Below are 221,848 nucleotides of genomic sequence, written 5' to 3'. Positions count from 1 at the left end.
GGAAAACCGTGTAAGTGCATACAGATTTAAAGATCAGCAAACATTTGATGAGCACTAACAGTGGATTATAGAAAGAAATAGAAAATTAACTTCTTTCTTTGATCTTTTGATCCTTGGTGGGAGGTGGAGGGATAGAACATATTCATACATAGCAATTATGTAATTTATAGAAACACAGAATCTTAGAAGGATGGGACCCTAAAAAGCCATCTAGTCAAAAAAGACTAAAGATAAAGAAGGTAAGTTCTGTCTGGGAAACTTGAGTTTGAGACACCAATTCTGATAGGGAGTTGGTGATGTGGTATCAGAGTTCAGAGGAGGGGTGAGAGCTAGATATATAGATCTGGTGGTAATCTACATAGAGATGATAAATGAACCTATGGGAACTAATGAGTTTACCAAATGAGAGAGAAATAAAAGGCCCAGGACAGAACCTTAGGTACCACCAGAGTTGGAAGGTATGATCTCCATCATAATCCAGGAAAGGAAAAATGACAAAGAATGCCATCACCATCCTTCAAGTCACTCAGATTCACAACCTTGGAGTCAAAATCAACCTCTCACAGTCCTTTACACTACATAGTCAATCACTTGCCAAATCTTGTCAGTTCTACCTTATAGAATATTTATTAATATTTTTTTAAATGTCAGGAAGTATTCTTGACTGGCATGGAGCCCCCATACCTTCCAAAAATCCCCATTAACAAAGAAAGTCTGGATGTTTTTCCCCTACCTTACAAAGAGGAACCCAAGTATTTATCCCTATGTCTAGCTACAAGTAAAAGTGTCAAGTCAGAACAGAAAGTTTGTCTAAAGCAGGGGTTGAATGAACAGTTTTGAAAGACTTAAAAACTCTGATCAACTCATTGATCAATCTGATTCCAGAAGATAGCTGATAAAGAATACTACCTACCTCCAGATCGATTAGTGATGGATTAACTATGAGTAAGGGTGCCAGATATGAGAAAATAATAGGTTTGGGGACACCCAGAGGCCTTCCCCCCCTCCATTTGTATTGAGATTGATTGGATTTACTTTGCTTATTACTCATTTAAAGTGGACTTGATTGAAACCACACCTACCTGAGAGCCTGTCTTGGCTGGTATGACTAGTAGAGTATATAGAGTGGAATAGAATGTAAGAAGATTGAAAGGTAGGAATGTACATTAGGAGTACACGTAGAGGGTGTAGGTATAAATTGATTTTGATGTGATATTAAAAAAAAACAACACTTAAAAGGTGACAAAAAGGATTATACCGGGGGCAGCTAGGTAGCACAGTGGATAAAGCACCAGCCCTGGATTCAGGACTACCTGAGTTCAAATCCAGCCTCAGACACTTGACATTTATTAGCTGTGTGACCCTGGGCAAGTCACTTAACCCTCTTTGCCCTTCCAAAAACAAAACAAACAAAAAAAAAGGGGCAGCTAAGTGGCTCAGTGGATAGAGCACCAGCCCTGGATTCAGGAGGACCTGAGTCCAAATCTGACCTCAGACACTTAACACTTACTAGCTTTGTGACCCTGGGCAAGTCACTTAACGCCAATTGCCTCACACACACATACACAAAAATTATTATACTGGGAGAAGAGGAAAGAGGAGGCAGAATGGGGTATATCACATCACATGAAGAGTTCATCCTATTTATGATCACAGTTATGATTATTGTGTATTTCCATGTATCCTATTTTCCCCCTTGTTTATACTTCTCTCTCCCTCCACCCTGTTCCTTTTAACCAGTGTTTTGCTCTAACCACCACCTCCCTCATCTGCCCTTCCTTCTATCAGTCCCATCTTCCTTTCCTCTTTTGCCTCCTACTTTTGCCCTCCCTTCTATCTAGCACCCCACCCTTTTCTTTCCTCTTTCCGCTCTTACTTCCCTATAGGATCCTAGATTTCTTTACATGTAACTGGAAAAAAATAAAATACTATTAAAGAGAAGAAAAAAAGAAAAGGAATGAGATAGTTTGCAAAGAGCTTTAAATGCCAAGGGACTTTATATTTGATCCTGGATTAGTAATAGGAAACCACTGGAGTTTATTGAGTAAGGGCATGAGGAGTGGCATATGTGCACAGTGACTAGCCTTTGTTTTCTCAGTAAATTATGAAGTCGGATTCTTTACTATGATGGTAGGGACTGGTGGAGATAAAAGAAATTTTGTAATAGCCATTGTAGTGAAGGTGAGTGTCAATGAGCAATAAAGGATTGCCTTGCTGCTGACGACAATTGGAAGTAGGTAATATAAATTTGGAGATTTTTTCTTGTTATTTAAAGTTCATTTTTTATTACATTTTATGTTTCTGAATGAATAAAAATTCATATTTTCTCCTTCCGACTTTCTGTACCCTCTCACCTCTTTCCTCCTAGCCCCCACTGAAAAAGGAAGATAGAAAAAGCCCTTATAATAGATACATGTAGTCAAGCAGAAAAAAAAATCCTATATGAGCCATGTCCAAATAAATGTCTCATTCTGTACTAAATGTATCACCTCTGTTAGGAGGCGAGTAGCAAGTTTATCATTGTAGAATCATAATCATTGCATTGATCAGAATTGTGATCTTTCAAAGTTGTTTGCCTCCACAGTATTGTTAGATAACATTAATTTCTAGTGGATCCATTTTGTATATTTGTGTGACTCCCTCCCCCAGCACTATTCAGTAACAATTAGTAAGAACTGAGGCAATGGGAGATCTAAGTACTCCAAGGTTGAAATTTGGCAAGACACAAGCAGAACAAGGGGGCAAGAGATTTGAGAATCGAGAACTGATTATCTATAGGATGGGGAAAAAATGAATGCTGAACAGAGGTGATGAGCTGGAAGGACTAGAGTTCAAAATGAAGACAAATAATAGGCTTAGAGGCAAAGGGATAATTAGAATGATAGGAAGTTAAGGTCAGTTATAGGAATTTCAGACTTCTTTATCATTGAAATGAAATACAACTATCCCATCCACATTGTGGGGGTTAGGGATGCAGCACCCCTGTAATCTGGAAAATCTACATAAATTTTGGGGGCCTCCCTTTGTACCAAAGAAGTCTTAATTATTATGGTATTAAATGATAAAATATGTTGATATTATTCAATACTATACACACATTTTATGCATTTCTGAGTTTCTAAACTTTCTGTCATTTGCTGGCCTTTGCTTGTTGCCTGTGGCTTTCATAAAACTCTATCTATAATGATGAACAGCACAATGCTGGATTGATTTTTAGTTTTTATAACTGCCACATGAATATTATAATAAAATACAATATAGTATGAAGGATATATATGTAATTAAAAAATGATAGTTAACATTTATATAGATCCTGCTGTATTGCAGGCACTGTGCTAAAAGTATTTTAAAAACACACACACACACACACAAGCACACAGGGCAGCTAGGTGGTGCAGTGGATAAATCACTGGCCCTGGATTCAGGAGGACTTGAGTTCAAATCCAGCCTCAGACACTTAACACTTACTAGCTGTGTGACCCTGGGCAAGTCACTTAACCCTCATTGCCCTGTAAAAAAAATTTTTTTAATTAAAAACACACACACACACAACACACTGATAATCCCAGACATTAGCCTCATTCCTACATTGAGACCAAGACAAATTCCTGTGTTCCTCACAGTTTATGTTGACTTAAGGGCACTGCTGATTGAGGGAGATTTGCCAGATGTCTACCTCTGAGGGAGATAGTTGGCCTAGAGCTGGCAGAGAGGCAACCTTGTCATGAGCCTATATGAAAGGAACTTGTTGGAACGTCAGACTCAGAGTTGCAGTTATTTTTAAAGAAGAGTATTGTTTGCACATTTTGATTAATAAAGTTTGCTTGTATGCATTGAGAAGTGTGATGAAATAATGGGATTTAGCAGATACTCAAAGACCCACCTGGAGATTAATCTAGACTGATTGAATCAAGTGAGAGTGATTGACTGCTGATTACCCTACTTCAAGTTAACTAGGTTGTAATCACACCTGGCTAGCCCTTAAGAAGGTATTGTTCTCAGATGCTAGACTGAGAACTCAACTTGAGAACACCTTCAAAACCAATGGATTTAGATGCCAACCAATCAGCTTGAAGCAGTGTGTAAGGACCACCTCTGTTCTAGACCTATAAAAAGCTTCCACAATCAGCTTGCTAGAGGGTTCCTGATTAAAGCAGGCTCGTGGAGGAGGACTTCAGGCAGAACCCAACCAGGCTGGAACTCTAGGCTAGGTAGGACTTCTTTTTCTTAACTTTCTGAACTCTTTGTAAATATCTGTATGCTTTAATAAATGTTTAATGCCCAAAGACTGGTGCTGAAGCTTCTAATTTAAGGCGGCCACAATTTAGATTTTAAACATCACAGAAGTCTAAGTCTAGTGTTTTTGTCATATGCTAGTGAGCATATTTCATGGTAAATTGGCTATAAACATGAACCATACCTTAATTGGGAACTCAATATTTTGGAAAACAAATAATTCTGCATTTTTTAAACTATAATTATCAGAGATTTTATTCTCATATATTAATCCAAAAATCTTCCTTCTTATCACTTCTGCACTGTCTAATTTTTAACATGATTGGCATAATAGTCTGCTAAATGTCAGCAACAGCTATCCTTTGCCCCCTGAGTCTTATTTTATTTTATTTTATTTTTTCCCAGATTAAAAATTCCTTTTCCTTCCATTGATAATTTTGTGGTGTGTATTCTAGTCTTATGATCCTATTTAGCCTCTTCTGGACAAACTCTAGTTTCTCCAATGTGACACCTGGAACTGATATAAATATTCTAAATAAATAGACTGACTCAGGCAGAACACAGCAAGACAATGATCACCTTCCCTCTCTGTGTTCTATCCTATTTAGGGCAGCCTAAGATGAATCTTTATGACAGTGGTTTGTGCTTTGTGCTTAAAAGAGGTTTTTATTGGCACACTTGTATTAATAAGGTTTGATTGCATGTGTTGAGAAGTGTAAGTCTAATAAATGCTTCGGTCTCATTAATTAGTATAAATAATAGTAAATCCGCTAAATGTATATACTATGCTACATCTCATTCCCAGGGGCTCATACTGGTGCTGGAATTAGTGCAGACACCAGCCAGCTTTAGCCTTACTGTACCTCAAACTTAGGCGATCCACCAGCCTCAGCCTCTCAAGTAGCAGGGATTATGGGCATGTACCACCAGGCCTAATGACTATAAATTCTTTTAATTCTGTGGGGTTTTAAAAGATGGTTATAAAATATAGAGCTGAAGTATACATTTTCCTCAGTTTCCTTACATGTAAAAATAAGGGTTGTTGGACCAGATAATTTCTTTTGTAGGTCCTTTGTTTTAAATCTGTGATGATATAACCTTTAGAGTTGAATTGGACCACTGGATTTCACCCTTGGACAGATGACTAGGAATCAGGTTGTGTAAAAGATTGTGTGTCACTCTTCCCTGACTTGAAAATAGGCTAACCCCAATACAACTACATCTAGAAGAGTATTTCTTTTTTAGCATCCACACCAACTGAGAAACCACAACTCAGTAAAGATCTCCCCACACTTCCCAGCTTGCCAATATTTGAAATACAACTAGAAAAGAATATATTACTAACTTGAAAAAAGTCTTTCTGTACACTAAATTAAATGTTTCTCTTTTCAAGAATATAGCACTTACAAATAATTTCACATATGAATCTTCACAGTTGCTATTAGAGATTTTTTTTAATTCTGTTTTTTTCAGTTGGCAGTAATGTTTTTTCTTCCCCTCCCCCCACAATTGAAGACAAATGAAAAACAAAACCCTTGATATAAACATGTATATTCAAGCAAAACAAATTTCTGCACTAGCTTTGTCCAAAAAAGAAAAAGTCTCATTATGTACCTTGAGTCTTTCACTTCTCTGTCCAAAGGTTAGTAACATGTTTTCTCATTAGCCCTCTGGAATCACAGTTGGCCATTATGCTAATCAGGATTCCTAGTTCTTTCAAAATTGTTTATCTTTACCATATTGTTGTCATTATGTAAGTTATTCTGGTTCTGTTCACTTTACCCTACATCAGTTTATAATCGTTTTACTAAGTTTCTTTGAAACCCTTCCCTTTACCCTTTCTTACAGCATAATAGTATTCCATCACATTTCCATACCATAACTTGTTCAGCCATTCCCCAAATTATGGGCACCCCCTCAGATTCCCATTCTTTGTCTCCTCAAAGAGCAATAATATTTTTGTTCAACTTCAGTTAGAGCTTGTTTTGTTTAGGACTACCTTAGTCTACCCTTACTCTAATCCCCCCTCCTTCCTTTCTCCCTTTTTCTCTTTTCCTTCTTGAGTGAAATGTATTGCTGTACCCAATAATGTGTGTGTATTCTTCCCTCTTTTGATCAGTTCAGATGAGAATGAGGTTCAGATACAAGCCACTTCCTCCACCTAGATGTCCATTTGAACACCATGTTTGTGAGATAATTTTCTATAAATTTCTTTTCCTTTCCCCTACTAATGTATTCGGCTTTCCTTCTCTTACATTCTTCTTAGGATCAGTACAAAACAGAACCACTCCCAGGACTTGGCTAATTAGATTGCCTCTACAACTCTTGATGATGATAGGGTGCAAAGGAGACATTTATATCTCCCTTTATTAGATAAAGTTTATCCTTGTTTAGTCAACATTTGTCAACATTCATTTTATGTATCTATTAACTTCTGTGTTTGAATTACATGTAGCTTTTTTTTTAAATCAAGAGTGCTCTAAAGTTCTCAATTTCATTAAAGATCCATTTTGGGGGCAGCTAGGTGGCACAGTGGATAAAGCACTGGCCCTGGAGTCAGGAGTACCTGAGTTCAAATCTGGCCTCAGACACTTAACACTTAATAGCTGTGTGTCCCTGGGCAACTCACTTAACCCCAATTGCCTCACTAAAAAAAAAAAAAAAAGATCCATTTTTATCCCTGTGGAATTATACTCAGTTTTGTGAGTTAAATCCTTTTTGTTTTGTTTGTTTGTTTGTTGTTTTGGTTTGGGTTTTTTGGGTGAGGCAATTGGGGTTAAGTGACTTGCCCAGGGTCACAAGAGTTAAATCCTTTTTGACTGTAAGCCTACATCCTTTGCCTTCTGGTAATATATACCAAGTTCTCCACTGTTTTATGGTAGCAGCTGCGAAATCATGTGTGATTCTAAATGTGGCTCCTCTTTCTTTCTGCCTGCTTGCGATATTTTTTCTTTGATTTTAAAGTTCTGGATTTTGGCTATAATGCCCCTTGAAGTTTTCATTTCTGTATTTCTTTCAGGAATCACTATTATCACTTTCCGTTCTAGTTTTTAGAGAGTTGGGCAGTTTTCTGTTAAGATTTCTTTAAATATGATGTGTTTTGTTTTGTTTTTTACAACTCTCACACCAAACAGCATTTTATTTTGTATATTTGTCCCATTATCACTCCTATGCTAGGATTTTTAAACTGTCAAATGTACACTGTGGAAAAAAAAGTCAGCAAAAAGAAGTGACACCTGGAGATATTTTGTCCCTATATAAACTATTCAAAACTTCTGGGTCCCAAGTCCATTTGAGCTCTGGGCTACCAGTAGTAAGGTACAGCAGTCCAAGATACACAGTTATCAGATTAACTTTTACTTTTACATGCATCAGGTTGATCAATGTGTCAATCTGAAATAGATTATGTACTTTAACTGAACATGGAAAATATTCACTCTATTGAATTTTACTTTATCATTTGATGCCCTAGTAAATTGGCCTGCCTGAGCATCTACCCTGAATTCCTCCAGATTTATACACAGTGGCACTCAGACAAGCAGAGACTAATAAAGGAACTCTACTCATATCATGCAAAATATCAGATCTACTTCCCCAGACCAGAATCCAGTGTGCAGGTTCAGGAACAAACTCACAAAGACTTTTGACATAAAGCAAACAGGGCCTAGCGCATCTACATTGCAGGGTAGAATTCCATGCCCTCTGTGAGAAAATAATTATTAATAATGGATTTCTTGCAGGGGACCCAGAAATCAGTTTCTCAGTCCTTTCTCCCCTTCCCCTCTCCCCCCACCTCCAGAAAGTCCAGTTCTTGAGAAACTTCAGCAAGTCTTATTTGGGACAAACCAAGGGAACAAAAGAAATGGAAACAGCCTCTTTTGTCTAGCTCAGTGAAGGACTGATCAAACCACATCTAGATACAGGACTTTGCCTTGAGCACCTTTAGCAAGCAAGGGTCTTTTACATTTTTCTCCCTGTCATCTGTAGAATTCATTTTAGTATATAATATATATATATTTTTGCAGGGCAATGGGGGTTAAGTGACTTGCCCAGGGTCACACAGCTAGTAAGTGTTAAGTGTCTGAGGCTGGATTTGAACTCAGGTAGTCCTGAATCCAGGGCCAGTGCTTTATCCACTGCGCCACTTAGCTGCCCCTGTAGAGTTCATTTTAATGTAGACCACCCCTCAAGTCATGTCAACCAGTAGAATTGAATGATGTTAACCAATTAGCTTTGATCAATGTATTATGACCCACCTCTATCAAAAGAGGACAAAAAAACTCTTGGAAAAGTCCACGAACTGTCCTCTCCTAAACATGCTCTTGGCTTGGCTCTCCCTTCTTAGGACAGTGTAGGTCTTGTGAACTCCCTTAGGTCTCCTTGAGACCATCCAAAAGACAGCATGCGGGGCAGCTAGGTGGCGCAGTGGATAGAACACAGCCTTGAATTTAGGAGGACCTGAGTTCAAAATCCAGCCTCAGACACTTAACACTTACTAGCTGTGTGACCCTGGGCAAGTAACTTAACCCCAATTGCCTCAGTAAAAACAAAAAAAAAATTTTAATTAAAAAAAAAAAAGACAGCATGGGTCTTTGGAGCTTTTTTCCTGCTTCTACTAACTGCTATACTGAACCTCTACCACAAGGCCCTGAGACCATGAGAAGTTAGGGAGACACTCGGTCAATTCTTTACTTAAGCTATAGGCAATAGATTACTGTTGTATCACATATAAGTCTTTTTCTCTTCTTTAAATAATTGATACATGTCAAATTCACAATAAAAAAGAAAAGGAAAAGGAAATTTTCTGTACCAATCCTGGGCTGGTGGACAGATAGAAATGTCTCTTTACAGAAGTTGCCCCAAGAACTGCTATATATAAAGTTAAAGATTAAGTTTATCTCTGATCCATAAGCCTTGCATAATATAGACCTTGGAAGTGGGGAAAGATGATAGAAACTTCATAGCCTAGGGAAGAAGTGGGAGGCTCCTTTTTATTTATAAGATCAATGTCCCAACTTTGAGCTAACTCAGATGTCAAAGATCTTGAGTCCCAGTTGTTTTCACACTGGTGGACATCAGCAGAATGACATCTAGAGAATGACTCCCATCCACAGAAGGCATAGAGAAACACCATTCCAAAATGGAAAGCACTAAGCAACCCATTTTTATTTAACAGCTGTGATCCTATTTGAGAACAAGAGTAGCCAAATGTATAGCAGATTTTCAGAAATTCAGGCTGGCTTAGTTAGGAAGATCTGGGTTCTTATCCTGCCTCATACACTGAACATATTAACCAGGAAAGTCTAATCCATCTGACATGGGGCTCAGAATAAATCAGAAGTTTTCTCCTGTGAAGAAGTAAAACCAAAGATGACCAGATAACAGGACAGACATATCAAGGAATCAAGGGAATATTAAAGTTTAGATTGACCAACTAGATATCAGAACAGACATATCTAAGAAGGGGGAGACAAAATTCTATAGAGGAAAGTCAATTAGGTGTGGCTACTATACCCTACTGGAGCTAGGAGACAGAGATAACCCCTAAGATCAGGACCATCATTTCAAAAAAATCCCCCTTGACTCTCAGGAATATGACAAGTGTCCCAGCTTTTCCTACCCCCACCCCAAAAGGGAACTTTCCAGTTTTCAAGTGGACACCCCATCTATCCCTATAAAAGCTTTTGCCTTCACTTGGTTTGCCTTGGTTTGAGGAAGAGAATGTTTCTTAAGCCCTCCTCCTGGGGGGTGAAGTCTTTGACTTCCCACTCCTCAGTCACTTTCCTAGCACCAAATAAAAGACTGTGTGTAAATTGACTGTGTGTAAGAGTTTAATTCTTTATTGAGGAATACCTAAGGACCACCACCTCTCTCTCATGACACATCAGTGCTTCTTTTTTGGGGTTTGGTTTGGTTTTGCAGGGCAATGAGGGTAAGTGACTTGTCCAGGGTCATGCAGCTAGTGAGTGTCAGATGTCTGAGGCTACATTTGAACTCAGGTCCTCCTGAATCCAGGGCCACCTACCTGCCCTTGACACATCAATGTTCAAAGCAACTCTCTCAAACTAAATTGTAGAAGTGTCAAACTACATTGGCAAAGGTAGTTTTCTCACTTAAGAGTTTCTTAATGACTATGGAATCACAAGTATCTATTTAATATGCTTTCAGACAGATGGGTTTTGTGTGGAAGTTGTTTTTCATTTTCTGATGTTGTCCTGACTTGACACAACAGGCACTCACAAAGCATATACAGCAGAGTAGTAGGATGTGAGAATCAGGGTGCCACCCCCTGCTGAGAAAGACATTGTGAGAACCAGGGCAGCTCTGTCCTGAAGAGAAAGCATGTGACTTGACATCAAGAAGTTGCCTGGCGTCCGGAAGTTACATCTATAGAGCCACCTATAAATCATGTCAATCCATGCTACCAGCCAATTAGCTTGGAGCTGTGTTATGTGTAATGGAGGAAATGGGGGTAAGGGTTTGGGGTAGGGGTTGGTGGTTCCTTAGGAATTCCTCTTTAAAGAATTACACCCACATGCACACAAAAGTAGTTAGAATAAGGTGGTAGTTTATTTAGGGTGAAGGGAAGGGAAGGGGGAGGAGGGAAACCATGACAGAAATCCTTGGACTTCTCATGGGGAGATAAAATGTCATGGGGTGCAAAGAGCACCCATGACATATGGATGGTCCTTCTTTCCTGTTTCACAGGGGGCTTCTGGGAGAAGTGGCTGAGATTCGGCCCTTTTTCATCCAGGACTTAGGTTTGGTGACAGACAGAAAAAGAGAGAGGAAAGTAGATAGATTTTTCTTGTGTTATGGGACTACATGTGTTTTCTCTACTCTTTTTTTTTAAAATACATTTTTTTGATGTTTTCTGTTTCACATATGACCATAGTATCCTGCATTTGTCCCCCGCCCCCCAAAAGTCATCCCATAAAACAAATAGTGATTTGTTTGGTTTTTAGAGAGTAAGAAAAAATCAGCATAACTGATTGATATAGATTGAGAAAGTCCAAAAACATGTGCATAGAGTGGGTAACATCTGTGAACCTCCCATTGCCACCAAGTTGGAGGTTGGGGGGCACCTCCTATTTTTTCAGTTGAGTCCCACTTGATCTTTATAATTTTATTATGTCTACTTTTGATTCTTTGGTGGGTCATTGTTCTTTCTATACATGTCTTTTGGAAATCAATTTCCTCATTCATGCATTTTCTAAACTCACATAGTTGACTGAGCATATTCTGTCTCTCCTCTGTGAGGACCATCAATATATCTTTATGCTGACCTCCCCCTAATATGCAGTATATTGCTTGAATATTTCAAATAAGACAAATTTTCAAATTTCAAAATAAGGCAATACAGGGGGTGGGGGGTGGAAGTGGGGAGTTCTTATGGGGGAGTGTGTATGTCAGGGATTGGGTTCCCTTCTGGAGGAAGTTTTCAAGGAAGTATCGTCATAATGGTTCTGTTATGAGGCTTCTTCAGCCTCATCTGATAATGGCTCAATAGTCAGAATATTTTCATTCTTGGAGCAGAGGCCATTGGAAAATAAAGGCCAGAGAGGCTCTGAAAAGGAGGCTGGTGATGTATAGATTGGTAGCTATTCTCTGCATCATAAAACACTATGTCTCCTGGCCTCATAATCCAAAAAGATCCCCACTTTTGTTGAGTTTCTGTTCCTAAGGGGATTCTGCTCCTAGGCTTGCTACAGACTATATATTTATTTTGTCTTAGACTCAAAAGCCAGTATCCAGTAGAAGAACATGGTGAAACTTGTCCAATTCTACTAAGAGAGTTTCTTACAAAGACCAATATCCCAAGGCAGAACTGTCCCCAACTGTCACCTCCCATAATGCCTCCCAGACTTGAAGCTCTGAGTTGCTAGAATAGGGGCACCTATATCAAATCTCTCCACAGTACACTGGGGATTGTTCCATGAATCTCTTTTTCTTATTGTTTTCTTATCTGTGGATGATTCCAGGATGGGCTTTTTCAGGATCCAGACTGATTTCCTCATAGAATTTTGCCTTGATCATTTTTCTCTGATTCAGGCTTTCTCTCAAGTAAGGTTTAAGCAGTTTGAAGCACTGTGCCACTCTGTTGAGTTGTTGATTGGGCCAGAGATTTTGCACAACAGAAGTTGTCCGGGACATTTAAAATAGATCTGAGGAGTCATTTGGATATACTGAAGGATACATTGTTTGCAAAAATTATGACCACATTCTACAGATGTGACATCTTCCTAGAAATCTAGGCAGATGGAACACTTCAGCTTGTCATGGGGTGCAGAGCACCCCAGAAGTTCTCTGGGGCACATCAAGGAACCTTTTCCTTGAGAAACTAAACCAGAGGACAGATAACGCCTAGAGAGAGAAGCTGAACCAAATCGGACTGAGCTAGCTTGGGATTCCTACCCTTCATTCTGGTCTCCCTTGCCCTGGGGAGATAAATTTGGGTGTGGCTGCACCCTTTGCCTTCTGAAGAGGGATCTGTAGCCACCCCTCACCCAATTCCCCCAGCTACCACCAGTGGGGGGATGGTCCACCTTCACTAAAGGAACTTTCCACAGGCAGATGGTCCACCCCCATCAGGCCTCTATAAAAGTACTTTCCAGTCTCCTGTTCGAGGAGATTTGGTACCTCTGAGCCATGTGCTTTATGCCAATCTCCCCATGAAAGTCAAGGATTTCTTTCATGGTTTCCCTCCCCCCACCCTTCCCTTCCCTTGCTCCTAAATAAACTACCACCTTATTCTAACTAAGTTTTGTGTGCAAGAGGGTGTAATTCTTTAAAGAGGAATTCCCAAGAACCCCAACCTGTACCCCAATTTCCCACCATTACTAGCTCTTCTGAAATTCCTGAAGTAAGATATGAGTCATCCATGATTCTTCCGTACTGCTCGCCTTCCCTCGCTTCTGATTTGGGGTCTTCCCTTGTGTACCTAGCTCGAGGTCAGTTCTTATTTAAGACCCTGTGTAGCTCCACCCTATTCAATTAACCCCATCTTAACTATCTGCTAACACCCTCTCAAAAGAATATGGTGATTTCATCTCAGCTGCGGGAGGTGTCTCTTCACTGATGTTGGCAAACTTGTGAAGCCCACCAGGCAGTTTTCTTTAAGACTCTGAGACAATAAAACCTACTTAATGCAAGAATGCTATTTGGTAACATTGTTCGAGGATCAACTGTGATAGACTTAGCTCCTCTCAGTAATACAATGATCCAAGATAATTCCAAAGGACTCATGCAGGAAAAATTCCACATTCAGAAAAAAGACTTTGGGAATCTGAATGCAGATAGAACCATACTATTTCTACTCTTTTTTGTTTGCTTGTTTCTTTTTTGAGGTTTTCCCTTTTTTTCTGATTCTTCTTTCACACATAACCAATACAAAAATATGTTTAATGTGACTGTACATAAACAACCTATATCAGATTGCTTTCTGTCTTGGGCGGGGGGAGCGAAAAGAGAGAGGGAGAAAAATTTGGAACTCAAAATTTTATAAAAACAAATGTTGAAAACTATATGGAGACTGGAAAACAAAACTAAAACTACTGAAAAAAAATTAAATACTATTAAGATTGAAAAAAAATGGTGCTTAACACTAAGTATGCTGAAGAGAAAAACCAAAGTTTCTGCCCTCAGGGGAGCTTGAATTCCCGTGGGGACATATAAATTATATATGTACAAACATATATAAGTGAATACAAATATATATACAAAGTTCGAACAGAGAAACAGAGAATACTCTACCAATTCAGAATGAGATGATAATTCCTCTCTTCACCTAGCCATTTTTTCACCCCCTGGTCCAGCTGCCACTCCACCTTCTAATCCAAATCTCCAGATATCATGCATAGGAGATGTAAATCATTCATCTGGGCTTGGCATTCCTGGGGATCAAGCAGTCCGTACCAAGTACCCTCTTCTCCTTTATCTCCCTTTTTTCCCACCTCTAGCTGAGAGAAGTATAACTTCATCAATATGTCCATTGCCTTTCCATTCTGATAATCTAAGACAACTACCTGAAGGTTGCTTATTGATCTAGAAAACCACAAACTGACATTCTCTACATTTTATCATACCGTTATTTTATTAAATATTTCTCAATTACACCTTAATCTGGTTCCAGCACAGGCGTATTGTGGGTAGTGTGTTTGACACCTCTAGCCTAAGTGAGTTCTCAGACCTTAAAGCCCTTTCCTGGCTACCCCTCCCCTAGGCCATTCCCCTAGGAGCTTGGGTCTCTAGTTTAAGGTCCCTAAGGGGCAGGATTAACTCACCTTTGTATTATTCCTTCCAGCACTTAACTCTGTGTTAGCAGTAAGCATTTAATAAAAAATTTTCAATCATTCAGTAATGAGCATCTATTATGGACAGTTTAAATGAATGGACAAATAAGGTCAGGAGAAATTTCTGAGTAAGTGAGGATCAGTGGTAGAACTCTGGGCACCATTTCAACATCCAAGATCTTCTAAAAGACATCAACTAGCCTCTTTTCTGACTTCCTTCAAGAATCAGATCAAACCCTATCTTCAATTTATACTGTATTTACCTTGTGTATACTTAGTCATTTCTATAATGTCTCCTTCATTGGAATGTGACCTCCATAAAAGATTGTGAGGATGGTGTTTTTACCCTTCTTTGTACCCTCAGCATTCAGCATAGTAAACTGGTATATTGTTGAGTCATATAGTAGTAGGCCTCTACCAGTCGCGGACGACCATGGATAAGCACCGTGAAGAGCCACAGGCCACAGTGTGGCTGTGCAGTCCGATATGGGAGCCGCAGCTCTCCTGAGTAACTTATAACCGGTAACTGCCACATCCCATGGTTGTATCTACCCCATGAGAAGTAGCTGGAGTATCCTCTCTAGGGCGCTGGCCTGGGCAGATCAATTGGAAAACAAGCTGCTGCCCCCTGCAGCAGGTTTTTTCCCTCTCTGCGACATTGGTGGATCCAAAGGAGAGGCAGAGCCAGATACAGTTTGGCACCAGTGCACTGCAGGAATTGCCAGAGGGATGTGATGTCCAACATCCAACTGCTAAGGGACTCCAACTCCTGGCTTTTCCTTGGGGTTAACTCCCGAAGCCTTTTCCCATATATGGGGTATAGCTGCAATGCAGCAGAGGTTTAAAATTAGGGTTTCCTTCCCCTCGGCAGGTTGCCCCCACCTGCCTGAGCGACTGGTTTTAAGGCGCCAGTGACTCGCTTTCCCCCTTCTCCTGTTAGTGGAAACAGTTCCCGCCCAAGAAGGCCAGGAGTTGGGCTTTGGTTGCCAGAGGCTATTTGAGTACGCACCCCTTGGAGGCATTTATAGAGAGGGGGAGCTTATGTCTCTACACTTTAATAAATACTTAAAAGCCTAAACTCTTGCTGAATTTATCAGTAAATCTTAGCTAGTTCCCCCCCACAAACTGGGAGGGGGCACGGTAAACACACATTAGATTTTTAACATCACAGGAAGATCATTAAGTCTCTTGACCCACATTAAATCACATAGAGAACATAGAAAGGGAAGAATGCCTATGATATGAACAAGATATTTAAACCAATGAGTGATGATTCAGAAAAAGAGGACATGAAGTAGTGGTCAGGTTGGAGAACCAAGGTTTCATAAAACCCAAAGAGGGGAAAATATCCAGAAAAAAGACAGTGCGAGGGATGTGATAGTGTGGTTGGGGATTTCCTCAATTCAGAGGTCCTAAGCAAACCTTCTGAGAAGCAATACAGTAATTCTTCCCATCGCTGGTCCATTTGACTGGAGGTCAGTAAAGATCAGGAGGCAAGGCTATAAGATAAAAGGTGTAAATTATATGAGCTGATGGGCATTAGCCAGCTGGACAGCAAGGTCTAAGTCCAAACAAAGCCAGATACACATATATAATAGGATTTTATGCAGACTTAGGGCGACATTAAAAAAGGCTATGTAACAGAAGCCTATCAGTGAGGCTGGTCAGTTGGTTTTCCTTATCTGGGAATTTAAATAGTTTGAAGATGTCAGGTGTGAGAAAAATAATGGGTTTGGGGGATGCCCAGAGGCCCCACTGGAGAGGATAAAGTTGGGATTGATTGCTTGACGCTGTTTAACTCACTTAAAGTTGACTTGATTGAAACCACACCTACCTGAGAGCTTGGCCCTCGGGAGTATGTTCTCTGAACTCTGACCTCAGCAACATTCGGCTCATGGACCGCCCTCAAGTCCAGTGAACCAACAGATTTGGGTGATGCTGGCCAATTAGCTTGAAGCAGTGTGTAAGGGCCACCTCTTGTTGGGACCTGCAGGAAGCTTCTGGTCACACAGAGAGAGAGAGAGAGAGAGACAGACTTCCTTTTGGCCTAAGACTCGTAGGTGAAGGGGCCTTTTTTTTCTTCTTTTCTTCCCTAGATCCTAGCTAGGCTTTCCTAACTCTCAGGGCAACGTGCTCCATTTTTACTAATACCTAACATGCTTTAATAAATGCTTAATGCCCCCAAACTGGTGCTAAAGCTTCTAATTTATAAGTAGCAGTATATTAGAAACCCCAACTAATTTTCCCCAAACTTGGGACAGAAATAAGGCAACCACATATAATTTTACCTCGCCACAACAGCTTATTTGGGGGAGAATGTGATTAACTTTGGGGTTAGAACATGTTAACCTTGGGGTCTCAGGAGTTGTTAAAGATCAGGTTTGTTCCACTGGGATTATGTTTTCTCTGTAGTTGATTTTTTGGGGGAGGGGGGCGGGGCAGGCAATGAGGGTTAAGTGACTTGCCCAGGGTCACACAGCTAATATGTGTCAAGTGTCTGAGCCCAAATTTGAAATCAGGTCCCCCTGAATCCAGGGCAGGTGCTTTATCCACTGTGAAACCTAGCTGTTCCCTAATTAATCTTATCAGAATATTTTTTGGGCAGGAAGTCTCAAGATAGTGGAGGCTTCCTTCCAAGATAGAATATATCAGCCTCATTCCATAGTTGAATAAAATACAGCCTGAGAGTGTGTCTCTATTTACTAAACCCCTTTATCTCTGTTTCCTTGACCTTTAAGGTTACTTTTTCTGAGGGGAAAATATTTCTCAGAAACTCATAGTTCCAGCTCCTTCACAGTGTCAAAAATCTACAAAAAGATTAAGAAAGATGAGAACTGAGGAATGGCCATAGGATTTGTACGGTTAGAGTAAAATGGGCACTGGCTCTAGACCTTGACATAAAATAAAGGTTAAGAAACCCTGAAAAGAGGATGGCCAAGTTTTTTGTTTTTGTTTTTTAAATTAAAGGATGAGGAGACCTAGGAATATTTTTAAGAAACAAAAATATTTTAGCTGGTAGAGAGAGAGAAAAAATACAGAATGCTTCACAAATGCACTGAAAACTGAAGAGCCCCTAAATTGTTAACTTTGACTTAACTCTGAATTTAATGAGATGTTGACATTGAAAAAATACTTTTGAGAGAATCCTAATTTTAGTGTATTCATTTTACTGAAGTAAAAACTGTGACAAATGAAAAAGATACATTACTGATTTAAAATATTTTATTCATTTTGTTTGAAATATAGAAATATAACTAAATTTGTAAACATTAAATCTAAAATATAGAATATAACCAAAGATCCTGTTCAAAAATTTGTAATCATTAAACATTTTAAGGATTATAAAAATGGACAAACCAATCACAAAGTATTTTGAATTATCTACCACATACCAATTATCATGCTAGAGCTTGTAGCTGGATATTACATAATAATTTGTTAAATTAGACAAAGTAATTCTTTGGTTAATCTTGGATTTTGGAATAAATGCAGCAAATTACAACTGCAGCCATTAAAGACCAATGATTGTGTTCTGTCCTACAGAATAACAAATTTCTAGAGGGCAGAGATTGCTTATGTCTTTGTATTCTCAAGGCCTAGCTCAGAGCCTGACATAAAGGAGAACCTTAAGAAATGCTTGTTGAATTAAATTAAAATGATTTGTGAAGCCCAGAAATTTAGTTTGGGAATATTTACATTTGTAAAATAAACCATTAACATTTCAATGTTCTGTTTGTGTTTTCTTTCCTTCTTTTTGCAAACATGCTCACAGGGTGCAAATTGCTTTCTATATGAAAAAAAAAAACATACCTAAATTCGCAGTAAACATAGGAGCTGCTGGTTATGAACTTTGAATAGAAAATAGTTTAAGAAGACCAATTAAGCCTCTCCCTGGAAGTAAAGAAAAAATTGTGTTGCCTTTATATTCTATTAGAACTGAATCCTCAATGCAATTCAACAAATATTTACTGCACCAGCACTTGATTTCTAATACCTATAAACATTTTTATTTTATTTTATTTATTTATTTTTAGTGAGGCAATTGGGGTTAAGTGACTTGCCCAGGGGCACACAGCTAGTAAGTGTTGAGTGTCTGAGGCCGGATTTGAACTCAGGTCCTCCTGACTCCAGGGCCAGTGCTCTATCCACTGTGCCATCTATCTGCCCCACCTATAAGCATTTAACTTAATAAACAGAATTAAATGCGATAACAGATGTGAAAGCATTTTTGAGATACATAATATTCCAAATCATTCTTAGACAACAGAAAGTTACAAGATTCCTGACGTAGACAAATTCTGTGTACAAATTCTAAGTATATGAGTATGACTATATTAATTACAGTAGCATCAATAAAAATGAACAATTTCCCAACAACAAATCTTTACTCCCTTTAATTTTACTAAGATAGAAGAGTATTTAGTAGAAGTCAAATGGTAAAGTATAAGAGATCAACCTATCCTTTCATTACATAGGAGAAAGAAGTTGTTCTTGGTTCAGTTTTTGTTGGGTTGCACTTTAGAGCAACCCATATTTATAAACTTGATTAAAATTTAAAAATTTTAAAGCATAATTAACTCCCCTCCCCCAGCAAAATCTTTCCTGATTGAATTAATCTCGCCAATTTTGTGGGTTTTCCTTTGGCTTATCAATTCGATAGAGAACCTCTGCAGGTAGGAAATACCCAGATACTCTACTGTATCTGGAGTGGTGTCATAGTGATAGTGTCCTCCTTCTCGTGATGACTAAAACAATGAGTATGTTCTACTCGCAAATCAAACCCCTAGAAAGACAAATCACATAATAAAATTTTAATTACAACAAACTTTTGTACAGGATCTAAAGACAAAAGATCACAATGCTAATTTTTGTATACTTGAAGGAACCTTTAAATAATAAGACACTTTAGGTTCTTTAACGAAGAAAAACTGGTTTTCTAAGTCAGCTTATGGAGGAGAATCAGTGCAAACATCAGATCCAGTTTTCTCTGTAAAACACTATAAAACTTCTGGAGGTGATGATTTATGTTCTTGCAAACAGAACAGAAACCATCAACCAACTCATGTTAGAGTCATTACTGAACATTTTTTTTAGGATTGTATCCATTTATTTTAAAAAATTTTTTAAATAATAAACATTTTAATTTATAGTTTGGGGTTCTAATTTTTATCCCTCTTTCCCTCCCTCCCCTCTCCCCTCCCTGAGGTGGCAATCAGATATGGGTTATACATGTATGAATGATTATGTAAAACATTACCATATTCGTCATTTTGTACAAGAAAACTTGATTAAAAGAAAAAAAAATGAAAGAAAGTAAAAAATAGCATGCTTCAGTCTGTTCCATCAATATCAGTTCTTTCTTTGGAGGTGGACAGTATGTTTCATCATTAGTCTTTTGGGATTGTCTTGGATCATTGTATTGTTGTGAATAGTAAAGTCATTCACAGTTCTTCATCAAACAATATTTCTGTCTCTGTGTACAATGTTCTCAGACACTTGACACAATAAATCATTTCATACATGTCTTTCCAGGCCTTTCTGAAATCATCCTGCTTGTTATTTCTTATAGCATAATAATATTCCATCACCATCATATACCACAGTTTGTTTAGCCATTCCCCAATGGATGGGCATTCCTTTGATTTCCAATGCTTAGCCACCACAAAAAGAGCTGCTATAAATATTTTTGTACAAATAGGTCTTTTTCTCTTTTGGGGGATGTTACTGAACATCTACCAAATGCTAAGAATGTCCTACCACTAAGGATATGGAATAGAAGAAGAGCCACATTGCCCATTTCCATTTTTCTGATACTTATTTACTCTTCTAAAAACCTTTAATCATTTCTTCAAAGATGATTTATATACTTAATAAAAATATGTACCCAAGTAAAAGCATAAGTCCTTGTCATTTACTTTGATACTTCAATGGATCTGTGATCTCATCAAAGTCAATAATCCTTCCAATAGTCCAAACGAAATCCAGCCCATTCTAATATTCAATTTTGGGTCTAGTTTATTACCCATCTGAAAGATCTGTCCAAGATATGCCATGCAAGTGTCTATCCAACTGCATATCAGAGTCTAGACAACAGCAGACTAATTTCATCCACTTAGACTTCCCTGTGTGGATAGTAAGAGTGAAGTCTTTTGAAAGAGAATGTACATGGCTCTGCAATGGTTTAGACTTAACACAATCAACAGGATGCTATTTGCAAACAAAAATATATGGAGCTCCCTTACCATCTATAGGAAATTGATCCTTGAATTGGACATCCTTAATGATAGTGATGATACTTTGGGTAAGGATGTCACCCTGTTCTATGTCTTACTTTATATGAATAAATCAGAGGGTTGAACAAAATTATCTCTTATTATATCTTTCAAAGAATTTTGTAAGCTTTTGATATATGCATGGGGGACATCTTGTTGGAGGAAAGCTTTTAAAGGACTTTGCTCTACTGAATCCAGAGCATTAAATCATCAGTGATCAAGTGAGTTACAATATGTCAAGTGCTTTGTGAACCTTAAAACTCTATGTAAATACTAGCTATTATTAAAAAACAACCCAAAGTAAGTATAATAGGATCTTATAGTCTCTGCACATTTCATTCAATTACATGACTATAAAAACACTATGTAATGTTAAATATCATTTGCAAAGGCTAGTTTATTCACTTCTCATAACTCATTTCAGCAAGGATGCCCTCAGTACACTTGTGCACTCTCATAAAAATTTTGTAGAGACTAAAAAAGTAGGCATATATGTCAGTAGTTAATGATAGTTTCTGGTAGCAATAATGTCTGTATTTTTTTCCAAGGGTCTGGAATCTTTCCTTCCTCCAGCTACCTTAAGAACCCTTCTTTCAATACCCTCAATATTGTGGTGCCTCCAGGGCAAACCTGCTTTGTATATATCTGGTTTAGTCTAGAAGCCTCTTTCCATCTTTCTTTGGTGCTGTTTCGACTTCATCATGGAGAGTACACTGAGAACTGAAATATTAATAATCCAAATTTGGTTGTTCTAGTTTCATCCTTACATACCTGGCTACAGTTAGCTTAACTAGATCTCTGTAAATATGTTTTCTCTTCCATTGGTTCTATTTTACGAAACAATATTACTCACAATCTTCTACTATCTTCATCTGAAAGACTTCATGAATGATTTTACATTCTAAACCTGTATTGCCCTTGGCTGCCATGTCTCTTTGCTTGGCAAAGATACTGGATTAGTGACTTTATAGACTTTGTTTTCTTCATTGTGGCAATTATTTTATATCCACTTAATTTCCTTTGGAAATGGTGATAGTCTATATCTATGTTTGATTGTCTGCTTGCCCATTTCCCACTTTTTGAAATCAATAACTAGTTTTAAGTGTGCTTGCAGTTGGTTTAATTGTTTCCATATTTTCTGATTTTGATTCTAACTTGGCATTGATTTTGGTCTTTGATCTAACAATTCAATGTTCTGTATTGCACATGAGAAAGTTGACTTGGAAATGAGCACAACATTAGTAACCAGCTGTTCCCTGTTTCTTACACATGATAAATTTTATTTGGGGAGTGCTATTATTTGATGCCCTGCCATGTTCACTGTTTTCCGGCTCTCTTCTTGATGTATAAGGATGAGGCTTCTATAAAATATACAGTCTTTGGCTTCTTTTTCTTTTTTAAATTCCTTAGTCAAATATTCCAGCTGTTCTACACTATTCCCCACTATGGCCACTTTTTAAGTATACTTAATTTGGAGTGTCTTATCAAACTGAAGAGTTTTTTCTCCTCCACAACAAATGTCGCACATAAGGTGTCATTATCTACTCTTCTTCTTTTTTACAAATGCTCACTCTGAGCACTGTAGTACAAGATGATCAAGTGTTGTGGCATGTAACACTATATGTGGTCGCCTTATTTCTGTCCCAAGTTTGGGGAAAATTAGCTGGGGTTTCTAATATATTTGTTACTCATAAATTAGAAGCTTCAGCACTAGTTTGGGGCCATTAAGCATTTATTAAAGTATATTAGATATTAGTAAAGATAGAGCACATTGCCTCTGAAAGATAGAAAAGCCTAGCTAGGATCTAGGGAAGAGAATAGAGCTCAGCCTGGCCTTTTAGGCTAGAGGAAAAATAGAGCTCAGCCTGGCCTGATTCTTCCTCCAAGTCCTCTGCCACTAAGAGCGCCTCTGAGAGAGTCTAACTAAGAGTAACTGCATGTGGAAGCCTTTTCTGGGTCCGGAGGAGAAGCAGTCCTTACACAGTGCTTCGAGCTAATTGGCTAGCATCAACCAAATCCATTGGTTCACTGGACTTGAAGGTGGTCCTGTGTTGAGGTCAGAGTTCACACCCTCTGAGAACACACCTTCTTAAGGGCCAGGCAGGTGTGGTTTTAATTGAATTAACTTTGAGTGAGTTAATCAGCAAAGTCAATCAATCCAATCAATCCCCTCTAGTGGGGGCCTTTGGGCATTCCCAAAACCCTATTATTTTCTCACAGTGTTCTGTGAAAAGATATTTCTTGTCTTTAGACTTATAGTAAAACCAACTCTGCCAAGTCCTTCATGTATGTATTTATTTATTTATTTCCGGGGCAATTGAGGTTAAGTGACTTGCCCAGGGTCACACAGCTAGTAAGTGTTAAGTGTCTGAAGTCAGATTTGAACTCAGGTCCTCCTGAATTCAAGGCCGGTGCTCTATCCACTACGCCACCTAGCTGCCCCATTTACTTTTACAACGAGAATCTGTGAGTCATTATTACATGTGCCTACAACTTTTTTTTGTCTTCTAGTTTCATTTATAGCAAGGATGCTAACTGTTGACATGATTCAATATTTCTAGTAGTATGTACATTGGTTTTCTGTACAAGAATCTTATATTCAGAACACCATCAGTTAAATTAATGTTTATAGTCTAAAACGTGCAACTCTTAGCATCCTCCATCCCCTTTTCAACTACTTTGTCATTGCCACTGTAGAGAGGAAGAGGGTTGTGAAGGACTGAAGACCTATTTGCATTTTCTTTGTTTAATTATTTAAATCCTAAAAGTCATGCTTTGATAACTCATCTTGGGTTGGCTGTGACTTAACACGTTCGAAGGTTATAGCAGCAAAGCATAACCTGTGGGAAGAGTATATATTTAGTATACAAAATTCAAAGTTAAGTGAAAGTTAGCATTTTAGGGCTCTAAATTTTCAACAACTTTGTGAAGCATTCTGCATTTTCTTTCTCTCCTGGATCCCTTCCTGTTCCTAATACATTCCTAGATCTTCCCAGACAGATTATATCTGCTTTCTGAAGAACAGCTTAAAGACAAAGAAACTCATCACAAATATGCTGGTCACCAAGTGATACAATTCATTGTCCACAGAAACTCATGAAACAAATCACCTGTCACAATTCTGGTTAAATCTTATTTCATTAAAATAAAAGAGAGAAACTTACTGGGTCATGAGAAATGAAAACTGACTGACACACCATAGGAGCCTTGACTTCAAAAAAGTGCAGCCAGTTATTCACTTCATCATCAGTGGTCAGTGGGCAAGATGAAAATTCTGGGGGCTGCAACAAAAGATTAAAAATATAAACATAATAAATGTTATTGGTGGTGTCTTAAAGTTGACCCTAAAATTTATCAAAGTTATGTTTTTCTCCTTAAATATTTTATAAGTTTGAGGGGTTTAGACAGCCAACCAGTCTGCATTTGTTAAACACCTACTCTGTGCCAAGAACTGTGCTAAGTGCTGGGCTACACAAAAAGGCTTTTATCCTACTTAGTTTAATGGGAAAGAAAATATGCAAATAGCTATGTACAAGTTATATACAGGATAAGTTGGATATAATCAATAGCAGGAAGGCACTAGAATGAAGGAGAATAGGAAAGGCTTCCTGTAGAAGGTGAGATTTTAGGTGGGACTTGAAGGAAACCAGGGAAGCCAGGAAGTAGAAATGAAATTGCAGCATAATATAGTGGAACAAGCTCTGGCCCCGTAATCAGAAGGAACTAGGTTCAAATCCCATTTGGTATAAACTTGGGCAAGTCACTTACTCTCCATGAGTTTTCTTTTCCTCATCTGTGAAATGAGGGAGATGGGCTGAATGGCTGGTGAGGTCCCTTCTAGCTGTTATGCTATAATCCTATCCGATGAAGACCCCGGCTCTTTCTCATGATTTTGGAGGCACATTCTGAATAAATGTGTGTATTATTACAGTTAATCCTCTATTGTTCCTTCCTATGCCCTACATTTAGCCTTGCTTTAGTGGATTTCTATTACCTAATCAATCAGTATTTTAAAGTGATGGCTTTGGGCATGGCATTATGCTCAGTACAGGGGATACAAAGAAAAAGTAAAAACAACCCATGCCTTCAATACACTTCCATTTTACTGTGAGGGGACACGACATATTAAATCTACTATATTAGACAGCAGTATGTGGTGGTCTCAACTCTACACAGATGAGTTCATCCTAATGGTTCTAAATATGTCGATGATGAAATCACTTGACCTATCTGATGCTCATCTATAAAATGGGGATAATAATGTCTAAAACTGCCTAGCTAACAGGGTTTTTGTGATGGAAGAGCCCAGTTAATAATAATAAAAAATAATACTAATAATAGCTAGCATTTATATAGTACTTTAGGGTTTACAAATGTCTTGCTTTGTTCTCACAACAACCACATGAGGTAGGGCCTATTGTTATCCCCATTTTATTTATAAGTACAGTAAGGATGAAAGAATTTAAATGACTTGTTCAGAGTCAAACAGTTACATAAATTTCTAAGGGAGGACTTAAGCTCAGATTTCCTGTATCCAAGAACAACACTTTATCCACTGTACTACCCAGTATCTTAACTTACCTTAAATACTACTACTACTACCTGACTTTTTTATCTCAACTGATGGGAGATCATCAGGAAGCAACCTTTTGTACCTCCTGAATTCAAATACTAATAGATTTTGTGCTATAAATCTTAGACTTTTCTTTTGGTGATGATGATGATGATAAGCAGATAATCAAATTTTTTGAAAACGAACACACATTAAATGAGAGCCTACTACATGGCATACAACTATCAAAGGATGAGCGAATTAACTTTATTACATTGGCCAAAGAGAAGGAAAAAAAAAACCATTTAAATCTCTCAAGCTTAGAACTGCATCAGAAAGAAAAATTTGTTTTTCAAAGTCAGGCACAGTTGCTCTGCATTTTCAAAGATTACCTTTATATAGATTACAAGTCTTTAAGATGTTCATACTGTAGTAGGCACTTGAGATAAATTCTGTTAATTATTAACTCACAATGGCAGAATTTCTGATTATCACTAATGAAATTTAGAGAACAAAGGACTGGTTGGAGGAGGTTTAGTATCCAAGATTTGTAAAGTAAACATTAGAGAACCTCAAAAGTGTTTCAATTAAAAAACAACCACCACCACCACCCAGAACAATTAAAAAAAAAAAATCTTACCATGACATGAACCTTTATTTTTCCTTTCTGAACAACAAATGTGCCTCCCATCCCTATGGGTTTTTCTCCATAATGTTTTTCAAGAGTTTTTCTCATACAATTCACAAAATTATTCTTTCCAGTTCTTCTTTTGGCTTTTACTTCAATGACCTATAGTACAAGAATACACATATCAGTCATTGTCAGAAGCTCTAAGTTCAAAAACAAGATGAAAAATGAAAACTCATGTTAAGTTTACTATAGATTTCTATTTTGGGTCTCAAGTATATGTGGTTTGAGCAGTATATCTTTAGGAGCAGACATAATGCTAAGGAAAATGGATTATTCTCAATTCTCAATTATTCTCACAGGTATTCATACTATGGTGAACTCATATGTCTACAGCTTGAAAAATAATATTATAATGGTGAAAGGGGTCATAACAAATATACTATAAACATGAAATATTAGAGAAATGAAATATGCATTTAATAGAGTCATGTGTACACCATTTGTTGTTTTTTTTAATGATATAAAGACACATCTCATCTGGATGTCTTCCATAATACTTGATTTGTCTTCCATAATACTTGATTTGTACATGAGATGAACACCTTGAGATAGGACTATGATTGGGGGTGTGTGTGCAACGAAAGATGGAAAGTAGAGGAGAATGGCCAATCAAATGCCTGTATAAACACAGGAACACTAAGGCAGAGCTTCAGCCAGAGTAAAAAGAGAAGAGATTGTCACATGGGAAAGCAATTCTGGTGCCATCATTTTATGGTTGAGGGAAATTGAGGCCTACAAACCTCAGTCCTCCTTATCTCTAAAAAAGAGGGTAGAGTACGTGACCTCAGAGGTTCCTTCCAGCTCTAGATCTATGGTCCTGTGGTCCTAACCCTATAGTTCCAACCTGGATCTGCTGATGATTATTGACCGTGGAAGCTTTCAGAGTCATTCTCATCCTGCCCTGAGACTCTCCTGAGAAAGACTTCTAGAAGCAGATAGCAATGTACTTTTGAGCACTGCCACAGAAATGTAGGAGTTGCAAAATGACTGTTTTCCCCCATAATGGTGGGGAGTCAGGGGGATTAAATGTGGTGGTTTTGGAGTTTATAGTTGCGTGTGTGTGGCGCGCGCAGTTACAGAGAGTATTTTATTATTTGATCCTCCTCTGTAATTTATATTGTTTAAATGCTTTGCTATTGGATTGATGTCTCTCCGATATGATCTATTAAGGAGAAAGTTTGCTTCAGATGAGGAATCAGCCATGAATTGAAGAGATGGTTACCCCAAACTGGCCATGATCAGGAAGTAAACATATACTCGGCACTTAAATGAGCCCAAGGGGGATAGTAAGTAATGACCGTAGTTCTAAAATCTCTGGCCCCCTACCTTTCAAGCTGTTTTTAAATATTTTTATTCAACTACTAACAATGGTAAAGCCTAGTTTTGGAAAACAAATGGGAAGTGAAGATGAGAATTGCTTCAGCTTCCTACCTTTTCCATGATACAGCCCTTTGCTACTTCTCCTTCAATACTAGTAAGAGAGTCATAAGTGGCAAATGAATGAATGGCTATGGAACTACGAAAATAGTAGTTGAGTAATGTTTTCCTTCGCAAGCTTGATTGGTTTCTAATGAACCAATTAAACTTCTCAATTAATGTTCTGTTAGACTTTGATTTGAAAGAAAAAAGGGTTCTGTGCAGCAAATATGCTAGAATATTACATATTTAAGAGGCCTCATTTTTATAACTTTTCCATTTCTTAGGCAACTTCAATACAAATTAAAAGTTTGGAGCAATAGCAAGTTACATTTGGGGCTTTTTATTAACAATGAAAATACTGTATTTTTTCTGAGTATTCACCTTGCCAGGCTTGCCCCTTCACTGGGCAAAGAGATTAGCCAGTAATGCAAATTCAAAGTCATTGTATTTCTCACTATATTTTCTCTAGCAGGCACCCTCCATCTGCAGGGTTAATCTGGGCAAAATAGCTTCCATTCACAGCAGGCTTGTGATCACTTTTTAGTCTGGACAAAGTGCATAAACTGGAAGGAGAACAAAAAAAAAAATCATCATTAAATTCTGGTATTTCTGGTCCAAGAAAAGGGTTTGTTTGTTTGTTTTGTTTTGCGGGGCAATGGGGGTTACTGACTTGCCCAGGGTCACACAGCTAGTAAGTGTCAAGTGTCTGAGGCCCGGATTTTAACTCAGGTACTCCTGAATCCAGGGCCGGTGCTTTAATTCCACTGCAACACCTAGCCGCCCCCTAAGAAAAGGTTTTTTTACAACCAAGACAATGTTGATGCCATTATACTGGAAATAAATTGACATAATAATTACAAAAACAATAACAGTAGCTTACAGTCATATAGCATATTACAGCTATAAGGACAACACAAATTAACTTGAATAATAATAGTAAAAATGTTAATTTACATCAGACAACTAATTCAATTTGAAGACCCCCAACAAGGCAGAATGACCCTAGCTAATATATTTGCTTAAAATATTTCATTTTTAATAAATAAGTCATGAAAAGTAGTATGATCAATAATTCTAAATAAAATCCTATTTAATTTCTAAATCATGATACTAGGATCTTTGGAGTTAATAGTTCTTTGTCTTATATATTTTGTAGTTTCTTCTTTTAGAAATCTATTTCTAAAAAAAAGTCTACTTCTAGGGATATTTTACATTTCTTAAGCACAAGGACAAAAGTTCTACACTTGGATTTAGAAGAGAAATTTAACACCAATATCTAGAATGAGTTGGGAAAAAAGCATATATGTAGACAGAATCCATCCTCTGATCACAAGAAAGTCAGGACATGTTAAGAAATACCATTCAACATTGAGATGATATTAATATCGTAGAGAAAATGTATTAATATCAATGATAAGAAAACAATTATCATTCATATTTCTGTCATTCTTTATGGAACCAAGCACTTTACATACATCATTTCATTTGATTTTTTCAATATTCCTTTGGGGGCAAATTGTAAAAATATTATCCCCAGTTCATGGATGAGGAAACTGAGGTAAAAATGATTCATACCACTAAATAATTGGCAGAGCTAAGACTTGAATTCATGCATTCAGACTTTAAAGTCAAGGTGTTTTTTCCATTAAAATTAACGACAATGACATACCTTTGAGAGAGTTAAATAAATGTCACCAACCCTTTTGAAATAGCATAAACCATTTGTAACGCTATAACATTTCCTGATCCATAGATGCTATGGGAGCCAAAAAGTAAGGAAAGAGAATTATTTCCATGCATGAGCCAAGCATCAACAAGTTTCTTAAGAGTGATTTCAGGGGGCAACTAGGTGGTGTAGTAGATAAAGCATCAGCCCTGGATTCATGAGGATCTGAGTTCAAATGTGTCTCAGACACTTGACACCAGCTGTGTCCACCCTGGCTAGGTTACTTAAAAAAAAAAAAAGAATGACCTTCTTACAACCTGAAGGTAGTAAACAGAACCTTAGGTACCAAACCAAAATAGGTCCTTGCACTTCATTTTTAACTGATTTTATACCCTGTGAATTTCTGAAACTGAGAGGCTAGAGACACCCCAACGGTAATAACACAGAGCCATGGAACACCAAACAGCCTGAAGCTAACATAATATACCCAGTATATTCTCCTATAGAAGCAGAGGGCAACCCAAAATATAACTACTACATTAACGAGGCAGTTAATATGGATGAGCACCTCAGCATTGATCCCAAGTGTCTGAAATGGGGCTGCTCCTGCTCCAAGAATGAAAGCCCCAGGGGAGCTCAATTTTCTTTTGCAACAGTATTCATATCATAAACCTAGGTAAAACACAAATAACAATATTAATTACACCTTTCTTAGAGTTCCTGATTAGGTTCTAATCCCCCATTCCATGACATGTCTTCATCCCTATGCTTAGGAATCTTGACTTGTACAATATATGTGTGGTTAAAAGCAAAATACTCACCTTTTTTTGGTTTACAAGAGGCAAGAGGTAAGGAACTCCACCGACATCTGCAATTCTAGGTTTCCCACAGATTCCTGTAAACATATAGGTCAAATTTCTTTTAACTAGACCAAACTTATTGTCTTTCTTTCCATTTATAACCACAGTACAAATGCCAGAAGATCACTAATTTATTTCATTAAGAGTTTCATTTAAGCCTTTGCAAAGGTAATTTCAAAAAACAATATAAAAGGGGTAATAGCAATTACCAAAGAAATGCATTATTTTCTTTTTTTTAAATTAATAAAGTATTTTATTTTTTTCCATTACATGTAAAGATAGTTCTCAACCTTTGTTTATACAAGCTTTACATTTCAGATTTTCTCCCTCCCTCTCCCCTCCTCCTAGAGAGCAGGTAATCTGATATAGGTTATATATATATATACACACTTAATAACATTAATCCTATTTCTGCATTAGTCATGTTATAAGAGAAAAAAAATCAGAGCAATGATGGGAAAACCTCAAAATAGAGAAAAAAAAACACAGCATCAAAACCAAAAGAAATAGTATGGGTTCATTTAGTCATCTATACTTCCGCAGTTCTTTTTTTTTTTTTCCTGATTTGGAGATCCTCTTCTATCATGAGTTCCCTGGAAACTCTTCTGTGCCATTGCATTGGTGAGAAGAATATAGTCCATCACAGTAGATCAACACTCATGTTGATGTTACTGTGTACAATGTTCTTTCTAGTTCTGCTCATCTCATTCATCATCAGCCCACGCAAGACCCTCCAGGTTTCTCTGAACTCCTCCTGCTCATCGTTTCTTATAGCACAATAGTATTCCATTGTATTCATATACTACAACTTGTCCAGCCATTCCCCAGTTGATGGGCACCCCCTCAACTTCCAATTCTTTGCCACCACGTAAAGAGCAGCTATAAATATTTTTGTACATGTGGGTCCCTTTCCCCCTTCCATGGAAATGCATTATTTTCAATCCCCATACCCAACAACTTCTCTTTCACCCAACCTGAGTGAATGAATATGGCTAGTGGAATAGAGACAAATCAAGGTCTAAACTGAAAATGAATGAATCTATGAAGAAACCACTTTATATCTCTGTTAAAAAGATGTAAGGGTTGTGGTTTTGTTTTTTTTAACATTTTTGTTTAAAGATATTTTGTTCTGATAAGGATAAAACTATTTTAGAAATTGGTTCCAAGAGTCCTGCAGTTGGATTCAAGGACATGGTTCAAATTCTGGTTCTGCCACTTAATTGTGTGACCATAGGCAAATGAACTTAACTTCTAGACACAGTTTCCCTCACTTGTAAAATTTATGGGGTTCAACTAGAAGACTTCAAAGATCCCTTCCATCTTTACATCTTGGAACAGTTTTACTAAAGATGCTAGCCAATATTTTGTTAAGTTTTAGGGTTATTAGGGATAATCTCAGCTGCTTTAGATAAATGTATGATATTTAAGTTTTAAGTAATACTAAAGTTAGCTGCTTGGTAGCTACGGCAAGAAGAAGGGTTTCTCAAATATATATTTTTAAAAAGGTAAAAATCAGCCCCTTGGGAAAAGACAATCCTGTAAGTTTCATTGGCTTGGAGAATCAATTTCATGACTATAAACTCTGTCTCTTTTTTGTCCTGAGAAGGACAGATACAAGAACTCTTTAAGAGCTTAGGGGTTAATGGGGGTTGTTGAAATAGGACACTGATTCTATCCTTTTGATTAACAAAAACTGTTAAGAGTTGAGACCTCTACAACAAAGTGCAAAGTTGTGGATAGTTTGAGAAATCTGGAAAAATCATTTAACCAGGAGGAAGAGTTGAATAACTTCTGTAGGAACATTTAGCCTTGAAGGGCTGATCATATAGAAGCGTGCCAGCTCTAAGATCTGGGACTCTGAAATTCTACTCTCTGATTACAACTTCTTACCTACCTCCTTCTACTTTCTTTCTCCCTCATGGACACAGTTATTCTTTGCTGTATTGGCTAACTGTGAGTCCCTGGACACACCTTTATTCTCTCAATCTGTTTCTCTAGCACTGGCTAGCCTTTCCCCCATGTGTGTCACTTGAATGTTTTACTTTAGTATCTTTGCATTCCAGGATAATGTTTAATTAAAAGATGAATAAATTTCAATTATTCTCAAACTACAAATTTTCATCCCTAGTTAACCTTCCATCATTTGATTTCTTTAATCTTGCTCTAGGGCTACTGAGGACAGATAAAGAAATTAATCTTTTCTAGGCAATTTCATTCAATACTTATTATTTATTATCAAATGCCTTCTTGTTGTTGTTCAGCTGTTTTAGTTGTATCCAACTCTTTAGTTGTGACCCATCTGGAGTTTTCTTGGCAAAGATACTGGAGTGGTTTTCTACTTCCTTCCTGTGGTAAAACTATTTGTGATAAAATTATTATTGCAGTTTTTAGCAGACTCATTTGGGAGGAGCCACACCTGGCCCACCCTGAGTTACATATACTACTGAGGTCAGAAGGGAGAGCTCTCCATAGGGCAGTTTCTGAAGGACCTCCCCTTTTGGGGGAGGAAAAGATTGAAACGCTCCCTGAAGGGAAGTGGAGACACTTCCTGGAATTGCTAGCTAGCTCACTCACTCACTCTCTCTCTCTATCTCTGGCAACTGCTGTTCTGGTGGCGCGAGCACTGTAGACTGTCCGGGTTTTGGTGGAGTTTAATTTATGGAAAAACCCTAAACTCCTTTGAATTAGACTTAATTGGAAATGATATGGGGATTGCATAGGCTAAGTTTAGAGTTAAGAGTATTTATCTGTATTTCTTTTTTCCTATTTCCTTATCTTTGATATTATTAGTTTCACCTTTGTTGTTTAATTAATTCCCAAGTAATAAAATCTGATCCTTCTGTGAATTAAAGTATAAGGCTAACTTCTTTATGGCCTGGGAGAAATATCTAAAAAGGGCAGTTCAGAGGGGAGGGGTGTGAACCTAAAAGGTCCCTCATATTTCTGGGACCCCCCAATATTTAGGTGAGTCACTCAGTTAACGCACTGTATATCAAATTTTGGCCCTCACACTTCTCCAGATCATTTTATGATAAGGAAACTGATGCCAACACGATTAAGTGACATACCCAGGGTCTCCCAGTTAGTAAGTGTCTGAGGTCAGATTTGGACTCAGGGAAGATGGGTCTTCCTGAATTTAGACCCTGTAGTCTATCCACTGAAACCAGCTAGCTGCTCATCAAATGCCTACCACATGCCACAACCTGTGCTAGATGATGGGGGAAACAAACACAGAAACAAAATAGTCCCTCTTCTCAAAAAGCTTCTAATCTTCAAGGAGGAACAATACATAAGGAGAAATAAAATGTGCAGAAAATGTCAGGAAGTCCAGGAGAGTACTAACCTGCTGGAATTTTACAAGATGGCAGCACTTGAGCCTGAACTTTGAAAGGAGAGCAGAATTGCAAGAACTGGTGGTAAGGAGGGAAACATTTCAGGGAGGAACAAACTGTACAAAAGGTACAAAAGTACAAAGGTGGGAGATAGAACATTAGGTACAATGAATGCAATGGAATACTAGTAAGATATTATAAATGACAAACGTAATATAGAGATGGGAAAGACTTACCTGAACTAATGCAAAGTGGGGTAAGCAGAACCAAGAAAACAACATATATATTGAGTATACAATGTAAGTAGGAACAACAACCCACAAACAGCTGAAACAAAATGTTGTGAAATTATAAAGAAAATTCTTGGATCCAGGAAAAGATAGGAGCTCACTGCTCAATGCTCCTTTGTAAAGACTGTGCTCAATAGGTGTGGGACACTGAACATAACATCAGATTTTTGCAATGTAATGATAGGTTTTACTGGATTTGTTTTCTCTTCCTTTTTTTTTTTTTTTTTAGTGAGGCAATTGGGGTTAAGTGACTTGCCCAGGGTCACACAGCTAGTAAGTGTTAAGTGTCTGAGGCTGGATTTGAACTCAGGTCTTCCTGACTCCAGGGCTGGTGGCTCTATATCCACTGCGCCACCTAGCTGCCCCCCCTCTTTTTTAAAAAAAGAAATTCTTTGTAATGAGGAATGACGCTCTATGAGTGAGATTAAGGAGGGTGGATACAGAGGGAAATCTAGGTATTGTAAAAACAGAAGATATCAAAATAGAATTTTTTAAAGTCCCGTAAACAGCAAGGACAGTTTGTTTTGCCAATCCTTTTTTCCACAGTATATTCCTCATTCAACTCTTCTCTACTCACACAGCCATAAACCTGAACCCTAGGCCTTCAACCCCTTTCACCTGGACCATTTCAATAGCCTCCTAATTGTTTCTCTTTACCTAGTCTCTTCCCCCTACAATCAATCAGTCCTTTTCCCATAGCTTCCCAATCGATCTTCCCAAAGCTCAGGTCTGACCATGTTGTTTTGCAGATAAGAGGCTCCAGTAGCTCCTTCTCACTGTCTGTCTGCCTGGTACACAGCAGCACTTAAAAAATGCTTGTTAAAAAAAAATGCTTGTTGAATTAATAGATAAGTAAAATGTTTTAGCCAAGGTCACAAAGGTAGTATATAGCAGTAAGTAACTAAATGCATGGTCTTGCTCCAGGTACAATTTTTTTGCATCATAGCATGCTTTCACTGTCCTCTGGGCCACCCCAGATTTTGATATAGATTGTGGTGTTTAACTCTTTGTAGTTAACATATAATACCACTGGAACACTGTTAGTATTAAAAATGAATTTTAGGGCACTGGACTTGAGAATCACAAAGACCTGGTTTCAAATCTTGCCTCAGACACAATAGTTGTGTGACCTTGGGAAAATCATTTAACCTCTCTGTGCCTCAGGTTTCTTCATGTAAAATGAGGAGGTGAGATGGCCTTTGGGGTCTCTTCCTGTTCCAAATCTATGATCCTTTCCTATATGCAATCTAACTCATACTTTTCTTTCTATTCAATTCTAAACCCAGCTCACTGTTAATCAGGATTATTTGTATGTGTATACACACACACACACACACACACACACAAATGGCTGTACATTAAATTGCAGATCATAGTCTTGATGATAGGAATTTTTAATTCTTGAAGTGTGCCTTTGTAATTTATTTCATTGATTTTAACTTCAACTTTGCTGACAGAATGCACAATAGACATACTTCCAGTATTATGAGTTAAAAAATGGTATTTCTTTAAGTCAATCATTCTCACTATTGAAACCTAGTCTATATTAAAGAAAAAAATCCTAATATTTTGAAAAATCTTGCTGTCCCAATATCTTTTTTAAAATTTAAATTAATAAAGTATTTTTTCCTGTTACATGTAAAGATAGTTCTCAACTTTTGTTTATACAAGCTTTCCAATTTCAGATTTTTCTCCCTCCCTCCCCCCTCCCCTAGACAGCAGGTAATCTGATATAGGTTTTATATATATATATATATACACACACACATATGTATATATATACATATATACATATATGTATATGTATATACATATATACACACACACACATATATATATATACATAATAACATTAATCATATATCTGCATTAGTCATAAGAGAAAAATCAGAGCAATGATGAAAAACCTCAAAATAGAAAAACAACAGCACCAAAAACTAAAGAAATAGTATGGTTCATTCAGCATCTATACTCCACAGTTCTTTTTTTTTTTTTCCTGGATTTGGAGATCCTCTTCTATCATGAGTTCCCTGAACTCTTTTGTACCATTGCATTGGTGAGAAGAATATAGTCCCATCACAGTAGATCAACACACAATGTTGATGATACTGTGTACAATGTTCTTCTGGTTCTGCTCATCTCACTCATCATCAGCCCACGCAAGACCCTCCAGGTTTCTCTGAACTCCTCCTGCTCATCATTTCTTACAGCACAATAGTATTCCATTGTATTCATATACTACAACTTGTCCAGCCATTCCCCAATTGATGGGCATCCCCTCAACTTCCAATTCCTTGCCACCACATAAAGAGCAGCTATAAATATTTTCATACATGTGGGTCCCTTTCCCCTTTCCATGATTTCTTTGGGAAAAGACCCAAAAGTGGTATTGCTGGGTCAAAGGGTATGTACAGCTTTATTGCCCTTTGGGCATAATTCCAAATTGCTCTCCAGAATGGTTGGATCAGTTCACAGCTCCACCAACAATGCATTAGTGTTCCAATTTTTCCACAGCTTCTCCACATTTATTATTTTCCTTTTTTTGTCATATTAGCCAATCTGATAGGTGTCAGGTAGTACCTCAGAGTTGTTTTAATTTGCATCTCTCTAATCATTAGAGATCTAGAGCATTTTTTCATATGGGAATAGATAGCTTTGGTTTCTTCATCATAAAACTGCCTGTTCATATCCTTTGACCATTTCTTAATTGGGGATGTCCCAATATCTTTTAATTCAACCTTATAGAAATTTAGTTTTATTTACTTGCTACCACATTTATAGAACAGAAAATTTAAAGTTAATATCAGTGAAAAGCTAGATACAAATGACACAAGTACTGCTACTGTGTGGTGAACCCAGAGGGCTCTCTGTCAACCCTCTGACTGAGTTCCTCCTCCCCATACTCAGGCCGTGGTCACTGAAGCAGCAAGAGTCTCCTAGGAGACTTTGTGGTCAAAGCCTGAATTCCAGAGACAATGCTTGGCCGGTCTCCCAGGGTCTGAAGACTCAGCTGTGCTAACCTTGCTCTGTTAAGGCCTAGAACAAGTTCTGCCAGGTCAAGGCTGAAAGGTTGAAAAATTACTCTTATTCTCTTAGAATTATTCTTGCAGAGACTTTATTTGATTTCTATGTGGTTTTTTGCTTTAAATACTGAGCTATCCCAATAATAAAACGCACACAGTTATTCATGCAAGGTGGTGCTGCTGTGTCAATGATTAATCGTCTCCGATCCTCAAACCGACCACGCTGCGCACCCCCCCCCCCTTCAAGGGCTTGAACCCTCAACCCCGACACTACTGGATAATGGAAGTTATACTGATTATTTTGCAGAAAGCACAGTATCAAAATGGATAAGATAATACATACATACATCCACAACATAAGGAAGTATGTGACTATGTCAGCTATGTAAGTGTGTGTTTCCATGTTAACTTCCAAGTCTCCAGAGGAGCACTTGAGGATCTGTACTTAACCCTGCATTGTTTGTTAACATTTTAATTAATGACATTGATAAAGTCAAAGATGTCATGCTTTTCAAATTTTCAATGACACAAAACCAGGAAGTACAGCTAACATATGGCAATGGATTCAAAGTGGTTAGAACATTGGGCTGAATCTAATAAAATGAAATTTAATAGGGGAAAATGTAGTCATATGTTTGACAAAAATTATAATTTCTCTCATATTAATAACCAATTATTAAGATTACACTTTTTCCTTTTCTATTTCCTCATTCAGAAATTAACCCCTCGTTGGTTATTCAGCCAGCAACTGAAGGATAGATGAGATTGCTCAAATCCTCAGGGTCCATGCTTAGGATTTCACCCAACTAGAAGACCTAATCTAAGAAGAAGAATCTAATCTAGGTGGAATTCTTAACCCACACTGACTGGTTGGAGGATAAATCCTTTTGTATAGATTGCCCAAGATGGCAGTAAGTCTGGCTTGAGATGAGCCCTACCAATCCCTCATTAGAATAGGCCTACCTTGCATTATAATATTAATTTTCTCATGAATGTTAACCAATCAGAATTGATTCCCACCTGTCAGGAATACCCACTCTTCCAAGGTTATATAAGCATCAAGAGGTCTCCAAGAGGGATGAGGTGGTTTTGGTTTATCAGAGAAAGCCAAATGACCATCCTTTTATTAATCATTTGCTAGTCATTAGTTAATAAAATTATTCATTAGCCAGTAACTAAGTTCACAAGTTCAAACAATCACCTTCAAGAGCATGATTAGTGAGTAGTTTGATCAAATAAGAGAATATTTGTAGTGTGCTTAGCACAGAGAATGGCACATAGTAAGCACTTTATAAATGCTCATTCCCCTTCCTTTCCCATCTCTAGTTTATCTGAAAAAGAACTGAACTCAGTATGAGTCAAAATTGTGACTGAATGGTACAAACAGCTCCTATGGTCTTGGGCTACATGAAAAAAGGCTTCCAAGAAGGGAGGGGATACTCTCTTGGACTCTGCCCTAGATGGATCACCTCTACACTGTGTTCAGTGCTGGGCACCACATTTTGAAAAAGATTTGTAAGCTGGAGATGGTTCAGAAGGGAAAAGCATTATTCCCCCAAAAATAAATGGATGAAGTATATGGAAAAAATAGTTCTCAAAAGAATAAATGCCATTTATCAACAACCACAAGAAAAAATCTTCAAATCACCAATAATAAGACAAATGTAAATGAAGACAACTGAGGTTCTATTTCATACCTGCCATATTTGCAAAAGATAACAAAAAGGAAAATGATGATTATTGGAACATGTGAGATACAGAAACACTTATCCAAGTGGAACAGTAAACTGATCTAAACATTCTGTAATGCCATTTAGAATTTGACTCAATGTTGATGCCACTACCATATGCTCCACAGTGATCAAAGAGAAAGGCGAAAGGCTGATATGTGCAAAAAATATTTATAGTAGAACTTTTTTATGCCAAAGAATTGGAAACATCTTGGATGGTACCTATCAACTGCAAATTGCATGAAAAATTATTGTATAAAAATGGAATGGAATATTATTATACCATAAGAAAAGATGGAAGAGACCCAGTTCAATAGAGAATAGGCAGAAAAAAAGAGAACAATTTATATGATGACTAAAATGTTGCAAAGGAAAACAACTCTAAAAAACTTAACACTGATAAATCCAACAATCAATCAAATTTCCAGGGGAGTTATAGTGAAGCATTCTTCCCACCTCCTAGGGAAAAGGCAATAGACCCTACTTACAGAATTATATGTACATTTTTAGACATGACCAATATGTGAATATTTTGCCTGACTATATTTCCATGTTATAAAGGATGGCTTTTATTTGAGGGGTGGGAGAGAATTGTGAGGGGAGATGGGAGTAGTGACAGAGGTACAAAAACAAGAAAGAAAAAAGCATCAGTAAAACATTAAAAAAAAAGCACAGAAGAAAGAAGAAAACTCAGACACACAGAGCAGTGTTGTTACTAACATGCTAAATTTAAAATATACTTTAAAAAACAAGCTGTAGGGGCAGCTAGGTGGTGCAGTAGATAGAGCACCGGCCCTGGAGTCAGGAGTACCTGAGTTCAAATCCGGCCTCAGACACTTAACACTTACTAGCTGTGTGACCCTGGGCAAGTCACTTAACCCCAATTGCCTCACTAAAAAAAAACACAAAAAAACAAGCTGTATGTAATAGATTCGGTTTCATATTCTCTATTTCTGTTCTTTGTATATAGAAATATTCATGTTTATGTTTGTCAAGTTCATATTTTTTAAAAAATGAAATTTGAAAAAAAATTTCTCTTGATTGGAAAGAATCTCTTACATTGGTTCAAGGGAAGATAACTATTTACTTAAACATGAGCTGGTTGCATAATATAACAGTGACTAAAAAGTAGAGAATCAATGAAAATAAAGAATTACCTTTAACAGGAAATGTATATGGTTCCTTAGTCAGATCAGGGCAATCAACTACAGAGACCTGGACATCAGCAAAATTATTTTTAAGTCCATTCTGTAAAACTAATATGTAGAGAGAAAAAAGTTATTCACTTAACACAAGTTAATAATTAGCAACCAAATGTCAAATTTCCCCTAAACATTCTATGTATTATGTTCTCCATTAAAATTATATAGGAATAAAATATCCTAAATTAGGAAATTTCTTTTTTGTAATCTGTCATAACCACATATAACAACTTAATAGAAAAAGTTACTTATTTACTAATAAACTCAGAACTATACAGTAAAGAAGCACATTCATATCTCATTTTGTACAGAATAAAATTCCAAAAATAAAATCTAATCTAGAATGATTACAGATCAATGACAACAGAGACCACGAATTTTCTTGGCATTGTCTTAAACTAGTGGTGTCACACTCAAATAGAAATGTAAGCTTCCCTGAGTACCGCATACTGGCTCTCCTTTAAGTTGCAATGTTACCTATGTTTTATTCTACTTTTATTTATTTTATCAAATATTTTCCAATTACATTTTAATCTAGTTTGGGTTCTACTTAGTAGTATTGTGGGTCCCAGGTGGCTCCCATGTATTTGACGTCTCTGGTCTAAGCACTGTAAACCAGGAAAAACCTTTTTATAGAAGAGTTTAAATGTTGGAGATATTAATAAAGATAATGAAAAATTCCTTGACTACAGATCCCTCAAAAGAAAAGGGTAACTCTTTTTAAAAAATTATAAAAGTATTTTATTATTTTCCAGTTACATGTAGAGATAGTCTTCAACATTTGTTTTCATAAGACTCCTAGTTTCAAATTTTTTCCCTCCCTTCCCCACCCCCCAAGACAGCAAGTAATCTGATATAGGTTATATATGTCCAATAACATTAAACATATTTATGCATTAGTCATGTTATAAGAGAAGAATCAGAGGAAAAAGGAAAAACCTCAAAAAAGAAAAACAACAGCACCAAAAACAAAAGAAATAGTATGGTTCAATCTGTATCCATATTCCACAGTTCTTTTTTTTTTCCTGGATTTGGAGAGCCTTTTCCATCATGAGTCCTTTGGAACTATCTTATACCATTGTATTGCTGAGAAGAATCAAGTCTATCACAGTTGATCAACACATAATGTTGATGATACTGTGTACAATGTTCTCCTGGTTCTGCTCATCTCACTCATCATCAGTTCATGCAAGTCTTTCCAGGTTTCTCTGAAATCCTCCAGCTCATCATTTCTTACAGCCCAATAGAATTCCATTACATTCATATACCACAACTTGTTTAGCCATTCCCCAATTGATGGGCATCCCCTCAATTTCCAATTCCTTGCCACCACATAAAGAGCAGCTATAAATATTTTTGTACATGTGGGTCCTTTTCCCGTTTTTATGATCTCTTTGGGGAAAAGACCCAATAGTGGTATTGCTGGGTCAAAGGGTATACACAGCTTTATAGCCCTTTGGGCATAATTCCAAATTGCTCTCCAGAATGGTTGGATCAGTTCACAGCTCCACCAACAATGCATTAGTGTACCAATTTTTCCACAGCTTCTCCAACATTTATTATTTTCCTTTTTTGTCATATTAGCCAATCTGATAGGTGTCAGGTGGTATCTCAGAGTTGTTTTCATTTGCATTTCTCTAATCAATAGTGATTTAGAGCATTTTTTTATATGGCAATAGATAGCTCTGATTTCTTCATCAGAAAACTATCTGTTCATATCCTTTGACCATTTCTCAATTGGGGAATGACTTGGATTCTTATAAATTTGATTTAGTTCCTGATATATTTTAGAAATGAGGCCTTTATCAGAAGTACTGGCTATAAAAATTGTTTCCCAGCTTTCTGCTTCCCTTCTAATTTTGGATGCATTGCTTCTGTTTGTACATAAACTTTTTAATGTAATGTAATCAAAATCATCCATTTTGCATTTCATAATATTCTCTATCTCTTGTTTGGTCATAAACTGTTTGCCTTTCCAAAGATCTGAAAGGTAAACTATTCCTTTCTCTCCTAATTTACCTATGGTATCACCTTTTATGTCTAAATCATGTACCCATTTTGACCTTATTTTAGTATAAGGTGTAAGATGTTGGTCTATGCCTAATTTCTGCCATACTATCTTCCAGTTTTCCCAGCAGTTTTTGTCAAATACTAAGTTCCTATCCCAGAAGCTGTAGTCTTTGGGTTTATCAAACACTACATTACTAGTGTCATTTGCTACTGTGTCTCTGAAAAGGATAACTCTTTATCTAGATTACTTCTGTACAGCTCCATCATCCACTTACTGTCAGTTGCTATAAAACAGTGATGTCACTTCACTTACTTTACTTGTACAAAATAAGTGATGATGCTTCACCTAGGAAAAACTGTGACTTGAAGTTCAAAGTAAAGTCCTCTCCTGAAGTTTTGAGATTTAGCTTTTCCCCCAGATGTTTTACAATAGTAATACTGGGTTTAACTACCTTCAGTGGGATTCGGTGGGATTGTCAGCCATGAGGTCTGTAGGTTTGGTGAGCTTGGGTCCTAGATAGTTAATGATATGCTTGAATGTAATGAATCTGATAGTAATCTTGGAACTTACAAGTGATTTGGTGACTGAGGCCCTTAACCTTGGGGACCTTGTTGAAGATCTTGATGGCCCTCTCCCTAGGCACCGACAGAGTTGTAGGCTTGCATCTTCTTTAGCCTTTTCTCCTTATCAGAGCTCAAGAACCTCAGAAATTTAGAGCCAATGTCTTTCAGAGACTCATATTTGAGGACCTGGGTTTCTTTTTTCTTTTTCTTGGTAGTTTTTAATTTTATTTTCCAATTACATGTAAAGATTGTTTTCAACATTCATTTCTGTAAGATTCTGAGTTCCACATTTTTCGCTCTTCCCTACCCCCTCTCCAAGATGACAAGCATATATATATATATATATATATATATATATATATATATATATATATACACACACATACATACATAGATATGCATGTATATATGTATATATATACACACAATCATGTCATACATATTTATATATTAGTCATGTTGTAAAAGAACAATCAGAAGAAAAGGGAAAAACCGCAAGAAAGAAAAAATAACAACAACAAATAAAGTGAAAATAGTATACTTTGATCTACATTCAGACTCCATAGTTCTTTTTCAGCAGGATATGGAGAGCATTTTCCATTATAACTCTTTTGGAATTGTCTTGGATCATTGTATTGCTGAGAAGAGCGAAGTTTATCACAGTTGCTCATCACAGTATTGCATTACTGTGTACAATGTTCTCTTAATTCTGTTCATTTCACTAAGCATCAGTTCATGTAAGTCTTTCCAGGTTTTTCTGAAATCTGCCTGCTTGTGATTTTTTATGGCACAATAATATTCCATTACAATCATGTACCACAACTTATTTAGCCATTCCCCAATTGATGGGCATCCCTTTGATTTCAAAATTTTAGCCACCACAAAAAGCTATCGTTTCTTATAGCATAATAGTATTTCATCACATTCATATACCACAATTGCATGCCCAATTGATGGGCATCCCCTCAATTTCCAATTCTTTGCCAACACAAAAAGAGCTGCTATAAATATTTTTCTACATGTGGGTCCTTTTCCCTTTTTTATGATCTCTTTGGGATACAGACCTAGTAGTGGTATTTTATGGTCAAAGGGTATGAGCTCTTTGGGCATAGTTCCAAATTGTTCTCCAGGACAGCTAGGTGGCGCAGTGGATAGAGCACCGGCACTGGATTCAGGAGGACCTGTGTTCAAATCCGGCCTCAGACACTTAACACTTACTAGCTCTGGGCAAGTCTCACCAAAAAAACCAAAACCAAAACCAAAACCAAATTGCTCTCCAGAATGGTTGAATCAGTTTACGACTCCACCAATAATGTATTAGTGTTCCAGTTTTCCCACATCTCCAATATTTACTGTTTTCCTTTTTTGTCAAATTAGTCAATCTGATATGTATGGGATGGTACTTCAGAGTTGTTTTAATTTTCATTTCTCTTGTCAATAGGGATTTAGAGCATTTTTATATGAATATAAATAGCTTTAATTTCTTTACCTGAAAAATGCCTGTTCATATTCTTTCATCATTTTTTAAATTGGGGAATGACTTATATTCTTATAAATTTGATTTAGTTCTCTATACATTTTAGAAATGAGGGCCTGGATTTCTCAATGCCATTTGTAAGACTGGCTGTGGCTTAAATGTGGCCATTTTCACATGACTGCCTCTACTTCTGGGGACCATGAGACCTCTTTTCCTCAAGCCTCTAAATCCATGTCCTTTTCCACCTTGCATTTGCCTTCTCCCCAACTCCCTCCTTCCAGCATAACCGCTCAGTGTCTCACCAATCTCTCTTCTCTCCCCAATCAAAAAAGATGTCACTCTTGTGCCAAAGTGAGCTTTTCTGCCTGTGCAACTGAGGGTCCTCTAGATGCTTCTCTTATTGGTTTCATCAATTATTTCTCTTCTCACTCATGTTTACTTTATCCTTCTTTACGGGCTCTTTTCTTGAGCCTACAAATATATTTAGGTCTCTCCAATACTAAAAAGAAAAAAACTTTCCCTTGATCATGTCACTTTCACATGTCTCAACTTTCCCCTGTCTTTACTACTAAACTCTTTTTTTAGGGACAACCATAGATAGTTATGAGAAATCAGATCATATCAGTCAGATGCAGCCTTTAACAGAATGAAAGAACACACTTAGAAATGTACAAACTTCTACATTTCCTGCTTCCTTCTCCTTACTGTTCCTTCACCACTTAAGCCCTTGCAATTTGTTATATTTTCACCACTATATGGAAACAACTCCCTCCAAGGTCACTGACAACCATTAAATCACTAAATCCAACATTCTCACCTCCCCTTGACTTCTCTGTAGCATTTAACACTGTGGTTCACCTTTCTTTCTTGATATTATCTCCTTCTATAGCTTCCATGACACAGCAATCACATAGTTTCACCAACTTTTCTAACCAATACTCTTTCTCTTTTCCTTGTTCCACATCCTCTACCCACACTTCAAAAATAAGTAGGTTTTACTTCTCTTGTCTTTCTATACTTTCTTCATTAGCCACTACCATGGCTTCAAAGATCACTATATACTTGACTGCAAAATCTGTATTTTTACCTACTTTACCTCTCAAGAGCAACATTCCTGGATTTCTGCCTACTAGTACCTCGAACTCAACATATCTAAAAACATACTCATGATCTTTTCCCCAAAACCTGGTCTCCCCCCAACACCTAGTTCCCATTTCTCTTGAAGGCACCACCATCTTCCCATTCAACCAGGCTTATAATTTCAGTCATCTTTGGCTCTTTTGCTTCCCTTAAGCCCCATATTCAGTCATCTTCCAAGTCCTGTTGATTCCACTTGTACAATATCTCTCACATCTCTCCTTCCTCTCAACTTCTACTGAAACTCTTCTAATTCAGACAGTTTCATCTTTTCTTTCTTAGATTCACACAAGAGCCTCCATATTGGTCTTCCTCTCTCCCAGTGTATCCTCTTCACTAATCCATCCTTCAAACATTATTCAAGCAATCTTTCTAAGGTGTGACTGATCAATCTTGTTACTTTTCAATACAGAAACCATCAGTGGTTCCTCACTGCCTACCAAGTTAACAGCTAAATAAAGTGTGAACCTCAGAATTCAAAACGGTCCATAGTCTAGCTCTAACTTATCTTTTCAGCCTTAACTTGGATTACTTCTTCTCTTCCCCAGTTTTCATTCTGCTCGCTCCTGTTATAACTTTGCTCATATTATTTAGCATGCTTGGATAATTTCTCTCCTAATCATTTCCTTCTGGTGATATGCCTTCCTTCCTACAAAGCCCAAATGTGATACCCTGATTCCCTCCCAACCCTGGTATGAATGGTCATTCACTCCTTAAATTTGCCATAATACTTTGCTAGGACTTCCTTGAAATAGTTTCACTTTCTCTTGTATCACAGGTATTAATGTAGACATATTTTCTTCCTATTCGATTGTCAGTGTCTTTGGAGCAAGATTTTTATTATGTCAATCTCTGGCTATTAGTCTACAATTTAGTACCCCAGTGTGTAAGAGACTGTGTTAGGTACTAGGTGTACCATGTTGATCAATAATTTTTTTAATTTTAATTTTTTTTTTTAGTGAGGCAATTGGGGTTAAGTGACTTGCCCAGGGTCACACAGCTAGTAAGTGCACCTAGCTGCCCCTCATGTTGATCAATAAAAGAAAGTTTTTCTATAAAAAAGGTATGCCAATTTCTATTAAGGAAATGCTACAAAAGCTATGAAGAAACTAGGTGATATTTATATCTGTATTATGAGGGGCAGCTAGGTGGTGCAGTGGATAAAGCACCGGCCCTGGATTCAGGAGTACCTGAGTTCAAATCCGGCCTCAGACACTTAACACTTACTAGCTGTGTGACCCTGGGCAAGTCACTTAACCCCCATTGCCCCGCAAAAACAAACAAACAAACAAAAAAACTATTTATATCTGTATTATGAAATAAACTATGACCACCTAGCAAAAATAGATGCACAGACACCTATTATTGCCTGGAGAAGTACACCAGTGGCAGAAAGACTTATACCCTGCTTAGATTGTAAGCTGGGAACTGTTTTGGTTTTTTTTTCTGATAAAAGTATTTTATTATTTTCCAGTTATATGTAGAGATAGTTTTCAACATTTGTTTATATAAGATTTCAAATTTCAAATTTTTCTCCCTCCCTCCCCTCCCCTAGACAGCAGGTAATCTGATATGGGTTATATATATACAGTAACATTAAACATATTTCTGCATTAGTCATGTTATAAGAGAAGAATCGGAGCAAAAAAGGAAAAACCTCAAAAAAGAAAAACAACAGCACCAAAAAACAAAAGAATTAGTATGGTTCAATCAGCATCCATATTCCACAGTTCTTTTTTTTTTTCCTGGATTTGGAGGGCCTTTTCCATCATGAGTCCTTTGGAACTTTCTTGTACTGTTGTATTGCTGAGAAGAATCTAATCTATCACAGTTGATCAACACATAATGTTGATGATACTGTGTATAATGTTCAACCAGAAGAACCAGAAGAACATTATACACAGTATCATCAACATTATGGGAACTGTCTTTCATCTTTTTCTGTATTCCCTGTGCTTAGCACAGTACCTAGCACATAGTAGGTACTTAATAAATGTTGTTTTCTGACTGAAAGGATATGAAAACTGAAGGCAGAGAAATACACTGAGAAAGAAATCTGAACATTTTCCTGGCTGTCTGCCATATCAAGTGATAACTAAAAGATTATCAAAAAAAGGGCCCATTCAAACAGCAAATTCTTAATGTGTTTTGTTTTTTTAAACTTCTGGTCACATGGAAGTCTGAGACAGCTATCAACACAGAAATAAAGCAGGTAAAGAAATCTGAGCATGTTTGTGAACAGCCTGTTTCACTGGGGGAAGGGGGTTAGGATAACAATATTAATTTGGCAAAATTGTTAAACAAAACAGTCAACTAATACTCAACAGGACTGTTATATGTTTAAAGCTTATTTTAACTAGCAGAAATTTAATAAAACATTTCCTAGGCCTTGAAATCAATTCCACACACATTTACTAAGTGCCTACTTTATATAGAGCCCTATGGTAGGTGCTGAGGCAGTGAGGAGGCAGGAGAATTTCAAAACTTCCATATTTCAAAATGGCTGTGATTTGAGCAGAGTAGGCACTGCTGCCACCAATTTGAATTAAATTCCTTTTACACCTTAGTAGATGATTTCATTGATGTGTTGTGGTCAAAAATATTCATTACCTGATGATCAACTTGATGAGTAGTCTCTCCATACTTTAGTGAGCTGGTTTTCCAACTAGAGTTACACTGAACCTGTCTTTCCTCAAGGCCTCTGCAGCCTAGTAGAACCAACCAGAGGTTTTGAGAGCCCAATGTCACCTTCATACCATGAAAAGGCATCAAAGGAGACCACTAGTGAAAACTAAGGAAGGTATAAAAAGAATAAGGCACAGTTCCTAATTCTTATTGAGCTTATAAGACTGTCTTCAAATAGGAAGCTGTGACCACATACACAATCATATTAAATGTAATGGGGTAAGTGTATAAGAGGGAAGAGAAGTGCTTCATCTGGTGAAGGAAAAATAATTTCTGACTTGGGATCAGATAGATTTGAAACTGTGATTATCATAGTTATTTCCCCTCAATAAAATTTGTTTCTTGGCTTAAACTTATGTTCTATAAAGGTGGGGTTTTGTTATATTATTATTTCTTTTTTTTGTGACTATGACAAAATTTCTGGCTCTGTATCCCAAGCTAAGTCTGAGTTTATTATGTTTTTTTAAAAATCAGTTTATTATAAAAACAAAACAAAAATCAGTTTAATTTTTTTTAAGTACAAAATAGTTATTTTTAATTGAAGGGGAGGAAAAACGTACTCTTAAATTAACTTACTTCAATACTTTAAGAGCCCATGATTGAAGAAAAAAAATCATGTAAATAACAGCTTTCATAATTACAAGTTCCTAGATGAATTTTAAAATCCCAAAGCTGCCACAAATGTTTGTACTTACCCCCAACAAGCTCTTCTAAACCTGGCACATGAAAAGGAAATTTCTCAACACTTGCCATTTTGCTGTGCACAAAGTTGGATGAAAAAAGATGCTTTAGGCTAATTTACCAGCACTCATAGCACAGCAGATATGCACAGCTGTTAACCTGTCAAAGAACATAAAGAATCACTAATTAAAAGAAGACAAAATGGTTTTTAGATTTCTGTTGACATGTAATTGCATGATTAAAAAAAATGATGCATTTGTTTTCTTTTGGGGTGGGGTGGAGAGCAACAAGAATGACAAATGCTCCCTCTAAACCCAATGAATACACAGTGACCAAATGTATCATCAAATACAGCCTCCTTCCTCCGGCTAACCTGAATGAATCAATCTCATCCTAGTCCTTCTCCATCACTGCTTGAGTGATCTTACTTTCTACCAACCACTCACTCAGACTTCCAGTCTTCTTACACCTTGCTGGTTGCCACGAATTCTATGACACTGGCTATTCCATACCCCATCCTCTGGAATGTTCTTCCTCCTCATCTCTGTCTCCTGACTTTAAGTTCCAACTTTTATAGGAAGTCTTTCTCACCACCTCTTAATTCTAGTGCCTTCCTTATTTATCCTACATATGGCTTGTTTGTACAGATGTTTGCTGTCTCCTCCATTAGAAAGCAAGATCCTTGAGGGCAGGGATTTTCTTTTGCCTCTTTGTATACCCAATAAAATGGGAATAATAATAGCACCTACTTCCCAGGATTATAGTGAGGATTAAATGAGATACTTGTTTAAAAAAAAAAAAAAGACAGGGACAGCTAGGTGGTGCAGTGGATAAAGCACTGGCCCTAGATTCAGGAGGAACTGAGTTCAAATCCAGCCCCAGACACTTGACACTAGCTGTGTAACCTTGGGCAAGTCACTTAACCCTCATTGCCCCGCAAAAAAAAAAAGTATTTAGCACAGCACCTGGCAGGTAGTAGGTATTTAATAAATGTTTATTGGCTGACTGAAGGACTCAAGTTCAAGGGTGTTGCAAATCTCTTCAAACTCCCAAGGCTGCCCCCAGTGACCCTTTCTTGATCCATTAACATAACACCTATACATTGTGAACTCCCTCATTTCCCTACTTCATATTTCAAAACTTCTATCCTTAGCCTGATATCACTGACTACATATTGGACATTTGAAACTTGAGGTCTTAGAGACATCTCAACATCAACATGTCCAAAACAACTATATTTTCCCCTGCATATCCAATCCTCTTCCAAATTTCCCTGTTTCTACCAAAGCGAGAAGTAATATGTTTAGTTGTTTTCAGTCACGTGTGACTCTTCGTTACCCCATTTGGAGTTTTCTTGGCAAAGATACTTAAGTGGTTTGCCATCTCCTTCTCCAGCTCACTTTACAGATGAAGAACTGAGACAAACAGGGTTAAGTGGCTTGTGTCTGAAGTCTGATTTGGGCTAAGGAAGATGAGTCTTCCTGACTCTTGGCCTGCCACTCTATCCACTGCACCACCTAGCTGCCATCATACAACATAGTTTAATGGATAAAACACTGGACCCAGTGTCAGGAGGACCTGGGTTCAAATAATGCCTCAGACACTTTACTAGGTTTGTACCTCTGGGCAATTCACTTAACCTTTCTGTGACTAAGTTTCATTAACTTTAAAATCAAAGAGTTGTGATCTATGACTTCAGCTCTAAATCTATGATTCTATGATCCATTCTTCCAGTCTCCCTGTTTATAACTTTACACATCTAATCACACATCTTGCCACCTCAACAATATCACTCAACTCTGAGCCCTTCTCTCTACTCACACAGCCACCCTCTCCTAGACTCCTGCAGTGGCTTCTCAGCTTGTTCCCTTGCCTCATGTCTCCTCACTCCAGCTGAGCTGCCAAAGTGATTTTCCTAAAACACAAAAGTCTGACTATTAGACCCCTACACAATCATCTCCAATGGCTGCCCATTAACCCTAGGATCAAATACAAACTCCTTTCTTTGGCATTTAAAACCCTTTGAAACTTGGTCCCTTCCCATACTTTCTAGCTTTATTATATAATCATACACACACACACACACACAACTTTTCGCTTCTGGGAAACTGGCCTTCTTTCTTCTTCTCACAAGGGACATTCCATCTGCTCATTCATATGTGCACCTTGCACTGGCTATCCCTCATACCTGGACTGCATTTCCTTTTCACTTCCAAAACCTTTCAGAAATCCTGGTTTCCAACAAAACTAAACTCAAGCACCACCTGCTACATGAAGGAACTTTCCTGAGTCTCCTCCTCCCTCCAAAAAGAAAATACCTTTTATTTTGTATATAATGATAAAGTGAGAGACAGTTGCTGTATGTAACAGAAAGAGCTAGTTTCCAAATCAAGAAATCAGATCTCTGACCCGTAAGGTAGGTGTGACCTCTTGGCAAGTCACTTAACCTTTTTGCCCAAGTGAATTCTCTTAAAACCACGCTATATAATTTGCAGAGATTGGACTAATCTGCATTGGCAGGCAAAGCTTCTTTATCTGTGAATTCCCCAAACTAATGAAAGCACAAGTAAGATGGCTATCCTCTTAGAGGATCACAGGATCATAAATTTAGTGCCCTAAGAGACCTGATAAAGGGGATCAGAGCCCAAACAGTTACAGCTGAGGAAACAAGTATAGAGAGGTTAAATGATTCCAATTTGATTCTATATTCTGATTTCAAGTCTGGTGCCTGTCCTATGTCTCTGCCAATAGAATATAAACTCAAAGGCAGGAATCGTTTCATTTTTCTCTTTGTATCTTCAGAGCCTGGTACAATGCCAGGCACATAGTAGGTGCTTAATAATTGTAGATTATCTCAACATTTGGGGAAAATATGGGCAAGATTGTAAATGACTATTTGAAGGGAATGAGGGAAGGAACAAAAAAACATTTATATACAACCTAGTAGGTGCTATACTGCCTTAAAAAACAGCAACACACACACAGAAATATTATCTCATTTGATCCTCGAAACAATCCTGGGAAGATAGGTGCTTTTTTATTCCCATTTTACTGTTTAAGAAAATTGAGGCAGACAGAAGTAAAGTGACTTGCCAAGGATCACACTGCCAGTAAGTATCTGAGGCCAAATGTGAACCTGGATCATCCTGACTCCAGCCTCAGTGCACTATCTACTAGGGCAGGGCTTCTTCTTCTTCTTTTTTTTTTTTAGTGAGGCAATTGGGGTTAAGTGACTTGCCCAGGGTCACACAGCTAGTTAAGTGTTAAGTGTCTGAGGCTGGATTTGAACTCAGGTACTACTGACTCCAGGGCCGGTGCTCTATCCACTGTGCCACCTAGCTGCCCCTAGGGCAGGGCTTCTTAAACGTTTTCCACTCTTGACCCTTTTTCTCCAAAGAAATTTTTATGAGAACCTGGGCATATAGATATATAAAATAGGTATACAGAAGCCTTTTGCTGTTGCCAAATTTTTCACAACCTCCACATTCATTTATTCCCCCTCACATGGGGTTGAGACCCACTGTTTAAGAAGCTTTGCACGAGGGCACCAGCTGCTGCCCACTGACAGACTTCCTATTGAGGGCTTTTACTTCAGTCCTCTGGTTCTCACAAAGTGGAATACAAGTGAAATACAATCCATATTCATCACTTATTTCAAAATCTGAGTCAATAGTTAACTTCCCTAAAAAGCCTTCCTTGATGATGTACCTCCCAACCCTATGTCTCTTACTCTACAACAAACAAATAAATGCTTTGCTGTATTTTGCACTTGCTTCTATATTATTCTGTTTAAAATTATCTCTTGTAGGGGCAGCTAGATGGCGCAGTGGATAGAGCACCGGCCCTGGAGTCAGGAGGACCTGAGTTCAAATCAGACCTCAGACACTTGACACTTACTGGCTGTCTGACCCTGGGCAAGTCACTTAACCCCAATTGCCTCACATAAAAAAAAATATATCTCTTGTAATCTACATTAAATTATATAATCCTTGGATAGCATCTTCTACTTGGTGATATCTCTTCCCAGAGCCTCCCTCTTCGGTGTCAGTTTTCATTTTTTCCATTTTCCCCAATTCAAAGAAGCCAGCTTCTTGACTTCAGGGAATGTCAGTTTTCCTCACAAGAACAAGCATCAGTTGCTTTTGAGGATGGCAGTTAGTAGATAATGATGAGTTAGGGAGAATGGGGTTTTATTGCAGTGGCTATATTAGGGCCAAGTAGGTTAGAAAAAAAATCAATAACAATTCTTTTGTCTCCCCAACATTAAAGAAGTTTGCTAAACAGTGAGTGTTCAGTTTGATTGGGTAAAAGTAGGCATTGTGCCAGTATGCAATACAATAAATGCAAACCTTTAAAAACAGTGATAACGGCATTACTTGTATTACATTAATAAGCTGCTTGAAGTTGAATTTTAGTAAAAAAACAAAAACAAAAACAAAAAACAAGAAAAACCAGCAACCCCCACACAACCAAAAGCTTTTCTATATTTCATTTGTTTATCTGACCCTGGGCAAATTCCTTCTCGGTGCCCCTGGCAATTTTCCAAGACTAAATTGCAGAGTAGGTAGGTGTCTTCCGTAGAGAGAGAGAGGGCATTTTTCCACAGAGTTCCCTCTACCCTTGAAATGACAAGTTTGATCCAAAAAAAAAGGAAAAAAATTATATTCCTCCCTCTCTCCCCCAAAAACACCACTTCTTACTCTCAACCTTCCCTAGGGGATGGCACACAAAATAGGCAGCCTGTACAAAGGTTGTCCATTTGAATGGCCCTTTGGCATGACCAGCCAAGCATTCAGCAACCAAGGCATGACCCTTGCCCAGGATTTTAAACCAGTCCAGATAAGTGGGGAACTAAAAAGCAGGCTGGACCTCTCAAAATCTGGCATGACCAGACACAACACACAGACCTGGTGGTTGGGGACTGTGTCAGGTGTTAATAAGACAGAAATGATGGGGGGGTTGGGAGGGGGACCAAAACACAGCTCCAGCCTCTCCCGCAGAAGTTCACAGCTGAAGGGAGTAGGAAGCCAGTACACAAAGGCTTAAGAAAGCTCCAGGAAGGAATAATATCAGCAGCAATAATCGCTAGTATCTATATAGCATTGTAAAGTTTGCAAAGCACTTTCTCTATCTCTTTAGGTTCTTAGACCCAGTAAGAAGGATACTATTATTAGAGAAGCTAAGGGACTAGCTCGGTGATCCTGGGCAAGCCACTTAACCACTGCCAGCCTCAGTTTCTCTATCTGTAAAATGGCGATCATAATAGTACCTACCTCCCCGGTTGTAGTGAAGATAAAACAACATAATCGTAAAAAAGCTCCTAGCATAATGCCAGGCATATAGTAGGCACTTAATAAATGCTTGTTCCCTTCCCTTCTTTGAATCCCCAGCGCTTAGCAGCACAGTGACTACACAGGACGCGCTTAATAAATGTCTTATAGACTGAGTAAGTGAAAGAGATTTAGGGACTCGCCTAGGGTCGCACCGCTGGTTGAGGGTCTGAGGCAGAATTCGAACTCGGGTCACTAAGCCTTCGTCAGTTCAGTCAGTTTAAATCGAAAGGCACCGGCCAAAGGCCGAAGCCAGGGAGTTCTCTCCACTGGAGACCACCGAGCTGCCTCCCTCCTCCTCTCCCGCCCCACCGCACTCCAGACCGTGCCACTTACAGAGCTTCAGACTTTACCTCCGTGCCAGTATCACCTTCTGACAGCAGCGGCGGGGCCACGGCAGAAGTCATAGGGCCCGTGACTCCGCCTTCTTTCGCTTTTTCTAATTACCCCACCCCTTCCCCCGCCGCCTCTCTGTGGCTCCGCCCCATTCCGAACTCCAAGCTCCGCCTTCCAACATGGCGCTCGGGGGAGGGACACAACCTCTTCTTTCCCATTCTCGCTCCTCCCCACGTTCTCTGCTTGTCCCTCCTCTTCCGCCTTCTCGGCTTGTCTCGCGAGATTTCGTAGCCCTTCTTAGCCGGACGTGGAAGCCCCAGCGTCCCTTTTCTTCCTCGTGCTTGTTCGGAGTTGGTGCGGTCTCTACGGGTGTGGAAGGGAGCTCGGGGTGAGTTACCTTCCCCCTTCCCCACCACCTCCCAGCCGCAGCCGGGCTTCTTGTGACCTTCCCTGAGGAGGCGGCAGGACTCCTGAGCCGAGGGGTCTTGCCTTTGGTCCGGTCGCCGCCGCGGCTCAAATGTCAGGGAGGGACAGGGTGTCGCCATGTGGCCTCCACCGGGCCTCGCCAGGTTGGGGGACGGGCCGGGACGGGCCGGGCCGGCCCCTCCCTGAATGTCTGGGGACCTGAAGTGTCGTAGGCCCAGTGGAAAAATCCCATGAGGTGGGAATTGGTGATATTTTCTCCTCTCCCCCGTCAGGCTGGTATTTCTATCTCAGGTGTGATTAGTAGGAGGTTAGAGCTGAAGGGACCTTAGCAGGAAGCAGGCTCGAGGAGGGGAAGCGACATGTTTGTGGCCTTCCAGCTTCTGAGGGGCCGAGACAAGATTCAAACGCCCGGCTCCGCGACCCATCCGAACGAAGGGGGCTACGGAAGGGGTCTTGTTTATTTTAGTTTATTATTTATTTTGACGAAAAGGCGCTTTGGGACTACCAGGTTTTAACAACGTAATGGGTGAGCACGTGGGCCTCATCGCTTTTAAAAGGAGACATTTTGTGGAATTTTTAACTAGCTAAATGACGGCAGAGAAGCATAAATGCCGTCAAAACATTTATTAAGTTGGTATTGCGTCAGTGCGGTGCGGATGTTTCTAGGTGAAGATTTGAGAAACATGGTCATTGCGTTCAGAAGACGTCACTTGGTCTATGAGCGTGAAAGAAGGTGGGGTTTCTTGGAGGTGGAGATGGAGGGGGATGTGGGGGCTTCTACTCTGCAGTTACTCCGGAAAGAGCATGTAAGGAGCCTTCGATACGGCTGCTTGTTTTGGTCATTGCACTGCCCAGGGTCGCACAGCTAGTGCCTTAAGGCCTGACTGCAACGCCGGAATATGGGTCTTAATGACTTCAGCCATGGCACTCCTGTGCCACCTGGCGGTGTGTTCCCTTCCCAACCCCCATTTTATCAATAGCGGCAATTAAAAGGGATGCAGTGGTGAGTGAAATAGCCTCTAAAATACAAGGAAGCTTAGGTGATTCTCTATGACTAGGTCAAAAGGAACGCTAGGCTGAAACTGCCAAAGCTGCTGCTTTCAGTGGTAGCAAATTCAGATTCATGGTGTGCCGATTTGGTTTTTATAACCTTTCAGACTGGCTTAGACTGCAGCCGACTAGCAGCCTGTTGCAGCCATTTAAGAGAAAACTAAAGCATTTCACTGGAGAGGGAGGGGTAAAGAAAGGGGGGAATCATCCTAGGGAGAAAAAGGGGAGTATTTGGAATTCAAAGAGCAGGATTTTGTTGTAAGAATAAGAAGTAATTACATATAATTATTCCAAATAATGCAGCTAGGTTGGCCTGGATAGAGAGCCTGTGGTGGAAGCAGATGCCGACTAAGAACCTGCTGAATAAACCGAGGGTCAGGGTACCACAAAGTAGTATGCTTCACAGGCCAAATATTGACTGAATGAATGAACAAAGGTTGGGGATTGACTGGAAACTGCCCTGACCCACCCTGAAAAGGCAGGACCTAAAATTTGAATTTGATGGAAGGTATTTAAATATTGGGCAAATTTCTTTCTCTTCTAGATATTAAAGATGAAAATTTAAATCCAAGAGTGATGGATGAAACTCAGAATTTGGCTTCAACTGGTTTATTGGTAAACAATGAAATGTGAGTCTACATTTTCATAAAAGCTATTAGTCACTGGAGAGATGTATTATGAGATTTACAGGAGATGAAGATTAAAATATTTCAAGAGCCTTAACATAGTTAATGAAAAGGTCTATCTCTTCTGGAATTGGAGATGTTACTGGGAAGATACGGAAAATTTGTTAATAGGTTTCATGTACTGTTATAACCCTGTTTAGGGTTTTCTTGGACAAGATACTAAAGTGGTTTGCCATTTCCCCCTTTTTTGTTTGGTTTTTGCAGTGTCATGGGGATTAAGTGACTTGCCCAGGGTCGCAAGTGTCAGGTGTCTGAGGCCTGATTTGAACTCAGGTGCTCCTGAATTCAGGGCCAGTGCTTTATCCACTTACCCACCTAGCTGCCCCATTTCCTTTTACAGCTGAGGAAACTAAGGCAAATAAAATTATGTGATTTGCCCAGGGTCACATAGCTAGTAAGCATCTTGAACAAGATAAGTCTTTAAGTGAGGCAATTGGGTTTAAGTGTCTAAGGTCTGATTTGAACTCAGGTCCTCCTGACTCCAGAGCCTGTGCTCTATCCACTTTGCCACCTAGCTGCCCCCTAGGCGATGGTTTTAGAGGACCATTATATGTCCTCACCATTACATGTGAAAATTTTTACTGTGCAACAATTGTACACTCCTTGGCAAAGATCTCAAATCACATTTATATTACAGTGAAGGCTCCAAACTCTTCAGTGAATAGAAAGTAGTATAATTTTTTTAAATCTTGTTTGACTTTATGCTTGGATTGGAAGGTATTTCCTTAGCTAAAGTAATAAATTTAACCAGCAAGTTTGGTGAAAGCCTTTTTTTCCTATTATAGGTATGACTCAGATTCTAGCAGCAGTTTATTCAAAACTCAGTGTGATTCTACCAGACCTACTGGAAAATCAAGAAATATATCGACATCAAATACCATAGAGTCGCCAGTAAATACTCAGTTGAGAGATTACTCAAGTAACTCATCTTCAGAACTAGAACCATTTAATTTGCGAGTTATTTTTGAAAATTGGAAGAAAAAGAAGAGAAGAAAATACAAGCCAACTGGAAGGCCAAGGGGAAGGCCAAAAGGAAGCTTTAAAAAGCAACCTTTAGCCATTTCAAAAAAGAACTTGTTCAAAGATAAAGGTTTACAGTTCCCTTTGATCGAATCAGAGAATGGAAGGAAACCATTACTTTGGAAGAAAATTTTAGGCTATGAGGTAAGGCAGATTTTGAGAAGTTTAGAGAGATTGTGTAGTTGTGCCTATGTTCCCCATACATGTAACTATTGCTGAATGGAAAATAAGTCTGAACTGGTTGAAGTCATATAAAAGGTTTATTTTAAGACTTTTTCTTTCAGCTTGCATATATTTTCAGTGAGGCAGATAGATATTGGGCTCTTTTGATAAAATAAACTGGATTAAAATTAGGTTTTAGAAGTGGGACAAATTTGACTTCAGGCCTGGCAGGCTATATCCTCTTTGCCACCTAGCTCCACTGTTTTTGTTTGTTTTGTGGGTAGGTTTTTTTGTTTTGTTTTTGATGAGGTAATTGGGGTTAAGTGACTTGCCCAGGGTCACACAACTGTGAGTGTCAAGGGTCTGAGGCCGGATTTGAACTCAGGTCCTCCTGAATCCAGGGCCAATGCTCTATCCACTGCGCCACCCAGCTGCCCCTAGCTCCACTGTTTAAGGTACTCAGGGAATACAAAAACAAAATAGGAAAAACCTTCGTTCTCTTCAGTCATTGTGACCCTGGTCGAGTCACTTAACCTAAACTTTATAAAATGGGGATAATAGCATTTAATGTCATAGGACTGTGGCAAGGATTAAATAACAATCATCATTTTTTGAGAGTGGTCAGATATGGAATAATAGGAATGTAATAATTCTCAAGTTTCTGGAAGTTTATCAGTTGTAAGACATTGTTCTTGTGCACATTAAGCTAAATATTGAGTCATCTGTTAGAGGTTTCTATAATTTCTTTTATATAGCAAGCAGTTGCAAGAGGATTTTTCAACTATGTTAAGGAACAGAAATATGAATCCCATCTCAAAGAAGCTTTGAAGCATCTAGATGTTGGTGAAGATTTAGAAAAAGAAGACTTTGGTGTACGGAAACATAAATATCTGGATGATGATGGATCTATTTCTCCTATAGAAGAACCCGAGTAAGTTGACATGTTTTTTTTAAGTCATTATTAAATGTATGTTTATTGGTTCTACCCTCCCCAATTCCTTTTTTGAGGGGGAGACAATTGGGGTTAAGTGACTTGCATATCTGGATCTAGTCCTCATGCTTATATTGTGCATATTCCTTTGGTCCTACCTATTTTGCAAAATGTTAAGCGATTTAAAACCATCTTTTTTAACAAAGGAAGAGAATATAATGCATAAGTAATTTGGTGTTTTTTTAATGTTTCAGTTTGGAAGAGAGTCATTTGGATGATCCAGATGAATGTGATGTTAAATTAGTGGTAAGTAAATATGATCTAGGCATACTCTGTTGTAGGCTTTAGCAAAAAAAAACACCCCCAAACCCTAATTTTTAAATTATTTTCCAGTTACATGTAGAGATAGTTTTCAACATTTGAAAAACCCTAAATTTTAAAAGGTTTATTGATGGTGAGAATGTATTAAATTTGGGCATGAACTCTGGTCCAGTAAATTTTTTTGCATTTCTTCCAGATGTAAATAAAATAAATATTTGTAGTAACTTGGAGGGTGAAGTAACAGGAATTATGACTTAACTATTTGAACTTCATGTTTTCTTTTCCCCAAAAGTTCTGTTTGAATTATCTACAACTATTTCTTAAATGTGCTTAAAACAACCTAGTTTTTAGTTCTTAATATTTTTTGGTATATAGGAAAGCAGTTGTTTCATAATAAGTACTGAATTCCCTGAGAACATAAAGACAAAGAAGAGTTTAAAGAGTAGAAATGACACTCAAGAAAATAATTGCAAGAAAGATGAAACTGATTTGCCCAGGAAAAAGAAAAACTCTGGACAAAGGAAAAAGAAAGGGTAAGTAGTAATAGATTACTCCTATTTATTATGCTAGGTGAAAAATAGATAAAAATCAATAATATCAGCATAAAAAATCTAATTGTTTAAAGAGTAGGATCACTGAAATGGTGATATTTCCTACTTTTTGGACACTGTCCTTAATTCTTCCCATATATCATCGCATGGAATCAAGTAAATGGAGACGAGAAAATATAGGTGCTGAACTGGGAGTCAGAACGGGTTCAAGTCCTGGGTCTGCCATATGATGGCTGTAAATAGTGTAGGCAAACTGGAAAAGGATCTTTTCCTCAATGGAGGTGCCCTGTACCAAGGAATTCACAGGTCATCCTGCTAAAAATGAGATATTTCATTATATTTACATATTGTATATTTATACTCAATATTTCATTACAGTACTCTTCACTGATGTTTTTTATTAGTGTAAGCTGAGGAACATTGTATTGGGATGAATGGCGCCAGTGTAGAAAAATGCTCATTTTAAATTTAATTTTCTAGTTGTAAATGGTGTGTGGCATGTGAGGACCACTGCACTTTGTTTAGCTTTGTTTTGAATTGTAGACAAAGACTTAAAGACAAGTGCAAAGAACAAACCCTCTTTTGCAACCCACAACCCATGGTTTGTATGAGTTGTGATACATACAAGAAGGGACAGTTAATCACTGCTAAGTGTTAATAAGCATCCTGAAATACACTGAAAGTTTGGTGTGCTGGATTAATAATAAGAATGAAATTGAAAACATAAGTTAACAAAACTAGAAACAGTCAAATGTGGAAATGAAGAATGTACATGTACATTTACCTAAATGATTGGCTTTTCTGAACTTTACCCCACCACCATCTTTTTTTCTCCTGTTAGGAATTTACATTGAGGAATTCAGTGGTTATATGAGAATTTTTCAGGTATGAAATTTCTAATCTTTTATTGCACTTCAAGTAAAATGTGGAAAACTTATGTTATAAAATTTTTCAGCTTTTGATAGAAAATTTTGGTCTAAATTTTAATGATGGGGAAATTTTAAACCTTGACCTCTTTTTTTTTTTTAAGACTAAATGAGGGGCAGCTAGATGGCGCAGTGGTTAAAGCACTGGCCCTGGATTCAGGAGGACCTGAGTTCAAATCCGGCCTCAGACACTTGACACTTACTAGCTGTGTGACCCTGGGCAAGTCACTTAACCCCCATTGCCTGCAAAAAAAAAAAAAGACTAAATGGTGTTTTGGTTTTGGTCATCTGATTTTGAGGTCTATCCCGATGGGACCTTTTCTGTAGGTCCATATCGTTGGAAACGCCTCAGACAGCAAATGTGTAGTTTCGCTTTACCCACTTATCTATTTATCAGGTCTGTGGGGATAAAACTACAAGACAAAGCATATTTTAAAGCAACGCCTTTTCAAATAATGTGTTACCTTACTAACATAAACTTTGCTTATAGGTGGTGCCAGTTACTGGTGCTTTGGATGTTTTTAGGTAAGCTTAATTAATCATCATACTCTTAGCATTAATCTGATTATAGTTCATATGATGAATTCTTTTGTTCAACTGCTGAGTGATAGAAACATGAACTAAAATGAATTCTGATAGAACTTGTTTAAACTATATGACCACAGTGTTCTTGATCAATTTTTGAACATAAGTGTTTTTGCCTCTGCTACCTAACAATTTATATTTGCTCTTTGATTTAGATTGTCTGCCAAAAGGGAATTCACAAGATGTACCCTCTGGTGAACAAGAAGTTGGTTTGGACCAGGGTTGCTGCTTAATTGCTGATTTAAAGACATCTCAGTACAGCCTATTAAAAACTCAGGTCTGTATTCTTAGATCACACTTGTGTTTTTTATTAAAGTTTTTTTTTTTTCCACACAAGTCTGGTTTTACACTTACCTCTCTGCATTATGTTGTATTAGATTTGGCTTAATGTTGAATCCTAATATTTAATGTGCTGTCTATCCCTGACACAGTTGTTTCATCTGCAGATGTGTTCTAGGCATTTTATCACATCACTGATAAAAACTTAATTCAGTCAATATGGGACCCCAAACCATTAGATCCCTGAGGATAACTCCTGGAAAAAATGGGCTTCAGGAAATGACTAGGGAAATACAGATGGAGTTGGGGGGGGGCAATTGGGGTTAAGTGACTTGCCCAGGGTCACACAGCTAGTGTGTCAAGTGTTAGAGGCCAGATCTGAACTCAGGTCCTCCTGAATCCAGGGACAGTGCTTTATCCACTGTGCCACCTAGCTGCCCCAAGAGATGGAGTTCTTTAAAAAGTGGTTCCTAATATAGCCATAGGACATTGGGGGAGGGGTGACATAGGAATGTTAAACATGTAGCTTAATATTTGTGTATATCTTCACATAAAGACTGCACTGTGTGGTATCTGCACCCAGCAGTATTATTGTTGGGCTGTTCAAAAGACAGTGCTATAGAAACTCAGTATCTGGCATCGTTGGTTTCATGCTTATTGTGCGTGTTCAACCTGGTATTTCTATTGATACAAGCCATTTTAAAAGGCACTTGACTTGTTTGTGTTGCCATTTTGCTACTGAGCTGATCTATAAATAGATATTTTTCTTTAGGAAAAGCCTTTCAGAGACCTGGAAACCTGTTTGAATGGGAACAAATTGACAATTTATGGTAGGTTAATGATAATTTTCCTGTGATTACATTTTTCCCAAATTTACTGGTTATTTCATTTGAAAATGATATTGTAGCCTCACTCTGACAGTGATATTGAATATGCCAAGCCTTAATGGAATTCATTCCATTATTTAATGAAATGCCATATTCCAAATAATCATGAGCACATTTGGAATTTGTGTTCACAGCATAATGTGGCTATAATAAGACAGGTTTAGCTTCCATCACTAATGATTTATTAGTGGTGACAATGAGACCTGTAACAGCCTGAAACAATCTTTGAGATCTCCTGGCCCTTGGTATTTTGTTCATCGTCGTCGTGTTCCCCCCCCCCCCCCCCCCCCCCCCCCCCCCCCCCCGTCTTTTAAACAAAAAATTGGTATTTTGGTTGATGTTAACTGTGTTGGGGATGAGGGGGAATCCTGGGTGTGTGCATATACACACTAACATCTACACATATATTTGCCTAAATGATGATTGGCTTTTTTGAACTTAAATTTTTAGGAAGACCAGAGAACGCAGTTTATCAGGCCAGTTTTCAACATTTTAAGTAAGTATTTTTATACAAATAGTTTAGCTTGATTTTGACATCCAATTCAAAGCATGAATCTACTACCCACACCCCCTAGCAATCAACATTAGGAAATTATCTTGCCACCATGTTTATGGAGTTCTGTCTGTGTGTTCTACATCTGTAGTAATATAAGAATCAATTTAATATAGTATAGGAGAGGCAAACGAAATGACCCTTGAGATAGGGGCCTAAGAGGTTACATTCCAAAATTTATTACTTTAATTTGATTTAGGATTGTGGAATTGAATGTATTACCCCCATCCTTCAGGAAGAGGGGTCCTGATTTGGCTCTAAATATTCAGTAGTTTGTAGAAGTTGGGCAAAAACATTTAAGATGTTATTTTTCAATGCTTTTGCCATTTGGGTCATTCTGAAAGTTTGGCTGATTTGTAGATGTGGTGATGATTGGCAAAATGTTCAACTGCTCTGAAGAGGTGAATGAAAAATGGCCTTTCTGAACATCAGGTTCTTTGGTGAATATCTTATTGAATCCTAAGAAAACTGAGCAAAGGAGAAAGTGAGCTCATCAGTAAAATGTGTGATTCATTTAGTAATCGAACTGAACTTCAGACAATTGATAGACATTGAGCATTTCTTTTTTTTTTTTTAAGTGAGGCAGTTGGGGTTAAGTGACTTGCCCAGGGTCACACAGCTAGTAAGTGTTAAGTGTCTTGAGGCCAGATTTGAACCCAGGTACTCCTGACTCCAGGGCCGACGCTCTATCCACTGCGCCACCTAGCTGCCCCCATATTTTCTTTAACTGAAAAATGGTAGTCATCTCACTATGACAATGTTACCACTACAGGCGTTACATCAACATGCTACCAACCACAAAGGAGCTGAAGGGGTAAAAAGCCTAGCTTACAAGGTGTGTAACATCAGGTAACAACTATTTGACATAATCTGAATTTCCTAGTGATGGAACTGTCTGGTCATTACCAAGGCTTTTAGAATGCAGTTTCTGATTGCTGTGGACATGACCACAAAAAATTACCCAGGAGGTTTATAATTGCTACCTTATTAGCATTTAACCTATTGGGAACAGTTTAACACAGAGACCTGATCCATACTTGTATTGGTGTATTCGACTGCTAATCATTAAGCATTTACTAAGTACCTACTATGAGTTTAGTCTAATAGACAAATAAGAAAGCAACTTGGAATAATAATGATGGTCTAATGATCTTTATCTTGTCATTTTAGATCAGCCTGACAAGCATGCTGAAGCACAAGCTATGCTGTAATTTAAACACGTTAATGTTTTGAGATGGATAGGTAAGGTTGATATTCTCCTCCACCACCACCCCAAACTTATTTTTTACCAGGTCATTTCAAAGAGGGCTTACATGGCTATGAAACCAGAAGCTCTTAACGCTGTGACCTCAAAGGAAGTCTCTATAGGATGCCATGATTAATTAACATATTATCATGGCCTCTTACTAATGAGATACAAGCTTGCTCTTATCAAGTAATAGATCAAGAAAGGTAACTAAGGCAACTAGAAGAATACTTAGTTATCAGACCTTTTATCAGTCTATTATATAAGTCTTGTACATTCTTGGCATTAAATTTTGTCATACTTTCTGTTTTAATTTTAGAAAATGGAGAAAGACAAGACAGCTTGGGAAACAAAGCAAGAACCATCAAAGCATACTGTCAATTGATCTAAAATGCCATCCATGTTCCAGATTCTTTTATATTTGTTCCTATTTTTTAGATGTTATGACTTGGCAATGAATTGGATTTAAGTGAAGGAGAGGGGTTGTACGAGGTCACCAACCTCACTGGAGTGCCATTCTGGTCCAGTGGCAGGATGACTGCCCTGGATATTTAAGGCAGTTGTGGTTAAGTAATTTTGCTCAGGGTTACACAGCTAGTATTTATCTTTTCCCTAAAACTCACTACTCTTCTGAACTTAACCTACTTCTCTAAAACAGGGTTTCTTAAAACTTTACACTCAAGCAACCTGAGTTTTTATGTAACCCCAGGTTAGTTGCATTTTTGATTTTTGGTGGTCCTCTGTTTAGAAACTTTACCATAAGCAATTTATAACCATCCCACATTCAGTTACATGACTCCATGTGAGGTCATGACCACCCACAGTTGAAGCTAGGCTCTAGGGGACCACCACCATCTTTAAAGTCCTTTAGGCCTCTATTATTGACAAATCTGCATCCATTACCTTATCACATTCGCTACCTTAGTTTAGGACTACTCTTACCTGGATTACTGTTATGGCCTCCTAATTAGCTCTCCCGATAAATGTTTTTTTTTTTTTTAATTTATTTTGCGGGGCAATGGAGGTTAAGTGACTTGCCCCGGGTCACACAGCTAGTAAGTGTCAAGTGTCTGAGGCCAGATTTGAACCCAGGTACTCCTGAATCCAAGGCCGATGCTTTATCCACTGCGACCACCTAGCTGCCCCCTCCCGATAAATGTTTTATTTTGTTTTGGGCAGGGCAATGAGGGTTAAGTGACCTGCCTATTGTCAGCAAGTGTCAGACTGGGTTTGAATTCCTGGTCCTCCTGAATCCAGGGCCTGAGCTTTATGTACTGCGACACCTAGCTGCCCTGATAATGTTCTTCATTCTGACCCTTTTACTACACAACTTCCATTTTCCTAAATTATAGGTTCTCACCATTTTGCTCCCTATTCAAAGATCAAATACAAATTCATCTTGGGTGTTAAAGCCTTTTATAACTGGATATTTAAACTATATACCTTACAATTCACCCAAACTGGTCATGGTTGTGGTTCTTCAAAAACACTAACCCTTTGTTTCCATTGGCTGCCCCCCATGTTTGGAGTTAAATTCATCAAATCTAGCACTTATGCCGAGAATTGAAGAGATTCTATTTTCTACTTACTGAGTGATAATTTCCCATCTCCCTCACTGTCTTGCCTCCATTCAAGGGCAAGACAAAACTACCTTTTCATCACCTTGAGATGAGAATCATTCCATCCAAAACAGCAGTTACCCGTAGTTCATAAATTAATTTACAGACCTGTCCTTTAGACATACTCTCCTCAACTTAGATTCTACCACACTTGACAGTCTTATACCTTTAATGTAAATATTACATTAAAGATTGTGCTCTTGGGAGACTTCATCCATACCAGTTTTGATGACTGCTTGTAGACAGAAGTTGCCCAAGTTTTTATTTCCAAGAAATCCCAACAGGCCCTTTATTTTTATTTGACATGCCTGCTAACACATCAAACTCAATATCCATAGCACCACCATAAGCCAGTCATTCAAATTTATAGCTTTGAAGTCATCTTTGTCCTCCCCAATCTCCATCCACTCAGCTCTCAGATCCTTTTCTTTCTGCCTCCAAAACCCCTTCCATTCTCTTACAACTGTGGTTCACCATCTTATCTCTTCTTGCACAATTATCATAGCCTTCCTAACTGTTCTTCCTGCCTCCAGTCTCTTCCATTCCAAAAAATTACCTAGACAGAGGAAAGAATTTATCAGAGAAAGCTCTCAAAATCTAATGCTTTCGAAGACAAAAAAAAATGCATTTTTGTGATAAAAGTATGTTGAATTATATTTTTAAAGTAATATTTACAAATCAGATTAATTTTTGAAGTACATTGTGAGTCAAAACAAGTATACATTCTGTAGTATAGGACAATCCTGAAAATACATACTGTCTTTGTCATAGTGGTATGTACTTCAGTGTGGGGAAAATAAAAATTGGTCACAAACACAACTTTATATGAAGCTAATCAAATCTGTTCTAGCAGTCCCACTAATTCACCCTCACCTCAGTCTGTTTTCCTGCCTGCAGAATTCATCTAATGTGACAAACAGGAAAACCATTCCAGAGCTATAAAATTTACTTGGCCCTGCCTTCTACAGCAAGTTTAATGGTAGAGCTTAGACAAAAACCCACTTGATTTTGCTCGCTATAGGTGGCAGAAAAAATACCAACTAAAAGGAGGGTGGGAGGGCTTTGCAACATTTTAGTTTGATATAACAGAGTTTTTTATAATGCTTAGAGTTCTCTAAAACTGTTAGTTCCTTTTCACCAAAGCTTCAGGTAGAAGCCAGATGACTGTTGCAGATGTGGAGTGGTAGGTTATTCATGCTTCAGAGAGGTTGGTTTAGATGGCCTGAGGTCCTTTCCAACCTTGAGATTCTAGGCTTGATAACTAAGAATTGATGAAGAAAAGAAAAACATTTGTTTACTTATATCCTAGAAGAACAAGTTAAACCGCAGTTCTTTTTCTTGCTTTTAGCAAGTAAGAAAATCTGCCTTAGCAAATAAGAAAAACCACATGCCATCAAATAAAATTTCTTTAATAGATTTACTCTCCAGCAGAAAATAGAAAAGACATTCCGTAGAAAAGCAATATGTCATAGCTGACACAGTCCTCCTTGGAAGTCAAGTTCAAGTTATCTCTGACTTTTTTTTCCTTGTGGGGCAACTGGGGTTAAGTGACTTGCCCCAGGGTCAAACAGCTAATAAGTGTCAAGTGTCTGAGGCCGGACTTGAACTCAGGTCCTCTTGAATCCAGGGCTGGTGCTCTATCCAGTGCACCACCTAGCTGCCCCATACTATTTCTATCCAACAACCCAGCAACCTTTTGAAGCATTTGACAAAATGCCTATATCTTCCATATAGAGTCCTAATATCAAATAATAGGCTATTCAAAATCTTTGGAAGACATTTACTTGGGTATCATTAACCTACATACCAAGTATAGGGAAAGTGCTGCAATCCCTAAATTGTATGAGGGATGTCCACCCCATGTCTATCCAGTGCGCTCAATATTATTTGAGGACTTACTCGGTTCTGGAAATTTCCTGTTATATAGTCCTTTTGAGAGAAAGACATGTTTTACTGGCAAGTAACTAGAGGAAAGGGCTATTCCTTCCATTTTAGATGATACCAGAGGATGAACTTAATCAGAAAACTGGTCATAACTGTGGCTGTTCTCTATAAGGTTCTCTTTTGGAGCCTGAGTCTTGTTTTTATCAGTATATAAGGGAAGATTATATAGTCCTTTAACAGAACCCAATGGGCCATGAACAAGAACAGGTGTGCACAAAGAGCAAAGTTAGAGGCAACAGGATTCATATAACAGTTGTTGGGGTTCTTCAGTCTCTTCAAATGGCCATGTGAAAGGGCCATAAAAGTGCAGGCTCCAGAGTTCAAGCTAAAATAGCCAGGCACATGACCCCAAGCAACTGTGAACTTCAGCCTCTCAACTTCAACCTAAGGCCTGACCCCTAAATCCTACTCTTAGGCTCTAGTGAGACTCACATAACATTCTAAAAGCTCTATAAAGGGATTGTTTTAATCCATTTTAGCCAAAAGGGACACCACTAAAGAGATCTGGGAATGAGCATCAATGACCTATTGGAGAGCAGGGGTTTCTGAGGGTTTAACTTGAGTAGCCTGTATAAGAACAGACACTGACAGAACTGGAAAGGTTTTCCTACCTAATAAATCTGATAACCAGGAATCAATCTGAAAATCTCAGGGTTGGGTTAGAAAGTCTTACATAGGGCTGTGAGACAGCACATTGGGGCTGCTGACTTGAATGCTGTTGCCCCAGGTTGGCTGGATTTGGGTTTCTGTCCATTGCTGCCAAGAATGCAGCTTGTCTAATCATCTGAAAGAGGAGTGGCAGAGGGACAGGTTCTCTCCCACGCTTTCCTATTTTCTATTTAGTAAGCACTTTAGAAGATAGAATAGCTTAAACTACACAGGTTTCTGGATGCTTGGGGAGGCAGTAGGGCATACTCTACCTAGTAACAAATGTGATTTCGCACATGTGGATGGGGAGGGCGTGAAAAAAATACAGTGCATCCAGGAGGGTGAGAGGAACAGTGAACAAGTTTTGCAAGGAATGGTTGAAAGAAACAGAAGCATTTAGTACTGAGGTTTGGGGGCAATGAGAAATGGGAGGAGACACATTAGTTTTTTTTTTTTTTTTTGCGGGGCAATGGGGGTTAAGTGACTTGCCCAGGGTCACACAGCTACTAAGTGTCAAGTGTCTGAGGCCAAATTTGAACTCGGGTACTCCTAAATCCAGGGCCAGTGCTTTATCCACTGTGCCACCTAGTCACCCCCACACATTAAGTTATTTCTAAGCTTTTCCCTAGAGGAGGATTATACTGTTTAACCTCAGAGTACAGAACTGGGAGCATTAGGTAGAAGTTAAGAGACTAAAATAGGTTTTTCTTAATGGAAATTTACTAACAATTAGAGCTATGCATAAGCTAAATGGACTGCTTACTGAGTTAGTGTCTTCCTTTTGCTAGAGGTAAACTATGTATTGGCTATGATTTGGAGGGTATCTGCATATGGGTATGGACAGTTTGGGAAAGGTGGACAGAATTAAATACCCCCCCCATAGAGATTGACTTCAGCAAACTTTCTGAGGTTGGCAGCTTCCACTGAGCTTCCTCACCACCCTTGCCTTAATACCCTATATCAAACTTATTGGGTCCCGAACTTCCCCAACATGTTTATCTAGCACATAGGCCACCCCTTCTTAGAAACTGGTATATTGCTCCATCTTGTTCTGTCAGCCATTTTGCTGTAAATGATCCTTGGTGAACTGCAAGACTAGCTGTAGCAACAAATTCTCCTTTAGTGTCTTTTTTCCTATTACTGTGGAGGCTTCCAGAGTCCTGGAAAAGTTCTCTTTCCTGCCTGGCCCAATGGACAGATTTCTTTGATCTAGTGAGACTAGTAAACTGTATTCAGACAACAACTCATCTATCTTCTGTAACCAATATACGTTTTTGTTCAAGTATACTATTTGTATAACAACTGCTATTTTATGAATAGCCTTCCTTTTCTTTGTTTCATACAATGAATGATACAGTGTTGCCCTAAAATGTGTATGTAAGGAATCTCATATGCCAGGCTCAATGTCGTTGCTCTCTACCTTGTTCTCTACACCACCAAATAAAGGCTCCTTGCTTTATTGATTCCTTACTAAGATAATCTTATCACAACCTCAAGAATCCTGATTGATGAGTACCAACCCTCTTGGGTCTCCACAAAATCCCATTACAGTGGCCTCCAATGTACTACCTAATTTTTTTTAGGGGGGGTATGAAGCAATGGGGGTTAAGTGACTTGCCCAGGGTCACACAGCTGGTAAGTATCAAGTGTCTGAGGTTGGGTTTGAACTCAGGTCTTCCTGAATCCAGAGCCATGCTTTATACACTGCACCACCTAGCTGCGCCTTGAAAAGTTTTAAAAGAAAAATCGAAGTTAAAAACCTCAGTTTTATATATATATATATATATATATATATATTTTTTTTTTAGTGAGGCAATTGGGGTTAAGTGACTTGCCCAGGGTCACACAGCTAGTAAGTGTTAAGTGTCTGAGGCCATATTTGAACTCAGGTACTCCTGACTCCAGGGCTGGTGCTTTATCCACTGTGCCATCTAGCTGCCCCTCTCAGTTTTATATTTAACGTGGTTCCCAGAATAACCAAAATTACCTTGGAGATGTTCATTTTATTAAATAGAATTCACATTGTTCTCCATGCAAATGAAACCATTATCATATGTAAAAGGGAAATCAGAAAGGGGGAAAATGCACATTCAATGAAATAGAGACCTTTCAAGCACTCCTGATAAGACGACCAGAGCTAATAGAAAATTTGATTTTCAAATACAAGACTCAAGAGAAGCATAAAAAGGTAAACAGGAAAAAGAAATAAGGGATTTTAAAAAGGGTAAACTGTTTACATTCCTACATGGGAAAAATGAAACTTGCAACTCTTAAAAACTTTTTCATTATTAGGGCAATTAGGAGTGTAGCATGAGTGAGTTAAGTATGATGGAATGATTATCTAAAAAAATAGGTGAAAAAGAGGAATGCACTGGGAGAGGTGGAAAGAGATAGAATGGGATAAATTATCTGACAAAAGATGTGCAAAAGATCCTTTACAGGGGAGGGAAAGATGAGGGAAATAGGAGGTGGGGGAGTGCATGAATCTCACATCAGACACAGCTCAAAACAGCTTATAAGATAAACAGTTTCTAGAGAAATCCATCTTGCCATACAAGAAAGTAGAAGGAGCTAAAAGAACAGGGACAGGGCTAAAAGAAGGGAGGATGGATTAAGGAAGGTAAAAGAAGCAAAAAAACCGAAAAACTTTGGAGGATGAACAGGGTGAAAGGACAGAGTAACACGGAAAATTGGAGGGAAATACATAGTAATTATAACTGAAAGTTTCTCTGATAAAAGACTTCTTTTATCAGCTATATAGAGACCTGAGTCAAATTTATATGAGAACCATTCCTCAACTGATGGTCAAAGGATATTGTAAGGCCTAAAATTCTAGCTGTAATGTCTAAAATCTAATGAGTGGTCACCTTAAATTAGGAAATGTATAACATCATTATTAAAGTATATTAGGGTTTAGTAAAGAAACACATCGGTAAAGTATGAGATTTGTCTACTCTCCGTATTAAGTCTGCCCCTGCCGCCAAGCCGCCATCCAGAAACCAAAAGACCTCACTCCAAGGCTTCTCCCAGAAGCCTCCTTGTGAAACAGGAAATAGGGCCGTTCTTATACACAGCTCCAAGCTAATTAGTTGGTAGTACTGGTCAATACGACTAACAGGTGGCAGATAGGACTTCCTGACACTGATCTGACCTTCGAAACCCCAGAAAGGTCACTTCTGAATGCTGTCACGTGTTCTTTTTATGGTGGAGCTTCCCTGCAGTATCTTTCTCAACAGGTTGGTAGCGCTCTAATTCTCACAATATGAACAGGCAGTTTTCAGGTAAAGTAATCAAAGCTATCTATAGTCACATGAAAAAAAAATGCTCCAAATAACTATTGATTAGGAAACTGCAAATTAAAAATAATTCTGAAGTACCATCCCACACCTATCAGATTGGCTAATATGACAAAAAAGGACAATGACAAATGTTGGAGGGGATATGAGAAAACTGTATAGTGATTCAATCATTCTGTAGAGCAATTTGTAACAATGCCCAAAGGGGTAAACCACGCATACCTTTTGATCAAGCAATACCACTTCCCGGTCTGTATCCCAAAGAGGTAAAAAAACAAAAAGGAAAAAGAACTGATGGATCTTGAATGCAGATGGAAGCATACCTTTTCTTTATATTTCTTGGGTTTTTTTGTCTGTTTTTCATGACATGACTAACAAATGTTTTGCATGACTACATGTATAATTTATATAAAATTCCTTGCCTTCTCAAGAAGGGGCAAAGGGAGGGATGGAGAGAATTTGGGACTCAAAAATTAAAAAAAACCCCTAATGTTAAAAATTGTTTTCACATGTTATTGAGGAAAAATGAAATAAGTTAAAAATTTTAAATAAAAGGACAACTGAAGGGGACAGAAAAGGGGATATGAGAGTGATTAAAAAAAAAGAATAAAGTTGCAAGGCTGTTCTATCACAGAAAATACTCAACTCCATCTGTTCTTTAGATATTCAGGACTGCAGATCTTAAAGCAGGGGCAAGTGTGATCTAGTGGAGAACACTTGACTTAAGAGTCAAAATAACCTCTAACACTTATTTCATAACATTGGTAACTCAATCTCCCTAAATCACTGTTTACTCATCTTCAGAATATATCTGTACGACTTCACAGAGTTGAGGTGAAGCTCAAATGATATCATTTATGTAAAACTTAAAGTGCTACATAAATATTTGACATACCTTAAAGTGTGACATTTATTAAAGTATTTATTAAGAAAGGCCTTTTAATGAGAAAGCTCTAATTGCTCTGTATTATAAACCATTACTTGATTTTTGTCACAATACATTTTTATCATATTCAGGAATAGTATGACTTCACATGGTTATTCTATTGAACATATGACCTGTGACTGTCAAAATAAGAACCTCTGGAGTGCATGAGTATTACCTGTAAGCTGGAATGAGGAAGATTCAGCAACAGCTAACTGTGGTGTTCTCCAAACTGAGCAAAAGTTGTTATGCTCGGGGGCAGCTAGGTAGTGCAGTGGATAAAGCACTGGCCCTGGATTCAGGAGGACCTGAGTTCAAATCCAGCCTCAGACACTTGACACTTATTAGCTGTGTGACCCTGGGCAAGTCACTTAACCCTCATTGCCCCCCCCCAAAGTTATGCTCTAGACAAAATACTTCGTTCACCTAGTAAAAATATGAATGCAAAAAATAAACATTAGGTCATATTTATATAGGAGGCAAAAAAGGGTTAATAGAAAAACCCAAGACCCAAGCTTTAATTCAGATATTAGCTCCAAAAAGGGAGTTAGACCCCAGTTAATGGATAACTTATACTAGGTTCTTGTACCCACAGAAATCAGTGTCCATAACAGGAACAGAGGGAGAGAGGCCATGATGACTTTAGATGAAATGACAAGGCTATAGAAATTCTAAAGAAAAATTATATTTTGAAACTAGCCATGGGAATCAGAAAGAGACATGTGCAGAAAAGGCCAAATTTGTTCCCAGATTCACTTTATGACATATAAACCCCCAAAACACACCTCCACTGAAAAAGGTACCTACCTCGGGGGTTGGCTTTGGGACCCCAGGAACTCCAAATTAGGATAAGCCCTCCCCTGTACCTCCCCAAGGTGGAGATTATTATAATGACACTGATAATCAATTTTTCTATACTATAACTGTCTTTTCTTTCCTTATTCAAGAGATACCTTTCCAATATTCTAGTTCTCTCCCTGTGGTCACCCACAGTATTGCAATAAAACTTGGGATGACTCACTATTAATTTGACCCAAATTCCATCCCACATTTTTTTTTTTTTTGTGAGGCAATTGGAGTTAAGTGACTTGCCCAGGGTCACACAGCTAGTAAGTGTTAAGTATCTGAGGTCATATTTGAACTCAGGTCCTCCTGACTCCAGGGCCGGTGCTCTATCCACTGAGCCACCTAGTTGCCCCCATCCGACATCATTTTGAGCTACTACAATTCTGCTTTGCTCACAGAGTACAGTACCTTGATGTGGGCACACCATGCTGGGCAGTACTGTGCCAATGTCTCCCATATCTTAAAATTGATTCCAAAGTTCTTCAGTGGCACCTTAAAAGTGTCCTCATATTACTTCTTCTGACCTCTATGTGAGTACCTGACTTAAGCGAGTTCTCCATAAAATAGTCTTTTAGGCAAAGGTAATTTTGGCATTCAAACAACGTGGATGGCCCATCGGAGTTACACTCTGTAAGGGGCTATCTAGTTATACTGTCTAAAATATCTGAATGGTCGCCAATAAATTATAAGCTTTAACAAGAGTTTAGACTTTTAAGCATTTATTAAGGAGAATAAGAATTTGGTGAAGAGAAAGAAAGAGGCCTAGATTCAGCTATCTCAGGGAGCCTGCAACTCTTGCTCCGCTCCCCACTGAGGTCCTCGTTAAAGAGAGTGAGAGAGCGAGCCTCGCCTCTTCTTCATCCCACAAGCCTCCTGTGGAACCGGGAACATCCCATCCACACGCACACACAGCTCCAAGCTAATTGGCTGGTAGCTTTGATTGACAGTACCCATGAGTAAATGTCACTTCCTGACGCCAAGGAACTGACCTTGCAAACCACATGGTTTGCCCTCAGACACCTTCTCCTCATGGTGGAGCTTTCCTACAGTAACTCTCCAGCAGGTGGTGTCACCCCAATCATTACAGCCCTCTGCAGTAGAGTTTGAATGCTCTCCCATCTTGGGAGAGGACCTTAGTGTCTGATACCTTATCTGGCCAGGTGATCTTCAGAATCTTCCTAAGACAATTTAAATGGAAGCCATTCAGTTTCCTGGCATGGTGCTGGTAGACTGTCCAGGATTCACAGGCATACAACAATGAGGTCAGCAGAATGGGCCTGTAGACCTTCACTTTGGTAGGCAGTAATACCTCTTCTTTCCCACACATTCTTTTGAAGCCTCCCAATGGCCAAGCTAGCCTTGACATCAACCTCATCATCTATGTGTACATCCTTGGAAATTATACTGCCAAGGTAAGTGTACATATCCACAGTATTCAAAATTTCTCCATTTGATGTGACTGATGGTTCCACATATGGATGGTGTGGTGCTAGCTGGTGGAGAACCTGTTTTCTCAGCGTTAATTGTTAGGCCAAAATTAGCATAAGCAGCAGAGAATAAATCTGTACTTTGTTGCTTCTCAGCCTCTGAGGCTGCATTGAGTGCACAGTCATCTGCAAACAAAAAGTCACATACCAACTCTCTTTCAACTTAAGTCTTGGCTTGTAGCCTTTTCAAGTAAAATACTTTATTGTCAATGTGGTAGCTGACCCTAATACTATTTTCATCCTAGTTGAAGGCATCTGACAACATTGCTGAAAACCTCAAGCATGGGAGTAAGCACACAGCCTTACTTCACTCCACTGGTGACTGCAAAATGTGAGAGCACTGTCCATTATCCAGAACCCATAAAATCATGCCATCACGAAACTGAAATACAATATTGATGAACTTCTCCAGGCAACCAAATTTTGCTATAATTCGGGAGGTAAAAAGATTGCCTTGCAGCAATGAAGACCCAGTTGAAATTATGTAACAAATTTGTAGTAGATTGAGTCAACATGATTTTGTGATATTCTCTGCCTTCACTCAGTAGTACATGTATAAGAGAGCAAAGATAGTGACTAGTGGGAGTGATTCAAGGCTCACACTTGGCAGATCAAATTCTGTGATGCGATAATGCCACAAGGACTCCTGCCTTTCAAAATATACTTACAATGCATTCCACTACCCCAATGTATTTTTTCAATCATGTCATTTCTCAACTCAAAATCCTTTGGTGGTTTCCCATTGCTTATGAAATATAAATTCCTCATCTTGGCAATAAAAGCTTTAATATCTCTATATTTCAATTTTTTTTTTCAGACTCTATATTCAAGCCTAACTGGACCACTCTATCCCTAATTCTGATCTTGCCCTCTACAGTCTGTTTCTTTGCCATCTCTTGCATGGTCCCCTTCCTGCTCTGCCCACATATCTACCTTTTGAAGTCCTTACTTTTCATCAGTGTTCAATTATGGTGTCACCTAACCAGACCAATTCCCCCTTTATTACTCTTCCAACCTGAAAAAAGCTTTTCTCCCCCAAATTTCTTTACCCTTTTTAGCTAGATCTCCTTTTGCATTAATTTCATTCTCTTGTATCACTGTTTTTTTTTTGTCTGTTTTTGCAGGTCAGTGAGGGTTAAGTGACTTGCCCAAAGTCACACAGCTAGTAAGAGTCAAGTGTCTGAGGCCAGATCTGAACTCAGGTTCTCCTGAATCCAGGGCCAGTGCTTTATCCACTGCGCCACCTAGCTACCCCTGTATCACTGTTTTTTATCTCTTCTGATCCCACTCTCATCCTATTTTTGTCTACATGATCACAGAATCCTGGAGAAGATCCTTAGAAATCATCCAATCCAAACTCATTTTGCGAGTAAACTGAGGTCTAGAGATGTTGAATGACTTACACAAAGTTGCACAGCTATTTTGTTGTACCTGGGACATGAAATATTTCACCACTATATTCCCTTCACACTCTATTAATTTTAAGTTTCTTGAGAGCAAGGTGTAGATTATATTTTATCCCAGTGCTTCATATCCAGTAGGCACTTGTTTAAATTGGATTAATCAAATAATACCTTCATGAACCTCTCCCTTATTCTGTGATCCTTTTTCTTTGGCCCTTTATATCATTTTATGGCTTCCCAATACTGTTGTATTAGTTTAGTTATGGCATAATACATGATTCCTCGATACTTGTGTATGTGGTCCCTGTTAAACTGGAGTAGGAAATATGCATCTTATTTTTCTTTGTATTCTTGTTGACAGCAGCACAGTTCTTTGTAAATAGTAGATTTAATGATTATTGAATGAATTTAAGAGAATTTAATGAGTATGCCTAACAAATAGAATTTAAAATGACCAAAGCATAAGAATAGGAAAGGACTTAGTATAGAAGTCTTTAAATGCTACTTTTCTCCAAGACTAAATGAAAACATTACAAAAAATGCACTTGTGATAAAAATTTATTGAAATATATTTTAAGGAATATTTACAAGCCTTTATGTACATCATGAATCAATTAAAAGGATCAAGTATACATTGTGATATAGGATAAAATCCTGAAATAACATCCAAAGTCCTTTTGTCCTAGTGGAAAGTTTTTGCTCGTAGTTTCTCCAGTGTTTTCTGCAGGTAAAACAAAACTGGTCAAAACAAATTTACCTCTATGCAAATAATCACATCTCAGTCTGACCTAGCAATTCCAGATATCTAAATCTATTCTCCTCCTTGCAGAATTCATCTAATGTTCACATGACCAAAGGGAAACAGGCCCAGAAATAAAAGTTATTTTTTCTAACAGTACTTTAATTGTACCAAAATTTTGTTACATTCTCAATCTTTTGGATAGGTAGAGTATGAGAAAATTAACCTTTTGATTAGAAAAGTATGTCAAGAGATTCATTTGCAATGACCTAATGTATTCCCTCTAGCTCTGTTTCATCTGAAGAAGAGGCCTTGAGGAGATTGTTATATTTCTCCTTAGATGTTGTTTTGTCACCCTCCCTTGAAAACAAGACCATTTGTGCTTGTATGTACTTCTATGTTGGGGTGGGGGGGAGTTTATCAATGCCCAACTAATTGACTATATGAGAGAATTACAAAATAGTCTTAAAGAACTGAAAATTCTTAGAGCATTATTTCAATCTGATTCTATTTATTTTTTCCCTTGATTTTTGAGTTGGTGATTTTGTATAAATAAATTTTAATATTACTATTTTAATATTACTATTTTGAAAGGTGTTGAGCTAGTTTTAATATTACATGATCTGATCCCTCATGGTGGGGTCTGTAACTGGTTTCTTTGAATTTCTGTCACCTGAGGAGGTGACACCTGAGGCAGCACCTACTTCTTTATAACACTAACATACACACACAGGATAGGATAAATATGCTAGATTTGGAGTTTAACAATTCAAATGCCATTACTGAGTCTAACAATTCAATTGTCATGGGAAACTGTTCTGATTTTTATTATTATTTCCAATTTTACACACAACTTTAGACAGAATTTAGAATGTTAACAAAACAGTTGCATCTTTTTTCGGGAGGGGGATCAGAGTAGTAGTTGGTTAATAGGAAAAAAAACTGCTTTGCATGTTCTAACACAGACAGCTAAAGTTGAAAATCCTTATATATCCTATATGCGCTATTTTAGATTTCCATTTCAATTTATACTCCCCCTTCCCCCAGTGACTGAATAGCGGGCAAGATGAACTGAAAATACCACTATAGGACATTACTAAAGAATAATACAGGCAGGGCACTAACTATGCACAAAGACATTATGCACTTTAGTTTTTTTTTTTTTTAAAAGAATGAGTTGTATCCTAAAAGGTTAAGTGCATTATAGACAAGAAAATAAACCACCAACTTTTATCACCATCACTAACAAGCCTACTGTGCTTTAATATATGCAAAGCACTATATAAGTATGTCCTCATTTTGAGTCTCATAGAGGCCCTGTGAAAATCCTACAGGTATTATTCCATATTTTGTACATAAAATAATTGAAACTCAGAGAAATAAAGTGACTTAATTGGTAACAAAGCTAGCAAGTATCAATGGTGGAATCTGAACCCAGGGCTTCCTGCCTCTAACTCATTACCGACACTATTATTCATCATTTTTCATTCCTAATCTTCTGTCTTTACAATTCTACTTCTTGCACTTCTCAGCTTTGGTTAGCTCCCTTCCCCATGACTTCAGACAGCCTTTATTTTAAATTGTTTTATTTATTCAAGGACTTTTCCCTTTTTTATATCACTGTGTTCTTGAGTGCTGAGAGATGGGAAGCATGCTTTAGCATCTTATTTTCTAAAAGTCCCTGCATTTACAGAGTTTGAGAAGTTTCTCATCGCTACTTCCCTTCATGTTACTTGGGTCCTGATATAAAGTGCACTCTTGGTTCAGCTGACACAAATCTTCTCAGGTTTCTCTGAATTCTTCGTATTTGTGATATCCTTACAGCTTTTAAAGTTCTGTTACATTCATACAGAATAACACAATTTGTTTGGTCATTCCTCAACTCTGGAAGCACTGCCATATTTTTGTACACAAGATCTTTCCCTTTCTCAGATTTACCTTTAGCCCAATATGTAGCATAATTTCTCCTATTTTTGTTCAGTTTAGCTATCTTGTTTTTTCTCCATAAGAATGCTTGCCACCTTAAGGAATACTGTATTCTATATTTCCTAAACTACACAACTTCAATGGAAAGACTGGGATGCTTTCCTCCATTTTTTTTTTTAAACATTAGAACTGTAAACATTTTTACATAGAATTGGAAAAATGTCACTGTGATGGTCCACCTCTTGTCTGCTGGAATCCTTGTAACTTTTCTTTCTTTTAGGTATAATGAAGATTGATAGTTTTCTTTCTTAAAGAACCTCACCTTATCTTTTGACCCAGCAATACCACATTTGGGTCTTTTGCCCAAAGAAATCATGGAAAGGGACCCACATGTACAAAAATATTTATAGCTGCTCTTTATGTGGTGGCAAGGAATTGGAAGTTGAGGGGGTGCCCATCAACTGGGGAATGGCTGGACAAGTTGTGGTATATGAATACAATGGAATACTATTGTGCTGTAAGAAATGATGAGCAGGAGGAGTTCAGAGAAATCTGGAGGGTCTTACGTGGGCTGATGATGAGTGAGATGAGCAGAACCAGAAGAACATTGTACACAGTATCATCAACATTGAGTGTTGACCTACTGTGATGGACTATATTCTTCTCACCAATGCAATGGTACAGAAGAGTTCCAGGGAACTCATGATAGAAGAGGATCTCCAAATCCAAGAAAAAAACAAACTGTGGAGTATAGATGCTGAATGAACCATACTATTTCTTTAGTTTTTGGTGCTGTTGTTTTTTCTATTTTGAAGTTTTTCATTGCTCTGATTTTTCTCTTATAACATGACTAATGCAGAAATATGATTAATGTTATTATGTGTATATATATATATATGTATATAAAAAAACACCTATACCAGATTACCTGCTGTCTAGGGGAGGGGGGAGGGAGGGAGAAAAATCTGAAATTGGAAAGCTTGTATAAACAAAAGTTGAGAACTATCTTTACATGTAATGGGAAGAAAATAAAATACTTTATTAATTAAACAAACAAACAAAAAAGAACCTCACCAATTTTTGTCAGGTCAGTTTTTATAATTTCTTTTTCTTGAATGGATGTAATCTTTCACTTTTTTTTAATAGCATTTTTTTTGGGAAAAAAAATCCAAATTCAATAAAATAGCAGGTTATTTTTTTTCTTGTGCTCTTCTCAGGTTTCTATTGAGAAGGCAGATTATCTCGATTTCTTAGGATTATGTTTGCCCATTTCTGATTACTTTCTCTCAGCATGACAAATGCCCAGAGACTGTCAAATTCTTACTTGCTCCCATGTTATCTCTTTATGAAGCTCAATGTATTGTAATGGCTATAAAAGTGATAGAAAAAGCATCCTCAATGTTTGCCCACTGAATGAGAGTGAAGTGGCACCTGACAAAATTATTTTAATGTATATTTCCTTGATTATTTGTAAAGATGACTGGTTTTGAGTTATCATTAATAATGTCCTCTTCAAATCTGTCTGTTCTTTTTAACATTTCTCCATACTGATCTTTGTCAGCTAACAATTTCTTAGGTATTTTAAATGTCTAATTTTTAATGTCATAACTGCCACAAACTTTCTACAATCTTTTATTCTATTTCTTTTATTTATATATTTCTACTGTAGGGAAATTTCATTTTAATGAAGTCAAACACATTTGTCTTTTACTAATAACTTTCCATTTTTTGACTAGAACAAAATTTTTTCAATACAACTGAGATAAAGAAATTATTCCATTTTCTTTCATATTTTAAGTAGTTCTTAATTTTTACATTTAAAGTTATTATTTGGCTAGAATTGCCTCAGATATATATGTGGTCTTAAATTCATGACCCGCCAAGCTGCCAAGCAATTATCCTAAGTACATTTATTAAAAAATATATTCATTTTCTAGTTTTTATTTTCTGTTGATTTATCAATAGGCTCTCTGCTTTATTTCACTTGATATCTTGGATATCTATTCTCTTTCCTTAATCGATTTCTCTCTTTTTTGCCTAATAGCCAATATTTTTGATGATAATCATTCTATAATAGGGTTTAAAGTCTGAGTGCAAGACTTTTATCATGTGTTTTTTTCAAGGTTTATCAAATTTCATTATATCTTTATCTTATCACCTCTTATCTCTTGTCAAATGTCACTCTTTTGCCTATCTTTTTATAATTGACTTGGAACCATGATTAAATTGGGATTCAAATCCCACCCCAACTCCTACTATCCTTGTGTACTGGCTTGGGCAAGAAGCTTATCTTCTCATAGTCTCAGGCAATTCTAAAACTTGAAGTTGAAGAATAGTGGTCAATATGCAATATTAGTGAAAATTTCTCTTCTGAAACTATGAAATTACAGATTAGGATAAAAAACCACACCACTTGCTAGCATTTCCAATACTGTCAAATAAAAATAAGCAACCTTTTTTCGTATCTGATCTGCTTTTAGTGGAAATACTTCTTCCAGACTTCAAAACCATGTCCATCTTGTTGCTGGTTCATCCCTCAACTTTCCTCAGAACTCAAGGATTCCTCCCCCTGGAACAGTCTACCATGGCTTCACAGCAAGGCCCACCCTCCTATTGGTGAATTCTTCCTGTAGCCTTCATTTAGCGGAGGGCCTCATGCTAGTCTGCTCTTGTCTTCTGATTTCCTTAATACTACTACACTTTGTTGCTTGCTTTGGCAGAACATGTACTAGAACTGGAATGATACAGAGAAGATTAGCATGGCTCCTGCACAGAGAAGACACACAAATTCATGAAGTGTGTATATGTATTACTGAACTATGGTTTTTGGTCTTCCAGTTTGGTTCATAAACCTGAAAGAAAAAGTCTACCACACTTTGTAATGGGTACTTTCTTTCCGTCACCCTCCTCTGTATGTTGTTTGCAATAGAATATAACTGCCATTAGAGTAGAAGGTCCTTGAGGGCAGGGATCGAATTGTCTTTCCTTTCATCACTATGCTTCTCCTTTCCGTGGTGAAGTTGTTTAGCTTGAATTCCTGGGCCTGCGCCTCTCTTCCCGGCTCACCTTCCAACTGCTAGAGCTAATTCTATCTTAATCCATAGTTGGTTTTCTCCCTTGCTTCCAAGGAGCCTCAAGGAAGCTTCTTGTCTCATCTTTCATTTGTTCTGCTCCTTGCTATATATAACAGGTAGCTCTACTGTGAGACATGTTGTCCAAGTAGTAAGAGAAGAAATTTCTTTTCCTTTTTAAGGTGAGGAATGATTTCCTCCCAAGAGCTGTGGTTCTTACATGTCTTTTAAAAATCTAAGTTTCAGGGGCAGCTAGGTGGCGCAGTGGATAGAGCACCGGCCCTGGAGTCAGGAGTACCTGAGTTCAAATCTATCCTCAGACACTTGACACTTACTAGCTATGTGACCCTGGGCAAGTTACTTGACCCCTATTGCTTCACCAAAAAAACAAAAAACAAAAACAAAATCAAGAGATGACCAGTAAAGCCCATTGTTCTGAAGTGGAGAACAAACCAGATTGAGGGTGAAATAATAACACCCATGTATATAAGAAACTGTCTTGGGGCAGCTAGATGGTGCAGTGGATAGAGTACTGGCCCTGGATTCAGGAATACCTGAGTTCAAATCCTACCTCAGACACTTAACACTTACTAGGTGTGTGACCCTGGGCAAGTCACTTAACCCCAATTGCCTCACCAAAAAAAAAAAAATAAATAAAAATCTGAGTTTCTGTGTTCTTTGTGTTCTTATTAGCTTCTTACACTGATTTCCAAGAAAAGTCAGTGGAAAAGTGCAAGAATGTAGGCTGGCTGCAACACATTATGAACAAGAGACTAAGAACAACCAGAGCTGTATGTGATCAAGGAAAAGTACTATGAATAAAGAGATGGACTGATCCTGAGGTGAAAATAAGGAATGACTGATGGACAGCCTGTATGGTTCAATTAATTTCTTTGGCTGTCAAGAGAGAATCAGAAAAGTAAGTTCAGTAGAAAAGGTTGGTTTTTCCAGACCTGTTATTTCTTTGGTGTAGGGCAGAGGGATCAAACTCCCGTGTTAAAATGTAATTGGAAATTGGAACACTAATGCATTGTTGGTGGAGCTGTGAGCTGATCCAACCATTCTGGAGAGCAATTTGGAATTATGCCCAAAGGGCGATAAAGCTGTGCATACCCTTTGACCCAGCAATCCCACTTTTAGGTCTTTTGCCCAAAGAAATCATGGAAGGGGGAAAGGGACCCACATGTACAAAAATATTTATAGCTGCTCTTTACGTGGTAGCAAGGAATTGGAAGTTGAGGGGGTGCCCATCAATTGGGGAATGGCTGGACAAGTTGTGGTATATGAATACAATGGAATACTATTGTGCTGTAAGAAATGATGAGCAGGAAGAGTTCAGAGAAACCTGGAGGGTCTTACGTGAGCTGATGATGAGTGAGATGAGCAGAACCAGAAGAACATTGTACACAGTATCATCAACATTGAGTGTTGACCTACTGTGATGGACTATATTCTTCTCACCAATGCAATGGCACAGAAGAGTTCCAGGGAACTCATGATAGAAGAGGATCTCCAAATCCAAGAAAGAAAAAAGAAAGAAAGAACTGTGGAGTATAGATGCTGATTGAACCATATTATTTCTTTTGTTTTGGGTGCTGTTGTTTTTTTTTTCTATTTTGAGGTTTTGCATCACTGCTCTGATTCTTTCTCTTGTAACAGGATTAATGCAGAAATAGGATTAATGTTATTATGTGTATATATATATGTGTGTGTGTGTATATATATATATATATATATATATATATATATATGTATATGTATAGAGATATATAGATATAACCTATATCAGATTACCTGCTGTCTAGGGGAGGGGGGGAGGGAGGGAGAAAAATCTGAAATTGTAAAGCATGTATAAACAAAAGTTGAGAACTATCTTTACATGTAACGGAAAAAATAAAATATCTCAAAAAAAAATGTAATTGGGAAATAGTTAACAAAATAAATGAAAATACAAGACACAGACACACACAAAAAAGCAGCAAAGTGCCTAGTAGTGAAACTATGAGAGGATATGGACAATTATCTCATAGGATGTAAAGCCATGTGACAGTTGCATTCTGTATCACTGAAACATCCACACCAATGAGATCACAGATTTATTTGAGTATCTGAGGCTTTCAGAATATCATTCTTGAGATCCTTCCATACATCCTGAGTTGACTCACCCTACAAAATTTTAGTTGATAGGTTTCTAGCTTTCCTCTGAACTCTATGAAATTTACTTTCCCCAAATCTAGGGTCTGTGTTATCATATGACTAAATTTCCTCTTCATAATACCAGATTATTTTTTTTAGTGAGGCAATTGGGGTTAAGTGACTTGCCCAGGGTCACACAGCTAGTAAGTGTTAAGTGTTAACTGTCTGAGGTCGGATTTGAACTCAGGTACTCCTGACTCCAGGGCCGGTGCTCTATCCACTGCGCCATCTAGCTGCCCCTCTAGTTACCTCTTAAGGATGAGATGTAGCTGGAAAATAGATTGTGTGAACTTAGGCTGTACTAATATAAAGGGGTATGCAGCATTCAGAACATGGGAAGAGATACTATTACAGTATTTAGTTCTGGTCAGACCATGTAGAGAATTGTGTAAGGATACTGACAAATTGGCACATATACAGCGGAGGGCTACCAAGATGATAAAGAGAATCAAAACTATGCTATCTATACTTTTAAAAAGTAGGTATAGCAATGGAATACTATTGTGCTGTAAGAAATGATGAGCTGATGATGAAGTGAGATGAGCAGAACCAGAAGAACATTGTACACCATTGCTCTGATTTTTTCTCTTATAGCATGACTAATGCAGAAATATGTTTAATGTTATTATGTGTGTACATATATATATAACCTATATCAGATTGTCTGCTGTCTAGGGGAGGGGGGAGGGAGGGAGAAAAATCTGAAATTGTAAAGCTTGTATAAACAAAAGTTGAGAACTATCTTTACATGTAACAGAAAAAAAATAAAATACTTCTTAATTAAAAAAAAAGTAGGTATAGGAAGTGGGGATATTAAATTGGAAGAAGGTACAAGGAATGGAGGGGCACAATACAGACATAATATCTGTTATCAAATATTTTGGTTTTTTTGTTTTTTGTTTTCAGGGCAGTGGGGGTTAAGTGACTTGCCCAAGGTCACACAGGTAGTAAGTGTCAAGTGTCTGAGGCCGGATTTGAACTCAGGTACTCCTGACTCCAGGGCTGGTGCTTTATCCACTGTGCCACCTAGCCGCCCTGTTATCAAATATTTTGAAGGAATGTTATGTGGAAGAGGATTTGGACTTGATTTGACTATTCCAGATGCAAAATTATTTATAAATGGAAGCTAAAATGGAGGAAGTTTCAACTTAATAAAAGGGAAAAGTTTTCTACTGATTAGATTCTAAAAGGAAAATGGTCTACCATATCAGTTTCTTATCACTAGGTATGGAGGTAGAGGCTAATTGACAATTCATTGGGGATACTGAAGAAGAAATTCATCATACTTCACATAAGGATTGATTTAGATGACCTATGAGGTACTTTCCAACTCTGAGACTCTAAAATTTACATTAGAGAAAAACTGACAAGGATCTGAAAAATACTGATTTACCGACACCTAAGAGGAAGATGTCAGGAAGAGCTATGGATCTTTTTCTTCCTGTTTCTTATACTTTCCAAATTAGAAAAACCACATATCATTAGATAAATTTTCTTTAGTAAACTTAAGGTGTCAGGAAGTAGTGAGATTAATTTGTTTTAATGGGATGTTAAGAGAACAGAATTAGCTCTGCCATATAGAATGCTATGTAAAATTTTTTACCAGCGTATTCTTACTGAGGTATTGATTACAGAATAGGATTGAAGGATAAATTTTCAAGAACATACCCTGTGAAACTCTTTTGCCCTTTCTCTATTTCTAGTATAGGCTTCTTCTCCTGTTTGCTCTTCCTTTTGCTGTTTCACTTCAGCTAACTGATTATTATATAACCTATAAAAAAGGTAAGATTTAGATTATTGTATCATCATATATGCAAATAAATTAGTCAGTTATTTTAAAATCAGCAAAGTAAAGATAAACTCAAAATAGACACAGAAGAAATTTGATCTAAGAGTATTCCTACGTTCTTATTTTAAGTTGCACAATTGATAATTCCTAATTATATTGAAAGACTGAACATAATTTATCATAGCTGATATAAAATCTTATATAAGACTGTGGAAATTTATTTTGATTTGTGGACCCTACCTTTAGGCTGAGATTAGAAAGCCTTAGGCCCTCAGGGCCTCTTCTGTGTGGGAGGGGCTGGTGCCCCTCCCCCTAGCTTCAGCTGAGCTGGAAAGCCCCATGGGCTGTGGACCATACTATCTCTTTTGTTTTTCTTTTTGGAGGTTTTCCCTTCTTGCTCTGATTCTTCTTGTATAACATGACTAATGCAGAAATATGTTTAATTTTATATATCAGATTACCTTCTGTCTAGGGGAGGGGGGAGGGAGAAAAATTTGAAATTGGAAATCTTATCTAAACAAAGGCTGAAAACTTAAATAAATAAGGAAACACACACACACACACACACACACACTCCAAAAGAACAGAATGAAATAAAATGTGTAAAGGACTTTGCAATTCTTTTTTTTGTTTTTGTTTTTTTTTAGTGAGGCAATTGGGGTTAAGTGACTTGCCCAGGGTCACACAGCTAGTGTTAAGTGTCTGAGGCCGGATTTGAACTCAGGTACTCCTGACTCCAGGGCCGGTGCTCTATCTACTGCGCCATCTAGCTGCCCCAGGGCTTTGCAATTCTTAAAAAAAAAAAAAAATTATCTATGGGGGCAGCTAGGTGGTGTAGTGGATAGAATACCAACCATGGATTCAGAAGGACCTGAGTTGAAATATGACCTCAGGAACTTGATACTTATTAGCTGTGTGACCCTGGGCAAGTCACTTACCCCCAACTGCTTCACCTATCTATGTACTCAGATTCTTTGGGAGATTTTAGCATCAACTTGGATATCAATACTATTTGTGTGAACTACTGACATGACCTGTTTTCAATCTCTCAATTTGAACAAGGGTGTTCAGGTACTATCTTAGTTTGTCCAAAACTACCTGAAGATTTGGCCTAAGTCTTAATAGCAGAAAGGCGTTTCATTTCCTGTACATAATATTAGGAAAAATCTGTTTTGCTCTCAAGTAATTACAACAAATTAAACAGGTAAAGGACTGTCACTTCAGTTTTTACATAATTTTTTAGCTAGACAAACAAAAGACTGGAAGGTGAGGTTAATCAAAACAACAGGCCCGTGGGGCTATGGATAGGAATATAAAGAGTATGCAAAGAGGGTGAAGGAAGAGGTCAGGCTCCTTATGACAAAAAGCAGTAGGATCTATACTACAACAGAACTATTGGTGCTCTTCTCTCACACATGTAACTGAGCAATTCAATGCCTATTCCTCCTACAGTTTATTTCTAGGCTCTAGTAGAGAATGTTCATGCAAACACATCCTAAAAACCACAAAACACTCTAATTTACTCTTTTTTTTTTTGTGAGGTAATTGGGGTTAAGTGACTTGCCCAGGGTCACACAGCTAGTAAATGTCAAGGGTCTGTGGTCGGATTTGAACTCAGGTCCTCCAGAATTCAGGGCCAGTGCTCTATCTACTGTGCCACCTAGCTTCCCCTCTAATTTACTCTTATAAACACAAGTATTGTTTTAATCTATTCTGGACAAAGAGAACACTATTAGAGAGAAAACTGTGTAATGGGCATCAATGACCAATTAGAGAACAGGAGGCTCTGCAAAAGAGTTTACCTTAAGAAACCACTTTAAGAAGATATTGGCAGGGGGCAGCTAGGTGGCACAGTGGATAAAGCACCAGCCCTGGAGTCAGGAGTACCTGAGTTAAAATCCGGCCTCAGACACTTAACACTTACTAGCTGTGTGACCCTGGGCAAGTCACTTAACCCCAATTGCCTCACTTAAAAAAAAAAAAAAAAGACATTGGCAGAAAGCACTGGAAAGCCTTTCTTACCTAATGAGACTGGTGACCATTTAACCTTTTGAAAACAGAAAAGAATGGGACAGGAAGGAAGTCTTGTATAGGGAGGTGGGTGCATTCTAGGGCTGCTGCCTTTTGAGGGTGACTATAGCCCCAGGTTTGTTGGATGTAGGTTTTGCTGCCTCTTCCCGGCCAAGACTAGAGCTTGTCTTCATCAGAAAGTGAAAGAATGGCAAAGGGGAGCGTCTTCCCTGTGCCCCACCTTTAACTACATTCTGTCGCAGTCATATTGCTTTGAAAGACAAATGAGTTTAACCTATGTAGATATGCCCAACTGATGTCCCTGGGACTTGGACTACAAGCTAACTATTGGCAGGGTCATTTGTCATCTACATAGCCAAAAGAAGTATCAATTATACTAAGTAATAGGTCACAGGCCCATATTTCAGTGATGGTCCAAATGACTTAAATATCATTTCAGAATCTTTATACCCAGGAATTAGGGATTTTTTAGACAGGATTTGAGATTTTATAGTTGTAGGGATTCCCAGAGAGTTTATCTAGTCTACTAGTTCAGACTGCCACCTTCTCTGCAACTTAGAATCTTAGAAATCTGTCTGAGATACTGAAGGGTTAAGTGGATTACATAGTCAGTATGTGTTAGTGGCAAGTCCAGGTCTTCTTGAATCAAAGTCAGAGCTTTATCACCTAGGACACACAGCCTCTCAATCAGGGCATTTAGTGATAGGTGTAAGAAATCTCGTAAAATATAAATACAAACTCCATTCATAAATGTCAATTCACACCTATTAAGGGATAGTTTATAAGGGATTTAATGTGTCCACAGTTACTATTGAATAAATCTTTCTTTAGGAACTGTGTGACTTTTTGACAGGAAGACCTATATTTTTGCTTTAGTTTCTGACTAAAAGGTATATTTGTGTTGTGATATAGTTTTTTTTTCAAAAGGAAGAAACCTGTTAGAATTTATTGGCTATGTTTAATTTGACAAAAGGACTTTCAACTTAATTGAGCTCAAATAGAACTAAAACTTCAAATGAAGTAAATGAAACAAAAGAAATTTCCACTCATTACTGTGGAATAAATTTTAGGAATTAAGCTATACTTTATTCTTTTCCTCTCTACTGTAAAAGATACCTTAAAGCCTGCTGATGCCTAAGTGCTTGTACAGTCTTTTTGTCTTCAGGGAAACACACTTTAACTTCATTCACTTTCTTCAACTGACTCATTGTTGACTCTGTGTAGGGAAAACAAAAATAAAACATCGTAGGTAAGAAAAACGGCACAAAAGAAGCAAATAACAAAAAACTGAGACCAGCAATAATTGTGCTAGATTAAGAGTCAGGATTCCAAAAGAAATGCAGATTAGACTGAAGGACTATAGATGAAATTTGGTTTAGTGAAGGAACAATTTATTTGAAAAACTGCGGGATTTAAATAGAGCAAAATCTCATAAGCTAAAAGAACTATTATAATCTTAGACTTTCTTAAGAGAAGTACAATATCCAAGACTAAGAATATGCTAGTCTTGCCATACTCTACTCTGATTAGAATACAATTGTACTATTATGCTGAGTTGTGTACGGGTGTCACATTTTGAAAGGAGTGCATCAGATGGAATATCTTCCATCTTCCACCAGATCAGTAATAGTACTGGTGACTATGCTATCTTTAGACTGGATGAAGAAACTAGAAATGTTTAGCATGGAGAAAAGAAAGCTTTGGGCTGTGTATGTATGTGTGTGGTAGGAGTAAAGGGACAGCATGGAAGAGAATTACATCATTAATTTCTTTTTCTTTTCTTTTTTGGTGAGGTAATTGAGGTTAAGTGACTTGCCTCGGGTCACACGGCTAGTAATTGTTAAGTGTCTGAGGCCGGATTTGAACTCAGATCCTCCTGAATCCAGGGCCAGTGCTTTATTCACTGTGCCACCTAGCTGCCCCACATCATAGCTCTCTCTTTTTTTGGTGAGGCAATTGGGGTTAAGTGACTTGCCCAGGGTCACACAGCTAGTAAGTGTCAAGTGTCTGAGGCTGGATTTGAACTCAGGTACTCCTGACTCCAGGGCCAGTGCTTTATTCACTGTGCCACCTAGCTGCCCCACATCATAGCTCTCTCTTTTTTTGGTGAGGCAATTGGGGTTAAGTGACTTGCCCAGGGTCACACAGCTAGTAAGTGTCAAGTGTCTGAGGCTGGATTTGAACTCAGGTACTCCTGACTCCAGGGCCAGTGCTTTATCCACTGCGCCACCTAGCTGCCTCCATAGCTTTCTATAGGATATCATTAAGAAAAGAAATTATATTTGTTCTGACTTGTCCTAGAGGAAAAAATTGGGAACTATGCAAAGAGGCTTCAGAGAGACTGATTTCAGCTGGATAGATTCTCTGTTAACCTAAAATGAAGACATTAATAAAGATATTCAGCTACCAACTTTTAGGGGGCAGCTAAGTGGCCCAGTAGATAAAGCCCTGGCCCTGGATTCAGGAATACCTGAGTTCAAATCCGGCCTCAGACACTTGACACTTACTAGCTGTGTGACCCTGAGCAAGTCACTTAACCCCCATTGCCCCAACAACAACAACAAAAAAAAGATATTCAGCTACCAACTTCTGTCAAGTTAGGCAGTTATTATTATTTGACAGGTCAATGAGGGCTAAATGACTTGCCTAGGGTCACACAGCTAGTTAGTATCAAGTGTCTGAGACCAGATTTGAACTCAGGTCTTCCTGAATCCCGGGCCGATGCTTTATCCATTGGACCACCTAGCTGCCCAGCTATTTTATTATTTTAATGAGTAAAACACTTTAATTGTTATCTTTTGTTTTTACATAATCTATATTTCAAAATGTATCTCTCCCTCCTCCTCCCAGAGAGGAATTGTTTTCAACAAAGAATAAAAAAAGGGGAAAAACATTCAGGTAAACCACCCAATGCAGTGAATAATTCTGACACATCCAGAGTCTGTGACATTTGCAAAGGGAGAGACAGGCAGCTTCTTATATATAAAATCAGAAACCAAACATATTTTTCCATCTTACCTAAGAATGGTCCCAACATACAAAAATCCCAATCTGCCTGTGACAATCTAGAGAACATACCAGAAGGCTTTCTTTCCATGGGGTACTTTTTTCTTTCAATTTCTAGAGCTGTTTTAGATTGAGATTTTTCAGAAATTTGAGTTTTATTTTTAATTTCTTTCTGTCTTTGTGAAGATCGTTCGATGAATGAATTATTCTTCTTTACAAATGCTTCTTGTAAGCTTCCTGGTGCAGAACTAAATTCCTGGAGTGTGTCTGTAAATCAATCAATAAGCATTTATTAAAAGTCTACTCTGTTCTAGGTATGGAGGATAAAAATACAAACAACAAAATAATCCTTCACTCACAAGGGAAGTATGTTCTCCTAAAGACAAAAATCTAACATATTTCATACAACATGAATGTAATATGGAGTACTGCATGCATAAGAAACAGAAAGGAGGTCAATTTAGGGGCAGCTAGGTGGTACAGGGGATATAGAGTACCAGCCCTGGAGTTGAGAGGACCTGAATTCAAATCCGGCCTCAGACATTTGATACTTACTTAGCTGTGTGACCCTGGGAAAGTCACTTAACCGTAACTGCCACCTCCCCACCCCCCATACACATAGAGGTCATTTCAACTAGATTATAGTTGCAGGAAGAAAATAGGACAAATTTCAGTATAGACATTTAATATTCTCTTTGGATAGAGAAACATGCTCTTTATCTCAAATACGACAGAGAACTTCCCAAGATTTGCAGGATAACTCCTGCCCATTTCTTATGATTTGTGTGGGCACAAATGATACCCCCCAAAGTTTAGAAACATCAGGGTATCTCCGGCCACTCACAGGTTAGAGGCAGGTTTGGTGAAGTTGACAAAGGGTAAAGGCAATTTCCTCATCACTACTGCCCACTGATGGCAAGGGCTTCTGCTAATAAAGGCAGGTTTAACCAAGTGAAGAACTGGTTAAGAAGATATTAATCTAAACATGGGGTTTGGATTTCTGAACCAGGGCTCAAAATATAGAAATGAAAGGTGCTTGATCAAAGATAGATTACCTGTAACAAAGGTTGATGAGGAGGTATTTGCAATAATCTTGAAAATAGAAATGAAAAGACAGAAACCGAAATGAAATGGGAAGAACATAGTAACCTGGCTATACCTTTAAACAAGCTATAAAAGATAGGAAAATGATTAACAATAAGGACAATCTTGAGGAAGGTAGGTGGTACAGTGGTTAGAGAGCATCTGACTTGAAGCCAGGAAGATCTGAGTTCAAATTTGACTTCAAATACTTATTAGCTGTGTGACCCTGGGCAAGTCACTTAACCCTGTCTGTCTCAGTTTCCTCATTTGTAAAACGAGCTGAAGGAAATGGCAAACCACTCCAGTATCTCTGCCAAGAAAACCCCAAAAGGGGTTGCAAATAACAAACAATGGACAACCTTACTCTTGAACCACGAGTTCACAGGAGATAAAAGTTATGAAAGCAAGAAGTAATAAAACCTATGGCCTCAAAAATGCATACTATATTATTAACAAAAAAAAAAATGCAAAATGGCAATAAGACAAAACAGACCTAGAGGCTACCAGTGATACTTAGCAAGATGAAATTCAGGACTAGAATATGACTCTAAAAAAAGGGTTTAATTTATTTGCAAAAATAGCTAGGAAAAAGAGGCAGGGAGAGGTGAAGGGGGTTGGTCCTAACCCCCTAGTTAGGAAATAGCTTTGTATATTAAGAAGCTAAATCAACATAGGAGCCAGAGAGAGAGAAGACTGGTTAAGAGCAATAGTGAGCCTGTCAATAATCATTTATTAAGCGTCTACTATGTGCCAGGCACCATACTAAGCACTGGTGATAAACAAGAGGCAAAAGACAGTCCTCGCTCTCAGGAGCTTGCAATCTAACACATGAAACAATGAGCAAGCAAATATGTACAAACAAGCTATACACAGGATGAATATGAAATGATTAACAGAGGGCAGGCACTAGAATTGAGATTAGGAAAGGATTCCTGTAAAAGATGGGATTTAAAGGAAGTCAGTCAATGAAAATGAGGAGGGAGAGTGTTCCAGGCATGGGGATAACCAGAGAAAATGGCTGAAACTGAGAGATGGAGGGTCTTGTTTATGGAGGAGGCCAGTGTCAGAGGACTGAAGAATACACGGTGGGGAGTAAGGTGTAAGAAGACTGGAAAGGTTGGGGGTAGGAACTAGGTTATTGAAGGGCTTTGAATGCCTGAACGATTTTGTATTTGATTCTGGAAGTGATAGGAAACCACGGAAATTTGGGGGAGGGGAGGTAGTCTGGCATGGTCAGACTCGTGATTTAGGAAAATCAATCTGGTAGCTGAAAGGAGGATGGATTGAAGTAGGAAGTAGGAAGAGACTTGAAGTTGGTAAATCCCCTAGAAGGCTATTGCAATAGTAAAAAAGTGAAATGATATGGACCTGCCCAAGGCTGGTGATAGCATCAAAAGAGAGAAGGGGAGTATTCAAGAGATGCTGCAAAGGTGAAATTAATAGGCCTTGGCAACAGATTGAATGAGGGGTGTGTGTGTGTGTGGGGGGGGGTGCACAAGAGATAGTAAAGACTGGAGGATAATATGGAGAGGAGGGATTAGACTTTAAGTGTGTAGACACAGACAGTAAAACTAGGGGCAATGAATGAAAATTACAAAGAAGCACATTTAGGCTTTATGTAGGGAAAAGTTTAACAACTAAAACTATACAAAGGTAGGATGACTGATTGCCTTAGAAAGTAATGAGTTCCAGGGCAGCTAGGTGGCGCAGTGGATAGAGCACAGGCCCCGGAGTCAGGAGTACCTGAGTTCAAATTCGGCCTCTGACACTTAACACTTACTGGCCTGTGACCCTGGGCAACTCACTTAACCCCAATTGCCTCACCAAAAAAAAAAAAAAAAAAAAAAAGAAAGTAATGAGTTCCCCCTCACAGGAAATCTCCAAACAAAAGTCAGATGGCAAACTGTTAGCTATGATGTAGAAATGTCTTTTCAGGTATGGGTTTGAATGAATCTTCACTGATATCCCTCTTCCACCTCTGATATTTGGTAAAATTTTATTTTTAGAAAAATCCAAGTAAGCAAAGCTGTCAAATTTTTGATTTTTAAAAGTGGTTCTTGTAATAACTATAATTATAAGGTAGGATTTTCTTTTACTAAGCAGAACTCTATGTAGTGTGCTTGGTGCAAGTGTGCAATCAAAACGACTGAATAAGAAAAGATATATAGCTATTAGTAAAGGAAAAATAAAGTGAGGGAGTCACAAAAAAGAAGCAATTGGCATGGCTGCTCTCTAACCACAGAAAATACAAAATTCAGTAAACTTATAGGTCCATCTATTTAGAGCTTTTTCTTTTTTTTTTTTTGTCAACTGTTCAACATGATAAATTAAACAGTAGGGACATGGCAAGAATAGTAAATTTAAAATGAAGTAGTTTTATCAGTTAAATCTTAACCCTGACACCCCTCTGCCCCCAAATAAAAGCATTCATGGATGCTTTAGCCTAGAACTAAATAAGACTTTTTTGAATTTCTAATATGAAAGCCTTTCAAGCAGAAAGGCAGTGTGGTATAACGGAAAACATAAGACAAAGTCGGAAAAACATAGTTGATATGTAACCTTGGGCAGATCTCTTAATTTCCCTAAGCTTCAGATTCCTCATCTTTAGAATAGGAATAATACCTATGCTAGTTATTTCATGGAGCTGTCATGAGAATCAAAATAAGACAATTTATGTAATACATTTTATAAACCTTAAAGCTACATAAATGACAGCTGCTGTCATAGTTATCAAAGCTCTAACCAGAAAAAGGCCCATCAAGACAACTTTAATAACATAATTGCAACTTGATTCTAGATAAGATATTCCTTCCCCATTTCTATTTTATCCAGAAACACAGAAATTTATTTATTTATTTCTCTGGGGCAATGAGGGTTAAGTGACTTGCCCAGAGTCACACAGCTAGTAAGTGTCAAGTGTCTGAGACCGGATTTGAACTCAGGCCCTCCTGAATCCAGGGCAGGTGCTTTATCTACTGCGCCACCTAGCTGTTCCCCAGAAATACAGAATCTAGTATGATTATTCTAGTGGCCATATGGCCTTGTGATTGTCATCAAAAGAACTTTGGCAGTCCATGAGACTAAATGGTGTGATGAATAAAATAATGGACTTGACCTGGGTTTAAACCCTACTTTTGCCACTTACTAGCTATGTGACCATGGGCAAATAATTCACTTTGTCTCATTTGTAAAATGAAGGGGGTAAAATTAGAAGATCTGTAAGGTTCCTTCCACCTCTAGATCTATGATCATATTACCTGGATGTTGAAAAGAGGAAGATTGTCTCTCCTCAGGAGGTTCTGTAACAGTTAAATCTGGTTTCCAAACTAAGTAATCTTCTTTCAACTCTGAATTTTGTTTCACCTAGTAACAAGAACAAATAATGCTTTTAGATCTACAGAAAGGGTAAAACATCTCTACTGTCACAGAGCAGGTGAGAACAGCTGTTGCTAACAGCACAGGCATACAAAATAAATATTCGAAACACAAACAACCAAGGACAATCCCCAATATTGGTGGTGGTAATATTAGTAATAATAATATTTATATAGCACTTTTAAGGTTTGCAAAACACTTTACATTTGTTATTCCAATCTATTTCCACAACTCTGACTCATTCAGGTTGCAGTAAATGAAAATTCTCTTTTTTTCAGATAAATTGCTGACCATGGGGGGGAAGAGGCGGCACACAGCAGCTAGGTGGCGCAATGGATAAAGCACTGGCCCTGGATTCAGGAGGACCTGAGTTCAAATCCGACCTCAAACACTTGACACTTACTAGCTGTGACACAGCTGGGCAAGTCACTTAACCCTCATTGGCCCGAAAATAAATAAATGAATGAATGAATGAATAAATCAATCCATTGCTAACCATGGCTTCCCCATTCTGTCTTATAAAGATGATTTTCTGAAACCAAAAAGATTGCTGTCCAGGGGACTCTCAAAAGTCTTCTTCAGCACCACAATTTGGAAATCTTGATTTTATTTTGTAAGATTTTATGCATTATTTATATAATTTTGTTTGCCTTCTTAGTGGACAGGGGAGGGAGAGAATTTGGAACTCAAAATTTAAAAAGAAAAGAATGGTTTTTTTGGGGGGGAGCAATGAGGGTTAAGTTACTTGCCCAGGGTCACACAGCTATTAAGTGTCAAATGTCTGAGGCCAGATTTGAAATCAGATCCTCTTGAATCCAGGGCTGGCTGGTGCTTTAACCACTGAGCCACCTAGCTGCCCCCCCCCCAAAGAATGTTAATAGTAAATAAATAACCCTAGAGTCAATGAGATTCCTCTATACAATACTGCCTCCCTCAGAGGAAGGAGGGGCTAATCAAGAGGTTGCTATCATATCCAGGAGTGAGAAGAGCCTGAAGAAAGGCAGCATCCAATCTCCTAAACCAAGAATTGTTTACCATCCTTTACATCGAAAATGCTCCAAACATTTGAACTACAATTTTCCATTGGCTCAGCAATACTTGATGACTGCATGCCTGCTAGGCATAATGCTGATATGTACAGAAGTATGTGCTATAAAGGAAGAAGACCCTATCTGTGAGGAAAACTGCCTGTGAAAAGGGTGTCACACTGCTAGTAAAGATAATTCATGGACTAAGCCCTGCAGTATCCTATCCATCTGTTTTGCCTGATAAGCCAAATATTGAAACAAAGGTAGCACATACTTTCTCATTAAGCAGTAATCATGGTTTACTAAAAACAGCCCTTATTTTCAACATGTTTAATACTCACAAAACATATTCCAACTAAACAGCTTATTTATTCAGCTTAATTGTATAATACATTTTAGAAAATTTTTCACTAACATGACAAAATTCAGTTGTGGGCCTAAATTTTAATAATTTTTATTGTTATCTTCCTTAAAATATTTATAATCTGTACTGGGTCATAAAAGTACACAACAAAAAAATGTGTGTAAGAGCAAATTAATTCTGTCTTAGGGTCTTTCTTATTTGCAAAACCCATCACAGAAATTTATAAAACTTTAGAGATGATCTTCAGTTGAACTTTTAAACTAAAGCATACATTCCTCCCTTAATGATTACCATTATGACATCTATTTTAATTGACCACATTTATTTTTGGCTTCTTTTGTGCTCCTCCACTGTGTTTCACATAGCTATGCTTGTTATATAAATGAAGTGTTATTACATTAGTAACCATGTAAAACTTACCTGAAAACAGCTTTTCAATTCACTCCCTTTGTTTTCCTCTTGGATCAAATTTCCCAAATCTGACTCTGTATCACTACTGTCACTGGAGCTGATTAAAGTAAGTTCTGCCTCTTCCATGATACCATGCCCAGATGTGGTCTCCTAAACAGCAATGTAAAGAAGGCAGCTTTTATAAATCATTATTTCTCAAAATAAAATAAAAGTAATTTTAGTATTTATATCTTAAGAGAAAATAAACAAGGGAAGTTGCCATGGAACAGGTATATTTTTAAAATATTTAAAGGGAGAGGAAAAAAAACCACTTGTGCTCACTAAAAAACAAAAAAACTCCATAAACCCCATAACTTTTGGATTGCATTAACTTCATTGATATAGTTTGCCAATGTTTTTTAAAAGCAATTCAGTAATTCCCAGAGCTACAGTCTCCCACTAATTTCACTGCTTGTTAAAAAAACCAAAAACAACACTTTCTTGAAAGGACCATGAGGTTTATCTTGATTTGGCATGTCCACCAGACAGGAATGCTTTTTTGGCTAATGAAAATGTTTGATGCCCACTGTTAAGGGAATCCCTTGAACTAGTCTTTCTGAATTGTGGTATTTTTCAGAAACACGACTCAGAGTATGCAGGAGGCCATGAATATGTCAAGAACAAAGCTCTGCCTGAGCTGACAATTTGTTGTTGTATTCTAAGCTGGATTCCCTGTGTGTCCTTGGGAGGCAAGTTAGGAACCAGTCATTAGTACCAGGCTCGGATACTGCTTGTGCAGCTGGGGTCTTCTGCAGATAAGAGGATCTTTCTATCTTCATAGTTTAGCAGTTCCTAAGGGAAAAGAATGTCGTTTTGCTGTTGCCCTGCTCCTCCCCATGGGGAGTGGTTTTGGTGTCCTTGGCCTTTGATGCACTGTTCTTCTCCCATGTTATATCCCTTCTTCATATCCCCTCCTCCCTTTGTCCTGCTATTATATAAGTGTAAACGTCTGTAAAAAACTTTGAGCCCATTGGGTTCCTATGCATGTTAATTTCTTTTGTAGGGGCAGAATTCGAAGTCTCAATCAGTGATAGTACTTCTTTTCTTCAATCCATTAGCTCTTAAAAAAATGATCACTGTGGGTGGCCAGTCCTCAGGTGCTGAATCTCTTGAGAGAAAATACATACACTCACACCTTGGTCTATATACAGAAACTTTCTAAGTAAAATCTGTAGGCCTTGAGCAAAAGTTTTTGTGAGCAGTCACTTCCACCTCACTCTAAGGCTTTATCAAAATGAAACTTTGGTTACAGTCATTTGCTCTGACTACTTAAGCCCTGTTCTATGATACCACCATTGCTGATACTGGTAATAAATACTTTTAAACATGTACCTATAATCACAAAACTAATATATATTAAAAGCAGGACTTGAACAAGTCTTTTTGACTCTAAGGACAGTCTTCTAAAAGCACTATGTTGGGGGCAGCTAGGTGGTGCAGTGGATAAAGTACTGGCCCTGGATTCAGGAGGACCTGAGTTCAAATCCAACCTCATACACTTGCTAGCTATGTGACCCTGGGCAAGTCACTTAACCCTCAAAAAGCCCTGCAAAAAATTTAAACAAAAATAGTAAATTTTTTTAAAAAAAGCAACTATGTCAAATTGCTGTCATGAATACTGCTGCTACACTACTACTTTGTTGTTGTTGAGTCGTGTCTGACTCTTCATGATGCCATTTGGGGTTTTCTTGGCAAAAATACTGGAGTGCTTTGCCAATTCCTTCTCCAGCTCATTTTAAAGATACAGAAACTGAAACAAACAGAGTAAAGCAACTTGCCCAGGGTCACATAGCTAGTAAGTGTCTGAGGCTGTATTTGAACTCAAGTCTTCCTGACTGCAGGTCTGGCCCTCTGTCTACTGCACCACCTAGTTGCCCTACACTCCTACTAATAAATATCAAATGAAGACTAAATAAGGATGCTTCTTCATACTGATGTACAATTGCTTTGAAACTAAGAACAAAGTCACTCTTGCTGAGTGTGATAATACTGAAGTTCAAATGGACCCTAAAGACCACCTAGCCCAGAAGTATCAAACTCACCTATGGGAAATATTCAACAAAGTAAAAATATAATACAAGAAAGATAATGTTAATTTGTGGCTAAGGCAATGCCCATTTCTGAGTTTGACATCACTGATCTATTCCATGATGAAAATAATGAAGTATGCCTTTAATTACAAGTATTTAGAAATCTAAGGCAGATGGCTCACTTGATTAAGGAGCTTCTTTTGGTTCCTAAGTGCTATGCTGATCAGGTGTATGCACCAAATTCTAAATCAGTGGTGAGCCCCTGGGAAATAAGATCTATAAAATTACCTTCAACTAACCCTTCATAATCAGCATTGTTATGAAACTTTAAAGACAGAAAACTCTGAAATGGAGAAAAAGGATCAGTCCCACATCATATGGCCAGTGAGTAGAAAATGACCAGTTATAAAAATTTATAACCAAAAGGTTAGAGTTCACTTCACTATCACAGATTCTGTTTCTTAACAACTCACAAATAATAGTGACAAATGTTATCTCCCCCAAATGATGTCAATAAAGGCATTTATCATAATAAAAAGTAAGAAAAGCCTAGAATCTTAATAGGGCTGATGTCTCAGACATAAAATATTTTACCCCTCAGAACTGCTAAATATACCTTTCAAATGAAGACAAATTTAAAATCAGATTCATTTGAATAATTCCTTTCCAGACTCATGAAACAACATGGAGTCAGTAAATACTTTTGGGATTTATTTACCTCACTTACCCAAACTGGTATAGAGCTCCGTAATGAAGATGACCTGAGATTTATCAAGAATGACGATGGCAGTGGTTGAGGTGTGCTTCGAAAGATCTCCACATTTTCTTCACTTGTTATGGATCCACTTGATCTTTCTGAATGTCTCTCTGGATCTGTGGTCACATACCTATAATCTGTTTCACTCCGAGCTCCTGCAATAACTTCTGTTTGACTCCTTTTCATTTCAACAGATAATTCTTCAAAACCCAAGTCCTTCTTTCTCGATTCCATTTGGTCTTTTGTTGAACTTTTGCTTGAAGAAGAATCATAAGGTGTACTATGTGGCACCCTCATTCTGTCAAATAGATTTGGATCATCAGAGGAACTCAAAGTTGGGCTCTGTAGAACTTCCACTGATGGACAGAAATCAGCATTTCTCTTCTGCACCAGTAAATCCTCATAATGTTTTCTAAGAGCAAATTTTTCTTTGTTAAAGTTTTGTGAAGGTCCTTCAGCTTCAATGCTGATAATGCTTAGTAAATCAGCAGACTGGTTACTGTCACTTGGAGTAGATTCAGGTTTAAGTGCTTTAAAGGATTCTTCAGGCATTGCTTTAAAAAAAGTTTTCAAAAATCAGTTAATCACATTTATATGGAATCTGGAAACAGACCAAAAGAATACTACTTAAGTAAATTAGTTCTATATAGTAAGCAATTCTAATGTTTACTTAATTGCCTTATATAATGTCCATATACAAATTACATAGAGGCAAATTTTTAGTTTTTATTACCTCAAATTAATTTTTCCCATCTGTAGAAACTATATCACATAAGCATACAACTCCAATTCTATGACCATGAGCTTTCTCTACTAAACTTAATGTTTGCATGTATTACATACAAAATATCATTCAATGGTTATTAACCTTAAAATTTCTTTTGAAAAGACAAAAAATAAATACTCTTATGTTTTCATTAAAGACATTAGCACAAACCAAATCATAAAGTGTCCTAAGGAAACCTGCACTTAAAAATATTCACTGTGAATCTGTGGAAACAATTTCCAGATGGCAAAGAAAGGATAATCAGAAAGAAAATGAAGAGATAATATTGAAGAAGTGTATAGAGTAACAAATTGGCTAAAGTCTAACTTTTTGAAGAGATTCTTCTAAGCTTGTGATATTTCTTTTGGTCTCAGGATAACCAAAAAATCTTACCAATTAGGTTTTTGTTGAAGCTTATTTAATCACCTAGGTCATACTTACCCCCCAAATTTTTTTCCTTAGGAAAATTTTCAGTTTGTGAGGAATCAAGAGTCACACCTGTTCTATTCATAGTAGAATGCAAGTTTATGTCAAAAGGGGAATGAAGGCTGGCTCTCACAGCTGTGGTGGAATTTGTGCTTTCATGAGACTCAGATGCATCTTGGCTTTCAGGGGTTGAAGGATACGTGGTCTGATAGAAATACAAAGATAATTTTAAAAAATGTAACAAAAATATGACATATGACAGCCAATGTAGTCATCACTATGATGCATTCACATTAACATCACACTGACAAATACCATATTACTTTAACATAGGTTAATAGGAAAGTAATAGCTTCCACGTTCAAACACAATTCCACTTCCTTTCCAACCTGGTCCTGGGCAGGATAGATCTCTCAAAGAATGGTGGAGAGAAAAAAAAGTGACATTCTGCCATCAATGAGGTGGTGACCAGAGAATATACCATCAACATTTAAGAGGGGATTCATAGAGTAGGCTTCAAAAAGCGAACTCCTCAGGCTCTCAAGGAAATCCGCAAATTTGCCATGAAAGAAATGGGAACTCGAGATGTACAAACCGACACCAGACTCAACAAAGCTGTTTGGGCCAAAGGAACAGGGAATGTCCCATACTGTATCCAAGTGCGTTTGTCCAGGAAACACAACAAGGATGAAGATTCACCAAACAAGCTGTATACCTTGGTTACTTATATGCCTGCCACCACTTTTTTTTTTAAATTATTATCTTTAATTTTTTTTTTTTTTTAGTGAGGCAATTGGGGTTAAGTGACTTGCCCAGGGTCACACAGCTAGTAAGTGTTAAGTATCTGAGGTCAGATTTGAACTCAGGTCCTCCTGACTCCAGGGCCGGTGCTCTATCCACTGCGCCATCTAGCTGCCCCGCCTGCCACCACTTTCAAAAGCTTACAGTCAATGTGGATGAAAACTAAACTGAACTTCGTTTAAATAAAATTATAAAATGTCAAACACAATTCCAACTCAAAAATTGCTAAATGAAGTGTCTTTTTTCCCCCCAAGGTTCTGCATTTTGTGTTCTTAGAACTTAAGGTTAGTTAGGGAGATGATGTTTTTTACAAAGTACTTAAAATTTAAAAAAAAAATCTTTCTTTCCAATTCTTATTTGTCTGTTTTCTCACATGTCAAATTACATTATAATAACAACATTGTCAGATACCTTGCTCAGGTCTTGAGAAAGTCCAGACTGAGAAGGAGGTGATGAGAAATCCAAGTCAGGCCTTGGGTCCAGAGCATGAAAGAGCTGACGATGTAAATGTGGAAAAGTTTGTTCTAATTCCGTAAAGTCAGGAACAACTATTAGAATTTTGGGAAAAAGAAAAACTGATTTTGAACTACTCAATATAAACTCTCAATAAATACTGCAAAAAAGATTATGTTTTACACTCTGGGGCAATATAAGTAAAAAAGGAATTTTGGTTCCCTTCCTCCCCCTTTGATATTACCAACAAAGTGATTTGATACGAGGTTAAACCTTCATTATTGGAGGTTTTAAGACTGGAAAAAACACTCATTGACTAAAGATCAATGAAGCTTCTTGTGCTACAAATGCCAAACCTAAGGATGATCAGAAGATAAGATAAGCCTTCACATGAGCTTTGCTTTTAAAGGGCTCACCTTAAAGTCAGTTATAAAGCTAACAATAATAAAGGAACAATAAGTCTAAAAGAAGAGGGAAAGCAGGGTTTCTCTCTTTTCCCCTCAGTTACACCATCTAGCCCCAGGTCAATCTTTTTCACTAAATGCTTTAATTTGCCACTCTGCACAACTAAATCTCATTGAAGTTGAAAGCTCTAAACAGTGCTTTAAACAGCACCGAAGTACAAGATGCATGTAATGTGGCCAGAGAACACTTCCATCTTTTGTGGATGCCTTGTAGCTACTCACAGCTGTACAACAGGAAAGCTGAGACTTTCTTCTCATGAACCATGTATAGAATGAATGTGCAGTGATCCAGGAAGCAAGGACTCGAGGCAGGAGAATATATGACAGCCAAAAAGGGAAAAGGACCCACATGTACAAAAATATTTATAGCTGCTCTTTTTGTGGTGGCAAGGAATCGGAAATTGAGGGGTTGCCCATCAATTGGGGAATGGCCGGACAAGTTGTGGTATATGAATGTAATGAAATTCTATTGTGCTGTAAGAAACAATGAGCAGGAAGAGTTCAGAGAAACCTGGAAGGACTTGCATGAACTGACGATGAATGAGATGAGCAGAACCAGAAGAACATTGTACACAGTATCATCAATATTGTGTGTTGATCTACTGTGATGGACTAGATTCTTCTCACCAATGCAATGGTACAGAAGAGTTCCAGGGGACTCATGATGAAGATCTCCAAATCCAGGAAAAAAAAAAACAACTGTGGAGTATAGATGCTGATTGAACCATACTATTTCTTTTGTTTTTGGTGCTGTTGTTTTTCTATTTTGAGGCTTTTCCTCATTGCTCTGATTCTTCTCTTATAACATGACTAATGATATATGTATAAAACCTGTATCAGATTACCTGCTGTCTAGGGGAGGGGAGAGGGAGGGAGAAAAATCTGAAATTGGAAAGCTTGTATAAACAAATGTTGAGGACTATCTTTGCATGTAACTGGAAAAAAAATAAAAAACTTTTATTGAAGAAAAATTAGCTTAACATGTATTAAAAAAAGAAAAAAGCGGGGCAGCTAGGTGGTGCAGTGGATAGAGCACCGGCCCTGGAGCCAGGAAAACCTGAGTTCAAATCTGGTCTCAGACACTTAACACTTACTAGCTGTGTGACCCTGGGCAAGTCACTTAACCCCAATTGCCTCACTAAAAAAAAAAAAGAAAAAAGAATACATGACAGGTACGAGCAAAGGATGGAGAGGAGAGCCAAGAAAAGCCAGAGAGGGATAGATGTAAATGAAAATAAAAGAAAAACAAGGCTGTGAGAGCTGCGTGAGTGAAGTGGAAGGAGAGTAGGATGATAACGGAGATGACAACCTCAACTCCAGAAATGAGGTGAGAAGTTTTAGATAATTTTTCTGCCCGCTCTTTGAGAATCCTGGCCAAGACACTTTAAGAGACAAATATCATATTCTAATGCTTACTGACAGGATTGAGTTTCTGAATCAACTTGTCCTTCACCCACTGGAAATCAGTTGAGATTTAAGGGGAATCATATAAATACCTGAACGTGTGGGATACTGAAACTTAGAGGATGTTCCTCTACTTGAGTCTCTTCTTTGTTGTTTGCACTGCTTTATGTCTTAAGTGACTTTGCCACTGGATTTTATGTCTTTTGTATGGTCAAGCAAGAGAGTGAATTCGTAAAGGGCCAAGAGTTTAGGAAAGGAGCTGAATGGTTAATTGCCAAAAATCAACGTAGTGAATTTGGGGATAGCGAAGGAGCACTTAAATGTAAAATATATAAGTATAGCATCTGAAAAGACATTGTGTTAATTTAGAAGTATAAAATATTTCTATGTTGAAAGCTTCTATTTCTCTCAGGTGTCTTTTTTGTATCTCTTGCATTTCTTTATCTATGACCTGCTGAAAGGCATGATTTCTACTGTATCTAAACATTTTTTACCTGCAACAGAAATTTATGTTTAGAAGACTCCTGCCTTTGGTAGTTCAAGTGTAGACTGGATGGGGTGTTCAAGGACTAGCACTTCTGGTGTGAGGGCTCCAAGAAACTGTAGTATGCATAACAGCCACACCCCAATAAAATCATCTCAGCAGGCAAGTTAAACCAGGTAGAGGGTAACCATCAGGCCTCAAACCTGTCAGTGAATTAGGGGTATGTCTACTCCAAGCAAGTGAAGACTTCCCTTGCTGAAATGGACAGATGAAAACAATTTATTCCAACACCCATGAAAGGTGGTTGAAGCAGGTGCTGTGAAGTGCTTAGAGCTTGGTCAGAGACTGGACACACCAAGGTCATCCAATGCATCCTGAACTATCGCCAGTTTTCTTGACTTTTGTGCCACAGGATTCTGATAACTCTGGAGAGGGTGAGGCTGACAACTTTGTGCACTTTACTTAAATCCAATTCACATTCAAGTCAAAACACCACTCCATGATGTCATTGGTTCTCTTCAAAAATGAAGGACAAAGAACAAGAGGAGACCTCAAAACCTTTTCTGTTTCTTGAACAACAGAATATTGTTGTACTACCAGAAAATGATTATGAAAATTTCTGAACTCAATTAAAATACCTAAGCATTTCCTATTGTGCCACATTAAGACCTACACCATTTAACCTCTATGACAAACTTTTGTGAGGAGGCATGACAGTAGATACTTTGTATACTGCACTGATCAAATATTTTGATACTTCTCACAATCTTCCTGATAGGCAGGGGAAAAGTATCACCAGAAAGATAACGGGATAACGGTATTCTATGCTTATTGGGAAACTGTAAAAGCCCATGTTATATGTAGTACTAATGGATATAACATGAATGAAACTTTGTACCCAGCATGAATCAAGAATTTACTTTTATTTTTAGATTTAAAAATATATGTACATGGTAGCAAGGAATTGGAAGTTGAGGGGGTGCCCATCAATTGGGGAATGGCTGGACAAGTTGTGGTATATGAATACAATGGAATACTATTGTGCTATAAGAAATTATGAGCAGGAAGAGTTCAGAGAAACCTGGAGGGTCTTACGTGAGCTGATGATGAGTGAGATGAGCAGAACCAGAAGAACATTGTACACAGTATCATCAACATTGAGTGCTGACCTACTGTGATGGACTATATTCTTCTCACCAATGCAATGGCACAGAAGAGTTCCAGGGAACTCATGATAGAAGAGGATCTCCAAATCCAAGAGAAAAAAAAGAAAGAACTGTGGAGTATAGATGCTGATTGAACCATATTATTTCTTTTGTTTTGGGTGCTGTTGTTTTTTTTTTTTCTATTTTGAGGTTTTGCATCACTGCTCTGATTCTTTCTCTTGTAACAGGATTAATGCAGAAATAGGATTAATGTTATTATGTGTATATATATATATATATGTGTGTATCTATATCTATATATGTATATGTATAGAGATATATAGATATAACCTATATCAGATTACCTGCTGTCTAGGGGAGGGGGGAGGGAGGGAGAAAAATCTGAAATTGTAAAGCATGTATAAACAAAAGTTGAGAACTATCTTTACATGTAACGGAAAAAATAAAATACCTCATACAATAATAATAAAAAAATATATATATATATGTAACTTCACAGGTATCTGATTAAATCCAATGTTCGATGCAACCCATATTTATTTGCAAGGTGAAATAGCTGGGTATCTGGAAAAATCCTGGGTTAAAAGGTATAAACTTCCAAAATAGGAATCTCTATCACCCAGTTGAATTGGGAATTTATTACTCAAAGTAAATTTTCCTGACCTCTCTTCACTGGCAAAGTGTTCAAATACAAAGTTTGGCCATGGTTACTCTTGCAGAAAACGCTGTTGTCACTATTCAGTAGCCTTGTATATAGTTAGTACTAACCTATATACATGAAAGATACCAAAAGAAGTAGCCTCTGAAAAGCACACAATTTACCGGGAAAGCAGATTTACATGAAATAACCTCCAAACAAAAAAAAAATTAGTTGCATATAATCAAAACTGTGTAATAGGAATTTAGAAATTAGAAAATACAAAGATCTCTGAAATCTGGTTTGGTCAGAGAGGGGCTCATGAAAGTGACTTCAGCTAGGACCTAATATAAATAAAGGTTTCATGGTAGCATGGATGAATAAGGTCATTAAGGAGAAGGGAGGAAACAGGATAAACAAAAGAAAGGAATATGCATGGAGAGAGAACTAGCCTTAATGGAGTAGAAAGGTTATTAGGAAATATGAAGATAAGCTGGAGAGTTAATAAAGGCCAGACCAAGAATGGTGAAATTTAACTGACAGATTCTTTTTTTTTTTTTTTTGGCAGGCAATGGGGGTTAAGTGACTTGCCCAGGGTCACACAGCTAGTAAGTGTCAAGTGTCTGAGGCCGGATTTGAACCCGGGTACTCCTGAATCCAAGGCCAGTGCTTTATCCACTGCGCCACCTAGCTGCCCCCTCCGACAGATTCTTAAGAAAGTAATAAGGCAGCAACATACAAAACTGACCTTGAGGAAAGTGATGGGACTTAAGAGACAGATAGCCATGCTAACATGTTCATTTATTTAGGTTCACATCAATGCACTATTACCTGAACTTGCAAGGTCTAAATGAGACTTTTCATTACTTAAAAAGCTCCCACTAGACATCGTTAACGAAGATGATTGGTCATCTTCTAGCTCCTGTGCATGAGACTGGGAACCAACACCATTACTGGACCATGGTATGGATGGCACTATCTAAAAAAACAAAGAAAACAAAAGAACAAGAAATCACACAACTGTCCATATCATGAAGAAATTACTGATACTAGTAATATCAATTCTGAGCTCAGTTCAAGTGTAGAAACCTTCATAATCAAAAGGTCAGCAGAAAAGGCTTTTTCATCACTGCACAGAATTGAGTAACCTTACACACACACACACACACACACACACACTCTCTCTCTCTCAACAAACCTCACACTCTCACTTGTCCCCCATTACCTACATTCTCACTCACATGCCCTACCTCACACTCTTCTCACAAACCATTCTAACTTCAATTGCTTCTCAGAAACACATGCAGATCATGCACCACAAAGACCAGAAGATCTCATGACGCTCATATTTGGCTATTTTTCATCACTGATCTACCTCAAATGACAGTAGATCTCAGAGGACACCATATTCATGGTTTGCAATTTAAACTGAACAAGATTATTTAAAAAACACAAAGAAAAGAACATCTCTTCAAAAGCTAGACTAATTTTCCTTATTACTAACCTCTTTTGGCTTAAAAGCGGAACCAGGATATACAGATACTTTCTGCACCAAATCAGCAGCATAACTGGGTAATCCATAGTTCTCAGTTACAACATCCTTGACCTGGCCTGAATATGAAAATTAAAAGAATTTTAAATTGGAGTCTAATTCAATTTCAACTTAATTAAGAAAACACTGAGAGACCTAACAGTAAGAAATGTGATGTGTCAGTATAGAGGTGATTGGTAAAAGGGGCAACAGTGTTAATAAATACTAGTGTTTTGGTAATACATACAGAAGAAATATGAGGTAACCAACAGGGAAGGCAATAGCATTAATGTGGATCAGGAAAAACTTCTTATAGAAGGTAGAATTGGGGGTTCTCTAGACCAGACTGATTCATACTCAGGACTTACTTCACAAGTTCATCCCAAAATTATAGGAATAATACATACACAAAAGATATACTGCACGTGAACTGAGCATTCATATTTCAATCTTTGATTCCCTGGAGTTACAGGCCTTCTATTATTAAATGGCTTAAATGAAAATGCTTAAAATCTCAGCTACTTTGGCTTGTAGTGAGGGATGAAACTGGGGAAAAAGAACAAAAACAGGAACTCTGGAGAACCCTCAAGAAGAGTTAAAAAATTTGATTTGGTAAATAGCAGGGAACAATTAAAGGAGCAAAGTTGAGGAAAAAGTAAAAAATGACTATAAGGTTTCAAGTCCAGAAGACTAGACTACTACTAGGATAGAGTAACCCTCCAAGTCATTCTTGTCCAGAATTTGAGTTAGAAGAACTCCATAGGTTACTGATTCCAATTTATATCTTATATTTGCTACAAGATATATGACAAATACTTATTCTGCCTTGTTTTGAATACCTCCAGTGAAGGTCTCTCAAGGCAGCTCATTCCACTTTGGGATAACTCTAATTGTAAGGATGTTTTTCCTTTCACTGAATCTGAATTGGCCTCTGACAACATCCATTCACCACTTCAAATTCTGCCCTCTGGATTGCAGCAAAATTACTATCATTAGGACATTACTGTTCCACAGAAGCATACTGCTCAGTCACAATTTTTGTCTATTAACAACCATTTAAAGGTTGGTACTTAGGGGTAGGTGAGTGAAAGTATGTAATAAAAAAGAGGTAGGAAGAAGAAAACAGAGTGTTAGAGGAAAAATGATTTATAGGCTGCATTATTTCAAAACTTTTCCCCATAGTCTCAAGCAAATCTCTATCAGGTAGGAAGAACAAATAAATTCTATAAAAGCTTTTATATTCGGTGGCACTAAAACAATAAATAAATAAAACAGAACTGTTGTTTTTATTTTGGTAGCCCTGGTAGGTAGGGGAAGGAGAAGGGGGGAGTTTGTTATTTCACTGGTAGTGAGAATATACCTTCTACCTATGCAGATCACAAATGACAACTTAAGAGTCTTAAACATGGCCTCAAAAAAAAAAAAAATCCTCCCCAAGGAGTCTGTGGATAAATTTCAAGCTGTGACTTTGGATGGGAGGCGTGGGGGGTGGTGTTAGAAATCGAATCTTTCTTTGTAGTAGTCTCTAATGGAAACTTAGCTCTTTCTTCTATTATTTAAAAACATTATTCTAAGACAGGGTCACAGGCTTCACCAGATAAACAAAGAATCCATGACACAAAAGAGGCTAAGAATTCCTGTCTGAGAGTGAGGATTCACTTCCTGGGAGTCAGGAAGAACTGGTTCCTGTCCTGCCTCAAACATATCCTGGCTTTATGAATTTGAGTGATTCAATCATAATCGATCAATATATATTTATTGAATGACTACTATGTCCTAGGAATTGTGATAGGTGCTAGGGATATTAATACGATAAGAATAAGAGGCCACACATACCACTTGGAATCTATCAATGTTACACCAAACAATTTAGTCATCTATAGTTATTAATACTCTAGGAAGCAGTAAAAATAGACTACGGTGTCAGAAGGGAGGGGAAACAGAGTATTTGGGAAGCAGTAGAGAGTAAGCAATAAGAAAGGAAAGGGGCAGAGTAAGTTATTTGAAAAAGGAAAGAAGGGGCAGCTAGGTGGCACAGTGGATAAAGCACCGGCCCTGGATTCAGGAGGACCTGAGTTCAAATCTGGCCTCAGACACTTGACACTTACTAGCTGTATGACCCTGGGTAAGTCACTTAACCCTCATTGCCCCGCCCCGCCCCCCAAAAAAGAAAAAGGAAATTGGAAATAATAAAAAAGCAAAGAAATACTAGCAAAAGGGATATGTGGCAGAACTTAATGTCTGGGTGTCTTACATATCAAAGTAGGTTTCCCTCTATATCTAGGGAATTATGTATAGTACAGTCAAATCTGTATTATCTAAAATAACTTTAAAATGAGAAAAAGAGTTTGAAGAATTATAGATTATGGGTTAGAAGGGATCTCAGAGACAATCAACCATCTCATTTTATAGATAGGAAAACTTAGGTTCTGAGAAATGACATGTTTTACCCAGAGTTTCTACTGCTATTTATGGACACTTTCTTCCTAATCTGTTAAAATGTATGCATTAAGGGTTAGCTAGGTGGCCCAGTGGATAAAGCAACGGCCCTGGATTCAGGAGGACCCGAGTTCAAATCCAACCTCAGATACTTGACACTTACTAGCTGTGACCCTGCGCAAGTCACTTAACCCTCCTTGCCCTGCCCCCCAAAAGATATATGCATTAAACACTCAACAATGTCAAGACATCAGGAGATGATAGATGATAATCCCTGCCCTCCAAAATCTGAGTCTAGCTGGTGAATAAAAAATAGCACACATGAAGTAATACAACAATATTACAGTCCAAAGCTAAGTAGTATGGTTGAAAAATCACTGCTTAGAGAAGGTATAGACTACAATTATGTCATGAAGGTGAGGTTTCCTTGAGGGCTAACAATTAATCAACTTATTCATTTCTTACCTGACTGATACATACCATCATTACTACCTCTATGAACTGGCTTCGAAGTCTGTGGGCTACTAGCCTGATTACTATCTTGTGATCTATTCCCCGAACTCATGTATCCGCTTACTGAAATCCTGACAGGATCTCTATCTTGACCAACAGTTTCTTCATGGTTGCTAGAATCCAAGTCACTTGAAGTTGATTTGGAAGCAGCCTCTCTATAACATTCTCTCTTCTCTGAAATTAAAAATGACTAAATCAGTATACATGTAGACAAAGATCAATTGATCTATATAGCAGATGATGAAGGTGGGGTAGCTAGAAAAAAAATTCTGTGAAAAAGACCTGGGAATTTTGCACACTGTACATATAATATGAATCAGCAGTGAGACATGAAGGCTACCATATCAAATTCAGGTTGATCTTAGGTTATAATGTTTAGAGAAGGGACAGCTAGGTGGCGCAGTGGATATAGCACTGGCCCTGAAGTCAAGAGGACCTGAGTTCAAATCCGGCCTCAGACACTTGACACTAGCTGTGTGACCCTGAGCAAGTTACTTAACTCCAATTGCCTCAAGGAGAAAAAAATATTTAGAGAAGTATAAGGTTCAAAATGAAGAAAGTCCCATGGCATTTTGCTCTATTCAGATCACATCTTGAGTTCTGTGTTCAGTTCAGGACAACACATTTTATAAAGGCATTGAGCAATTTCATGTCCAGAGAAGGGACTATAGCATAGTGAAAAGATTTAAGATTATGCTACTCACGGATCAGCTAAAGGAACTAAAGATGTTTAGTTTAGAGAACAGACAGCTCAGAAGGGACATGACAGCTCTCTCCAAAGATCTGAAGTGCTGTCACATGGCTGTGACATTATGCATGTTCTGCTTTGCGCAGGGAACGGCATCTACAAAGAGCAATGTCTCGACTCCATTTCTGACAATTAGAGAGGATAAACTGTAATGATCTGCCCCAGAAAGCAGCAGATTCCCTAATAAGACTGGAGGTATTGGGGCAGTTGTGAGTTACCAGCTCACTTGTGGGGATGTAGTCCAGGGGATGCTTGTCCAGCAATGGGTTGTGGTTCCTCCCAACTCTAAGGTGCTTTGATTTTAAAGCAACAGACTTCCTTAGATTTCCTTATACACGTGTAGAGGTTGCTAAAACTAAAATATCTTAGTTTAAGGTCTCTAAGACTTTTTGACTTAAGCACCCTCAAATGCTTAACTTAAACAAGTCTCTTAAATTACTGTAATTCAATTTTCATATCTATATCCAGTGACTAAGTTAGTATACTGCATTTCAATTAAAAACAAGACTTGCTAAGCACCTATTATGTAGACATCACTATGTTATAAATAAAGACAATAACAAAACTGTCCTTGACCCCAAGGAGCTTATATTCTGTTGAGGGAGACAACGTGCAGTATATATAGAATATCTACAAAATAAGTAAAAAGTAATTTTGGGAATGAGGTCATTAGGAGCTGCGGGGAATCATGAAAGGTTTCCTATAGTTGGTATACGAACTCAATTTTGAAAAACAGTAAGAGGTGGTTTGAAGAGGGAGTTCATTTTAGCTATAGTAGATAGCCCAGGGCAACAGCATAGGAGATAGGAGACAGAATGCTGTAGGTGAGGAACAACAAGAAGGTCAGAATGGCTAGGTTATACATGTGGAAAGGAGGGTAATACAAAATGAGATGGGAAAACATGTTAGGACCAGAGTGTGAAGAGTTTTAAATGTTAAATAGAGGAGTTTTTATTTGGCCCTCTAAGTAAGAGGAATTTACTGAGTATGGGAATGATGAGAGACAATGGAAAAATCAATAAAACATAATTTCAAAAGGGTGAAAAAAACCTAACAACTCAAAAAAATAAGGGAACATTTCTTTAGGAAGTGGTACTAGAGGGGGGCAGCTAGGTGGCGCAGTGGATAGAGCACCAGTCCTGGAGTCAGGAGTACCTGAGTTCAAATCTGGCCTCAGACATTTAACACTTACTAGCTGTGTGACCTTGGACAAGTCACTTAACCCCAATTGCCTCACTAAAAAAAAAAAAAAAAAAAAGGAAGTGGTACTGGAGCTCGGCCTTAAAAGAAGCTATGGATTTCAAGTGGTAAAGATGAGGAGGCAGTGCATTCCAAGAATGGGGGGAGAGGGGGGAGAAAGTTTGTGAAAAGGAACAGATAGGAATAGAATACTAAGATATAGTAAAAGCTAGTTTGGCTTGAACATAGAGAGCAAGAAGGGGAGTAATATTTAACAAGGCCAAAATGGTAGATGGAAGCCAGATTATGATGGGTTTTGAGTGCTAGACTGAATGGATGCTAAACTAGTTGTTTGTATTTTATTTTAGAGACAACTGGGAAAAAACAAAGATTTCTTTCTGTATAGGGAATGATATGGGCAGGTCTTTTAGAAATATTAAATTAGAAGCATACAGAATATAGATTACAGAGGAAAAAAATGCAAAATTAAGTTGCTACTGTAATAATCAAGGGCAGGTAGGTGGCATAGTAGATAAAGTGCCAGGCCTGAAGTCAAGAAGTTTCATCTTCGTAAGTTCAAATATGGCCTCAGACACTTACCAGCTGTATGACCCTAGGCAAGTAACTTAACCCTGTTTGCCACAGTTTCCTCATTTATATATATATATATAATGAGCTGGAGAAGGAAATGGCAAGCCACTCCAGTATCTCTGCCAAGAAAACCCCAAAATGGAATCATTAAGAGTAGGACATGACTGAAAATGACTAAACAAGAACAAATGTAATCATCTAGATTAGCAGTAATAAGGATATGAATCATGATGGTGCTTATATGAATGGAGAAAAGGGAATGGACAAAAGGCATTACGAATGGAGGCAGAATCAACGGACTAGGCAACTGAATGAATATAGGAGAGATAAGGGCAAGTCAAAAATAGAGTTGCAAACATGGATGACTACAAGAATGGTGTATGCTCAAGAGAAATACATAAATTCAAAGAAAGTTAACTAAACTACAGGTAGGAGAATGGTAATATAAATTTTAACCCTTTGTACACAAAATAAACTACCAAGTTTACTGTAACCCAAATTCTTTTACTGTAGTCAGTGTAACTGATTTTATTTTTTTTATTATAAAGATGTTGAATTACTCTAAACTAATCTGTTGTTTGTTGGGATAAAGATGAAGAGAAGATGGAATTAGGACATGAAACCTACAATTCAAAAACTGTGGTTAAGTAACTATGCTTAGAAATATTTTAATCCCTTATATAGAATCAGAAACTTACCAAATTTTAAGAATTTTATATTAATGGATGCTTCCTTACCTCTAGCAGAAGCTCCGCCACTTTTTGGTGATTCCACCTCTTGAATAACACTAAGTTCATGTTGATTTAAATCTAATCCTGATCTGATTTTTGCTACAGGTGGTTTTGAAAGTCTCTGCCTTAGTTCTCTGTTTTGCAGCTGACCTGTCAAACCAAAATAGTACAGACATCTACACTTTAAACAGAAAATATCAATATGTTATAAATATTCAATTAATATGAGTAAGAGGAATAGGAAGCTACCATAATAAAGAAAAAAAATCAGTAAAATTAAAAACAACAAATCACTTTCCTTACCAGTATGCTCATCTGGATTGATGTTTTCTGAAAGCAATTCATATTTGCTCTTATCTGCATGATTAAGTTCTTCCTGATGACTTTTTCCTATATCTTGCGACAGAGATAACTGTGTGAATTGCACTGTATTTTGTGTTTCTTTCACATTTTGGGGTGTGGACTTATTTGCCTTTAAAAAAATAGGAGAAGAAATCATTTAAATGAACCTGTGATTCTTTCCCACTTCAGAAAGAAGCAATCTATTTTCCAGTCCCTTTCTTTCCTCCCCTAATATTAAAACAAAACAAAACAACAACAAAAAAAACTCCACAGCCACTATCAGAGGGGACTTAAAGATCCTGGAGACCATGATTCATGAAGCTTGCACTCCAGCTCCTTAACCAATAGGAAACCCAAAAGTTTCTACGGGAGGAGAACTGGGAGCACACGGAACAGATGATTTTTGAGGGAGAACTCCAGACCTTTCGCTTCCCCCATGAGGAACCTCCAATGCCACCATCAGAGAGAACATTCAGTAGTGATCTATGAAGACATATCTCAAGATGCCAACATTCCAAGTTACAAACACTATGACTGGAACTTTAGAAGGACTTTAATTCTTCAACTTATTCCACTGAGTAAATTCTACCAGCTCAGCATTTCTACTTCCATACCACTTAAAGGTCACTACCACCTATCTCTTAATTTATCACTTTCCTAATCTTCATCCATTATTTTTAATAAAATATTTTATTGTTGTTTAATACAATGATCTCTTCCTTCGGAACAAGGTATGTTTAAGAAAAACCAAAAAATGGCCAGATCTAATAACATATGCCTATCCTACAACTGCCTATTTTTAGATGTTATATCTATAAACAGTGGGGTTTTGCTTTTTTAAAACTATTTGGTCTCTCTTTTGTATTATTAGATTGTTTAATCCATTTACATTTAAAAAAAAATTTTTTTTTTACAGGGCAATGAGGGTTAAGTGACTTGCCCAGAGTCACACAGCTAGTGTCAAGTGTCTGAGGCCAGATTTGAACTCAGGTACTCCTGAATCCAGGGCCAGTGATTTATCCACTGCACCACCTAGCTGCCCCAATCCATTTACATTTAAGGCTGTGATTATATCATTATTTGTTTTATTTCTTTCCTCTTCAAAACTAACAAGTTGATCTTATGATTAATTTTGATTATACTGCTTTGATATAGTCTATTCCCATTGGTTTTTTCCTTTTTCCCATTTGCCTACTATATCATAAGTGCCTTAAAACTGTTGTTTTTTTCTATTTATCTGTCATTCCTTTTAATCCTTCTCTTTCCTTACCCAACTAAGTGTGGGGTTCAAAATCCTTAGCATTATAGAAAGCTTTGAATACCAGCACTGATTTATACTTTACAAATGATGCTGGAAGAGCCACTAGAGGTTTTGGAATGAAGATATGACATGATCAAAGAGGCAGCAGTATGAATGAATATATAGGGATGGTAGTACTAGAGAAATAAAGATGTCTTATTTTTGTCCACTTCCATATTCACGAACTCTGAAATTCCATTCTCAGATCACAATCTGTTGTTATTCCTCCTCTACCTCCATTCTAGTTTTATCCCTTTTAACACGTGGCACCCAAAACTAGACATGTATTTTCTAGATGTGACCTAACTAGGCTAGAGTACAGGGGGATTATTTTCCTCTTTTTTGCAAACTATATATGTCTATCAATACAGTCTAATATTGCCTTAGCTATTTTTTATGTTAGATTTTTTGTCCTTGCCCTACTGAAAAACCTATAATGATGTCCCACCGTTGACTGATACTGAATTTACTCTATTACAAACTTGAGGTCTTTTTCACACAAACTATTTACCTGTCTTACCCAGGATGTATTTCATTAACAAGTGTCCCTCTTCCAACATGTTCAAGGTTTTATTATGTGGTTAAGATTACTAACTCAGAAAGAACTTGTTCCTTGGCAAGGAATCAAACTTTTAGAATATGTTCAGAAAAAGATATCAAATTGATATCTATTAAAAACAAAGTAGTTGTCTAGATTGTAAATAATTTAACTTAAAATAAAACACCAATACCTGAGTCTCATAAAGTGAATCCTTTAATGTGTCCTCATGCTGTACAATCTGTCTTCGAAGAAGCCATTCTTCTTGGGCTTTCTGTCTCCCCTCAAAAAATTCCTTTTGTATATTCAGCTGTTTCTGGAGCTCCTTCAAATTGTCTTGAGCAGCTGAAAAATGCTTTGAGGAGGCCAAAAGCTTATCCTGAAATGTGCAGATTGACGACTGGCTGGAGGGAAGTGTGTTCTCTTGACTGGTTAAAAAGGGTTCTTGGAATCCTCCAGAATCAGAATTAGACTCAACTTCAGCTGAAGGCAATGAATTAACTGAATGCAGAGGGAACAGTGGTAGGAAAGAAGAATCAGTCTGACTAGATGTGCTGTCCTCCACTGCACTAAGTCTATAATCAAGGTACCGGAACTGGGATCTCTGGCCAAAGTGAAGGGCTTCCCTCTGTATATTCAATTGTTCTTGTATTGATTTCAAATTATCTTGCTGATACTGGTTGTCATCTGAAGTTGAAACCCTATCCTGAAATACTAGGACTGTAGAATACCTTGAAGGAAGTTTGCTCTCACTTTTGTCTATAAGAGAGTTTTGGATTTCTTCAGAACTGGGAGGTGGTGAACCACATGCATACTTAGCTAATGATGGTACAAAAGAGGAGTTGGTCTGATCAGAAAATAATTTTTCATTCAGTGTTGTCTGTTGCTGGACTTTCTCACTAAACTGAAGTGCTTTTTTCTCTATAGCCAATTGTTCTTGGTGAAGATTCATATCATCCTGCTGAGGAAGGATGTGTTCTGAAGAAGCCAAGAGCTTTTCCTGAAATATCTGGATATTAGGGGTTGCAGGATGTGAACTGGCTATTTGGATGCCTCCAGACTCAGTAGAAGGTAGTGAAGTAAATGAATGCTGTGGTACTAATGGTAGGAAAGAAGAGTCAGTCTGATTAGGGGAGAGCCTTTCCTCTAAGGTTATCTCAGATTGTATCAACAGTTCTTCTGGAGTTCTCTCACTAAAGCAAAAGGCTTCCCTCTGTTTATTTAATGGTTCTTGGACTACCAGCTGATTATGCTGCTGAGGTAGAATGTGCTCTGAAGGAGCCAAAGCCTTATCCTGAAACATTTGGATAGAAGAAATGCTTGAGGTACATTCAGGATCACAATTTCTTTCCAAGCGGGCATGGATCTCTCCAGATTCAGATTTTACAGAGTGTAATGACCTAAATGAATGTTGAGGAAACAGTGATGCTAAAGAGGGCCCAGTGTGAGCAGAAGGTATTCTTTCCTCCACTGCAGCTGGCTGAAGAACAATCAGTTCTTTTTGAGCTTTCTCACTACACTGAAATAATTCCCTCTGCCTATCTATCTGTTCTTCATCCATTTCCCAATTATCTTGCTGAACTAACATGGGTTTTGAAGAAGTCAAACGTCTATCCTGAGTTGTGGAATAGGTTGAAGGATATGTAGTCTCATTACTCATTAAATGAAATTCTTGAATTCCTACAGATTCAGATTCATTAGAAGGTGATGAACCAAATGCAAGCTCAGGGAACAGTGGTAGAAAAGGAGACCCTGTCTGAGTAGATTTCTTTTCTTCTACTACAGCTGGTCTATTTACAAGGTTCTGCTGCTGGGCCTTCTGGCCAAAGTGGAGGGATTCCTTCTGTATAGTCAATTGCTCTTGTGTTGCTTTGAAGATATCTGAACTATCCTGTTGATGTAAGTTACCTTCTGAAACAAAAGGCCTATCCTGAAATACCTGTTTTATGCGTGGCCTTGAAGGAACTGTGCTCTCACTCTTGGGTAAAAAGAGTTTCTCAACTCCTCCAGATTCAGATTCAGCAGAAAGTGATGAGCTGAGTGAACGCTGAGGGACCAATGGTACAAAAGGAAAGGACCCAGACAGACTACAAGGTAGTTTTTCCTCTACTGAAGCTGGTTTATGTGAAACCAGTTTTGCCTGGGCTTTCAGGCACAAGTGAAGGGCTTCCCTTTGTATATTCAACTGTTCTAGGGTTGTATTCAAATTATATTGTTGATGCAGAGCATCCTCTGGAGATAAAGTTCTACCTGGGATTTTCTGCATTAGGGAATGGCTTGAGGGAATCATTATGCTGTCACTCTCGAATGGAAAGGGCTCTTCTATTCTTCCAGATTCAGGTTCAGCAAGAGATGAGGTGAGTGAGTGCTGAGGCACTAATGGTTCTAAAGAAGAAGACCCAGTCTGATTAGAAAATATCCTTTTTTCCAATTCAGACTGCCTACCTACAACCAATTCTTCTGGGGTTTTCTCATGAAAATGAAGAGTTTCCCTTTGTACATCTAACTGCTCTTGAATTGTCTTCAAACTATCCTGAGACAGGATATGTTCTGAAGAAATGAAGTGCTCATCCTCTGAACTTATGAAGTGACTTGAGGGTCGCGGACTTTGACTCTTAGTTGAAAAGAGTTCTTGGATTCTTCCAAATTTAGATTCAGGATCAGCAGAAGGTACTGAACTAGGTGGAGGTTGAATTAACAGTGACCCTGAATAAGAAAGAGCAGTCTGATCAGAAGGTAACCTTTCACTGCTCTCTATGGAAAGTAAATGGGAGTCTCCTGTTATTGCAGGATAACTTGGTTGTGAATGTAGACTTGGTAGTTCTGGTACTCCTGGAAGGGGAGAGCTGGTCTGCAATGTTAGTGTTTTTCTATCATATGATTTGCCCTTAGGCTTTACAAAATCAGAAGAAAAGGACTGAGTTGACATGGATGGATATCTTTGTTTTAACATATTCTGATACTCATGCAAACGTTTCCTGGCTGCATCAATGGACTGTCTGTGAAACCTGCAAAGAAATCAGATTTCTTTTGATGAGAAAAATGCCCTGTATTTTAAAGTACTAATCCTAACTTTCTTCATTTAAAAAATAAAATATCTGTCATGAGTTACTGTAGCTAGAAGAACAGACTCTTGAATAACCTTCTGGGAAATTTCCATGTCCATGAGTCTTTGTTTTTTTGTTTTTTTTTTTTTAGTGAGGCAATTGGGGTTAAGTGACTTGCCCAGGGTCACACAGCTAGTAAGTGTTAAGTGTCTGAGGCCGGATTTGAACTCAGGTCCTCCTGACTCCAGGGCCGGTGCCCTATCCACTGTGCCACTTAGCCGCCCCTTGTCCATGAGTCTTAAAGAGTGATGAACAAATCTAAATATCTAAATACACACAAAGAAATTTATTTGTGCATTAATTAATAATACCTGTTTTGCTGTAAAAGATGTTGCTGGTAGTTACGAATCATCTGTCTACCATGATCTTCTCTTGAAATTTTCAATCCTAGTGTTGGAGCATCATCAATCTAATAAAATAAAATATTTAAGAAACAAATTTAAAATAAAGTTACATGGCACCTGAAATAAAAAAGTTCTCTAATTATAGCTTCTATGAAGCTTTATTTCAAACAATCACTCCCCGATTAGAAATATTCATTATTAATTAACATTAATAAAAATAGAAGTACTCCTAACCTAAACATAATGTGATATTGTAAGTAGTACATGTAAACTAATCAATAGTCACAAAAGCCAGGATAAAGTGTTTCTTACTGTTGTATCCCAATGCCTGATATTAATTATGGTTGCAAGTCTACAAGTTAGAGGAATAACATATCCCATCAATTAAAAAATTCAAGTCATCTTTTAGTATAAATGTGTTCTGACAATCTACAAAGTACCCACTATTTTAAAAGTGTTTTTAAGAATCTGAAAGAAATTTTATTTTACTAAATGCTGAGAGACCGGATAGGTTTCTTTCTTCCACTGTTCCATAACGGGGTAAGATTTCATATATCTTAAACAAAACTGTTGAGTTCTTTCTTTTATCTTTTCCCTCTCGTGTTCTAGTTGAATCTTTTGAGCCTTTAAGCATTCACTCTCCAATCTTATTCTCTGTTGTTCAATCTGTCTAATTAATTCCAGCTGCTTCTGCTTTTGTTGTTCAAGTTTCAGCATCTAGGAAACAGAAAAATTCAAGTGATTAGCCATAAATTTAGAACATCAAGGCAGAAAGGGATGCTCATTACATTATTAAAATATAAAAAGACTAGCTTTTAATTAAATAGGAACCAATTTATAAAGTGACCAAGCATTGATACTTTCTCTTGGTTGCTGCCACTGCCAAACAAAGCTCAGAAAGAATAAGAACAGGTAACATTTACATATACACACCAGGACCACCATCACTGACAGAGATTAAGGGTTCATAATGATCCACCCACCATTATAGGACTACAAGCATAAGCTCCCCAGCTAAAGTGCTCTAGGTAAGAAGACTGATGCTAGGAGCTCAGCTAAACCAACAGTTGCCAAGGACATTATTGGGCAAAAGGGGAATCCATTATAACTCTTCAGCACCATACTCGGTTCAACTGTCAATTAGGCACTTTCGTTATCAGGACATCCTGATGCCCTCTTTGGTTCCTCAAGGGGAAGAAGGACCTTAAATTGATCATTTTTCCATGGAGAGCCACTGTTACCTAAAGGTCAAACAATAAAACATTATAGGTCCACAGCAAGCTGGAGAGAAGATTAAGTAAATCTTTGTCTCTCTAGATATAACAAATTTAGGTCCACACACATTTTTAACAATGTTTCTATCTCACACACACACACACACACACACACACACACACACACACACACACACACACACACGTGTTTGTTATATATGTATAGATTTACATATGTGTATGTGTATACATTTATGCAGAGCAGCTAGGTGGATAGAATGCTGGGCCTAGAGGAAGGAAGACTACAGCTCAAATCTGGCCTCAGGCACCAGCTGTGTGACCCTGACCAGGTCACTTAACCTCTGTCTAAATCCAATGGAGAAGGAAATGACAAACCACTCCTGTATCTTTGCTAAGAAAACCATATGGGCAGTATGGTCCATGGGGTCACAAAGAGTCAAATACAACTGAATAATTGAACAAATACATTTATATATACACACATATATAGAAGGCCTTTTTAGGATTTAAATGATCTCAATCTGATGATGAGAACCTTTATTAATAAATTCTAAAGACATATTCACAATTCTGAAATGACTAGAATCCTAAACATGCTTTAAATATTTGTTTACTAAAATAAAAAAAAATAAAGTTAATTCTCAATTTGGTCTGAAATGTCAACTAATTTTTTGTTTAAAGCCATACATGACACAAAAGAAAAATACAAACTATAAAAAAAAAAAACCAAAGCAATCAAATGAATTAATTTCTAAATGTGTGCATCATGGGGACTTTACTACAATCACCTCCTAGAAGGCTGATTCACATGATTCCCTTCTTCAAATAATAAAAAAAAAAAGACAAAAAACCCCTATACATACTGTATAAAACAAAATTTACCTTTCTTTATCAAACATTAATGCTAAAACAAAATGATTATCAAAGGGAAATAACATAATAAGAGACTGAAATCTTACAAAAGATTTAATCCCTTCCACTTCTCCTGCAATTCAGATAATTTGAAGTTAATTGAAAATTGGCATATAGCACACTGTATTATGATAGCAAAGTGTTGATTTGGCACCTATTATGTACAAGATTAAAAGTTAAATGGCCTTTATTCTTAAAGAACTTTAAGCTTAGTGAGAAACACACAAATAACTAAAATATAAAGCATTAAGAGAGGAATGTTATGAGAGTCATGCAAACTAAAGTGTGACTGAAGTTCAGAGTAAGGTGAGATCACTTGCAGTGGGGAAGGGGGGGTGTCAGGGAAGAGATCAGGAAAAATATCACAGAGAAAGAATTTCTTAAAAGGGCCAAAAATCAAGGCATATTCAGGAATAAATAATATTAGACCCAAAGATGAAAAAAGTTAAAAGACTCTTGGAAAAATACCTGGTTTTGTCTCTTCGTTATTGTTCTAACTTGAGTTGCTTCTTCATGAGGATGAAGCAGAACCAACCTTTCATCTAACAGGGAAATTTCACTTTCAGGTGATTCTAAGCATTCCCAAAACAAGAAGTGGATTTAAGTTTTAAAATTCTTATACTTTGATAATACTCTCATTCATCAAATCTTTGTCATTTAGCACAGTGTTTGAAAAATACTAGATAGCTAAATGCACATTCCTTTCCCTGTCCTTCCCTTGTTATTCATAACTGACTTATTTCACAGATCAATATGTAATGTGTTAATTGGGGAAATTAAAAGGTGTTAAGATCAATCTAAAGCTTAACTAGGGGCTTTGAATTGAAAAAAAATTACCTTTTTTCTTTCCATATTCTGTAAGATTTTTAAATACTTTTTCTTCTTTAGGAATTGTTCCCAACTCAATTTTGAACGTTTCACCTCCACTGCCAGTAGGTTTTGTTTCACCTTCAATAGCAAATAATATTGGCTGTAATAACTAATCCAATATTATTACTCAAGTCTAGATGTGAACAAAGCCAAAAAAGATGCTTTAATTTTGTACAGAGGATTTTGATTTATAAAATCTAAAGATTTTTAAACTGGTTCCCAAACCCTGGGATATATCCCTTTGGGAGGAGATAAGACTCTGGAACTGGAGAAGGGAAAGTGAAGCAATGGCCAAAATTATTACATCTTTTTAATATGTAAGATTAACATAGTAGACAGAACACTGAATCTGAAGACAAAGGACCTGGGTGGGATCAAAGTCCTCCTTGCACATACTCCCTAGGTGACTTGGAGCAAGTCACTTAACCTCCCTGTACCTCAGTTTCTTAAAAAATGTATGGGTTAGGGGGCAGCTAGGTGGTGCAGTAGATAAAGCACCGGCCCAGGATTCAGGAGGACCTGAGTTCAAATCTGGCCTCAGCCACTTGCTAGCTGTGTGACCCTGGGCAAGTCACTTAATCCCCTTTGCCCCACCAAGAAAAAGAAAAAAGAAAAGAGTTAGACTAAATAACCCACTTTTTAAAAAGAGCACAAAATGGGGCAGCTAAGTGGCACAGTGGATAAAGCACCAGCCCTGAAATCAGGAGTACCTGAGTTCAAATCCGGCCTCAGACACTTAACACTTACTAGCTGTGTGACCCTGGGCAAGTCATTTAACCCCAATTGCCTCACTAAAAAAAAAAAAAGAGCACAAAGTTAAAATAAACAAAAGCAAAACCAGCAGGGCAAATTCATTCTGAAAGTGAATGAAGTTCAGCAAATATTCAATCCAAAATATGCAAGATATGTGTCACAGACATTGTCATGTGGCACAAGCTCATGATGCAGATCACTGGTGCATGTGAATGTGAGGAGTTTAAACTTGAAGCTAAACAGTCTTCGTGTTAAAGTCAAAAATATCATAAAATAAGTTGTATTTCTCAACACTGTTTATTTTGGTAACCACAATATAAGATGGTTCTCCTCAAAAATGCTACTTTTAAATAAACAGCAATAAATTGAGAATAGTTATCAATAATCATATGGAATGTTCAACAATTATATTTAAATGTTATTGTCTTAAATTTTTAGCTAAAGTAATATCACTCTATGATGGATAAACACATAACTAGGTGGGTTATCCAAACAGAGATGCCACTAAAAGACTTCCTAGTACTAATACAACTAATATGAGCAGAGCCAGTTCAAGTAACAGAAACCCAGAAATAAAGTAAAAAGCAGAAGTCAAAACCAAAACCAAACAAAAATTATCCTCTATACCTACAGTTGTCAAAATATGATCTATGGTCCCTGGTCAAAATTAGTTTCTCAACATTAGGACATTATGTGCTTTCTGAAATACTCCTCCCTTTTCCAATTACACATCTATGTTAAGGATAGAATTTTTTTTTCATCTACTTCAACCAAAACAACAGTTTTTAGAACAGTTTTACACATAAGGCTTTTTTTTTTTTTTGGTGAGGCAATTGGGGTTAAGTGACTCGCCCAGGGTCACACAGCTACTAAGTGTTAAGTGTCTGAGGCCGGATCTGAACTCAGGTACTCCTGACTCCAGGGCCGGTGCTCTATCCACTGTGTCACCTAGCTGCTCTCCCACATTAGGCTTTTAATAAATGTTTTTGGATTTGACCACATTTTAACTCAATGTGTCTCCTTTCAAAGTTTTCTTTTCCTCAAACAAAAACATTTACTGAACACTTTGTATAAGGTACTGTGCTAAGCAGTAGGGATGTGATAAGATCCCTAGCTTAAAACTGGGAAGATAAAAAGAATGCCATGGGATAAGTACAAAGTATTGTGAAAAATAAAGAAAAGATACTTTTGAATGTGCTAGAGCAAGGATGATTTTGTGAAGGCTGTATGTGGGGAACTGTAGGGCATTCCGGGCATAGGAAGCAACACGAACAACAGTTTTATAAAAAATCAGAGTTAACTTTGAGCAATGCAATGTGATTGATACAAAAGGGTTTGTGAAAAGGGAGATATAATTTCACAGTAAAATTGAAATTTAGCTATGATACTCTCAGTAACATTAAACACATGCCCTGTGAGAGGGACAGACTCTCCTACTGTTCATTGATAGATCAAGCAATAGGGTTCAATAACCCTCTCTTTGCTCTTTAACAGTTGCTACTGTTAGGGTTTTTTGCTCTTTAGCGTCTACTTGAGTTTTGGACAGACATTAAGTAGTCCCAAAATGCTCCAATGGGGAAAATCATGAGAAAGAAAAAATTAAAAATGGACTGTTTTTTTTTTTTTTTTAAAAGCAAGGCCTTTAGAGGCTTTAAGGGAGATTAGGCAAATGAGGGAAAGGGGGTGGGGGGGAGAAGAATTAGGTAAATCCATCAAATTAGCTGGTTTGTGGCCAAACTAGGGAGGGTCCTTAAGGTCCCTTTGTGGTTGCCAAAACTGTGAGATTCAAAATTGGATATATGAGCATTAAACTCCCCCTTTTAACTTTTCCCTTCTATCTATCTATCCATCTATCTATCTATCTCCCAGACAGTAGCATACACTCAACTCTCAAATGATTCAGCTAAAACTTCCGTTTTTTACCACAATACCTTCCTACTAGAATTAGTATGGATTGTGAAATGATAAAATATATGTGATAGAACCTAAAAAAGTTATAGGTAGGTGTTGGACTGACATGTGATACTAGAAAAAAAATTTTAAAAATTAAACAAAACAAATCCCCCAAACACCGTGATACTAGAGAACAATACCTTGTTCCTGTGTAGGTTCTAATTTATCCAATGGTTTTTCTTCACTGGCGAGCGTTCCTGTTTCTACTGTTAAAGTGTCACTTTCGCCATCAGCAAAAACTTTAGGTATCTCACTTTCATCTTCAGGAGTGTACTTATTTGCCCACTGGGATCTCTGGCTTTGGATTCTGTCTAGTAATTTTTTTAACACAGTTTTTGAAGATGCATGGTGAAAATCCTGTGTCCCTGGAACTAAGAAAAAAAAAATTAAACACAAAGTTGAAACCACATTACATTTATAATCATTTGCCAGCTACAGCTGCTACAAAAACTAAAATGAAAAAATTATAATGGCCATTGTTATCTCCAATTCCTTTTTTCACCACCTGTTTATACTGCAAGGTTATCATGTCAGAGAATTTTTTTCACCAATGAAAATGAATTTTTCAATTTTATTACTTTTCATTAATATAACAGATTATTTTCAAATCGATCAAGCCTGAAGAAACTAATGAAGTCTAAATTAATGCTCGACTTAAAAAACCTATGTAACTTGAGAATTTTTTGCATAGAATCAACAAGCACCTAAAGACTGTGCTAGCTGAAGGGGATGCAAAAACAAAGAGGAATGTTCCTGTTATCAAGGAAATGACATTCATGGAGACAACATACATGTATAATTGTCTTCATCTTTTTCTATGAAGCATACACACAGAGACACCTATAGATAAGTATATGCAGAAAAAAATAACTACAAAGTTAGAGCACTAGCAATTGCAGGGTTCAGGGGTCAGGGCAATAGGAAAGCTTTGTGTAGAAGGTAGTGGCTGAACATTACAGGCATAGGCATACATAGAAAGTACAGAGAAATAAAAACAGGATATGGAACACTATGTGTGAGGAACAGCACTGCCAGTTTGGAAAGACCAAACAGAGAGAGGAGTAATGTATGTTGAGGCTAAATAGATAGGTTTTATCCAGGTTGTGAAGGGGTTTTTTTTGGTGAAGGATTTTAAAAGCCAAACAAAGATTTACATATTATCTTAGAGGTAACAGAAGTAGATAAATGACATGGTCAATCCTGAATTTTAGGAAAATCACTTTGTTAGCTGTAAGGATGATGGACTGAAATAGGCAGAGAGGGGGCAGCTAGGTGGTGCAGTGGATAAAGCACCAGCCCTGGATTCAGGAGGATCTGAGTTTAAATCCAGCCTCAGACACTTGACACTTACTGGCTGTGTGACCCTGGGCAAGTCACTTAACCCTCATTGCCCTCCAAAAGTGAAATAGGCAGAGACCTGAAGCTGGGAAGACCAATTAGGAAGGCTCTGTAAGAGTCCAGAGAAGAGGTGCTGAGGGCCAGTACTAGGATGGTGACTGTACATGAAGGGAAAAGAATATGGATTTGAGAGATGTTGTAGAAGTGGAAATAGAAAGAGTGACTAGCTAAAGTATGCATTAAAATGGTAATAATATAGTACTTTTTACATAATGAATGGGACAGTTTTTAAGGACTGAATGTCAATAAAGCATTCACTTCCCTTGTGACATAACAGACACAGAAATTAAAATTATGATCTGTACATCTTAAAGTGTTATTTTTTGAAAGAATATAATTATGCTCATTTAAAATGAACTCAGCTTCAGGGTTTCTTACTCTCTGTTTCTGTGAAGGATGGGATTTCTTCTTCCATTCTCTCTTGGTTCTGAGTCTCAGATGTGTAGTCTTGCTCCACTGAAAGATCCAGTTCTTCATCCTGGATGAGTTCAGTCACAACCGGCAAAGGCTCTGGTTCTAGTTTCAAAATCAGGTCTCCTTTCACCTCTTAAAAAAAAAAAATCTGTCAGAAGTTTCTTCCAATACTATGAAAACACACTTTTTTTTTTTTTTTTGCAGGGCAATGGGGGTTAAGTGACTTGCCCAGGGTCACACAGCTAGTGTCAAGTGTCTGAGGCCACTTGAGGCCGAAATTTGAACTCAGGTACTCCTGACTCCAGGGCCAGTGCTCTATCCACTACGCCACCTAGCTGCCCCCGAAAACCCACTTTTAACAAGATTAAAGGCCCCCAAAGAGCAACTTAAAAAATATTAAAAAAACAATAACAAAAAGCACCTTACAAGCTAATACTCTATTTTTTAAAATTGCCAAACTCTTTTGATGCAAGAAAACAATCTTATCAACAAAATAATAGGCTGTTCTATCTTTTGGCTTTGGCATTTAATACATGGTGGGCCAAAAGTCATGATGCTTTAATAACTTTTTTTTTTTTTAGTGAGGCAATTGGGGTTAAGTGACTTGCCCAGGGTCACATAGCTAGTAAGTGTTAAGTGTCTAGGGCTGGATTTGAACTCAGGTACTCTTGACTCCAGGGCCGGTGCTTTATCCACTGCGCCACCTAGCTGCCCCCGATTTAATAAATTTTTGAAAATTGTTTTTCACCATTTATGAGATTTGATTTTTCACATAATATACATTCATTTCTTATATATACTGCATATCATGTTATGGTATTATAAATTAAAAATAAAGGAGTTATTAAATATTGAAACCTCTTGTAACTTTTGGCCTACCCTGTACGTTAAAAAAAAAAAAAGAACACATCTTACTCCTATCCTCATTATACATATCTTCAAAGGCAAACTCCAGTTCCCTCTGCCAGTCCTCTTTAATTGCCATGCGTTTATATGGCAGCTCAACCACCTGTGGTGGCATCTGGGCCACATTCTGCCTCCTACGAGCCAGGTCCACTTGCTGCAGTTGTTCCAGCTCTTTCATTATTTTTTCTCTGCTCTACAAATAAAAAGCAAATTAATTAGGATTCATTTACTTAAAATAGTAACAGTAAGACCTTTCACTTTGCTAGTTTCTAGGGTTCACAGCTGCTGTACAATCTACACGTATAGCTTAGTCTTGCTGTAGCTGTACTAACTGCCTTTCTTTAGTATACTTTAGTTTCTTGGGACTGACTTACTCTTGGTATGAGCAATGTTAAACCTCAGCTATCTAGATACTTGGGAAATAAGTGATTCTAGATGGGTAAATTTTCCATATAGCCAAAAACTTAAATTTTAAGCATCAAAACTTTTAAAAAAATTTTTTTAAATATGGAAATCTTTGCAATTTTTATTTATTCCTCAGCTTTCTTCTATGTAGAGTAGGGAGCTCCTGGTAAGGAACTCCCTGTACCAATGCCAATAAATACCATCTTTGTAACTTACAGCTGCTTGGGGCACTGAGTAGTTAGGAGACACATTTTAGTCAGCTGACAAACATTTATTATTTTCCCCATCTTAAATGGAGCATGCTAAACATGATACAACTTTTAAACTTTTCTTAATGATATATTCAAAATGCTGAACATCAAAAATCATACTATGCTTTATTCCACTAATGGCCCCAGGGCCTTAAGAGCTTTTGGCACCCACATGGGCAAAACTGGTTCTCAAATGCTATTCTATTTGAGGTGGTTTTTTTGGGGGGTTTCTATTCAAAATCACAGGAGATAATATATAGGAAAGTAGTTTGTAAACTAGAAAGCACTTTGTAATCTATAAAAATTTTATATAAATATAATTAGTTACTTTTTATACTTTCTGTCCCCCTCTATTACAATAAGTGGTTATTTTTCAGTGTTAGTGTGCCTGCCTAGAACATCTTCAATTTCTATCCTAATTTGCTATTTCTAATTTACAGTGGCCCAATAAACAAGATAACTAAGCTTATCACAATTATGGGATACCTTTTCTGAATGGTGACAAGAAATTTAGTGTACGAACTTTATATATATACACAGATATACACACACACACAAATGTGTGTGTATATAGATTTATACTTATTTGACTGCACAAAGTATTTTTGTTTACTTCCTAGTTCCTGATTAGGTTCTGGGCAACAAAGTCATCAATTTGAATAGGTAAGCATTGTTATAGTTGTTTTGCCATCGAAACATTGGATATATTTGCCACTAATGCCCAAACACAAAGGACAATAACACTCTACTGACTAGGCTATTGTGAGAAGAAATCATTTTTGTGGCAAAACCACGGATTTTGAAGAACATATCTCTAGATGAATTCTATGTGATCTTCTCTCTTCCATTACTTAATTTTTTCAGAGGTACTAGGGACCTTAGTGGCTATGTGGCATAACCTGATGTATTTCTACTTTTTGGTTATTTTTTTTTTTCTTTTTCGAGGTTTTTATCTTGTGTTCCGATTCTTCTTTTACAACATGACTAATGCAGAAGTATGTTTAATATGGTTGTACATATGTAACCAATATCAGATTGCTTTCTGTCTTGGGGAGGAGGGAGAAAAATTTGGAACTAAAAATCTTATGAAAACAAATGGTGAAAACTACATTTACATGTAACTGGAAAATAATAAAATACTATTATGATTTAAAAAAAGAGAGAGAGAGTGACAAAAAGTTGTGGGATAGTAAGGAACAGCATGTTTGGGGAGGGAGAAGGGATTCCCAGTGATAAAAATAGGCAAAGTTCCTATGCTACCTAACTGGGTTAGCAATCCATATGTAAGGGACACATAAAAATTAAAAGCTACATTAATGAAATGATTTTCTAAAATACTAATGATTATTAAATACAACATTGTGGGTTTGTTTTCATGTTTTGTTAATTGTAGTTTGTTTCTCTTTTTGTGTAATACCTAAAAAAAGCCAGATTGATTAAATTTCTTTAAATTTGTTAAAAACTCAACCTCTCTTGTAAAATGATATTAAAAGGCAAAAACTTTGAAGTTAATCTAAACCATTTGTTCCTGAATGACTTCAATATTTCTGATTCGTTAATATGCTATATGATTTTTTTTTTAAGTGAGGCAATTGGGGTTAAGTGACTTGCCCAGGGTCACACAGCTGGTAAGTGTTAAGTGTCCAAGGCTGGATTTGAACTCAGGTACTCCTGACTCCAGGGCCAGTGCTCTGCTCTATCCACTGTACCACCTAGCTGCCCCCTATATGATTCTTAAATCACTGAATGGATGTAGGGGATAAAGAAAGATAAGTCTATTTTAAATGGTATTTCATTAATTCATAAAAAGATTTAGAAGAGACAGTGTTAACTACATTTGGTGATTACTACTAAGTTCCAGGAATAACATAAAATCTTTTTTTTTTATGGTTTCCTACAAGGTTATAATATAATAAAACTAAATATTTAAAGGAGAAGGCAAGTTTCAATCAAGAACAAAAAATGAATTTCCCCAAACTAGGACTTTCATACCTCCATTAAAAAGGAACGGACCAGGGGCAGCTAGGTGGCGCAGTGGATAGAGCACCGGCCCTGGATTCAGAAGGACCTGAGTTCAAATCTGGTCTCAGTCACTTAACATTTACTAGCTGTGTGACCCTGGGCAAGTCACTTAACCCCAACTGCCTCACCAAAAATAAACAAACAAATAAATAAATAATTAAAAAAAGGGGAAAGGACCCCCCTCAATGGACGCCATAAAGAAAAAGCTAGATAATTATTCTACTTGTTGGAAAGTGAATTCTTTTCAGGCATGAAAAGAAATTCAATGGCCACTGACTTCCAACTTTGCAATTTTGTGGTTATTCTGTATAGAACTTTAATTAGAAAATTTAAACACCCCAAAGTAAAAAATCTATTAAAAAAAAAATACCTAAAACACTTAAGTACATTATTCAAAATTTAAATCCATAAAAGAGACTGCCAACATATTCATTATTTCTAAAGTAATCTCAACAACCAGCACTCACATAGTACCAGATTAGCAAGAAAATTTTTCTTATTCTCTAAGGTTTCACACTTCTAATATTACTTACAAAAGTATCTTTGGATATTATAAGATACATTAGAGAATACAAATGTAAAACAAAGAACTAGCTCTTCAGTGTTAAAGCCTAACAGTGAAAAATACTATGCTTTAAAAAAAAAAAAGTGTTCTCAATTAACTTTTCTTGTAACATGAGATTTTTTTGGTCTATATGATGAAACTTCACTTTATGATACAGTCACCATTAGTAAATATGTATAGAGTGCCAGAGGCAAATAAAAATAGTCTATTCAAATTGTGATCAGAGGAGGTAAGAATAGAAACATTAGTGTAACATCCTCTACACTCCCTTAATTTCAACCCATTTATTACCCATTTTGGTATTACTGGTATTCACATTTATAACTAAGATAACATAGTTGTATTTTGCTTACTTTAGCCAAATGGACCTTTCTCATGGCATGAACTCCCCGTATTTGAGCCTTTTCAAGCTGTTCTCTCTTTTCTTGTATTGCTTCTTTTTGTAGTTCCGCCAACCTCTTTGTTTCCTCTTCGGCAGCCAAATGAGGATCTGGCTAGCAGTCAATCAATAATATTTTATACGAAACACACACAAGATTAATGTTTTTCTTTTAATTACTATATAATTAGGGAAAAAATGATCTGATATGTGTATTAAGAACACACAACTGTAAAAAAAATTCATATTAACAGAAACTTTTTTCCTTCAATGTTTAACTGTATATTAATGTCAAATGAAACTATGGAAGAATCATTGTGATAATATACTTTATGCAACAAGTCATTAAGTTCTGATGTTTGTGCTAACATTTCCCAGTCTTTTTGGATAACACTCTCCCTACTGCACTCTGCAATCCTGCCAAATTGGCCTTCACTGTCCTGAAGGCAAACTCCAGTTCTCATCTTCGTGCCTTTGCATGGCCATCTCATGTGTCTCAACAAACTGTTCTCCTCCATCCTTGCCTTTTGAATCCCTAGTTACCTTCAAGACTCAGGCCTATGAGGCCTCTTCTGATCTTACCAAGTACTAGTTCCAAACTATCTGGCATTTATCTACTTTGTATTTGCATTTTTGAATATTTATTTTGCAGACAATAAATCAAGACAGAATAAAAATGTATACTCCAATGATGTGTTTAATTTTTTTCATTAATTATAACTGATATTTTAATAGCACTTTTAAGCATAGCAAAATGTTTCACTTTTTTTTTTTGGGTGAGGCAATTGGGGTTAAGTGACTTGCCCAGGGTCACACAGCTAGTAAGTGTCAAGTGTCTGAGGCCAAATTTGAACTCAGGTCCTCCTGAATCCAAGGCCAGTGCTTTATCCACTGCGCCACCTAGCTGCCCCCAATGTTTCACTATTTTAAAAAAAACAATGTAGATATATGCTTTAGTAAAAAAGTTCTTTTGATAAAGCATAAATATTACAAAGTACAAATAACACACCTGGGTACCTTAAAAACATCAAATAAAATGAAAACAGAAATTCTACAACAACAGAGTTTCCTGTCATATTAATGTAATAGACGAATGTGCCCATTGATCTCTGTTAATAAACAAGAATCTTTTGAAAAGTCTATTGTGTTTGAATTATTTGAGTTCTATAAAATCAGGATACTACATTTAGAACTAAAAGAAAAAGTAGAACTCCATCAAGCAATAAGTATTATATTTAACACCAAGAGAAAATAAATAATTCTACGGTCCTATAAGCAAATAATAAGTAGATCACCTGTTGTATTTCCATCTCTCTTTCCACAGTTGGCTCAAAATTATAAGTAGAACAGGTAGTAGTAGTAGTACTAGTAATCTTAGAAATTTGCTTCAGTTGAAGGTTCTGAAAAGGTGACATAAGAAAAGATTGCAAAGTCAAAAGCATTATTTTCTATTTAAAACTAATGGCATGGACAAAATAGTTTTGCACTTTACTAAGTTACACTGTTGTCCACGAGAACTGAAAACTGGCTGGTCTATCTAAAATAATTGTTCCATAGGGGAAGAAATTTAAAGGTTAGAAATAGGATTTTCAAAAAACTCTCTAGTATCTCTAATATTTTACAGGAAATCTAAATAAAAACAATGCCTCTCATTTAATTTTCGTTCATTCCTAAGCTTCTATATAGATGCAGTCCAGCAGAGTAGAAACAACACTACGTTTGGAGTCAGAAGACCTGGCAAGTAAATACTCTCTTCTAGACATCAGTTTTCTCATCTATAAAATGAAAGAGTTGGTCTAGACCTGGGCTTCTTAAACCTTTTACACTCGTGACCTCTTTTTGCCCAAGATATCTTTATGCAATCCCAGGTATATAGGTATATAAAATAGGTACACATAACCTTTTACTGCTGCCAAATTTTTCACAACCCCCACATTCAATTATGAGACTCTATACGGGACCACAACTCACAGTTAAAGAAGCTAGGGTCTAGATGACTTCTGATATCCTTCTAGCTCTTAATCTATATCCCTAAGACATATAATTTTTTTTTTTTAGTGAGGCAACTGGGGTTAAGTGAGTCGCCCAGGGTCACACAGCTAGTAAGTGTTAAGTGTCTGAGGTCGGATTTGAACTCAGGTACTCCCGACTCCAGGGCCGGTGCTCTATCCACTGCACCACCTAACTGCCCCCAAGACATATCATTTAATAAAAGAGATGTTTGTTATTTTATTGGTTATACTTTTCACATTGCCAAAGTAATCATTTATTGGAGACTATACATAAGCAATAAGTCAATCACCTTCTCTAAATCCTTATCGCTTATGACACGTGAGTCAAGATGATGGTAAGTCGGAGGGTTACTAGCAGTGCTGGTCTTTAATGTAGAAATTCCTTTTACTTGAACATTCTGAAAAATTAAACAGAAATAATTTGTTGAGGTAAATGCATGATTTTCCATTAAAAACAGAGAAAAAAGTTGAATTTTAATAGGTTACCATGTGGTCTAAGAAAACGCAATATCTGGCAACCCACTTAAAAATTTGTTCCTAAGAGAAACAATTTAGAGCTTTATGAATTAAAATGCCATTTTTATTTTTAAAAATTTACTACATAGTACATTTTCCAGGAGGTTTAAAAGAAGACAATGGTATTATATGGAACACAGGAAAGAGCAGAGGATATAACCTGAGAGACTTTGGATCTAAATCTTGGCTCTGCCACTTACTCCCTTGTTTGACCCATGGCAAATCCCTTACTTACCATCTCTGGGCCTCACTTTCCTTATTTGTAAAATGAAGCTCTAAATCAATGCACACATGATAAATTTAACTTCCATTAGTCTCTAAGTTTCTCTTATTAGACAGTTTAGCAAAGCAGAAAGAGACAAGCCTGGAATAGGCAGACTCAAGAATCTAAAACTTGGCTCTGCTACTTAACCTATGTTGACCATGGTCAAATCCCTTCCCCTCTCTAACCTATCTATAAAATAAAGAGGTTGGACCAGATGATCTCTAAGTCCACCCCCCCCTTTTTTTAGTGAGGCAATTGGGGTTAAGTGACTTGCCAAAGGTCACACAGCTAGTAAGTGTTAAGTGTCTGAGGCCGGATTTGAACTCAGGTACTCCTGATTCCAGGGCCGGTGCTCTATCCACTGCGCCACCTAACTGCCCCTCTAAGTTCCCCTTTAACTCAAAATAAAGATAATGTCTTTTTAAATCAATTGTACATAAAAGTGCTCAGATTACCTGCCATCCAGACTAAAATGACAAAAAATCCATTCATCTAGTAAGGAAAACCAGTATGGTGTCATGCATAGAGCAGGCCCTGTAGTCAGACATACCTAAGTTTAAGTACTACAATAATTATGTGATTTTTAGCAATTCACTTAACCTCTCAGTGATCCAAAAATGAAACTGTCCCTACCCTGGCAAAAGGAGTTTCCTTAGCTGGATTTTCCCCATGCTAATAAAATATCATAGGTCCAATCCTATAACTAAAAACATTCATAGGATCAATATAGAACATGCACTGCTGTATGTATGAGAAAGGAACAGAATGTTTACAACAACAACAACAAAAAACATAAAACTGTATCACAAAATACTGAAACTGCCAGCCTAACTCATTTAAAGTGTTTAAGGATCCGTGTTAAGTCCCACCCTATTGTCCTAGTTTTACAAAGTAAAAACGTCCAAAGAAAGGCAGAAAAATTATGGTTTATGTCTCCTTCTAAGACTTCCATATTTTGTACTAAGGAAAGATCAGAAATACTGTGTGGCCACTGTGTAATTCCAAAGCATATTTTTCTTCTTTTTTTGGTGAGGCAATTGGGGTTAAGTGACTTGCCCAGGGTCACACAGCTAGTAAGTGTTAAGTGTCTGAGGTAGGATTTGAACTTAGGTCCTCCTGACTCCAGGGCCAGTGGTCTATCCACTGCGCCATCTAGCTGCCCCTCCAAAGCATATTTTTGAACATTTTCCTAATGGTTACTACTTTTCAGTGCCTGCTATGGTTATTTTAGCTTTGAAATCTAAAAATATTATACATCCTTCTCTTTACTCACACTTGGGTTAAGATGATGAAAAGTAGAAAAGCTATTGGTCTTTATTGTAGAAATTCTCTTTACTTGAAGATTCTGAAAAATGAAACATAATAACAAATTGCTAAACCAAAGATATTATTTTCCGTTTAAAGCAAAATGGAATGGAGAGAAATAAATAATTCTGCAGCATAATAGGGCTACCATGTAACTCAGGAAGACAGAAATAATTTGTTTCAGAGAGAAATATTTTAAAGCTTTGTGAATTATAATAGTATTCAAAAGAGCAATCAATTAGTACTTCATACAGGTACTATTTAATACCTGTTTAGTATTAACCATCAGTTATTATCCAACAATGATAATGCTTCCCAATCATATCTGTTTATTCCTACGTTTTAATTAAGAGCCTCCAACAAAACCTCTTGCACATAAAAGTTTACCTATTACAATCAAGTGGATTCAGATATGAAAAGCCTCACTATCATTACTAATATGAAGAACATACAGTATAGTCTATCCTCATGTTGTAGTGAAAAAGGACCACAGGCTGAGTCCTGTCACTCTGTCATCTATATGACCTTGAGAAAATAACTTGACTTTTGAGCCCTCAATTGCCCATCTACAAAATGGAGTTAATCTCACCTACCTTATACAATGCTATAAGGATCAAATAAGGTAATACATTTTTATCACCTCCAATATGGAGCTCATCATCTTTCCCTTACAAATGTCCTTTTCCCTAATTTCACTATGTGTATTAAGAGCACCAATCTCCCAATCACCAGGTTCAAAGCCTATCTTTGACTGCTCCTTTCCTATCGAATCCTCTAACACAGAAAGAATGGAGGGTGTATAGAAAATAGAGAAGAGAAAAAGAGACGAGTATCTGAAGAGCCAGAGGGGAACCTAGACCTCTTTCGGGAGGTTGAAGGTAGAAGACTCCAAATCAGAAGAAAAAGGGAAGAAGTCCAGTGACCGCTCAAAGCTAAGTAACAAATATGAGGCTTTCCTCCAAGAGGAAGGAACTGGACTATCTAAGAAAATAGAAGCTGATTGTGCTTCAAGAAATAAAGATGACAATCCGCAGGTTCTCAGATCACAGACACAGAGTTGGAAAAATTCTTAGAGGACATCTAGTCCAACACCCTCCTTTTATAGCTCAGGAAATGAAGGCCAACAGAAAGTAAATGACTCATCCAAGATCACATACATAGGTAAGGGGTAACAAAGCCAGAATGTGCACTCAGGTCCTCTGACTCCAAAGCTGGCACTCTTCCCACTGTTCCAAGCTGCCTCCAGGAAAGGGATGCCAGATGAGATATCCTACAGTAAGAATCACAGAAAGGGATGAAAAGCATCCCGTATTGCTGAGAGGTACAGAAGAAATTACTCAATTGATCTCATAACAGAAAAATCAGAATGTGACAGTGAAAACCTCATCAATATGAGGATGGTGGCAAGGATAGAGAAGATAGATAATAAGCCATAAAATCATTGAGAAAAATGGGGAGAATGAACTGGAGGTCAGGAAATATCAACAATAGGGATTAGGGAGAGAGGATGGTAGAATCAGATTGCAAGGATATTAAAAAAAAAAATACACAGAGATGAAGGAGAAGGTCTAGAAGTAAAAAAGGTGAACAAGGATTATTACTATTCTCCTGGCTCTATGAGTCAAGTAAAAGAAGAGAAGCAGCAACCTGCAGTGGAGAATTGCAAGTGATGTGGTATTTTTAGGGGTCAGCCAGGTTTTGGAGAAGATGAATAGATGGAATAAATTTTGGTTTCTAGGTTTAAAGACATAGGGGAGGGGCAGCTAGGTGACACAGTGAATAGAGCACCGGCCCTGGAGTCAGGAGTACCTGAGTTCAAATCCGGCCTCAGACACTTAACACACACTTACTAGCTGTGTGACCCTGGGCAAGTCACTTAACCCCAATTGCCTCACTTAAAAAAAAAAAAAGACAGGGGGATCTGTCGAGAGGAATGCAGGGAGCACAGGAGAATGAATAGACTAGAAGATGACTGAAATGAGTTTATTTTGGGTGGGAGCCTTAAAATCCACAAAATGGATATAGGATATAGCAATTCCCCCCCTCCCCTGCCATTTAAAAAAATTAAAATTAGTTCAATGCAGGTATTACCCAAAAAACTGAATTTACAAAACAGAAATTAAAGGGTAATTATTTATATTAAGAAAGGATTTCTCTCTCTACAAAATGGTCCATGATCTGTATCAGTGAATTTATTTTATAGATCATTACCCAACGTTAAGCTGTTAATGGTCACTACCACATGAAACAATTGTTAGATGCTCCTATTTGTAAAGAACAGTGTCCAGAGGGCTATAGGAATTTCACAGTAAAATTCATAGCCACTCAAAAGAGATTATCCTGGGGGCAAGCTAGGTGGCCTGGCCCTGGATTCATGAGAACTTGAGTTCAAATCTGGCCTCAGACACTTGACACTTACTAGCTGTGTGACCCTGGGCAAGTCACTTAACCCTGACTGCCCAGCTCCCCCCCCCCCCAAAAAAAGAGAGAGAGATTATCCTAATAATTCATATAGGAAAAAAATAAAATGCATAAAATGCACATTGCTCATATTATGAAGTTGAATGGTGACTCTTTTTAGCCCATCAATGTATATATCTATTTGGACAGAAACACAATGAACTAGTTCCAATAGTGAATAGGTTAGATGGCACCTAAGAAATTGTGTTGCATTTTCAATGATCCTAAGCTGCTCCCTGATATCAAAACCCACATTTTTAACACCAATATTCTTCTGCTTACTGTATACAGCTGAGAATAATAAAAACAACATCTCAGAATAATCAATATTTCAGATGATCCAAAAGGCAACAAAAAGATATGGTAGGTGTAACTAGGCAATGGCATATTACAATGACACACACACACACACACACAAATGGCACAAAAACACATAAGGAACCTCTGTTAGATTGGAAAAGGAATTGGGCCAAAATAATAACCCTAACAGCTAACATTTACATAGTGCTTTCCATGTGCCAGGCACTATGCCAAGTGCTTTACAACAACACTAGGGGCAGGACAGGGGGTAGGGGGAGGAGCAGTATTATCACCCCCATTTTACAGATGAGGAAACTGAGGCAAATAAGCGACTTGTCCAGGGCTACAAAGCTTGTAAGTACTTAAGACCAAATTTGAACTCAGCTCTTCCTGAATCCAGGCCCAGTATCAAAAGCAAGGGATTAACAGATACATGGCATGACTGTTACACTAGTATGCACAAACCATTAAAAGACCTAAAGTAAAAATGAGCAACTATTCTATAACTATAGTCTTACAGACTGCTGCTTAGAACACTGAGAAATTAAATGACTTGTCCAATTCACTGAGTCGATTCTATCTGGGAGATTTACAGAAGGACATAGATAAGAATTACAGATTGAAAAGGCAAGGAGAAATTTTGATCTACTGATAGAATCTTACACGAATGAGATCACAAATAAATCAGACAGTAATATTAGCACAATTATTTTTCAAAGTGAGTTTAAATTTAAAATTAAAGTTTTTAATAGTTTATAAGTTTGTTTAAATAGAAGTATACTTCATGTATACATTTCCCTACACTCACACTTTAAAAAATTAGAACCAGATCATATACATATTGCTTTGAATCTGAAAAGATAGTTTTTAAAAATTGAAGATTAAAATTAAAGGTAATCCTGCTTAGTATTTTTATTTAGAGGTAGGTAGGTGGTACAGCAGATAGCTAGCTAGTCCTGGAGTGAGGTAGACCTGAGTTCAAATTCTGAATCTGAGGTTTACAAGGTATGTGACGTCAAGCAGGTCACAACTTCTGACTCAGTTTCCTTAGCTGTAAAAATGGAGATAAATAATAGAAACTACCTCTTTTTGGGCAGCTAGGTGGCGCAGGATAGAGCACTGGCCCTGGATTCAGAAGGATCTGAGTTCAAATCCAGCCTCAGACACTTAACACTTACTAGCTCTGTGACCCTGGGCAAGTCACTTAACTCCAATTGCCTCACTTAAAAAAAAAAAAAGTATTTAGCACAAGGCCTGGCAGAGCTGGCACTTACATAGACATGCCTTGTCTTTCCTTTTCCCAAAACATTTATCTAATTATACCCACATCTGCAACACAAGATTATTTCTAGAAGGCCATTTTATATAAAACTCCCACTGGCTTCATAGTATATCTAAAGTGTCTCTTGAAGATTGGTCAATACCAAAACTCTATGAACTCAAAGAGCAGAGAAGAATGAAGAACAAAGCTGAATCAAACAAAAGAAGAAAAAACGTCACAGCAAAAGAATGTGTTTATTGAGTATCTGGCCTTTAGAGGCGATCTGAAAAAGAAATTTCAAAAAATAATTTAAACAATGATAATATCACAGAAATAAAAAGTTTTAGCTTCCCAATGGGATCATTTGAAGAAAAGCAATTATTTGTATATATAAATTTTGATGTTTTTAAACCAAAATTTGTATTACTTATAGAATCATGATCCATCTTTTTGTTATATGCAATTTTAATGCTTAAAAACAGCTAATAAAGGAAAGAGCATTGCTTTATAAGACTTTAACTGACACATTAAGGACAAAGTGTAGGGCTTATGGCTGAAATGGAGACTTATTAGAATGTAAACTGAGGAAAATTCTGTACTTATTACCAACTTTTAAGTCAATGCCTTGAGATTTGGGGATATTAAGATACTACCATTATAAAGAAACAAAATTTAAAAAACATATCGCAAATGAGGTCTAGTTTACATATTTTGAAGACAGCTATGTCTTATCGAACACTAAGTTGCAAAATGAAGTAACTAATGTTTATAAGACACCAACTCAGAAAACTCTAAATGAGCAAGAAGCAGCAGACATATTTACTATGTTCTCAAAAACAAAAATATTCTCAAAAAACTTCCCCAAAGAAACTTCTGAAATCTATGCCTCTGAAAAAGGGGTTCCATTATCTTCTAATTTGTTAGAATAAAAATAAGTAGTTATTATTATACTTAAATATGGTATCAAATTAAATATAACTAAGTAAATGGTTACTGTACTGCATCATTTAACTGATTTACATACATATACTATATGTCTTTTTTGTTTATTAAACATGGTGTTTGTTATTTCTAAAAAATGCTAGGCACCAAGTCTTCTGTGAGGAATATGATCCCCATACCACCACTGTAGGGAAAAATAAAATAATTACGTAATTTTGACTTACTGTGCCTTTTCCAGGAAGGTAGCATGTCTTAAGTGTAAGGACTGCCTATAAATAGAAAAATCCAGCAATAAAGTCTTTGAAAGGTACCAAAACTTTACTACATGATCACAAAAGTAATAAAACATATCTAACCATTTTATTTTCTATTCCATCATAACAAATAATTCTTAAAACTACTTACTAAGTTATCATATATGGTGATTCATTAATAACCTTCAACTAATGTGCCCATATATCTAATGCACACACACATACAGAACATCAACGCTGTGTTATCCAGTATGATTAGGGAGTATGATTCTTCTAATTAATAGATTAGCAAGCTATAAATTGCATGAGAAAAATGCAACCACGATGGTTTAGTTTTTTGTTTGTTTTTCAACCATCTCAAAATCACATTACTCACCTCAAAAGGATTTGGAGGAGGAGGTGGCAGACTTGCAATTTTTGCAGCTCTCTCTTTTTCCTCAAGTAGTGCTTTCTTACGAGTTTCTATGTACCTTAAAAACGACAGGCCATAAATGAAGGTTCAAATAACTTCCTGACCTGCACCCCTCCACTGACCACTTTGGTTCTGGGACCAGAGATTTCATCAGTGTAAGGAACTTCCAATGAGGAAATTCCCTCTTCTGATGCAAATTATCAACCTGTTTATAACTTACAGTTTAGTGAAACCTGGGAAAACAAACTATACAGAGTGAAGTGAGCATAACCAGAGAAAAATTTTGCAATAATAATACCATAAAGGCAGCTAGGTGGCTCAGTGGATAAAGCACCGGCCCCGGATTCAGGAGGACCTGAGTTCAAATCCGGCCTCAGCCACTTGACACTTACTAACTGTGTGACCTGGGCAAGTATAATAAAATAATGATGATGATGATAGATAACAGCTCTGCAGGATGCAGAACAAGGCACACATTTTTGGATATGGCTAATGTAGCAATTTGTGCTTATTTGTCACAAGGATTTTATCTTTCTTTTTCTATTGGGGAGGAAGGGAGATGAGAAGGGAAGATAAGTGCTTGTTAATGGAAAAAAGTTAAAAATAAATGATATTGGGTGGTTTCTTTTTCTGTAGTCACCTTTTAATATTTATACATACAACACTTAATCTTGTGTTAACTTGAGTCACAATTAAAAACATCGTCATTTTTTCTTCTACAAAAAATACAGGACATTAAAAATGCTACTTACCATGATTTTTGTTTTAATAGTTTTTCTTTTTCATTTTTCACTTTTTTTAACGCTTCCTGCCCTCTTTCCTCTGCTCTTTGTTGCCTTTCCTCTCTTTGCTTTATCAAATTGTCTAAACCAGGATCCTAAAATTAATTTAAGTCAATTTAAAATATTATAACAAAAGTATACATTAAAACATGACCAATGGAAACATGTATTCCTTGAAACAAATTTTAAAAAAATTTCTCATTTCATAAAGCATTAAAGTGAAGATAATGGTAATGATATGCAGAGTAATAAAAACCACTACTATACTAACCTTAAAAATTACTTAACATTCATACCCTTTAAAAATCTCTCCTTTCTATCTAATGATTAACAAAGAACTCTCCTTTATTCTTTGTTTTTTAAAATTTTATTATTATTATTTTTAGAACTCTCCTTTATAATCAATTTGCCTGTTCTTTATGACTTGTGAGGCCCACAAAACGTTATTTTCTCATCATAATCTACAAAGAAACAGTTCTGATATGAAGTCAAATGAAGGTTCAAGTAAATAAGGCTCATACAAATTTGTACATTCTTGAAGACAACATATTAAAATAACGGGTAAAGCATATCTCTTCATGTTTTCAATATATTCTTTTTGAGTTAAATTCAAGCACACATGACTGTTGTCATGCCTGCTTAGTGAAAGATTAAAGTAGTAAGATTTTGAGTCATCATAGATATATGGGGGCCAGCAAAAGGCTTTTAAAATGTTGTTAGGACATTTCTTTTCTTTTCTTCTTTAAAAAAAAGTTTAATAAACATTTTTATTTAAAAATTTGAGTTCCAAATTCTATTCTTCCTTCTCTCCCTCCCCCTCCCTGAGGTGGTAAGCATTCAGATACTGGTTATATATATATGCAGTTATGCAAAACATTACCATATTAGTCATTTTGTGTAAGAAAACTCAAATAAAAGAAAAAAATGAAAGAAATAAAGTGAAAAATAACATGCTTTAGGCTGTGTTCAATCAATATAATTTCTTTCTTTGGAGGTGAATAACAATATTTATTTGACCGATAAGTCAAAACAACCAATTGCTAATAGTTAACTATGTACTACCTAAAAAACTGTAATAAAAAATATAGAAAAATGCCCATTTAATGAATGTGACATTCTAAGCAGTAGTATAAAAAAAAATCAACTAAATGAACTTCAATTTCCTTAGTCATCCTGGATGAATAAGAGATTGATTTCACATTATTTAAACCCTTTCAAGCAAGAAACAATAAAAAATATTTATTTAGTGCCTACTATGTACCAGGGATTGTGCTAGGTGCTGTGGGTACAGACAAATGAAATAGGGAAGACAGCTACATAAAGATATAAAAATCAAATACAAGGCAATTAGTGCTTTAGCTGAATACTGAAGGGAAAAAGCGATTGTAGAAGACAAAGGTAAAGAGAGTACATTCCAGGTGGGGGAGATATCCAGGGCAAAGGCAAAGAGATGGGGAATGAAGTGCTATGTATGAAACAGAGACTACAGGACAGAAAGTAACTTCCTAAGAAGGTTGGAACCAGGTGGTGAAGGGCTAAAAAAAAAAAAAAACCCAAACAGAGACATTTATATTTGATCCTAAAGGCAACAGGGATGCACTGAAGTTGACTGAGTTGGAAAATCACATGGTCAGTCTTATGCTTTAGGAAAATAACTTCAGCAGTTGTGAGAGAGTGGAACGGAATGGGGAGACATATGTGACATGAATTCCCATAGGAGGCCAATGCAGTAGTCCAGGTGAAAGATGATGAAGGTCTGAATTATGGTTTTGGCAGTATAGAGAAAAGGTGATTTATATGGAGGTAGAAACAAGATTTGGCAACTGAGTGGCTATGTGTAGTGAAGTGGTATAAGGACTGTGAAACTGGGTGACTGGAAGGATGGTGGTACTCTCAACAGTAACAAAGAAACTTAGAAAAGAGATGGGTTTAGGGGAATAGAAAATGAATTTTGTTTTAAATACAACATTGTTTTGAGATGCCAACAGGACAAACAGTATGAAATGTCAAACAAGTAGATTTCAGGAGAGAAAGACAGTCTAGCCTTACAGATTTGGGTGTCATATATACAGAGGTTATGATTAACCTTGTGGGAGATGATAAAAAAACCAAACAAAACACAAGTGAGAGAGTACAGAGAAAGTAGTGTCCAGGATAGGGCCTTGGGGCACACACATAAATGAGGTATGGTATGACAGACCAACAAGGGAGACAGAGATGCTGTCAAGCAGATAGGAGGAGATGGAGAAAGAATAGCATCAAGAAAACCCAGAGAGATTATAGAGGAAAGAATGATCAATAACGTCATATAACAGTTGAAGGTTTGTGAAAGTTAAGAATTGAGAATAGGCATGGCAATTAAGAGATCATTGGTCATTCTGCAGAGAACAGTTTCAGTTAACAGTCAAGGCAGATAGCAGAGGGTTGAGAAGAAATTAAAGACAAGAAAAGGAACTTCTTTCTAGGAGTCTGGCCACGAAAAGAGACAAAAGGCACTGGACAACAGCTTGAAGGGATGGCAGGATGTAGTGAAGGTTTTTTAAGCATCAGGGAGACTTGGGGGTGTTTGCAGGCAGTAGGGAAGGAACCAGTAAGATAAGGAGAGGCTGACAATTCGAGAGAGGATGACAGAACGGGCAATCTGCTGAAGAAGACAGAAGGGGATAGGTTCAAAGGTTGGTTTTGGTGAGAAGTCACCAATACATGCACAGTTCCTGAAAGACAGTTGGTATACTATCTCACTAAATACTTCTATCCATAACACTTTTATGCTTTAATAATGAGAATTTTAATTTGTCATACCCGAATGTGTCTAAGACATATGATTACTGAAAGTATATAATTTAAATTCCCTACACTGTTTTTTAGAATATTACTGTAGCATTAAAAAGCTCAATCATTCAGTTTGTCTTTCATGAATATCTGACAGGTAAAATGTTTACTCACATTTTCCTTGGCACCACGATGAGCCTCTCCCACGGATCGTAAGCTTGCTACATACAGTTTTTCCAGTTCTTTGATTTTCTGTTCTTGTGCCTTTTGCCATTCTGTCTTCAACTCTTCTGCTAAATGATGGAGGTGCTGATCTCTCCTCTGTTTTACTTCCTGTCTTATCTGCAAAGCGATGCATCTCTCCTGTTCTCTAACCTAAGAAAGAATCAAGTATTAATTAGGTTAGGGTAAAAGACAATAGAACATTTTGGCCCAAATCATCAGAAATGAATTCTCTTTAAGAAATTTATTATACTAGCTATCCAAAATGCAGTACAATACCCAAACATTTAAAGAAAATTCACAGCCATGGAAAAAAAGAATTCAAAATAGGAAAAATTTAGGTTAAGGAAAGAGGTGGGAATTCCCACCAGAAAACTGCCATTGTCACTCTCTTATCCTGATAGGTAAAATAGTGGCAGGCATGGTCAAACAAATCTGAGGAAATATAAAAGTTTTAAAGAAAAGCTTAGAGTTTATCTCCTTGCAAAACAATACCCAAGAACCCTAGGAAAGTGTCTTCTACAAACATTTTTTGGGGGGAGTGAGGCAATTGGGGTTAAGTGACTTGCCCAGGGTCACACAGCTAGTAAGTATCAAGTGTCTGAGGTCGGATTTGAACTCAGGTTCTCCTGAATCCAGGGCCAGTGTTCTATCCACTGTACCACCTAGCTGCCCCATTAAACATTTTTTAACAATCTGCCTAATAATTCTTCCACTAAGTTGTTCTTACATCTAATCTAAGTTTTCTTGCTTGGTTTAAATGAAAGCAATTTGGAAATATGCAAATATAGTGCCTAAAATGTCCTTACCCTTTGACTCAGATTTCTCTAACAGGTTTATATACTCCTAAAAGGTAACTGATAAAAAGTTGGTCTTCTTATACACCAAATATTTGTAACAGAACTTTTTTGTAATAGCAAAAAATTGAAAAAGAAAGTGGATAACCTATCAACTGGGGAATGGCTAAACTAATTGTGATATGTGAATGAATGGAATATTGTTATATTATAAGAAATGATGAATACGATAAATACAGAGAAGCATGGGAAGATCTCCTTGAACTTGATGTAAAGTAATAAGAACCAAGAACACAATATATACAACTATGATAAATGGAAAGAACCACTACCACCAATATAAAGGTGAACGCTACAGAATTACAAAGAATAAGCATGACTCCAAAGAAAAGATACAAGAAGACAATTCACACTACCCTTTTGCAGAGATACAAGGTCAATTACTGTGGTATATCACACACATTTTCAGACATTTTTTATGTATTAAATCAGGTATACTGATATTTTTTCTTTCTTTTAGTCTTTAAAAAATATTATTTGTTATTTGTGACAGCTCTTTAGAGGGGAAAGGGAAGAAATACTGGGGGAGATTATGGCGATTTAAAAATAAAAACACCAATGAAAACATTTCTTAAAAAAATAAAAAGTGCTCTAAATCACTAATGGAGAAATGAATACTAAAGCAACTTTGAGGCTCCATCCCACACCCATTAGCGGAGGGCCTAAGGGAAAACAAGTACACCAGAGCACTTTTGGTGGAACTATGAACTAGTCTAGCTATTCTGGAAAGCAATTTGAACTATGCCCCCAAAAGCCATTAAACTGTATATACACTATGATCCAGCTGTAATACTATCAGGTTTATACCAGAAAGAAATCAAAGAGAGTGGAAACGGATCTTTACTTACAAAAATATTTGTAGCAGCTCTTTTTTGCAGTAGTGAAAAACTGGAAACTAAGGGCTAAAGTAACTTACACATGAATATAATATATTATTATTGTGCCATAAGAAATGATGAAATGGAAAGCTTCAAAGGAAACTAGAAAGATCTCTATGAATTGATGCAGAGTGAACAACACTAGAACAATCTACAAAATGATAATAATATTATAGAGAGATAACAACTTTGAAAGACTTTAGGACTCTGCTGTGTGAGTGTGAGTGTGTGTGTGTGTGTGTGAGAGAGAGAGAGAGAGGCCATGAGTCTAAAAGAGTAAAGAAAACACACTAAACTATCTTTGCATTTAACTGGAAAAATAATAACTATTAAGATTGGGGGGAAAAAAACCACTACTTTCCTCTTGCCAGAGAGGAGATAAATTTAAAATACAGAGTTACACATTTTAAGACATGATAAATGTTCAAAATGTGTATAGAAATTGTTTTGTCAAACTATGTGTCTGTTTTAAGGGCTTTATTTTTCTTAAAATTCTATTTATTTATTTTTTTGGTGAGGCAATTGGGGTTAAGTGACTTGCCCAGGGTCACACAGCTAGTATATGTCAAGTGTCTGAGGCCAGATTTGAACTCAGGTCCTGTGCTCTATCCACTGCACCACCTAGCTGCCCCAAGGGCTTTTTTTTTTCTTTAAAAAAAAAAAAAAGTGTTCAGTACTGGTGGTGGTGGGAAAGAATAAATGAAAAAGATAAGTAGTTGAGAAAGAATTATGAATACCAGAGTCAAACCCACCAAATTTTAAGAAACTGCACCAAAATAACAAGCCCACCAACACACTAATATTATTATTATGGTTTTTTTTGAGACAGTCTCTTCATTATTAATACAGAGAGACGACTACTAGCAAAGTATGATCCCACATCTGATCACCACTCCTCCTTAAGGAACAGCTAGGTGGTGCTATAGTTAGAGCACTGGGGCTGGAGTCAGAAAGATCTGAGTTCAAATTCAGCCTCAGAAAACTTACCAGCAGCGTATCCTGGGCAAGACACTTACCTTTGTCGGCCTAAGTTTTTAAAGTAGTTAAGAATAGCTTGCAATAGCAAATACTTTAAAAAATTGTGATTCCTTTCTTTCTCAGGGTGGCTGAAGCACTCTTCCCCTGTTCATCCCCCACTCCCTGCACTCTGGCTGGGCTTACCATAATGGCGCTCAGATTTAGTGAGGATACCATAACTCCAAAACTCAAGAGATTCACATCATCAGCCTCCCTAGTAGCAGGATTACAGGTATGGGTCATCACCAAACCAGGCTATTACTGTTATTTTTATAAGTTATAAATATCTATGTATGTCACATTATCTTTATTTTATCTTAAAGAACCATTTGAATTTTTAAAAATGTGAATTAGGTTAAAATGTAGAATGCCTCATACCTGTAGTAATCTTTGTTTTCGGCGTCTTTCATATTCTTCCTTCAAAAGCAAGGCTTCTTCATTGGGACTAAATCTAAAGTTTCCAACTCTTGTTACCTTTCTCTTCATTTTCTTATAGTTTGAGCATATAGGTCCTGTATTGAACAACAAACAACCAAAAAAACCCCTTCTATTAAGAGACAAACACAAAAAGTAACTTCATATAGTTTTTAACCAGTGCTCTTACACAGCTGGGGAACGTTTTTGTTTTTTGTTTTTTTGTTTTTCAGGCAATGGGGGTTAAGTGACTTGCCCAGGGTCACACAGCTAGTAAGTGTCAAGTGTCTGAGGCCGGATTTGAACTCAGGTTCTCCTGAATTCAGGGCCGGTGCTTTAACCACTGCGCCATCTAGCTGCCCCAGCTGGGGAACGTTTTAAATTTAGAAAACAACACATTAAAATATTTCACTACTTTTATACGAAAACCCCCCAACCCTGCCAATTAATGAAAATGATCAGTAGACATTTGAAATAAATGAGATATCCTAACCCTCCATGTGGCAAACAATCAAAATGAAGAAATTCTGTTTTGGTGGGGCTGTAGGAAAAAATGCACTCTATTATATTGTAGGCGGAACTTTTAATTGGTACAATCTTTTTGTAGAGCAATTCAATAATATATAATAAAAATTTTAAAATTAATTTTATACTTTTCTCAGTGAGTTATTTAATTAAGAGTTTAAAAACCACTTCCCTCACAATAAAGTGTTATCTATTGGGGCAGCTAGGTGGCGCAGTGGATAGAGCACCGGCCCTGGAGTCAGGAGTACCTGAGTTCAAATCCGACCTCAGACATTTAACACTTACTAGCTGTGTGACCCTGGGCAAGTCACTTAACCCCAATTGCCTCACTAAAAAAAAAAAAAAAAGGTGTTATCTATTATCCCCATTTCACCCATGAGGAAATGAAGGGTCGAAAAGGTTAAATGGTTTGTATAAGGGGTGGGATGGAAACCTGAGTCTTCCAAGTCCACTGCTTTCCCCACTATTATTACTCTATGTCTTAAGGATATTACTGAAAAGTGGGCAGGGTCAGAAGGGAATGAAGCATTAAAAAAAAAATCACAAATGCCTTATTTATAACAGTGAAGAACCACAAGTAAATGAACCAAGTGTTCACTAAACTCCTCCTATGTGCCAGGCACAGTGCAGAGGCTACAAATATCAAAGTAACACAGTCTTGGCCCTTAGTATGTTTACATTCTACTAGAAACAATCTTTATGCCCGAAGATTGGGAAATGACTGAATAAATTGAAATCTATCACTATAGTATTACAACAGGGAATTAACATTGCTATTTGCCAGACAGGATAAGTTTGCTTTCTACTTATTTGTGACATTGCTACTTCCTTTCCTTTGTGACCATTATCTCATCTTTGCTATAATATGATCGCAAAGGGACAGTTTTATTCCTAATCTACTTCCGGCTACAAAGGCATGTGTACCCTACTCCTTGCCTAGAATTCCTTCCCCACTATTCTAGCTGCATCCTACCCACGCTTCAATATCCATCTCAATACCTATTTTATAATTTTTTCTTCGACAAACAAGGTAAGTCTGAAAAAGACCGGGGGGTGGGGGGAGGGAGAGATTAGATTGTGAAGGGTCTTAAATGCCAGGCTAAGGAATTAGTATTTTATCGTAAAGGCAACAGGGCACTCGAGTGACACGGTATGACATGTGCCGTAGCTCTATTATTATTCTGGCAAAGGAGAGATAAGAAAAATTAACCAATAGATAAAGACATAAAAGCGAGAGCAATTCCTGGTGCAATCTGCACCAGAAGAAAAGACGATTAAAACAACTTTTTTACCGTTGGGGGGGAGGAGGTGAGAAATGCATCCAGAAGGTACACAGAGGGACTTTCTAGTCCAGGCTTCGCTACTTACTTCGGGTGAAACCGACTGAGTCAGATCCCCTCTATGGGCCTCAGTTTCTTCATCTGCAAAGTAACGGGCTTGGCCCAGACGAGCTCAGAGGTCTCTTTAGGCTCTGACTGTGCCCCGCGGTCCAAACGGGCCGGGGGCTGCCGGGCCGAGCAGCGTGGCTCCCCGGCTTCGGCTCCGCTGCCCTCCGGAGCCCGCGCACCAGGAAGCGAACAGAACGCTCAGCGGCCCAGGTAGCCGCCGGGACTCGTGCTGCGCAGGCCCGGCCGCGCCTCACGCCCAGCTCAGGGCCCGCGCTGGAGGTTCCGGCACCTGCTAAGTCATTTACCGGGGGGGGGGGGGGGGGGGTGGGGGGGTAAATCGGCGAGCCGGGGCGCTTGTCTGCTGTAGCGGCCCGGGTTGGAACCAGGCCGAGCAGAGCCGAGCCTTAGAGCGCCGCCGCGCCACAGACGCCTCCACCTCCCCCTCCCAGTAGCCGTTTTTACGTCATCCAAGAGCGCCAACGTTACTTCGAGGTTTCAAAACGCCAGCCAATGGCGGGAGGGAAGCGCGGGAACTCACCCGGGCAGGGGCAATTCCACTCAGTCTCTGAGAGGTCCCACGAGTTTGGGTGCAGCCGGCGGCGCAGGCGCAGAAGAGACCGTTTCACCTGGAAAGAGTTGCCTCTCTAGCGCACCTCCCTCCCACCTTTTCTTAAGCACCCGCTGCGTGTAGAGGTTGTACTAGACGCGGGGCAAAGGCCGAGGCGAGATGATATTTCTAGGGACCGACAAGAGAATACATTCGTAGAATTCCTCCCTTCATGTCTCAGCTTAAGCACAACCATCTCCAGGAAGTCTTCCCCCTACTGCTGGTGCCCTTCCAAACTATCTTTGTATTATTATCTTGATATTTATTCTGTATATCCTTATACAGAACATGCATGTGTTGTCTCCCCGATAAAACGCACTCTCCCTTACAGACAGTGGTTCTGATAAAGGCCTAATTTCTAAAATATATAGAGAACTAAATCAAATTTATAAGAATGCAAGTCATTCCCCAATTGAGAAATAGTCAAAGGATATGAATAGGCAGTTTTCTTATGAAGAAATCAAAGCTATTGCCATATGAAAAAATGCTCTACATCACTATCGATTAGAGAAATACACATTAAAACAACTCTGAGGTACCACCTCACACCTATCAGCTAATGCGACAAAAAAATGAAAATAGTAAATGTTGGAGAAGCTGTGAACACTAATGCATTTTTTTTTAGTGAGGCAATTGGGGTTAAGTGACTTGCTCAGGGTCACACAACTAGTAAGTGTTAAGTGTCTGAGGCCGGATTTGAACTCAGGTCCTCTTGACTCCAGGGCCAGTGCTCTATCCACTGCACCATCTAGCTGCCCCACACTAATGCATTGTTGATGGAGTTTGTGAACTGATCCAGCCATTCTGAAGAGCTATTTGGAACTATGCCCAATGGGCTATGGGACTGTACATACCCTCTGACCCAATAATACCACTACTAGGTCTATATCCCAAAGAGATTATAGAAGAGAGAAAAGGACCCACATGTACAAAGATATTTATAGCAGCTTTCTTTGTGGTGGCAAAGGATTAGAAATCAAGGGAATGACCATCAATTGGGAAATGGCTAAGCAAGTTGTGGTATATGAATGTAATGGAATACTATTGTGTTGTGAGAAATGATGAGCAGGGAGATTTCAGAAAAACCTGGAAAGACTTAAGTGGACTGATGAATGAAGTGAGCAGAATCAGAAGGACATTGTACACAGTAACAGCAACATTCTGTGATAATCAACTGTGACAGACTTGGCTCTTCGCAGCAGTGCAATGATCCAAGGCAATTCCAAAGAACTCATGATGGAAAATGTTCTCCACATCCAGAAAAAGAACTGTGGATTCTGAATGCAGATTGAACCATACTGTTTCTACTTTTTTGGTTTTTCACTTTTGTTCTGATTCTTCTTTCACAACATGACTTGCAGAAATGTGTTTAATGTGATTGTACTTATATAGCCTATATCATATTACTTTATGTCTTGGGGAGAGGGAAAGGAAAGGAGGGTGAGAGAAAAATTTGAAACTAAAAATCTTATAAAAACAAATGTTGAAAACTATTTTTACATGTAACTGGAAAATAATAAAATACTTTTATGATTTAAAAAAAAAAGATGTACTCTCCTTTATGGGAGGGATTGTTTCTTCTTTGATCTTTGTATCCCCAGTGCCTAACACAGTGATTGGCACCTGCTGTTCAGTCATATCCAATTCTTCATGACCCCATTTGTGGTTTTTTTGGACAAAGATACTGGAGTAGTTAGCCATTTCCTTCTCTAGCCCATTTTATAGATGAGGAAACTGAGGCAAACAGAGTGAAGTGACTTGCCTAGGATCACACAGCTAGTAAGTATCTGAGATTGGATTTGAACTCAAGTCTTCTGACTCTGGTGCTCTATCCACTTTGCCACTTTCGCCTCATTGGCAACTAATAAATGCCTAATAAGTGTACATTAATTGACTTCAATCTGGTAGGGGATAAGACACTAACTCAGAGGTATTGTGGCTTAATGTTTTGAAAGTGACTAACTAAGGGTTTCGGTCTTGCTTCTGACACAAACTGACTACATTACCCTGGGTGAGTCACCAACATATAGCGTGGTGCTATCATTGTGTGGCTGTAATGGGAAAGACATCTCAAAAGCCTCTTCTCCCACTACCCTGGTCCAATGGAGACTTTAATTCCCTCCTAATAGGGGAAGCAGGAGACCGAGGCCAGGAGCTCAGCTACTTTGCTCTCCTCAGTGAGAGGGGATACAAGGCTTGACTCTCCACCAAAAACCAGTTTTACAATGAACACACATAACAATTTAGCAAAGAAATCCATTTCTCCAAGTTGATAGTAAAACAGGAATCAGAGAAAAGACCCACAGGAGAACATATGAGACAATACAGAATGAAGGATTGGGAACAAGATAACTCAGCTCTAGAGAGAGGAAATTGCAGATCTCCCCCAAGGAGAAGTTGCCGGAAGTCTCTAGTGTAGCAGTGAGGAAAGAGAGACTGCCAGTTCCTCTCATGTTGGCTTCTTCCCAACCTGTGGAGTGCCTGCCTGGCATAGAGTAGGTGCTTAATATGTTTGTGGATTGAACTCAAAACCCTTCAAGCTTAAAAGACTTGAAAGGTTTATATGACTGGGCTGGTGGAGAAGACGAAAGCCTTGCCCTCTTACTCTATCTCTGTGCCCTCCCCATCCCCCCCCCCCATTCATTTACAGGGAGGAATTGACAAAACATAGGCATTCCATACCACAAGCTGTTGGGTAGCTATTGGGTGAATGCCCTTTACATGTATAATGAACAGAGGTAAGGGCAGCTAGGTGGCGCAGTGAATAGAGCACCAGCCCTGGAGTCAGGAGGACCTGAGTTCAAATATGACCTCAGACACATGACACTTACTAGCTGTGTGACCCTGGGCAAGTCACTTAACCCCAATTGCCTCATCAAAAAAAAAAATAATAATAATAATGAACAGAGGTATAGTGGGGAATACTTACCCTAAGTTAGGGTGAGTTTTCTAAAAGAGAAACCCAAGCCCCTGGAACCAGCAAGTTGAATTAAAGAAACAAAACCGGACTTGAACCTGATGTGGGCTGGAATTTGGGGTGAAACTGATCATGAGTCGTCCCAAAAGAATTACAAGACTCAGTGACTCAGTTTCCCAAGTTTTATTGCAATACTGTGGATGACCACAGAGAGAGAACCAGAATATTGGGAAGGTATCTCTCCAATAAAGAAAGGAAAGACAGTTATATTTATAGTATGGATAAATTGATTATCAGTCTCATTATAATAATATCCACCTTGGGGAGGTACAGGGGAGGGCCTGTCCTCATTATAATATTCTCTACCTAGGGGTGTTTCAGGGGAGGGCTTATTCTAATTTGGAGTTCCTGGGGTCCTAAGCCAACCCCCGAGGCGTGTACCTTTTTCAGTGGAGGTGTGTTTTGGGGGTTTACATGTCATAAGGTGAATCGGGGGACAATTTTGGCCTTTTCTGTGCATGTCTCTTTCTGATTCCCATGTGCTGTGGGCCCAAAGTCCCCCAGAAGTTTTCTGGGGCACATTGAGGAATCTTCTCCTTGAGAAACTAAACCAGAGGACAGATACTCCTAGAGAGATAAGCAGAACCAAATCAGACTGAGCTAGCTTCGGGATCTCCTCCCTTCATTCTAATCTCCCTTACCCCTGGGGAGATAAATTTGGGTGTGGCTGCAGCCTTTGTGTCCTGAAGAGAGATTGGTAGCCACCCCTCACCCATTCCCCTTGTCACCACCCGTGGGGGATGGTCCTCCTTCTCTAAAGGTTCCACCGGCACATGGTCCACCCCCATCAGCCCCCTATAAAAGTACCTGCCAGTCTCCTGCTCGAGGAGATTGATACCTCAGAGCCATGTGCTTTGTGCCTATTTCCCCATGAGAAGTCCAAGGATTTCTTTCATGGTTTCCCTTCCCTTCCCCCTTCCCTTCCCTTCCCCCTAAACAAATTACCATCTTATTTTAACTGCTTTTGTGTGCAAGAGGGTGTAATTCTTTAAAGAGGAATTCCTAAGAACCTCAACCCCTAACCCAAACCCTTGTCATGGGGTGCAGAGCACCCCAGAAGTTCTCTGGGGCACACCAAGGAATCTTCTCTTTGAGAAACTAAACCAGAGGACAGATAACGCCTAGAGAGATAAGCTGAACCAAATCGAACTGAGCTAGCTTCAGATTCCTACCCTTCATTCTGGTCTCCCTTACCCTGGGGTGATAAATTTGGGTGTGGCTGCGGCCTTTGCGTTCTGAAGAGGGATCTGTAGCCACCCCTCACCCAGTTCCACTAGTCACTACCAGTGGGGGATGGTCCTCCACTCCTCACCCAATTCCCCCAGCTACCACCTGTGGGGGATGGTCCTCCCTCACTAAAGGAACTTTCCACCGGAAGATGGTCCACCCCCATCAGGCCTCTATAAAAGTACCTTCCAGTCTCCTGTTCGAGGAGATTTGGTACCTCTGAGCCATGTGCTTTATACCAAATCTCCCCATGAAAAGTCCAAGGATTTCTTTCATGGTTTCCCTCCCCCCACCCTACTTTTCCCTTGCTCCTAAATAAACTATCACCTTATTCTAACTACTTTTTGTGTGCAAGAGGGTGTAGTTCTTTAAAGAGGAATTCCTAAGAACCCCAACTCCCACCAAACCTGTACCCCATTTCCCACCATTACACCCTGTACCCCATTTTCTCCCATATCACATGGCTAATTTAAAAATATAATCATTTTTCATTAGAATTTCTATAAGTTGTCTTTTTCCTTTATTGTTATTTTGACCTGACCCGTTTTGGTCCGTTATGGATGTTGATCACTATGGGTCTGAGAACCTAACATAAGTTATCCATTAACTGGGATCTGACTCACTTTTAGAGCTAATATCTGTATTAGGTTTTAATATCTGTCTTAGGTTTTTCCACCAACCCTTTTTTGCCTCCTACATCAAACCTGAGGGCTCTGGTTACTCAGAAGTAAATCTGTGAAGTTCTCAAAGTGTGGCCCAAGAGTTCTGGATTCCATTTCAGGGAGTCTGTGAGGTCAAAATTTTTCATAATAGTACTAAGATGTTATTTGCCTACTAAAATACAACTACATATTTGTATACACATATTTAAACACACCTACAGGTAAAAAATACATGCATAAAACCATACACATAAAACACTGCATGTCTATTAAAATACTACAGCAATTTTTCAACTACATATATGTGTGAGGTCAGATTTTTTTCCATATACTTCAATCAAAACAACATTTCACAATAAATTGAATGCAGAAGCACATTTGAGAATTCAGCCTGTCTTCTATTGTCGAAAATTAAATATAGTTTTAATTTGCCTGTCTCCTACAAAAAAATAGTAAATAGATCAGAGAAATTAATTTTATATCTTTTACAATTTGTTTCCATTCCTGTCCTCTTACCAGAAAAAAAAAAAACCAGATCAGAGAACATAATGTAAATAGATCAGAGACAGACAGGAAAAACATAGTACCAGTTTATTTGTCCCAAGAAGAAAGAAACATGATCATGTGGAGACCCCTTCCAAAAGGGGCTCGGGGACTCCCTCTTTCTGAGGGACCATGAGGTTTTTTTGTTTACTGGTTACAGGGTGGTCAATTTCTTGAACTTGAGGTAGCCATCTCTAGGGAACCCACTTTATGAGCTGAGGGTGTCCCCAAGTTTTATGTATGTAACTATAGATAATTATTATTAATAATTCACTGCTCTAAGCACTCAACAAATATTTAATAACAACCCAAATGAAGTTCCTAGAAATGAAGAAGTTTGTTTTGAATGGATTTTCCCCAGGTGATTGTAATTGCTACTTTGGGTATGCTGAATGAAACTAAACTATTTCCAAAGGAGGAATTTTAAAATTCTAACTAGATTATAATTCTCCCCACAATCCCAGATTGTAAATTATGTGATAGTAAGGAATGTATCTGAATTTTTTGCTTATGGCAAAAGGCCTCGAATTTCTCAGTCAAATAAGAATCAAGTGGGGGGGGGAGAGGCAAGATTTGGGGGATTAAAAAGAGAAGGCTTGGAATAGCTTCTATGGGAAGTGAGATAAGGAATCAATTAGGGAAAATTAAATGGATTGGCTTGCTGCACTGGCAGCCCATTTGAAACTGGATGGCATGAAAAAGTGTACCCAATCTGCATAGTTGTATGACTCCTCCCTGTAATTATAAAAAAGCAAGTTGTCAGGTTAGCTTCTCTCTCTTTCTCTCTCTCTCTCTCTCTCTCTCTCTCTCTCTCTCTCTCTCTCTCTCTCTCTCTCTCTCTCTCTCTCTCTCTCTTTCTCTCTCTCCCTCCCTCCCCCTCCCTCTCTCTCCCTCCATGTCTCTTTCTCTCCTCTCCCTCTCGCCCTCCTTCTCCTCTTTACCTCCCCCACAAGATTTCCAGACCACAATGCCACAGAGTACACCTGAATTCTATAGAATAGGGTAGAAACCTGTGCCCTTCTTCCTCCTCTCGGGAGAAGAGAATGACAAGTTGGGGCAGAAGCACAAGGTAGCCATGTACCTGCCCATAGACTGAAATTTAGTTTATGGTGAATGTTCCTGAATCCCAACCTTCCCTATAGACTAAAGGGGACTTTAAATTCCCAGGGCAATATGATCATAGGATCTAGTTTTCTAGCCAGAGAAGAGATTTCCTGAGCAGCACGAGCTCAAAGATGGTAGAACCTAAGGCATTGAGAGATTCCCCACAAAAGCAAGTGACAGAAATAGATTGTGTGTGTGTGTGTGTGTGTGTGTGTGTGTGTGTGTGTATGTACCCACTTGGCTCCAAGTTGAAGAGTTCCCAAATTGATGATTTTAGGGATAGTAACTTCTAAAGAGAGGAGATTGCCTGATGAATCATCCTCCTTAGAGAAGAAGAGTGGTCTCTTCATTGCCCAGCATCCTACTTGAGGATCAAAGCCAATGAAGTACTTGAACAGTTCAAGTCCCATGGGAGGGTATTGTTACAGCAGCCTTCGAAGTATATTTACTTTTGGGAGGAGGGGGATGTATAAACCACAGGGTGGGGACCAACTAGGACTTGAAGAAAAAGGGACTCAGTGGGATGACAGAATTTCCCTGCTAGCAATGCCAAGTTCAGTTCTTCTCTGAGGGGAACTGGTTAGTCATTTAAGTGCTTTACAGGTTTCATTATCTGTTCAGAATCCTTATGATTCCTTGGCATCTTTTGCAAGGTAAAATAAAGCATGCGCTGTGTTTGATATGCATTCAGTACTTCAGTGCTTATAGGGGAGCTGAGAACTTTTTTTTTTTGCTTTTGGGGAAACCTAGAGATAAGCTACGGGGACTGGTCCTGATTTCATTGGTATAGGGAATTCCTGGTAAGGAGACTCCCCCTTTTCATGTAAGTTGGCACTTTCAAGTTGCAGAGATTTTTCTAATCTGAGGGGGCACTGAGAGATGAACTGACCTGTCCAGGGCCACACAGCCAGTATGTAACAGAGGCAGGACTTGAAATCAGTTTTTCCTGGCTCCAAGTCTGGTTCTTTATTCAATACACCACCCTCACTGCTTCTCAGACACAAGTAATGCCATGAGTACGTTTGGAGAACTCCCTGCAACAACTCCATGGGGGAACGTCAAGCAACAAAGAAAGTAACCCTTTGGGGTCAGACCTCAGGACTCAAACCTGTTGTTTTTTGTTGTGTTTTGTTTTTTTTACCCCAGAGAATTTGGGGAGGGAGAGACCTAAACCCTGGGTGACATCAGTATTTAATAATCCTGGCACCCTCCCATATAACATAGATTTCTTCTGCTTCTATTTGAAGAAATTCTTATTTTATAATTCGGAGAATATATAATATTGATAGCTAACATTTATATAGTGTGTCCTATGTTCCAGGCACTATGCTAAGAATTTTACAAATATTATATCATTTGATTCTCACAACCACCTTAAGAGTTAGGTGATATTATTATCCCCGTTTTATAGATAAAGAAACTGAAGTAAACAGAAGTTAAATGACCTGCTCAGGGTTATATAGTTAAGTGTCTGAGGCTGGATTTGAACCCAGGTCTTCCCGACTAAGGGCCCAGTACTCTATCCACTATGCCACCTTTCTCTCTCTCTCTCTCTCTCTCTCTCTCTCTCTCTCTCTCTCTCTCTCTCTCTCCCCCCCTCTCTCCCCCCCTCCCTCTTTTTCCACATACATTTATATTCACATATATGTATATATTCATCATTTTTACTGATGTTGTTTCATGCCATCAGTGTCTTATCTCCCCATATATATTATAGACATACCAAGGCAGCTATTTGTTTAATTCTCTGCTGTGGATCAAGGCTTTTTCCCTCTCCTTAGTATGGAGCACTTTGATAGTACTCATATTTTTGGTAATAAGAAGAAATAAATAATGTTACATAACCTGAATATATATGATCTCTTCTCATAAAAAAAAGATGTCCATCCTTAGCACTGCATGGAAGTGACTAAGGTTTTTTTTTTCCCCCATGATGATGGTTTCACTGGCTGTGAGTTGTGTATATGTAGAAAAAAGTATCACTACAGGTAAAAGTGGGAAAAGCTTTCCATCATTCTCTACAAAGTCTAGGAGAAAAGGGCTCACAGTCAGAACAGTATTAATAGCTTTTAAGAGTTCCCATCTGTCCATCTGCTGCCAGCTGCCATCCATCGTCCCTCTACTCTCTCTGGGGAATAAACACTCCATGAGAGCTGAACAAGAGCCACCGTGTCTCTATGTGATAATTTAATGCTGTTACAGAAATGGAGATCAAGAGTGGTCAGCTGGAGAGAAACGATGGACTGGGGAAAGCTTTTAAAAGCTATAAATACTGTTTTTAACAAAAAGTCAGGGAAGGGGTGGGATGAAGATGAGATGGGGAAAGAAAGACTGAGCAATTTTTAAAAACAGATTGAGGAATGGAGAAGAGAAAAATAGGTGGAACTAACTGGCTTTATTCTAGCCCTTAAACATTGTTTTCAGTAAATTCCTAATGCACCTTATTATTACTCGTATGAAGCAGCCAATGAATAGAATGTGATCTTGAAACCGAATGCTGTCTTCAAAGAGCATAGCTTCCCAATCAAACTAACAGGGGACAAAAAGTTAAGGGAATCAGGGCAGCTAGGTGGCTCAATGGATAAAGCACTGCCCTGGATTCAGGAGGATCTGAGTTCAAATCTAGCCTCAGACGCTTTGACACTTAGTAGCTGTGTGACCCTGGGCAAGTCACTCAACTCTCGTTGCCCCACCAAAAAAAAAAAATTAAGGAAATGCTCAGAATGCATCTCCTAACAATGCCTCAAAGAATCTCTATTGTCTTTCAAAGCTCAACTCAAGTAGCACTTCCTACAGGAAGTCTATCCTCATTCCCCTCCTACCTCCCCCCTTTCCCTTTAGGGGCAACTGGTGACACAGTAAGTAGAACACTGTGTCTGGAGTCAAGAATACCTGAGTTCAAATGTGGCCTGTGAGACTTACTATCTGTGTAATCCTGGACAAGTCACTTAACTTCAGTTTCCTCAACCGTAAAATGGGGCTCATAATGGCACCTACCTCCCAGGGTTCTTTTGAGGATCAAATGAGATATTTGTAAATTACCTTCTATTGTGCTCAATAAACATGCATTCCCTTTCCCTCTTTGTTACTATCCTTTGGTAGTGACTGTATGTATGTGTATATATGTGTGTATGTGTATATGAACAATATACTATATACTATGCGTATGTATAATATAGGATAGGGGCAGCTAGGTGGCACAGTGGATAGAGCACTGGCCCTGGAGTCAGGAGGACCTGAGTTCAAGTCCGACCTCAGACATTTTACACTTATTGGCTGTGTGACCCTGGGCAAGTGACTTAACCCTAACTGCCTCACCAAAAAAAAAAAAATATATATATATATAATATAGGATACATGTATAATATACCATATATGTATATACATAATGTCTATATATACATATATAACATACTATATATGAAAAAGGAAATAAAATATAATATACGTAATACATATATTACATTTTATTCCCTTCCTGTTCCTACCCACAATAGAAAATAAGTTTAATGAGGGCAGACTCTTCTTTTTGTCTTTGTATCTCTAGCACCTAGGACAGTGGCTGGCACATCATAAATAGATGTTTAATAAATGCTTGTTGAATGGAATAATTGACTAATCCCCTTTCACTTCGTGGCCAGTGGAGATTCTGGGCAAGCCACTTGTGTGCCAGGACCTCACTGCCATTATTGACTCATTCTGATGGATTCAGTTTTTACAGAACAAGACTTGACACAATTTGGCTGCAGTTCTGACCAAAAAGTATTTTAATTTATAGCTGGGAGCTTGAAAAGCTTTACAAATGACATCTCATTAATCTACATGAAATCCAATGTGAGGTAAATCTAGGCCAATAATTGACATCAAGAGAGAATGAGGAACAGAACAGTTAAGTGCTCTGTTTGAGGTCACAGGATGAGTAAGTGGCAGAGTTAGGAGCCTAACTTATGGAATTGCTGGCTCCATGTTCAAAGAACATGATGCCTTGATCAAAAAATGTAAAGAGTAATGCTTTTGACTAATGTATGTAAGCCTGGGGCACTCAATAAATATTTATGTGAAGGGCCAAGGTTACCTTTCATGACTTTTAGAAAAGTAAAATATGTTCAGAAGGGGACCTTAGGAGCCATCAAGAGCAGCAGTTCTCAAAGTGCAGTCCAGCAACCCCTGGGGGTCCCCAAGATACTTTCAAGGGGTCTTCAAGGTCAAAAGTATATTCATAAAAATACTAATAAGACATTGAAAAGAGCTATCACAGTATCTGTTTTCTCTTTTCCAGGTTTTTGTGTTGTTCAGTAAATTTCAGTCATGTCTGACTCTTCATGACTCCATTTGGAGTTTTCTTAGCAAAGATACTGGAGCAGTTTGCCATTTCCTGCTCCAGCTCATTTTAGAGGTAAGGAAACTGAGGCAAACAGGGTTAAGTGACATGCCCAGGGTCACACAGGTAGTAAGCATCTGAGGCTGGATTGATCTCAGGAAGACGAGTCTTCCTGATTCCAGGGCTGGCACTTTATCCATTGTGCCACTTAGCCACCCCTAGTTCCTTTCACCTATTTGCCAAAACATAATCCCCAACTTCTTCAACATCCTGGTGTCCCTCTTCTGGATACTTCTTGACTTATTAATGTCCTTCCTTTTATGTGACATGCAGAACTGTATGGAAATCGATAACATCCCATGTTCTCATGACAGTGAATATCTCATACTCCTAGGTTTGTGTTCCCCTCTGAGGCTTTGTCAGGCACATCTCTACAGGATGGAAAGAAGTCTAAGGACACTTACGAAAGTTAATTGCCTGCCAGTGAATTTGAATTATAGTCTGGAATCCACCCTTCTCCCCTCCTTAAGCACATCAGCCTTGGCCAATGCACCCTCCAAAAATGTACATGGATGAAACATTTTTCTTTTTCAAGAGCAAACTCATTTGTTTCTGTGCTGGTTTGCCCCGGTTACCATGATGATACTTGTAAACTAAGAAACTGTTATCCTCTTCACCTGCTGTTGTAACACTAATCCCCCTCCATCATAAATGTTCCCCAAAAAGCTTTGCAGCAAATCCCCTTTTAAGGCACCCAAGAGGCTAGTGTACCATTGAGGGGAACTAAGGACAAAGGAGGAAACCTTACAACCTTCTGCCTCTTAAGAGTCTTGATGGCAGCAGATTCAGGAAAGCTAGAGCAAGTGGAGGCAGGGGAAACAACTGGCATTCATCTGAAAACAATACTGCAAGGTAGGAACTAGGGGAATTACTATCCCTGTTTTGCAGATGAGAAAAATGAGACTCAGCGAGTTTGGATGACTTGCCCATGGTAGCACAATACACATCAGGGATGGCACTGGATCCCAGGTCTTCCAAATCCATTACGCTGTCCACTGAACTATATTGCCTCATAGGGTTCTTGCTGTTTAGGTCATGGGCCTACTTGTACAAAAGTGATGAGGTGTGATGAATAAGGCTGAGTTCTAAGAAAACCAGTAGTGGATTCCTGCTCACCAGCCTCAAGCTCTATGCCACCACCATTTGCCAGTGTGACTTAAGAGTCCTTGGGGAAGTCTTATTAACCTATGCCCCTCCTGTAACAGATGGTCTTGTCATTGTGAACCTTCAGAGTAATGGTGTGATATTTCTGAGGTGATGGAAATGATGTTAATGGCATATGATAGTTCTTTTCATCCTTTGCCCTATTTAAGCAGGGGGAGGAGATAACTCATTAGTTGTTTGTGATTTAATAGGAATGTGACCAGAGTACTCAAAGCTTGCAAGCAATCAGATGTAATTGTTCAGCCATTGTCGGCAAGTGATTATGAAGAATGGGAGAAGAGCTTCAACATAGGAGAAAGGCAAATAACCCATCTTACAAAAGAAAGAATAGAGTAGAGGTCCACAAATTATAGGCAAGTAAGCTTGACTTTGATTCCTGGCAAATTTCTAGAATACATCATTAAAAGAATAATTAGTAGGGGCAGCTAGATGGCTACTTGCTGTCCAGCTTCCACACAATTGATGTTTGAGAGTAGAGCAGTTGAGCTTTTAAAAAATATACAAGGAGGGGCAGCTAGGTGGTGCAGTGGATAGAGCACCTGCCCTGGAGTCAGGAGTACCTGAGTTCAAATCCGACCTCAGACACTTAACACATACTAGCTGTGTGACCCTGGGCAAGTCACTTAACCCCAATTGCCTCACTAAAAAAAAAAAAAAGAATAATTAGTAAATATCTAGAAAAGACATTAGTAATCCCAAAAACTCAGCAAGGCTTCATCAAGAACAGTTCTTGTTCAGACCCAATTTTAGGTACAATGGAGAGGGTGCTGGGCCTGGAGCCAAGAAAAATCATCTTCCAGAGTTCACATCCAGCCTCAGACTAGCTGTGCAGCCCTAGGCAAGTCATTTAACCCTGTTTGCCTCAGTTTTCTCATCTGAGCTGAAGAAGGAAATAGCAAACTGCTCCAGTATCTTTCCCTTAATGGAATCACAGAGAGCTGGACATGACTGAAAAATGACTAAACAACTGAAATTTTAGGCAGGATTACTAAACTGTGAAATGAGAGAAATACTGCAGATAGAGTTTAGCTAGATTTTACTAAAGGACCTGAGAAAATTACTCACACTACTTTTGGGGACTTTTTCAGTTAATTTCTCTAAGGTGGGGTTATTAAATTATTTCAGGTTCCATTAATTTGATGTTACATTTTTGCAAGCACTCATTTATTTCATTTAAATGATCAGTTTCTTATCATTTAATTGGGCATCATAGTTTCTAAAAATTTTCTTTATTATCTCACCCTCTGTTGTAAAGTCTCAATACTCATTTTTCATCTTGTTAATTTGGTTTTTCTCTTTTAAAAATCAAATTAGCAGGGGCGGCTAGGTGGCGAAGTGGATGAAGCACTAGCCCTGGATTCAGGAGTACCTGAGTTCAAATCTGGCCTCAGACACTTGACACTTACTAGCTGTGTGACCCTGGGCAAGTCATTTAACCCCCATTGCCCCGTAAAAAAACCAAAAAACCAAAAAAACCCCTCAAAAATCAAATTAGCTAATGGTTTATTTACTTTGTTGCTTTAAAAAAATACAGCTCCCAGTTTTTACCAACTCATTTTTTTCAGTTTTGTTTATCTCTTCAGCTTTCAAAATGCCTATTTTTATATTTATATGGTGTTTTGTTTCCATTTCTATTTTTTGATTGAATGTCTAATTCATTAGTCTTGTCCCCCCTTTTGTTGAATAAAGTGCTTAGAGATATAAATTTTCCATCAACAACTGCTTTGGCTGCCTTCCCAAAATTTTGATATGTTGTCTCATTACTTTCTTTGATAAAGTTAATATTTCCTATGCTGTTTTGTTCATTGTTTCTATGATTTTGTTTTCTTTTGATCCCTTATTTGTTAGGATCCTATTCTACTATTCTTGTGGAAAAAAGAGGTTGGCTAGATAATAGAGTTGATAAAGGCAGATTTATATTATTTTTAACATTATTATTATTTTCAGATCTAATACATTCTTAGGTTACATTGAATAATTATAGTATCCAGATATAGTGCCTTGGTAGTACCATCATACTAAGCCCTGGTGAAATTACAAATAGAATATTGTTTAGTTCTAGGTGCTCAATTTTAGGGAAGGCATTGATACATTTATGAGTGTTCAGTCTGGAGATCATGCTACATGTGGGTCAATTGAAAGAACCAGGGATGTTTAGAAGAAGGCATGGGGAAAAGGAGACAAGTCAGCTCTTTTTAAAATTTGAAGTATGTATATTTGGATGAAGTATATTTGAAGTATGGAAGAAGTATGAGGCTTACTCTACTTGGCCACAGACAAAAGAACTAGTAGCCCTTAGTGCAAGTCTCACACAGGCAGATTGAAGTTGGATGTCTCAGGAGGAAGGGGCTTGCTCTTCTCTGGATGTCTTCCAGCAGAGGCTTGACAGACTATTTATCGGGTATGATATAGAGAAGATTCTTGTTCAGGTAGGGATGGAATTATATGACCTCTAAGATCTCTTCAGACTCTAGAATATGGCTTTTGTTTTGTTTGTTTTTGCGGGGCAATGGGGGTTAAGTGACTTGCCTAGGGTCACACAGCTAGTAAGTGTCAAGTGTCTGAGGCAGGATTTGAACTCAGGTACTCCTGAATCCAGGGCCGGTGCTTTATCCACTGCGCCACCTAGCTGCCCCTTAGAATATGGCTTTTAACAGGATCACAGAACTTGAGAGTTGGAAGGGCCCTCAGTCACCATCATCAAGTCCAAACTATTAAAAAAAAAAAGGAATATTCACTGTGCCATATTGGTTATTTAGTCTTTGTTCCATGGCCTGCAAGGCTGGACAGCTCTAATGGTTAGGAAGTTTTTTCCTGACATCAAACTTCAATTATCCTTTTAAAAAATAATGTCCTCTCTTTGCTTCTGGTTGTGCCTTCTGGGGCAAACAAATAAGTCAAATCCCTCTTTTAAAAAAAATAGTATTTGTTTTTCCAATTACATGTAAAGACAATCTTTTTTTTTTTTTTTTTAAAGGAGGCAATTGGGGTTAAGTGACTTGCCCAGGGTCATACAGCTAGTAAGTGTTAAGGGTCTGAGGCCAGATTTGAACTCAGGTATTCCTGACTCCAGGGCTGGTGCTCTATCCACTGTGCCACCTAGCTGCCCTAAAGACAATCTTAGCATTCATTTTTCACAAAATTTTGAGTTCCAGATTTTCTCCCTTCCTCCCTAAGGCAGTAAGCAATTTGATATAGGTTATATATATGTAATCATGTTAAACACATCAAATTCCTCTTTTACATGATAGCTCTTCAAAATATGTAACGACAACTACCATGTCGCCCCTCGGTCTTTTCAAGGTTAAATATTCCCAATTCTTTCAACAGTTTCTTCCTTTATTTAGCTCCAACAACACTATCTTTTTAGGTTGAACTCATTAAAAGTTTTTGAGTGCTTTTTTAAAAAAAGTCTCTTGTGAATTTTTAATCACTAATCATCAACCATTATCACTGTGGTACATTAGCACACAGGGCAACTAAAATATAATAAATTCAGGAACAGGGGGCCACATCAATGGGGAAACAAGAAAAAATATAATTCATGAACATACTGATTACATAATTAGGAAAAAAAAGCCCCAACGAACAAACCTCATTTCAAGGCAATGTTCTTTAATAGGCACACCTGTCCTATGTGTGCCCAGTAGTGACTTGGAAGCAGAGAAGATTATTGTTAATATGAACCATTACCTTTGATAGAGTTCATTTTGCAAAATGCTGTTCATTAGCCTCTGATCTGTCAGAGTGGAGCTTTGCACAAGTCTAACACCATGACACAGTATTTATACAGGCTGTACCAAGTAATTCATTTCCCACTTGTCATCAGTTCACATGTCTTTTGAAAGTGCAAAGTAGTGAATATCATTGCCTTATCCATTCGGTGCAAAAGATTGGGTATAAAGATCAGGGAACATGTGTGATGGATGGTGTGGTTGGATTCTAATCTCCATAGTAATGGCAGAGACACAAGTTCCCTTTTTTCCCTTGATGATATTATAATACTCCATCAAGAAAAATGGATGACTAGATGAAACCATTATAACTTTTTCCCCAAGACATCCTACAGTCAGCCAGTCAGTCAATAAACATTTCAACAAAAAAGTGCATACTACATGTCAGATACTGTGTTAGGTGCTGGGGACATAAAGAAAAGAAAAAAAGAAAAGAAAAGAAAAAAAGAAAAGAAAAAAAAGGCCCTCTATCAGGGAGCTCAAAGTCTAATGGAGGAGATGACACCTAAAAAGTTGTTGTAGAGCCACAGTTTTGGGCCTGGCCAATGAATGTATACATCTGGACATAATTTATGCTTCTAAGACCAAATGAACAGTGTGATCATAAGGCCAGTCTGGTGGTAAAGTTCTTTCCCCGTACCGGCTATGTAGCCACTGTGACCGTGAGTATTTTATGTTCTCATTGTCTCACTGATGTGGTCTCCTGTTCAATAGCCAATAAATATTATTAAGTACCAGGCACCGTGCCAAGTGCCGGGGATACAGAGAAAGAAGCAAAAGACAGTTTCCGGCCTCAAGGAGCTTACAATCTAATGGGGGGAAAATAACACATAAAAAAAGAGGCTGAAAGGCATGGAGGGAAGCCCTAGTAAAGGGGTGTGATGAGTGCAATAGTGTTGTGGGAAATGGTCTGAGGCAGTGTGAGTTACAGAGTTGAATTCGTCTGGAAGAATAATGCATTTCTGAAGGTCATGAAATCCAGGAGGTCATCCAGGTGGGAAATAATGCCCTCCTCAAACAGAAGGTCTTAGAGGGAACTCTTTGATGTCTACTTGCCACTCTCTCCAATCAGAGGGTCAGAGGGACCCCAGAGACAGGGGGTGCTGTTCTTGAATTGATGATGTGTCTTGCCCTTTGTTGTACCACATTGATGATGACTGATGATTGAAAACTAACAGCTAACTCTTGGACTTGGTCCTTAGAAGGAGGATCATATTTAAAAAAAAAATTTTTTTTTAGTGATCTAAACAAGCCAAATTTTGTTGTTCTCAAAGGAAATCTTGGTCATGGGCAAAACAAGTGAATTTCTGATGTTTCTAGGGTAAGCCCAGGATGGAGCCGCAGATAAAAATAGAATTATTATTATTTTTTGTTGTTGTTGATTAACGGTGCTAATTTTTTCTCTGATGTTGGAACCACCATTCTATCCTGGTATAAATTTAAATTGGTTATAGCAAATCTTTTTTTGGGAGATGTTGCTAATAGTGTTTTTGTTAGGATTTTTACTGAAAACTTTTGCATTAATATTCTTTGGTTTTCTATCTTTTTTTCTCTGCTTTAACCTTCCCAGAATTAGTTATTAAGATCATATTTTCTTATAAGAGAAGCCTGGTAGAATGCATTTTTTCTTAATTATTAAGGACATTTTAAAAAAAGCAGAGACATAAATAATTTTTTTAACATTTGATAGAATTCACTTGTGAGTTCATCTGGACTAGAATACTCTTTCCTTTTGTAGTTTATTTATGTCTTGCTCAATTTATCTTTATAAGACAGAGTTGTTTGACATCTATATTCCATACTTCTGTTAAGTGATTGTCTGATTCCTTTGAATCCATGGTTTTTTGGGGCATATAGTATTTAAACATAATTATTTTTATTTCTTCTCTTGATTTTGAATTCACCTTTTTAATTTTGTTCATCTTGGTAACTGAATTTTCTTCTTTCAATTTAGCTAGAGTTTTGTCAAATTTGTTACTCTAAAAAGCACTTTTAGGTTTTGTCGTGTTTATCACTTAATTTCTTGTTTTCTACTTTCTCTATTTTTCTTCCAATTTTCAATATTTTTGTCATATGTATAGGAGGGGTATTCTTCTTCACAGGAGTGCCTTCTTTCCCATTGGCACTTGCGGGCAAAAAAGCAAGAAGGAAAAGGTAAGCAAAGAACATGTAGGAGCCAGTCTTAGAGTGGTAGAGGGAATGAGATCCTGAAGAGTGCAATTACAATAATAGCCACCATGTGGCACTCTGAGCTTAAACTGTCACAGCTGTCAAGTTAATTTCATTCTCCCTTTTCATATATGCAGATATGTCTTGTTTCCCTTGATCATTTGTTTCAGTTGTGTCATACTCTTCCTTGGCCCATTTGGGTGTTTTGTTTTTTTTTGGCAAAGATCTGGAGTGGTTTGCCATTTCCTTCTCTGGCTCATTTTCCAGACGAGGAAACTGAGGCAGTTAAGTGATTTTCCCAGGATCATACAGGTAAGAAGAGTCGGAAGCCAGATTTTAATTTAGGTCTTCCTGACTCTAGGCCCTGCACTCTATCCACTGTGCCACCCAGCTGCCCCTGTCTCTGACTCTTAGCTTTTGTTTTAATGAATCAGTTGAGTTTTTCTGTAATGCAGGGGCTCATAACCTGAATAAATTTGGGCGAGAGGTAAACCATGAACTTGGTTGGAAAAAAATTGAATCTTTATTTCCTTATAGTTGTTTCCTTAGTAAACCTTTGTGTTTTCTTGTATGCATCTAAAACCACGATTCTCAGAAAGGACCCATATGTTTCACCAGACAAGACTAAAAAGGTCCATGTTGCACAAGAGGTTAAGTCTAGTGCATGGATCTGGAAATAACAACCTGTTTGGTTCATTTTTGCTTTCATACCATCCCATCTAAACTCCCAACTGCCTGTTACCCAAAATAATGCTACATTCACATCATAGAATATATTACATTACTGAATGGAAGAAAAAATAAAATATACAGCATTAAAACTCCTTAATGTCAGGTAACCCAATGCTTCTAGTAATGAATGAAATAAAATGGTTGGATCAATTCAAAGTTCCTCCAACAATGAATTGGTGGCTCAATTTTTCCATATTTCTTCCAACATTTATCACTTTCCCCTTCTATCATTTTAGCATCTCTCTAATCAATAATGATTTAGAGCATTTTTTTCGGTGTGACTATTTATAGTAGCAATGAAATCTTAAGTGCTCCCTGCCCAATCAATCTTTGGCACATCACCAGGAGTCCAAATGCTTTTCATCTTTTAAAAATAGATTTTATTTATATTTATTTTTGTTTTTACATTGCTTGTGTTTATTTCCTCTTGTCTCCCAGAGAGACATTGCTAATAACAAAGAATTATTTTTTAAAGAAAAAGAGGAATAATAAAAATTGATTAACATGTTGAAAAAATCTGACATTGTATATGTTATGTTCCATAGTGATGGTCCTCCCACCTCTACAAAGGAGCAGGGAGAAGTGTCTCTTCATATCTCTTCTTTGAAGCCAACATTGTTCTTTATGATTTTTCAGTAGTCTGAATGTTTTTTATAGGGAACGGCTCCTGTGTCCCACTTTTAAAGTCTCAAGGGAGAAAGTGAGAGTCATCTGCCTGCCATTCAGTCAGTGTCAGTTTGACAGCCAGGGAACAACTCTGAGTCTCTGGCTCTTAGCAACAGTTATCAGCTCTTGAGGTTTCAGCAGGTGGGTCACTGCAGGTTTCAAGGCCAAGAGCTATCTCAGTCTTCTCTTGCCAGTGTGCATAGTGTCACATGGGTGTCTCTGGCATTATACAATATTGTCCCAGAACGGGGGAGGAGGCATCCTCAGAAAAACTGTCAAAGCAACTATCTGGACATCCTGCTGCAAGTTTACATCCCTGCTGCATCTCTAGAGTCCTGGGTAAGTTCTTGCAAACTTCAGAGGCTTTCATAGTTTTAAAATATTCTGCCGCAGCAAGCACCAAATAGACTTAAGGCAACCAGCCCCCTTTACATTAAAATGTTCATACAATTTCCCCACTGCTCTAGCCTTTGGCACCTTAACTATGGGAATAGCACAGAAGAGTTCGAAGGAAAAGAAACACCTGGGAAAGCAGGAGTTACATACACTTATTTGGGGTTTGTTGGTTTATTGATATTCAAATTTAAAAGATTGCATGCTTATTTCATTAATCGGCTCTTTTTCTTTGTAAGTAATAAATAATAGCTAACATTTATGTTATATATATATATTATATATATATATATATTTTTTTTGCAGGGCAATAGGGGTTAAGTGACTTGCCCAGGGTCACACAGCTAGTAAGGGTCAAGTGTCTGAGGTCAGATTTGAACTCAGGTCCTCCTGAATCCAGGGCCAGTGCTTTATCCACTGTGCCACCCAGCTGCCCATTTATGTAATATTTTAAGGTTTGCAAAGCATTCACATTTAATTATTTTATTTCATTCTCACAACAACCCTGTGAGGTAGGTTCTGTTATTATTCGTGTTTTACAGATGAGGAAACTGAAGTTGGAAGAGGTTAAGTGACTTAGCTAAGGTCACATAGCTAGTAAATATCTGAAGCAGGATTCAAACTCAGGTCTTTCTGACCCAAAATACGTCACTCTATCTACTATGTTGCCTATTTTCAGAGAGAGAATTTTCCTTTGAGAATTCCTTTAGCTGAATTCCAAGAATTTGGCATGTGGTCTCATTGTTATCATCCTGTTGTTTTTTTTCAAAAACATGCCTATTCATCATGTCCAGGAATTGTTCACTGACCCACTTATTACTTAGGAGGTTGTTTGTCTACAAAGAATATGAATATTGAAAAACTACCAAAGCTGAATTCTGCCTAAGTCATCCAGAACAGCTAGCATTGGTTAGGAAGCTTCATCTTAGAATCTAATGGGTTATATCTATATCTGACATGTCAATACCGAACACTGTGGGGTGCACCCAGCTTACCACACCCACTTCCAGGGCATTCCTTCTCTTCCTACAAGGCCATAAAGGTTTTTTTTGTGGAGGCCGATGTCCTGGAGCCACAGTTTTGAAACCTGCAAGTAGAGATGCTATGGGGAGGTAGCAAGAAGCATCTTTGTTGCTTGGGTGAGGGAGGAGGAGGAGAGGAAAGATGCACTGAACAAGAGAAGTAGACGAAGAATTCATTGTCTGTACTTGGCCTAGGCTGGTCTTCAGAAGACACACACAGACTGTCCTTTGGCTTGTACATAAATCCCTTTCAACCTGATAGAACATGCCAGGGTGTACATTCCCTGGAAATAGCCTTTGGGAGTCAAGGGACCAATCCCATTCATACCATGAGAAACAATCCCTTCCTCTGTAAGGTTGGGAAGAGAGTGCTGAGGGACAGAGGGAAGATGGATGTTCCTACATGAGCTCCCAAGTCAAGTCTGAGGGCAAAAGCAGGAATTCCAACCTAGAGGGTTAGGTTCGCTGGAAAGCAGCTAGTGGTGCCTGAAAGAAAAAGGGTCCAGAGGTAAGGAATGTTCTGCATGGAAGAAGGTGAGGAAATGTCATGGGATGCCAGAGAAGTCAAAGCACGAGTGACTGACAGCTTGTCCCATGCAAGGAATCAGCCTCCATTTGGGACATCTTCATGCTAGCTCTATAGCCCCCTCCCATAATTATAGCTGCACAGCTATGGGTTCCGATCCCTAATCCTTGACCTAATACTTCCTTCTTATAATGACCCTGTAGCCTTCTTGATTTTGATTCAGGCATCTCCCTTGTACTACTAGCTAAAGTATTGGCCCACTAAACTCTGCAGGGCCTTGGGTCAGGCCCACTGGCACAGTACACTTTTGTTATGTCAGTTCTTTCCTTGTTCTTAGTTCTCCTGTGGGAAATGAGGGAGCCCTGAGCAAGGCTTATAACCTTCCCTTAGACTTTTACTATTATCCTACCCATATTATCATTCTATCCTGTGATTAAATACAAACACATAATTTATGATCATGTTTTATTTGACATACTAATTGGCTATGACCTAACAATCATGAGGACGACTAATTAATACTAGACATGCATATGAGCTTTAGTGTGTTAGACAATCTGCTGATTGTAGATGTCTTGCCAGTTACCACAAGAGCAGGTTAACAACATGTCCAGGGATCATTTCTTTTCTTTTCTTTTCTTTTTTTTTTTTACTCTTTTTTGGCCGGGCAATGGGGGTTAAGTGACTTGCCCAGGGTCACACAGCTAGTAAGTGTCAAGTGTCTGAGGCCAGATTTGAACTCAGGTTCTCCTGAATCCAGGGTCGGTGCTCTATCCACTTCACCACCTAGCTGCCCCTGTGATATTTCTTCCTTCTATTGAACTGAAATCTACCTCCCTGTAATTTCCTCCCCCCTTACTTCTAGTTCAGTCCTTTGGAGCTACACAGAATACACATAATTTCTCTTCCACATGGTCCTTCAAATATTTGATAAATAATATGACAGCTATTCTAGCATAACTTCACTGACTTTTCTTCTCCATGTTAAATATTCAAAGGATATTTCCCTTGTTCCCCACAGCCCATGGTTTCCAGTCCATTCACAATCCTTATTGCCTGTTTCTAGATATGCTTCTCTGTTCCCCCTCCAGATGGGATCTGATCATTTTGGGGTACTATGGGATAGTACCTCTTTGATCTGGGTTTTTTTGTTGTTCAGTTGTTTCAGTTGTGTCTAACTCTTTATGACCCTATTTGGGGTTTTCTTGGCAATGATACTAGACCGGTTTGCCATTTCCTACCAACAATCTACAGAACCTTAAATCACAGACTTAACTCATGTTTACAAAATGCTTTATCATTACAAAGCTCGATAAATATATCATCTCAGTTGAAACTCAGAATGTTAGGTAGTACAAATATATCATCTTCACTTTACAAATAAGAAAACTAAGTAAAACTTCTTTATTTTATTTTAGTTCAGTCATGTCCAATTCTTTGTGACCCCATTTTGGGGTTTTCTTGGCAAAGATACTAAAGTAGTTTACCATCTTATCCAGCTCATTTTACAGATGAGGAAATGGAGGCAAACATAATTAAGTGACTTACCCAGGATCACATAACTAGTAAATATCTGAGGCTGGATTTGAACTCAGGAGGATGAATCTCTCTGATTCCAGGCCCAGCACTTTCTCCTCTTGATCTTGGGCACTGCAATTCTATTAAAGCTTTTTTTGGATGGTTTTTTGAGGGAACCATGTCACTTCTGTGGACTCATTGTTAGTCATTGAAATCCCATAGATCTTTTTCTTCATGAACTGCTGACTAGTTAGATCTCCCCCATCCTGTAGATCGATTAGGGGTTGATTTTGTGCCATGAAGTGTAGGACCTGACTTTTATCCTTTTCAGATTTCAGGTTCTTAGCCAGTTGAGATCCTTTTGAATCTTGATTTTCATCAGCTAGTATATTAGCTCTCCCTCTCAACTTTTTGTTATGTGTAGAAAAAAAATTGATAACCATGTCTTCATGCAAGTTATTTATCAAAATGCTGAATAGGATGGGGCCAAGTGTAGAGCCCTATAGCATACCACTCCTCTCCAGCTCTTCATCCTTAGCCTCCGAGCCTGTCATGAGTCTGCTAAAGGCTACAAAGCCACTTATCTCCCTCTAGTATTCTTCAGCCTTCTGCTGTCCATGTTAATTTGTCTGTTGCTCTCTCCCATATCTTCAGGGCCCTTCAGGTCCCCTAAGCAGCTGTTCTTCCCTTTTTCAAAACCCTAAAATCCTACTTTGTCTCTGTTGTTTCTCAAAATAAAATTCTTATCATTATGAGCAACCCTTTCTTCCAAGATTATTTTGGGATCCAATTAATTCCCTGGTAGCATTTTTTTTTTCTAATTCAGTTTTGCCTGAAACTTTGAGCTCATTAAGGGGTAAAGTAATATTCAATTAGCCAATTCAAGCTTCCATTCACACTATACAGTATGAAATTCATAATATTTGTAAAAATGCAAATACTCTTTCTGATTTATCAGCTTGTGCTCTAGCACAGTGGCTAGAATGCTGGGCCTAAAGTCAGGAAGACCTGAGTTCAAATCTGGCCTCAAACATTCACTAGCTGTGTGGCCCTGGGCAAGTCATTTTTGTTGTTCAGTCATGTCTCACTCTTTGTGATCCCATTTGGGGTCTTCTTGGCAAAGATAATGGAGTGGTTTGCTCTTTCTTTCTCCAGCTCATTTTACAGATGAGGAAACTGAGGCAAACAGGGTTAAATGACTTGCTCAGGGCCGCACAGCTAATAAGTATCTGAGGTCAGATTTTGAACTCATCAAGACAGGTCTTCCTGACTCCAGGCCTAGCACTCTATCCACTGTGCCACCTAGCTGTCAGTGTTCTAATTATGGTTTCTTCAGAATCCCTTCAGATATTTTCCTATAATTATTGATATTCTTTTGGGTGAGACCATCTGGTACAGTGGAAAGAGCATTATCCCTGGAGTCAGAGGGTCCGGGTTCAGATCCTCCTTCTAAAGCTTCATTGTGTGACGTTGGGCAAGTCATTCAACCTCTAAACCTCAGTGTCTTCAAATGTAAAGTGAAAGGGGTTGGTGGCTTCCAAGGTCATTTTTAGAACTATGATCCTTTTCTTTTTGGACCAAGCCTGTGTATAGAACAGAGAGGTACCAGTGAGGGACTTTCTCTTCCAAGGAGAATTAGCACCTTCTCAGTCACACTTAGAGAATGTCTTGAGGGTATTAGAGGCTTAACTGGCTTACTTAGGGTCACACTGGAGCCAGTAGGTGGCAAGGGTAGCACTTAAATGCAGATCTTCCTGATTTTGAAGTCAGTTCTGCATCCATTTATGCCACTTAGTTTCTATCTTATTCTTTTTTTTTTGTTTGTTTTTTTTAGTGAGGCAATTGGGGTTAAGTGACTTGCCCAGGGTCACACAGCTAGTAAGTGTTAAGTGTCTGAGGCTGGATTTGAACTCAGGTCCTCCTGACTCCAGGGCCGGTGCTTTATCCACTGCACCACCTATCTGCCCCTATCTTATTCTTAAGGCACAATAGTTCTCCAGAGTATTCCTATGCCACAGTTTATTTTTTCATTCTCTAAGTTATCCAACACATGTGTTGTACCCACTTCTTAGTCCTGTTTTAGGATGTGAGAGTTTTGAGTACAAGAGACGGCATCCTATACACTATAGAGCTGGGAATAATGCCAAGCTATGGTGGCTTAATGAGATGTATATGACAAGGAAAGGTCCAGCACTCTGACCATTATAATAAGCACTTGCAACGGTAAAGAATTTGAGGTCTAGTGAATTCCCTCACATCAGTTTTTGTGGTTTTATGTCCATTTTGTTGGATGTTATGACGTGATAACATGATGACATTCTTTCCATTTAAAAAAATTTGTTTTATTTCTAGGTGGTTCTTTTACTGGAACATTCCCTGGTTCTGACCCAATTTAGTTTTTGTTCAGTTACTTCCTGCAGTCTTGCAAATTATCCCGAGTCAGCTGATAATTGTTTATAAAACACAGCATAGTATCCGGGATGACCATTTGCTCTAAAGGAGGCCAATCTCTCTCCTGGGAATACCTTATATGAAATTACAGGGCTAAGTGAGCTCCCCTGTACTTTTGAAAGCTAGTCACTTTTTGTAATAACAGGAAAGTCATTTCAGCAAGAATGGTGTCATTTGCTCCTATAGAGAACTTGTTTGGGGCAGTGTGTATCATGCAAGGATCTCCATCCTAGGACTAGAACATATCTCTATTAATTATGTCAGAGGCACTGGACCTGGAACCAGGAAGAACCTGGATTCAGATTCTACCTCAGACCCTGACCAGTTTCTCAGTGCTTCATGGCTTCTAAGGCCACTTCCAGTTTTAAATCTATGATCCTGTGATCCACATTAGAGGACAGCAACTGGGCCTGGGTATAAGCAACTTGTATTCCCTGCTGGTAAATCCAATTTAGTAATTTCTGGTTGGAGTTTTAGAGCTGGGTGAGAGCCAGAATTTACAACTCCTCTGCCTGACAAGTGGCATCAGGCCCAAATGAGCGAGGTTCAGGAATGAATGGGAAAGCACTTATTAACCACTTACTATCCTCCAGGCATTGATGCCAAGCAATAGAAATAAAACTGGAAGAGCAAGAATCCCTTTCCTTCCCCAGAGCCTAGATTCTAAGAGGGGAAGACTACACTTATTGGGGAGTAGTAGCCTGGGAAGTCATAAGGATGACGAGTAGTCAGAAAGCTATTGATTCATTAGCAATTGATTATCATTGAATTGATCATCCTGGACTCTGCAGGAATGGTAGGGTTCCCAGAGTAGGAGGTGGAAGTTGGGGGTGGGGAGGCATCAGGAATGGCACAAAGACGATAGGAATACAGCATAGTGGGTCTGGGGTCAGCGAGATATCATGAACTCTCCCCAAAGTACAACTCCAGGACAGGAGCAGAAGATCCAGCTGGAGGCAGAGGCAAAAGCAGTAAAGACGTTTCTGTTGGTTCTCTTTTAGACTCATGCAGAGCCTTAGCTTCTGGCCTCATCCACAAGTAAATATAGTGTGCTGGAATCAGATCTCCTGGGATTATGCTGTCCGCATAACTGTAGCATGGCACCATATGACTGGCATTTATCTAGCATTTTAAGTTTTGCAAAACCTGTTAGTCAGTCAGTCAACAAGCACTTAAGTACCTACTCTATGCTAGGCATTGTACCTGGGGATACAGAGGAAGGCAAAAGACAGTCCCTGCTCTCAAGATGCTCACAGTCTAATGGAGGAAATGAAAGATGAAAACAACTATATAAAGAAAAGAGAGGGGCAGCTAGGTGGCACAGTGGATAAAGTACCAGCCCTGGATTTAGGAGGACCTGAGTTCAAATCTGGTCTCAGACACTTGACATGTACTAGCTGTGTGACCTTGGGCAAGTCACTTAACCCTCATTGCCCTGCAAGAGAGAGACAGAGAGAGAGAGAGAGAGAGAGAGAGGGCAATGAAATTCAGAAATGAATATCATGTAAAAATTTTATATATATATATATATATATATATAAGACAAGAAAGATGCAGAAAAAATTGGAGGGAAGAAGCTAGCATTAAAGGGGATCGGCTTTACATATATTGCCTTCATATTTTCACAATAATGTGAGCTAGGAACTATTCTTGTCCTCATTTTATAGATGAGGACACTGAGGTCAAAAGAAGTTAAACGAATAGCCCAGGTTCACCAAGCTAATAAGTCTCTGAGGTAGTATTTGAATTCAGATCTTCCTGATTCCAAGTCCAGTGCTTTGTCCACTATGCCACCTAGTTGTCTCTCACCAGCCTGGAATGGACATATATATTAATGGGGAAGGCTGAGGTGCAGCCCTGCAAGAGATGACCAGTAGGGGCAGCTAGGTGGTGCAGTGGATAAAGCACCAGCCCTGGACTCAGAAGAACCTGAGTTCAAATCTATCCTCAGACACTTGACACTTACTAGCTGTGTGACCCTGGGCAAGTTACTTGACCCCTATTGCTTCACCAAAAAAACAAAAAACGAAAACAAAATCAAGAGATGACCAGTAAAGCCCATTGTTCTGAAGTGGAGAACAAACCAGATTGAGGGTGAAATAATAACACCCATGTATATAAGAAACTGTTTTGGGGCAGCTAGATGGTGCAGTGGATAGAATACTGGCCCTGGATTCAGGAGTGCCTGAGTTCAGATCCTGCCTCAGACACTTAACACTTACTAGCTGTGTGACCCTGGGCAAGTCACTTAACCCCAATTGCCTCACCAAAAAAAAAAAAAAAAGAGAAACTATCTTTTCCCCCTCTTGCTATTTTCCTTGGGAAAGATTCCGATAGCATGCAACACTGCATCTCTGGGGAGAAAGCAAGTGGATTGTTCTGGTACTAAGAGGGCAGAGGTATATAGATTGGTGCATACACCTACCTGATCTAAGGAAGGGGAGAAAACCTATGTACAATCAGGGTAGTTTAGACCCATGAAACCAGGGAAAGTGGAGTCAACTCTGGCAGCCTCACAGCTCACACCAGAGCATGGAGCCTTGGTAGGGGCACCATGAGCACTGTATTCCTAGAATGATAAGGTCATAGATTTAGAACTTAAAGAAACCTCAGAAGGAATCTATCTCAACCCCCTTATTTTTTTTTAATTTAATTTTTTTTTTAGTGAGGCAATTGGGGTTAAGTGACTTGCCCAGGGTCACGCAGCTAGTAAGTGTTAAGTGTCTGAGGTCGGATTTGAACTCAGGTACTCCTGACTCCAGGGCCGGTGCTCTATCCACTGCGCCACCTAGCCGCCCCTCAACCCCCTTATTTCATAGATGAGAAAAACTGAAGCCCAGGGAGGTTAAAGGACTTATCTCAGATCATGCTGGTAGTAAGTGGCAGAGGTGGGATTGGCTTCTACATCCTCTGATTAGATGTACAGGGGAATAGAAACCCTGTACTCTTTAGCAGATGCTCCCCCCCTCTTCAAATTACTTTTTATTTTCTTAACTGGGTACATGTTGTTTTCTCCTAGTAGCACTTCATCTCTCTTAACCTCTTTTTCCTCTGTATGAGTGAGAGTATTGACTACAGGACCTCTAAGACCCCTTTCAATTGTGAGAGTCTAGGGCATCTAATAACAATCAAGTGTTTTCATCAAAAGAGGCAGCCTGATTTGTGAATAACAACTACCATTTCTAGAGACAGAGATTTCTGGTTTATAAAGCATTTCTGAGGGAAGGCATAGTATATTATTATCCCCATTGGTTTTTGTTTTGTTTTATTCTTTTATCAATGAGAAAATTGAAATTGAGAGATTGACTTTTGCCCACAGTCACCATACAGCTAATATTTGTCCAGATAGAATTCCAAATCCAGCACTCTTTCTACTGAAACCAAATTGTTATTATTCAGTTGTATTGTACTCTTTGTTACCCTGTGGACCATACTGTCCATGGAGTTTTCTTGGAAAAGATACTGGAGTGGTTTGTCATTCCCTTCTCCAGTGGTTTTTTTTTTTTTTGTGAGGCAATTGGGGTTAAGTGACTTGCCCAGGGTCACACAGCTAGTAAGTCTTAAGTGTCTGAGGCCGGATTTGAACTCAGGTAGTCCTGAATCCAGGGCCGGCGCTCTATCCACTGTGCCACCTAGCTGCCCCTTCTCCAGTGTTTTAAAGCAAAAAAAGTTAAGTAACTTGCCTAGGGTCATAGAGTTAATGATTGTCTGAGGCTGGATTTGAACTCAGGTCTTCCTGACTCTAGGCCCAGCTTTGTATCCACTGACCCAACTTTCTAATTAAGACTCTGGGCTCCAGAAGGCTTCTTTACAGGTCAACCAACCACACCCCATGCTCTGAAAGTTCCCATCTGCTCCTTTTGGCTATCCCACTCCGGGCTCTTGGGGTTTCCCCCTATAGGGGATTTAGCTTGCCATCTATCTTATGGGAAGTGGGAGTGGGAGGAGTAGGGAACTTGAGAAGATAGTCAACTTAGTGAGATATGGGAAAGTAAGGGTTGGAGGAAATGGAAGATTGGTAGAGTTATTGACCTCCCTTCTTGTCCTTCTCTGCAGTGATAATGTCACCATCAGTATTTGTTGTTGTTTTTTTTTTTTTTTTGCGGGGCAATGGGGGTTAAGTGACTTGCCTAGGGTCACACAGCTAGTAAGTGTCAAGTGTCTGAGGCCCGATTTGAACTCAGGTACTCCTGAATCCAGGGCCGGTGCTTTATCCACTGAGCCACCTAGCTGCCCCCACCATCAGTATTTGTGATGATATACTTTCAACTGTCTGTGTCTATGATGTCACCACTACTCTCAGTCTGCTCTCTTTCATTTCAGCTATTGCCTAGTTTATGGATGAAGCTTCTTACTCGGCTAACCTAACAATGAAACTTCTGGGGTTTTTTTCCTCCTTGCTGCTTCGGGAGGTTGGAGCAGGGCCAAATGGGGGTTGTGATATGGGATGTGCATAGTGATTGTGATTGGATATTAATACACTTCTGTTTACTTTATCATTTTGATTAGATGCCTTTCTAAAGTTATGACTTTGAGGGGCAGCTAGGTGGCGCAGTGGATAAAGCACTGGCCCTGGATTCAGGAGTACTTGAGTTCAAATCCAGCATCAGACACTTGACACTTACTAGCCGTGTGACCTTGGGCAAGTCACTTAACCCTAATTGCCTTACCAAAAAAAAAAAAAGATATCTAGTCTAAAGTTATGACTTTGGCAATGGCAATCCAATGAGGTGCAAGAAAGGAAAGTCCAGTGGGATTTGGGCTTCTTGACCACTGATTAAAGTCTAGAGGTGATAGATTCCTGGCCAAAGATGCAGTCATCTAAATAATCAAGCATTGTAAAACTAATCAAAAGGGATTTAAATGAAAAAATGATGAGGAAAGGAGAAGGCTGCCTATATATACAGCCTTCAGACTAGATCCCATAGAGAGGAAGAGTATAATATGAAATACTCATAAGTTCACAGGACATGAAACTCAAGAAAAAAGTGAGTAGTAAAACCTCAGCATCTAATGTGGCAATGCTCAAAGTTTAGGCAATGAGCCAGGGAAGAACTAGAATCTCCAACCTGAGGAGGTGAATCAATCTCAAAAGTATCACTGAGACTTGGTGGGATGAAATCCAAATGGAATAGGATTCCAGATGGTTATACCACATTCAAAAGAAATAGGAAATGTGGAAAGTGGAGTAAAAAAAGGGGAAGTGGAGTACCACTGTATATTAAGAAAGTTTGACTAGTGTAATAATATCCAGCATTTATAAATTATACATAAAACACCTTAAGGTTTGCAAAGCACTTTACATATGTTATCTCATTTGATCCTCACAACAACAGATGTTTTATTGTTGCCCATGAAGTACCCCAGGGAACAACCCTTGTGGAGAATAGACTCACCATCCTTGCCACTACTGACTAATTGCCATGGATGAACCCTGGGAAAAGCACAGTCCTCAACCCTGGCCCCTACAGTCATTATCCAGGGAAGCAGCCCCTGTGGAGAAGGGACCGGCCATTTCCACCAAATGCTAACCACCTGCCATCATCAGGATGGGCAAGCCAGTCTAGCTAAAGTGGCTAGGCACCCTGAGGGAGGGAGAGACAGGCCTGTGCCAGGCAAACCAAGCAGTTACCTCCACCACGACCTCAACCACTACCTTCCCTCAGACCCTTAAGAGGTTAGCTTAGGAAACTGAATCAAACTGCTCTTGGAATAACTGTGCATTTCAGTCCAGCAGCCAAGCTTCTAGTCCTTTCTCCAAATCCATCTTCTAGGGAAGCAATCCTTGTGGAGACGTAACCCACTAACTGCTTTTTCTTTTTTTTTTCTTTTTTTTTTTTTCAGGTTTAAGTGACTTGCCCAGGGTCACTCAGGTCCTCCTTAATCCAGGGCCGGTGCTTTATCCATCCACTGAGCCATCTAGCTGCCCCTAACTGCTTTTTCCATAGCTTCAGCCTCCCCTTTCTCAACAGTCCTGGCTACTGAAGACCTATAAAAGAATGCTTCAGGAAAACCATTTCCCTGGTTTTTCTGTTTTTCCCTCCTGGCCATACTTCTGATTTTTTGGATTTTGTCACCATAACTCAGCTGATTTCTTCCCCCTGGAACTTTCCTTATCCCCTGGTGCCTTCCCATCATGGACCAGCCCCCTCTCTCATGCCTCTTACCCTTCTGATGAGTTTTTTTTTTTCCTGGTGACCTCCATTTAGGGAATGGTCAAGTCTGGCCTTGCTTCATTCTCCTGTAGGCTGTGTCTCTGATTCTTTAGAGCTCAGCACCATGCCCCTATGCAGGAACCTGACTTTTCCCCAATCCCCCTTTTTTCAGCTCCCTTTTAGAGGTAGTCTTTCTCCATTGGAATATTAGCTTCTTGAGGGCAGGGACCGTCTTTCTTTTTGCTCATGTTTGTATTGTCAGTACTTAGTGCATATAGTAAGCACTTGATAGATGCTTGTTGTCCAACTGCCTACCTGCTTACTTTACTCTGCATCGGTTTATCAAAGTTTTGGGGGGTCTTTTGATTACATAAGACAGAATGAAGAGCCTGGTCCTTGGGAGGGGGTTCAGGATCTGGATCTTGCTGAGGGCCTGTCTAGTAGGAGTGGACAGACATGCAGCTCCATGAGCTTTGTAGACTCCTTGCTGTCATCCATACCAGCAGGGAAATGCTGCAGTGATTATCACAGTTTCAGCTCTGACTGAACAAAAGACTCAATGAGGGCATATTGCTGGATGAGCACCTCAAGGGTTATGGGTCCTTCTACCCAAGCTGATTCATTATGGAGAAGCATAGTGAAACCTTTTGTTTGCTTGTTTGTTTGTTTGTTTTTTTAGTGAGGCAATTGGGGTTAAGTGATTTGCCCAGGGTCACACAGTTAGTGAGTGTTAAGTGTCTGAGGCTGGATTTGAACTCAGGTACTCCTGACTCCCGGGCTGGTGCTCTATCCACTGTGCCACCTAGCTGCCCTATAGTGAAACCTTTTAAAACTGATATCATTCAGGGCAGGGATATTCCATGACAAGTCAAGGACCTGGTATATAGCACAATAATTCTTTACTTCTGCCTGAACCTTCAAATCTGGTAGTTGACATTATTACATCAAAGAGCAATCTCAGAAGTCTCCTGGTGGGATCCCTGCTCATTGTCTAACAGGGGCTATTTCTTATGATACAGAGGTAGCTCATCAGGTGGTCAATTCTATCAAAAAGGCAATGTGAAAAGCTATCTTGGCTCTGGTTGTGTGGAGTCCCTAGAAGTAGAGGTTGACAGACTGTTAGAATTGGTCCAGAATCATTTGACATTTCATCCAAATAGAATATAACAATTTCATTTTTGTGAAACTGCCTCTATGGAGTTGTACTTTTGATACCTCAGTGTGGCATCAATCAATTGATCAATCAACATTTTTAAAGTGCCTATTAAGTGCCAGGCACTGTGCTAAGCAATGGGGATACAAAAAAAGAAGCAAAAGACAGTCCCTGCCCTCTAGGAGTTTACAATCTAATGGGGTAGGCACCCTGCCAACAAATATATAGAAAGAAAGCTATATTCTGGGTGTTTGAGGTTATGCCAACATAGTATAAGCTGTGGCAGTTCTTTTATGATGGAAAGGCTTTGAGTATGGTCCTGGCTACAGACCAAGTTTGCTTTCCAAGGACCAGCTAAGTATGAAGAGGCTCGTCTCCAGTAGGCTGCCAACTGGGAGTGAATTACTTCACTGTAGCAACCTATGAAACAAAGAAAAATGCAAAATGACCCTCACCCTGATTGGCTCCACCTTGTGTTCCTAGAATGACAGTGGAAGAATAGCAGAAAAAAGGGCAGAGAGTGCAAATAATAACATAGTTTTTAGGCCTTCTGTAGATGTTACTTTGACTGTTGGTATTTTAACTGTGAGGTCTTTGTCCTCATGTGAGTCATTTTGTCCAATGACCAGAGACTATACACATGTCTGAAGGAGCTGAATCATATCAATATTGACATCCTTACTATAAATGATACCAGAAAAAAGAAGGAAGTTAGAACTCAATGAAAGAATGATTCACAGTTACTCCTTGGAGAGGCAAAGAAAGGAAGGAGTTAGCAAATTTATTTTAACATGCCAAAAAGCAACAAGAAACCAAATTTCATGGGATACTTACCCATCTCATATTACAAGGCTCATGATGAGTATTTGAAGAAAGAATGAGATGAAAATAAATGTATCATATGTATGAACCTTGGCTGCAGAATTGAAGAGATAGAAAAATTCTATAAAGATCCAGATAAGACCTTCTGAATTAAATCAGGATATACTTTGATACTTGGTGAGTTCAATGCAATATGGGGATAGGTGGGGATCAGAAATGATGGGTCAGAAAAAAGAAGTGAAAGAGACCAAAGACTTGACAACTACAGAGAAGGCTCATGCTTTTACATCATGAACACTTTCTTTGTGAAGAGAATTGATATGCACTGTACATAGCAAGCACCAAATAACATCACAAAAATGAAATTGATTATATTTTAGTACACAGGAAAAATTGATTATATTTAGCACACATTATTGATGTGGAAGTCATACCTGAATCAAGTTTGTGTACAGTCAGACCACCAACTTGTTAGAGCAAAGGTCAGAATTAGCAAGCAGCTTGAAGAAAGAATAATAATGAGAAAAAGATAGAGCATGCAATTAAAACAACTTGATATTAAAGTATTTTAAAAATAATTATTAATAAAATGGGTAATAGAAAATTAAAATGTCACTGATTATAATAATTTTACATGGAAATTTAAACTACTTAAGCAATAACAAGGAGACTAATAGAAATTTTAAAAAAAGAACCTTAGCCAGCAAACACTTGTTCAATGTGCTAATCAGAGAGAGATGGTGGCTAAAGGCAATACTGCTTTAGAATATAAACTAATACTTGTAAAGAGAGATAATAACCTACTATGAGCAGAATTCCATCATGGAGCAGAGGAATGCAGTGAAAGATAAAAGTGACACAAGTGTCTCTCCCACTCTAGTCCATGCTTTATATGGTTGCCAAAGTGATTTTCCTAAGGTGTAGTAGGTCTGACAATGTCACTCCCCAGCTCAATAAACTGCAGTGGCTCCCTATTGATTCTAGGATCAAACATTATTTCATCTTTATCTCATATTTTGTGATGTATATTATTAGTATGGTAGTACATTTATATAAATTATAAATACTTCAATATATACATATTAAGGGTACATGTTCAAAATTTTTTTTATTGATAAGGACGTTCAAAAATGTTTAGATACCACTGCTTTAGGGACTCTGATGAACAACTCAGACACTCTTGGATCTCCTCTATCACAGATATCTTTGATACATCTCCCTGCTTTAAGTCCTACCCGTTATCTAAGATCAGTGGGTCATTGAACAAGAAGCCTGATCCACTGTTCTATGGATATTTTGAAACTCTGTTTTGGCACATGAAGCATAAGATGACTATAGAATGTGAAAATATTTTAACTTACTAGGGCCTAATCTAACTGGGGGGCCTAATCTTACTGGAGGACTATTGATGGGCTGGCTATCTGACTGCTATTAATTTGATATGGGACATTAAAAAATTCTTCCACACTATTCCCCTCCCAAATTGATAAGTAAAAGATTAAGAAGCCTCTTAACTAAATAATCAAAGCAGAATTCATTTATAAAAATCAATGTAAATGATAAGGGTTAAGAAATGCAAATTATACAACCTGTCTGCTTTTAATAAAATAAGGGCGTTGCCACCTCTTGCCTTAGGGTATGCTCTAGCTTTCTCCAACTTTCACTCTTTTTCTCCTTCACTCTAGCTTCCCTGTGCTTTCACTGCTCAGCTGCTTTCTTCTAACTCCAAACCCCTTTAACTTTGTCGACCCTCCTTACTGTCTAACTTTCCTCTCTGTACTGCCATGCTGAACCCCTGCGTCTCTCTCTCTCACAGACCTCCTTGCGTACTCCATTGTCCTCCAGCCTCCTTGCTCTTAGCTTTTTCTCCATCAGACCCTCTCTTTATATAGCCTCAGTCTCCTTAGCGTCCTTGTAGCAGCCCCCTTTCTGTCTGTTCTTCCCTTACTGTCTTCTTAATGTTCCGGCCTCCTTGTGCCCTCCTAGTCCTCTGGCGTCCCCTCTTCACTGTCTTGCTAGCTCTCCCTCCGTCTCTGTCAGCCGCCTTTTTATTAACCTGCTCTCCCAGGTGAAACCCGGGCTTGCTGGCCCCAGGGCCAGCCGAGCCCCGTGCTTTGCAAGCCCACAGCTGGGGCTGGGTGAAGCAAACCCCACCATCCCTGAGGGTTTTTGTGGGCCTTTCTGCTGTGCAAATGGGGTGAATGGGGCCTCACCATGCCACACCCGTGGCTCGGGATTTTTGTCTGTATCTGCGCAGTTTAGCCCGGCTCAGAGGCCTCCCTGCAGCTGAAATGGAGGGGGAGAGGCCCCAGCCCCTCTTACACAGAAAAAACCCCTAAGGGCCTATGGCTTTTTAATCTTAGCCCAAAGGTAAGGTCCCCAAATCAAAATAAATTTCCACAAGAAACAACCAGTTCAAAGTGTCCAATAGACAATTGGTGATGTAGGACTGGAAGTCAATAAAGAATAGTAAGGCTGGGTAAACAGATCTGTGAATCATCTGTATAGATAAGATCATTGAGTCTATGGGAGCCTATGACATCATCAAGTGTAATAATGTAGAGAGAGAAAAGAGGGCCTGCGACAGAGTCACAGTGTGTGACCTGGATAAAGACCTAGCAAATGCGATTTGAGAAGGAACAGTCAGATAAGTAGGAAGAGAGCCAGAAGAGAGAAAATGGTGGCATGAAAGTCTAGAGAGGAGAGAATATCCATTAGGAGAGGGTAAGGGTGATTGACAGTGACCTTGTCTGCATATCGGGAAGGGTGAGAACTGAGAAACAACCATTAGATCTAGCAATTAAAAGATCGTTGGCAACTTTGGACAGAGCAGTTTCAGTTGATTGATGGGGTCAGGAACCATACTGCAGAGAGAAAGTGAGAAGAGAGAAGTAGAGGTATCAGTTATAGGTGGCTTTTCATGCAAGGGAGGAGAGATAAGGTAGGGTAGTTAGAGATGCACAGATTAATTTTTTTGAGGTTGAGGAGACATAAGCATGTTTGTAAGGCAGCAGAAAAGCAACCGTCAGACAAGAGAGACTGAGGATAAATGAGAGATGATAGAAGGGGAAATATTCTGGGGAAGATGGGATGGAATCACTTGAGCATGTAGAGGGATTTGCCTTGGCAAAAAGTAGGGCTGAGGGGGCGGCTAGGTGGTGCAGTGGATAAAGCACCGGCCCTGGATTCAGGAGTACCTGAGTTCAAATCCGGCCTCAGACACTTAATACTTAACTAGCTGTGTGACCCTGGGCAAGTCACTTAACCCCCCTTGCCCTGCAAAAAAAAAAAAAAAGTAGGGCTGACTCTTCATGTGAGACAGGAGTGAAGGAAGAAATAGTTGTGGAGGATGTCTGAGTGTTGTGAGAAGATGAGAAGAGGGGAAACAGGAGCTCTAGGTGAATGGCCTAAAGTTTTTCAGCGATATATGAATCTTAGCTTAGAGTGTGGGGAGAGGGTAAGATGGGAGCTTTAGGGAGGAGTGGAACTGCCCCTTTAGTGAATTAGATAATGAATCTATTATGGAGGTGTAAAAGGATTACTTTATAGATGTGAAGGACCTATTAACATTATGTAACATAAATTTGTAGTGGACCCAGTCAGCAAGATTTCATGATTTTTTCCTTCAGCTTTGTTTAGCAATGCATGAATAGGAGAGATGGCAAAGGCTAGTGGGAGCAATCCAAGGTTGAGGCTTGGCAAGACATAATTGGCAATAGGATAAAGGGACAAGAGTCTCAAATGCAAAGTTGAATTGTTTTGTTTTTTTTTTAAGTTGAATTGGTTTGCTGAGAGGTCAAGGTAGGGAAGGGTGGAAGGTGGTGGTGGGTGGTGGCCTGGGAAAGAATTAAGGAGTGGAGGATCAGAGTTCACAGTAAGGACAAAGAACAGAGTTGTAAGGCAGAGGGAAAGATGGAATGATAAATAATTATGATTAGATAAAAGAATGTAGGAGTTCAAGAACATGGAAGTGGAACACTTGTGGGTGATAGTATGACCTCTTTACATTTTCTAACTATTACTGACACCTGGCTCAGCCCTGATTACATATCTTCCCTGGCTACCCTTTCCAGTACTGGCTGCACCTTCCCTTATTCCACTTGGCTCACTGGTTGAGGTGGGGAGGTTGGAATACTTCTTGCTCTCCCATGCCACTTCTAGGTTCTTCTCCTGCCTCCATCATTCAGTAATCTCTTTTCCTTTGAGGTCCATGCTATTCATATTTACCACCCAATCAAAAACCTACTAGCTGTTCTCTATAGACCACTAGCTCACTCCCTTTCCTTCCTCAATGAATTCAGTTCCTGGCTCATAATTTTTCTCTCCTCCCCAACTCCCACTCTCCTACCTGAAGATTTCAGCCTACATATTGACTCTCCCTCAAATGCCCTAACCACTCAGTTCCTCAACCTTCTCACTTCCCATGAGCTACTCCTCCACCCTACCTCAGCCACACACAAAGATGGTCATACCCTTGATTTTACCACAAATCACCACCTCAGTGTTCAAGAATTCTGAAATCCCCCTGTAATCTATTGGTTTTCCACCTCTCCTCTCTGCCTTCCCTTATTAAACCCTGCTCTTTGTCCACACCATGACCTTCAGTCCCTCAACCCCTCAGTTCTCTCTAAGATCATCATCTCATTCACTGGCCACTCTTTCTCTTTTCTCCATCTTGATCTCTTGGTGAACCAATTCAACTCTGTACTATCCTCTTGAGACTCTAGCCTGCTTATCATAGGACAGCTTCAGCCCTGGTTCATTCCAATAATTTGTCATCCTCACTCTTACACATATACTACTATATAAAGGTGGAGAAAATAATGCAGCCAATCTAGAAGTGTCCACTACTAATTTATGTTATATAATCTCAACTGAGCTCTCACTGCTGCTAGGCAATCCTATTATACCTTCCATGGCTCCCCCTCCTTCTACCCTCTCAGCTGAGAACATTACCTTAATTTTAGAAAAAAATTAATCCATTGGCAGTGAATTCCCTCTTCTCCCTTCCTTATCTCATATCATTCATGCCTTCTGCCACTATCTCCTCTTTCTTCCTTTTCTTTTTTTTTTTGCAGGACAATGAGGGTTAAGTGACTTGCCCAGGGTCACACAGCTAGTAAGTGTCAAGTGTCTGAGGCCGGATTTGGACTCAGGTCCTCCTGAATCCAGGGCTGGTGCTTTATCCACTGCGCCACCTAGCTGCCCCACTATCTCCTCTTTCACCTTTGTCTCTCATGAAGAGGTGACTTTACTCTTTATGAAGGCTAACCCCTCTACCTGCACAGGGGATCCCATTCCACTCAGTCTCCTCCAAAAGACTGCCCCTCTGTCATCCCTACTCATACTTATCTTCAGTCTTTCCTTGTCTTTCCCCACTATCCCCAAATATGTCCATGTCTTCCCAATCCTCAAAAAATCCTGACTTGATCATTCTATCCCCACTAACTATCATCTTAGATCTCTTTTCCTCTTTGTAGCTAAACTCCTTGAAATGGCTGTCTACAATAAGTGCCTATATTTTCTCTCCTTATTCTCTTTTTAATCCCTTTCAGTTTAATTTATGACTTCATCATTTTACATAAATTGTTCTCCCCAAAGTTACCTGTGACCTCATAATGGCCAAATCCAATGGCCTTTTCTCAGTCCTTATTCTCCTTGACCTCTCTGTAGCCTTTGAATCTGCTGATTACCCTCTCCTCCTTGATACTCTTTTCTCCCTAGCTTTTTGGGACATCAATCCCTCATTGTCCTCATACTACCTAGCTGACCACTTCTTTTCTGTCTCTTTTGCTGGATTCTCTCCCTGTTCATACTCTCTAACTGTAAGTTATCCCTCAGAGTTCTGTCCTTGACCCTTTTCACTTCTCCCTCTATACTATTTCACTTGGCAAGCTCATCAGCTACATGAACTTAATTACTATCTCTATGATGATTATCCTCAAATCTACCTATCTTTCCCAAACCTCTCTGCTGACCTCTATTGTCATATCTCCAAATGCCTATTGAACATCAGACTTACTCATTAATGATCCAAAAAGCATGCCAAATACATTTTATAGCATTTATTAACCATACCATAGAGCAGGGGTTCTCCACTGTGTGTGTGTTAGGGACCTCTTTGGCAGACTGGTTGAGCCTATGGATTTCTTCTCAAAATGATGTTTTTGAATGTATAAAATAAAATACATAAGATTACAAAGGACTTTAGAGGAGAGTGAAAATAAATGTATAATATTTCCCTCTCCAAGTTCAAGAACTGTGTGGAATCTATCCATGGACCTCTAGGGGGTCTGAGCAGTGCAGATTAAAAAAAAACTCTGTCATAGATTTAAGTGCTTGATTCTCTACTGCCTTGTTAATGTAATTTTTCTTTAACAAAAATATTTTTCTTTCCCTTCCACCTCTTCTCCATCATTGAGAAAATATTATATACATACTCAAGAGGAACAAATTTACACATTAGCTAGGATCGAATGTCTCAGTCTGCAACCTTAGTCCATCATCTCTTTGTTGTGAGGGAGGTACCATGTTTCACCATGGGTCCTCTGTAATCAGGTTGGCCATTGCATTCATCAGAGTTCTTAGGTTTGTCAAAGTTGTTTGTCTTTATAATACTGTTATTGCATAAATTGTTTTTCTGGTTCTTACCTCATTCTGTATCAGTTCATAGAAGTACAGTACTTCATAGCATATACCAAGATCTGCTTCAGATGAATATTATTTAGACATTAAAGGTTCATATTGATGGGAAGGAAAAGAGTTCATGACTGATCAAGTGATACAGAGGATCACAGAAGACAAAACAGGTAATTTTAATTATATAATATATATTTTTTAATTTTTAATTTTTAATTTTTTTTTGCAGGGCAATGGGGGTTAAGTGACTTGCCGAGGGTCACACAGCTAGTAAGTGTCAAGTGTCTGAGGCCAGATTTGAATTCAGGTACTCCTGAATCCAGGGCCGGTGCTTTATCCACTGCACCACCTAGCCGCCCCTATATAATATTTTTAAAAGATTTTTTAGTGTGAAAATAAGACCAATGCTGTTAAAATTAGAATGCAAATAGTCAACCAGAAAAAAAATACACTTTAAACCTATTTCTTTGATAAAGGTCTAATTTCCAAGAGAGACAAGGAATTGAATTAAATTTATAAGAATAAAAGTTATTCCCCAATAGATAAATGGCTAAAGAATATCAGCAATTTTCAAAGAAAGAAATCCAAACTATCAATAGCCATATGACAAAATGTTCCCAATTATTCATAATTAAAGGAATACACATTAAAGTAACTCTGAGGTCCCACTTCATAGCCATAATATGACCAAGCTGACAAAAAAAGGAAAATGAAAAGTGTTGAAGAAGCTGTGGGAGAACAGCACACTGATACATTATTGGTCCAGCCATTCTGGAAAATACTTTGAAACTATTCATCCAAAGTTATTAAACTTGCATACCCTTTGACCCAGCAATACAATCTACATGACTATACCCTAGAGAGATCATACTGCTAACAGATCAAAAGGACCCCATGTACAAAAATAGAGCAGCTTGTTTTGTAGTAGCAAAGAACTGGAAATCAAAGGGGATACTTGTTAACTGGAGAATGCCTAAACAAATGATGATATGTGAATGTAATGGAAAACAATTGTCATATATGAAATTTTTAAATGGGCAATTTCAAAGAAGTCTGGGAAGACTTATATGACCATCATAATACAAGGTTAAGTGTGCTGAACCAGGTCAACTTATGTAATAACAACATTATAAAGACAGTGTTGAAAGTCTTAAGAAATCTGATTGATGCAATGACTAATCACAATTCCAAAGGACTAATGATGAAAAATACTACCCATCTCCCAACAGAGAAGTGATGGAATCAAGATGCATAGTGAGACCTAGATTGTTGGTTAATGTGGGAAATTGCTTTGTTTGGTTATGTGTATTTATTATAAGGCTTTTAGTTTTCTTTCTCTTAGTCTCTAGTAGGGTGGGAGGTATGAAGAAAAGACAGTAAATGCTTGTTAATTGAAAAAGATTTATGTAAAAAGAATGTATATTTGTAAGTATATTATTTCAAGGATCCAGTGGGATGAAACATGAGTTTCACTGATCACTAATTTAAAAAAATAGGCATAGTAGACCATAAGATTTCAAAATCATTAGGAATCAGGCCAAGATAGCCTGAGCATGAACTAATTCAATCATATGCAGGTGTACTAGAACTGTCAACAGTGTAATGGAGAAACTTAGTTTGAATTTGGGTTGAGCACAGGCAGGACCATGTTAATATATTACAATGATATTATAACATGAGTCATGTGGGCTATAGTTAAGTAGTGCCTCTATTCTCCATTGTGAAGAAGAACATGTAGACAGAAACTGCTAAAGGATTGAGCCCATTAATCACAGCTCCTGACTCCAGTGGAATTCTACTAAAATGTATCTAGCCTTATCTGACCTATTCATATACTCAACGGTATTTGTAGTCTACTTACTCCAGATTGTTGCATTTGTACAATGTTCCAATTCCTTTTGTCTTCCCTGGGAACTCTTAACTACTCAAGGTTGTGCAGAATCAGTCTGTGAAATCTGGCTAGAGCTAGTTGCCTGGGACTATTATGTGTGTATGCTTCATCTCTTGGAACCTTAACCAATATGGAGACTTGGGTGGTAGAGGTGAGGTGGTCTGGGATACATATACTCAATATCCTTGTTCCATTAGATTCATTTGTATATTATTGATAAACCCTATACTTATATCTAATGAGGGTGAGGTTAAGTCTCTGTCTTGAACTCTGACCAGACCAAGGAATGAGTAAATAATCAAGGCAGGGAATCCATTAGTCTTTGTTTTAGTGAAATTTGTGGAGGATCAAGAAAGGAGTAAAGACTGTGATTATTGTAGGGATGGGAGGAGAGTGGGATCAACCTTACTGAAAAATAGGTAGGTACTATATCCAGAAGGGAAGTCAAAGTTAAACTAAACACACACACAGAGTTAGCTCCCCATAACTCATTTCATTTTATTTATTTGGAAAAGTTTATTGTTCTCTTTTGTTTTCCCAATAGCCAATAAAATTCTTAGATAAATACTGATTTCTTCTCTATTATTCCACACTGCCAGAAGGCCACAATGGATGGAAGGGACTGGAAGCCGCATAAATCTTATCCTTCCAATGAGACTATGAATTCCTACAGGGTAGGGAACAGGGCCTTCTTTTGTATCCAATGAGCTGGGCATATATAAAGGGCTTAATCAAGACTTAAAAATTTTTTTTCTGATAAAAGTATTTTATTTTTTTCCAGTTACATTTGTTTATACAAGCTTTCCAATTTCAGATTTTTCTCCCTTCCTCCCTTCCCTCCCCCCTCCCCTAGACAACAGGCAATCTGATATAGGTCATATATATATATATATATGTATATATATATATATATATACACACACACACACACACACACACACACACATAATAACATTAAACATTTCTGCATTAGTCATGTTATAAGGGAAGAATCAGAGCAATGAGGAAAAACCTCAAAATAGAAAAACAACAGCACCAAAAACAAAAGAAATAGTATGGTTCATTCAGCATCTATACTCCAGTTCTTTTTTTTTTTTTCCTGGATTTGGAGATCCTCTTCTATCATGAGTTCCCTGGAACTCTTCTGTACCATTGCATTGGTGAGAAGAATATAGTCCATCAGAGTAGATCAACACTCAGTGTTGATGATGCTGTGTACAATGTTGTTCTGGTTCTGCTCATCTCACTCATCATCAGTTCATGCAAGTCCCTCCAGGTTTCTCTGAACTCCTTCTGCTCATTGTTTCTTACAGCACAATAGTATTCCATTGTATTCATATACCACAACTTGTCCACCCATTCCCCAATTGATGGGCAACCCCTCAATTTCTAATTCCTTGCCACCAGGTAAAGAGCAGTTATAAATATTTTTGTACATGTGGGTCCTTTTCCCTTTTCTATGATCTCTTTGGGGAAAAGACCGAAAAGTGGCATTGCTGGATCAAAGGGTATGCACAGCTTTATAGCCCTTTGGGCATAATTCCAGATTGCTCTCCAGAATGGTTGGATCAGTTCACACCTCCACCAACAATGCATTAGTGTTTTAATTTTCCTACAGCTTCTCCAACATTCATTATTTTCCTTTTTTGTCATATTAGCCAATCTGATAGGTGTCAGGTGGTATCTCAGAGTTGTTTTAATTTGCATCTCTCTAATCAATAGTGATTTAGAGCTGGGAAAACTGGAAGATAGTGTGGCAGAAATTAGGCATAGACCAACATCTTACACCTTATACTAAAATAAGGTCAAAATGGATACGTGATATAGACATAAGAAGTGATACCATAGATAAATTAGGAGAGGAAGGAATAGTCTACCTTTCAGATCTTTGGAAAGGAGAACAGTTTATGACCAAACAAGAGATAGAGAATCTTATGAAATGCAAAATGGATGATTTTGATTACATTAAATTAAAAAGGTTTTGTACAAACAGAAGCAATGCATCCAAAATTAGAAGGGATGCAGAAAGCTGGGAAATAATTTTTATGGCCAGTACTTCTGATAAAGGTCTCATTTCTAAAATATATAGGGAACTAAATCAAATTTATATGAATCCAAGTCATTCCCCAATTGAGAAATGGTCAAAGGATATGAACAGGCAGTTTTCTGATGAAGAAATAAAAGCTATCTATTCTCATATGAAAAAAGACTTTAATTTTTAATTTATTATTTTATTTTTATTAATACCTTTTACTTTTACATCACCCTTTCCCCCTAGTATATCTTTTCTTTTTACCCTACCCAGAGAGCCATTCTTTATAACAAAAAATAAAAAGGGGGGGGGGGAGCAATTCAGCAGAACTAACCAATTCATTAATCTACCCTGGCATTTTATGCTTTGTTCTATCTCCATAGTACTCCATCTCTACAAAGAAGGACCAGGCTTGGTCATTATAATGATAGAAGTTCAATTCTGATTGTTGTCATTATTCTTCTCATTTACATTTGTTATAGTTGTTGTATATACTGTTTTCCTGGTTCTGTTTACTTCACTTTGCATTAGTCTTCTCCCGTCCTGTGACTTGCCCAGGGTCACACAGCTAGTAAGTGTCAAGTGTCTGATGTCGGATCTGAACTCAGGTCCTCCTGAATCCAGGGCCGGTGCTTTATCCACTGTGCTACCTAGCTGCCCCCACTCTCCTATATTTTCAAGATGCAGCCCAAGAAACCAAGCTTTGTGAGAACAAGGGAGGGGGTGCTGATGTGGTTGAATGGAGCAACAGAAAATCTGTCAAGAGGCTCCACTTGCAAAACACAACAGAAAGGTATTAATGTCCTCTTCTTTTCCAACAATCTACAAAAATTGAAAGTAGGCAGGCTGTTGGTTACCTTTTAAAATTTTTATTGTGATTTCATATATAATTCAGATCACTGGATGTCTTAAGTCCTGCTAATAAATTGTGTACATCTTGAACACCATAAAAATCATCCAAGCACAGCAGAATGTATTTATTCATTGTTGGACACCTCAGGGGACTGCAAAATTCAAGAAGGATGAATAATGAATTTAATGGTAAAGGTGCAATGCTTCTCTTGCACGATATTATTAAACTTTTTCCTATAATTTTTTATGTGGCAACATTCCCTCTCCAAAGAGTCCAAGGCCATTTAAATGTAGTATCTTTATGTAACAGGGTGATTTCTGTAGTATTGTAATTAAATAAAAGAGGAAATGAAACCTCTTTCTTCCAAAGAAGGGACTTTAGGGAAAGAAGAAATGGAGGAAGGATAAGCAATATCACCTCAAATTAAAGAATGCTCCCCTAAAATATCTTTAGAATTTTCTTTATTAATTATAATCCTTAAATTATGTTACATTTATTACGAATGTACTTTGTGTTTCTTTATTGATATACATAGATATTCTGCCACTCTCTCCAACAGAATGTAAGCCACTTGAGGGTAAGCTGCTGTTTTTTTTGGTGTTTCTCTATTTTGTGGGTGTAGCCAAGGGACTCAAGTAAAGAATATCTATAACCTAACGTATTAAATGCCTCCTATGTGGCAGGCACTGGGCTAAGCAATGGATATACAAAGAAAGGCAAAAACCAAAACCAAAAAACCAAAAAAACAAAAACCCAGTACCTGCTCTCAAAGAGCTAACAGTCTAAAGGATATGTTTACTAAATGCCTGTTGGATCGAAAAACCTCAGAACTCAGGTTAATACAGTGTCTAATCCTGACTTTGGCATGATTTCTAACTCTGGGCAGAGAAGTGACAGACAATATGTGTGGTAGGAGGCACACATTTTCAGACACAGTCAATGAGTTGATTTGTTTTGCTAGGCTGTACCTAGTTAGGATGGAGGAAGTCATTGGTAAATGTCAGTGGTATAAAGAAAAAGCATCAATAAAACATTTAAAAGATAAATGCATGTTGAAATGAACTGAATTGAATTGAATAGCATTTTATAGTTTATTACCCAGAAAGAACTCATAAAATAAGAAAAAAGCAAATCTTGCCTCAACCAAGTGATAAAGATGAGTTCATTCCTAAAATAAACTGGAAAAAAACTTCCATAAATGAAAGACATTTGCCCTTAAGAAGCACTGCTTTCTTTTTTTTTATTTACATTTGTCTACAGCATCATTTAATGAAACAAACTAGTACAGTTTAGTGAAACTAAAGAAAATCATAATCATCAGAATTCTCTGTAATCTACCATTTGCTAAATTCATAAACTTGCATTTGCTAAGTACAGCAAAAGAGAAGTATACAAAACACAAGAAGAAACCAATATTAACATGTAACTTCTAAGATATCATCCGATCTTCACAATTTAGAAGGTAAGACTTTCAAGAAGTCAGAGGCACAATTACAAGAGACTAAGTGTTCTTGTGTAACCTACAACTACATTTAGAAAAGAAGTGTGTATATACACATGTAATTAGACATGTATGTATGCATGTGTGTGAAGAAGCACTGTTTTCTAATGGTTAGGCCAGTGCAGATTCTTTTTTGTTTTTTGTTTTTTTGCGGGGCAGTGGGGGTTAAGTGACTTGCCTAGGGTCACATAGCTAGTAAGTGTCAAGTGTCTGAGGCCAGATTTGAACTCAGGTACTCCTGAATCCAGGGCCGGTGCTCTATCCACTGCGCCACCTAGCCGCCCCCCCCCCAACCCCGTGCAGATTCTTAAGGTCTCTTTGCTCACTGGCTTCTACCCTTCTGTATGATACCAGGTTAATGGCCTAATTTCTTCATGTTTTAAAAAGGATGGAAAACACTGACATTTCTCCCTCCCTCCCTGGTTTATGAAGGTAAATAATATATTGTTATTAAATAGCCTTGAAAATTCAACAATTTAATTCAACAAGCATTTACTTTGTGCAAAGCACTCTGATAGGCCCTGGGGAGCCCAACACTATGGTTTTATCCCTGTAGGTGCTACTTCTACAAACTCAGATCATAATAATGGTACCACTTAGTAACTGATAATAACTCACATTTACACAGGCCTTAAAGATGTACAAAGCATGTTATTACCTTTGGTTGTCACAATAACCCTTTCAGATGACTGCTATTGTGACCCCCATTTTGCAAATGAGGAAACTGAGGCTGACAGAGGTTAGTTGAGTGGCTTGTTCAGGGTCACAGAGTTGGCAAGGGTCTGAAGCTGGATTGAAACCCAGGTCTTCCTGAATCCAGGCTTCCAACTGGGTGTCATTCTTGCCTTCTCAGTCTCTTTCACTTCTCCATATCCAATCTTTAGCTAAGTTATGTCAATTTTGTCTTCAACACAACTCTCTTCCATGCCCCCTTTGATACTATTCTACCATCCTTTGAGGTCCACTTGACATGGACTACTGTAGTAGCCTTATGGTTGTCCTCCCTGCCTCAAGGTCTTCCCATTCTAGCCTATCCTCCACTCAGCCACCAAAGTGATCTCCCTTAAGTATACATCTGACCATTTCACCCCGATATTCAATAAACTCCAGGATCAATATAAAATCTTCTACTTGGCTTTTAAGTTCCTTCAGAACCTGGCCCTTTCCCCCATCTTCTTACACCTTACTCCCTTTTATGTACTATGCAATCCAGTGACACTGGCCTCCTTGCCATTCCTCTCACTGGCTGACCCCATCTAAAATTGTCTTTCTCTTCACTTCTGCTTCCTCCAAGTGCTGCCTAAAATTCAATCTTCTGCAAGGAGCCTTTTCCTGTCCTCCTTAATCTTAGTGCCTCCAATTTATCCTGTATATACTTTGTTTATTCATAGTGTTCTGCACGTTGTCTTCCCCATTAGATTGTGAGCTCCATAAGAGTTGGGACTGTTTTTGCCTTTATTTGTATCCCTGGAACTTAGTACATATAATGCCTGGAACATAGCAGGTACATTACAAATGCTTATTGATTTGATTTACCTTGACCCCAGTTCTTGCATACTCTCCACTAGGCCATGGAGCTGTTTCTTGAGAGGTGCTATTGTCAAAGGATTCACTACCCTTGTGACCAACTCGGTGATAATCCTTTCCAAACCTAGCCAGGCGGGTTGACAGATAAAAGACACAGCTGACTTCCAAACCTGAAATTGAAGATCTTAGTAGGACCTGCTAGAACTTATTTCAAGCCATAGCCTTCAAGAACCTAGGTCTCCTTCATACCATGATGAAACAACAGAGGAAGACTTTAAAGGAAGAAATACTATTTGTTATGTTTAATTTATTATCTGAAAGAACATTTGGGTCTACTGAAAAGGGGGAAAGGACAGAGAATTTGCCACAACTGTCTCTTGGGTAAATGAAAAAACATGACCTTTCATCTTCATTTTAGCTTAATCAATAATCAACAAACATTTATTAAGTGCCTAATCTGTGCCAGTTACTGTGCTGAGCTCTGGGAATACAAAAAAGAGTCCAAAACAGTCCCGGCTCTCAAGGAGTTTACAATCTAATGAAGGATGTTTGCTAGAAAGTAGGTGACAAAGGTTTCCTAGAAAGTAGGTAAAAGTAATTTCCCCCCTCCCTTTTCTGTGTCTCTCTCCTGTCCCTAGAATTCTGCCTCTCACCACAGGGTTCCTAGTACATTCCTGCTGCTTGATATGTAGTATTTTACCCAGGCCTGCCTTCTTAGGTCAATGCCTCATTTCCCCACATTTTCTCTCATTCCTTCTTTTCCCTCAGACACTCTGGTTGCAATTAACTAAAGGAGAGTTGATAAATCAATTCATGATAAAATGAAAACCGCTAACAACTGCTAACAGCTTACTGCTTTTCCCTTTCAAAGGGATAACTGTTAAAACAAGAGGCAGAGATTGGCAATGCTTTAACAAAATAAGTCCTTCTCTAATAGCAAACTAGCAGTCAGTGAAAGAAGAGGGGAGACTTCCTAGTTCCTTTAGATCATAACATTTAGTTCAATGCCCATTCCACTCACATATATGTTCTAGAGCTCAGAGAGGAAGAAGCTTCCCTCTTCTGTTCTCTATTTGAACTGGGTTGCTACTTATGTGAGGGAGGTAAAAGAAGAAAAAAACCAATCAATTAAGATGTTTGCCTACAACCCAGCAACAAAGCATTAAGAAGTTCTTCCAGGGGCGGCTAGGTGGTGCAGTGGATAAAGCACCGGCCCTGGATTCAGGAGTTCCTGAGTTCAAATCCGGCCTCAGACACTTGACATTTACTAGCTGTGTGACCTTGGACAAGTCACTTAACCCCCACTGCCCCGCAAAAACAAAACAAAACAAAAAGAAGTTCTTCCATCAAGCAGATGGCATTGCAAGGCCTTGGTCACTGGATGAAAGTTGCTGGATGAAGATCGGCCCACACTCCTCTTGGCCTTTAGAAAGCAAGCTATCTCTGGAGTAAGTCAGCCTTGTCGAAAGGATTTGCTCTTCACCTCTCTGTTCATTGGAGCCGCTTGGGGAATACAACAAGCAGGGAGGAACTTCTCCCTCTTCCTCTCCCATTGGCAGTGTGTGTGTGTTCTGTAGCAGAAACACACGGCAGGGCCCATTGGTTCAGAAGTCCTTCTGAAGAGTTAAGTAGTAATTGGCAAGAGGAGCCGAGATCTTGCTTCTTGGGAGATGATAGGCTTCAGAACTAAGACCTCAAGGGACAAGAACCAGGCAGTCTTCTGCTGATTCTTGAGTAAACATTGGAGTTCTCTCTGAAGGTGTATAATTGTACCTTAGGCCAGTACTTCACTTGTTCCTAGAGCTAGATGTGGTTGAAACTATGACTCAGTAGTTAGTTACTTTCACACAAAGGTGAAAACCTCATAATTTTAACCTAAATTTGACCAGAAATTGATCCATCTCCTTTACAGGTAGCTCAAGCTCTATTGAAGCCTAAGACCACTGTGTTCTTTTCTCTCTCAGCACTCTTCCTGGCACCCTCACCTTCTTTGAGAAGCCTTTCCTGATTCCCCTTGATGCTAGGGCCTTCCTCTCTATTATTTCCAATTTATCCTGTATATACTATGTTTGTACATCATTGTTTTCATTAGGTTGAGATCCTTGAGAACAGGATTTATCTTTTGCCTTTCTTTGTGTCCCCAGGGCTTGGCACAGTGCCTAGCACATAGTAGGCCATGTGCTATGTCGTTAATAAACCCTTATTGACTGAAGTTCAGGGAAGCATCAGAGTGGGTAGATACCACAGCAGCAGCTGGGAGCAGGAGACTCTCCAGGCACTGAGGCTGAAGGTTTTGTCTTGGCTCCATACCTTCATGTTCCTCTCCCTGGATCTTCTCGGCCTGGGTCTGCAAGGTCCCAGCGCTATGTCCTGCTACTGGAACATTTTTGCTTCAAGGCAAAATATATTTTTCCTGGCCTTGAGAACATCTCTGCCAATTTCTAATAGCCTCACTGGACTCAATGGTCAAATTAGGTAATTAGTTATCTTGTGATTATTGATATTCTATATCTGTATTTGTATTGGTTTCTTCCTAAAGAGGTCTTCATCTTCTTTCCATGTAATTATTCCACTATTTTAAAATGTCATTCCTATGAGGATTCTTATGTCAAGTCCATAGAGGAAAGAGTTTCCAGGGTTACCAGGAATCCACAGGCTGAGGTCTTTCTTTCACTGTCTTGTAGATTTATAATTTTATTTATCTATCTTTAAGAGAGACAATATGACAAAATAGATAGAGTGCTGTAATTAAACTTAGGAAGATGCAAGTTAAAGTCCCTGTTGTTATACTTAATAGCTGTGTAATGATGAACAAATAATTTAACTTCAGACAACAATAAGCCGTGCTGGTAAATGTTTAACAACTGGCTCTCTAGGGGAAAACTTTTATGTTTAATCTTCATTATTAACATTTTTTTCCATCATGTTGTTAGGTCTAGAAATTAACAAAACAATATATCAATCCCAAATTTGTAGTATTTTCCAATTTCTGAGGTATGAATGCTTATATTGAAGATTTAACAGCTGCATCTTGAGAGCAGGCTTGAACTGGCTTCAGCACACTTCTATATTTATATCCATCATACAACTATTGGTTCTAGTCCTGTCATCATGGTGGAGGGAGGGAATTGCCACAACAAATTCACAGATCCTTTATGTGTAGATTTCATATGCTCAGTAGAGCTTGGAGGTCATTGAGTCTAGCTACCTCATTTTACAGATGGGGAAACTGAATTCCAGGCAGATGAAGTCACACTGGTTATTAAGGAACAGAGCCTGCATTTGAATCTAGGTCTTCTGACTAACTCCTGAGCTCTTTTCATCATACCACATTGCATCCCTTTCTCTTTTTTCTTTTTTGTTTTTTGAATGTATACATTTTCTTTTTATTGTTTTTAAGATTCATTAAAAATGTTTTTGAGTTCCAAATTCTTTCCCTCCCTCCAACCCTCCCCCACCCTTTGAGAAGGGAAGCAATATGATATCAATTTTACATTGGAAATCATGCAAAACATATTTTCATATTAACTATGTTGCAAAAAAAAAGCAAGAAACATAAAGAAAGTAAAAAAGGTTTTTTCAATCAGCACTCAGAGTTCATTAGTTCCTTCTCTTGAGGTGGATAGCATTTTTCATCATGGGTCTTTTGGAATTGTCTTGGATGAATAATTAAGAATAATTAAGTCCTCTACAGTTGATCATCATTACAGTATTTCTGTTAATGTGTACAATAGTCTCTTGGTTCTGTTCACTTCAAATTGCATCACTTCATATAAATCTTCCTAGGTTTTTCCAAAACCATCCCCTTTGTCTTTTCTTACAGTAAAATAGTATTCCATCTCAATCATACACCACAATTTGTTCAGTCTTTCTCCAAATTGATGAGCATCCCATCAGTATACAATTCTTTGACACCACAAAAAAGAGCTGACATAAATATTTTTGTAATCCTTTTCCTTATCCCTGGAAATGAAGCTTTTCTTATATGCGACTATTTAAATGGTTCATTTTCATTTAAGGACTTGAAGGTCTGCAAACTTTTCTTTTTTTGCTACTCAGGTGTCTCTGCTTCTACTTGGATTCAGCAGCATTTACTTAGAAAACCACTTTGCTCAGAGAACTGTTTTGGTTGTTGTCCTTTGTTCTTGAAGAAAACCAAAATGACACCAGTATGTTGGAGTCAAGGTACAGTGTGTCCAACTGTGGCTGATCAGATCAATATGAACTCAGAAGACTCCATCACAGTTTGGGCACAAATAGTCTAGATGAACATTTGGACTGCAAATGTCTCTCAATTTGTGCATCTCACGTTTCTTTTGAACTACTGCAATTCTATTTCATTCATAGAACATAGAGCCTTTTTTGATGCAGGAACACCATGAGGGGTGATCCTTTGCCAATGTTTTGTATGTCTCACAATCGATTTCAAAGTTCTTCAGAGAGACCTTGAGAGTGTCCTTGTATTTCTTCTTTTGACTTCCATGTGAGTGCTTGCCTTGTGTAAGTTCTCAGTAAAATGATCATTTAGACTAATGGACTTTTGGCGTTTGAGCAATGTGGCCAGCCCATCAGAATTGTGCTCTTTGCAGTAGAGTTTGAATGCTTGGCAATTCAGCTTGAGAAAGGACCTTGGTGTCTGGTACCTTATTTTGCCATGTGGTCCTCAGAATCTTCCTAACACATTTCAAATGTAAGCAATTCAGTTTCCTGGCATGGCATGGGTAGATTGTCCAGATTTCATGGGCATATGACAATGAGGTCAGCACAATGCCTCTGTAGACCTTCAGTTTGGTAGGCAGCCTAATATGTCTTTTCTCCCAAACTTTCCTTCAGAACCTCCAAAACACTGAGTTAGCTCTGGCAGTGTATGCATCAACCTCATCATCTATGTGGACACCCTGGGAAATATACTGCCAAGGGAAGTGAATTTATTCACATCATTTAAAATTTCTCCATTTGCTGTAACTTATAGTTTTATGTATGGAAGGTGTGGTGCTGGCTTGTGGAGAACCTCTGTTTTTGTGGTGTAAATTGTTAGGCCAAAGTTGGCACAGGTAGCAGAGAATTGATCCATACTTAGCTGTATCTAAGCCTCAGAGGTTGCATTGAGTGCACAATCATCTGTGAACAAAAAAATCCATACCAAACTCTCCACTTTGGTCTTGGCTTATATTCTTTTCAAGTTAAAAAATTTACTTTCAGTGTTATAGCTAACCTTGATGCCTTTTTAGTCCTTGTTTAAGGTGTCTGACAACATTGCTGAAAGCATTATGCTAAAAAGCATGGAGTTGGAGCATCTAGGTGGCTCAGTGGATAAAGCACTGGCCCTGGATTCAGAAAGACCCGAGTTCAAATCCAGCCTCAGACACTTGACACTTACTAGCTGTGTAACCCTGGGCAAGTCACTTAACTCTCATTGCCCCACAAAAAATAATTAAATAAATAAAAAGCATGTGAGCAAGAACACAGCCCTGTTTTACTCCATTGATGACTGGGAAAATTCAAGAGCATCATCCATTTTCCAGAACCTGTTCAAACATGTCATCATGAAGCTAGAGCACTATATTAGGTGCAAGATAGCAGACAAAATCACTGTCCTCAAGGAGCCTGCAATCTAAATGTGTTAAGAAGATATTTTGGGGCAGCTAAGTGGCGCAGTGGATAGAGCACCAGCCCTGGATTCAGGAGTACCTGAGTTCAAATCCAGTCTCAGACACTTAACACTTACTAGTTGTGTGACCCTGGGCAAGTCACTTAAGCCCAATTGCCTCACTAAAAAAAAAAAGAAGATATTTTTAAAAATACGATGAAACAAAAAAATCCTGTATCAACTAAGGACATAATGTAACTAAAAATGACTATACAGAAATTAGCCTTTTCCTCTATAAACTAAGAGAGTAATAGTGGATAATACCTAAGGATGCTTCTAGCTTTAAATTTATGATCCTTTGATATCAAATAAGTCCTGATGAGATGATGGAACAATTAGAATTCTTGTAAGCAGGTGAAGCAGACACATGGTCATATGACCACAGCAAGACAGAGTTTGAAAAACACTCTAATATTTTCAAATGACCATGGAGAAGTATCTTTTTACAAAGAACTAAAGCATTGCTTAGAATTTCCTTTGCAAAATATTGAACTGATTTACTCTGTCTAGGAGCCAATGGACTAAACAAACCATAACACCCTATATTTTATCCTATAGGTAATTAAATCCAAAACCAAGAGATTCATGATTCATACATATTACATTTCTTTCTTATGGGATATGTGTTGTTGTAATGAGAGTAAGTTTTGTGGCACAGGACTGGAAATCAGTTTCTAGCCCTAGATTTGTCACTAATTAGCAAGGTTATAACTAGGGTACGATGACTAGAGCTTTGCCCCAGGGTGCTAATATTTAGAAGACATTGATAGCACTTAAAATCCTTGGGTAGTATTAAAACAATTAAATAAACAAAAAAGCAGTTTTTAATGAATTTTATTGATTTTTATTGCACCTAGACTGGTGGAGAAGAGAGCAGATTGGTAGTGGGTACTGGAGGAAGAGTTAGGCAGAAAAAACTAGCACAGGTTAGGGCTAGAGAAATAGAGAATGATGTATAAAGGGGATCCAGAAATTTAGGGTATCTTGAGACAAACAGATTGAGGTATGAATCTCAGGAAAGTATTGGCTATATAATTTTGTTTTTTTTGGTGAGGCAATTGGGATTAAGTGATGTGCCCAGGGTCACACAGCTAGTAAGTGTCAAGTGTCTGAGGCTGGATTTGAACTCAGGTCCTCCTGAATCCAGGGCTGGTGCTTTATCCACTGCACCACCTAGCTGCCCCAGTATTAGCTATATCTTAATAACTTATTTGTGGACACATATTGCCACTGAAAGGTTTGTAAATAACTTTTAAAGTGGTGAGGGGAATCACTCCTCAAAATATGCTCAAGGAGGGTAATTCTAAGTGTTAAGTGCATATGACACTTACCCTTTCACTCAGACAAGATTTCTTGCTTCACTAACCAGTATTGGACCAATGTGCTCAGCTCTGTAGCGTCTGCATTTCATGCAGGCAGGGCCAGAGCTTAATTGCCATTCCAGTGATTTCCACATATTGTCCCTATTTCAAAAAGCTGTATCCAAGTCATCATTATCATTCAATATTCCAATCAAGGGCCTTATGATAACTCCTGGGAGAAAGACTCTTGCATCTCTCCTTCTATTAGTATTCCTCCTGCATCCTGGAAAAAACCACAATACAATCTTTTACATGAATGTCTGTGATCTGTCCAAATGAAAAATGCTTATTCAACTCTATTCAATTGGTTGTACTAAACCTTTGTTGAACCTGTGACTCCAATCCGTAAATATGACACCATCATCCCAAGTATCCCTACTTATCATTTGTAATGCATTTGCCAAGTTGTTATAAGCAACCCCAAGGGTTAAAGAAAAAAAGGAATCTTACAATTTCATCTTTAATTAGGTCAGGTCAGAATTTTATTCCTTTTGACTAAAGGTCACTGCACTTTCTAGTTATGGGGAGGAGATTCCATGGCTTAGGAAAAAAGTCTGGGGGCTTTAAGTAAAAATTTAAGAAAAAGCCTTTTGCTTTATGTTTTTTAGTGTTTCAGACTCTCTGTGACCCCATTTGGAGGGTTTTCTTAGCAGAGATACTGTAGTAGTTTGGCATTTCCTTTTCTAGCTCATTTTACAGAAGAGCAAACTGAGGCAAACAGGGTTAGGTGACTTGCCCAGGGTCACATAGCTAGTAAGTGTCTGAGACTGGATTTAAATTCAAGTCCTCTAGATTCCCAGGCCAGTGTCTATCCAGTGCACCACCTAGCTTCCCTTATGTTAGGCAGAAGATAGTCTTTATCTCTTCTATTATATAGGGGCTCGTTAAGCAGTACTTAGGCCCAGGGAAGGCAAAAAAAAAATAGTTTGAGGGGGGCCTCTCTGTTCCCTTTTACTCTGGCTCTAGTTTGCTTTCTCATATGCCTTGCACTTTCCCCATATAAGGCAAAATCACATGAAGAATTAATCTTTACCAAAGTGAGGATCTGATCTTTATCAAGTGGGTCCCTCCTATAAATTTAGAGGATTCACTAGATGTTATTATTGTTTGTAAATATAGTGATTTATGGACCAATATTTTGTCAAATTATGGGTTGTGATAGGGAATGGACTTGTAACTTTACTGGTATAGGAAACTTCCTGCTAAGGTAACTCCCTCTACCAATTCAGGTTGGTTCCTTGTCTACAACTGTTGGTTTTAGTCAGTTGCCTAGAGAACTGAAAAGTTAAATGATATTTCCAAGGTCACACAGCCAGTATGTATCAGAAAATCAGGTTAAAAACCCAGGTCTTTCTGGCTTTGGGGCCATCCCTATATCAACTATGTCATGCTGTATTTATTATTAAGAACAGTCACAGGGGGCAGAGCCAAGATGGCTGAGGAGAGACTGTGACTAACACAAGATCCAGATAAACCCATCTACTCACTGTGTAAAGAATTAATTGTGATTTGAGGTTTATATAACCCCATCTTGCGCTGCCACCTCCACACCACCATGGTGCTCCACCCACCAACTGTGGCCGTCACCATGGAGCTGCAGCTCACGTCATCACCACGCGCTGACGCCTACATGGTCCTGGCCAAATTACCATGATTAGAAGCCTGGTGAGGGTAGTCAGGTGACCTTCGGCATGAGGAAGCTAGGAGGCTAGCAGAAAAACTCTTTCAAGAAAATAATTGCCTAAGAATTAGGATTGAGGGGCGGCAAGGTGGTGCAGTGGATAAAGCACTGGCCCTGGATTCAGGAGTACTTGAGTTCAAATCTGGCCTCAGACACTTGACACTTACTAGCTGTGTGACCCTGGGCAAGTCACTTAACCCCCATTGCCCTGCAAAAAATTAAATTAAATAAAAAAAAAAAGAATTAGGATTGAACAAATGTAAGCTAGTGACTTTATGAGAAACCAAGACATAGTAAAGCAAATCCAACCGAATAAAAAAATAGAAGGCAATATGAAATATCTCCTTGGAAAAACAGCTAACCTGGAAAATGGATGCAGGAGAGATAATTTGAAAATCATTGGACTACCTGAAAACCATGAACAAAATATGAGTTTAAATAGCATCTTCCAAAAGATTGTCAGGGGAAATTGCCCTCATATTCTAGAAGCAGATGGTAAAATAGACATTGAAAGAATTCACCAGTAACTGACTGAAAGAGATCCCAAAAGGAAAACCTGCAGGAATATTATAGCCAAATTCCAGAGCTCCCAGGTCAAGTAGAAAATATTGCAAGCAGCTAGAAAAAAGCAATTCAAATACTGTGGAGCTCCAGTAAGGATAAAACAAGATCTAGCAGCATCTACATTAAAGGACCAGAGGGCATGGAATATGATATTCCAGAGGGCAAAGCAACTGGGACTACAGGCAAGAATCACGTACCCAGCAAAACTGTGTATAATCTTTCAGAGGAAAAAATGGGACTTCAATGAAAAAGAGGACTTTCAGGCATTTGTGATGAAAAGACCCAAACTGAATAGAAAATTTGACTTTCAAATACAAGACCCAAGAGAAACATAAAAAGGTAAACAGGAAAAAGAAATCATGAGGGATATTAAAAGATTAAACTGTTTACATTCCTACAAGGGAAGATAATATTCCCAACTCATAAGATCTTTCTCAATACTAGGGCAGCTGAAAGGAATATACTTAGAGGGCACAGGTGTGAATTGAATATGAAGGGATGACATCTGTAAAGCATTTATTTTTTGTTTATCCTTGTTTTTTGTGGAGCAGGCAGGGTGGGGTGGTTTATGTTTGGGGCCGGATGTGGGCTCAGGGACTCCTGGATCCAGGGCTGGTGCTTTGTCTACTGTGTCACCTAGCTGACTCATGATGACATCTTCAAAATAAAGTTAAGGGGTAAGAGGAATGTACTGGAAGAAAGGGAAAGGGAGAGGCAGATTGAAGAAAAGTAATTCACATGAAAGAAATAAGAAAAAGCTTATGGATTAGAGGGGAAGATAGGGAAGGAGCGGGGGAGTGAGTGAGCCTAACTCTCATCAGAATTGTCTCAAAGAGGGAATAACATACACACTCAAGAGGGGATAGTAATATATCTTGCCCTTTGAGAAAGTGGGAGGGGAAGGGGATGGGGTTGGGGTGGAGAGGCAATGGAAGGAAGAGCAGATTGGGGGAGGAGGCAGTAAAAAGCAAAACACTTTTGAAGAGGGATAAGGTGAAGGGAGATAGATAATAGAGTAAACATCAAGGGGAGGGATTAAGATGGAGGGTAATAAAGTTAACAATAGTAACTGTGAAAGAAATGATGAGTGGGATGCTATCAGGACATATGAAAAATGCAAACCATTGACAGAGATGGAACTGATGGTATCTGAATACAGTTAAAGTATAATTTTATTTGTTAGCTCCTCTTTCTAAAGATATTTTGTCTATTTTCTTTCATAACCTGACTAATGAGAAGATGTTTTGCATAACTGCACATGCATGACTTATATTAAATTGCTGGATTTCATAGGGAGAGATGAGGAGGGAGGGAAGAAGAAAATTTAGAATACAAAGTTTTAAAAAATCAGTGTGAAAAGTAATGATGAGCAGGAGGAGTTCAGAGAAACCTGGAAGGACTTACATGAACTGATGCTAAGGAGCAGAACCAGGAGAATATTGTATACGGTAACAGCAACATTGTGTGATGAACAATGGTGATAGACTTGGCTCTTTTTAGCAATGCAATGGTCCAAAACAATTTCAAAGAACTTCATAATAGAAAATGTTCTCAACATCCAGAAAAAAGAACTGTGGTTTATGAATGCAGATTGAACCATACTGTTTCTACTTTTGGGCTGCTTTTTTTCCTTCTGTTTTGAGGTTTTTTCTATCATGCTCTTCTTTCACAATATGACTAATGCAGAAATATGTTTAATGTGATTGCACATGTATAACCTATATTAGATTGCTTTCTGTCTTGGGGAAGAGGGAGGGAAGGGAAGGTTGGAGAAAAATTTGGAACTGAAAATCCTGTGAAAACAAATGTTGAAAACTATCCTTATATGTAACTGGAAAATAATAAAATACTGAGCTAGAAAAAAAAAGAACTGTCACAAGTAAGGTCTTGCACTTAGGATGCTTAGCTTGTTACCAGCACTCAAATAACACGGTACAACAACAGAGTGGCTAGGATGCTAGAGTTGAAGTCAGGAAGATCTGGATTCCTAGCTTCTAACACTAACTACATGACCATGGGCAAGTCACTTAGCTTTCTGAAGCCTCAATTTCCTCATCAGTCAAGTGAAGTTAATGATAACTGTAATACTGCCACCTCCAAGGGCTTTTCTAAGGCTCAAACTTGTTAATGTATCTAGAAGGATATGCAAATCTTTTTGTTTGTTTGTTTGTTTGGTTTTGTGGGGCAATGAAGGTTAAGCAATTTGCCCAGGGTCACACAGCTAGTCAGTGTCAAGTGTCTGAGGCCAGATTTGAACTCAGGTCCTCCTGAATCCAGGGCTGGTGCTTTATCCATTGCACCACCTAGCTGCCCCCAGGATATGCAAATCTTAAGGTGCTATATAAATATATGTTTGTTATTATTATTATTTGATTAAGTCTAAGCATTCCCTTAGAATCAACTTTTCTTATCATCAACTGCTTTCCAAGAACTTTTAGTCATGATACTCTGTCATGGTGTTTATCTTTTTATTTAGAAGCATATATTCTAAATACAGTGGGGATAAACTCATTATTTATTTATTTAAAAATTCACTGGGAAAGTTTTCTTTCTCTTCCCCTTTGCCCTCAATGCTGGAGATAGTCTAATAAAATGAAGTGTTATCAGTTTCCCTGCCCTAATTGTTTTTGAAATGGAAATTGTTTTCCAAGTGTTTTTCAAAAATGGAAAAAGAAAGGAAGGAAAAAGAAACTGAATTAAAAGGAAAGGCAATAATTTAAGTCTCTTCAACTGTTTGAAAAGAGCTTTTTGGTAGGAAGCTGTTTAAATAATTCAGAGTTTCCCTTTCAAGCTGGTCCCCCATCAGAACTTGAAACAGCATCTTTTCTGCCTGGGACATGTGCTATAAGAAACTTAAAAGATACCTCTCTAGGTAATTTTTCATACTAAAAATATATTTCTCTAGTGGTGCTTATAACAACAACTTTGGATCTTGAAAAAAAATATCAAAATTGAGTTCTTTTTTGAATTGTTTTCCTTTTTCTCCAGAACAGAAGCTCAGGCTGTAGGTTTTTTTTTTATTGCAGGATGGCTTATAAGGAAAGCTGAGAGGACATTCATTGAGTTACCTATGTTTTCCTAAAGCACAAGTTCAATCATGTTGCTCTTATTCCCTAATCCCAACTCAATAAACTCCAGTGCCTCCCTCTTACCTGTAGGATCAAATACAAAATCCTCTGTCATTCAAAGCCCTTCATAACCTAGTCTGCCTCCTACCTCTCCGGTCTTTTTTTTTTTTTTTTTTGCAAGGCAATGAGGGTTATGTGACTTGCCCAGGGTCACACAGCTAGTAAGTGTCAAGTGTCTGATGCCGGATTTGAACTCAGGTCCTCCTGAATCCATGGCCAGTGCTTTATCCACTGTGCCACCTAGCTGCCCCTTCCCAGTCTTCTTATATCTTACTCCCCACCATGCACTTTTCAATCTAGTGTCCTCCATTCCACTCTACTTACTGACTTCCCTGTCTTCCTTTAGGTTCCAGCTAAAATCCCATTTTTTTATGGGAAATCTTCCCTACCTCCTTTTAATGATAATGTTTTTTTTCTTTGGTAATTATTTCCTATTTATCCTGTATATAGCTTGTTTGTATAGCTAGGTGAATCAGTGAATAAAATGCTGGGGCTGGAGTTAGAAAGACTCTTCTTCCTGAATGCAAATCTGGCCTCAGACACTTATTAGCTGTGTGACCCTGGGCAAGTCACTTAGCCCTGTTTGCCTCAGTTTCCTCATCTGTAAAATGAGCTGGAGAAGAAAATGGCAAACTACTACAGTATCTCTGCCAAGAAAACCCCAAATGGGTCATGAAGGTTGCATGTTGTCATTCCCATTAATTTTAGGCTCCTTGAAGGCATGGACTATTTTTTGCCTCTTTTTATATCTTGAGCACTTAGTAAAGTATCTGACACATTTGTTGTTTAGTTGTTTCAGTCACATGCAATTGCCCTTGCTCAGCTATCTTACCCCCTCACACTGTCTGCAGTGTGAAAGTTTTTGAAGCTGAGGGTGCCCCCAATGTGGTTACCCTGCGGGGCTTGCTGTTTCTTGCTTCAGTGGCATCTTCCCCTAAGTGTCTGTGTTTCAATCAGGCCAGACCAACAACCCTGCCAGGTCAAACTTCTCCTAATATCCTCCCAATTTGTCTTAGGTGAGACAATTGCTTTACCTCAACCTTTAATTTTTTCTGCTACTCTAAAGTTCACTTTGAGGCATTATTTAAAATTATTTGTGAGGGAATTTGGGAGAGCCAGGTAGTTTCCTGCCTTATTTCACCATCTTCCCAGAATCCTCTGCTGGAAGGGGTAGTCTTACAACATACCTTTTGTCTTTATTTAGTTCCCTCCCTCCTTAACACTATTGCTTAAGTAGTCATCTCCTTTTCTTCATCATTCTAACCCTCCCCTTTCTTTTCTGCTTCCCTGTAATGGAGGTTTATTCCCCTTGCCGAATTTATATTTCTTTCTTCGACAGATAAAGGGCTCGGCTTAGTCCTGGTGTTGGCCTGGGCTTGGTCTCTTCCCTTCCAACTCTGATTGGTTGGTGGCTGACCTTTGTCCTTGAAGAAGACCAAAATGATATCACTATGTTGGGGTCAAAGTATGTGTGTCCAGCTGTGGCTGATCAGACCATCATGGGCTTGGAAAGCTCTACCACAGATTGTGCACAAATAGTCCATATAAACATTTGAAGTGGAGATGATGTCTCTCAATTTGTGCATCTCACATTTCTTTTGAGCTACTGCAATTCTGCTTTGCTCGTAGAGTACAGTCCCTCCCTTGATGCAGACATGCCTTGCTGGGTGGTCCTTTACCAGTGTCAATCCCATAACACAATCAATTCCAAAGTTCTTTAGAGAGCCCTTGAGAGTGTCCTTGTATCATTTCTTCTGATCTCCATGTGAGTGCTTGCCTTGTGTGAATTCTTCATTAAATAGTCTTTTAGGGAAACGTGCTTTTGGCATTTGAACAATGTGGCCAGTCCATCTCAGTTGCACTCCCTGCAAGTAGAATTTGAATGCTTGTCACTTCAGCTCAAGAAAGAACATCAGGGGCAGCTAGGTGGTGCAGTGGATAAAGCACCGGCCCTGCATTCAGGAGGACCTGAGTTCAAATAAGACCTCAAACACTTGACACTTACTAGCTGTGTGACCTTGGGCAAGTCACTTAATCCTCATTGCCCCACAAGAAAGAAAAGAAAAAGAAAAGAAAAGAAAGGACTTCAGTGTTTGGTACCTTATCTTGCCAGGTGATCTTCAGAATTTTCCTAAGATAATTCAAATGGAAGTGATTCAATTTCCTAGCATAGCGCTGGTAGACTCTCCAGGTTTCACAGGAATACAACAATGCAGACCTTCATTTTGTAAGACATTCTAATGCCTCTTTTCTCTCAGACTTTCCTTTAGAGCCTCCCAAGCACTGAGCTAGCTCTGGCAATGCATGCATCAGCTTCATCATCTATGTAGACATTCCTGGAAAGTATACTGCCAAGGTAAGCAAACTTATTTACAGCTTTCAAAATTGCTCTGTTTGCTGTAACTGATGGTTTTGTGTATGGATGATGCAGTGCTAGCTGGTGGAGAACCTCTGTTTTCTTGGTGTAAATTGTCAGACCAAAATTAGGACAAGTGGCCGATTCAATACATAGTCTGCTGCATTTCAGTCTCAGAGGCCGCATTGAGTGTACAATCATCTGTGAACAAAAAAATCATGTACCAAACTCTCCACTTTAGTCTTGGCTTATATTTCAAGTTACATAATTTATCTTCAATGTGAAAGCTGACCTTGATGCTGTTTTTGTCCTTGTTGAAGGTGTTGGACAACATTGCTGAAAGCATCATGCTAAAAAGTATGGGAGTGAGAATACTGCCCTGTGTCACTCCACTGGTGACTAGGAAAACATTGTTCATTATCCAGAACCCATGCAAACATGCTGCCATAAAACTGATGAACTTCTCTGGGCAACCAAACTTTGCCATAATCTTCCGCAAGTCCTCATGACTGCCAGTATCAAAGGCCTTGGTCAGATGGATGAATTTTGCATACAGACCTCTGTTCTGCTCCTGCCATTTCTCCTGAAGTTGTCAGGCAGCAAACACCACATCAACCATTCCTTGGCTCTTTCTGAAGCTACACTGGCTCTAGGATAGATGACCATCTTCCAAGTAAAGGATCAGCTTATTAAGGAGGTCTCTGACAAGAATTTTGTTGGCAATGACTAAGAGAGAGATGTGTTCCACCCCTGCAATTGTCACAGAACAACCTATTTAATTTTCCTTTATAGAGATGGACAATAAAGGCATACCTGAATTACTGGGGATAACTTCCTCTTGCCATATAACCCAGAAGATTTCGGTCAGTTTTTGTATGATTCTTATAGACAGAAAAACTGTCCTGCTAGTAAAGCCTATGGAGTTCTCGTTTTTTTGTTTAGCAGCTTCTGAATTTCATTTTTGTCAAACCAATCTTGATGTTTGTGTGTTCTGGCCCAAATGAATCAAATGAACCAGATGAACCAAATCTCTGAAAGCTGCCTACTCGTTTTCTGCTCCACTGTTGCCAACTGTCTGTTGGAGCAGCTTTCCATCCAAGGTAGCAATGAACTGTTTATATTTGGAGAAATGCTCTAATCTGCTGACAATATCTTCTGTTAGTCATCTTGCCTTGGGGCTGTGGCATTTGTTGAATGAGAATGTTTAGCTTAGAGAGGATAAATCTATGATCAGTCCAGTACTCTGCACTCACTACACATTGCCTTCATCATTTTCTCATCCTGTTTCTTTTCCTTTAGAATGACATAGTGTCAATGTGTGCTGTGAGGGTGCATCCATGAAGTTTTATCATGTCTAGGTAGATAGAAGACAGTGTTGGTGATGAGAAGGTCATGAGACACAAAAGTCTTCAGTAGTAAATGACTGTTGCTATTGCTGTTTCCAACTCCATTCCTCCCAATAATTTCTTATGGTGTCTGATAGTCTGTGTCTAATCTGGTGTTAAAGTCACGCAGAATTATAAGCGTGGCTTCTTTCAGCACATTAGTGATGAAGGTCTCCAGGTTTTCATAAATTTTTTCTTTGACCTCATTAGGGTTCATCATCGTGGGAGCATATGCACTGATGATAGTGGCATGGTACTTTCCTGAAAGTGGCAATTTCATTGCCATGAGCCTGTTATCCGTTCCTTTTGGTAGGCATGCAAGCCTGTCTACTAGATTTGTTTTTATTTCAAAACCAACTTATTTGACTGCAATACCTGCTGAGTTCTCTCACAACAAGAGCTATTTGTTTTTCAGGTCTACTACATTTCATGTTGTCCATAAGTGTGCACACTTTCCATATACTGGAATCATCTTAACAAAAGTTTTTATATATTTTTTGTGTGTTTTGACCACAGGTTAGGATCCCCACCTGCCACAGTAAGCCAACCACGGTTATGTTGGGTGAAGCAGGCAATTTTTATGACACCTTTTCTGGCCTGTTCCTTATACCAGAAGGTGAGCAGTGTGGCCCATTAAAAAAAGACTGCTCAGATACCCAGGGGGCTGCCAAATCCCAATGCTGCTTCAGTTCAGTGAGAAGACAACCCCATGGCCTGGGCTGCCTGTGTTCAGGGTTGTGACTATAGCTCCTGGTGTATCTGCACCTATTGCTTAGTTACTTTCCTGTCTCCACAGGTTTCTGAGGTAGGTAAAAATGGAGAGATGGTATGGATGATGTCTTTTGATTCAAGCATAAATTGGATTTAAGTGAGGCATATTAGCCCAGAGTCATTGACCTCACTCTCTCCTCCAGAGTCACTGGTGTCCAGTGGCAAGACAAAAGTTAAGATGAACAACAATGGATGATCTTGACATCTTTGATATCCAACCAAGCTCTAAGCTCCCCTTAGTGCCTGCTGCAGCCAGCTCTATGGACAGTGGAATAAGTCATTCTTATCTTCTGGGGGAAGTCTTCACGTATTCGGGGTAGATACCTGCCCAACTCATCGAAGGATTTGAGGTTCCTTGGTTACCCTCAACCTGGTTAAGCCTATCTGCTGAAATGATTTATTGGGGTGTGGCCACTGCACATGCTACAGCTTCTAAGAGCCACAGGTGAGAGTGGGGTGATCGGGTGAACACAAAAAGTGGAAAGCATATCTTAAAAGACCTCTACAGGGGCAGCTGGGTGGCGCAGTGGATAGAGCACTGGCCCTGGAGTCAGGAGGACCTGAGTTCAAATCCGGCCTCAGACACTTAACACTTACTATCTGTGTGACCCCAGGCAAGTCACTTAACCCCAATTGCCTCACTAAAAAAAAAAAAAAAAAAGACCTCTACAGTCCTCATTCCAGAGATACTAGTCTTCCCTGAATACCCTACACCCTTCCTACTCTAATATGCTATGATTCAATGACTCTATCCTCCCATGATTCTAAAACTGGAACAGGGTAGATGTGTTTAAGGTTGAGAGAAGGGGTTGGTTCCCCTATGGTAGCTAGGTGGTGAAGAGGAGATGAGTGCTGGATATACAGTTAGGAAGATCTGAGTTCAAATACAGTCAAAGATATTTACTTAGCTGTGTGACCCCAGACAAGTCACTTAACCCTTGTCTGTCTCAGTTTCTTCATTTGTAAAATAGAGATAGCACCTATCTTCCAAGGTTGTTGAGGGGATAGAATAGACAATTTTATTGTTATTTTTAAGGTCACCTCAATAAATGACATTAAGGCAGAGTAGGGATATGGGTTGGGAGGGGCAGGAGTTTGAGTGGTGAGCTGAACTGGGTTTCCAAGCAGATATACATTTTTCTATTTTTTCCCTTGAGTCTGCATATTAGGTACTTCCTTTCTTTGTAGCATTGCTCTTGACTCACATAATGCTTCCACACAAAAACAATTTTACTTAATTGATCACTTAGTCTCATTAAACAACTTAGTCAATTCAGGTTGGGGAGGAGGCTATCAGTCAAAACAAGTTGTTCAAGTGACTCCTTGGATTGAAAGCCTGAAGAACCCCTTCAGTGGATTCCTGTGGATTCAGGCTGGAATGTAGGACTTTTTTTAAATGGAAATTTGCCTACATAGGCTTTTTTTTTGCCTCTACTCAATATGAAAACTGGGAACTTCTAAAGTCAAATCCAGCCCAAGTTTTCAGCTGCCCAGTATAGTGATAGACCTAGGCAAAGAACAACATTGAATAGAAAAGACCCTGATGTTGGGAAAGATTGAAAGCAAAGGGAGAAGGGGATGGCAGAGGATGATATGGATAGTGTCAGGGAAGCAATGAACATGAACTTGGCCAGACTTCAGGAGACAGCAGAGGATAGAAGGGCCTGACATGCAATGGTCCATGGAATCATGAAGAGTCGGACAGGAGTGCACAACAACAACAACAACAAAATAAATGTTAATTACTTTTATTACTTTAATAAAACCAATGTCAGCCACACTCCCGAATGAGAGGAATGTCCTTCTACTTCCCCTTTTTCTATTCCCCCAATATAGTTTAGGATTCAACCACAAGGCCCTCTAAAATCACAACTCCGAAAGAACAGACTTGGGTTCTGTCCCTTTCTGTAGCTGAAGGGTACGCCTACATAGTCTTAAGACTGAAGAATTCAGTGAAGGGCAGTGTCTGTCTACATCTGGGTTTGCCTGCTTCCCCTGCTCATTTCTACACATCTAATCTGCAAGCCCAGCTCCCTGCATGGCCCCTGGTTGTCTGGCTCTCTCTAGGTCCCTGGGTTGCCTCACAGTCAGGCACTGTTCTCACCTTCTCCAACTGCTGCCATCTGCAGATCACCAACATTCATGTCTTCACTCTCACCGTGCTCAAAAGCTGAGCAGGAATGTCCATTATTCTTCAACTGGTTCACAAGCACAAAGGAGTAAACTTACTTTCCAGACATATCACTGAGAAGATGGTGGGCTAGAATATGGTCCTCTTTAGCCTTAGGGGAAAATTCCTTCACTGTGCCCCATTAACCTCTCTCTGCAGATAAACATGAAGGGAAGAGGTGAGAGGGTAGCCTTCAGGTCAGCCCCACACTCTGAGTAGCTGCCGCTTTCTCCTCAGTAAGACCTTCACCTTTCTGGGCCTCAGTTTCTTTTTTTTTTCTTTTTCTTTTTTTTTGCAGGGCAATGAGGGTTAAGTGACTTGCCCAGGGTCACACAGCTAGTTAAGTGTCAAGTGTCTAAGACTGGATTTGAACTCAGGGAGTCCTGAATCCAGGGCCGGTGCTTTATTCACTGTGCCACCTAGCTGCCCCCTGGGCCTCAGTTTCTTTATCCACAAAATGAAGGCGTTGAGCTAGATGGCTGCTAAGTTTCCTCTTAGCTGTAGTTTGGTGATTCTGTTATTTGAAGTCATCAGTCAGTTCAGATGAAATGGTTTATCCAGTAGCTGCATGTAGACAAAGCCTGACCTCTGGACCCTTGAGGGGAACATAAATTGCAAGATGCTGATGATATTTGGAAAATGTTGGGCAGCTGGGACAGAAGTAACCCCACCAATATAGGGAAGTTTCCTATCCAGTTCTTGTACCTTTTCTTTGCCAAAATGCCTCCCTGGATACATAGAGATAAATGATGCTAAATTTGCTCTGAGCAGTGCTAGGGACAGTGGCAGGCAGTGAGGAGTGTCTATTATCCTCCCCCATCATCCCCTAGGGGATGCCTCCTGCAAATGGGCTGCTTACCCTGTTGCCAGAAGCTATTGATCTGGAGCCAAAACCCAGCTGAGAATGTGCAAGGAGGATGACAAAACCTCAAAAGGTCCTTCAGTGGAAAGCTCATCAAGTAAAGCACAGGGGGAAATGCAAAGAGGAGGAGATACTTGTTCAATGAGTTCAATTATCCCTCATGTCTGCACAGAAACTGGCTTTGCAAATTCACTTTCATAGCTTCCCTTTCTAGGGCTGTAATGATTGGGCCTGATAATTACCCTGCCAGCTATCCTAAAGCCCTGATCACTGGGCCTTCAGGAGGATCTAAAATTAAGTGGACCCAGCAGATAGAGAATGCTCACTATGTGGGATGAGCTGGGTCAGGGTCAGGGTCAGGGGTGGGGTCAGCCAGCTAGTAACCTCTATGGAGGGCTGAAAGAACATTTCCCAGATGGCCAGCCCAGTCCTTGCTGTGGCTCTGATACCTGTTAGATATCGTTTCTGCCCAGGGCTCCACTTTCTACATGGAGAGCCCAAAAGGCAAGAGACCACAGTGAAGACAAATCATGCTAGAGTATAGACATCGTGCTGTATGCTAGGAAGTCAGGCAGCATGGTGCTGTGGAAAGAGCTCTAGCCATGAAGTCAAAGGGCCTGGATTCAAAACCCACTCCTGACACCAATGAACCGTGTGACTTTAGACAGTTTATTTTGTTTTCCTTCAGTTTCCTCATCTGTACAGTGAAAGTATTGGACAAGATGCCTCTGAGATACCTCTCAGCTCTAGAGCTATGAACTCATCAAATATTTTAATACGTAGAAGATGCTACAAGGAATGCACAGGTAAAAATGAAGCAAGCATTGACTTCAAGGAACTTATCTCATGAAGAAATGTAGTGCAGGGGCAGCTATGTGGCACAGTGGATAGCACACTGGCCCTGGAGTCAGGAGCACCCGAGTTCAAATCCGGCCTCAGACCCTTGACACTTACTAACTGTGTGACCCTGGGCAAGTCACTTAACCCCAATTGCCTCACACATACACACAAAAAAGAAATGTAGTGCAGCAGATGGAAAGAGGACAAGATATGAAGTCCAAGGAGCTGGGTTTGAAATCTTATTACATGTGCGCAAATACGTTAATAGCTCTGTGCATCAGTTTCCTCATCTGTAAAAGGAGCATTTTGGGCTAGATAAGCTCCGAAGTCTTTCCCAGTTCTAAATCTATGACACTGTGATTCTACTGGAAGGGAGGGGAGGGGGAGGAGGGAGACACAACATATATACAGGAGGAACTTTGAGGAGGGAGGGAACACTAAGGCTGGGAGCTCTGAGAAGGCTAGGAGGAGAAGCAATTTTGTCAGTAAAAAAAAGGAAAACTCTAAGAGAAAGCAAATAGGAAAAGTAGGAAAGCAATGTCACCCATATCATGGAACCACAGACCAGAAAATATAAATATTCTTCCCTCCCCCCGACCTCTTTTTTCCCCCTGTTGCTTTAAAACTACCTAATTTTGTAATCTCGCCAAAGGTTCTTCCATTCCTCTTTGGTGTTTTGCAAGACAGTCTCCTATTCTAGTAATAACATATTTTGTTATTCGCTGATTTTGTTATAAAGCAACTGAAGGAGCAACTCAGTCCCCTCTCTTCATGGCATGGTCTGATTCCCATAATTTTATAAAGCCAACTCTTTAGAATCAAACAGGGGGCCTGAGAACAGATTAATAAATTGCCCACTAAGCCATCTATTTAATCTTGAGATAATAAAAAATGTTAATAAACACTAATATTTGCACCATGGTTTATGATGGCTTTTAACAAGCACTTCAGCTGAGATCTTCAAGTGATTTCCCTTAATAGATAACTTCCTCTTTGTCAGATCTGATCTTGACTCAAAGTGATTATCCTAACCCACGATGTGTAGGCTTGAGCTAAATGCTTTTTTGGCTGAGCTCCCATAATTGAATTCCAGAGCCTTGCTCCGTAAAGATTTTTGTAAGTGGTCATAACCAAATGCTCCTGAGGGTCTGAATTGCAGAATTTTTCACTCTTTTTTTCCCAGTGAATCCCACACAGGGACCAGATAATTTGAGTCCTAGCTATCTTGATTGAGTATCTGAATTGATAAATTAATCAAATAATTATCAAGTCTCAACCTTGTAAACATAACTTTCTTTCCTGGGACACACAAAGTTTTTGGAACCTGGAATGGGGTGAGTTGACAATAGAATTTATTCAGTGACGGTTTCCACTGGGGTTTTCCCAGGGGTTTTGGTAAGATAGGTCAGTAAGAAGGGTCAGGAGGGTCACACAGAAGTTTCTATATTTTTGCATTGCTATTTTTCAAGTTTTATTGTAGGTGTAAGAAATGGTGCACCATAAGCATCAACAGGCAGCTAACAGGTTTTACTAAAACTGAGATGGGAAAGTAAGAGCCAATGGATTAGTGATGATCATCAGAAACCTTTGCTAGGTCCCTAAGGCATTTTAAGGGATAGTATAGGGAAAGTTCTGTGTCATCGACAGTCTTTTATCGTTTATTTGTCTGTTTTGCTGTATAGATAGATTATATAAGAGGATACAAAGGGGTTTGAATCTTCTATTTGTGACTTGCCAGGCCTCTAAAAATAGATCCTTGAATGTTATGTGCCTTTGAGTCTCTTAGACGCTGGACAAGCACATTGCCTTCCTGCAGCAGTGATGTTTCGTGTTATCAAGTAATAGAAAAGGCAAAAACCCCTAGTTAAGCCTAGAATTTGACTCAACAAGCATTTATTAAGCTCCTGCTGTGGACAAGGACAAATAACTTATTTTTTTGTTTGTTTGTTTTTGTTTTTTTGGTGAGGCAGTTGGGGTTAAGTGACTTGCCCAGGGTCACACAGCTAGTAAGTGTTAAGTGTCTGAGGCCGGATTTGAACTCAGGTCCTCCTGAATCCAGGGCCTCTGCTCTATCCACTGCGCCACCTAGCTGCCCCCATATAACTTATTACTGAGGACAGGCCAAGAAATATCTTGTTGCTGTTTGTCCTTCATTTTGAAGAGAACCAATCACAGGGGGATAACTCAGGCACAAACTGAATTTAAGTGAGGCAGAAATACACAAAGTCATCAGCCTTACTCTCTTCCAGTGTCATTGAAGTCCAGGGGCAAGACAAAAGCCAGGATGACCGGCTGTGGCCTGGATTTCAGCGGATGACCTCGGTGTCTTTCATGTCTAACCAAGGTCCGCAGCACTTGCTTCGGTTGCTTTAATAGCTGTTGGAACAAATTGTGCTCATCCGCCCATTCTGCTGGGGAAAGTCTTTACACGCTTGGGGTAGACACGCCACCCCCCAGCTCATCAACAGAAGAAATATAACAAGCTATCTTAATCGTGGCCTTCAAGTTATGGAGGAAACACTAATGAAAAGTCTTTTAGGACCCTTTAAAAGGGGTATATTGGTTTGCTTCCCCAGCTTTGCTTCACATATCTCCATCGAT

At 38.4% G+C, this 221,848-nt stretch overlaps 3 protein-coding genes and 11 non-coding genes across 22 annotated transcripts; 10 read left to right on the top strand and 4 right to left on the bottom strand.

The window, feature by feature from the left end:
• Positions 1-17,728: 17,728 nt before the first annotated feature.
• C3H11orf54 (chromosome 3 C11orf54 homolog) lies at positions 17,729-48,220 on the bottom strand. Its single transcript, XM_043998078.1, is given in 13 exon segments — positions 17,729-19,216; positions 19,219-19,266; positions 19,269-19,311; positions 23,965-24,081; positions 25,993-26,142; positions 27,844-27,924; positions 27,926-28,003; positions 28,005-28,025; positions 29,697-29,768; positions 29,771-29,800; positions 29,950-30,023; positions 39,521-39,619; positions 48,134-48,220. Coding segments are annotated over 13 exon segments (948 nt in total). The 5' UTR covers positions 48,192-48,220; the 3' UTR covers positions 17,729-19,139.
• Positions 48,221-54,087: 5,867 nt separating this feature from the next.
• On the top strand, positions 54,088-64,506 carry TAF1D (TATA-box binding protein associated factor, RNA polymerase I subunit D). Of its 3 annotated transcripts, none has more exons than XM_043991009.1 (14): positions 54,088-54,173; positions 55,806-55,890; positions 56,733-57,111; positions 57,885-58,060; positions 58,315-58,366; positions 58,757-58,914; positions 59,774-59,817; positions 60,349-60,383; positions 60,599-60,720; positions 61,495-61,552; positions 62,060-62,105; positions 62,935-62,997; positions 63,333-63,404; positions 63,728-64,506. In XM_043991009.1, the coding sequence occupies exons 2-7, from the start codon at positions 55,838-55,840 to the stop codon at positions 59,784-59,786; spliced, it is 831 nt and encodes a 276-aa protein (XP_043846944.1). In that variant the 5' UTR covers positions 54,088-54,173; positions 55,806-55,837; the 3' UTR covers positions 59,787-59,817; positions 60,349-60,383; positions 60,599-60,720; positions 61,495-61,552; positions 62,060-62,105; positions 62,935-62,997; positions 63,333-63,404; positions 63,728-64,506. The 3 variants fall into 3 exon arrangements, with proteins under 3 accessions (XP_043846944.1, XP_043846945.1, XP_043846946.1); XM_043991010.1 differs by having other exon boundaries at positions 62,935-63,011; XM_043991011.1 differs by lacking the exon at positions 62,935-62,997.
• Positions 59,444-59,570, top strand: LOC122752397. Its single transcript, XR_006356144.1, has one exon. It is a non-coding gene; the product is annotated as a small nucleolar RNA SNORA40 (small nucleolar RNA).
• Positions 60,152-60,284, top strand: LOC122752385. The gene has a single exon (XR_006356135.1). It is a non-coding gene; the product is annotated as a small nucleolar RNA SNORA18 (small nucleolar RNA).
• Positions 60,429-60,499, top strand: LOC122752443. The gene has a single exon (XR_006356179.1). It is a non-coding gene; the product is annotated as a small nucleolar RNA SNORD5 (small nucleolar RNA).
• Positions 61,281-61,417, top strand: LOC122752373. The gene has a single exon (XR_006356124.1). It is a non-coding gene; the product is annotated as a small nucleolar RNA SNORA8 (small nucleolar RNA).
• LOC122752380 lies at positions 61,696-61,823 on the top strand. Its single transcript, XR_006356130.1, has one exon. It is a non-coding gene; the product is annotated as a small nucleolar RNA SNORA1 (small nucleolar RNA).
• Positions 62,521-62,593, top strand: LOC122752371. Its single transcript, XR_006356123.1, has one exon. It is a non-coding gene; the product is annotated as a small nucleolar RNA Z40 (small nucleolar RNA).
• Positions 63,059-63,176, top strand: LOC122752383. Its single transcript, XR_006356133.1, has one exon. It is a non-coding gene; the product is annotated as a small nucleolar RNA SNORA32 (small nucleolar RNA).
• Positions 63,453-63,584, top strand: LOC122752376. Its single transcript, XR_006356126.1, has one exon. It is a non-coding gene; the product is annotated as a small nucleolar RNA SNORA25 (small nucleolar RNA).
• Positions 64,507-76,118: 11,612 nt separating the features above from the next.
• CEP295 (centrosomal protein 295) lies at positions 76,119-150,339 on the bottom strand. Of its 7 annotated transcripts, none has more exons than XM_043994159.1 (32): positions 150,011-150,339; positions 148,082-148,215; positions 144,904-145,104; positions 141,928-142,052; positions 141,140-141,233; positions 140,734-140,778; positions 135,515-135,586; positions 133,751-133,858; positions 132,744-132,848; positions 131,423-131,563; positions 127,836-128,019; positions 126,885-127,052; positions 125,249-125,479; positions 122,370-122,480; positions 122,001-122,104; positions 119,875-120,102; positions 119,353-119,450; positions 116,128-118,942; positions 114,058-114,226; positions 113,761-113,904; positions 110,473-110,679; positions 107,527-107,633; positions 106,854-107,001; positions 101,826-101,962; positions 100,629-100,818; positions 99,392-99,975; positions 96,605-96,745; positions 94,675-94,780; positions 90,407-90,601; positions 88,445-88,544; positions 85,177-85,279; positions 76,119-76,297 (listed from the first exon to the last, which is right to left on the bottom strand). In XM_043994159.1, the coding sequence occupies exons 2-32, from the start codon at positions 148,187-148,189 to the stop codon at positions 76,259-76,261; spliced, it is 7,308 nt and encodes a 2,435-aa protein (XP_043850094.1). In that variant the 5' UTR covers positions 148,190-148,215; positions 150,011-150,339; the 3' UTR covers positions 76,119-76,258. The 7 variants fall into 7 exon arrangements, with proteins under 7 accessions (XP_043850094.1, XP_043850097.1, XP_043850095.1 ...); XM_043994162.1 differs by having other exon boundaries at positions 100,686-100,818; XM_043994160.1 differs by having other exon boundaries at positions 119,890-120,102.
• On the top strand, positions 80,948-81,052 carry LOC122752261. Its single transcript, XR_006356040.1, has one exon. It is a non-coding gene; the product is annotated as a U6 spliceosomal RNA (small nuclear RNA).
• Positions 107,088-107,157, bottom strand: LOC122752392. Its single transcript, XR_006356139.1, has one exon. It is a non-coding gene; the product is annotated as a small nucleolar RNA U2-30 (small nucleolar RNA).
• Positions 107,312-107,394, bottom strand: LOC122752393. The gene has a single exon (XR_006356140.1). It is a non-coding gene; the product is annotated as a small nucleolar RNA U2-19 (small nucleolar RNA).
• Positions 150,340-221,848: the final 71,509 nt, after the last annotated feature.

The sequence above is a fragment of the Dromiciops gliroides genome, chromosome 3 (genome assembly GCF_019393635.1).
Source record: "Dromiciops gliroides isolate mDroGli1 chromosome 3, mDroGli1.pri, whole genome shotgun sequence".
Classification (NCBI taxonomy): Eukaryota; Metazoa; Chordata; class Mammalia; order Microbiotheria; family Microbiotheriidae; genus Dromiciops; species Dromiciops gliroides.
Note: the sequence above shows the minus strand (reverse complement) of the source record. Positions and strands in the feature narration are given on the sequence as shown.

What these genes read in the sequence shown, in the direction of transcription:
- TAF1D (XM_043991011.1), top strand. Translation starts at nt 55,838, where the DNA reads ATGGATGAAACTCAGAATTTGGCTTCAACTGGTTTATTGGTAAACAAT. An exon ending in TTATTGGTAAACAATGAAAT is followed by an intron (nt 55,891 to 56,732) that starts GTGAGTCTACAT and finishes TTCCTATTATAG; the next exon opens with GTATGACTCAGATTCTAGCA. An exon ending in TCTCCTATAGAAGAACCCGA is followed by an intron (nt 58,061 to 58,314) that starts GTAAGTTGACAT and finishes TTAATGTTTCAG; the next exon opens with TTTGGAAGAGAGTCATTTGG.
- CEP295 (XM_043994159.1), bottom strand. Translation starts at nt 148,189, where the DNA reads ATGAAGAGAAAGGTAACAAGAGTTGGAAACTTTAGATTTAGTCCCAAT. An exon ending in TCATAGAGGTAGTAATGATG is followed by an intron (nt 107,634 to 110,472) that starts GTATGTATCAGT and finishes TTTCATATTCAG; the next exon opens with GCCAGGTCAAGGATGTTGTA. An exon ending in AATTGAAAAGCTGTTTTCAG is followed by an intron (nt 94,781 to 96,604) that starts GTAAGTTTTACA and finishes TCTTGTTACTAG; the next exon opens with GTGAAACAAAATTCAGAGTT.